This window comes from Pongo abelii, chromosome 8 (assembly GCF_028885655.2).
Source record: "Pongo abelii isolate AG06213 chromosome 8, NHGRI_mPonAbe1-v2.0_pri, whole genome shotgun sequence".
Lineage (NCBI taxonomy): Eukaryota > Metazoa > Chordata > Mammalia > Primates > Hominidae > Pongo > Pongo abelii.
Window position 1 is genome coordinate 134,995,996 of NC_071993.2, and position 284,005 is coordinate 135,280,000.

Below are 284,005 nucleotides of genomic sequence, written 5' to 3' on the forward strand. Positions count from 1 at the left end.
TGCAGCTGGGAGGCAGAAACATGCTGCTGGGCAGTGGATAATGGGTGCCCATGAGAGCCATCTGGACATCCGGGCTCCCCACGCAGGAAAATGTAACCCTTCAGGCCCCACTTACCATCTGCCTTTTGAGTTCTGGTTTTCTATAAGTCCTCGGACATCAAGGGAGAGCCCGTGGCTTTGTGAGTGGATGAGTGGGAATTACTGTGACTCTCTCCATAAGCACCTGGTCACCAGGGAGCCTGAACAGGGCAGCTCCCAGTGCCCATGGGAGGAGTCATTCTATCAACAGATCTCCAAGTGTGGCCTGGTAGCTCTCCCAGGGAGCCCAGGCTGGTGCCCCAGCCTCTCAGAAAGTTGCCAGGGTTCCTTGGGGAGAAGTGGCCTGAGCTTGGGAGGGCACACTGTTTGTCCTGTCTACTCTCCCCATCACAGTGTGGTTATATCTCTGGGGGCAGATGATGAACCTGCTCTCCAGGAGAATCTCCTTATGTGGACAGGGTAAGTAGGTAGTAAGGTGGGGGATCTTTATGAATTCTGGAGAAATAAACTTCATTTGTTCTTCTCTTTGCAATTCATTAGTTTCTGCAGCAGGTTTATTTTTCTAATTATTTTTAGCCTGGGCTAATGGTGCAATGTTGAGCTCCCCGAGAACACATGGAGGTTGGTGGAGAAAAGAGACTAGTGGGCGGGGGAGTGCCAGATTGGGAGAGACTCCCGCCAGCTGCAGTGGATCCTGACTCGGACGCAGCACTGAAAGGCCAGCCAGGAGCCGAGCTTTCCCTCAGTCTGCCTTGCTTCCTTTGCAAGGTTGTCCAGAGCTTTTGCCAATAAATTCATTTAATTTCAAGCAGGCCACATCCAAAGGACTTAAAAAACAATACCCAGTACAGCGATGCCTGTCAATCTAGTGCCTGGCCTTGGTGGAAGCTGGTTGTTGTCAACACTGAATTAGGATCACCTGGGAAGATTTTTAAAAAACGAGCAGGTCAGGGCCTCATCCCGCGGAGATTGCTATTCATTTGGTCCAGGGTGGGGATGCTGCACCTGCATCCCAGGTGATTCTACCTTCCGCTGTAGGAAACGTGACTGCTCAAAGTCCCACATGTCTGCAAACCACACTGTTCTTGGAACTGAGAACAAAGAGTGCAGTGTCACATGAGGAGAAATATCTCTCATAATAAAGTCCAGCCTGGGCTGGTGACACCCTGTCTCTACAAAACATAAGAAAAGTGGCTGGGTGTGGTGGTGCGTGCCTGTGATCCCAGCTACACCAGAAGCTGAGGCAGGAAGATCTCTTGAGCCCAGAAGGTAGAGCCTGCAGTGAGCTATGATCGCACCACTGCACTCCAGACTGGGCGACAAAGCAAGACGCTGTCTCAAAAAAGAAAAGAAAAATCTTGCCGGGAGCAGTGGTTCATGCCTGTAATTCCAGCACTTTGGGAGGCCGAGGTGGGCAGATCACTTGAGGTCAGGAGTTTGAGACCAGCCTGGCCAACATGGTGAAACCCTGTCTCTATTAAAAATACAAAAATTAGCTGGGTATGGTAGTGCATTCCTGTAATCCCAGCTACTAGGGAGGCTGAGGCACGAGAATTGCTTGAACTCAGGAGGTGGAAATTGCAGTGAGCCAAGATGGCACCACTGCACTCCAGTCTGGGTGTGAAGCAGCCTGGGTGATGAAAAAACAAAACAAAACAAAACAACAACAACAAAAAAAAAACTATCATAAAAACGTTTCCTGTCAAAATGATTCTGTAAAAAATACGTTCTGGTCAGTGCATAGGCTGAGTAATATTTGAAATGACATTCACAGGAATTCCATGTCCTAAATGTGAATGACTTGTTTTGCCATGATTGCCAGTGTGAGGAAACAGAGCACATTGTGCTTCCGGGACCCTGACCACATTTTCAAAACACAGAGTTAAAGGAATGACTTCTTTTTACATGGCACCCAAGATCCAGAACCGAGAAATAGGTGGGTGGCCACAGTGTGAGCTTACACCTCCTAGCAGCTCATTTTTCAGGATTCTGTCCTCCAACGGGGCTTTGCAGACATGCATTTCCCCCAACCCCCTTGCTTCCATGCAGACCTGCACATACCATGCTCCAGCAGTGAGTGCAGGGCACTGATTTTAGCTGAGGAGGGGTCTTCATCTCACACTGAGTGGTGAGCCCTCCAAGGCCAAGAACCACGTGCAATTCCTTTCAGTATCCTGAGCCCCTTATACAAGCAGCAGCTGCTCAGGGAAGTTTTTCGGAACAGAAATTAGATCTCCAGGACTTTGGGAGTAGCAAAGACAACCTGCTCACAGGTGGACATACAGGACCTGTCACTTTTCATCTGGATGTTGGGCAAACTAGGATGCAGCCAGTCAGCCTGAGCTGCCCGCACCCTCCAGTTACACACTGGAGGATTTCCTTACCAGGTCTGAAGGATGATTTTCCCAACAGATTGACCAATGTTGGCTGAATTATTTTGGCACTTTGAAATCAGCTGTCATTGCTTCCTTCTGCTATTTCATTTCAAATCTACAGTCAAAATTGGCTCAATATGATAAATACCATGCAGAAATATAGCAGAGCTTTGCAATAATTATTACTCTTGGGGGACTCTTGATGTGACCTCGCCCTAGCCAAGAAGCTGCTATGGTTAAATTCTCAATTGGAATAGTCAGTCCACCACTGCTGGGCAAGAAAGGGGCATTTATACAGATTTGATTGTACTGCCAATGGTTGGTTTCTGATTTGAAAGAAGCCCCGGGTGGCCATGAGAAACCACAGGAGAGCACCCACGTCTCACTGTGCACACTGCAGGGCTGCTCCCAGGGGAAGCATCCCCGGATCGTTAGCAGCTGAACACCGCAAGTTGAAGATTCCAGTAACATGACTTTCTCCTGTCTGAGAGAACTGCTTACAGGTGTTCAAGCCCAACGATTATTACAGTCATTGGCAATGAAGACCCCCTAGGCTCTGAGAGGTCCTTAGGTGTCAACCAGAGTGACAGTGCAGCCCCTTCATTAATTGGGTGGTGGTTCACCTTCTTCAGCACCAGGAGGTTGGGCAGTGACTTGGGGAAGGTCAGAATGTGGCTCCCCCATAACAAAGACTGAAAGTAGAGATCCAGCAAAGGGAAGGCAAATACTCTGCCTGGCTGTGCTCCCACCTGGGCTGCCACACCTACCTGGCCCTGGGCCCTTTCAGGGCTCTCCTTGACAAGTGCCTGCTTTGGTCCCCTGACATCACCATGCTCACCTGCATACACACAGGGCTTTAGAGCCAGGTCCTGACCCATCCTGGCCTCCTCTGAGTCTCCGTGCATAGAGATAGTTGATGCTTTCTTTGAAGCCATTTGTCTCAAATTGGAAATCAACTGGTTCCAAACAGATGCCATATGGGAACCAAAAAAACTTGTAGGTTTTGTCTCTTACTTAAAATTTCTTAAATGTGTCTGAGGCTTCAGGGCACTTTTTGGTTTTGAAAATGCTATTCACATAACTGAAAGCATGACTGAGTCTTTGAAAGTTGCTGTAAAGCCAATGTTCCCCATCCTTATGGGAAGCTGAGGTTGACACCAGAGGAGATGTCCCTGAAAGTCTATGGCAATGCCAGGGGAGACGCTGCTTTTGCTAACATCTAAATGACAAATGTGTAACTTGGAACATAACCAGGTTGCTTTGGATTTAAGAAAATAGTTTCATTAACCAAGTCATAAACACACTAGAGCTAGAACTTAGAGCTAGTGTCTAGGACTCAAACTTCTTCATGCATTACACAAGGACTAAACATTACATGTGTATAAGGTAGAAAATGATGCATATTTATAAGTCAAAAGGTAATGACTGTATGATACCCAATAATGCCTGTATAATACTTGCATACAACATTGTTCAAAACAAAGTCCATTTAATGTGTTACATAATTTACAAATGTTTTTAAATTCAGAAAACATGAAGGTAGGTATCAAACCTCAAAAGTCAAATAAGTAGCTAAATCAACTGATTATTCTCAATGAACTTTTAATTTTCCTCTATTGAGAGGTGGGCATTATTATACAAGAAATCAGAAAAAAAAGTTTAGGAATTCCTGTCAAATATACAACTAATAAATTAATGGAAATTTAATATAATTTCCAACCATTAGATATTTTGGAGGTAAATTAAAATCAGTTAAAAAATGAACTTGAGAAATAGAGATAATAAATTTTCCATTTTACTCTTTCCTGCATAGATGCCACTTGTGAAGTTCTAGACAGAGGTTGTGGCTCCAACTAAAAACCCAGTCAACACAGTTAAAACATGTGTTCCTACTGGCTATTCAATGCCATATTGCTGCCACATATTTTTACTTATTTACTTGTCAGTCAACTTGGTAGGTATTATTTAAATACAGCCACTGCTAGAATGATATAGACTATTGTATTAATAGACACAAGCAGAACCGAGGAAGCTCAAATAATGACATGGCAAATTTCCAAAATTATGAGTTAGGCTTGTATCTTCAGCCTAACCCAAAACTTACAAAGAAGTTGTTTTTGAATGGTTATTTGGCCCAAATATAGAATGACACAAACCTTAATTCAATCTCACTATATCCATTCAAATTAGTTTATCATTTACCTGCAAACTTTTTCTTTGGTTCTGCAAGTCCGTGACTCAATTCTTGATTACTCTCCCCACGAAAAAGTCCGTAAGCGATGAAAATGGTCCCATTTGAAGCAGAGTCTCTAACAGCAATTGTACTGGTGATCCATGCTTGTGTCCCAAGAATAGAGCAAATTACAATGAAGGACCCAAGGCTGGTGAAAAAGCTTGATAAGAACATCAATGTCTTCTTTGTGGTAGGCATTTTCACAGGAAAATAAGTTCTCTAGGACAAAAAAATGAATATCTTCTTACAACACTTTTGGACCTTATCTTTGGAAGTCTAGTATTTAGAAATGGAGTCTAACACTTTGTTGTCAAATATAAAATCTCACTCTTCCTGAGGAAGGGTTATGCTAATAGACATTGAACTCTGAACATGGCCATAAAATTAACAGTAGCTGAACTTTGATCTGGAGTAAGAGGCTGCTATGGTTACAGCCAACCAGCATGAACAAGGGGTGGGCGTGGTCTTCCCAAGGACTTCCTCAATCATGCAATTAATTTGTAATCCTTGGCCAAGTGTCACGGAAGCAAGTTTAGCCTACCATATCACGACAGGAGTAGAATTCCTAAATAATAGGGCGTGGAGGATCTGTATTCCCAAAGCGTTCCTAAGTCTAGCAGACAACAACATGAAACCCCAACTCCTCCAAGAATTATTGGAAATATGTAAACATATACTTCACTATTGTGGACATTTATGTTGTTTCAATTTCACAATTATGACTGAGAAAGAACAACACCCAAATATCTTTAAGCATAAACCTTTTTTCATATCTCCACTTACTTCCTTGCTTAAACTTCTAGAAGTTTGATGAAGTCTGTGGATTTTTCTGAAGTTTTTGCTATACATTGCTCAGTTTCTTTACTGGTTAGTGATTTAACTCTTATAATTGTTTCAAGAGGAATCCTAAGGAGGGTAAGCCTTTGTCAAATGTATCGTGGAGTGGAAAGAGAAAAGCTTACACCTCCTTATGCTTTATACCTCTCTATTTTTAGACTTTATCAGAGAGGTATGGCTTTCAAATTTCCTCTTGATCATATTTGTGTATTATTTAAATTATATCTTGAGAAGTTTCATCTTTATCACCTTTTGGTACTCTGATAGAGGTGGTTCTGAACATTCTTGCTTTTGGTCATTATAGCTGTATCCACTCTGTTGAGTGGTAAATAGTTTATAAATGGTCATTTCTGGACTTTAGAAAAACTCTCCCATTTGGCAAAAAGATCATTTCTTGAGATGATAAATAGACATTCCTAGCATGTTTTCCATACCTCTTTTTACTGTATTCTTTGATTATTTAGTAATATCGTATTAAGTTGGTGCAAATGTAATTGTGGTTTTTGCCATTGAAAGTTACATTTACTTTTAATGGCAAAAAAACGCAATTACTTCATCCTCTACTTTTCTTCATTAACACCTAACTTATTTGTGGAATTGGCTGATCATCTGTCTTTTCCGTTATTGTAACTAGATGACATGCTCCAGGAGGTGGACATGTTTGTTTTGTATACCACTGGATTCCAGGGACTGTCAAAGAGCCTGGCCCAGAGAAGACACTCAGCAAACATTTGTTCAATAAATTATTGGAGATACATACACACATACTCTACTACTGTGGACACTTATGTTGTTTCTATTTTAAAATTATGATTAAGGAAGAACAATGCATGAACATCCTTATGCATAAACCTTTGTCCATATCTCTGATTATTTCCTTGCTTAGACTTCTAGAAGTGAGTCAAAGTCTGTGAATGTTACTGAAGCTGTTGCTACACATTGCCCAGCTGCTCATTAGAAAAAGATACCAGTCACCCACCATGCCCTTAATACAGTGAAGGTGCACACTTTCCTACATCTTCAAAACATGTATATTATTGGGAAAACTTACTCTTTTTTCCATTTAAGTCTATTTATTTTGACCACACTCTTATAGGGTGGGACAGAATTTTAGTAGTTAGTTCCTTCTTGCCCTGTTCCTACTGAGGAAAATAATTTTGTATTTGTTATTGTATTTTGTATTACATAGGCCTATTACAAAAATGTATTCAAATGTAACGGGCAAGAACAAAGAAGAAAGTAAATATAATAAATAATTTATCCTAGAAGAAGTAATTGTGTTCATAGTTGGGCAAAGACTTTCATACCGATAGCTTTATGTCTTAGCTTCCTGCTGCTATAACTGAATACTTGAGGCTGGGTGATTTATAAAGAATAGAAATTTATTTCTTAAGGTTCTAAAGGATGAGGAGTCCAAGGTCAAGGGGCTGCATCTGGTGAGGGCCTTCATGCTTATGAGGACTCTGAGTCCTGAGGTGGCACAGGGCATCATGGTGGTCAGACAGCAAGTGGGCTGACAGTGCTACCTCAGGTCTCTCTTCCTCTTCTTATAAAGCCACCAGTCCCACTCCAGAGAAAACCCATTGATCCATTAGTCCATTAGTCCATGAAAGAATTAATACATTCATGAGGGCAGGGCCCTCATAACTCCATTGATTCGTAAAAGTGGCAACTTTCCATACTGCCACACTGAAACTCACCAATATGAGTTTCAGAGGAGACAAACATCTGGTGTAGCACCATGCACACATTTATAATAAAATTGAGTCCTACTCTATGTTCTATTTTATAATCTGCTTCACAAAAATTTCAATAACTTGCCATGGCAATCCTTTCATGTCAATAGATCACATTTACCATTGTACAAAGCAACCACAAATTATTTCTACAAACTCTTTTGGTGGACATTCAGGTTGTTTCCAGCTTTTCACTGCTGTACCCATGATGTGGTGATACTCCTTTTATGTTCGACCTTGCTAACCTTTCTAGGTATTTCCTTGAGATAAATTCTGAGAAGGAGAATTGTTGAGTCAACCAAAAATATGTGTACACCAGCTGAAAGTGTGTCCCAATTTAAATTCCTACCAACAGCATTTTGCATTAGAGTCCCCAATTTCCACAGCTTCCCCACAGCATAGTATTGCTAGTATTTTTAATCTTTCACAAGCTGGGAGACAAGAAGTAGCTTGTTGGCATTATTTGATTTTTACATGTCAGAGTTACTATATTCTAATAAGCTTATTATCCATGTGTATTTTTACTGACATAGTTTTCTGTTTATGATGTTGGCTCATTTATTATATAGAGAGGTTTTTTATTTATGATTTTTTGTACAGAAAAGATAGTAAACCTTTGTCAGTTCTGTGTATCTTGTGGATATATATATGTATACTGAAATACATTCATTGAATATATTTATTCATTTTGTTATTTGCATTTCAATCATATTTATACATTTATACATTTTAAACATATGTGTCGCCATTTTGCTGGCTCAAGTTAAAAATGTCTATGTAACCAAATATTTCAGTCTTATACTTTATACTTTCTGGATCTGGTATCCCAACTCCAAAGTTATTAAGGCTATTTGCATGTAAAAACCAACTCAAGTTTGTGTGAAACAGAAAAGTGATTTTTTTTTAAAGATATAGGATTATTTTGCATTACCCAAGGTGAGGTGACAATGAGAACTCAGGAAATTACTAGAACTAGAATTTCTATTGTCTTCTCTGCTCCTTACTGCATATCTGTTTCATTTCCTGGTTTTTTTTCTAATATTAAATTTTATCTTTGCTGCTATTCTGTTGCTGTCTTTTATTTCGTTTTTCCTCTTCCAATTTTCTGAAGTGAATATTTTATTTTCTTAATTATTTTGTTTTTGTATTAATAAAATATTTAAAACCATGAATATTTTTCTCTTTATATATATATATATATATATATATATATCTTTGGCTAGGTTCCATAGGTTTTTACATATGTAAATTGGCATTTAACATCTTGAAATTGCATTTTTTATTTCCTGTTTGTTGAGGACAAAGTTTGTAAGGTAATTGTATGATAGCATTATTTCTATTTTGGTTATTTGTTTCTAGTTTTCTATAATTTTAATCAAAGAATGTGATCTTAAAATATATCTACTCTTAGGGTTTTATTGAAATTTTATTTGTAGACAATTTATAATCAATGTTTATAAATGTTTACAACATTTTTTGTCACTCTAGGCTATTTTGTTTAATGATTTACCATCACTTATTTAACAATGTTTTATTTTGGCCATTTTGGATATTATGAAATTTTTTGCTTATATAAATTTGCTTAAATACAGATCATTAACTAAATCCTTAAAATGAATCTCAGGAGAATTACTGACTCAGATAGACATTTTTAGACTTATTATATTAAATATAAATTGGCCCCCAACTGGCTTGCAATTCATAATCCCACCATAAATGTATGAGAAAGCCCTTTTTTCTATAGCACTGGAAAATGTTTGCTATTTTATATGTAATATTGCTTTAAGTTACAATTCTATGGTTTGCTTTTCTGTCACTATACTTTTGGCTTTTCTAGAATTTCATAAAAATGGTATATTATAATAAGTAGTCTTCTGTATCTGACTTTATTTTTTAGATTCATCTAGATATAGATACACACATTTGTTTATCCACTCAGCAGTTGATGGACATTTTGGTAGACTCAAGTTACATCAATATATTATATTTGTTAAGAATAGCTAGCTGTTATGCATTCAAGTACAAATACACATGTGGATATCTGATTCCTTTTTCTTGCATAAATAAATAAGAGAGATATTACTGGAACATGGTAAGTGTATATTTAGCATTATAAGAAACTGACAGACTGATTTCTCAAGTGGCTGTTCTACTGTGCATTCCCACAAGAGATGTATGATAGTTTCAGTTGCTCCATATCCTCACCAGCACTTGCTATTATAAGTCCTTCAAAATTTGGCATTACAATGAGTGTTTACTGGTATCTCACTGTGGTTTTTAATTTGCATTTTGCTAATACTAATGATGTTGGACATCTTTGTATGTGTTTGTTTGCCATTCATATACTTTCTTTGGTGAAGCCTCTGTTTACATCTTTTGTCCATTTTCTTATTGATTTGTCTTCTTTTTGTTGAGTTGTAAGAATTCTTTATATTTTATCCTCAAGATATAATATTAGATACATGTTTTATATATATCATATATTTATTAGTTATATGTCTTGCAACCATTTTGTCCCAGTATCTGGGTTGTTTTTTCATTTCCTTAACAGCATCATTGAAGAGCAAAATTTTTTAAATTTGGTGAAGTCTAACTTACCAATTTTTTCATTTTATGGAATATGGTTTAAATGTTATATTTAAGAAATTTTTGCCTAACCCAAGAGCACAAATATTTATTTTCCTATGTTTTGTTCTAGAAATTTTATGCATTTAGGTCTTATATTTAAGGTTATGGTCTATTTCGAGTCAATTTTTGTATATGATATGAGGTAAGGGCTGAGGTTCATTTTTATGCATGTGGCTAGGGTGTTGTCCCAGCTTGGTTTCTTGAAAAGATTATCCCTTCCCTGATGAACTGCCTTGGCATCTTCTTTGAAAATCAGATGATCATATCTGTGTGGGTCTCTTTCTGGATTCTCTATTAAGAGATCATTCTTTCCAGTCCTTTGTAAGCTCCAGGAATTGTTTGTCACTCGGCTTTGCCATGGCTCCCTTCCCGGTCTCCATAGCTTCCTCTGAGGTGTGTGCCTCAGCACTCAATTAATGATTCCAGGGATCCCTCTAGATTTCTACGCTTCCCTCTGCAGCTCTCTCCTTTCCAGCACTCACCACCAATCCTAGCACTCTGGCCTCCTCAAACCTTGGTTTCTTTCTATTCAACTCCAGAAGACCATTGGCTTCTTTGGTTTCCCCTTCTGCACCATAGCCTGGAAATTTCCTCCTTGAAAACCTCCTGGGGCAATTGTCAGTCTGACTTCATTTGTTTCTTTTATCTCAGGAATCATGGCCCTGTGCTGCCTGATGTCCAAGGTCTATTATAGAAACCATTCCTTTATATATCATCTTCTGTCTTATTAATTTTATAAGACTATAGGGGGCCCTTCTTACTCCATCATAATCCAAGGAGGTAGTCAGCCTTCCCTGAATGACCACATGGCTGCCACACTTTCTTGCCCTTAGAATTTTGTAGCTACCACTTTATTGCCTTTTTGCACTGAACGTAGCTGTTGAAAAGTCTGAGGCCAGCCATATTTTTTCTCTGTGTATGTGACTGAATTACTCTGATAGCATGGTTATAAGAGTCTGTTTGTAAAGTGCAGCCATACCCACCTAAATTTTGTTTAGATTATTCTGATTCATTTTATTCTCCTTTCATGTAGTTTCTCTTTTCAATTTGCATATTCAGTTTATTACAGAAACATTTTTCTGTGTCATATTTCTAAATTATGTGTTCCACTTGTTGAAATTTTACCTGAAGACAAACCAGTTATTCTTGTGTTGGGTGATCTTTGACCTTCATATCCACTATTCACCCTCTTCTAATTGCTTTATTCCCTTCATATTTTTGCGGTCTATTCACTGTGATTTTCTTCCACAATGATAACTCTTTCTTAGCTAAAATTTTTTCTAACTTATGTATTAAATCTTGAGTTATATGGCTTGGAGTCTCAATTTGTTTCTATTAACTTATCTCTGTTGTTTTATATCTCATTATTAGTGCCTTGTGTAATTGAATCTTTCTTATTATAAGTAAGTTCTTACACAGCATAATACATGTGGAGGAAACTGCTTCCACCCATTGGATTGGATGTTTTTCCAGCCCGAGGTGTGTTTACCCTTTCTTTTCTTCTGCTATGTTTGGGTAGATCCCAGGGTATTTTTCATCTTGCTTAGTTTATCATGAGCAGTTCTATCCAACTATTGGTTTACACGAATCCATGATTAGTGAGTTCCCCTGACATCCTTCTTACCTTACCTGGGGCTAATTTATCTTAGCTTCTCCATGGGTCACTCTTTGACTGGATGGTTTTCTATCATTTTTTTTTTCTAAATACATCCAAGAGGGAAAAAAGTATACAGATCTTTGACAAAACATGTAAGTCAGATTGGCTTAAGCTCACAGAAGTTTGGGGTAAGGGAAACCTCTCATGTGACATGATGCAGGGCTTCCAAGAAGGTCTCCAGGACATCATTTTGCTCTTTCTCCATCTCTGGGTTGTGTTCCTCTTGGCTCTGCTCCCAAGTTCATGGACTTGGATCCTCATTCAGAACTTTCATCCTCCCAGTTTCAAGTTTATTACAAGAAATAATTGTATGCCTCTCCCCCAGAAATCTCTCAGCATTTGACTTGCTCTAATGCTGCCACATACCCACACACCTAGAGCTGAACAGAAGCAGGGAGAGGTCTTGTTGTGTTGTGATTAGGATTACTGCTCATTCATTCTGAGTTTAGGGAGGCAGAATCGGTGGTCTTGCTTCCATCAGCTCTTGGCTAATCAGAATCTCCATGCAGTCAAGGACCTTTTCTAACTAGGCTTGGTAATTGCACAGGGCATGGCAATGGGGACTATCTTGTCCCTCTGCTCAGAGTAAGAGGCAGCCTGAGACTCTGTCCAGGAACAGGAACTTTATAAGGGATGGGCTAGGGCAGACTGAGTCTGGGTGTGCATAAGAGGAAGGTGATGTCAGAGCCTGTGATGAAGAGGCCTCTTCAAGTTGAAAACATCTAGAACACGAAGCCCTCACAGAAAGGAGGAGAGAAAGACCAAAATGCAGGTCACTACCAGAGGCTGGGAGGTGGCCCTAGCTCAGGATTTCGCATAACTCAGTCATTTCAGTTCCACTGTTGCAATTTTTGCCATCTATGACTATCACCTCTAATGTTATTTCCTTAATAATTTTCTCTAAATTAATTTTTTATAAATTAATTGACCATGACACTATCTACATTAGCTTAGCTGTAATAAAATCTTGAGTGATGTCTCAATATTTTTCTAATATACGTGAAAATAAATATGCAATTTATATATTAAATGAGAAGTGGCCATCCTTGTACTATCTACAATCATCTCTGACATCCCTCCACATATACCACTCCCAATAGAATCTTACTTTGGAAAATGCTGGCCTAGCTGATACAAAGAAAGAAGATGACCTTCTGCGTTGCTGGAATGCACTGGGGAAACTGTTTTTTGTTTTGTTTTGTTTTTAACTACAGTTTGAGGCCGCTGATTTCTTCTACTTTTCATGAAGCTTACTACACATCAGTGATTTTTTAAAAATTACAAATATGCACCTTACAGCACATGAAGTTCCAGAATATATAACAAGATTTATTTTACTATTTTTAACTATGAATTCATGTACATGTATACTTTCATCATAAAACGTATGCAGTTTATATGTACTTTGGGATCATTTAAGTAGAAAAATTGCCTCAAGATGATCACACTTTTCCATTAAAGGCAATTTTTTTTATATGTAAAAACCTTTCTTAACACTGCCATGCTTTAGGAAATGAAATATTTGAAAACTAAATTTCTATTGTGCTTTAGTAACCGCTAAGAAATAAACATCTGTATCACATTTTTAGGAGAGCTTTCCTCAGTGCTGTATTATGTCACATTACCAACTTTTTCCTCAATTCCAAGAGCAAACTGAAATTACATACCAGGTAGAAACAAGGTGATTAATAAATCATCCCACCAGTGATAGTGTTCTGTGGATTATTGACATGAATTTCACTGTGAGGAATAAAGAAATTATGTCATAGGTCTTATAATTTCTCAAGTTCAAGGAAAAATATCCTTTTGCCAAAGTGTAGATATTTCTGAGAGTCCTATGATTTTTTGAGTGAGGAACACACGGGTATTCAATGCATTATGAAATCATCTGAAGCAGGCCACGGAAGGTGCTGGATTATTTTATTATTTGGCCTTCCAATGGAAACAACTCTAATTTACAGACATCAGTTTATTTTGTAAATTGAATCAATTTTTCTTAATCATAGAAGAAGAGAAATAATAAATGACTTTTGCCACTGTGTATGGAATGGTCACCTGCCCTCATCCTTATGCATTTGACAATGTGATAACTGTTCCCAAAACAATTACACACACATACATAACGATATTTGTTCACCTGTACTCGGTGGCCAAGAAGTTAAGATTCAATCATACCCTCATATGTGTGAAATGACATATGAACAAGGCTATTCTTGTAGCATTTTGTGTTAGAAAACAGCTGGGACATGCAGTGGCTCACGTCTGCAAACCCAGCACTTTGAGAAGCTGAGGAGGGCAGATCATTGTGAACTCAAGAGTTCGAGACTGGCCCAGGTAACATGGCCAAATGTTGTTTAAACAAAAAAAAAATTAGCCAGGCATGACAGTTTATTATGCCTGTAGTACCAGTTACTCCAGAGGCTGGTTGGAGAATCACTTGAGTCTGGGAAGCAGAGGTTGCAGTGAATCGAGATTGTGCCATGGCACTCCAGCCTGGGCAATACAGTGAAACCCTGTTTCAAAAAAAAATGAAGAAAAAAGAAAAGCAAACAACTGGGAATAATTAAGTGGCCTAGAAGTGCTATTTTAAATATATCCAAAGATTTAAAAGAAAACATGAATATAATAAATAACCATATGAGGACCTCATTAGAGAAATAAAAATTATTTTTAAAATAACCAAATGAAAAGTCTATTACCTAAAAATACATAACAGAAATAAAAAAGAAATCACTGGATGGACTTAACAGAAGATTAAGCATTGCAGAAGAAAAGATCAGTCAATATTAAAACTTGGCAATAGAAACCATCTAAACTAAAACACCTACAAGAAAAAAGGCTTAAAAATGTTAAAAGCCTCAGTAACCTTGTGAGACAATATTTGGAGATACCATGTACATCCATTGCAGTCCAAGAAGGACAGGAAGGGGAAAATATTTTTAATGAAATAATAGCTGAAAATTTCCTAAATTTGATGAAAACTACAAATTTATAAAATAAGAAACTCAAGTAATCCCAAGAAAATAGACACAAGGAAAACATATCAATGGCAGGTGCAGTGGTTTATGCCTATAATCTCAGCACTTTGGGAGGCCAAGGTGGGAGGATAGCTTGAGGCTGGGGGTTCAGGACCAGCCTGGGCAATTTTGTCTCTACAAAAAAAAAACATTAAAAATTAGCTAGTCATGGTGGTGCATGCCTGTAGTCCCACCTACTCAGGATGCTGAGGCAGGAGGACTTCTTGAGCCCAGGAGTTCAAGATTGCAGTGACCTATGATCACACCACTGCACTCTAGCCTGGGTGACAGTAAAAGACCCCACCTCAATGAATAAATACATAAAATAAAATAAAACAACACTGAGACACATTTTAATCAAATTTCTTGAAAACAGTGATAAGGAGAAGATTTTAAAATCAACTAGAGGAAAAGGTACATCACCAAAACTACTGATAATAAGCAATAAAGGATGAATCTCAAAAAGAGTTTGCTGCCTAAAAGAAATTAGAAATAAGATACTACGTGATTCCATTTATATGAAGATACAGAGCAGATAACACTACCTATGGTGATAGATTTCAGAATAATGGCCATCTTTGGCAAGAGTGGGGAGATTCTATTGGGGGACGAGACATCAAATAACTTTCTAGAATGATGGAAATGTTTACTGTCTTGAGATGGTTATGTATTTCACTAGTTTATATATTTGTCTTTACTCATTGGCATATCCCTTAAGATCTATACAATGCATGTGTACTCTTCATCAGTGAAAAGCAATTCAAGAAAAAAATGAAGAGTTCAAATGTGGTAAGGATCTGGGGGAGGGCCTAATTATTGTTTTTTCTGGGTAAGTAGAGGAATCTTCCAGCAAAAAGATCTGTCCTCTTGATTTCAGTAATTGTTAACACTTGGGCATAACTTGGAAAAAGAGGAGGAGAGGGAAGAATAGTTGGGTAATGTAAAAATAGATAGTTCTGAACCTATTCGTTATTCAATCTAGTACATCCTAGAGATCAGAATAACCATCCTGACTGTGGTTACTAAAAGTTACCTCTTGGTGGGAACAGGTCCTAAACAAAATCACTGAAGGACTCTGGTGTTGTCTCAGTGTATTAGTCCGTTAAGACATACCTGAGACTGGGTAATTTACGAAGGAAAGAAGACTCACAGTTCCATGTGGCTGGGAATGGACTCACAGTTCCATGTGGCTGGGAAGGCCTCACAATCATGGCAGAAGACAAAGGAGGAGCAAAGACACATCTTACACAGCAGCAGGCAAGAGAGCATGTTCCCTTTATAAAGAGAACTGCCCTTTATAAAGCCATCAGATCTCGTGAGAGTTACTCACTATCATGAGGAACAGTATGGGAAAAACCTGCCCCCATGATTCAATTGCCTCCCATAGGGTCCCTCCCACAACACATGAGGACTACGGGAACTACAATTCAAGATGAGACTTGGGTGGGGATGCCACCAAACCATATCACTCAGTTTTTCCTTCCTTGCCCTGCCCCACAGCCAATCAATGATCAAGACCTGCTTTTTTTCCTCCTAAGGTTGAATAACTTTATGAGAATGTTTCTGTATGATGTTTAAAAGCAACTTCTTATTTGCTTTCCACACATTGATTTTGCCTTTTTTTTTTTTTTTTTTGCTTATCCTCCTAGACAGTATTCCTGGCCTCAGCATTTTAATTTTAATTGACATCTATTGGGCCCTCTAAGCATGATGGGCAGTATCTGAGTTTCTGCAGAGAAACCCAAAGGCCCAGTCCTCAAGTAAAATAGAAGACAAGACAAGTAATTGCAGTTAATATCAATAATCGCAGGAGCACTGCCTCAAGCTGTGTTTTAGAGGGAAGGGGCTAAATGGTTGGGTGTAGGGGAGGCCTGGGGAGAGTGGGCAGGAGGCCAGCCACGGACAGGCCTGAGACAGGATCAGACAGCCAGTGTGCCAGGGAGCTGAAGAGGACTCCGTGGACTCAAGAAGGGCCCTAAAAGATGAGTGGTGAGGTATTCAGGAGGGCAAGAGGCAGATGAGCTCCTCAAAGCCTGGGAGGAGGATAGGGGAATTGACTCTGATGTCAACAGGGACCTCGAGCCTACGAGAGGCAAAATGAAGATGGTAAAGAAGGATGACGGGCTTCCCTGTGGTAATCAACAGGGCCCTGGCACAAACACTTCTGACAACACACTTCTGTGCGACAATGATGAATGTCTGTAGACTTTAGAAAGAGTTGAGAATTTTTGGGGTCCAGCAGAGAAGATATTATGAGGAAAGAAGAGCCATCTGCCTCCCCATCATGTTACCAAGGCTGTTCACTTTCCAATAGCAGATGTCTGACAAAGGCAACTTGTTTCTGTCTTCTTAGCTCACAGTCTCTGCCTCCTCAGCCCTGCAGCGTTAACAAGCAAAACGGTGCTTAGCAGAGCTTTGTAATTATGGCCTTCATGTACATAAGCCTGACTCTGCAGACCACAACAGCAGAAAAACCCAAAGCCTGGTGATGTCATGGGCTACCTGGCCCCACCTCAACCTGGGCTGTTCCTTGGAGGTGCACTCAGGAGGGAGCCACCCACCCTTCTGGGCTCCGAGGTGACCAGGCTGTCTGCTGCTGCTGGCTGGGGCCCATCCTCCTCTGCTCTGACAGCCCAGACGCCTTCACTGAGCACCTCCCGGCTACCGAGGTTGCTTTAGGAGCTTGAGTCTGAGAACCATGGAAATCAACAGAGCCTAGGCTGCTGGAGCTTACAGCCCTGGGGGTAGGGGAACAGGGCATGACAGACACAAAAGGAGCAAATAAACCCACAAGTAATTCCAAACTGTGATGGAGGATGTGGAAGAGAGTGGCAGAAGAGATGGGTGCAGGGCGATCTTCCAGAAGCCACCAGTAAGAAGGAACCGGGTGCACTGGTTGGAGGAGCCCCAGGCAGGAAGGCGCTTGGCTCTGGCACTGAGAGAAAGCAGCCGTGGTTGGAGCCCAGCGGGCAGGGGTGAGAGGCTCAGAGCAGCCAGGGGAGTCAGGCAGAGCCTCTCAGGAGTTTGGGTTTTAATCTTCATGGAGGCTTTTAAGCAGGGGGCTAGCAGGACCCGGTTTACACTTTGTGAGGTGCCTGGGACCAAGTGTGAAGAATGGATCATCTGGGAGTGTGGGTCGAAAGCTGGGGAGCCACTGCAGGCTTTGGAGGGGTGCAGGCAGTGAGAAGAAAGGGCAAGATGCATGGAGAAGCCGGTGGGAAGTGGACTTGGGCCCTCTGGGAGGTGGACTGGAGGTGGGACATGGAGGCAGGGACAGGGACGACTGCAGAGAAACTAAGTAAGAGCAAGAGGCAGGTATGAGACAGCAGGAGACAGCCAGGAGCTGAGCTTGGAGGAGAGGGCCCCAGAGTGGTGCTGTTTAGAGTCATTCCCATACGGATGGTGTTTAAAGCTTTGGGGCTAGACAAGGCCCCCAGGGACAGAAATGGGCAGGGCAGGGCAGGAAGGTGGAGCTCAAGTTCTCCACTGGTTTCGCAGCTCTCTGGCCCCTGTGGAGCAGAAGTCCCACTCTGGGCAAATCACTTACGGGTGGCCTCTGCCAGGAGGCGCCCATTGCTCTGCAGCCTTTGGGGTCTGTAGCTCTGTCTAAACAGGCCTCAAGTATGCTAAGAGTCGTCGGCTGGCAATCGGTGCAACGTGGGGTAAGACACCCTAAGTGCCACTTTCTCCCCATTCATTCGTTCATTCATTCATTCATAAGCCTAATGAGCTGGGCCCCTACCACAGAATGCAGCTTCCCTCATGAGGGCTGGGCCGTGTCCCCACCCAGAGGGCACGGCACAAAGATTCAGAACCAAGATGCCACCAGTGTCTTTTCTGCTCCTCCCAGGGAACTGCCTTTTCTCTGAAAGCTCCCTAAATAGCTTGAGTGAAATTCCCTGGAAGAAGTCGGCTAGACAGCAGCAGGCCCAGTGTCTGGCTCTGTCGCTCTTCTTTCTCTTTGTGCGTTTTTAACTTTGACAGATGCTGCCTTCGGGACAAGCAAGCCCTCTTCTACAACCCCCAAACAGGCGCCTTATCCCCTCCTCTTTCCAGAGGAGGGCACCAGGCCCAGCGACCTCACAGCTCTCCCAGCTTCCTCGCACCAGAAGTGCACGGGGTGCCCTGCGCGTCCCATACCTGCTGCAAGACCAGGGCGAGTCCCTAGCCAGGCCACTTCCTGGTGCACAGGGATAGGGCAGGGAGAGGCAGGGCCTTGCCTTTGCTCTCCGCCAGGTGTGAGTGCCTGCCATACCTTGACCGTCTGTCTACGCACCTGGGTCCTGGCGGAGTGGCTGGGCCAGGCCTCCCCGAAAGGGGCACCAGCCTTGGGTAAACGGATGCCCACAGTGCCTGGGGGCTCCCAGGGCAGGGCCTCAGGGCCATACCCGCCTCGCAGGTGGGGCGGGCGCCCTGGATGCGCTCCCCGCGCTGGGCACCAGGCGTCGCCCCCGCTCCTCGCAGCGCCCAGGCCCCCGCCCCCGCCGCGGAGCCGCAGCCGGAGCTGGAGCCGAGGCGGCGGCGGGACCCGGCCGGCCGGACAAATTTCCTGCTAGGCTGCGGACGGCGGGCGGCAGGAGCCGGCGCGAGCGGCTTCAGGAACCCACGGCCTCTGCGCGTCCTCGCGACCCTTCTTCGCGCCCGGCGGTGACAGCTGGGCGCCCCGGAGGGCGGCGGGCGGGCGCCCGGGAGATGCGGAGCCGCCGCTGCAGCGCGATCTGCGCGACCGGACCGGCCCCCCCGAGGTGAGCGCGCGCGTGAGGGCAAGGACCCTGCGCCCCTGTGGGGGACGGTGCGCCCCGGGAGGCCCAAGCAGGCCGGGGACGCTGCCTCGGCCGCTGCCGCGGGAGGGAGGGGCCGCTCTGGGGCTCAGAGTCCCGACCCTGTCCCCGCCGCCCCCGCGGCGCGCCCAGTACCAGCGGCTGGGGACCGCACGACCCCCGACCCCGGCCTCTGGCCCGTCCCCTCACCCGGAGTCCCCAGCCCAACTTGGCGACCACAGTGGCAGTGCTCACGCTCCCTCTCGGTAAACAGGAGGAGGGCGCGCGTGTCTGCGGGTGGCGACAGTGCGCGGGGGCCGGCGGCAGGGCGGCGTACGTGAAAGCGGGCGACACAGAGAGGGGGTGCAGGCCGCGCGTGGGGGGCTGCGCCCACTCGAGGCTGGAGGCTGGAGCCTTTGAAGAAAGTGGCTCGAGTTGTGCCAACTCCGGGAGGGGCCGGCGCGCTGCCAGGATGCTGCCCCGCAGCCGGGCGGGCGCCCGCGCCTTCCCAGGGAGGCAGGCGGAGCGGGATGCAGCAGCCGCGGGGGGTCGTAGATGCGGCGGGGAGACCCTGGCAGGTGGTCCAGGCTGGACTGCCGCGATTTGCAGGGTCGATGACCTCACAGGGCTCCTGGGCACAGAGGCCAGCGCGGTGCCAATTCTGAGCGCTCCCGGGACCATCTGGGGAAGGCCGGGCAACCCACAGGATGGGGAGGCAGAGCCAAGCCGGATGGAGACCGCGCTGGACCTGACCTAAATTCCTTCCAGGCATGCAAACCTTTCCAGAAAGGTTAGGCAATTATACTTGCAGAATTATGATACTGATTTGTCTTGAGTTGTGACCATTCCATCAGAGTTTCAATCCAGGAAACTCAAAGAAAGAATATAGCTCTCTGCTTGTATTTTAGAGTGAATGAGCGTATGGGTGAGTTGAATAAACAACAGCAAAGAGTGATCGCGTGATCCAGAAATTACTGTGTCCATGTCCGGTCAGTTCTGCGTTTGGCCCCAGGTACCCCTTGATCCAGGGCATCTGGAGGTCTTTGTGTCCCAAAGATGGATGAAGTTCTGCCTCTGCACACTAACAACTCTTGTCCATTTAAACTGTGTGTATGTGGGTGGGGAGGGGGGGTGTGGAGGGGTGTTTCCAAAACTGGGATGCTAGGCCAGAGGAGGGCATGAAATGGTGGGGGCCAGTGGCTGGGGCAAGCGTCTGACCACCACGGTCACTCAGCCAGCATGGTATGGGCAGAGCTCTGTGGTGTGAACAGGGTTAGGGTCTGTACTTTCCAAGCACAGGCTCTTGGCATTTGGGGAGCAAAAGGTCAGAGGCGAAGTGGAGCAGGCCCAAGAGGTGGGGGCTGTGCTGTCAGTGAGAGAGGCCTGACGCACCGCCCAGCCCTTCCCAGACAAGGCTCTGCCCCTGAACGTGACCTTGGGGGCCAAGATTTTTGTTCATTGATGTTGGTGATGCCTGTGAGTCACCACCACCCCCTCCCTGCCCCAACAGATCGTTCCCATGTGGGCAAGAGCTAGGAGCCAGGTTTGTCTCTGTAAAAGGTCAGGTCACTGGATGTGTCCAGATGGCTTGGGACTTAGTCACACACTCCCTCATCAGTTCCAGTCAAACCAGTTGAGGGAAGTGGATGAGGGCGTTACTGTCTTTATGTGTGATGCTTCTTGGAGGCCCTGGGTGGACACAAAGTGAGGATAATGCAGAAAGCCATACAGAGGCCACCTCTCATTTCTGTGGGAGACAGCTGGCCGAGAGAGATGCGCTTCCTGTGTCAGCACCACCACCTCCTCAGCACCACCACCTCCACGGAAGCCTGGAGGAGGTCCTGAAGCACTGTGCCCTGATGGGAGCCCCCTCTTCTCCAGGGATGCATGTGTGCAAACCAATGCCCCTGAGAGTAGACGCAGCTGTGCATGTACCTCATTGACCCTGAGAGGAGAGGTGGCTGTGTGTGCAAATCTTGCCCCCGAACCCCAAGAGAAGATGCAGTCACAGTGGGGGTGATGGTAGATGCATCAGTTTCAATTGGTGAAAGTATGCTTCTCCCAGCTGTGCCTCAGTGGGTCCACTGTGCTCCATCTGCACCACCATTAGCCTAGTCTAAGGTGCACCGCTGATCAATGTTCCCTCCCTGAACGCCAGAGGTGTGTTTCTAGGCCCAGCCACTCCTCTGCAGTTCTCCTCCGCAGCTGCCCAGTTGACATTTCTCCCTGGCATATCAAATGCCCCTTGACTCAATGTGTCAAAATCAAACTTGTGATCTCCCTCCCCTTCCAGTACTTTCCCAGTGTTGCCTTTATCCATCCAATTCCACCAGCCTCCATGTTGCTTCTGAAATATATGCCAGACTATAGTTTCTTTGAAGACAGGGCAATACTGTATCTCCAGTGCCCAGCCATGTGCCTGCCAGTGGAGCCTTGAGGACTAGTGTCCATGGATAAATAACTTGGAAGTGAGACCTTCCCGAAGCTCATGTGCTGATGGAGCAAGTGTGTGTCTGTTGCGTGGATGTTGTATGGTTGGTAGGCAGCCACACATTTTTGCTGATGTGGATGGGCATGGTCCATCCAGGGGTCATGTGGCCAGCCCTTCTGGAGATGCTAGACTCACCTGCTAAAATGACTGCCGGCTTGGACCAGAGACACCCCAAGTGACCTCCCAGGGAGGCAGGCTTGGGAGCAGGGAGGGAACAGGATCGAAGCTGCCCTGTATTCCCTTGCTAGACAAGTCTTTTTCATTTATAATGTTTGAGTCACCCTTACAGAAGTTCTGTTGCCAAAGCAGGAATGAATGTATCCATTAGGGTAAAGATTGGCCTTCTTAATATTTGAATATCACTTGGGAAAAAAACTGCAGTTCTAAGAACATCTCTAGTTTTTCTTTTGGCTTTTTTCCTACTGAACCAATGGCTTTGTCTTCCATGAAGCTCCCAAAGCTTTCCAGATCCCAAGACTCAGCTCCCTGCTCTCAGTCTCCTTCCCCTTTATCTTCATCTTAGGAACTCCTACCCGTACCTCAGGGCCCACCTCAAAAGTCTCAGTCTCCACAAAGCCTTCCTCTCCCCCCTACCTGAGAGGAATCTCTCTTACTCTTGGTTCCATAGAACGTTATTTGTGCCTGTCCTAAAGCACTTACTGGACTTGATTTTTATTTCCAGTTCACTTGCTCAAGTAGTTTATCTCCTCCACTAGGCAGCCAGTGCTTTAAGGGTGGAGGGTGTGTCTCTGAGAGCGTGTACTTTGGGTTCAGTCGGTCAAGTTCTGACTCGGTGTGACCTTGGCTAAATGACTCAAAAGAGAGCAGGCTTCAGTGCTCTCTTCTCTGGAATGGGAGTCATCATCGCTACTTCCCAGGGCTGCTGCTGTGAGGGGGGACATAGGATACATATAATTGACAGGCCACATGGCTGGTATGCAGTAAACTGTGGTTATCTTTCCCCTACAACATCTAATGCTGTGCATTGCACATGTAAGAATCAGTAAAGTTTGAGGCCAGGTGCAATGGTTCACACTTGTAATCCCAGCACTTTGGGAGGCTGAAGCACGCAGATCACTTGAGGCCAGGAATTCCAGACCAGCATGGGCAACATGGTGGAACTCTGTACCCAAAACACAAAAAAATTAGATGGGCGTGGTGGTGCACACCTGTAGTCCCAGCTACTCAGGAGGCTGAGGTGGGAGAAACATCTGAGCCTGGGAGGTCAGGGCTGCAGTGAGCCATGTTCACACAACTGCACTCCAGCCTGGTTGACAGAGAAAGACCCTGTCATGGAAAAAAAAAGAATCAATGAAGTTTGAATGAATACATGAACCAAGCCAAAAACCATACGAATAGATGGATACCTTTTGTGCATCATCCAGATTGGTAGGTCAAATCAGTATGGTGTGGCATGCTAGATAACTTTATTTTTTGCATGGCAATCTAAATGATTATTATGTAAATTTTGCGTGATTAAGTATTTTAATCCCATAATGTTATCACTTACCATGAAGGCATTCATTCTTCAATATGCACCATTGACTCCAGTGATCGATGAGGCAGAAATGCAACTTGCCGTGCACATTAACCAGGCTCGTGGCCTGAATTAAACCAGGCTGGGTGTGAGGCACTGCAAAAGCAAACGAAACCCACTCCTGAGAAGCAGTGTGGCCTAGAATCAAGTGTCTGGAATCAGGGTAAGAGAGCAGCTTCTAGACCAGAATGTAAAGCTATGAAGCTGTGGCCTAACCTAGAAACTCTCAGAACTTCACTTTGCTTATCCAAAGAAAGGGGCTGTCCTGGGCCATCTCTGAGCCCCTCACAGCTGCTGTGCTTCCGTCCGATTTCACCCCTCCCCACCACTGGGCAGGAAGGGCTGCTGACTCTGTACAAGGCTGGATCCCAGGCAGGGAGGCCTCCTGTTTCTTGACTCAGCACTTGGGCCACGTGTCTCTCTGCTCTGGACACCAAATCTAGAGAGAGTGAGGAGAGGCCTGTGGGTAGATGTAGCGTGCTGCCAATTTTAGGTACTGGCCCTAGACATATCAAGAGTTTATTTTGGAGGATTAACTTCTCATTATTTTGTCACTAGGATTTTTTTTTCACCAAAGGCAGAGTGCTGGATGATATTTTAGATGGCTGGGATTTTAGATCAGCCATACCTGAGGCAATAAGAGTTGGTCAAATGTTACCAATCCTTGAGCAGACACAGATGAGCAGTTGCGGGGCCGGTCGCTGCTGGATGTGGGCTAGGAGACCCCTGGTTTGGGGATTACAAAGCCAGCCTCCTTTTCTTCCCTGGGCTCTGGCTGCTGTTCTCCCAGTCATACCCATCATGGTCCGCCCTGTCCAGGTGTTCCATGTGGGGAGTTTTGATGTGGTGCCCAGCCTTTGAACTGTTAACAACACCCTGCTCACAGCCAGAAATGTGGGCCCCACATCTTTCTTTCAACTATACGAATACTTCAGAGGCTTTGGTTGAGCTTACAAAATAAAAATTCTTAACAATATATTTCAGAAAAATAAACATATCCTTTTATATTGATTCCTGATGAAATAGGGGCCAGATAAAATATTTTAGAAGGGCATCTGTTTTTAAAAATATCTTTCAAATGCAATCAAGAATGTTCAGTTAATCCAGTCCATTATGTGTATTGTAACAAGTAACAAAAGGGGCAGAGAAATCTTTCTCCCAAAAACAAATATAAAATCCAGCAGGGAGTATGGAAATGTTTGAAGAAAAAAAATGATTCTTAGTTATGTGCTAAAAACCAAACGTGTTTTGGGCAGGTGCTTTGATGTTAGTGTTTGTTGGGTGGAGAGTAAAGAATTGATAGGAAAACTTGTTTGGATCCCAGGTCTGGGTGCTGGCTACACTACATTTGATCCAATGGAAGGGCTAGCACGGGAGCAATAGCATTTGGCTGTGAGCGCCCTGGGCAGGTACATGACTCTGTCATCAGCTCCCAGGGATGGACAGCCAGTCCCACAATGCCTGGAGCTCAGAGCTCACTCTACGCATGTATGTGACATGGAGAGATGGATGGATGAAGGTAATAGAACTGAGTAGGAGCCTGTCCAGGTAGCAGTGGAGGAGTCCAAACGGCGGAGGCCCTCCCTGCCATGATTTTACTCTGTCTGAATACCAGCAGCAGGTGGAAGCTATGGGGCTTTATTTTCAAGGGGAGGTGACACAGCCTGGGGCTCAGGGAAAGGACTTAGGAGCAGAATGACTGGGATCAGATGGGGGCCCATGAGACTGAGGCTCTGGACAAGGCAAGGGACTTCCCCTGGCCCAGTGTGAGCCCAAGTCTTTACAGTGGGGAGCATGATGCCACCAAGGGAGCTGCATGGGGATCGGTGGAGGTGGTACGCAGAGGCCTGGCCCCATGCTCACCAAAGGGCCAGCGGTCTCACACAAGGCAAGGGCCCAGGGGACCGGAATCAAAGGCCTGAGATGATGTGAGCCCTGACTTCTCCTCTGCCACAGTGACTTTGTCCTCAAGGCAAGTCACTTAATTTCTATTCAATAGATGCACAAACATAATTTTTGGTTATTAATGTCCCTAAATCTGTTTGGACATTTCCAGCTGAACATTAGTCACCAGTTTTGTACTAGAGAGAAAATTAGTTCCATCTTTCTTCTCAACTGAGATTTTTAAATGTCCTATCACGTAGCTACTTGATTACAGTGTATTATTTTAAATGACCTCTGTACTAAGTCCTTTTATTTTGGCGTCCTCTCACTCCAGAAGGACTTGGCATTTTTCAGTCTGTGTCTATTTTTCAGGCTGTGTCTCCACAGTAGGGCTTTCATAGGTCTGTGGTGCAGACTGGTTTGCTGTCCGCAGGCTTGGCCCCAACTCCTCGGCTAACATGTACAAGGGCGCTCTGAGGTCAGAAACGCACCCACCAAGCACAGCCCAGACAAAATGGAAGCTCCTGTCCAGGCAGGTTCCCGGTGAAACTCTGGGGAGCTCCAGCCTTCCTTTCTTCTCCAGTTTATAAAGAGGCTGGCCTCAGAGGTGGACGCCTACTTCCACGATTTGATGTCCGACCCTGGGGCTCTCCTCTCTACCCTGCCCCCACCTCATCCACCAGCCTTTTGGTCTGAAATCCTTATCATCGGGTAAAGCTTTTTATTTTGTTGTTGGAAACACAGTATATGGTTTGGCTGTGTGTCCCCTCCAAATCGCATGTTGAAATGTGGTCCCCAGCATTGGAGGTAGGGCCTGGTAGGAGGTATTGGATCATGGGGGCAGGTCCCTTATGATTACTAGCGCCATCCCTTTAGTGATGAGTGAGTTCTTGCTGAGTTAGTTCACATGACATCTGGTCATTTTAAAGAGTGTGGCACCCCCCCACCCACTCTCTCTGTTGTTCCCGCTCTCACTGTGTGGCATGCTGGCTCCCTCCCTCCTCTGCCTTGATTGGAAGCTTCCTGAGCCTCACCTGAAGCAGGTGCCAGCATTATGCTTTGTGCACAGCCTGCAGAACCATAAGCCAATTAAACCTCATTTCCTTATAAATTACCCAGCCTCAGGTATTCCTTTATTGCAACACAAGAACAGACTGACACACACAGCACAGGTGGAAATACAGGCTTTGCGGACACCGGTGGCCTGTTTTTCTGACACCATCATTCTTCTCAGGACAGGCTCTACTGTTAACTCTTCTAACCCCATCCACTTGTTACAAAACACACTTTCAGAAAAAGGCTAGGTTGTTACTGAGGTAACATGGGATGGATCTTTGGAGGTGGGAAGGCCTCCAGCCTCCTCTGGGGAAGACAAAGTAAATCCTCCTTACGGAATGCTCCAGCTTGTTTTCTAGATTCCAGAGAGACCTGCTAGTGAATTCAACTAAGAGGTTGGTTTTCAGCACAGAATATTTCCTACAGATGTCGGTGTTTCTTTCCAAATCCTTCCTCTCTTCAGGGCGCTTTCCCACTGTTCTAGACGTAGGAGAGAAAGCACTTCTCAGATGGTGAGCTTTTATCTTCCAATGGTTGTCAACTGAGGAGACCTGGAAGTTCCCTTTCAACCTGGAATGTGAGCCCTGCTTGCTGGGCACGGGATAAGGACCAAGGAATGACCCAGGACAATTTCAGAGAGCACAGGGGTGGCATATCCTCGTGTCAGGGTGTGGAGCTAATATTCAGACCCAAACACTCTGAATCTCTGAAGCAGAAGCTCTCCTAAAATTCCTGGGGAGGAAATCAGTACGAATTAATAAAAAGCCTGAATATTGTGGATTTTTATTAAATTCAAGGATTTATAGTAACTCAATCCAGGCCAACAAAACGTTGCCTTCGGGTACTTACTTTAATGAATAGAAAGCATGTAAATGCTCTTCCAAAGAGAATAACACATTTTAGCATCTTAAATATGTAAAAATAAAACTCCTGTACAATCTTAGTTGCACTAGGAAGTCTACTTATCAAAAAAAGAAACTTCTGTTTCCAGCTACATTATTTCAAATCATCCCAAAACTTACATTGTTACTAGTAAAATTTTTCCTTGTGATTAACACTTTTTTCCAGTATGGTTTTCCTCTTTCTGAAAGCAACCTTAGTTTCATAAACAGTTGGACATTTAAGTACTGGACGAAAAAGTCCTCTGAACCAGTAACCTCGTCCTTAATTTTGAACTGCTGTTGACTAAGCACTCTGTTTTCCTAAGCTCATAGCAGCCCTTCATTCAGTGCATCAGTAATTCAATAAATTACTTTTTGCCAAGGTTGCAAACATCAGCTAAAGTTCAGTCATCTATTGGAGATATTATCAGTCTGTCCATTTAAATTATTTTGCGCAAAGTCCAGATTTGGGCCCAAAGTAATATAAAAATGCAAGAGCCAGAAATTTAATAATTTTGTACTGTGTTGTGCCAAGCCAGGTCTATTCTTAGCTAGCCAACAAAATTCTTTCAAAGGATATTTTTTGGCTTTCATCAAATGTAAATAGTATGTAAGAGTCTGTAATATCATTTAGAAGGAACAAATGGAATTATTAAACCTTTATTGACTACCTACAGTATATAGAGGATCTATAACTTACGATGGTTTTATTATAGTTTCTCAACCTTACAATGGGTTTATTGGGTATTGGGTACATTTTAAACTTATGATATATTCTACTTACAAGGGGTTCATCAGGATATGACCTCACTGTAAGCCCAGGAGCATCCATACGTACAAGCACTGTGCTTAGTGCTGGAGTTACAGGGAAAAAAAAAAAAGGCACGATGGCTTGTGACATCCTATGGATGCTCCATGTCCACAGGAAGACAGAACTCACTTCCAGGGAGTGTTAAATGTGATGCTGGATGCTCTTGTGGAGGAGCGGAGACATGCAAGGGCCTCCCCAGGTAGAGTAGTGACGTGGTCTGGCTCTGTGTCCCCACCCAAATCTCATCTTGAATTGTAATCCAAATAGTAATCCGCACATGTTGGGGGAGGGACCTCGTAGGAGGTGATTAGATCATGAGGGTGGTTTCCCCCATGCTGTTCTCATTATAGTGAATGAGTTCTCATGAGATCTGATGGTTTTATAAGGGGCTCTTCCCCCTTCACTGTGCACTTCTCCTTCCTGTCACCTTTTGAAGAAGGTGCCTTGCTTCCCCTTCCACCATGATTGTCAGTTTCCTGAGGCCTCCCCAGCCATGCTGAACTGTGAGTCAATTAAGCCTCTTTCCTTTATGAAAATCTTAAGCAGTTCTTTATAGCAGTATGAAAACAGACTAATACAAGCAGGCTTGGTTTACTGGGCCATTTCCTAGGCAGCTGACAGGGATTGAGCATTCCAGACAGAGGGGCTACCATGTGCTTGCCTGGCAGTGGGAAGCGGTGTGTCCTGTCTGGGGAAGAGCAGGTGTCTGCATGGAGGTGGAGCCCAGGGACAGAGGGGATGGGACAAAAAAGGTGGAAAGTTTTAGGATCACCCAAACATTTGTATGCCATCCAGGAGTCTGGATTCTGTGTGATGGACCAGCAGTTCTTACCCTGTCTTAAATTATGACCCCCTTTGAGATTCTAGGGAAGACTATGGACTCGTTCTCCAGAAAAACGCATGTGTGCACAGAGTCATTTTTATAGTTTCAGCGAGTCTTTCCTAACACCCCTCCCCCGATCCTGAGGCTCACAGGTTCCAGGTGTGTCCCCTTTGTGCGGCCTGGCCAGCCCCACAGAGCCCAGCAGCATGCTCAGCTGTGAGTTTGAGAAGGGGCCCCCTGCTGGCTGCGTGTGGTAAGCCAGAATGGAGGTGATGGGGGAAACCGACTCAGCAGGTTGGATTTACAGGCAACATGACCATGTGGGTGACAGGATGAGAGTGAGAACCAAGGTCCCGCAGTTTTCGGCCAGGGTGACTGGATGCATCCGGACCAGACACAGGCTTACGAGATGATGATGCACCCAGGGTGTGAGCTGAGTTTGAGGGTGCCAGAGGGAGAAGCCGCTCCAACATGTGGAATCCAAGCAGCTGATTCCAGCAGGGAGGGTCTGTCCAAAGGGAAGCGAAGAGAGTTTTTCAGCATGAAACTGATGGTGCCAATGTTTGTGCTTCACTGTGCTAAACTGTCATCTTTCTGTTAAATTTGGCTTACAGGGCCAGGTGCAGTGGCTCATGTCTGTAATCCCAACACTTTGGGAAGCTGAGGTTGGAGGATTGCTTGAGGCTAGGAGTTTGAGACCAGTCTGGGCAACATAGGGATACTGTCTCTAAAAAATATTAGCCAGGCATGATGGTGCATGCCTGTAGTCCCAGCTGCTCCGGGGGCTAAGGCAGGAGGATCACTTAAGCCCAGGAGGTCGAGGCTGCCATGATCATGCCACTGTACTCCAGCCTTGGTGACAGAGCGAGACCCTGTCTCAAAAAATTTTTTTTATTTTGAAAATTGGGTTACACTGTACATTCTTAGGGTCTAGACAATATTCCTAATAAAATGCCATGTAGGCTGGGCACGGTGGCTCACACCTGTAATCCCAGCATTTTGTGAGGCCAAGGTAGGTGAATCATATGAGGTCAGGAGTTCACAACTAGCTGGGCCAACATAGTGAAACCTCGTCTCTACTAAAAATACAAAAATTAGCTGAGCACACTGGCACGCGCCTGTAATCCCAGCTACTTGGGAGGCTGAGACAGGAGAATCGCTTGAACCCATGATGCAGAGGTTGCAGGGAGCTGAGATCACACCACTGCACTCAGCCTGGGTGACAGAGTGAGACACCATCTCAAAAAAAAAAGCCATATAATGATGGTTGTTGTCATCAGAGAAGTTGGCTCACAGGGGGTGATGTCTCCTGCTCCCACTTACAAAGTAGGTGGGAATGATCTAGAGAAGCTCCATGAGGTGACCCTCAGCTTCTGATGGGGACAAACAGGAGTCACCCTGCTCTCTCTCTGGCTCCCATGACTCTTATCTAAAGACCTCAGGCTGGTTTGGAGCAACCCCTTTAAACTTCCTTTAAAAAAGGAGAAAATCGGCCTGGTGCAGTGGCTCATGCCTGTAATATCATCACTTTGGGAGGCCGAGGTGGCCAGATCAGGAGGTCAGGAGATCAAGACCATCCTGGCTAACACGGTGAAACCCCATCTCTACTAAAAACTCAAAAAAATAGCCCAGCGTGGTGGTGGGCACCTGTAGTCCCAGCTACTCAGGAAGCTGAGGCAGGAGAATGGCATGAACCCAGGAGGCGGAGCTTGCAGTGAGCCGAGATCGCACCACCGTACTCCAGCCTGGGTGACAGAGCAAGACTCCATCTCAAAAAAAAAAAAAAAAAAGAGGAAATCTATATGGAAGAAATGAAAATGATTGAAGGAGCTTGGGGAAAAGGCTGAAAGAATCTTGGCTGTTCATGCAAACCAAGTCCCAGGGCTGGCTTCATGGCTGTTGGGCAACCCCTGCCCAGTCAGCATCCTGGCAGTTGTCACTTTGGCAGAGTCGGAGGACAGACACACAATGACAGCAAGAGCAAAGGCAGGGCCTGCCCGCGAGGAAGAGCCACGGCTGTTGAGCGTGGATGTGTATTTCTCAAGGAGTATGAAAGAGCCTTTTTGCAAAATTGCAAAGAACTGGCCTGACTGGGAAGTGCAAGAATTATCTTCCCTTCAGGGAAAAGGGAAGTTTAACTGAGGCCTCCTTGGACTGGAACACATCTCAAAGTCATGGTTCTCAGAAACCCAGGGTGCATTTATGGACAAGTCTATTATAGGAGTTGTAGTTGTATCTTGAAGATGCAAAAATTCATTTTGTACCTTTATTTTACACATCAGACCTTACCCAGGTACCATTCTGTGCTGGGCAGTGCCTAGGACTGAGGCAGATTTGGCTCCATTGATGTGCCCAGGAAATGGACTTCATTGCACACTAAAGGACCAGCCCTTAAATGCATTGTCTTCAAATAAAAAAAGAAAATTTCTGTCATTTCTGGTGATTTTATCAAAAACCTTTCTCATATGTTTGAATATAACTAGAAATATATTTTTTGTCCAAGTCTTTCAGTTCACCAAAAACCGAAGTTAAATTATACCCTTGTGCTTTAGATGTTAGCAATTTGAGAAGTTTGGCGAGCAATTTGATCTCCCTATTTAGAGTCAGAGCTGGAGGCCAGCTGCAGATGAGGAAAGGGAGACTTGCCCAGGGGCACGCTGCCTGCTCCTGCCACCCGTGGGCTGCCTTCTTCCTGTTCTGTTCTGTGCTGCCTCTAGTGGACTGACCCCTTATCCCTCCTTCCTGTGCCTGCAAGGCGGCTTATGGTGCTGGGCCTCAGGAAACGGAGGCCCCTCATCTGCATCCATAAGAAGAAAGCCCTGGTTATTCATCTGTTTAGACAGAAGTGCATTCCAACCTTTAGTAGGATCTGAAGGCGAGAAGCTATGACTCCATTACTGTGCATCCCTCTTTTATCTGCTTGGCCCTAGTCCTCTGGGTGTGGTTTCCGCCTGGCAAATTACTTCCAGGAGATGCTTGAGAAGGCAGTACCGTGTGGAAACATCTTATGTGCAGCATGCTTTTGTTTACAAATTATTTATTACTGGTTATGTCAAAATACACATCCTGAATGAATGGGCAGTGCTGGGTAGAAATCAGTGACGTCAATCGTGGTTATTTTACTTAGCAATGGATTTTTTTTTTCCTTTTCAGTGTAGTAGTAATTTGTAAATGATTTAAGGAGGTTATGCTTTCTTTAGTGGCTTGGCATCTTGGAAATTGGAGCAGCCAGGCTCGGCGTGCTGTGTCCATTTTTAGCCCTAGCAGGCAGGAAGTGTGGCCATGCTCTCTCAGGGTAACTGCTGCGAGTTTGTGGCTAGAATGATGTTGGGTGGGAATTACTCAACTGTTTGAATGCAATGGGCTTAGCTAATGGTAAGAAAGTGCATGGAGCCTGGGAAGCAATTGATAGCTGGTTACCCTGAGCTCAGCCTCTAGTAACAAATGACACAAGGCATTTGTGAAGGCTGGAAAGCCTCCATGAGAAGAGCACCTTGAGTTCCACTGGGAAGGGGCAGCCCCTTGGAGCATGAGGGGTCTCTTGCTGCCTCTGCTTTGGGTCTGGCTGAGGGTCCACTTTGCTCCCTGACCCCAGCCAGGGTACGAGTTCCCAGATTGCTGGTGGGCGTGTGACAGCCCACGTGGCCACGACACCCTCCCCTGCTTCTTCAACGCTCCTAGGTGGGGGAGTCCCAGTGGCAGGGCAGAGGGACCAACCCCCATGGCTGACTCAGCTATAGTCCACCCAGAGTGCGTTTATGGGTAAGTCTACTACAGAGGCGCCGTACCTGAGCCTGGAGCAACCCTTCTTCTTTCATGGACTTCCCTGGTCTCTCCAGGATGTTTCAGTGCAAATGCAGCTGTGTGATGCCGCCCCACACACTCGGGGGAGTGGGCTCCATATCAGTCAGAGACCTTAGGGATGCATGAGATGGAAATATGACTCAAGTTCAGTCAAGTTCATAGGGGCGTTGACTTACAGAACTGAAAGCTCAGGTACAACTGGATCCACATGGCCAGATGTTGCCACCAAGGCCCTGGCTCCCTCTCATATGTGCTCTGACAGACTCAGTCCTGTGGGGCCTCCAGCAAACTCACATTCTGTCTTCCCTGTGAAGGGAGACAGCATTTCCCTACAGATCAACCCAGATGTGAGTCTCCTTGGCTCTGATGAGCCAGGCTTGGATAACTGGCCCAACCTCAAAGCTTCCTCGGTGTCTGGGGCTTGCTCTGTTCTGATAATCCAGGCTTGGGCCCTGTGTCTTCCCAGGGGCCAGAGGTGGAAACACAGCTCCTTTGGCAAGGGTCCTATTTTTAGTGGGGGTCCAGGGCAATAAATGAAATACTCGTTACGATAATACCAGCGATCACCGGTGTTGAAGGTGCACTTGCTGAGTGCCAGCCAGGTTCTGCTCTAAGCACTTGGACATGTTAACTTGGTCAGCGCTCACAGCTGCAAAACCAGGTGAGGGCAGCAATCAGTGCATTTTTGACAGAAGGAACTGGAGGCCCAGACAGGGCAGCAGCAGGGCAGGGATTTGAAAAGGGATTGAGATCAATAATCCCCAAGATGGAGGAGTGATGCCTATGTGTGGGAGCAGGGGCCACACGGCTGCTGGGGATGGTGTGGGAAGAGGCGTCCCGTGGCCTCCAGGATCACTCAGGGAGCAGTCAGATGGAAGGCTGGGGTAGACACTTGGACCCGCCTGGGAAGGGCTTTAGAATCACAGGAGGGACTTGAGCTCCATCTTGAACTGGGAGAGGTGATGCCAGGGATGTGGAGGTCTATAGGGACTGAGCTGGGGGCACAGAGCTGGGGGCCAGGAGAGGCTCACTGAGCTGTTCCCCAGCAGGGCTGTGCCTCAGAGTCACAGGGGAGTTTCCCAAGAGCCTCCTGCTTGGACCCTACTCTCAGGATTGGCTCCAAGTTCTACAGTGAGGCCAGAGCAGCTGCATTTTTTACAAAGCTCCCCCAGGAAATTCCAAGTGTGGCCAGGGTGGAGAATGCCAGGGTCTTCTGCAAGGTCCCAGAATGAGGTCAGGACTTCCTTCAATGCGGAGGGCAGAAGGGGAGTCCAGGAGGAATGGACAGGGTGCTGTGGCTCAGGGAGCCTGTGGAAGGGAGGCATCGATGCTGAGTCTGACGCCCTGTGCTGGGCAGGAACTTTGCTCTTGCAGGAAGTGAAATTGCTGGAGGAAATTGCTAAAGGAAAGCAATTGAATAGAGTAATCCATGACAGGTTTTTAGTGAATTCATGAAGTCCAATTTTAAGAGCTGCTTTTTGAAAGAAGGCTACTGGAGAAAGGCTAACTAAATGAACAAGTTGCTGATGTTGGGATGTCAGGCAGCTGAGCTGACGGAGATCACTCCCAGCAGCCCTGAAGCCACAGGAGCCACCAAACATGGTCATTTATACAGTTCCATTCATTCATTCACCGTCTCAAGTTCATTCAACACATGAATGGAAGGCCTTCCGGTGCTGAGACTCCAATGGTGAACAAAACCCATAGGTGCCCTTGCATTCTTTGCAGCCAGATACCTAATCTGAATCTGGGGGTCCTGTGGGAGGCAGTCCCCTAAGGGGATGGCTGTGCAGAGCTCAGCCCTGCTCTTGAGACTCCGTGGGGCAAGGGGGCCAGGGGGCCATCGAGGGCCGCTCTGAGGTCCTTGTATTGTCCGTGTGGGATTGAGAAGACCTCATGCCAGGAGCTGTGCTTTTCTCTTCCAGGTAGGCCGGGGCCATGTGTATTCATTAGGGGCCTGTCATCCACGTGGGTGCTTAGGACAAAGTGGTTGCCCAGCTCTCTGCTCCACAGAACCCCAGCCACCACACATGATACCACTTTTGCTAGGCCTTCTTCTAAAGAGTTCCACTGAGCCCGTAAGAGATGTGTGTTCCTGCCACTCTGTTCCCAGCCACAACTAGAGAGGGGACTGAACTCTATGCCAAGGTGGGTGGACAGAGAGCCCCAGGCACAGTGGCTTCTGTTAGGCCATTTCTGCCCAGGTTCCTTTCTCTGGCTCCCTCCTGCTCCCATCTTCCCTCCCCCTCTGCCCTCTCTGGCTTTTCCCATCCTCAGCTTCACCTCTTAGGACCTCGTCTTCCAGAACCCCAGACACAGCCAAGCTCGGCCTCTCTCAGGCCTTCAGCTAGTGACCTCAGCATTGGCGGAGGGACTGCTCTGACCCCAGCCCCAGCCCTTAGTGGCAACAGTGGCAGCTCTGTGGGCAGCTGTGGCTAACTTGAGCCTCTGGCGGCATTCCCACCCTGCACTCCTGTCCCAGGCAGAGGCCTGGAGAGCTGGTGCTCAGCCCGGCACAGCGGCTGGCATGCCATTCTTTTGACATGAGTAATAGCAAAGCAAGTCCAAGAAATGTCCAGTGTTTTCTCCCTGTTGTTGCCCAATTTCAAAGAGATAATCCAATCACCTTATCAGGTGAGGGGTGGGGCAGCCTTCCCAGAAGCAGACAGAATGCTGGGGACACCCTGACCTGGCCCCAGGAGTCCTGGCTATCCAGAGCGAGTGCTACAAGTCTGGGAAGAACCTCATAATGGAATCACTTGCCTATTTGCTCCTGATGTGAAAACCAGTTTGAATTTTTTTTTTTTTTTTTTTTTTTGGAGACAGAATTTTGCTCTGTTGCCCAGGCTGAAGTGCAGTAGCGTGAACTCAGCTCACTGCAACCTCTGCCTCCCAGGTTCAAGTGATTCTCCTGCCTCAGCCTCCTGAATAGCTGGGATTACAGGCACCTGCCACCATGCTTGGCTAATTTTTGTATTTTTAATAAGGACTGGGTTTCACCATGTTGGTCAGGCTGGTCTCGAACTCCTGACCTCGTGATCCACCCGCCTCAGCCTCCCAAAGTTTTGAATTATTTTTAAAGGCTCCAAGGAGAGCTTTTGTTTTGACAGAAATTCTATCAAGATATCATCCAGCCCAGTGTGGAGACAATCTTCCTTTAACATAGGATTCAAACCACATACAGTTTCCTTCTGGGTATCTCTGTCAGGATCTTGCGTTCATTTCCCACTGCCTGATGTCTGGTTGGTGGAAGCTGATGCCCCTGAAGGATCAGAACAGATCCAGGGAGTGTTGGGAGTGCTACTTTTCCATGTCTGGTCTGGGTTTTGCGGGGTGATGTCCCCACAGAAGGCTTAAGCTGGAAAATATCCATGATGAGTCCAGCGTGCATTTGGTGGAGGTTTAAATGCTGTGTCAAGATGCATACAAATAAACTTAACCATGGTGCATGGCAGAAGATGTCTCTGGGAAACTGAGTGGCCGAACAAATGAAAGGAACACAAGAGAACAAACTCTTAAGCTTTTTTGTAGAGAAAGAGTTTGTGCTCAAAATAGGGACAAGTTACAGGGTGACAGGCGTGACTGTTTTCAGCAGGGAGGGCAAGCAAAGGTGGGTGAGCTTGTTTGTTGTTGTTGTTGTTGTTCTGAAACAGAGTCTCCCTCTGTCGCCCAGGCTGGAGTGCAATGGTGCGATCTCGGCTCATTGCAACCTTCACCTCCCAGATTCAAGTGATTCTTGTGCCTCAGCCTCTCGAGTAGCTGGGACTACAGGTGCCCACCACCGTGCCCGGCTAATTTTTGTATTTTTAGTAGAGACAGCGTTTTGCCATGTTGGCCAGGCTGGTCTCGAATTCCTGATCTCAAGATCCTACGCCTACACCTCGGCCTCCCAAAGTGCTGGGACCACAGGCATGAGCCACCGCATCTGGCCAGGTGAGCTGTTTTTAAGACACAAGATCAGGCAAACATGGGATTGTCAGCAGGATTTTTACCATCAGGTAACAGTCAATGTGTTCCCCTCCACCCAACTTCCCTCACTGTACTCAAGGAATATCTGATGACCCAATAATAAAAACTTACAAGATTAACTGGGATAACCCAGTTTTATGTTCAATAAGGTCCCACTGGGCTGCAGAATATAGAAAAATTGACCCATATAACTTGACATTTGTATCTTTTCTGCGAACTCTCAGTAATGTATAATTTTAAAATCTAGAAGTTAAGGAGCATTGAAGTAGCTGAGCTTTCTAGAAAGCAGACATTGTAATGAATAAGCAAAGCAAGAAAACCTCAGACATTGGTACCAGCTCTATTTTAAGCAGAGGCATGTGGACCTCCCTGGGATACTTGGAAATGCACATTCCCAGGTACTGCAGAGGCTGTTCCTATGAACTATGCTAACTCAATCTTCAGCAGTCTTGTTTTCTGAGCTCTAGGGCAAGGTTGGCAATTTTGCCCCATCTCACCTGCCTGAAGCCAGCACACCTGAGGGCTTGGCTCGGGCTGGAAGATCCACTTCTGTGGCTGGAGGATATTGGCCATGGACAGGAGACCTTCGGTCCTTGCCAGGTGGACCCATCCACAGGACTATGTCTGTGTCCTGATGATCTGGGAGCTGGCTTCCCCCAGAGGAAGTGATCCAGGAGAAAGCAAGAAAGACATTACAGTGTCTTTAGGACCTAGCGTGGGAAGCCATATTCTGCTGTTTCTTTGACATCCTGTTGGTCACCTGATTTAGCCTTATTCCTTCAGGAAAGAATGGCTGGCTCTTTCCAAACAGTATGCATGGGTGAGGGATCCTCATTCTTTTATGACCCCTGGTGGATTAGTTGTGGGCTCCCAGCAACATCCTGGCAAATCTGACTGGTTAACTTAGTGAGAAAGGGAGCTTGGCAGATGGCTACCGCAGAGTTCTCAGAATCAGTGGTGAAGCTGGAGAACGAGGCTCAGAAAACAGGGAAGAGCCCAGGAAGCTAGCAGCCCAAACGATGGTCGAGGCCAGGCCACAGGAAGCTTTTAGTAAGAATGTGGCCTGTGGTCCACGGCCACTGAGCCTGCTAGGCCTTTCCAGCTGTGGCCTCTGCAACAGTTCCAAAGCATCCCTGGGGCTATCACCCAAAAGACCAACATCTTGGGTAGGATTGATGGTCGGAGTCTGTGTCACCCCCTGACAAACCCTAACTGCACGGGGAGGGAATGTGAGTGGACAGAAAGGACCTCCCCTGGGAGGTGGAGCACTTTGGAGCAGCAACCGATACGTAAAGGGCACCTCACCAGCCCACAAAGGACAAAAGGTCACCCTGTCTATACTGAGCTCAAGTGTCATTTTTGGCTACAAGTATACCTGGTATTACAGTATTAACATATTCCTGAAAAGTTATGTTAATTGGAATTGTGCTTTATGTACACTGGGTAAGCTTAATACCTTTCAGAAGTCCATAGCTAATCCTTTTGTGAAGCAGCTAATCTTTTTAGAGAACAAATAGGTCACTTCTTAACCATTTCTTTCAAGATTAGGAGTCTATTGTGTTTTCTCAAGGCAGAGTAGCTAGTGTTTAAGTTTCCCCTTTTGCTCATGGTGAGGAAATGTTACTTTATAGAAAGCTGCTTGCAGCCTCTCATGCAGAATGAAAAAACAATGAGGGTTTTTTTTCCTTCATTTTTAATCTCCACTGTAATCAACTGTCTTTTGCAAGGAGTACAGATTGTTGAAAATTTTAAAGAGCTTGTATGATTTTATTCTTACCAGCAAGGCTGTTTTAATATGAGCATATTTTAAAACTAAGAATGGCAGGATCTGAATGAGCAAAGAAGCAGGAGCTGTGAGTTCTTCTGCAGCAAAGCACATTTGGACATTCACCTCCAACATTTTTGTTTTTCTTCTGTGAGGAGCTTTCAGACTATATATAGCGGAGGTATGTTTTTCGGTTTCCTAGAGTTGCTTTCACATTCCCTGGATAACAACATGCCGGGAGAGGAGGATGGGAGGCTGGGAGGCTGGCTGGGGTGGGCGTGGGGAGCAAGCCTGAGAGGTGTAAACTCTGCTCCAACAGGTCTAGCGACGGGCTCTGTGTGTCCAAAATTGTCATGGTGGCCTAGCAGAGGAGAACCAGACAGGGGATGAATTGGGAAGCTGCTGTCACAATCAAAGACCGGAGGGGAAGAGGGGAAGCGAGAGACCCAGGGAAAGAGAGTTCGCTCTCTCTCTCTTTTTTTTTTTTTTTTAAGATAGAGTCTTGCTCTGTCGCCCAGGCTGGAGTGCAATAGTGTGATCTCGGCTCACTGCAACCTCTGCCTCCCGGGTTCAAGTGATTCTGCTGCCTCAGCCTCCCGAGTAGGTGGGATTACAGGCACACGCCACCACACCTGACTAATTTTTGTATTTTTAGTACAGATGGGGTTTCACTGTGTTGACCAGGACGGTCTCAAACTCCTGACCTCGTGATCTGCCAGCTTCAGCCTCCCAAAGTCCTAGGATTACAAGCATGAGCGACCACGCCGGGTCTCTCTTAACCCAAGAGTGACGATGGCAGGCAGGTACACTGGAGAGTGACGATGGCAGGCAGGTACACTGGATGGCCCCCCACTGGGGGTTGGGTTCTCCCTCACCATTAGGGAGATAGCATGTTGAACAGTAGCGTATTTCTCAATATGTCTAACTCGGCTACTTTTTCCTCCAGCATTGGAACACACAACTATCATTGGCTGATGCCAGATGAAGTACTGGCTTGTATTCCTTTAAACACCAGAATCCTACTCAATGTGGCAAGACACTCCCCATGAGAGGGCATAGCAGGTAACGGTGGAGCCACTTAGCAGGGTTGAGTTTTCTCAGTTTTAATGTATGTAAGATGTGGGCCCATATTATGGTTAGCAAAACCAAGCTCAGAGATGGAAACTAAGTTGTTCAGGGCCATGTAACCAGAGGGTAGCAGAGCTGGGATCAAGCCCCAGTTTGTCTCCCCAACCCAGGGCGTCTCTGCAGACCTGGACAGTTCCCCTCCTGGTGGAGAGGAGCCTCCTAGAGGAGGTGCCGCCTGGGAATCAGGGCAGCTAGTTTTGTGCCACCTTCTGGAATTGCAGACAGTGATTTGGAGGTTGTCACATCTTTGAGTAAAATACGTAGCTGAAATAAACTCAGAAAGTAACATTTTTGAGTGGGTAGTTTAGTTGTATCAGTGAAAGGGAATCACTTTCTTGATTTGATTGTACTTTTAAAAGAGAATACTAATACCTATTTACCTGGTGCGTTTTAATGAATGACTCGTTATTTATTATTATTGTACAGTATTGTTGAAAGCATGATGGCTTTATTTCTTTTAAACAGCTTTTTCCATACTTCATATTGCATTTAAGTATAAAACACAGAAATCATCATCGTTTTTTGGCTAACAGAATTGATTCACTCTTCAAAAACTATTAGAGAGAATATTGATTTCCTGGAGATAAGAATCCTGATTTGCTTTTTTTCTTCAAGATTGTAAATTGCTTTAGTGGTAACCGTCAGATTTATAGTTAAAGCAAAACTTCAAGAGGGGTAAATTGGATGACTCACAAACCTCCCATCATCAGTGTTCACTGTTTACGCTTATCTGACCAGCCCGTCTCACGCAGCATCCAAACAGACTTTAAAATTCCTTTAATTTAACACAGAAACGTTCTCTGATGAGTTTTTGTTTTGTTTATCTGGTCATCTCTGTGCCCTTGTTTCCTGTACTGCTCCCTCTTTCAGTAAATCTTGTTTGCTATCAACAGGCCTGTGTTTTTTTCCTTAGAGCTTGGAATTCCTGAGTGGGAAGGAAATACTAGGAAACTTAGTGCAGATATGTAATTCTTTTACTGTTTTCAAATGTACAGGGACCATCGGTTGAATTGATGTATCCTTCCTTCTTTTGGAAGTGCTCAGTGCCAATTCATTTCCCCTTTTGCATAGCTTTAATGGCTTAATTCCATGCACCTAGACCCATGTCTCCTGGACGGATGACAGATTAGCTGTGCTGGGTTAGACTCATAGGCTTATCTGGAATCCTGCACTCATCTACAACGCTGATTGAGTGAACAAACATCGTACTGTGGGTACAAACTTGGAGGTGTTTACTTGGAAATTTATATCTACCTTCCAAATAACATCTTGGAAAGCACACTGGTAGATGAGGCCTCATTGATGAAGTCACTTAGAAAAACATCATAGCATTCATTTTTATATCAATCTTCATTCAGCCCAATATTCGTAGCTGAACAAAACACTGACAACATGTCAGAGGCGAAGGCCATGGTCAGTTGCCTTTCACATGGGAAAACAAAGATTAGCTGTGTAGCTACAGAAAGCAAATGTCTGTTAAGTACAGAGGTTGTTGTTAACAGCTTTATGTATTCAATTTGTTTGCAATAGACAACACCTCATTAATTGTAAGCCCAATGACACTGCTTGCTGTTTCAAGTCACTTTTAAATTACACACATGCTACTTAATCTTAAAAGCAAAATTAAACATTGGACTGGTTTACATTTCAAGCTACAACATGAAACCATAGTATTTGGGGGAATGAGTTTAATATGCATTGTAAAATAAAATTAGGGGGTACTTTGCATTCACAGCGGCTTATGTAATTAGGTTCAGTCAACTGTAATGTTTCAGGTTAATGTCTTCCATGATGTATGCTGTGTAAATGGTAAACTTACATATCCCTTAATACATCTGAATTATTATATAAATCCTTAATATTAATATAATAAAGTATTTTAAGCAAATTACTTGGAAGTGTGAGTTGCACGGCAAGTAGGTAAAACTGATTTATTTTTAAGAGATCAGCAAAGATAAACATTTCATTTATTTAACAACTACAGGTATTTATCAAGTCTTTACCTGGTCCAGGTACAGGGGACACAAAGATCTGAAAACCATAGTTACCACCCTCAAGTATCTGCTAACTGAGTGTGACGTTTCCAGAGGGTCCCCTGGAACACGGATCCCCAGTTCCCTGTTGGGCGCAGGCAGGAGAGTTGGGAGCCATAGGCTGCAGTGGGTGGGTTCTCTTGAGAGTTTGTGGATAGAGTTCAGAAGGCCTGCAAATCTAGGTGCAGAAAACATTTGCACTTTTATTTCCATGTAATTGGCTTCTTTAGTAATCCTACATATCCTCTGTACCTTTAAAACTTGTTTTTAGGCCTGGTGTGGTGGCTCACGCCTGTAATCCTAGCACTTTGGGAGGCTGAGGCAGGCGGATCACTTGAGGTCAGGAGTTGGAGACCAGACTGGCCAACATGGCAAAACCCCATCTCTTCTAAAACTATAAAAATTAACCAGATGTGGTGGTGTGTGCCTGTAATCCAAGCTACTTGGGAGGCTAAGGCAGGAGAATCCCTTGAACCCAGGAGGTGAGGTGAAGGTTGCAGAGAGCCGAGATCACACCATTGCACTCTAGCCTGGACAACAGAGGGAGATTCCATCTCAAAAAAAAAAAAAAAAACAAAACGAAAAAAAAACACAAGCATTGTTTTTAGAATTTATTTTTTTAATTACATGCGTGGAGTAAAGGTCACTCATTTTGGGGTACAGCTCCATGAGTTTTGACAAATGCAGAGTTGTGTAACCAGTAACACTATCAAGACATGCACATATTACCATCCCGCCCCCCCAAAAAAAATCTGTCATCACGCACCTTTATGTCAGACCCTGTAACCCCACCCCTACCCCTGGTATCCACTGATCTTGTTCTCCATCTTTGTAATCTTGCCTTTTCTAGAATGTAATATATATGGAATTATTTATAGCCTTTTGAGTCTGGCTTCTTTCACTTAGCACATGGATTTAAGAAACATCCTTGTGTGTATCAATAGTTCATTCCATTCTATGGCTGAGTAGCATTCTGTTGTATGCATGTAGCACAGTTTGTTTATCCATTTCCCAGTTGGGGGACATTTGGGTTGTCTTCAGTTTGGGGCGCTTAATGAATAAAATGGCTGTAACATGTGCACATAGCTTTTTGCGTAAACCTAGGTTTTTGTTTCACATGGATAAGTAGATAGGGTGGGATTGCTGGCTCACATGTTAAGTGTGTTTAACTTTATAAGAAACTTCCCAACTACTTCCTGTCATGGGTTCACCATTGCTTTTCCACCAGCAGTTGCTCTGCATCTTTGCCAACATTTGCTATTGCCAGTTATTTATTTTTTATTTATTTACTTTTTTTTTTTGAGATGGAGTCTCACTCTGTTGCCAGGCTAGAGTGCAGTGGCGCGATATCAGCTCACTGCAACTTCAGCCTCCCGGGTTCAAGCGATTCTCCTGCCTCAGCCCCTCAAGTAGCTGGGATTACAAGCACGTGCCACCACACTCAGCTAATTTTTGTATTTTTAGTGGGGACGGGGTTTCACGGTGTTGGTCAGGATGGTCTCAATCTCCTGACCTCGTGATCCGCCTGCCTCGGCCTTCCAAAGTGCTGGGATTGCAGGCATGAGCCATCGTGCCTGGCCCGCCAGTTGTTTTTTCCTTTGTAAGTTTTTGCCATCCTTAGAGGTGAGTAGTAGTATTTCATGTCAGTTTTAATTTGCATTTCCCTAGTGACTCCCAGTGTCCAGTATCTTTTCAGGCCCTTATTTGTATATAAAGTTGTTTATCTCCTTTAATAGTATCTGTTCAAATCTTTTGCCTATTTTTAAAATTGGGTTGTTAATACTATATGTTTTATTGTATGCAATTAAAAGCACTATTCTGATGATAAGTTTCCCTAAATGACCCAAAGGATTCATATTCCAAAAGAGATTAAGAACCTTTGAAAGACACACTGACTTTAAAATGTTCTTTACATTTTTGCCTTTTCTCATGACACGTCTACTTTGCTCAAAGTCCACCTCAAGGCAGAAGCTGGCCTGTGATAGAATATTTCCCACCCCATCTTTCTTTCTTTCTGTTTTTCATATATGAAGAGGGATTTCCAAATGTCAAGTGTGGCATTCCCTATGCCCCCTTCCCAGGAGCAGAAAGTCATTTCTCTACTCTAATTTCTGAAACTCTACCACCCTCTTTGCGTCGTTATCCAAATGGAAGGAATCCTAGGCTGTGGGGAAAATGTGAACTAACATATTCCAGAAAAATGACTCCACTCCACCTTAGGAATTAGGAGTTTTTTTCTTAATGCAGGACAAAAGTCTGATTGTGTATTTTATCATCGTTTATCATGCACATTTTATTACTGTTTATCTCCACAACACCATGGGCTTGATATATTTTTCTGCCTTAATCTCTATTTTTTTCATCGAAGCTTCCCAGTAGGGACTCATCTCCTAGCAAAAATGGTTTTTAACTATTTGGGATATTTTTAAAAGCCTTTTGTGGACCCTTTTATATGGTCAGCCAAGTTTTGACTTAGTCATCACTCATTCTTAGAGTCAAGTTTCAATACCGTCTTCAATGGTTAACATTTCTTGGAACCATAAAGCTTATTTATGATGAATATATTAATTTTATTTTGCAGTGCTTCTATTAAGGAATATAAGAAGGAATATAGGGCACAGAAAGTGGTTCTGTATTATTTTTATTTGAATTCAACTTACGATTGTCCTCCTCGAATCAAAAAGAAAAAAACATTGAAAAAGCAAATTACACGCAAAGTCTATACTGAAAATTAACATGCCGCATTGAAGAACTCTGCCATGTTAATTATTAATATTGTTGCTTTAGAATGAGCTTTATTGATAAATGGATGTCCTAAATTTTATATTTGGCCTATTGTGGCCAAATATATGCAAACTTGTGTTAAGTGCTTATGTTTTGGGGTATAGGAGCTATAAAAAAAGATTGTTCCCCTCCATATGTGTACAGTTCTTCTGGGGAAATGAAGACATACACAGGTGGAATGATAAGAACAGTGGCGAAGAAGGGCTGCACGGAGTTTCTCTCCAGGCTTTTGCACATGGCACGCAGGCCCATCATTGCAGCTGCAGTTTTTTACTCTGCGTTCCCTGCAGCGACAGAGACAGGAGGGTGGAGAAGGGCGCCTGTGCGCTTTTGCAGCCGTGTGTGCTCATGCCACCCTCCCACTCACCACTCCCTGCTCAGATTCCTCATGCAGCAGTGACAAAGTACCACTCATTCAGTGGCTCACCATCAGAGAAGCCTGGGCCTGGCCTGGCCCAGCTGGTTCTCTGCTCATCGTCTCACTTGACGAAGTTGACGGGCTGCAGGGTCATGTGCCTTTCCAGAGGCTCAGGATGAATTCACTCCCAAACTCATTCAGGTGTTGGCAGAATGCAGTTCCTTGAGGTTGTAGGACTGAGGTCTCAGCTTCCACGCAGGCTGTGGGCTGGGGGAGGTCCTCAGAGCTAGAGGCTGTCCCGATGCTTTAGCGGGTGGCTTCTTCCTCCATCTTTAAAGCCAGCCACGTGCTCCCAGTCTCTCTGACCCCCTTTTTCCCTCATCTCTCTGGCTCTCCTGCTCCTCGTCTGCCTTTAAGGGCTCATGTGGTAACACAGGGTGCACCCGGATGATCCAGGATAATCTCCCTACTTACAGTCAGCCGTTTAGCAAACATAATCCCATCTGCAAAGTCCCTTCACAACGGTACCTGGATTACTGCTTGATGGAAAAAAACAGGACTGGAAATCTTGGGGGACATTTTTGGATTCTACCTACCACCCCCTCCATACACACATAAACAGCAAAATAACAAAATTCAAGGCTCTCCTGAGTGACTGTTTGCAGCAAAGAAAGTTGTTTCCATTTCAGAGACAATATGTGCTGAGATAATTTTGTGATATTTACACATTTGGTGTTTAATCCTCGTGGACTACATTATACATATCTTTAGGAATACTCTTTACATAAATTAAGATAATTTTCTCTTTCCTGAAAACATAACAGCATGCCACGCATTCTGGATGAAAATGAGGAACTGTTTACACCATGGGCCCAATTAAACTCTGCGAGAATTCTGATGTGCGATAAAAATGTGCTCAGATGTATAGCATATTTTAAGGTTCCTAGGACTTTCCTTGCAAACATAATCACAAATTAATATTAAAAAGCTATTTAATTACGATATCAAGAATGTATCTAAGGCTCCCTGGCATTTAACAGAGAAAGTTATGCTAAACATACATCATTATTTTCCTCCATGCAGTTGTTCAGGGTGACCTCTCTTAGCTGGGATTGACAAATCCACCCCAGTGGCGGAGTGGAAGAGCTTGAAGTTTGGAGTTATAAGGACTGGTTTGAATTTTCTCTTTCCAGGCCCCTACTAAAGTCCTGTGGTTTCCTTAAACCTCGATTTCCCTAATGGTATGATAAACCTGATTTGAGATTTAATGAAGTCATATCAAAGAAAATACTTTGTAACCTATGAAGCACAGACACTTGCTGAACAACTCCTGTAAACATACATTATCCGCCTGCCCCCCGCACACACACACACACACCTACCTCTGGTGATTGTAACTCACTCATCTTTCCTTCTCATAGTTGTTTTGAAAACTTCCGGCTTTCTGAAATGAAGGTTCTTTGCAGAGGACAATCTTGGAAAAAAAGATGAAGTTTGATTTCCCTTTTTTCTTTGCACTATAGGGGTGTTCACTGAAGTTGCAGAGCACCAGCCATGTCTGCAGAGGAGTTCGCACCTCACTGGTGTTCATTGTATTGCTTCACCATTGAGAGCCTGAATGTGAACCTTGTTGTATTAAGGTGATATTCTTGTCCTTCGTGTGTTAGAATATTTATTTGCTTTGAAGAGAGAGTCAGACTCCCTGCCTTTTGGGACATGCCTTTGAGATCTGCCTTTCAGTAAATAAGACGCTGTCCTCAAATTGAGCTGGGCTACCTCTCTACGTTGGAAAACCTAAGTACTTCATAGAAAGCTTGGTGATGGTTTGAGTTTCCCAGAATGCCGCACCCATCCCCAAGGATAAGTCAAGTCTTTGGGGGATGATGGGGCTTCCACACTGGACACGTGGACACTGGACAGGAAGTTAGAATCCAGTCTCCCAGCCCTCAACCCCATGCTCGTTTCCATGGGGAAGGGGGAGAAGCTCGCCGCCACCCCACTGGCCTGCTCTGCTGAGGTTGTGGAGCGCCGGGAAGCAGGGGCCGAGCCTTCCCCGCTCTGTGCCTGGGGGCTCTGGGCACTGTCTACACCTGGGAGGTGGTCAGCATACGTGCGTGGGAGCTTGCTGGAAGGAAGGAATGACCCTTCTAGTCATGGGACGGTAGTCATCCGTGAGCCACGGCCTCAGGAGGTGGGTTCCCTTAAGGCTCCAGCTCTCGGGGCAGCACCCCCTGGGAGCCTCCATTTTTAAGCCTGTGAAGAAAGGGCTGCTGACCTTTGGGGCCCCTGCTATGAGCACAGCCCCCACTCTCTCCTCCCCAATCCCTGTCCGTGCCTCTACATACCTCTGTGGCATTTGGAAACCCTTTTCTTAGCAGGTGCTCCCATCTGTGTTTGCCCTTCTCTCCTCCCGTTTCCATGGAGAGGCTGGCACCAGGACGTGTGACTGACAGTGCTGTCTCCCCCAGCAGTCCCCTCTGAGTCTGTCGGGTGTGGGCTCCGGGATCCACCCTGCTCCTTCCTTAGCCCCCTCCCTGCCCCTCCCACTGCCAAGGCTGCTGGGGCTCCCAGCTCCCGTGGTGCAAACGTGGCCTTTGCTGGCGGCAGGATGCAGTTGCGCCAGGAGTAAGCAGAGCTTTTGTGACCAAAATCAACTCCGGGGCATCTCAGGCTCTAGCGCTGGTGGGCGTGTGAGATCATTTCAGCCCAACCCACATCCCAGGCTTGAATCCCATTACCAGGGGCAACCGATCCTTCTTGTCCTTTCCCAGCCTGGTGATGGATGTCCACTGTGTCTCCACGCAGCTGGCCACTCTGTGGACAGCTGTTTGTGACTCAGCTCCTCCCAGCCTGAGCGGCATCTGGGCCCTGCAACTCCATCCTTTGCTCCCCTGTCTTCCCCCAGGGAGCCTCTCATCTCCCTGGCAGGACCCCGTCTCCACCCAAGGGCACGTTCTCTGACCTGTTCTGCGGAGCACCCTGGCTTGATGATGCTTCCGGTTTCTTCCCGGGGTTGTGCTGGGGGCATCAGTCTCTGAACAGTCCCTCCCTGAGGGCTGCCATGTCCCCTCAGTGCCCAGGCACATCAAGCACTGCTACAAACCCAGACATTCACAGGGACCCCTCCATTTCAAGTCCACCATAAGGTAGAAGCTTCTGGAAGGGGTGACGCAAAGGGGTCAAACATTTAGACTAAGCCTCAGAGCTGCATGATTCCTTCCTCTAACTGTGAAGCAAATACAGAGATTTCTCTGGGTCTGCCATCGAGGCCTTCTTCCCTCTGCTCTCACCCCAGGTGCTTTCCTAATGTGCAGGTGACGATTGCCTCTGAGCTCAGACATGCAGCTTCTGGGATGCACTCTCCTTTCACAACAAAGCATTCTGCATAGGGAAAACTGTCTCTGCGTCTCCAAGCTGTGGCCTAGCCCTTCATTCATCAAATGGGATACAACTTTCATTTCTTATTAAAATCTGGAAGTCACCCTCCATTTGCAAGATATCCCAGGGGTTGATGTCATCTTGTAAAGGGGGACAGTGCCATTTTCTATCTTACACTTTAAAAAGACAAAATCACTAGCTACAAACATCATTCACCACAGCATGTGAGAGGCAACCCCACAGCAAAAGTTATGTCATGTTTCATAAATGGGTATGGATTTGGGGGCTGGTTTTTTTAATAAAAACATATTTTGAAACTTGACATAATTTGAGCTGTTTATGTTATAGATGTTATGAATAGATGTTATGGTATTAATTAATAGTGTGTATTTTCTATGTCTGGGCTTGCCTGGACCGCTGGTCCTTGCCTTTCTTTCTGACACAGAATTTCCGGGGCTTCAACCCGCTTCTGTCTGGAAGTGACAGCCCACTCCACAGGGATCTTCAGATAGGGGTAGAAGGTGGTGCCCTGGGCTCTCCTGGCTCTAGAGAATCTGGCTCTAGAATCACGAAGCCTTCCAGCATCCCCGGCTTCCCCCTTGCAGTAATCCCATAAGGGAAGTGTTGTCCCATTTTACAGAGAGTCCGTGGGGCTGAGAGGTGTCATGAATTATTCTAATGGTAGTAACTCTATTGAAGAGGCTGAAACCCGGGGCTCGTGGATGTTGTGACCCACCCCCCACCAGAACCTCCCATCCTGACTCACTGAATATTTAGTACCATCGTCCTCTGGAGGATGGTCTAGTTGGCAAGTAGCTGAGGATTTCTAATTCTAATTTAGTTTAAACATGGCTGTTTGTTGCTGTTGCTCTCTAAAGGGCCTTGTTAAAGACTCTTGCTGCAGTGAAGGTGGCCTGTCTAGGAATCAATACGGATGTTGAGATTTGAGACTCTACAACACCCCCAATCTCAGTCCTTCTCACTCCATAGGCAGTCCCATTCCCTGCAGACCTAACTCTGAGATTTTCACTCCTGAAAATGCCTGGACAATAAATAAATGCAAGGTAAAGGTGTTGATGCCAGTGACCTAGCTGCATCATTTTATTAATGGCATCAAGGCTTCAAGAATGTGGCTTAACTTGTATTTATTCACATGATAATGCCTTTTTATAAATCTGCATCTCTTCCTCCCCTAGGAAGAAAAAAAGGGCATCTCTTCATGAGTCACTTGATTAAAATTCCTCTCCAGTACTCTGTACCATCCACTCATACTGGAATTGTTGAAAATCAGGTGATTTGCAACTCCACACTTGCCCAAATTAAACCATGAGTGGAATTGATAATATGAATCCTGAATTTTCTGAGCTGGAAGGAGGTTCTAGTGATTACCCACACCAGGGATGGCATTTTACATGTGAAGAAATGGGGGTTGTTTCTGATCCAGGTAGAATCAATATCTCAGTAGGGAAAAGGAGGAATTTTTTTGCTTATACTTTTTAAAATAAGCTACTTGTGGCTGGGCGTGGTGGCTCATGCCTGTAATCCCAGCACTTTGGGAGGTCAAGGCAGGCAGATCACTTGAGGGTCAGGAGTTTGAGACCGGCCTGGCCAACATGGTGAAACCCCATCTCTACTAAAAATACAAAAATTAGGTGGGTGTGGTGGCAGGTGCCTGTAATTACAGCTACTTGGGAGGCTGAAGTGGGAGGATCGCTTGAACCCAGGAGGCTGAGGTTGCAGTGAGCTGAGATCACACCACTGCCCTCAAGCCTGGGCAGCAGAGCGAGACTCTGTCTCAAAAAAAATAAAAGTAAAATAAGCTACTTGTAAGGTGTGTGTGTGTGTGTGTACATGCATGTGTGTAAACTCTGTGGCCTGTGACCTGGATATATTAATAAAGGTGTAAGAATAATTCAAGTAGGTAACACTCTCACACATTTTTTAAAAAAAGAAAGAAGGAAAATGTTTATTCCCTTATATTTCAGGATGGTAGTCAATTAGGGTGTGATGTGGCTTAAATGTCACGGGAGACCTAGCCTCTTGCCAAGTGCTGCCACGACTGTGTGGAAAATCTCTTGTGTACTGGGGACCCAGTTTCTTTCCTGTGAAAGGAGTTGACAGAAATAAAAAAGATCACTGAATGAGATAATCGTTGTGAAGGAGCCAGCATAGTAGCCCCTTAATTAGGGGGAGTGTGCTGTGTCACTGAAACACTCTTTGTTTCCAATCAGGGAGCTCTCACTGATCAGTCAGGACTCTAATTGTTGGATAGAGTCAACAATTAGAAAAAAAGTTATAGTCTCCTAGGAGACACAGACAAGTGAGCTGACAGGGTGGGCTCAGCTCACCCTGTCCCAGCACCTTGGGACGAGTGTCAAGGCAAACAACAGGCAGCTGGGTGCAGTGGTGTGAGCCTGTGATTCCTGCTACTTAGGAGGCTGAGGTGGGAGGATCGCTTGAGCCTGTGAGTTCAAGGCTAGCTTGGGCGATTTTCGGGAGACAGAATAAACAAAAATTGACTTTTTTTTGAAAAATAAGTTTGTATTTTCTTCAATTCAAAACATTTTTAGAATTGATATTACTTTTTATAGCTTTAAGGCATATTTCACATCGATATTACTTCTTAATATTTTTTTTTGCTACAGATAGGGAGTGTGTAAATTGATAAAATTAGTATCAATGCTATTGTAACTACCTGGAATTGGTTAAATAGCAGCAGTGCCAGTCACCTTTCTTAGAGCAGAGATTGCCAGGAGACAATATCTTCATCCTCAGGACCCAGGTCTCTCTTCTCTGACCCTGCCTGGACCCTGACAATCCCAGGGCGCTCTGCGTTGGAATAAATTTGGATGTGTGTTACCAGATCTTCGCTGAAGCAGGGCACTCTGTGTTGGAGTAAATTTGGATGTGTGTTACCAGATCTTCGCTGAAGAACGCAGGGAACCCAGAGTGCAAAGCTGGCCACTACAGATACATTTTTCCCTCCCCTTGAAAAAAAATTTATGAATGCCTTTCTGAACAAAGAATATGAACTAATCCTCATCATTCATTACATTTAAATAGCATAACATGCCATTGAAATCCTTTTCCAGATGTTTCAGCAAGTGAAATCATTTGTGGTTCATGTTATAGCTTTTTCAGTAACATGACTTGAGAAATTTTTCTTCTTACTAATAAAAGGGAAACATTCCAGCAGTTAAAGAATTCATCTTGGAATCCTCTGGTTTTTCATCATGCTTTACTTTTAAAACTTCCTGTTCTGCTGTAGCAAACTTCCCATTCTGCTGTAACAAACACGAGTGCATATTAGATTTCATCTTTGGAAGATGAATGCAGTATGTGACTTTTCAAACAGGGATCTCACATTTTAAGTCTAGTTATTCCAGAATAAAAACAAGGCAGAGGCCCAAACACAGGATTCTTCACTGTCATTAGCAATTTGGGCACAAATCTGAAGGGCCAGTTGGGTGCAGGTGTGCTGGAGGATGCATGGAGAAAAAAAACATGTTCCAGTCTAGCTCTGATACACAGAAATCGAAAGAGCAACCCAAACCCAAGGAGTTGGGTTGCTCTTCCACATGGTCAGGATGAGCCAAGGCTTCGGGGTAGAGCTTTTAGGGAAAGTGGGCCCAAGCTGAGTCCAGCAGGGGCAGGGCCAAGATGAGCAGAAGGAAGAGATAGGCTCTGGAAGGAGAGACAGGAGGAGGCAGGTGAGGGCAGGTGCAGGCAGATGTGGGCACGTGGAGGTAGGAGGAGACAGGAAGAAGCAGGTGAGGGCAGGTGCAGGCAGATGTGGGCAGGTAGAGGCAGGTGGAGGCAGGAGGAAGCAGGTGAGGGCAGGTGCAGGCAGATGTGGGCAGGTGGAGGCAGGAATAGAGAGGAAGAGGCAGGTGTGGGCAGGTACAGACAGATGTGGGCAGGTGGATGCAGGTAGAGGCAGGAGGAGGCAAGAGGAGGTAAGAGGAGCCAGGTGCGGGCAGGTGCAGGCAGATGTGAGCAGGTGGAGGCAGGAGACAGGAAGAGGCAAGAGGATGCCAGCTGCCTGAGGTGGCTGACAGCTTCACCCAGCCGAGGTTCTTGCCCATCCTATACACCCATCCCAGGACTTCTCTCTAAACTCTGCTCTGACTTTGGCATTTCCTTGAATAAACACCCCAGAAGCTCCTTGTCTCCCTCATACAGTAATCCAGTCTGCCTAGCCCAGTGAACGAGGGTTCTACCAGAGCCCAGCCAACCTAGGACAGCTCACATCCCACCATTCCTGAGGCACTGCAGGCTCACAGCCTTCCTGATGAGCTGCACCTGTGCACCGGGCTGCTCCCCCTGCATGCACCTCTCATTCAAGTTGCCTTCCTCTGGGAAGCCCCCAGGGACTTCTTTTCTGTCCTGCACTGGCAGAGTCCCCCTGCTTGCCCTGCACCCGGCACATTCCTTCCTTCATCAGGTGTTGCTGCACCTCTGCTGCTGGGCAGGCTTGGTGCCAGGCACTGAACACACAGCTGAGTCCCAGATGGATGTCTTAGTGTCAAGAGACAGAGTAAAGTGCTAGGCCTACTGTCCGTCGTTTCTTGAGACAGGGTCTTGCTCTGTTGCCCAAGCTAGCCTTAAACTCACAGTCTCAAGCTATCCTCCCACCTCAGCCTCCCGAGTAGTAGGGATTACAGGCTTACACTATTGCACCCAGCTGCCTGTTGTCTGCCTTGACACTCGTCCCAAGGTGCTGCGACCCCGTTCATTTGTCTGTGTCCCCTAGGAGACTGTGACTTTCCTGCAGGCAGGGTTGTACCTTCTCATCTGCACCCTCAGTGCACTCAGGCAGGTAGTGTCCAGAAAATGCTTGAAGACAAGAAAGGTTCACCCAGTGAGTCCATGCAAAGCAGAATAGCAAGCAGGGCGGGAGGCACCAAGCTGGCAGGGCAGGGCGTTGTCCCAGATGTGCTGTGTCCTGGAGAATGATGTGCTAACCACGTGCAGGCCGCCTGGGATGGGGAAGAGCAGTGGAGTGAGTCTTCCCTGCCCGATGGAAGGTAGAGGCCCTGTGGCATCTGAGGTCAAGGTCAGTGCCACTGGGCTGGCAGGGCTATTTCTCCAAACGTTAGAATCAAGAGCTTCAGATTAAACTTCCCCTCTGCCTACTCCTTCCCCATGTCAGCACTGCTGAACAGCTGCCATTTAGCAATTGTGGGAGCAACACCTATTTATTGAGGCTCCATTCTGTTCTGGGCCCTGACACAGTAGCCCCAGGAGGTGTCACAAATGCAAGAGTCAGGCAGATGTCATCATACATGAGCCAGGGGAGCCAGGTGGGTCTGAGCTGAGGGGAGCAACACCTATCCTGGCCACAGGGGTGCCCTGCTCAGGCTCAGCCTGCTGTGGGCTCACAGGAGCACATCTTCTGATTTTTCAAGAGAAGCTGAGCACCTAGATTTTTGTGTGAAATGCTACAATTTAAAAATATAAACAATGAATGTAAACAAATCTTACACCAGGTAGGCTAAATAGGAGCCATTTCCTAGCTGCACTTGGTTTCTGGACAGCCAGTTTTCCACCTTGATTGATGAAAGAAATAACCATTCTTGGTTTTTTATTTACTTCCAGATCTCCATTCCCCTGCTCTTTCTACAATACAACTCCCACCCCCTCCATCTCACTAAAGCTCCCACTGATGCTCCTGAAGGCTCGATCTGTACATCCAGGCTTCCTTGGTTTGTGGCCACAAGCCCTGAAGCCCTTACTCTGATTTGCAGAGTAGGGGACAGGTGAGGGCAGGGCCCAGGGCAGAGCCAACAGTGAGAAGTTGGGCAACCCTTGATCTCATCAGTGTAGCCCAGACTGTGTCACCAGTAAGGGAAAAGGCAAAGAAAACAGGCAAAGTATTGATGTTTATCTGCAGAGCTGAATGTCTTTTTATCTCACAGAGAGAAAAAAAAATAGGTCAGCCTCCCCTGAAATGCAGGCCAAGCCTCCTATAGTCCAATCAAGAGCATTTCGAGTGTCACTTGCCGTGGAAGGAAGCTGGAAACCACCATGTCAGAGAAATGAGAAGAGAAAGAGAAGGAGAGGTATGATATCCAGGAAGATGGTTTAAGCACAGCGAACCAAGGAATCTGGCTCCATCTGCTAGCAAACTGAGGCCCTAATCACTATCAGAAACGGAAGAATGTTGAGGAAAGGTGATCAGAGGTTTGGGTGCTGTCCATCAACCTGTCTAAAATGAAATTTTTAAAGTATGTTTTTCTTTAAATTGTACAACATCCTTGATTTAAAAATCAAATCAACTAACAAAGCTATGCCTTTGTGGGCACTCGACTTGATCCTTTGTCTTTAGGTTAAAAACCAAATCCTACAAAATGTCCATCAAGGGATGAATGAATAACCAAAATGTGGTCATACATGCAATGGAATGCTGTTCCGTCTTAAAAAGGAAGGAGCTCCTCTCATTTGCTGCAACATGGATGAATCTGGAAGACATACTGAGTGGAATAAGCCAGTCACACGCAGACAAATACTGTATGATTCCACTCACGTGAGGTCCCTAGAGTAGTCAAGTTTGTAGAGACAGAAAGTTGAATGGTGGGTGTCAGGGGCCGGAGAGAGAGGGATGGAGGGTTATGTTTAAGAGGGACAGAGTTTCAGTTTGGGAAAAGGAGGAAGTACTGGGGCTGGGTAGTGCTGATGGCTGCACAGCAGTGTAAATGCACTTAATGCCCCTGAACTGTACACTCAAAAAGGGTTAAAATGGTCAATTTCATTTTACATGTACATTACCACAATTTAAAAAACTCATACAAGAGCAGGAATTTCAGGGCCTCATCTGTCATCATAAAACCATGGCACTGTCGAGACTTGGAAGCAATTTTAATCACATGGGCCAGGAAACCCGTGACTTTCTTATCTCTTTGATCTGATGGAAACACCAACATTTTTTTTCATATGTTTTATTCTTCTCTTCCCAGCTCTGCCAGACATCCACACATCCTGTCTAATGAAAACAGTAAGACTGTTTAAACTCCAGAGGTCATATAAGGAAATCATTCCTAAATGTGTAGTTCAGAGTGAAAAGTGCTCTTGTCGATAGCAACTTTTCATAAATTTGTTTTTCTGAGCGTCACAGTGGTATTTGTTCATCTCTAAAAATCTGGACTGTTTCAAGATGACTTTTAAAATTATTTATAAGGAACCCCCAAACTTGCCTGGCTGCCAGTCTCTCACACGCCCTGTAACCCTCGAGTTGAGGAGTAGGTTGCTAATCCTCTCCTAGAGTGTCTTTGCCACCAGCCTGGAGGGCATTGGGGCTCCATGAGTTCCTGCAGCTCTTTGTCTGTGCATGAGAGAACTTTCCCGTCATCTTCTCCCATGCAGGAGGGAGACGGCTACCTGCTGGGACCTCCTGGCCTGCCTCTGAGTCTAGGTTGAGGGAAGGTCGGTGAAGGCCTCACCCATAGTGAGACAATGGGGTGGTCATGGGGAAGCTCCACCCACCAACACCCCAAGCCCCAGAAGTTCTGCTACCTGGAGTGCACAGGAGGCTTCCAGGGCAGCTGAGGTGACTCTGATTTCATTTGCTCAGGCAGATGGTATTGGAGAGACTCCGCCACTTTATTCTGCAGTTGGTCAGCACTTCCCAAGGGGATTTTGTTGGTCTTCTCCAAACTCTCTTAATTCCAGACCTTGCTAGCCTCAGATTTGCTAGTCTCAGAACAGAGCTAGGGAGTCCTGTTCCTCACGAGCTGGACAGCCAGACTGGAGTGACTGTGCCTACTGCTGAGGTGGCAGTATTGGGCATGGTGTGTGAGTGTGTGTGGGTTGACCTGGCTGTGGACTCTGGGTGGAAGGAGGAGGAAGTAGTTCCTATGGGCATTGGGGCTGGGAAGTCTAATTAGAAGCAATAGGGTTGTCCCAACAAGTGGGGCATTTATGCATGACAGAACCTAAGGGCACATGAAGTTTCTCCTGTCAGGGATGTGAGTCAGCCAATGGCCAAGCTTTGACTTTGGGCCAGGGTGGAGAGTGGCAGCAAATCACAGTCCTGCTGCTAGAAGGACTGAAGTCCAGGGAATATTAAGGCACAGAGGGCCTGATAAGAATCCGGGGACCAGAGCTGGGGTATAAAGTGGGAGTGAGAATTAAGAGTAAGACCACAGCTGTTGTGTCACATGCAGCATGATAGTCGGAGATGGATGAGCACCTCTGGGAGGTACTTGATAAATATTGATTGAATGGCTAAATGATGGGTGGGTGGGTGGATGGATGTATGGGCGATGGACGGATGGATGTATGGACGATGCACAGATGGATGGATATGTGGATGGATGGATGGATGCATGCATGGATAAGTGGATGGATGGATGGACAGATGGATGGATAAGTGGATGGCTGGGTGGATGGATGGATGGATGGATGGATGGATGGATGGATGGATGGATGGATGGATGGATAAGTGGATGGATGGGTGGGTGGTTGGGTGGATGGACAGATGGATGGATAGGTCAGTGAGGTCAGAAAAGTAGGCAGAAACTGGATCATGAAGGCCCTATAAGGAGTTTGCACATATAGAAGGTCATTTGAGGAGATTGAGCAGGAGAGTGACAAATGGAACTGTATATTGAAAGATCTCTCTGGCTCCATGTGGATAACAGGCTGGTGTAGGTACAAGACTAGAAGCAAGAGACTAGCTAGGGGGTTGTTACAGTGAAAGAAGATAGTGGCATAAAATTAGGTAGGTGGCAATGAGATGGAGAGAGTGGGCAGATTCCACACATTTTTAGAAAGCCTGAAGATCAGGAATCAGTGACTGTTCTTTAGATGTGTGGGGAAAAAGAGGGCGGCATCTAGAATGACCCCCAGTGGGCTGGACAGCTGGGGGGATGGTGGCACCTTCTATCAAAGTGATGGGGGAAAGGAAGAGAAGGCTAAGGATGAATCGTTGTAACTGTCATGGGCCAGGAGTGCCTTGTGGCATGGATCTGTTTATAAGCCTATCTCCTTCATTGGACCTCAGGAAAGACCCTCCAGCTTCCTCACCCTTCCCCTGCACATCCAGAGCTTAGTGCAGTGCCCAGTACCTGGTTGGTTTTCAAAGTTATTGGACTAAAGAGTGAATATGGATCTGGGATTAGACAGTCTTTAAGATCATTCCCTGCTTAGTTGTGCTGCTGTAGCAACATGCATACATGGGGGTGAGAGGGGTGACTTGAGGAACTGGCAACTCAATGTGGAGAAGCTTCCAGGGCAAGCAGGTAGAGGAGAAAAGGCCTCTGTGCCTGACCTCATACCTGAAGCCCAAGGCAACATGCCAACCAGACTTTGGGCTCCTTGCCCATGGACACCTGTGTCTCGCTGTCTGCTCTGGGCTCTCCTTTGAGGAGGCCCCTGTCTCAGAACAAATGTCATGAACAATGAATGCCATGCTTCAAAGGAAGCTGATGTATGGAGTGTGTGTCACCTTCCTCCACAGGAATGGGGTTTGGCAGTGATTCAAAGACTCACTGTTACGACATGTTCTCAGGGAAGTAGGTCATATGTCCCCAGGGTATTCAGAGAGGCCTGTGAGTGTGAGATGTTTGGGCTGAGCAGGGCTTTCTTCCTTTCAAGGCTCCAAAGGGCGGGCCAACAGGTCATTTGGTTTTTCTCAGTGATATGTTTTCCTCCTCAAGATTCATCACCCCTCTCTCCTCCTCTGCTTGTTCTGAGGCAAATGGACACAGAAATACATTCTCTGTTTTATCCTTCATCATTGCTAACCCCTGTGGGATCGCTGACATCATGGAGTTCTCTTCTGGTCGTGCATATTGTAGCTCATGAAGAAAAGGTTGTAAATCACCTTTTCGGGATGTTCTGCCTTTGACCTACTATGACTCCATGGAGTATCCCCTACAGAGCTCTCTGTGGGCCTCTGAGAGGCATTGGTGTGTGGCTGCATCTGGCACCTCGAGGTGAAGATGGGCCAGGAGTAGATCCAGGAGGAGCACAGCAGAGCATAGGAGGTGGCTGGAGAAGAAAGTCAGATGCTGTGGGGTCAGGAAGTGCCTGTCAGAGAAGCACCTGGGAGTTTGTTTCTGGCTGAGGCCAGCGAGGGGTGCAGGCTGCATGACTTCCTTCTGAATCTTCCTTTCAGAGTGAGGAAAGGGATGGGGCTCCTTCAACAGCAGGTGTATGAGGTGGGGAATCAGGCAGACAGTTCAGTGCTGACAGGAGAAAGAGGGGCCTTCTCTTTTCTCACTGTTATTCTAGGAATATATTTGCTTTTCTTCACAATTCTGAGACAGAAACAACTCAGGGAGGTCACCAGATGACCTTTAAAATGAAATTGTCAAGTTGCTCTTGGAGGGCTTCTATTGTCAGATGTCTAGTTTACAGAGCTTCCACAAACTTTGCACATTCTGAGCAAACCCACAACAAAAAGCTTTATTTCTTACACTTTGCTTATCCTGCTTCAAAGAGATTTTCTTTTTTTGATTCTCTGTCCCAAAGATGTGGAGATATTGTGCTATCCATTGGGAATATTGTCCCTGGGATAAAGAGAGTGGTATAAATGAAATTACAATTCTTCCAATGATTCCATATTTACATTAAAGGATAAATGCATAAAATGCATTGAAATCCTCTAATAATTCAAAATAAATATATGCCTCTATTTAATTTACACATGAAATTAAATTATTTATTTACTTCATTTGCAACTCTGCAGCAGGGCCCAAGTACAAGAAAAAACACACATCAAAATGCTTGGAGAATGAATGGCTATTCGTGTATATACCATTTCACTGATATTGATAACTTACTATGTGGCCGATCCTGCTCAAGGGCCTAGGAAGAAAAAGAACTCTCTGCCTTCATTTTGGGGCCAATAAGTAAGGATATATGCACAAGGATGTTTATTGCAGCAAAAAATAAAACACTAAATTTATAATGGCAAGGCCTGTCAACAGGGAAAGTTTGAAAAGAGATTGATTCTGCATCTGCATCATGGAGTAGTCTGCAGCCCCTGGGAGGTATTCATCAGACCTCACAGGCTGGCAGGGAGGGATTTCCACCCTGCATTGGTAAGAGAGAAGAGCAAGATGCACTTGCACATTGCACCTGTGCACGCTTGCTCATCTGTAATTGTGGGTACAGGGACAAAGGTGTGTGCAGACACACTGCAGGTCACAAAGACTGCATAGAGGCATAGAGTGAAAGTGGGTACAGAAAAGGGGAGGAGTAGGAAGAGAAGAAACAAGGAATCACAGGACACGGCAGCTCGTTCCTGTAATCCCAGCACTCTGAAAGGCTGAGGTGGGAGGATCACTTGAGCCCAGGAGTTCGAGACCAACCTGGGCAACATCGTGAGACCCTGGCTCTGCTAAAAAATAAAGCCAGATATGATGGCTTTTGCCTGTAGTCCTAGCTACTGGGGAGGCTGAGGCAGGAGGATCCCTCGAGCTCAGGAGGGCAAGGCCACCAAGATTGTGCCACTACACTCCAGCTTAGATGACAGAATGAGACCTTGTCTCAGAAAAAAAAAAAGCTATATGTTTCTAAATATCATTTATAGTGTTCTTTGTGTTCTTTGTGTAAAATTGCATAGGCACAGAGAAGGGTTTACGCCATGGGACAGCCACGAAAATGTTATAGCACTTCAGTTTGACTTTAAAAAAAATACTCTTGTGCATTGTTCAATTGTTTTTATAATACAGTGATCACATTTATTTAGTGATTGGAAAAGAGGTTATATTTTAGTTTTGGAAAATTAAATAAGTGTAGATGTTAAAACAAAATAAATAAAAATTCTCAGAGGTATCTGCATCTAAAATGAGCCAGATTCACGTGCATTCGAAAGCTCCTCTCCTAGGAAAACCTCCCCTGGACTGTCTTCTTCAACTGTTAGGAAATAGTGTTGAGGTGTTGCCATACCCTGAGGCCCATTCTCCCGTATGCTGTGTGTTAGAAGTCTGTCTCTTGTTCTAAAGAATTCAGGTTTGTCCCATGGGTTTACATTTTATTTATCTCTTAATGCTTACATCCTCTGATGCCTCTGACATTTTACCTTGTCTTTGGACAAATTTTCACAATGTTTGAAAGGTATGCTTTTAAAAAGATATGCTCTTACATAACTTTCCTGTGCCTGGCTATTCTCCCATATGCTAAAGGAGGCCTTCTTTCCCTGGACTACACCATGACCACCCGAGGGATCTGCAGGTTGCCAGGGCATCCCTGTCATGTTCTTTTATGGAAAGAATCTGGACTGGAGCACATGAGCTCAAGAAAAATCTCGGACTTAAAATTCAGTCTAAAAGCCAAACTGACATTGTCCTGGACCTGTGTAATGGGCAAAGTTCAAAGTCTCTGGAGTACAGGGAAGTAGGTCAGGGAGTGGGGAAACTGAGGCCTGTTGTGGGACTTCTCAGCCCACCCTAATTAGAGGGGTTGAGCCAACCCCCCAGTAAATCCCTTCTCATGTGACAGCATGCGAAGTGAGATGGGATAGGCCCATCAGCTAAATGGGAGCCACACCGTAAAGGATGCCCCATGCCATGCCCAAGGGTTTGGGTTTTCTCCTAGGAGGGGTGAAGAGCTGCTGAAGGTTTTGAGCCCTGTAGATGCTTAGATGTGTGTTGGGCCACTCTGTTGGCCCCCAGGAGAGTAGATGGGGAAGGGTGAGCCTAGGCTTAGAAGACCAGCACAGAGTCCTGAGCTTGGGGATGTGCACACACCATCACCCCTCCTTTTTTTTGTTTAAGAGAGATTTTATTTTAGGGCAGTTTTAAATTCACAGCAAAATTGAGTGGAAGGTAGAGAGATTTCCCATATGCCCCTTAACCCTACACACACAGAGCCTCCCCACTCTCAATATCCTACATGTCATCATCACCCAGAGTCCATAGTCTGTGTTGGGGCTCACTCTTGGTGTTGTACATTCTATGCATTTGGACAGATATATGACATGTATCCACTATGGCCGTGTCATATAGAATAGTTTTACTGCCCTAAGCATCCTCTGTGATCCATCCATTTATTCTCCCTCCGTGTGAACCCGGCAACCACTGATTTTTTTACTGTCTCCATAGTTTTGCCTTTTCTAGAATGTCATGTGGTTGGAATCATGTAATATGTAGCTTTTTCAAATTGGCTCCTTTCACTTAATAATATGCATTTAAGGTTCTTCCCAGGCTTTTCATGGGTTGATAGCTCATTTCCTTTTAGCACTGAATAACATTTTATTGTCTGGATGTACCACAGTTTATTTAGCTGGTCACCTACATTGTGATGGTTAATTTGAGGTGCCAACTTGACAGGATTAAGGAATACCTAAAAACTTGGTAGCATAGTATTTTGGAGTGTGTCCTTCCAGAGGAATTTAGCATTTGAGCCTGAGTGAATTAGGTGGAGAAGGTTCACCCTCAGTGTGGGTTAGCAACATCCGATCTGCTGGGGACCCAGACACGACAAAAACAGGAAAGGTGACTGTGTCGATCTGTCTGCTGGAACTGGGATACACCCTGCCTCTCCTGACCCTTGACAATTCCAGGCTTGTCAGCCTTTGGACTCCAGGACTTACACCAGTGCCCCACCCCCAATCCATCCCCTGGTTCTCAGGCATTTGGCCACTGACCGGGAATTTCACCAACACCTTTGCTGGTTCTGCAGCCTTCAGACCTGGACTGAACCATGCTGCTAGTGTGCCAGGGTCTTCAGCTTGAAGATGGCCTGTTGTGGGACTTCTCAGCCAGCCCTAATTAGAAGGGTTGAGCCAACCCCCAAGTAAATCCCTTCCCATGTGTCTATCTAGCTATGCATATTCTATTAGTTCTGTCTCTCTGGAGAGCCCTGGCCAATACAGATTTTGGTACCAGGAGTGGTTCTAGAGGAAACAATTTTAATTTTTGGTTTTGGAGTTTCTGGAATTGGCTCTCTAACCTGTTTAGAACTAAAAGTGCTGGAGACTGTACTTCTAATAGCGCAGAGTGCACTGATAGCTCATGTGCTTACTGTTTGTAAATATGCAAAATAAATACATCCATACTCCTAATTCACCACTTATAAAAGGCAAATAATTTAGAGACTTTATACCTGATACATTTGAACATTTGAGGAAAACCAAAGAATATACTATGTTCATTGGTTGCTCCTAGCACGGCTGGACCAAGTGATGAGAGAAAGGCGTGAGCTCCAGTATTCACATAAATGATCTCAGCTTCTATGTGTTCCCTGGGTCAGAATCTTCTCTCCCGTAGCCACAGGGCTGAAATTGCCGAAAATCAAACACAAGCCTTTGTCCCTCGATTGACTGAATTACCGCGAATGCTGAGTCTCAGCTTTGCAGAAATTTGGGATGGGGAAACGTGGGGAGACCTTGATGAGGCTAGAGACATTGAGCTCCGAAATTCTGATGAGTCTTGTTTGCTAAAAGTGGCCTCCCCTATCCCAGAAATAAATCCCAGCTCTGCCTGAGGGGATTAACTCTGATGGGACTCACAGCCTCCCCTGAGCCAGTTGCCAGGCAAGACAGTGCTGAATCTCTCTGGACCCACCCCCACCAACCCTCTTTGCTTCTAGACCTACTGTAACTAGACTCAAGTCCCAGCAGCCCCTACAGGTGAGGTACACAGCGTGCCCCATGAGGAGGTGGTTACACTCCAAAAGAACTAGTTTGGTTTTCTAATTTATACAAGCAGAAATCCGGGGAACATGTGTGGGAATGGATATTAAGGGTGTGGGCTAACAGAGATATAAAGGGAGCCAACTGAATTTATTAATATGGACCCACTGAGCAGAGATTCTACAGTTAATGCTGCAGCGCAGGGAATTTGGGGAGGGGCTCAGTTTGTTTCATTGGTTGGCTGAAATGTGGGTCAAAAGATGGTCCACCATGACTGAGTTGGAGATGCCTGATCTCCTTTGATTTACTTTAAAGGAAGGGATCCAGAGGCTTAGGGAGGCTGGAATGCTAGAGTGGATTTGTCACTTAAAACCAACTCCCACACACTAGGAGGGTCCAGAAGACAGGCCTTTCACCAATACCTTGAGAAACAGATTTTTGGGGGGAGCACCAGCATCCCTGAAGAGCTCCGCGATTGCTCTTCTCTGTAGGCTGGACTTCACAGTGGGAACCTCGGTCACTCAATTAGGAAACTTAAATGCTATGGGAATAATTGGATCCTGGGGTGGCAGGGGCCAAGTGGCAGCACTCAACTGTCAAAAGCAAGGTGGATGTAGTTACTGTAAGGTACAGCAGAGGCAAAGCAACAATCAAAATGGTCTGACTCGTGTAGATCTATGACACTGGCTAGTTAATCATGGTGTTTCTAAAAGTGAAATAGGGCGGGGCACAGTGGCTCAAGCCTGTAATCCCAGCACTTTGGGAGGCTGAGGCGGGCAGATCACTAGGTCAGGAGATCGAGACCATCCTGGCTAACACGGTGAAACCCCATCTGTACTAAAAATACAAAAAAATTATCCGGGCATGGTGGTGGGCACCTACAGTCTCAGCTACTTGGGAGGCTGAGGCAGGAGAATGGCGTGAACCTGGGAGGCGGAGCTTGCAGTGAGCTGAGATTGCGCCACTGCACTCCAGCCTGGGCGACAGAGTGAGACTCCATCTCAAAAATAAAAAATAAAAAAAAAAAAACAAAGTGAAATAGATAGGAAGCCTACTAAATTCTTAACCTGATCGGTATAAGCATAAAACTTTCAGTTCAACTGCACAAAAGTCCAACTTAAATCATGAAAACTGAGAGTCGTGGCTCCTCAATGAATTCCCAGACTTGAGCCAGTTTATAGACCCAGAACCCCTTGGGTGAAGGAGAGGCTGGGTTCTCTCCAGGAAGGACTCTGGTAGACTACAAAGAATGTATACTGTTCATCTTTCTCCCATCTTTCCCTAAAGGGATCTATGGCCTTTTACCATGGTAACTGTGTGCTCAGGAGAGGGAAATAAATAGACAATTTGGGAACTACTGGACACTGGCTCTGAACTGACATTGATTCCAGGAGACCTGAAATGTCAACATGGCCCACCAGTTAGAGTGGGGCTTTTGGAGGTCAGGTGATCAATAGAGTTTTATCTCAGATCCAATTAACAGTGGACTCAGGGGGTCCCTGACCCCATCCAATGGTCATTCCCCCAGTTCCAGATGCATAATTGGAGTAGACATACTCAGCAGCTGGGAGAATCCTCACATTGGCTCCCTGACCTGTGGAGTGAAGGCAATTATGATGGAAAAGGGTAAATGGAAGCTATTAGTGCTATCTCTACCTATAAAAAATAGTAAATCAAAAATATGACCTGGAGGGACTGCAGAGATTAGTGCCACCATCAAGGACCTGAAAGATGCAGGAGTGGTGATTCCCACCAGATCTCCATTCAACTCTCCTATTTGGCCTGTGCAGAAGACAGATAGCTCTTGGAGAATGACAGTGAATTATGATAAGCTTAACCAAGTGATGACTCCAGTTGCAGCAGCTGTACCAGTTGTGATTTCATTGCTTGAGGAAATTAACACATCTCCTGATACCTGGTGTGCGCTATTGATCTGGCAAATGCCTTTTTCTCCATCCTTGTCCAGAAGGCCCACCTGAAACAGTTTGCCTTCAGCTGTCAAGGCTAGCAATATACCTTCACTCTCCCACCTCAGGGGTATATCAGTTCTCTAGCCTATGTCACAATTGTGTTTTCAGGAATCTTGATCACTTTTCCCTTCAATAAGATATCACACTGGTCCACTATATTGATGACTGAAGGAACTTATGTATACAGTGATCCATTTCCAAGACAAAGTGCCTTAAATCAGCTTAGGTCAGCAAAACTACAGAAGAAACAGGATGTAGTACGCCCCTGCTTAGATAGCCAATGCCTGCTTGTTGTGCCCACCCCGCCCCCCCAGCCCTTAGTTGCCCTCACCCAAACCAAAAAAAGTTTAGTCTAAGATGAAAGTTTATTAGCCTGCAAAATAGCTCTCTTTGTCTATTCTTATCAGCCTGCCCAGCTACTTAGGTCATAAGTCGAATACTTAGAGAGTCCCTGAGCTAACAAGGATTGCAATGCATTGTGGGCTGCAACAAAATGCAGCAAGACAACCCTAATAAAAAATACCTAAAGCCCCTACCCAACAATCAATAGGCGATGTCCAGGAAGATTGTAAACCCATAGTACTCAGCCTATAGGGAACCAGGGGAGGGACCTGCACACTAGGGGATAAAGTGCTTGTTAAAACTGTGCTGGGTGTGCCTGCTTATCAGACACTCAGTCTTGCAAGACTGTCATTAAAAGTCTCACTTTTGCTATTCTCTGGGTCTCTGAGTCCATTCTTTGGGTTTGGTTGGGTAAGTTTATTTCTCATAATGACAATATGCTGATTGGGCCTAGAGAGCATGAAGTAGCAACCACTCTGGACTTATACGTAACACATTCATATGTCAGAGAATGGGAAATAAATTGAGCAAAATTGAGGTGCCTCCTACCTCAGTGAAATTTCTAGGGGTCCAGTGGTATGGGGCATGTCAAGATATCCCTTCTGAAGTGAAGGATAAGTTGTTGTATCTGGCCACTCCTACAATTAAAAAAGTGCCTAGTGAAACTATTTGGATTTTGTAAGCAACACATTTCTCCTTTGGGTGTGTTACTCCAGCCCATCTACCAAGTGACCTGAAAAGCTGCTAGTTTTGAGTGGGTCAGAACACGAGAAGGCTCTGCAATAGATCCAGGCTGCTGGGCAAGCTGCTCTTCCCCTTGGGCCATATGACCCAGCAGACCCAATGGTGCTTGAAGTGTCAGTGGCTGATAGTGATGATGTTTGGAGCCTTTGGCAGGCCCCTATAAGTAAATCACAGTGAAGGCTCTTAGGATTTTTGAGAAAGGCTCTGCCACTACTTGCAGGTAACTGCTATCCTTTTGAGAGACAGCTCTTGGCCTGCTGCTATATCTTAGTAGAAACGAAACACTTGATTATGGGCCACCAAGTTACCATGCAATCTGAACTGCTCATCGTGAACTGGGTGTGATCTCACCCACCAAACCATAAAGTTGGGCATGCACAGCAGCACACTATGATCAAACGGAAGTGGTGTACATATGTGATTGGGCCAGAAAAGGTCCTGGAGGCATAAGTAAGTTACATGAAGAAGTGGCCCAAACACCTATGGTTCCTACTCCTGCTATGCTGCCTTCTCTCTCTCATCCTGCACCCGATGGTCATTTGCCAGAGGAAGAGAAGACCAGGACCTGGTTTGTAGATGGTTCTGCATGATATGTAGGCACTACCAGGAAGTGGACAGCTGCAGCACTATAGCCCCTTTCTGGGATGTCCCTGAATGACAGTGGTGAAGGAAAATCTTCTCAATGGGCAAAATACTGGGCAATGCACCTGGTTGTGCACTTTACTTGGAAGGAGAAATGGCCAGATGTGCAATTATATACTGATTCATGGGCTATAGCCAGTGGTTTGGCCAGAAGGTCAGGGACTTGGAAGGAACATGATTAGAAAATTGGTGACAAAGAAATTTGAGGATGAGGTATGTGGATAGACTGCTCTGAGCTGGCAAAGGAAGTGATATTTGTGTTCCATATCAATGCCTACAAAAGGGTGACCTCAGCAGAGGAGGACTTAAATAATCAGGGGTAGAAAATGACCTGTTCTGTGAATACTTGTCAGCCTCTTTCCCCAGCCACCCCTGTCATGGGCTTGTGATCTAAGTGGTCATTGTGGCAGGGATGGAGGCTATTCATGGGCTCAACAACATGGACTTCTACTCACCAATGCCAACCTGGCTACAGCCACCACTGAGTGACAACTCTCTCTTCTGCAGAGATCAACATGGAGTCCCCAGTACAGCACCATTCTTTGGGGTGATCTGCCAGCCTCCTAGTGACCAGCTGATTACAATGGAGCGCCTTCATTGTGAAAGGGGCAGTGTTTTTTCCTTACTGGAATAGACACTCTGGATATGGATATGCTTCTTCCACAGCTACCATCTGTGGACTCATAGATTGCCTTATCAACCATCATGGCATTCTGCACAGCATTGCTTCTGACCAAGGAATTCACCCAAAGCCAAAGAAGTGCAGCAGTGGGCTCATGCTTGTGGAATTCACTAGTCTTACCATGTTCTTCTCACCTTGAGGCAGCCAGTTTGGTAGAACGGTGAAATGGCCTTTTGAAGTCACAGTTACAGCACCAGCTAGGTGACAGTGCCTTGCAGGGCTGAGGCAAGGTTCTTCAGAAGGTTGTATATGCTCTAAATCAGTGTCCAATATATGATGTTCTTTCTCCTATAGCCAGGATTCACAGGTCCAGGAATCAAGGGGCAGGAATGGAAATGGCACTACTCACCGTTACTCCTAGTGACCCACTAGCAAAATTTTTGCTTCCCGTTCCCATGACTGTGAGCTCTGCTGGCCTAGAGGTCTCAGTTCCAGAGTAAGGAGTGCTTCCCCCAGGAGACACAACAATGATTCCACTCAACCAGAAGATAAGGATGCCACTTGGCCACTTAGGGTTCCTCATGCCTCTGAGTCAACAGGCTAAGCAGGGAGCTACAGTGTTGGCTGAGTTGACTGATCCAGACTATCAATGGGAAATTGGACTACTACTTCATAGTGGAGGCAAGGAAGATTCTTCTGGAATACAGAAGATCCCCTAGGGTGCCTCTTAGTACTACCATGCCCTGTGATTAAGATCAATTGGAAGTTACAACAAACCAATCTAGGCAGGACAAGTAATAGCCCAGGCTCTTCAGGAATGAAGGTTTAGGTAACTCCACCAGGTAAAGAACCATGACTATCATATGATGCAGAGAATAAATACATGTGTACACACATACATACATACATATATACATACACGCATAAAATCATGACCAGTGAGGTGCTTATTGAAGGCAAAGGGCATACAGAATGGGTAGTAGAAGATGGCAGTTTATCAATACCAGCTATGCCCATGTAACCAGTTACAGAAACAGACTGTTATGAGTATTTCCTCCCTATTTTGTTAAGAATACATCCATGTGTATAGATGCATATAGTAAGCAAAGATCTTTGTTTTCATTCCTCTCTTATTCTTTTATCATGTAACAAGATTTTCTGAACTTATATTAGTACTTAAATGTTAATTTTGTATCATAGTATTTAAGTCATGGGATATAAGGAGAAGAGTAAACATCACGCAAGGACTTTTTCTGAAGAAGGAATTGTATTCATCCGTTTTCACACTACTATAAAAAACTACCTGAGACTGGGTAACTTATGAAGAAAAGAGGTTTAATTGACTAACAGTTCTGCAGGCTTAACAGGAAGCATGACTGGGAAGCCTCAGGAAACTTACAATCATGGAGGAAGACGAAGGGGAAGCAAGAACCTTCTTCACATGGTGGCAGGAAAGAGAGAGAGAAGGGGGAAGTGTCACACACATTTAAACCATCAGATCTCGTGAGAACTCACTCACTCTCATGAGAACAGCAAGGGGGAAATCCATCCCATCATCCAGTCACCTCCTACCAAGCCCTTCCTTCAATTTGACATGAGATTTGGGCAGGACACAAATCCAAACCATATCAAGGATTAATGTGTTTTTGGTTGTATGCAGGATAGTTGCATCATGTCAGGTGAAACTATTACCTTGTTATTATCTTATTTGGAAATTAAGTATGATTTCAGGAGATGCATATATGTAGGTGCCAAGTTGACAAGGGTTGGGCTTGTGATGGTTAATTTTAGGAGTCGACTATATTAAAGAATATCTAAAAACCTGGTAAAACATTATTTTGGGGTGTTGTCTGAGGGTATTTCCAGAGGAGATTAGCATTTGAGTCCAAGTGGACTAGATGAGAAGCCACACTGCCAGCATCTCAGGGACTCCACCTTGCAAACTGCCTTTCAAGGGACTCCTCAGCCACCACAATTGTGTGAACCAATCTCCCTAATAAATCCCCTCTCATATGTCTATATATTCATTGTATTGATTTTTGTTTCTCTGAAGAATCCTGACTAATACAGACATCTTGGTTGCTTCCAAGTTTGGGCAATTAAGAATAAAGCTGCTATATACATACATATGTGGGTTTTTGTGTGGACATAAGTTTTCACCTCATTTGGGCAAATGCCAAGGAGTGCAATTGCTGGATCATATGTTAAGTGTGTTTAGTTTTGTAAGAAACCACTAAACTATCTTCCAAAGCAGCTGTACAATTTTGCATTTGAAGCAATAAATGAGAGTTCTTGTTGCTCTAAATCCTCACCAGCATTTGGTGTTGTCAGTGTTCTGGATTTTGGCTATTACGATAGGTGGGTAGTGGTGTCATATTGTTGCTTTAATTTGCAATTCCCTTAAGACAGATGATGATGAGCATCTTTATGTATGCTTATTTTCTATCCATATGTTTTCTTTGTTGAGGTGTCTGTTCTGGTCTTTGCCTGTTTTTTTAATGGGATTGTTTATTTTCTTATAGTTGAGTTTTAAGAGTTTTTGGACATTATTGATATCCAAAAACTGATATCCTTTATCAGATATGTTCTTTGCAAATGTTTTCTCTGCAGTCTGTGGCTTGTCTTCTCATTACCTTGACAGTGTCTTCTGCAGAGCAGGAAGTTTTTAATTGTTATGAGGTTCAATGTATCAATTCTTTCTTCTATGGGTCATGTTTTTGGTATTCTATCTAAAAAGTCATCCCCTTATCCAAGGTCATCTAGATTTTTTTCTGTTATTTTCTAGAGTTTTATAATTTTGCATTTTACATTTAGTTCTATGATCTATTTTGAGTTAATTTTTTGTGAAGGGTAGAAAGCCTGTGTGTAGATTCATTTTTTGTATATGGATTTACAGTTGTCCCAGCACCATATGTTGAAAAGACCATCAATCTTTCTGCCTTTGTATTGCCTTCACTCCTTTGTTAAACATAGTTGACTGTATTCATGTGGGTCTATTTCTCTTCCATTCTGTTGGATTTTTTCCTTCAGATTTGTTACATAGATAATCATGTAATCTGTGAACAAAAATATTTGCATTTTTACTTCTTAATCTGTATACCTTTTATTTTCTTGTCTCATTGCAATAGCCATGACTTCCCATATGATATCAGAAAGGCTCTCCATTCTGTTCCAATGATGTATTTGTTGATTGTTTTACTGAAGCTTTATAGTTAAGTCTTGGATCAGGTAGTGTCAGTCCTCCAACTCTGTTCTTCTCCTTCAATATTGCGTTGGCTATTGTGAGTCTTTTGCCTCTCCATATAAACTTTAGTATCAGTTTGTTGACATCCACAAAATAACTTGGTGGAGCTTTTGACTGGGATTGCACTGGATCTGTAGATCAAGTGAAAGAACTGACATCCTGACAATTTTAAATTTGTTTATCCATGAACATGGAATGTCTCTCCATTTATTTAGTTGTTATTTGATTTCTTTCATCAGAGTTTTAATATAGATCTTGTACATATTTTGTTAGATTTATGCCTAGGTATTTCATATTTAGGGGTGCTAATATAAATAGGGTTGTGTTTTTAATTTTAAATTCCACTTGTTCACTTCTGGCATACAGAAAAGTGACTAACTTTTTTGTATTAACTTTATACCCTGAAACCTTACTATAGTTACCTACTAGTTCCAAGAGGTTTTGTTTTGTTTTGTTTTTATTCTTTCAGATTTGTTACATAGATAATCATGTAATCTGTGAACAAAAGTATTTGCATTTTTTACTTCTTAACCTGTGTACCTTTTATTTTATTTTCTTGTCTCTTTGCAATAACCATGACCTCCCATATAATATCAGAAAGGAGTGTCAAGAGAGGACATCCTTGCCTTGTTCCTGATCTTAGTGGGAAAATGTCTAGTTTCTTACCATTAATGTATGACATTAGCTGTAGGTTTTTCACAGCTGTCCTTTATCGACTTGAGGAAATTTCCTTCTATTCCTTGTTTATTGAGAGTTTTCATCATGAATCAGTTTTGAATTTTGTCACATGCTTTTTTTTGCATCTGTTGATATAATCATGTGATTTTTCTTCTTTAGCCTGTTGATGTGATGGATTATATTAATTGATTTTCAAATTTGAATCAACATTTTATACATGGGATAAATCCCACTTGGTTATGGTAAATACTTATTTTTATACATTTTGGATTTGATTTGCTAATATTTTGTTGAAGATTTTGCAGCTATGTTCATGAGAGATATTGGTCAATAGTGTTGTTTTTTTTCTTGGAATGCCTTTGGTTTTGGTATTGAGGGTAATATGGGCCTCATACAATGAGTGTTCCCTATGCTTGTATCTTTTGGAAGAGACCACAGAAAATTGATTTAATTTCTTTCTTAAATATTTGGTAGAATTCACCAAGACTCATCTGTGCCTGGTCCTTTCTGTTTTAGAAGATTATTAATTATTGATTTATTTTCTTCAATAGATATAATTCTATTCAAATTGCCTTTTTTTTTCTGAGATGCAGTTTCACTCTTGTTGCCCAGGCTGGAGTGCAATTGCATGATCTCGGCTCACTGCAATCTCCTCCTTCTGGGTTCAAGCGGTTCTCCCATCTTGGCCTCCCGAATAGCTGGGATTACAGGCATGTGCCACCACACCTGGCTAATTTTGTATTTTTAGTAGAGATGGGGTTTCTCCATGTTGGTCAGGCTGGTCTCGATCTCCCAACCTCAGGTGATCTGCCCACCTTAGCCTCCCAAAGTGCTGGGATTATAGGCGTGAGCCACTACGCCCGGCTGAAATTGCCTATTTTCTTTTTTTAAACAGAAATCCAGGTTAACGACAAGTTGGGACTTGAGGGGAGTGGAGAAAAACAGTGCAAGAGTTCCCTAAAAGTTTACCCAGTTCATGCATTCACTCATTCATTCATTTGTACATTCATTCATTTGGTAATTCACTCAATAGCCTCCTACTGAACCCATTTACCAGAAATAAGTCCTGCCTCAAGATGATAGCATATGCCTTTCTTATGCCTTCCTGGGCATTTTCTTGAATTACTTTTTTGTTGTGTTTTTAATGTGTAAATATACATCCCCAATAATTCAGATTCATCAATTTATGTTTGTAATAATTGTTGAAATAAGTTTGACAGAAGGTAACCTTTCTGAATTTGCAAAGAAAATGATTGCCAGGCAAATTTAAAGCTGAAGTCCATTGTGGGGAAGATGTTGTGTCCAAAGCCACACACTTTTCAACCAGCTTTAAGCACTTCCTCCATAGTGTTGAGGGCACAGCTCTGGAGTCAGACCTTCCCCAGTATGATCCTGGGTCAGCTACTTCCCAGCAGGGTGACTTAGGATTGTCTCCTTGTCTCTTTAATTCTCCTTTCCCTGACTGTAAAGTGCAAATAATAAGACCCACCTTGCAGGCTGCTTGTGAGGGTCCATGAGATATTATGAAGCTTCTAGCACAGTGCTTGGCAGGGCATCAATGGGAGCTCTTACCTTTATTATTAATTCATTCAAAGGGAGATTTACTGATACTCTCTGTAGTGCTGTAAGAGATGTGACGATATCAAAGCTAGTGCCTGTCCTCTTGGAGAGTGTAATTCTTTGGGGAAGCTAGGACAGATGCAGATTATTACTATGTAAGATGGGAAGTAATAAAAGACGTGGGAAAATAAGTGAATGGCAGACGCAGGTCAGAAAGGAGACCGATCCCTCCAGCTTGGGCATGCTTGCTGGCATGTGGGTGGCCCAGGGACTGGAGATCCTGTTGCTGAATGATCAGATGGTGGCATCTGGGGTGGACGCTGAAGGACGAGGCTGGCTGTGTGTGTGACAGCAGACCTTTCTCCCTGCTGCCTGTGCTGTGCTTTCATACTGCAGACACCCAGCAAGTGAGCGCTGAGTTAGATTCCAGAGAGAGAGTTCAAAAAAATGCATAGCAGCAGAAAAACCCCTGTATGGTTAACAGCAAAGATTTCTTATTTGTTCATTTGAAAGATCCTTTGTCAAATTCTTCTGGCCTTGGGCCCTTTGATCACTTCTGTGTCCTGTGCACTTAAGTCTGGTGGATTCCTTCTTGCCCCTCAGCAGTCAGCTCTGGCAGCCGTGCCTCCCCCGAGTCCAGTCTGACCGTTCCCTGCAGCTTTACCTGGTCCTCTGCGAGCCTGAGCACTTGGGCTGCTCCGTCTTTCAACAGCCCCAGGAGTTGGTCTGAGTCATCTTAGACCTCCTAGCTCAATAAATGTGTAAACTTGCCATAGCCCAGATCTTGCTGATTTATGAACATTTAGCCATTAGTCCAAATACGTGAGGCTTTATAAAAAATACAGAAACAGCCGGGCACGGTGGCTTAAGCCTGTAATCCCAGCACTTTGGGAGGCCAAGGCGGGCGGATCGCGAGGTCAGGAGATCGAGACCATCCTGACTAACACGGTGAAACCCCGTCTCTACTAAAAATACAAAAAAAATTAGCCAGGCACGGTGGCGGGCACCTGTAGTCCCAGCTACTCAGGAGGCTGAGGCAGGAGAATGGCGTGAACCCGGAAGGCGGAGCTTGCGGTGAGCCGAGATAGCACCACAGCAGTCCAGCCTGGGCCAAAGACCGAGACTCCGTCAAAAAAAAAAAAAAAAAAAATACAGAAACAAGTAGTTCCCACTCACCCTTCCTCTCTGCTGTTAGTGTGCATTCAGACGATGCCAAGGAATGGGCTTCTCTGGGCAGAGCCAGGGCTTTGCGAGGGGTCTTTCTCAGCCACACGTGTCCAGCATGTATGTGGCCTTCTCCTGGGGCATAGAACTACTTATTTCAGCCCACACAAATGAAAACGATTAACATTCAGCAAAATATCCCAGCTGCAGTCTAATTATTTCCTATGGTTGTTGGTGACAGCGTCCCCTTTTTGGAGCAGGGTTGGCCGGAGGCAGGATGAGAACAGTGTGGGCTTGTTGGGGAGGTGTTGTGAGGCACCCAGCACGGAGAATTGAAAAGCCTTCTCTAGAAGCTTCTCTCTGGGGCAGGGTGGGGGTGGGAGAGGCTACGGTAAACACACACAGTGGCCTGGGCTCTTCTCTCCAGCAAGACGCAACAGGACAGGGAAGGAGGGCCCCCAGGAGGCCCCTGGGGTGGCCTGGAACTTGAGAATGAACTGATGCTGGCAGGCACAGCCTTCTTCACTTCTTCACAAGAGTGGGCCCCGCCTTAGGCTGCTGGGTGACACCTGTGCCTAAGCGCTCCAGCCCCAGCGAGAGAAAGCAGGCCGCTGGGACTGGCTGTCCTTTACTGTGTGACTCTCCTCAGTGTCTTGTCTGTCCCTTCCTACCTGTCACTGCACTTGGTAGTCACATATTTATTTGTACCTTGGTGTATTTATTCCTGTTTCCCCTGCAAGACTGCAGGCAGCACTGAGAACCCAGGTTGTCTTGCTCATTCTCTGCTGCCAGGACTAGCCGGGCTAGGCACCCCGGGGGGTACTCCCCGAGTGCCTGTGGAATGAATGAATGAGTGAATGGATGAGTGAGTGAAAGAAGATATGAAATTGGTTCTGCAGGATGCGCGGCCTGCAGTTACCACTCAGGAGTTGCTGGCTCCAGGGTAGGAGAGAGACTCCATTTTTCTCTGGGTATTACTGGGCTGTTTTAATTTCATCAAACAACAGGAATTTATCACCTGTTTTCTTAAGCTCTAAATAACAAAGGGAAGCACACTAAGTGTTCTGTTCTTCCTCTTTGCCAGGGCCCAGAGGTTGAGGGAGAAGCAGCCTGTGGTGCTGGGTGCCCATGGGGGGTGAGGAAGAGGCTGCAGAGGTCCCTGCTGCCTGGACACGTGGCTCTAGCCCCTAATGGAGGGGCAGCCCCAGGTACCACTCCCTGAACCTGCGGGAAGGCAGCACGTGAGTGCAGCACATGCCAGGCCACAGGGCTCCTTTCTTGTAACTCTCAAGGCCCCATGAGGCAGGCCAGGTGACCGAGGCTCAAAGGGCAAAGTCCCTTGTTCTGGTGGCTCAGCTGCAGGACAGCGACCGTAGGGCCAGTGCTCTGTGCACCCGCAGCTGCTCCGCTGGACACAGACCTCCCCGGGGAAGCAGAGACCATCCTGCATCTGAACGGGGAGGGGTCGATGGAGTGTGCCCTGGTGACACAGGCTCTGGAGGGCGGGGTCAGGCCTCCCGCTCAGTTCTGCATCGGCACTTGCACCACAGGGCCTCAATGAAGCCGAGGGAGCTCAGGGGAGCAGGAGTCTAAGCCGGAGGCCCTCAGCGGGGCGACTGTGCCCTCCCCAACGCCCAGGACATCAGCAGTATCTGGAGACAGGTTGGATTGTTATGGCCAAGGAGGGAGAAGTGTCATTGGCAGTTAGTGGGCAGAGGCCAGGGATGCAGCGGAACAGCCTACAGTGCCAGGCAGTCCCCAGCCCCCACAATGTCCGCGGTGCTGAGGTGGAGAAATCCTGGGCTTAGGTCATGCCCAGGTGCACAGGAAGGATCTTGCATCCCAGGAACCAGGGGCTGGGAGAGAGGAGAGCTGGGCTGGGGGCTCTGGAGGTCCCAAGTTGGGGTGCCCTTGGATTCGTATGTGGAGGTGGAAACCTGGGTCTGAAGGCCTTGACTAGGCATCGCGGGCTGAGAAACAGTGGCTGAGGCTGCAGGAAAGATGTGCCTCTGAGGAGCAGGCCTGTGGAGGCCAGACACTGAGGCAGCTCGGTCCCCCCGGGGCCTATGGAAATGCAGGTAACCCATGATATCCTAGGGTCCTGCTCCCACCCAAGAGAGGGCTGGGTTGAGTGGTCACAGCTGAGAGCCTGCAACTGTATGGACCCATTCTCCACACCACACACAGACCAGCAGAAGCATCTGGCATGTTCCCCCAGCACCCCTGCATCTCACTAACTCCCATTCCTCCCTCTCCTGTCAGCCAAGGCCACTCCCTACAGGATGCCTTCCCTGACTGTTGCTCTGGGTCAGGTTGCATCTTCTCAAAGGACTGTATGTAATTTACATCCTTTGTTAATGTGAACGTGTGATTAACTGGCTTCTGGGTGGATGCATCCTGGTGTCTTCAAAGCTGAACACGTAGTAGATGCCCAGAAAGTGGTTTTTAAATGATTATGCTTTGTCTTTGATAAATAACAGAGGTGTCTTTACAGTGTGTACAGGCAAAGCTGAGTTGAGACATCGAAAGTGGGCGGGGAAAGTGTCTCCAATCCTGGAGTTGTGGGGAAGCACTGTAGGCGAGCCTGTTTCCTCCAATCTCACCTGGGGGGTAGAGAGTGTGTGTGTGTGTGTGTGTGCATGCATGCGTGCGCACACACGTGCACACATGTGTGGAAGCCACAGGGCTGGGGATAGTCTCTAGCAATGTGAGACAACCAGCACACCATCCTGGTGCTGAGCACAGCTCAGTGTCCCTGTCTGGAAAGCCCATGGCCCTTGGGGCAGAAGTTCTGCATAGAGTCCGCAGTGGGCCGAGGCAGTGGTCTTCAGCCCATTTGCAGAGCTAATTTGCCCCTCTGTGCCTGAGATAAAAAAGATGGTTTCTCCTTCATGGAGAAGGAGTTCAGTTTTATTAATACTTTCTTAAAGCGAGCCACAGGATTAGTGCTGGCCCCCAGGTTTTAAAATCTTCCATCTGATGTTCAGCCTCTTTCCTGTTGAGACCACTCCTTGCAAAGATGATTGCTCTTGAAGTTGAACCCAGCATAACTGCAGTCTATCGCCCCTGCCCAGCTGGCAGGGTATCCTTTGCTTTCATTTTATTTGTTTATTTATTTATTTATTTTTGGGACAGAGTCTTGCTCTGTTGCCCAGGCTGGAGTGCATTGGCATGATCTTGGCTCACTGCAACCTCTGCCTCCCGGGCTCCAGCAATTCTCCTGCCTCAGCCTCCGGAGTAGGTGGGATTACAGGCGCCCACCACCACGCCCAGCTAGTTTTTGAATTTTTAGTAGAGATGGGGTTTCAACATGTTGGCCAGGCTGGTCTCAAACTCCTGACCTCAGGTGATCTGCCCACCTCGGCCTCCCAAAGTGCTGGGATTACAGGCATGAGCCACCATACCCGACCTCCTTTGCTTTTATCAAATTTAAACTTCTAGGAATATATTTTCATAATGTGTTTCTTTTTTTTTATTATTATTATACTTTAAGTTTTAGGGTACATGTGCACAATGTGCAGGTTAGTTACATATGTATACATGTGCCATGCTGGTGTGCTGCACCCATTAACCCGTCATTTAGCATTAGGTATATCTCCTAATGCTATCCCTCCCCCCTCCCCCAACCCCACAACAGTCCCCAGAGTGTGATGTTCATAATGTGTTTCTAGCCGTCTTTAAGAATTAATGAAGTTCTTAGTTCCTTTTTTTTTTTTTTTTTGCCTTTGGCTAACTGTGGACAATTCTCAATCGTAAGGGAAAGATTTACTTCTTTATTCATAAGTCTCACTGTCTCCGAAACTCTTTTCACATTCAAAGGGCACTCGCGTTACCTGGCAATTACTCTTTCTCGATGAGACACAGGTTGGTGATATTTGGGAATATGACTTTGGGGAATACAAACTCTGTTTAAGTAACGATTTTGAAAAAAATCTCTCTGCACCAGTGAATCCCATGAACTGTTTAATTTTCAGTAAGCGCTTGCAGCCAGTTGTCTAGTTGTCAGAAGCTAGGCTCATCAGCAGGCTCCTGGTGTTGGCGTTCTGCTGCCGGAAGGTCAGGGAGTTCCCTGGACCCCACGGAAGCAGCTGTCTCCATGAAGGACAGGGACCGCGCCATCAGCCTTTCTTTTATTCTCCCACTGAGATGGTATGAAGGCATTTTGGTTTTAAGCATCCTTTTTCCCAATTTCTCAGAAACCTTTGAAGATCTTGCACTTGACTTCTAAAATTCAGTCCAATTCCTTGATAAGTACGTCACTATTACAAGTTGACTTTTTTACTTCTTAAGAAGCATCTTTAATTTGAACTTCCATAACCATATTTTTATAATTATCAAATGGCAGGAAATAGATGCTGACTCCCTTAATTTTATCATTCTAAATGTCACAAGAATGGCAAGGATCTTTAAAAGACAAAAGAAGTTCTTCAATTCGGAATTCCCATGGTAACCAATATAGCTCAATCTTTTTTTTCTTTCTGTGGCTATTTTAAGTATTTAAATTGATTTACATCCCTCTGGAAATGTGAAAAAAAGCCTGGATCCTATATACATCCGTTCCACCTGGAGTTTGGGGGTTTTATTATAAGCCATGTTCTTCTTTTGATTCCTTGCCAGTGTCTGCAGTGGAAGGTAAGGGTTCGCCCCTAAGCAAAAGCCTTTTAAGTTTCCTTAACTTAGGAAGAAGTCATGATCTACCTTTGTATTCCTTTTGTAGTTGATATTAAAACATAAACATATAAATTATCTCATTTTGAATTGCTCTTACACTTTATGTTGAACAATGAATATAAATGTATTTTAGTGGCCAGATGTTAGAGGATAACACTGGCTTAATTTGTGCTGAGTGTGGAGCCCCTTCTGGGTGCAGTGAGGGTCTGAGCCTGTGGACCTCATATCTGCCCAGCTCCTGCTGGACAGCATCAGAGATTTGCTGGCTCAGGGTCCAGCCAGTCTCCACTTCCTGGAGCAGGACACTGCACACCAAATTCACTGGTACTGCAGCCATAACCCTGGACACCTGGACACGTGCATTTTCCCATCTTCTGCCACACTGGCCCTTTGCCTGACCTCCTCCTGGCCTTCAGTCCGAGGTCCCCTGGGGGCCACGAATGCCTCTGCAAAGTTGCAGGTCCTGATAGTGGGCTATGGGTGCTCCCAGCTGAGCACAGTCATGACTCCCACACTCACTGTACAAAGAAGTGAACACAGTAAGTGTGGATCTACCAGAACTTCATTAAGCCTCAGGGCAACCCTAAAGAGAGGACAGGCATGTTTATCCTCATTTCATCCATGAGGAAGTGAAAGCTCAAAGAGGTCAGATGCTGCATCTGAGGTCGGTGTGGTTTTCTACCTCTGGGACCCCCTACCCCTGAGGCCAGTGTCCATCCCCCTCAGCAGGTGTGGAGCTCTCTGGACACAACATCTTGCTAGGAATTGCCTGACAGTTACTGATCATTTATCTTTTAAAATGGGTCAATAAGCTGAAGGAAAGACGGGAAGTTTCTCAGATATCACATATTGGCAGATATTACAGCCAAAATACACACAGAGGGAAACATTTTGGGGAAGGTTGTGGCCATGATAAAAATCAGCATTTATTGAGCCTGTGATATGTGGCAGACACCATGAAGTGTGCATTGTAGACATTACCACATACACCCCATGCAGCCACAGGGTGACCAGCCACCTACTTAGCCAGGGACTGAGGGGTTTGCTGGGATGGGGGATTTTAGTTTTAAAACAGGGATGATCCTGGGCAAAGCAAGGTAAGTTGGTCACCCTGTCCGCCACCCCAAGGTTAAGATGGACTTACTCTCATTTTGTAAATAGAAAACCCATGGCTCAGAGAGTTGAGGTAACTGCCCAGGCTGCTCTGATGGCAAGAGGTGCAGCTGAGGCCTGGACCAATACCTGTCAGAACCCAAAGCCACATTTTTTGACCACGACACCCTTGTCATGGCCATGAAAAGCAGTCCCTCCTGCGATGGAAGTCTCAAGGTCATCCATATGACCAATACCTTGAAAAGATTTAGGTGATAAAATTGAGATTCTTAATTCTTTTGAAAAAAATGATTAAAATCAGAAAATTATTTTCAGATAAAGTTTATGCCAACAGATACAAAGGCTTGCTCTGTAAGAGATAAAGCATTTTGTGGCAAACAAACAAACACTTCAAGGGCAAAGTCAGGCCAATCGTCCTGCTCTTTGCCATCCAGTAAGTCTCTCCATGCTCATGGTCATCTGTCGCCCAGTGTGAAGACTGCTAAGGGCAGATGACATGCTCAGTGTTTCTCAGTTGACTGTATTTTTTAATTGAGTTTTTAGACAAATTAAATTAATGAATTTGTTTGCTTATTCATGCAGAGTAAAAAGCAATACCCACTCCACTCCAAAATAGTAGCTCAAGCTATGATTTTACAAATTGCTATGGTTTGGCTGTGTCCCCACCCAAATCTCATCTTGACTTGCAGCTCCCATAATCCCCACGTGTCATGGGAGGGACCCTGTGGGAGGTAATTGAATCATGGCAGCGGGTTTTTCCTGTGCTGTTCTCGTGATAGTGAATAAATTCTCACGAGCTCTGATGGTTTTATAAAGGGCAGTGGCCCTGTACACACTCTCTTGCCTGCTGCCATATAAAGATGTGCCTTTGCTCCTCCTTCACCTTCCACCATGATTGTGAGGCCTTCCCAGCCATGTGGAACTGTGAGTCCATTAAACCTCTTTTTCTTTATAAATTACCCAGTCTTGGGTATTTCTTCATAGCAGTATGAAAATAGACTAACACACAAATTATATTAAAATGCAATATCCTTACAGAAAAGTCTGCACCAGTCATAAGCACACAGAGCTCTGAACTTTCAAGTGAGCCAGCACCCAGATCAAGGAATGTGACAGGCCCATTCCCCCAGCCCAATCCCCTTATTGCTCTTCCAGTCCCTTCATGCCTCCCTTCCAGGGGTAACCATTGTCCCCACTTCTGACATCATAGATTCGTTTCGCCTGCTTTTGAACTTTACATAAGCTGGATCATAGATTATATCAAAGTATTTTTATGTTTATTGAATACCTACTATGTGCAAGGCCTTGCATAGCTGTTCAATGAATCTAAATGACTTGGTTTTGAATGCCTCCCAGGTTGCTCTATAGATGTGTGTGAGTGTGTGTGTGTGAGTGTGTGTGTGTGTGTCCCTGGATATAGGTCACAGAGTTGTCTTAGCAGTCAGCCCTCAAAAGGCAAGTTCACATGGTGGCCAGCTCACATCCTGTGTGTGTTCAGGAAGGCACTGCTGCCATGTAAATGTCATTTAAATGTGGCATATCTATGAATTCAACAGGATAATTTGGTTCCTATGTTGTTGGAAAGTTATCTGAATGCTGAAGTCATCTGCACTCCAGGCTTGAGTAAACAAGTCAGGACAATGAAGAGAGGAAGTTGCTGTTCGGTTTGGTGAGGGGAGAGGAAGGTGACTTTCACAAGACCTCTTGTACAAGGGCCACCGTGTGAAGCCTGATGTCCAGTGAAGACACAGCAATCCAAATAGATCACTGCCTTCCAGCCCCAGGGTCTATGCAACAAAAAGGTTCCCCATTGAGGCCATCTGGCGAGTTCTGCCTCCAATGTCCTGGGAGCAGTCAGACAGAGCCCAGGGCCGGCGGCCTCTCCAGCCTCCATTCTGCAGATCATTCTTTCTGAGCAATTCATGCTCATTCCCACACAGAAAGGTTTGAGGCAATTTGTGGAAGGAGCGTTGTATCAGGATGGTTCCTAATTCAGGTGGATTAAGGTATGGATGCTGTCTTCACCGCTCACTTGTCAAATAACTGAACTCCTGACTTCTTTCAACTCTGGGCTTCTAATCTGTGAAGTCAGAATAATAATAACTGGGTAGTTGTGAGCACTAAGTTTAAAAATATGTTGTGGCAGCACTTTGCATGAGCAGACCATAGTATAAATGCCAGCTCCCTTTCCCTGGAGATAAGAAGTGATTGTGATTGTGCGTTAAGTTCTGTTTTAAGCTTCCTGGCTGACAAGGCAAAAATGAAACACAATGGCTTATATTGTTCTAGTCTGATTCAAAGAATGTCCCTAGTTTTTCAGGAAATATAAACACTTTCCTGGTGTTACATTCTAAGACAACTTTATTTTGCGAGCCTAAATGATTCAGTCACGGTTTCCAACAATGGTTTTCACCCCCAAAAGATGGAGAATTCCCCTTTCTATTTCCATAGTATGTATCAATCCTTTAAAAAATACTAATCTGAGGATATGATAGTGCAACACTAAATTCGGAAGGCGAACACCATGGAGCTGGAATTGCATTCTGTTGCTCCATTTCTTTCACCGTCTCTTTTTACTGGACATCTTATAATAAGAACGTAAATGGAAAGGGCAAGCCTGGAGTGACAAAGGGAATCCTCCGTTCACTCTGCACAGTGCTGTTGCTGGGCTCGGGACGTGGAGAGGGCAGGGGCTGTGAAGACATCCTGGTGGCTTTGCAGGGTCGTCATGAAGATAAAGGGGATGGGCCAGGTGTGGCAGCTTAGACTTGTAATCCCAGCACTTTGGGAGGCTGAGACCGGCAGATCACTTGAGGCCAAGAGTCCCAGACTAGCCTGGCCAATATGGTGAAACCCTCTCTGTGCTAAAAATACAAAAATTAGCTGGGCATGGTGGTGCACACCTGTAATCCCAGCTACTCGAGGGGCTGAGGCACAAGAATTGCTTGAACTTGGGAGGCAGAGGTTTCAGTGAGCCGAGATTGGGTCACTGCACTCCACCCTGGCAACAGAGCGATACTCTGCCTAAAAAGAAAAAAAAAGGGGGCGGGGGGGCATGATGCAGACATGAGCTTTGTGTGTGTTCCTGTCATATCACATGTAAAGGAGACGGTCAGACTGGGGGTCTTTTCTATTACAAAATTATACATCTGGAGAATCATGGTGAACGTGAATTCTGTGTGAGATGCTGGCACGTGCCTCCGGCACTTCATGAAGGAGCCTGTTGGTTCTGGAGCATCCGTGGCTTTGCTCCTCAGGCTGCTGGCCATGGGGACCCTGAGTCACGAGCTCTTCAGAAACTCTGGTGCTGGGGAGGCAAAGCTGTCTCCTCCTCTCTCCCTTTGCACAGAAATTCCAGAATTTGGATTCTTTTGTAACCTCAAGCTGAATGTTCAAAATGTTGAAGCTGAGTTCTTTTTTTGTTTTTCATATAAGTACTTACACACACGCATAAAAAAGAGCCAGTAACCAAGGGCTTTTCCCAGGCCCCCAGTGGCCTGGAAGTCCAGCCCACACTCCCAGATTGCAGCTGGGAGACACAAGAGGGAGGGAACTTGGGTGGGGGGCACCCCACAATGATGAGGTTCTTGGGAGCCTCCAGGGCCTCCAGGAACCCAGCTGCCACCCAAGAGCACCCTAAGTCTCAGAAGCTAGCCAATCCAATGGAAGGACGGTAAGGTCTTTTCGGTGTAAGCACAGCTTTGCGGATGAAAGGGTTGTATTTGCAGAATTAGTTGGAATCAGAGCTCCAAGCCTAGAATGTCCTCCCACCCTCTACCCACCCCAGGACTGGCTTCTTATCCTGTAAGGCCAGCTGAGCTCTCCTCCCTCATTACCTGTCCCCAGGTACAGACCTTCCCCTCACACCATTGATAACTCATCTGTTGCATTTTTTCATGTATCCTGAAGCACCTACACAGTAGACATTCGATAAATATCTGCTGAGCAGTGGATTACATAGTAGAGCCACAGATGAAATGATGCCTACAAACCTCCTACAAAACTCCTGTTTTATTATATCAAACTCTGAAAACTGACAGTTTGGACTGTTCTTTTGTTAATCCTACAATGAGTTAAGCTGACTAATGGACACTCAAGTTTCCATCACGGCTGCGCTCACAAAAAAGATCACCTGATATTTTCCCCTTGTTACTATGGAAGATTTTAGGTGGATCATATTCTTATTCATATCATAGGAATCATTTACTGAGGAAGGGTCATTTCATTTCAATTATGTTTTGAATGTTTAGTCATTTCAAAAATAAACCATCCCTCCAGGTTAAATCTATCTGGGACTCATGGTTGGATAAGCTTCTATGTCATTAAAATTAATTGATGTAGCAAAATCAGCTGCAGTCATTATCCTGTCCCATATCTGTGGCAGAGCCAGGAAGGTGCTCACTGTCTACACACAGCGGCAGAGGTCTCTGTGTCCTTTGTCCCATGCAGAGACCCTGCCTGTAAGTCTCACTGAACTGAAAGTTAGATCGGGAGTCTCCATAAGACCTGACTGAGAGCTTCATGTTGTCAAGTGTCCATACACGGCTAATGTGACACTCACACTGGGGCTGGCACATTTGAACAAATGGTTCACTTCAAACATTCACATCGCAAAAAAGGACCCCAGTGGGCATAGGGAGTCCAGCCCAAGACGAAGTATCAGGAAGCTGTTGGGAACGCGGGTCTTACGGTAAGAGACCTGGGGTAGGGTGGGGATTGGCACCCCCTGGAGGGCGTCTCCATGTTCTCAATGCTTCTGCTTCCTCCTCTGGAAGGCAGGGAGGGCCCTTCTCAGCTCTCCGCACTGTGTGGAGGAGTCGGTGAGATGAAGCCTGCCCAGTGTTTTCACTCGGTGCCGCCCTGAGATTTGAGAGCCCCGTGCACGGTGCCCCGGCCTTGCTGTCCTTGCAGGTACTAGCGCATTCCAGTTCCTTTAGAGAATGAGCACTGGAGTAAGGAAGGTCAGATGTGTGCCCATCCCGGCCTGCAGTGAGCACTTGCCCCTCACAAGGCAGTTCCTGGGGAAAGTCTCCAGTGTGTGCGATTTGCAGTTTAGTTTGAACAGAAGGAGGTTTATTAGAATCTTGGCAGCTCTAGAAGGAGACTCTTAACTCTCCATTGGCTACAGATCCCGGCCAGCTACGTGGGTGGCTCCCTCAGGCCAGTCAGTGGTTCCTGCTGGGATGGCCATGGGCACCAGGAGAGCTTTCCCTTAGCACTTTCAGACCTCAGACCTCCTGGCAGATTCAGGCACAGCATTGAACTTCATGCAGTTTTCCTAAATTCAACTTCCAGAGCTTTTACCTTTTCAGAGACCCAGCCTAGTTTATAGAAGCCCAGCAGAAACTTTTCTTCAATTTGCTCGTGACTCTTAGATGAGTTTGGGGCTGGGCGGGAAGATGGATTTCAGCATCTCAGGCAGGGGCACATCAGATAAACTGTGCGCTTTGAAGCCATGATGCTGCCTGACCATGAGGGTAACATGGGGGAGGAGGAATCCTTGTCAGTGTCCTATCTGTGGTCGGCTGGGCAGTGACCACTTCCCCGACCACTGCCTGGGGACTGCTCCCCCACACCTGGCTTCTCTCCCAGGAAGCAATTCCCGGCCCAGGCACCAAGGGCCCAGGGTTTTCCTAATGTTGAGGACATTATTGCCCAGTGGCATAGAACATGGGATTTGGAGTCAGATCTGGCTGGATTTGATTTCTGGCTCAACCTCTTATTGACCATGTGACTTCACACATGTTACTTCAGGGTGGCCGTGAGGATCAGACAGGATCCTGTATGTACAGTGTCTAGCACGTGCCCCAAGGACCATTTGTCCTCATAAATGTGATTATTAGGTAGCAAGGCAGTGCTAGATGTGGCACTACCCAGGGCCAACCCCAGGGTGCGAACAGTAGCCTTTCTGTCCTTACCTGGGCTTTACCCTCCTCTGTTTCCAAGCTCCTCCACCCAACATTCTCTCACTGGATCATTACCATGACGCTGTGGATCATCAGCAAGTATTGGTGACCTCATGTGTAGTGGCCATTGAAGCACAGAGAGGTGGAGGGGCTGCCCAAGGTCACCCAGTGGGCAGGGATCTGGCTGGAGAGCACACGCTGCTGCTTCTCCCTCCCTTGGACTATGGATTACAGGAGAGACCAGCAGCCATGCAGGTGGCAGGTGGGAGGCCTGGGGTTCTGCAGGTATGAGCAGACACACATCAGCTCCCTCTACCGCCGGCCTTTAATGTCTCCACATCACACAGAGGCCTGGGACTGTCTGGCTGTGTGGTGCAGCGGCTCGAGCACATACACTTTGGGATGATTCCTTGAGTTGTAAAGAAAGAAAATAATTTTCCTTGAGAATGATGGATGCACTGCTTAGCAGTGGAAGAGGAGAGCTGACCTTTCTAGGTAGACAAAACAGAATGCCTGTCAAACATTACACTTTTGTTGCAGTATATTGTTCCAGAATGGAGCGCTGCATATTTTTGCTATAATGCTGTTTTTGTTTCTAAATGAATACTGCAGTGTTCTTTTATGTGGAGGAGGGATTCATTACTGGTTCACAGAACTTTTTCAGTGGTGGGGAAAAAATAGGTGCTTGTCCTCAGCAATGTGTATCAAGCCTAGACACATTTCTGTTAGGAGCACAGTGATTTGTGAATCCCCTGACAGCTTACCTTTTATTATGAGCTCTATTTTAAATGGAGACATGTAGCTTTTCCTCTTCAAGACAATATAACAGATACCTAGAATCTTCTCTGTTATCTCTCATTTGTTTTCAAGCTAGCCTCTTTTTTGTGCATTTTATAGGGATTCTTATTTATGACCTAGTTTAAATGGTTCAGATCAGCCAGTTGTTGTGGGGTGGAGGATCATTAAAACAGTAATATTTACAAATGTTTCAGCAAAGTGGCTAGTTGATGGGCAGATTTTTCGTTCATTAGCTTTCCTAGTTTTCAAAGTCTTCCTGAGGAATATCTAACAAACATCTCTGCTCTGAGTACCATATTCCTGAAAAAAAAAATTGATCTGTTTTCAGGATGGGTCTCCCCTTTTCTCACGCTAATGTATTTTCTTAGTCTCTCGGTAATATCCTCTGCATGCCTGTGAAGGATGCATCACTTTCTGATAGCTCTGCGCCTGAACCCCACCTCTGTCAATGGCAATGCTTCACCCAGGCCCCCAAGCCAAGCCCACGGTCACGCTTAGCTTCCTTCCCTTTTCCCCACTTCTCACATGTCTCCAAAGCTTGTGAGCTCTGCTTCCTCCATCGTTAAATAGCTGCCCCCTCCCCGGCCGTCCACCACTGCCCTTGAGAACACGTTTTCATCCTGCATCTGGACCACAGGTGTGGCCTCATTAGTCAGGAATCCACAGTCCACACTTAGCATGGTCCTGTCCCTTATTCTTCTCTGCAGCCATCACAGTGACCTTCTTTGCAGAGAGCAGAATGGGAACGTCCAGACTTGCAGACTTCTGCAGCCCCCTTGTGGCTTCAGCCCAAAGCCAAAGGTCTCTGCAGCATTCCGGGATCTGCCCACCACACATCCCAGGCTCACAGCAGTGATTTATTGGGTCCAGGCCTTATACTGAGTTCTGTGTCGGGTCCTTACCTCCTTTACTAACCCAGCAGGAAATTTTGTTATCTCTATTTCACAGATGAAGAAACTTAGGCTCAAAACTGTTGTGACTTGTTCCAAGGTCAAAGCCAGAATCCAACTTATTTGCCATTTCCAGAATGTTCCATACACTCTCTGGCTTCCTTGCTTTTGTTCATGTGCTCTTCCTGGGAATTTTCTTCTTGAGAAAGATGACCTAACTTTGGCCAAACACAGGTTAGTGTTCTGCTTCCATCTTTCATGGCGCCTGGGCTTGCCACGACCTAGCACTGCTCACCCCTGCATTTCAATGATCTGTTTATAAGTCTGTCCTCTGGACTTCTTTTAGGGTAAGGAGGTTGAGGTTCTGTCCATGTATTTTTTTTAATCTCTAAATCCTAAGCAATTGGCACAGAAATAGCACATAGTAGATGCTCACTAATGTTAAATGGCTGGTTCAGCATATTGATGTACTCATTCAATTCGTATTTTTTGAGTTTCTGGTACATGCGCAGAACTTTTCATATACTAAAGATGTTCAAGCTAGAGATAACAGGGTTTCTATTCAGAAATCACCAAATTAGCCATGGATGCTCTGTCTTTGGGGAGGGTCTGCACCTGCCTTCGTCATCTGTAAAATGTGGATCATACCTCCCCACCTCATAGGGCAGCTGAAATGGCAGAAAACATCCTTAATGTTAATCCAGGGTCCTACTGTACGGCGTTGTTGTAGAGATGTGAAGACACATAAAGATGGAAGGGGCGGGCAGGGAACAGCTAGGCACCAGGAGGGATACAACCAGGGCAGCCCAGAGGGCTCAGAAAAGATGTCAAGGAGAGAGTAGGACTTGACCTACTGGATCACCTGGCGTCTAGTGGGTTTGGGTGAGACTGAGGCTTTGTGGGGCAGGGAGCAGCATGAGGGAAGCAGGGAGACTGTGCTGTGTTGGAGCCCCGTGAGACATGGTTGTGTGAGTGAGCGGCCTCTAGAAGGTGGATCACCGTGGTGTCTGCCTGACTTGATGCTCTTCCTGTGAGCTTCCAAACCTGTTAAGCAATCCAGAGGGCTGTTTACCAACACATGCTACTCTTCTTATCCGTGCCAATCTCATCAGCAAACATGCTATTTCCCTTATTCGTGAATAATAATTATTATTATTTCATAATAAAATGATCTTTCTGAATAATTATTTAATGCCAGAGCTCATCCATTCTGCCTTAGTGAATATTGCTTTGCCCTGGCCTCTGGCCACAGGTTACCTTGGACAGCCGAGTGTCAAGATCATCACCAACCAGGCCCTTCACACACATGCTTAGCCTCATCGCAGACCTAGGGTCACCTGGTGAAAGGCAGGTGTGTTTCCAATTGGCACGCTAAAAAAGAAAACCTGCAAACACTGATTTAACATATCTGAGTATTAGAGATCAATCATCTTCTCTGGGGCTCACTGAAGGAATTAGCTCAAGAAAAACATCTTTAGCGTGTTCAGTTACCATTAGCATCAGGCACCCAGCAAGCGTGTCCTGAGTACATTTCAGAGTCCGAGCCCAATTGGAGGAGTGAGGCAGGTAGAGGGGAATAAAACAGGCTTGTTTTCGAGGACTGCTCCTCTGGAGTCCCACTGCACTGCCCAGTGTGGGGAGTCCTTGTGGCAAGCTACCCTATATCTCTGAGCCTCAGTTCCCCCTCTGCAAAGTGGGTCTAATAGCAAACTCCTCATATGAGTATTGAGAGGATGCAGTGATCCCTGTTGGGTGCTTAGCGGGGAGTCTGGCATGAAGTTCCTGTCCTTACAGTGGCTGTTTCTTCTGCAAGGGTCTTCTCTTGGTGGCTGTTAACACTATCCATCCCTGTCCTCAAACACTAGAGCCCCTGCCAAGAAGCTACTCATCGGGCAAAGATTTTTTTAAAAAACATGACAGTGACTGTCACTATCTGAGAAGTGTCCATGCCCAGCACCAAGAGGTGAACAAATTCATAGCTCTCCCCTCTGGGGCTTGGAGGGCACCCCTACACCTCAGAAGGGAGCCTGGAATCAAATTGCCATGTTTCCAAATTTGATGCTGATAATAATGGCATAGCCAGACGAGGCAGTATGCAAACCAGCAGACACTCGTACTTGCAAAGGAGGATTTGTCTGGCTTTCTAATTTGCATGTTTCCTAATCCAAAGAGGGTGCCTCAACCGTGGAATAATTAGAGAGTGTGTGCCTTGGTCGGGGGAGGAGGGAGTTTAAGAGGCAGGCAGGGATGCACGTGGATCTGTGCTGAGCAGCTGCCCATGAATAATTTCTAAAAGTTGCCAAATATTTAGAAGTCCTGCTCATCTGTCATAGACTGGCAAAAACGATGGTTGAGAAAAATGGGTCTTTTTTTCCCCCCAGGCTTAGCAACATTGTTTTAAAGATTTCATCTCCTTTTCAAGGTGGTTTAAGGCTGTGGGGTAGGCAGATAAGATTCTACTAAACTCCTTCATGTCAGGGAGGGCTCCCTCCCCCGGGTTCAGTAGCTCCTTCTGTCCTGTCTTTCATGCATTAGAAAATATAGACATTAACAGCTTTACTGTTGCCTGGAAGGTAAACAAGGAAGCTGTGAGTATGACATCAGTGCGAATCTGAAGCCTAGATGATTCAGAAACGTTTTGCTTTCTTCCATCATTTGAATTACCCACTGGAAGCAGAATGAAGTTGTCCGATAGAATGCAGAGACAGCCGCAGGGGCCATGGCTGCAGTTCTGTCCATTCCCACTGCACTTAATTCAAGTGATGAGGTCTCTGTTATTTTTTCATTTGGAGTAATGATCCTGCTCTTTGACCAGTCCATCTAAAGTAATGGTCATAGTCGTGGTGCTTGAGTGTTACTGTGATTGAGGGTGAATGACAGTTCTTGCTACCCCAGTGCTCTAATTGATCAGGACAACTCAGTGTCTTTGGGGAAAAACTGGAGTCCAAGAGAAGGCAGCCAGGATTGAGGAACTTGGCTCCGGGGGCTGGTCGTTCACAGTAAGACTGCTTCAAGGTCAGTATCTCTGGCACTTAACTGCATGAAGTGGAGTTTTCTTCTTGTATTCTTTCTTTATAAAATTGTAATACATCATGAAAAGTTCACATTTTAGATATACACATAGCAACATGTAAGTAAACATGTTAAAATAAAATGTAAATGCACTTCCAAAAAATTATTCAAGGTTGCCACTCATTTAAAAGACTAGCTTGGAGATATGCATGCTACCCAGCCGCTTAGCAACCTACATTCTGCCCACTCGAATGCTTATGATGCTTCAGGCCAAGGTTGTGTGTAAAAGGCATTTTCCTTTTGTCTGAGTTTGGAAAGATTGGCCAGTCCTGTTCATCTCAGAAGTAATTTGAATGTTTCCCTTAAATGGAATAGTTCCAAGGGACTGATTCTAAATGCTGTAGTTTTATTTTCTTCTTTGCAGGGCTAGGATGCACAATAACGTCGCTCGGTCTTTCCATATCTTGTGAGTAATCAGGACCCAACCCAGCAGCCCGGCCACTTCCTGTGGGCGCCTTCACTGGCCTGACCTTGCCTGCCCCTGCCCCCTTTCCTAAGGGTGGATTTCCCCTGTTCCGATGTTGTCACCCTGTCTTTTTCCCAGGGCTTTGTCGGCTTCCTCCCTGCCTCTGTTCCCTGGAAGTAGAGTGGCTGCAGCTGTGAGCTCCAGGGACTCACCAGCCAAAGCTCCAGCCAAAGCTCCAACTCTGTGGCCAGGCTTGTCCAGGCCTCTGTGGGGCAGGCTACTTCCAAAGACCCACTTCTTCCACAGTAAATATATGGCCATCCCGGAGCTGTCCTTTCTGGAGGAGAGAACATAATGGAGCACTCTCTAGGACTGGAAAGGATTTTAAGGAATAATCCGGTATCATTATTGCCATCCGCAGAATGCCTTTCCTACACCATTCCTACACTAAAGGAATTACAGCTTCACTGGGAGGAAGGAGATATAGACAAAAGAAGCAAAACAAAACAAAAACAAAAAGAACAAGCAGACAAGACTGGGCATAGTGGCTCACGCCTGTAATGCCAGCACTTTGGGAGGCCAAGGTGGCTGGGTCGCTTGAGCCCAGGAGTTCGAGACCAGTCTGGGCAACATCAGGAGACCCTGTCTCTACAAAAAATACAGAATTAGTGGGACATGGTGGCGCACACCTGTAGTCCCAGCTATTCGGGGGGTGGCTGAGGCAGAAAGACTGCTTGAGCCCAGGAGGTCAAGGCTACAGTGAGATATGATCATGCCACTGCACTCCAGCCTGGACTATACAGTGGGACCCTGTCTCAATTTAAGAAAAAAAATAAAATAAAACAAGCAGACAAATGTACATTGCAATGTAGGATGGCTTCCTCTGGGAGGCCTAGCCAGGAGTGGGCTCAGCAGCCCCAGGCCGGCATCACCACTGCCCTGTCTCCTCACTCTGTGATACGAGTCTAGAGCCTCACCAAGCCTCAGTGTCCTCATCTTTAAAGTGGGTCTCGCCGACCGGGCTTGGTGACTCACACCTGTAATCCCAGCCCTCTGGGAGGCTGAGGAGGGTGGATCACTTTAGGTCAGGAGTTGGAGACCAGCCTGGCTAACATGCTGAAACTCCATCTCTACTAAATATACAAAAGTTAGCCAGGTGTGGTGGTGCGTGCCTGTAATCCCAGCTACTCAGGAGGCTGAGGCAGGAGAATCACTTGAACCCAGGAGGCGGGGGCTGCAGTGAGCCAAGATCCCGCTACTGCACTCCAGCCTGGGTTACAGAGCGAGACTCCATCTCAAAAAATAAATAAACAAATAAAAATTTAAAAATAATAAAGTGGGTCTTGCCTTACCTACTAGGATAGTTGTTAGATGTGGGAGAGACACCATAAGCAGCGCCCAAGGCACTCCACAGCCCGAGAAATCTAAGCTCATCTCTCCTTCCCCTTGCTGGAGGACGACAATGTTCAAGAGAACAACAGGAAGCTTTCCCGTGAGTGGAAGGATGTTGTGTCAGCTTCTCACTGACCCCACTTCGTGGATCTGTCTGCTCAAACCAACCTTCCCAACCCCCAGCTTTTAAATGTGCCTCTTTCACAGTTTCGAACTTATGGCTCAATATTACAGCAGCCGTCAGCGTCACAGTGTTGGCCCAATGGAAGTCCTCACTTGGTAAAGGTTTACTTTAGAGAACATTATGATTGGTTTTTGCTCTAATTCTTTAAGAAACTGATAGTTGTGGTTTCCTACTATCATGTGTGAGCCACAGACCAATAAATTACATGATCTATTTGTAGTACTAAAATTAGCAGAATGTGGTAGTGCACACCTGTAGTCCCAGCTACTTGGGAGGCTGAGGCAAGAGGACTGCTTGAGTCCAGGAGGTTGAGGCTGCAGTGAGCCATGATTGCACCACTGCACAATAAGGCAAGAGTTCAGTGTATTCTTGCCTTATTTTGTAAAAATTAGCTGCAAGTTTAATTTCAAACTATGATTTGTGTTTGATTGAGGTTGTCAATCGTGCAACCATTGGCAAAGTGCCAACAGGTTCTACCAAAATTGGTCTTTTCCCATGTGGTTTTAGTCTGGTTTGACTCAAGCCTGCTGCCACTGTCTGCAGCCCTGCTCCAGAAACTTCTGCATAGGAATGGGTTTTATTTTACATTAAAAGGAATCAACATTGCATTGGAAGATTGATCATTTCTATCAATCGTCTTGAGATATTGGAGGTATAACTTCCATTCCTGGCTTCTTCCCTTGCTTGGCCTCAGTCAAACATCAAGAGTCACTCTTTTTAGCATCTTTTCTGGTTCATTTTGGGGAGTGGGAAGGATGGACTCTTGTAATAAGTTATTCCTACAAAAAAGCAGTTCCCCTATGTGCAGTGATCCTCAAGTAATCATTTCTTGCCCAAAAACCGATGCCCTCTCAATCCCCTGCCATCATGCTCTATGTTATACTGGGTTCCACTGCACCCTGGAAACCCTCTGTTCTTTAATATGTTACTCAACAGATTTTCCCCAGTTGTTTTATATAGCTGCCCCAGTAGATGCTTTGGCATTATATAGACTGTCTTTTACATTTCATTTATAATTGTTGTTAGTATATACAAATCTTTTTTTTCTGTATTAGTAACTTTGCACCTTGTGACCTTAACTCATATATCGCCTGTAGACTATTATGTCATCTGAGAATAAAGTTTTATTTTTTTTCTTTTCAATGCTTATGTCTTTTAATTCTTTTTCCTAACTTAGTGCATTGGCTATGATTTCCAGGATAATGTTAAATAGGAGTGGGACAAATCCTTGCTTTGTTCCCAGTACTGGGGAGAAGTATTAAGTCTTTCACCATTAAGAATAATTTGAGGTGTAGGTTTGCCCAAATAGACTTAAAATTCCTTAGTAACCACAAGTATTTTTTCTGCTTCTTGGGTTTCAAACACATCTCATGGGTCAGCTTTTAAATGTATAACAATATACATTTAAACAATTTTTTTAAATATAACAATTTATAACAACTTTTAATTGTGTGCTGTAGAGTCTTTATTTGATTTGATTTAAGATACCTAGTTTTGTCGGGACTAAGAAAGCAAGTAGTCTATTTTAGTGGAAAACATCATGTACTGCATTCACCATTTAAAAATAGTAACAATCAAAACATGCTTCTACCCTTCACCAGTGCAGACATGCAGTGACGACTGAGCAAGGTCTCATTCACAGGTAGATAGCAGCCTAATCAATAATCCCAGTGTGAGGCTGCCATGCTGACCACTCAGAACAGAACAAGCGAGTTAAATTCATCCACTGAAGAATGGGTCAACAAAATGTGGTATAGCCATGCAATGGAATATTATTCAGCCATTAAAAGGAATGAAGTACTGGTACATGCTACAATAGGGATGTCTCAAAAACATAATGCTATTATAAGTGAAAGAACCCAGTCACAGAAGGCCATATATAGTGTGAGTCCATTTATATGAAATACTCAGAATAGGCCAATCCATAAAGACAGAAAGTAGATTGGTGTTGCCAGGGGCTGGGGACAGGATGGAGCTTGGGAGCTAGTGAGCTAATAGTGGGTGTGGGGTTTCTTTTTGAATGATGAAAATGTTCTAATATTAGATTACATTGATGGTTTCAAGTTGGGTGAATATACTAAAAATGATTGAACTGTACACTTTAAACAAGTGAACTTTATGGTATGAAAATTATGTCTCAATAAAACTGTTTTTTAAAAAAAAATAATAACATGAGAGCTAATTTAATGGGAGCCTGGGCATGGAGGCTCATGCCTGTAATCCCAGCACTTTGGGAGCCCAAGGCGAGCAGATCACTTGAGGCCAGGAGTTCAAGACCAGCCTGGCCAACATGGTGAAACCTCGTCTCTACTAAAAATATAAAAATTAGCAGGCATGGTGGCACATACCTGTAGTCCTGGCTACTCAGGAGGCTGAGGCAGGAGAATCGCTTGAACTGGGAGGCGAAGGTTGCAGTGAGCTGAGATCACTCCATTGCACTCCAGCCTGGGCGACAGAGCAAGACTCCATCTCAAAAATATAATAATAATAATTAATTAATTAATGGGAATGATCAGGCTAGATAATGATTAAGCTAGAAAGCTGGAGAAAGGGAGCTGCCCCAGACCGGGTTGTAAAAGGCTCTTTTGCGGGGAGGATGGGCTAAAGAAACTACTTCAAGGGGAGGGAACCCTATAGGCCACAGCAGAAGCAGCTGACTGATGGAGCATCTTGGGGGCTAGGTCAGTGGCCACACCCCACCATCAACTGACCATTAGAGGTTGTTTTAAAGTTTGGGGCAGCACATGGTTAAAAGCTGATGATTGCAGCCAAAACAAGTATCATCTAGATAAAGAGGTCTCCAGAAGACCCTGAACAATTAAGCAAAAATGGGATAGTTGACTAGTGCTGTACAGAAGGAAATGGCTAGAATTAGCAGCCAACTCCTGTTAACCAGAAAACTAACTTTTTTTTTCTTCTTTCTTTTTCAGACTATAGCCTTCACTCTCCCTCGGTGAGTACAAAACTTTTTAAAAATTATTTCTGATGTACAGATAAATAGCTTAAAATAATATGTGGGATTTAATTATTAGAAGAGCATTGTCTTCTTGAGAAAGAAGGCCATATGGTCAGCGTGTTGTACTTGAATTTTATGCCTTACCTTGCTTGAACAGGCTCATATCACACCTTTTTGTTATATCATTCATGTGTGTGTGTGTGCGTGTGTGTGTGTGTGTGTGTGTGAAATTTGGCTCAGCTGCTTGGTCTCCTGAAATGTATTGTTGAGGACACAATTTCTACATGCTTTCCTTTCACTGACGTGTCGTTGCTTTTAAAAGGGCCTAGCCTTATCTCAATGGCACACATCCAACCAGTGTTCAGGAGCTCAGGGGCACATAATTGCATTGATGGTAACTGCTTCTTAAATTGATCTGCTCTGGAGAAAACTGCTGAAAAGGAGCTTCCCCGGATTGCACACTCAGTAAAAGCAGTGTCAGGGGTGTCGCATAATTTTATGCCTTTTGGGTCCAGGCAGTGGCAAAATTCCATGGCCTTGATGTCCTTAGAAAAAGGAAACTTTAAACAACAGAGCCCTTTTGCAGTCTACTTAATCAATTTAATGCTGTTAAGTTTCCTAAACAAATCGAAGGAAGAAAATCTAAGAGCTTTCACAGTGTCTGCAGCGTGCGGGCTAGTGGCACATGGACTTCTGGGTGTGCTTGCTTTCAGCGGGCACCATGATACCAGCCACCAGGAAGCTGTATTTCCTAAATGTATTGCCTTGTTTGAAAGGCACTGACTCCATTCTGGAATCATTGTCAGGTCAATGGATCAATTATTGTGCCCTGGCTGGCCCTCTTTTTTAGGCAGAGTGCCCTTTGTGGCACTGTTCCATCTGGGCATAAATGCTTATGATCGTTCTTGGTGTGATCAAACGCATTTTGACTGTGTGGATTGTTTCTTTCTTTCTTGGTAAGGAATGTTAAACAAAAGTAATGATTGATTAAGCTAGAGAAGAGGGATGCCTTCATTTGCCATCTACTAAGTTAATTTTGTTGTCCATGTTCTCCACTGCATCATTATAAGACGTTGTTGATTCTGAATGGGGAACTCTTCTTGGGTAAATGTCAGCGGCGGGATCAAAGAGAAGGATCGTTACTGGAATCATATTATGGGATGGAGGATTAACTATATGAAATCTACAATCCCTTATAGCCTCAGAATCCTATACAAGGGGTGTTGGCTGGTCGATACTGGTTCGAACGCTTATTAAATGTGGCTTTCCTCAAAAGCAATGGAGCCTCGTGCTTTATCGAATGCAAATGTGCCTACCATGCTAGAATGAAATATTTGAGTGTCAGACCCCGCAGATACAGCTCCTTTTGAAATACAGGGCTCAGATTATGATTTGTTACAAGTGCATGACCTTTGCACCCCTTGTCTCTCCACTCAGTACTGGCCCCTCCGCACCCCGTTTTGCCTTCTGCCACTTCCAAAATTTCCTATTCCTCCCAGCAAGTTGACCTGCTCCCCATCAGTGAGTCAGCAGCTCCCGCAGCTGAGTGATCCTGTGACAGGTGCCTCCGGGGCTCCTCCACCTCCCTGCATTGTCTCAAAACCGGCAAGAGATTCAGAAGTGGGTGCCCCACCCGAAGGTCACTGAACATGTGTCCAGGAGCTGACTTCCTGTCCTCCCTGCATCCACCATGGGTAGTTGGCAGCCAGAGCAGCTTCAGGGGGCACCTCCCTTTTCCTGGCCCCATCCTTCCTTTGCCTCCATTTCTTTCTTTTCTTTTCTTTTCTTTTTTTGAGACAGAGTTTCACTCTTGTTACCCAGGCTGAAGTGTGATGGCGTGATCTCGGCTCACTGCAACCTCTGCCTCCCGGGTTCAAGCAATTCTCCTGCCTCAGCCTCCCGAGTAGCTGGGATTATAGACAAGCACCACCACATCTAGCTAATTTTGTATTTTTAATAGAGACGGGGTTTCTGCATGTTGGTCAGGCTGGCCTCGAACTCCCGACCTCAGGTGATCTGCCTGCCTCAGCCTCCCAAAGTGCTGGGATTACAAGCATGAGCCACCACACCCGGCCCTGCCTCCATTTCTCTGGGAAAGTAAAGCTCTGCTTCAGGAAGATCCTGAGTTCCTAGATTAAGGGTACTTCTGACTCCAGAAATCATTCTCTTGACACGAGGAAAGGGCTTTCGAAGCCTAGGTCTCCTATCTGTGCTGCCTTGTCTGCTGCCTTCGTTTGGGACCTGCCCACTGGGCCACTGATATGGTTTGGCTCTGTGTCCCCACGCAAATCTCATCTTGAATTGTACTCCCCTAATTCCCATATGTTGTGGGAGGGACCTGGTGGGAGATAATTGAATCATGGGGGTGGTTTCCCCCATACTGTTCTCATGGTAGTGAATAAGTCTCATGAGATCTGATGGTTTCTTAAGGGGTTTCCACTTTAGTTACTTCCTCATTCTCTTCTCTTGTCTGCGCCATGTGAGACATGCCTTTCACCTTCAGCCATGATTGTGAGGCCTCCCCAGCCATGTGGAACTGTGAGTCCAGTAGGCCTCTTTCTTTTGTAAATTGCCCAGTCTTGGGTATGTCTTTATCAGCATCATGAAGACGGACTATCACAGCTGCCAAGGTAGAATACCAGACTGATCTATTAGCCCGTTGCATTTTCACTGCTAAGCATTTGAGACGTGTGCAGAGCTTCAGGATGTCTATTAATGGAAAGGAACTTGTTGCGCACTTGTGGGATTCAGAGACGTGCTTTTGAGTCAGTTAGAACTAAAAAGATAGTCCACCTTGGGCAGGGCGGCTAAGCCCACTAAGGCTGGAGATGGTGCCACAGCCACTGCCCACACTGGCCAGCTGACTGCAGAGGAGCCTAGTCACACGTGCTGGATGAACACATCAGCCCGTGCAAGCCTTTTCTTTTCTCTCATCCATCCATCGCTTCCTAGGATGTGATGTGACATTTCAGTGAGATGACCCAAAGTAAGCATTTAATAAAAGCTAGCTATGGGCTGGGCGCTGTGGCTCACGCCTGTAATCCCAGCACTTTGGGAGGCCAAGGCAGGTGGATCATTTGAGATCAGGAGTTCAAGACCGGCCTGGCCAACATGGTGAAACCCCGTCTCTACTAAAAATACAAAAATTAGCCGGGTGGTAGTGGCACGCACCTGTAATCCCAGCTACTTGGGAGGCTGAGGCAGGAGAATTGCTTGAGTCTGGGAGGTGGAGGTTGCAGTGAGCCAAGATTGCGCCACTGCACTCCAGCCTCCATGACAGAGTGAGACCCTGTCTCAAAAAATAAAAATAAAAATAAATAAAAGCTAGCTGTGGTTATCACTGCTACTCTTATTATGATCATCATCACAGAATCATGGCAACTGTTCCCAACTTTTAAGGAAGGCATTTAACTGGATTGTAACATATGTGCTGGTACTATAGTGGGTATCAAAAGGAGTTCCCTTTACTAGCAGTAATCCAATTTTTCACTTAAAAAAACTATATTAATAGTTGACATCTAGGCCGGGTGCGGTGGCTCACACCTGTAATCCCAGCACTTTGGGAGGCCGAGGTGGGAGAATCACCTGAGGCCAGGAGTTCAAGACCAGCCTGGCCAACATGGTGAAACCTTGTATCTACTAAAAATACAGAAATTAGCTGAGTGTGGTGGCGGGCGCCTGTAATCCCAGCTACTTGAGAGGCTGAGGCATGAGAATTGCTTAAACCTGGGTGGTGGAGGTTGCAGTGAGCCAAGATCACGCCACTGCACTCCAGCCTGGGTGAAAGAGCAAGACTCTGTCTCAAAAAATTAAAAAAAAAATTGACATCCAAATAAATGAGTCAAGTCTTTTTTCCTGTTAAGCTGAATTAGGAAGGGTCTCTTGAGTGGAGTCACCCGTTCCCATGCTTTCCTTTCCTTTTTGTTTGTCTTTAACAATAGATTTGTGAAAATAACACTGTAGTTCATATCAGTGATCCAATATGACCAAAGTTCCTTCAACTGGAGAATGCTTGCAACTCTGTGGGTCTCTCGCATAGTGTTTAATGCAATGGAATTTCAGAATTAAGAATTTATAAAAGACGTATCATTAAGGTTTAAATATTTTCTCCAGACTCTTTGAGGTCTTATATTGTTATACCTAAGGGTATCCACTAGTCAGTAAAATTAAATGATTCTGTAACTTGACTATTTCAGTTTGGTTCATGGAAATACCCAAGGAATAAAAGAAAACAAAATTAACGTGTGAATATTCAGCAACTGTGAGTTTCAATTTTAAAATGTACTTAGGCTTCCCTTCACTCGCTTGTTCTTCTTTAGTAATCTCTGTTTCCTCCTCTGTCACTTTTAAGAAGTGTGATTTTTTCTCCTCTGACTCACTTGTGTTTCTTGATGTTGATTTGAATGGCTACCATGACAGGAAAAAAAAAATCTGTTCATTTTAAAATAAAGTTCGGGGTTCTGACAGGCAGGGGGACCACTCCAAGCCTGATTCTGGCTGCATCCGCTGGGGTGATGTTTCCAGCAGTGCAGGAGCTATATGCCCCGAGCCGGCCTTCAGAATCCCAGAAAGAAGTGAGAAGCCTGGTGGGCAGAGCACATACAAAATTAAAACTTTCTAAGACACGTGATTCCTATTTCCCTTCTTCATCATATACTTGGGTTTTTTATGAGCACCAATGGATTCCACGGGTTTCTTTCCAAGCCACAGTGACAAATTATTCTCCTGGTGACTGAATTAGAAGTTGACAGTAAGTTGGAAGAATGCCTTTGGATCTGACATGACAAACAGATTAATCCTTCATTTATTTCCATTTCCATTCCTCCCTCCCCCCGGGAAAGTTTCCACATTCTTTCAAGAAGTGCCTCCTAAAAGAGCCTAGTAGGTAATCCTTTGTCACAGAGCAAAGGCATGGACGTTAATCAGTCACAGTTTCCCCTAAGAGGAAACAGGAACACAGATTTCCTATATAAACTCATGTCTCGTCACCGTGTTCACAGCAGACCCAGTTCAGAGTTGGAATTCTTCTAGAAATCCTTTCTCAGCTGTCAGGGAAACATGGATTCTCCAAGGCCAGGATGGTTTCCCAGCCTCTTCCCAGGAAGACAAGAGGTAACGGGGAGCTCAGAGGGGCCTTACTTGTCTCTTTGGTCTTATGTCATGGTTGCTTCTAATATAATTTCTAAAGTACCTAAAAATCAGGCTAAAGAATATTACCAGGAAGGCGTCGTTAAATGAAAATTTGGCAAGCCTCTTAGTTACCTTTATCCAGCTCTGTGCAGGAAATCTGGGATCTGTGCTTCAGGAAACCATTTCCAGTCCACCACGCCTCGGTCGACAGTGCACTGGGGATGGCACGGAGGCATTGTCTGTTTGGGCCTGGTAGGTTGTCAGACAGCCAAGAATCCAAGGTGAGGTTCACTTTTTTAGAAAAACAGTCCCTAACAATTGCTGGGGACATAGGCCGGCTCGATGACATGGGAAAATCCCACCCATTGTAAATTAGACATTTTCTATCTTTGTAATCAAAACTGCCCTCTTCATTTTTCTTAACAACTAGATTTGTGAAGTGGCATTTTAATTAAAAGTGACACACAGAGCAAGCGTGAGGGACCTGGACTGCAGGCCAATGAGCAGGTCTTCAAGGAGCTTGTCTTCAGGCTCCTGAGGCCAGGGCCGGCACTCCGTGTGTAAGGGTTTCCTGCCTGTGCAGTTCATGTTGCGATATTGTTGGGTGCAGATGCGTGCCAACTGCCTAAGGGGTGGCATCATTCATATTAGGAGAAAGAAGACAAGAAATGTATAAACGCTTTTGGGTGTGTGAGTTACAGAGAGATTTCTCAGACCCAGCGGTGCATAAGGATGAGGTCTGGTGCCAAATGCAAGGGCTGTGAGTGGACCAGTCCTACCTGATATAGGAACTCACCCTCAACTGCAGCACCATCCCCTGGGGGTGGCCCCCTGTGGACTGAGCAACAGGAAAGGAGATCACATTCTGCTCAAAAACAACCATTTGCAGTGACTTTTTTTCTTTTTTTTTTTTTGAGACTGAGTCTTGCTCTATCACTCAGGCTGGAGTTCATTGGCACAACCTTGGCTCACTGCAAACTTTGCCTCCCGGGTTCAAGCGATTCTCCTACCTCCACCTCCTGAGTAGCTGGGATTACAGGCACCTGTCACCATGCCCAGCTAATTTTTGTGTTTTTACTAGAAATGGGTTTTGCCATATTGGCCAGGCTGGTCTCGAACTCCTGACCTCAGGTGATCCGCCCACCTCGGTCTCCCAAAGTGCTGGGATTACAGGCATGAACCACCTTACCTGGCCTGCGGTGACTTTTTAAAGCTGCTTATACACATGAACATAAAGATGGAAACAACAGATGCGGGGAACTCCAAAGGGAAGGAGGAAGGGAGGAGAGCAAGTGTTGAAAAACTCTCTATTAGGTACTATGTTCACTATTGGGGTGATAGGTTCGATAGAAGCTCAAAGCCCAGCATTGTGCAATGTACCCATGTAACAAACCTGCACACATACTCTCGAATCTACAATAACATTTTTTAAAACTGCTTATTATGTTGCAGAGTTTGGTAAAAATTATTTAAAATGGTAATAAAGGAAGGATCTCTGTGGAACTACTGAACAAAAACATGTCATATAATAGATTTTCTGAGTAGCTTTTCTCCTTGTTTTGAATAGAAATGAGCAAAAGCAAAAAAAACAAAAACTGGATTTGTGTTTATTTTATGGTGAGGGCTGATTCAGTTCTAACAACTTTTAAAAAATGTGTTGATAGTATTTAACTGATTTCAAACAACTCTACCAAGATTCATCTGCTATCAGAAATGGTGCAGATTTCATGTTCAAGTGCTATAACATATACATATAGATAGCTTCTTAAAGCTATATATATTATATTTTACATATACATATTATATATTTAAAGCTATCATGTTACCATGTTGCTGCTGAGAAATGAATTTTTTTAAATCTCATGTTTGTGAAATTATTATTTAGAAAAACAGGATTTGCTCTATTTCCTGTTTTTCCAGATAACTTACGTGCCTCATGCTTAAACAAAAATTGCATTTCTGATAAGACACATACATATGGAGCACTTATTTACAAAGCATGCTCAAATTCGTGATCTCAAGTGGGCCCCCTAAACACGCAGAGGCAGCAGTCCAGGCGTGCCTTGTCACCTCTCCCTTAAAGAGGGGAAAACAGAGACCCAGGCAGGCTGGATAAGTGAGTTGTAGGACAGTGGAAAGGAAGTGCCAGTCCCCGGCGGTGCTCTCTCGGACTGAAACGGTGCTCCTCTCCAACTGAAAAAACAGTCAGCTCTCATTACCACCACCAAAGGTGACGTTCAGACCTGCCAGAAGAAAAACTTTTCCGTTATGAAAAATATTATTTGACAGTTATGCAAGTGACAGAGAACATTAACAAATAAGAACATATCCTGTGGATTCTGCAAACGGTTTGCTGGTTGATAATTATATTTTGGAACAGTTTTATGATCACTTGAGTTGATCTTGGCCAGAGTTCCCAATTATTTCTGCATGTTATCTGCTGACCAAATCCAGCTTTCTAATCTCTTTTCACACACTTGGCACGTTTCCTTTCAGCACAGCCAATAATTTGTTCATTCGCTCACTGAGGGTTTATCAGCTTTATCAGGTATCTCTTGCAAGCTTATAATTGTGCAAGATATTGAAAAATGAAGTGGTTGATTCTAGTTCTAATTTCAGGAAATATTGCTTAGAGAGCCAATGTTTGAGTCCTTTCTCTACTAAGTATAAATGTGTGTTTTGCCCAGGAGCCTAGCAAAATTATTGATTAGAAAGATTTTAGTTCTGGAAAGTTGAATGACCCCTGTAATCCCAGCACTTTGGGAGGCTGAGGTGGTTGGATCACTTGAGGTCAGGAGTTCGAGAGCAGCCTGGCCAGTATGGTGAAACCTCATCTCCACTAAAAAATACAAAAATTAGCCAGGCATGGTGGCATGTGCCCGTAATCTCAGTTACTCAGGAGGCAGAGGAAGGAGAATCGCTTGAACCCAGGAGGCGGAGGTTGCAGCGAGCCGAGACTGCACCATTGCACTCCAGCCTGGGTGACAGAGCACGACTCCATCTCAAAAAAAAAAAAAAAAAAAAGAAAGAAAAGAAAAGAAGCGGAGTGACTTAGACTTGTCACTTCATCACTCTGAGTCACACCTTCTTGGTCTAAAACATAAAGAGCTGGGTGAGAATTGTTTAAAGACATCTTCAAGACCTAGAGTTCTATGCTCTGGGGTGGTGCTGGTCTGGATTTGGAGTTAGCAACAGAAATCCCCAGAAAGTAACTACTGCAGGTGTCGGCCATGGCTGGGACCAGCCGCACTCATCCCCTTGTCTTGCAGGATGTGTCTGCACGTTTTGGGGTGAATGTTTTGTCATCTTCCTATGAGAAAGCAGCACTGGCCTGGGGGCTTCCTCCTCCTGCCTCACTCATTTGTTTTTGCTCTCTCACTGCTCTCCGAAAGAAGCAAGAACATATTTTTAAAAAGCATTTTATTCCCCTTCCTGTGTCCATGTGTTCTCATTGTTCAATTCCCACCTATGAGTGAGAATATTCGGTGTTTGGTTTTTTGTTCTTGCGATAGTTTACTGAGAATGATGATTTCCAATTTCATCCATGTCCCTACAAAGGACATGAACTCATCATTTTTTATGGCTGCATAGTATTCCATGGTGTATATGTGCCACATTTTCTTAATCCAGTCTATCATTGTTGGACATTTGGGTTGGTTCCAAGTCTTTGCTATTGTGAATAATGCCGCAGTAAACATACGTGTGCATGTGTCTTTATAGCAGCATGATTTATAGTCCTTTGGGTATATACCCAGTAATGGGATGGCTGGGTCGAATGGAATTTCTAGTTCTAGATCCCTGAGGAATCGCCACACTGACTTCCACAAGGGTTGAACTAGTTTACAGTCCCACCAACAGTGTAAAAGTGTTCCTATTTCTCCACATCCTCTCTAGCACCTGTTGTTTCCTGACTTTTTAATGATTGCCATTCTAACTGGTGTGAGATGGTATCTCATTGTGGTTTTGATTTGCATTTCTCTGATGGCCAGTGATGGTGAGCATTTTTTCATGTGTTTTTTGGCTGCATAAATGTCTTCTTTCGAGAAGTGTCTCTTCATGTTGTGGGGTGGGGGGAGGGGGGAGGGATAGCATTGGGAGATATACCTAATGCTAGATGACGAGTTAGTGGGTGCAGCGCACCAGCATGGCACATGTATACATATGTAACTTACCTGCACATTGCGCACATGTACCATAAAACCTAAAGTAGAATAATAATAATAATATAAATAAATAAATAAATAAATTTTAAAAATAATAATAATTTTTAAAAAAGCATTTTATTAATGGAAAATTTTTATTTGAAATATGGTCTTTTCCTTTTTATAATGTTGCTTCTATTCAGGAAGGAAAAGCTGAGAATCCGTGGGCTTTGATTTTAAAACTCAAACAGAAATGTTAGTTAATAAAACAAAGGTATTTTTCCCACTGTTCTGAGGGCCGTTCTGGCAAATGGTTCCGGGGGCCACATGATGGTTTATGTTACTAGAAGAAGTGATTCACTGGGAAGGTGAATCACTTCATCTCGTCAGAAACCATGGAAACCCTCGATATCACTCTATTCCCCTCTTAGGGGAGTTCTCAACAGAAGACACACTGGAAAGTGGATGTCACCGGGATGAAGTTAGAAATCCCAAAAGTAGACTATTTGAGCAAGATCAAATTCAAAGGCATCACTATTTTCAAAACCTGTTTTTGGCTTCCTTCCAATCTGAAGCCAACACCGACATTCTGTTATGCTGTTTCCCGTGTGGGCGGATTGACTTAATTTTTAATGAGTGATTCACTACCCACGGCTGTATGTTTTCCGCCTGCTGAGCTGAGAATTAAGTCATTTTCCTTTAAAAAATTCATTCTGATACCAGCTGAGTAATGTGGTTCTCAGTGTTTGAGACAAGGAGAAATGTTAATATCACTTAAGAGAAGGCATTTAACCTGACCCAGGCTCTTAAGACACGGCAATCATGACGCCATCATGACTGGAATGCTCTCTAGAAAAGGAGCCTGTCTCATTCAGCTTTCAAAAACATTTCTTTCTATAAAAATATTTTCCAAAGTTGTGCAATTTCCTGAAAGATTTTCTGAGGGTAATACAAATCCAATCCATTTTGGAAGTCCCGTGGCAGGTTTCCTAATGAGAAGCCTGGTAATATCATGTGTTTCCCTACGGTGTTCACAGGGTCTCACCCCTGTCCACTCTGATTATTCCGACTGGCCTCTGTCCGTCCAGCAGGGATCTGGCAGTCCTTTCTGATCCATAATCTTTATTAAAATAGCACCAGAGGTACTTGTGGCCACCAGAGCTATTTAGCTCCTGTCTTGGGCCCCATCCCTTACCAAACTGTTCCCTCTCCTGGGCCCCTCAACACCACTCCTTCAAGATGACTGTGAAGCACAGGCTGCCCTGTCTTTACAGTGAGTCCCTCCTGCCTGGCCTGAGCACAGACCAGTGAGCCCGCCAGGTGAGCAGCTGAAGCTCATCCCCGTGCCCAGCACCTCGGGGCCCCCCGGATCAGATTTTACCCAGTAGAACCCAAGAACCTAGAGGATGGGAAACACAGCTAGCAAGGAGGCAGCAGGAGGGGTGCAAATCAGAGGGGTGAGAAAGGGAGGCTGGAGGGGCAGGTGGGGCATTCGGGAGTCAGTCGTGGGGAAAACAACATGACCAGAAAAGGAGCAGAGGTGGGGCCTGTGAGGCTCAGGTGCCGAGTGTCTGTGCTAAGCAACCACGTGGGGGTCAGCAGGTCACCCCTCTTCTAAGGACATCCGTCTCCCTAGCTGCCCAGTGGAGCCACCTCTGCAAGGCTCTAGGGTTCTCGCCATCCAGGTTGGGCCCTCAGAGGAAACTTAAAAGTTCTAGCACAAAATTCATAGCACACTGAAAATACAGGGGGTGGCAGCTGGGGGTCTCTTTCCTTTGGGGATGATCTGCTCTTAATCCAACATCTTGGGCCTCAGCTCAGGGCTTCCTGAAGCCGAGCTTCCCTGGAGAAGAGGTCCCCTGTACAGGGCTGCTGCTCGCCAGCGCTCCTGGGCCTAGGGGCACTCAGGAAACACCCAGGTTACCCTCAGGGTCAGACCGCAGGCCTGGAGCCGCTCCTTTTGCTGATGCACCTGTATCAGAAAGCCAGACACCTGCTCTAGAAACCTAGGTACCAGGTCTAAAATCCAAACACAGCATCAGGAGCCCAAATACCTGGTTAGAATCCAAGTCCCCATTCAGAAAACTAAGTATCATGCAACAAATCCAAATACCTCTTCAGAAACCCAAATATGTGGTCAGAAAGCCAAGTGCGTGCCCAGGCATTTGTAATAACCGTGCAAGTGGGAGTCTTCATTTTTCTCCAGAACATGTAGCCCCTTTCTGAAATTCATCATAAAGCTAAAAAATAAATAAGAATTGTTTTATTTCAGTGAGGCTGTAGTGCATTTTTTTAAATGTGTCTGCTGTGTATATCACAGTGTGCCTGGGATATTTGAAAAAGTTTGAAGTTGCCCCTGGTCACAGAATCTAGGGTCCTGATTGAAAATGAGCAGAGGGTTGAGGAAATAGACTCACTGAAATTGCATATTCAGGTCTATGAAAGACAGAGAACTACATCAGGGGTGTCACAGCAACCCGGGGGCTCCTCTTCTAAGTTTCTTAAATCCCCAGGAAAGGGTTTTCTTCGAAGACGTGGTTAAAAGGAAATGAACTACTAATCTTGAGAAATGAAAAGTCAAGTTCAGAGAACGGCCTGACAGTTCGAGCGATCAGAGAGTGCATGTTTTCTCTAACTCCCATTTTCTACTTTATCCATAATTTATATGATGTGTGACACATAACTTGAAGCTAATGCGTGGTGGTGCCACCGCAGAGGGACAGAAAACAGTTGATGTGGAAGCCATGCCTGACTGTCACAGATGGGGGTGGGGGGCCAGGGTCTCAGCTCCTGGAGGGGGCGAGGGAGCCCATTGTCCTGGGATCCCCAGGGCTTACCCAGTGTGCATCGGGTCTCAGGAACCTGCTTTGCTGATGGATGTGTGAATGAGTGGACGAACAGGTGTGGAAGGAGGAGGAGTAGGGAGAAGACAGTTGTATCTTTGCATTCCTCACAGAGCCTGGGGCAGCACTTAGCACAAACAGGGCTGGCTACTTAAAACCCGGGGTCACTCGTTCGAAAGGCAGGAAAAAAAGCTTTTTCCTTTCTTCGTGTTCTCTCTCTGGACCTTTCATAGTGTTGTGTGTGTGTGTGTGTGTGTGTTACCTTCTATTTAATGTCACATTCCCCCAGGCACTAGGATACTCTCACTGCCTTCAACTGGGCAGGTAGAGGGCATCCATCCAGTCCCCATCCTACCTGTTGAGGAGTAGGGGGAGTCTCAGTTGCTGGTCAGGGCAGGAAGTGGACAGTCAAGAACCCAGCGGGGTGGAGCAGAAGGTGGGCCCGGTGTGAGTTGAGGGGCCGTACCCCGGCACATGTCCCATTGCCCCACCAGAGTTCCCTCACAAAACACAAGTTCAGAGATAAAATTCTTATGACAGATGAAGGTAGCAGTTACAGAGCATTAAACCGCAAGCATGAGGGGCTCTCTTCTGAGTGAGGGCCTGAGCACTGCTCTGCTCTCGCGTCCCCGAAGCCCACCCTGAGTACAAGAAGTGAGGGTCAGAGCCCTGCAGCGTCCTCCCCATGGTGACTGGCGAAGGACTTTCTTTTCCAGGGGAGCACAGCCAGAGCTCTCTTCTCTGATTCCATCATTAGTTTCTGGAAAGGCCTTCCCTGCCCACTCTATCTGATGCTACCTATACAACTTCCAGTCCCAAGTTACTTTCTGTACCCCCATTTTACTTTATATTGTCATTAAAGCACTTACCAGTATTTGGAACTGTGGTATTTACCCATTCCCTCACCCGCAAGAACGCTGGCCCCATAGGATGGGGATTCCGTCCCTCTGTCCCCTTGCACAAGTGCTGGCATGAGAGAGGCACCCAGTGAATTTTAGGTGCATGAATGAATAGTCTTTATGTGACTTTGTATCCTTTTAGGAGCAAGCTGGATATAAATAAATACATGAAGTCAACTAACACCTCCAAGTGTCTCAGTCAATTTTCAGTGATTTTTCTCTGTCCAACACCAGACTGGCTTCAGTGATTTCTTTCACTGATGTGGCCACATTTGTTTTGTTTTATTTTGTGGCCACGCAGCCAGATGTCTCAGGGGCTGTTTGTCCTCCTGACTCCCCGCTGGAACGTAGGGGAGAGCCTCATTCCAGGTCTGCACTGGCCCCAAACTGGGCCAAGACTGCACATTTCAGTTCACTTTGGGTTTCTGATAGTAGTTCTCTCCACAACCCCCCATCCCTAGGATTCCTAAGAGCTAAGGGATATGCCAACCAATCCAAGCCACCTACTAATATTGAACTTCTGTGTCTTGAAAAGGGATTTGGTTTTGAAACAGTCACTGGGAGATGCGTTCTAAGGTGAGGCCTTCCCAGTCAATAAACCTGTAGGTGTTGCCCACCAAAAAAAGTAAATCTGACCTCAGCCCAGTCCCATGGTGGTGCCTATTCCATCAGGGCAGAAGGTCAGCAGCTGGCAAGAGAGGCTCAACCCCCACCACTCCTGAGAGCCAGGAGGCCCCGGCATTCAAACTCAGGCTTCACAGATCCACACATCTTTGTTCTCAGAGAGGAGAACCCAAAGTGTGTCTCCCAGTGAGTTCTGAGGATGAGGGAATTATGAAGGGCACCATGTCCGCTTGTGAGATAAACCGACCCACCTGGTTCCTCATAGTGGGAGGTGGCTCAAGTGTCAAGTGGCCCATGCTACCTGGTCTTCTTGGTTTTCTTCCATCCGCTTCCCTGGAGATGGTTATGTGCTTTGCTTCTTACTAAACGTATCCAGAAGCCAAGGAAAGCTAGGAGGAGGAGTGGGATCTGGATCTGTGGATCCAGAATAGCACCGCAAAATTACCCAGCTGGGGCTTAGCTGACTGTCCAGACCCTGACGGTGGGGTTTAGAATTGGATAGCATCCAAGCCTTTCTGTGATTTCATCAGCACCATCATGCAATAGGTTGTTTAAACACCGATATGAAAACTTGTTTTCCAACGATGCTGCAACATTTGATTAATTCTTCTGGATGGGATAGCAAGATGGCTAAAGCAAGCATTGCTTGCAGTTATGATGAATTTGCTGAGTGTCAGAGGAAAATTGTCAGGCCACAAACTAATCATTCTTAGGTGCCTCATTTAGCATTCTGTCCATGTTTATACCAACTCTACACAAGCGCACACACACACACGCAAAATATTCCAGACCACCTTGAGCTAAATGGATTTGACCTCTATTTATAAAGTGTGCATTAGCGTGAAATGGAGGGGGGCTTTCTCTGAGGGTTCAGCAAGCCATCTAGCCTACATGCTCATGTCTTAGATGCCAGCCTTGGTCTTAAAGAGCCTGGTTTCTAAGGGAAAATTCATGTCATGGACATCTTGTTGCCAGGAATCAGTGTGATTCACTTTTCATTTCAGGATGATGTTGAGTCTCCTGTGTTATTCCCAGTGTGGACGTGGAGCAGTGACTGATGTCTAATTATTTGGAAGGGAGAGAGCTTCTCTAAGAAGGACATGCAATGTCGGAAGCTTCTGTTGCTTGGCAACATGTAACTTTACCTATGTTTCACCAAAGGCAGTTTAAAGGGCTAAAGACGCCCATTCAGGCAATAGTAGATTGCAAGGAAGATCTCGAAACCTGCCCCGTCAAAATCACTTTCCACCATAGAAATAAACACCTAAGAGAGGGTTTGGGACGTGAGTGGTTGCATGTTGCACACCAGCAAACAGGGTGAGAAAGAAGGCAGTGGTGCCATTTTTCCACAATCATACTGTGTACGTGCCCTGTTAAAGTTGATTCCAATTGCTCATTCCTTACAGTAAAACCTCCAACCTGAGACTCCCCTTCAGAATGTATGCCCCTGCAGCTTCCCCAGTTTTTAGGACTGTGGCACCTCACTGGAACCCATGCCAGCCCCTTCCCATCCAGCTAGTATGCCTCCCGGCATTCAGCTTCAGCCTCCAGCCTTGTTTCATGTCAGCAGCTGAGCTCATGAAAACTCTTCTTTCCAATGAAGGAGGAGGCTGAGAGGTGCACCAATGGCTGGATCCAGGCACATGCAGGCTCCGAGTTCACAGAAGCAGGGCCGTCATGTCCCGGCTATTGGGAGTTCCTGTGAATGTTGCAACTCTCATTTCTTTTTGAAGTGGGTGTGTAAGAAGCATGTCTGTTCATTGTGGCAGCCTGAGTTTTGGAGGCCCCACAACATTCTTTCCTACGTGGAAAGAGTTTTCTTTTTAATTCAGAAACAACAAACCTTCTCAGCCTCAAACCAGGCCAATCTTACAGTGTCATGGCAAAAAAAAAAAAAAAAAAAAAAAAAAAAAAGAAAGAAAAAAAGAAAAAGAAAGAAAGAAAAAGAAATTAAAACATGCAAAGCAAAAAACAAATAGAAAAAAAAGAACACAGTGCAACAGTCAAAATCAGGTTAACTTAATGAATTTGGGCCGAACTTAGATTTAACATTTCCTTGAAGTTTGGCTCCCATAAATCATCTGTCTTTTTCAAACAGCAGCCTCTGAAGTACAATCCAGCTTATTTCTCCCCTTTTGATCAATGCTCTTCCCAGGAATCAAACCCAGCTCTTACGAGCATTTGAAATGAAAGCTAAAGACAGCTGACCGCTAACTGGCCCTGAACACCCAGGTACACTCTGAGTTTGCCCACAAGGAAAAGTTATGGGGTCCTCATGCTCCAAAGGGGACTCTGTGTTCAAGGTAATCTCCCAAGTCCCTCTGCTGCTGCTGGCTGTGAGGCATCAACATCCTCCCCCAACCTGGACTCAGGGGCTGCAGCCTCAGAGGACCAGCATCGTGGAGTTCAAGTTCAGTTCAGCACTTGAATAGTACATCCTTCAGGAAGCCAGGGCACTGAAGACTGAAAAGCAGAATCCATAACATTCATGTATATTTAAAAGCCAGAGTTCACAAATCAGAGACCTTAGGAATTAATGTAAGTACATGTACATGTATTTGTGGCTATGTGTACTAGTTACAAATAAGAGACAAGAAAGGACATATACAAATAGGAGAACGAAGCATATTCAAAAATGAATACGGCAAAAGTTCAAATGAATGTGAACTAACAACAAAAAAATATAGTTTCTCATTTCTAGGCATATTACTTCTGCTTTTTCAAAACCATTTCTCAAGTTATTGATAATAATACGAATTCTGTCCTTAAATTGCTTAATGAAGGAGAGTAAATTAATGTATTTTAAGATGATCTTTCTGTTTTTAAGTCCCGCTGCTTCCGTCACATTTACACTGGCACACACGGACCCTTCCATCTGTCCCCATTCGTCATCAGTGTGAGATGAAGCTAAGAGTTCGATTCACTAAGTTTTATATAGCCAGTACCACGTGAAACACATGACTTGATTTAAGTGTGTGGTATGACTGCAATGGGAAGCAGTTGAACACACAGCAGCAATACTGCACCATCACCATGACAACCAGTGGAAATAATGGCCCCCTTTGGGAATAAAAGAGATCTCAAATCCTGTTGCAGTCAGTAGCGCTGGCTGTCTGCAGTAGAGATGGTTTTCAATGATTGTTTCAGAAATTCCTTTTCAACAGAAAATGAACGAGAAGGGGAGTTTTCAGAAAATAAATGGATTTGCAGACAACTAATGTCATCATCAAAGTCACCAAAGAAAGCAAAGCAGCGACTGGGGAAGCTGAGGCTGAAGTAGCAAGGGCATTCCACCCAGGCTGCTGTTCCAGTCGCTGTGAAAGCCTGGTCACTGTCTTTGCCACTTAGAACACATCTCTGGGAATGCTGTCGATCTGTGCCTCCATCTTTTAAAGGCTTTCCATTTCTGTCTGGATTTTTTCTTTATGGGAGGCAGAAATAATAGTGAATTGAATGAAATGGAGTATATAAGTGTCTAGCACAGTCCTTGGCACATAGAAAGTGCTCTGTAAACGGTACTTAACATCAAATTCTTGGGATGAATGAAAGTGAGTGCCTGGCGCTGCACATAGGAAGTGTAATCGTCTTTTAGAGGAAAAGACGTGGCAGCAAACCATCCTCCCGACATGACGTGTTGCGTTGGTGCGTTTATGTCCCTGTTCCTTCTGAAGGACTCAAAATTGTGTTGGAGCTACTGGTGCACCTTTGTAAGACCTGCACTAACGACCGCGTCACTGGGAAGGGCACTTCTTTATGAAGTCGCCATATTCCCAGGGAGACTGGTCAACCCATAGAATGTGAAAAAAAAAGAAGCTATGTGAAAAAATATTCCCCTTTGTCACAGAGAAGGAGAACTTGGTGAGGCTGGGCTGCTGCAGGAGCCTCAGTTTTTCAGATAACAGAACGGAGTAGAACTTGAGGGTCCATTTCCCTTTTTGTTTTAGGAAGTGCTGTAGAAGGGGGCAAAGAGATCTTCGATATGAGAAGGTATTTCTTCAAAGCAGCACCGTGCCTGAAATAGCATTAGCATTGTTCTTTACGCTGAGAGAGAGGGAAATGGGAATTTGGTGTTCAACGGGTTTAAAGTTTCAGTTACAAGAGATGAACAAGTCCGAGAGCTCTGCTGTGCCACATCATGCCTATAGTCACCGAGACTGCATTGTACACTTTTTTGTTAAAAGGTAAATCTCATGTTAAATGTTGTTACTACAATTAAAAAGAAGCCCTAGGCTGTGTTTGCAGAAAGGCACTAACCATACATGTGCTCAAGAGCCCTTTTGTGTTTTCTTCACTTCATGTTGTAGTTCAATTTAATTTTGCTTTGCAAGGATCCTCGGAAAGTGTATCATCAGCAATGACTTTTATTTTAAAACTAAATGTAAACCACGGGGGGAAATCATGATCGACGTTGCTCATTGTCCTTTCTTCCTCCCTGTGGGCTGTGAATCCAACTCGTCCTGGGAGCAGGGTGCTCTCGCCTTCTGTTCCTCTCTGAGCTCAGTGCACAGAAGCATTCTGCTCACCCAGCTGGGACTGCTGACTGCACCACGGAGCACACAGGTTGCACAGTTCTCAGCAGCTACACTGGATTATATGCCGCCTTTCTTACTGACTGATTATGAACTTAAAACAAATTCACTCTGCTGCTGTGAATTATACATTTATTTTTAAGCATTTATTTCAACTTGAGATGAGCGGTCTCTCCTGTAAATTTCTCCCTGCTGGATCTTTGCTCTGGTTTCTGGTGACATAGTGTGAGTGCCAGCAGCCGCGAGCCTCAGAAGGAAAATTACAAAGGGAATACTCAGTGAATAATGTATTGCCTTTCGCATCAGTAGCCTGCTTGGAAATGTTCAGATTATCAGCCCAGGAGACTCCAGTGCAGTGGACATGGGTCTGAACGAATTGATCACCTAGGGGCTACTGAGAACGCGGTGCTCTGTAAGTATCCATGGATGCACAGCGCAGACGCGGAAAGGGATCCCCAGAATGTTCCTTCTGTTGCTGGTTTAGATTGTGAGGAAAAAATGCATTTTCCATGAGTCTTTAATTTAGTATTGAATGTTGTTACTGGTTGATAATTTAGGAACGTCACAGCAGTTCTATTCCTTGTCAGCTCTGCTTGAGCCTCTCTCCCGGTTTCTAAAATGTAACGTCCATTAGTTGGTGGGGTAACAGTTTGGTTCAAATGCTTTTCTGCCTGTTTTGTGTCTTCTACTTCATTAAATTGATACTTAATGTATAAGTAATCCCTCTTTCACCTAAAATAAAAGAGCTAAATTTTCTTTAAGCAAACATAACACCCTTAGAATTTTGGACCCGCACCCTTCAACTAACATGAAAATGTTAGAGACATTTTGGGAAATATTTTATATGGAAGCTGACTAACCAATGATTTGAAATGTCACAACACAAAATTGGAGGGGAGATTTTCTCTAGCTGCGTTTCTTTTCTCTCTCTCTCTTTTTTTAGAAGCATACTGCTTATAGTTTAAGAGCATATACTATTGAATGAATAGCCTAAGTTCTCAGAGACTGTATATTTGATAAATGCTCAAATTGTTTTTAAATTGCTAATGCTCCCATGTGGGTAAGCTCAGATATATTATAGCTCACCTATGAATTGGTTTTGATACTTATGATGAGAACAGACTTCCTGCTGAGAATAAATATTAGATTTCATTCTATGTGGTGCTTCGTTTAAATCAGTTTATCCCCGAACCTTGGTTTCTTTCCTACAAAGTGAAGGAGGCCCTACAAGCTCTTGCACTGCACTCAGAGGAAGAGTCGTCCCTGGCACCGCAAGAATTCCACCAAGCCTTACTCACTTGGGCAACTGCCCAGAAGGGCTCAGCAGTGTTCAGACACCTCATGTCTCAGTAGGTGACCGTGCCCATGGACAGGAAGCTACCACTCCAGGGCCATGCTCTCTCCATTCAGAGTCATGGATAGTAGGAGAGTCTTTATTCATCTGAACTCTGCATGTGCCATCATGAGTGGCTGCAGTTCACTCTCAACATTTGCTGTATTTTGTTCACTCTAAGAGAGAATATTTGACTATTTCATATAGTCAAGAGAGAGAGAGACTATTTCATATAGTCAAGAGAAGCTAGGCTAAAACAACTAATCATGTTTTACCTATAATGTGAAAGGGTTTCCATTACCTTCTAATCAACTTATGTTCCATCCCAGTTACTCTGTGTGCAGAGAGATCTGAGTGTGTGTGTGTGTGTGTGTGCATGTGTGTGTGTGTACTATGTGTGGGACATCACATGGAAACCAGGGAAGGAATGCATTTATAGAAGTGGGAAGTTCTCAGGAAGTCTTCAGCTTTGGATCTGCTTTCACACTGAGCACTTGGTGTCAGTGTGCTGGAGAAAGGCTGATAGTAAGTAAAGTGTGGGCACGGCTAGGGTGCCGGAACTTTCCTTGCATAGTATTTTATCCCAGTCATGCACTGGGGGATTATGGACATTTTGTCAGACCCCCATTTTAATGGAAATTTAAATCCTTCCACTCCCAGAATTGCTTCTTCGGGGCTGTTAAGTGCTGCTGTGTGGTTCAGTGGCCTGCCCTCGTCCCCAAGAGTGCCTCCTACTTCAAAACCCCAGGCCGACCCCCAGTACAGTGCACAGGCAGGGGCTGGCAGGTGCTCAGGTCCCCTGTTCCTGGAGGAAACTCCTCATAGAGGCATATTAAGGATTATGCCCTCCCTTTTCTGACCTAGGGGTCTCCCATGGGATGATGACATGTTCTGGGAGATAACGTATGGGAAGGTTCTTAGTATTAGGAGCTGTGGAAACCAGCCACATGTTAGCTGGGCAAACTTAAGAGAGCACGCTGTCATCTGGAGTAAGGGGCACTGGAAACATCACCGGGGCCCTATGGGTTGAGAAGGCTGTGGGCTCACCTGGTTTCTCCTCTCTCCCGTCCCTCATCAGTAAACCCCATGACTGTTGGCAGCAGCAGGGGAGATGGCAGTGTTCCCTCTTGCCTGATCTCTGTAGGCTGGAGGGCTGTTCTGTCGCTGGCTCTGCTCATACTTGGTAGAGCACAGCCACTGCCTCGGGAGCACAGATCCAGGCCGTGCCGAGGCAAGACTGTGAGCCCCAGTCGTGGGGACCCCCAGGGCAGCCACGGTCTCAGCCATCACCCCCGCTGACAGCCAGAGCCTATATGTCTGTGGAGGGAAGAGCGAAGCTGTCAGCATGAGTATGTGCGTTTTCAGCTGACCCTGGACAGTTCCTGCCTGTTTATTTCTGCTCTGACCTGAGGGTGCTGAGGGCATCGAGGGGGAACAAGGCCATCAGGAAGAAGTGGGCGAGGACAAAATTATTTCCGGGGAGTTTGTATAAAGATGGTCATTTGCCGGGGAGCTGCCTAGGGAGGGGGCAGGGAAGACACTGCTGTTCAGGAGGAAGTCAGTAGTGGGGAGCACCCTCCATCTAATTCCAGGGGCCCTACCAATCAGAACAGGTGCCAAGGAAGGAAGATGCAGCAGTGCGTATGTAGGCAGGAAAAGTCAGTGATACCAGAAGGATGGATACAGGAAAGGCCAGGGCCTGCTCCTGGCTGCTGGAGCCCTGCGTGGCACATGGTGCAGGCTCAGGCAGCCATGTCTGAATGGCTGAAAATGATCTGATGAATGATCCAATATCAATTGGCTTTGCAGTGTTTGGGAGTCATATATCTTTATTTATTTATTTATTTATTTTGAGACAAGGTCTTGCTGTGTTACCCAGGCTGGAGTGCAGTGGTGCGATCACGGCTCTTGACCTCCTGGGCTTAAGCAATCTTCCCACCTCAGCCTCTCACGTAGCTGGGACCACAGGCATGCACCACCATACCGGACTAATTATTTTTAATTTTTGTAAAGATGGTGTCTCACTTTGTCACCCAGGCGAGTCTTGAAATCCTGGCTCAAGTGATCCTCCTGCCTTGGCTTCCCAAGATGCTGGGATTACAGGCATGAGCCACCGTGCCCGGCCTGGGAGTCATATGTCTTATGGACGTTGGGTTTTGTGCCTCTGCAGATGTGCATGCACAGATAGACCATTTACAGTCCTGAAGAGCAGAGTGGGCTATGGCTCAGACACTGGGTTCAAATCCTGGCTTGTCACTTCCTTCCTGACCTCGGGAGATGACTTGACTGCTGTAAGGTAGTATCTTCCTTGTTGGTGATGAGAGACATAGCTGAGATGATTCTTATAAACCACTCAGCACACGCCTGCACATGAGTGGGCCCCATAGAGTGTAGCTGCTGCTGTTGCGGCTGTTTCCTTCTCTGTGTTCTCCTAATCACACTGAGTGGTTGTCATTTTTTATTTCATTGGGAAAAAAGATTTAAGTCAGCTGTATTTTGGGAAAAGAGATGTTAAAAAATGTTTTCCAATACATTAAAAATAATAGCACTGTTGATTCTTTTAGAATCATGCTGTGTAACTCTTACTTTAAAACTATACTCTGTTACATTCATCCCGGTGATACTGTTTAACAAAAAGGAAAAAGAAAAAAAAAGAAAGTAGCATAAAAATATCCGTGAGCAGTTTTTAAGTGTGAAATAATCCTGAATAGCTAGAAAATTCAGAGGACATTTTGCGCCATGCGTTTGTGGCAGTTCACGCGCGGACATCAGGCTCTGGAGTTCTGCCAGTGTTTTAAAATTAGAACTAAAGAAATGCGCCCCAACTTAATTAGTATAAATGTTGCCGTGCAACTTCTAATAATGAGTGTAATTTGCAATACATGCTCACCATGTAATTTAGCACAATGGGGCCCGCAGACTGTAGGACTAGTGTTTAATCAAGAGAAATGATTAATACAGAAAGGAACAAAGTTTAGCAATTGGAAGCCTTTGCGGGGGCCTCATGGATGCCCATTGGGATGCTCCCATTTATATCACCCCGTTGGCAACACCCCACCCATTCCCACCCCAGAGCATCTGCCAGGACCACAGAGAGGAAGCCATGTCATCTACTTAGCTGTAGGACAATTTACACATGAGTGGGTGCCTCAGTTTCCTTCTATGTAAAATGAGGGTGATAATGGTCCTAACATCTTATTGTTGGGGGGATTAAATGGGTCAATGATGTAAAGGACTTAGAAAGGGCAAAATGTGCTGAGTGCAACAAATGTTATGTGTTAATAACGATGATACTACCCTTATGATCATCTTTCAAGAGTCATTCTCCATGGGGATCTTGGATGCCAGGCTGAGGAGGGTGTCCTTCATCCCGAGGCACAGTTCATGTTGGTCCTGGGGTGATTTATCTTTATTGAGATAAAATTCACATAACATAAAATTCGCCATTTTGGACATTCACAGTGTTGGGCAGCCATCACCTCTACTTAGATACAACATATTTTCATCATCCAAAATGAAACCTGAACCCACTAAGCAATCAATCTCCATTTCCCCCTTCTCCCATCCTGGCAACCGCCAATCAGCTGTCCATCTGTATTGATTTACATATTCTGGATATTTTCCATAACCATCCAGTATGGGACCTTTTGTGTCTGGTTTCTTTCATGTAGCAATTTGTTTTGAAGTTCACCTGTTCTGTAGCATGTATCAATATTTCCTTCCTTTTTAGGCTGAATCATCTCATTGAGTTACTATGTTTTGTTTACTCGTTCATCAGTGGATGAACTTAGGTTGGTTTCTGCCTTTTGGCTGTGATGAATTATGTGCTATTACAATAGTCATGGATGAGTTTTTCTTTGAATGTATTTTCAGTTATTTTGGATATATACCTAGGAGTGGAATTTAAACATCATTCTATGGTTAAATTTTAAGGAACCATTAAATCTTTCCGTGGTGGCTGCACCATTTGAATTCTTACCAGCAATGTCTGGGGGTTCTAATTCTTCTACATCCGTGCCAACACTGGGCTTCCTTTTATTTTTTTCTAAATTATAGCCATCCTAAAAGGTGTGAAGGGGTGTGTGATTATGGTTTGGGTTTGCATTTCTTTAATGAATAGTGATGGTGGGCATCTTTTCACGCACTTTCTGGCTGTTTGAATGACTTCTTTGGAGAAGCGTCTATTCAAGTCCTTGGCCTGTTTTTTGGGTTATTTGTCTTTTTGTTGTTGAGTTGTAAGAGTACTTTTGTATTCTGGCTACTACGTCCTTACGAGATAAATCATTTGAAAATATGTTTTCACATTCTGTAGGTCATCTTTTCACTTTGCTGACACTGTCTTCTGATGCACAAAAGTCCTCAGATGATTCTAGATAGAGACTGAGCATAGTGGTGAAAAACATTGCATCATAAAGGGAGAGACTCCTTCCTCTCTTTGTTCTCTTCCATCCTTCTGCATACCCAGAGAGAAAGGCTCAGCTTGGTGCTGGTGTGGCCTTAACACCCATCTAATCCTTGCTTATCTACCTTTTTAATAAAGAGAGAACAGGCTCTAACCCAAGAGCCTTACACAGGGCCAGCCAAGAAATTCATAGTCTGTCTTCCCCATCTTCACTGGTGATACTCGGCCTCCTACTTATACTAATGACAAAGAGTTTTAACATAATGTATTTGATGTTTAAAAAAATGGGTGAGTGATATGATAAGGCTTGTGAAGGTGCTAAGAGAATAGCAGAGTGTGAGAACTGCTGCTGGACGCCTCTGGGCGTCCCTGAGCAGGTGACAGATGGGGGGTGCCCAAGGACCCTCAGTCTGGTGATGGGATGTGGGGCAGATGGAAGACGCTGGGCAGGCCAGCCATGAGCCAGCAGCTGGGCAGCCATTACTGACTCCTCAGTGTGATCCAGGAGTCGTCCTGGGCACCATTCCCCATTCTTTCTCCCTTAATCCTCTCAGCTGCCCAGCGAGGTGAGGAAGGCCTTGAGCTTCAGGGCTGAAGAGAAAGAAGGGAAAGGTGCGAAGGTGGGCTGAGAGAGGACTGTGGCAGGACTTGGTGAGGAGTGGATGTGAGAGATGAGGGGGAAGCAGGGTCTAGAAGGATCTGGAAGGATCCATGGCCAGTGGAGGGGAAGGTGGACAGACACGGAACTAGAAGCAGCATTTGAGAAGCCTCTTCACATTGTTCATAGCTCGGCCTGTTTGAGTTTCCTGCGGCTGCTGTAGAAAATTACTGGAAATTTAATGGCTAAAACAATAGAGGTGTGTGGTCCCACAGTTCCGGAGGCTGCAAGTCTGAAGCCAAGGCATCAGCAGGGCCGTGCTCCCTTTGAAGGCTCTGGGAGAGATTCTTCCTTCCCTCCTCCAGCGTCCATTGGCTCCTGCAGTCCCTGGCATTTCCCGGCTTGTGGTTGCCTCCCTCCAGCTTCCACCTCCAACTTCATGTGGCCTTCCTCTCAGTATACATGTATGTGCCACCTCCTCTTCTTATAAAGACACCAGTCGTTGGATTTATGGTCCACCCTAATCCATGATGACCTCATCTTAACTAACTACATCTGCAATGACCCTATTTCTAAATAAGGTCACATTCTGAGGTTCCAGGTGGTCATGAATTTGGGGGACTGTCAACCCCCAGTACTGCATTGTTTGCAGCTGGCTGATGACCCATTCCCACTGAAGGTCTTGAGGCATGACTGACACCACTGAGTTTCCCAAAACCAACCTGGTGCATCCACTTTCCCTCTGAAGTTCTGACCTCAATTGGCGTTGGCACCATCAGGGTCCCTGGATATTTCACAGAAGAGCAGGGAAGCAGATTTTCAAGACAAGGTTCAACCTGAGCACAGGAATTGTACACCTAATCACCTGATCAACTTGTAGGTGCCTCTCAGGTACTTAACGTTGACTTGAAAATCATTGCTTAATTTAGGTCTGTTTCCTGTCTGAACTAAATAGAGTCCAGGAGGTTTATAGTCTTTCATGCTTGCTAAATTGTGTTTTACTTGGTTTCCAACTAAAAATGAGAGATCAAATTATACTTACGCTATGTTGATACAGAGTTCCATGTTTATTGCAAACTTCACCACGTGCAGCTGGAAGACGTCTGAGTGCAGGGATCATGTTTTTTCTTTGTTTGCCTGACTCTGCCAGACCTGGGGTACAGCAGCAAGGAGACCCATAAACATTTGGGGGGATAAAAGAATAGAGAAAGCATAGTCTGGGTGAATGAAGGGGACTTTCCTGCACCCCAGAGATGGTGTAAAGTCCCACAAAAGACTCTTTTTTACCAGAAGAAAAGTATTTCTGTCATGGCTCTGCCATAAAGTATTCTCTCTCCTCCTTCCAACCTCCCCATTGTCATTGAATTTCAAATAAAATGATACTCTTTGCTCAAAAGCGACACCAGAGTTTGATACAGCTCAAGTACAACTCCGTGGCTCCTAGTCAGGTCAACTCTTATTTGACCTGAACATTGCTAAGCACAATTGAATAAACGCAAATTCTCACTACCTATTTCCTATTTTCCTGTTACCTGATTTTCTAGAAGATTGTGACATTTATTTACTTTGAGGTTTCTCTCTGTCTTTTTTTTTAAGTAACCAAGCAAGGGGTTCTCTCTCAAAAGGCATACAGTTCTGTGGCTCTACACTGATAAATATTTGAGGGGATGTGGCTGAGTGTTTATAGAGACCTGGGTTGGGGAAAAATACTGCTCAACTCCAACCTTTTTTCATAAACCTTCTGGCTAGTTCATTCACTCCTTGAACAAATATTTATGAAGCACCTATTTTAATGACGCAAGGATTTTTCCAGGTAGGCCAGAATTAAAATTAAGTTCTGAGTGGAGATGTTTAGAATCCACAAACCACACAGTGTTAACCTCTGTTAGTGCCAAAATAATCCATGGATATTATTTGGGTAGGGGGAGGAGTTAAAGTAAATATTTCCAATGGATTTTTGCAAGTTACAAAATGTGTGTCCATTTATCCTGAAAGGGGATGTTTGTCTGTTTCAATAGAGCTTCCCATACTTGTCCTGATAAAATCTTACAATGTTTCAGAATAATTTCCACGTCCTGTGAGCCTGGAGATGTGGGTTTCTGAAGTGTGGTTGCTTTCAGACTGCTGGGATTTGAATTCAGGCTCTGCTGTTTTACCAGCTGAGCAGCCTTAGGCAGATTACTTAACCTCTCTGATCCTCAGTGTGCACAGCTGGAAGGCAGGCACCATAAGAGTCTTGTACTGTCTCAGAGAGCTGCTGTGGGATCAGATGTGTTCTGCAGAGAAAGTGCCATGAGGACATCATGCCCTGATCAGCATCCGCATCTTGACTTTTGCTCATCTGTGCAACTTGCTTGGCTTCTGTACATGAGTGTCTCTGAAAGGTCTGCCTCACACACCTTGTTCCTACATTGATAAACCCTCCTACATCCCAATACTGACTTAGAGATGGAACCCCAAGCTTCTCATCACCCCTGCTGCTTACAGGGGTTGCACTGGGGCTGGTAGTCAGCTTCCTCCAGGAAGAAGGCATCTCTCACCACTGGGGAGGCACAGGAGGCTCCACACCACGTGTGCCTGTCTGCAGAGTCCCCTGCCCAGGGTACACGCCCCTGGGAAAACTGCCCAAGGGAGACAGTGCATCCACCATCTCTCTCTGCAGCCCTGCTGGCTCGTCTGCCCTCGCCTCCCTCCCTCCCTTTCACCCTCCCTCCCTCTCTCCCTCATTCCCTCCCTCCCTCCAGGTGCCTTTGCAGCCTCAGGGCATTCACGCTGCACCTCTGGCCTCCTCCTGGAGCTTCTGGAAGGCGAGATAAAGTCCCTGGGATGCTGAGCTCTCTCTGGACCTGAAAAAGCCTCCCATCAAGAGGGAGAAATCCTAGAGATTCTTAGCAAAAGTTTCAGTAGCCAGGGATAATGTCAAAGAGCCAGTCCCGGGTTTCTAAACCCAGTTGATCAATATCCCCTTTATTCTAGTAGGTCAGGGGACTCTGGAGTTGGGGGTGGTATTTCCTGGGAGACAGCCAGCCTGGGCTAGTGGAGCATCCCGCCTTTGCTTTTGGTACGGGAAGGAGCCCGACACACCTGGTCTTTCTCAACTCCTGCAAGTCACATCCTCCCAGAATCTACTGTGCTAATTCCGGCCAGGACTCAAGGACGTAAGATGTAGGAGACGCAGGAGCACGGGCATAGAGCTGCCAGCCCTTTCTCAGAAGCACATCAGCTGAATAAATGCACCAAAGCCTCCAGGCGTCCAGCCTCTGTCATCCTGCCAGGGCCCCTGCTCCTCCCGTCACTGATGAATGCAGCCAGTCAGTCAATCAACAAACCTACATGAATTCAGCGCCCAGTGCTAAGCCCCAGAAGTGACAGAGAGACAGAGAGAGGAGTCTCTGGTCTGGCTGGGGCTGGGTTACTTTGTTTCCTGCAGATCTTACCAGGAGTGCACCTTGTCAGTCAGGGGTTGCTTGGAAACTCAGTCCTGGAGGCCCGGCCGGCTACAGTGTCACCTCCAACATGGTTCTGGCTGTCACCGCAAGCCACAGAAGCACCTTTTTTCCTGGCAGCCGGGAGCTGCAGCATCCAGGTGGGGTCTCACTGTCCAGCAGCCTGCACATTCTGGAGGTTTATATCTTTGGGACTGAAAATTGGGGTCCCCTTTAGATTTCCATCTCCTGCTCGGGAACGTCAGTGTATAATAAGAGAAATAAAATGGATTTTGTTGCCTTCTCGTTTGGTTGCCTTTGAGCCGACATGTTTTAAAGTGTTTGTTTACATTCCAGAAAAGGGTAAAACATCAACGGCAGGTGAGCTTGATGTTCTGTTAATTCCTGAGAAATCAGGGATGTTTTCTTGTGTTCGTGAACAACTCAGGGAGAGCTGAAGGGTGCGGCAGCTTCTGTGAGACTTGGTCTCTGCTTCAGGGCATGGAGCTGACATTTGCAAAGGCCCCCTGTGTGCCAGCCAGTGCCAAGGGCATGCTTCTTCCCTATGGAGTTTCCCCCGAGGTGCAGCGAGGTCACTATTGTGCCTGTTTTACTCTGAGCCAGAAAGAGCTGGCCCAGAGCTACACGGCTGGTGGCCTGGAGCTCGGGTCGTCCTGAACTTGTGGCCCAGGCTCTTTGCAGCGCCTGTACTGCTAGGACAATAGCTATGCCCTGAAAGATGCTGAAAAGAATTCAGTCATTTAGGTTTTAAAACTTGGGCTTTCCCAACTCCTTCATTGTTTAAATATCACCAATGATATGGAGGAAATTTATTTAGCACATTATTGTAGTCTCGTTTCATATGAAGACAACAAAATTTCTCTCTTGTTTCTGAGTGGTGGCCTCACCCCCCTCCATGGCCAGGAGTCAGGGGGACATTTGAGTCACTGTCCAAGCCCTGACCTTTATGAGAGAAAGCAGGCAAGACTGATAATTACACTGAGCAATGACCATGAGCTGAGATGGTCTGGAACTAACAGGGGCAGGTGGTCGCCCTATTTATAGAACATCTTACAGTGATGAGGGCCATTCATTCATTCACTCACTCACTTATTCATCCCTCAAGTCCTTCTGGGCAGCCCCTGGGTGCCAGGCCCTTTGCTGGCCGAAAACCAGGCCTACTTGTCCCCAGCCCTTCCAGCCTGGATAGCTGGTTGGGGGCGGTTTGTAGCCCCTCTGTTCTCACACCAGATATTACTTCCCATTTTATAGGTTGCCAAATGTACATGAGCGCCCACACACAGAAAATGGCAGAGCCCAGGGACTCTGAAGCCCGGTGGTTGAGGTATGCCCAGCCTTTGCTAAAGACAGCAGAGAATAGCTTGGCTTGGGGAATTGAAATTTTTTCTTGCCTGAGAAATACGAGAACTCCTCCCTTTGCCGGGGCACAGATCCCATCACCACCATGTCAGGGAAGAGACTATGCAGTCCCCAGCCCAGTGCTCTCTGCCTTTTTCTCTCTCCTACTTCCTTCTCCTCTCAACTTTAGATCCCCAGCCACAAACGTCAAACCCTGTTTCTTTTCTTTTCTTTTTTTTTTTTTTTTTTTTTTTTGAGATGGAGTCTGGCTCTGTCGCCCAGCTGGAGGGCAGTGGCGTGATCTTGGCTCACTACAAGCTCTGCCTCTCAGGTTCACACCATTCTCCTGCCTCAGCCTCCTGAGTAGCTGGGACTACAGGCGCCCGCCACCACGCCCGGCTAATTTTTTGTATTTTTAGTAGAGACGGGGTTTCACCGTGTTAGCCAGGATGGTCTTGATCTCCTGACTTCGTGATCCGCCTGCCTCGGCCTCCCAAAGTGCTGGGATTACAGGCGTGAGCCACTGCTCCCAGCCTTAAACCCTGGTTCGTTAAACAGCTGGTAACCCATCCATTAAGCGGAAGGCAGGCAGAAGGTTCGTGTCCCAGGAGCCACCCGTCTTCCTGAATTGCCACCCCTGTCCTAAACATGACACTTCATTTATACATACTTTGAGTTATAGTCTCCAGAATAATTACTTTTAATATGTATGGAAGAATCGATTCCGTGGGAAGAAAGCCAATTTCCTGAACATGGCATGCGGTTTGATGGGTAATTCTCTCTCTCATTCTAGGTAAGGAAAGTCCATTTGGGTGTTAAATTTCTTGGCTGGGGTAGAGATAACAGACCCACAGATTGTAAAATTCCAGGCTGGGACATGGGTGTGAGGATGACTGCTGGGAATTCAGATGAATCTTACAATGCTACTTCCTAATTAATCACTGTAACACGGCGAGTGAATGGAGAGGAAAAACTATTTAAGAAGAGATGTTTGGGCATCGGTGAAGTGGTTATTTAAGGGAGTGCAGGTACCAGAAACCACGTTTCTAGAGTGATCCTGCAAGGATACTGGTTGAGGTGACTGGGGGACCCCGGAGGAGGCGCGAGTTAGGAAGGTTCTGGGCATGGCCTGGGCGCACCAGGCGGGTGCGCGGTAGACGTTCCTGTGGCTTACCCGACGGTGCCGCCTGCTGGTCACCTCTGGTATAGCACCCGGGCTTCAAGTTTAGCGCATGCGCAGAAGCGCCCCGTACCCCGACCCGATCCCTAATGCTTCCAAATTCAGATGCTAAGTTGAGCCCATAAAATGCAAAGTTATAACACCATTTCACTAGAAATTCCTTTTAGGACACTCCTGTCACTCTGTGCTTCCTCTATCTGTCCTATTGGGCTGTGAGCATCCTAGGGGCTCCCCCCTCCACCCCAGGAGGGTGCCATGGCTGGTGCCCAGCCAAGCTCAGCAACTGTGGGTGCCTCACACGTGCCAGTTCACAGGCGGTGGCCTAAACACCTGGAATGTGGCTGTCACTGTCCCCTTCCCACCAGCTCAGAGAAGAACCTGGGCCAGAGAGTCCACCTGTGTCCTCACCCATCCTAACGGCGGAAACTGTCCCAAGATCAGAGAAGGGAAAAATCTCTAAGAGACCAGTGACATGCCCAGGGTGACAAGATAGAGAGCCCGGGTGTGAACCCAGGTCCACCTGTCTCCTGGCTCAGGGTGACAAGATTGCGAGCCTGGGTGTGAACCCAGGTCCACCTGTCTCCTGTGTTGGGGCTCTTTTCAGAGTGCTGGCCGCTTCCTGGAGCCTCCCAATGCAACTCACCCTTGCAACTCAAGGGTGATTTTAGGGCAATAAAATGCACCAGGATAGATCTGACCTTGTGATCATTCAAGAGTCCAGCAACTTCCTGGCCAATAAACCAGACTTCTCCTTGCCCTGTGCCTGTGAGGTCTGGCCCATCCTCCCCATGAGCTGAGCTAGTAAATATCCAGTGTCACCTGCTACCCTTGCTTTGCTGAGAAGCCCCAGATGAAGCTCCTCACCATGGCAGCGAGGCACCCCCCCAGCCTTGGGAGAGAGGCTCATGCCATCAGCTTTGTCCTAACAGCTGTGCTGTTGAACGCCTGGGTTTCTGCTCAGCTCAGGAGTCATTAAGGTGCACCTGCTGCTTGCTAGGCATGGGTGAGTCATCATTTCCTGTCCTCAGGAGCTTCACAAGAGCAAAGATGGGGACTAGCTCCGGTGGCATATTCAGCACCTAGGACACCTATATCATATACAAGAATTCCAGCAAATTTTCAAAAGGTTGGCACCAGCCACTCCCCACAACCCTACCTTGAACCCACTGAAGTCTTTTTCAGGGGAGTGTGGTCTCCCAGTTAGACTAGAAATCCCTTGAAGGCAGCAAGGTTGTTGAATCATGTTAATTAAACAAGGCCTCCTTCCCTGCTCTGTGTCCAGAAGACACTCAGTAAATATTTGTTAAACAAATAAACATATTTCTATTACTGGCTCTTGGTCACTAAAATCAGCATTTCTTTAAAAATTCATGAGCACCATAATGCTTCCCACTGCAAGAGCAAGCCACGTTATGAAATCGGCATGAATTTTCTATTAAAGAGAAGAGTATCTATTTAATAAAATACTCCCAAAGGGTAGCTTTTTGGGTTACTGTTGTGCTGCATTATAATTTTCTATAATTACATGGTGTTGATTGTAGTTTACCAACAGAGTGTCAGTAAAGAAAAATGTAACCCTGGAACTGTATTACTTCAAGTGTGTAGCCTTACCAAATGGAAACTCGTCAGTTAGCCGGGTTGAGGGTGGCAAAGAGAGTGTTCTCCGAAGTCGTGAGTAGAGGAAACATAAAGTTGCCCTGCAGCTCTCAATGTGTGCGGTCAAAACAAATAGCCGGGGGGATCTGTTAGGAAACCTGTTGGGATAATCTAGAAATGGAGGGAGAATCCTATCTTGGAGCACCACTGGGGGCTGCTAGTAGAAAGGAGTTTGATGGACAGCAGCTTTAAGGGGCAGCACCTGCTGAGAAAAGCAATCCTTTAAACGGTCACATGGTAGACAGAGGAGGGATGTGCTATGATCTGAATGTCTGTGTTCCCCCTAGATTTATATGCTGAAATCTGATCACCAATGTGCTGGGTTGAGGAGGCGGGGCCTTGGGAGGTGATTAGGTCATGAACGTGGAGCCCTCTTGAATGGGATTAGTGCCCTTACAAAATAGGCTCCAGGGGACCTATTTGCTGAGGACACAGCAAAAAGGTCTCTGAATAGGCAGAGGGCCCTCCCCAGACACCACATCCGCTGGCACCTTCATCCTGGACTTCTCAGCTTTCAGAACTGTGAGAAGCTTCTGTTGTTTACCCAGTCTAAGATATTTTATTATGGCAGCTGGGCTGACTAAGACAGTGTGTAGAGGGAGTTTCCCGAAGGCAGGGCTGTGTTTGTTGTGTTCACATTTGAATGCAAGTAGGTGCCAGTAAGTAGTGGAATGCATGCATGTGTGTGTGCAGGAGGCTACCACAGACTTAGACAAGACCCGATGTGCCCCTACCTCTGCCATTCTCTTGATGTGTGCCTCAGGCTAAATTGCCTGTCCTCTCTGGGTCATGGTCATCTCTTCTCTAGACGAGGATTCGATCCTCCTTCCCAGACTGGCTGAGTGTAAGACGAGGGGCTGTGAAATCACTCAGTACATAATGTCTGTGGGCTGTAATCAGCTCTGCCTGGGACATCCCTTGGCGTTGGATCTGGCAGCATTCAGGCCGGAGGTTGGTGGGAAGCTAATCTTGCCCCCAGACTGGCTGGCAAAGCAGGAGATGTACCACCCTAACAAGTCTGATGAGGACCAGGGCTTTGGCAGGGACCCCAGCCCCACAGGTCCCCTCCAGGCACTGGCAGAGGGTGCATCCCCTCACAGCTGGGGTGTCCAGGGAGGTTGTGAAGCAGCTTCTCTGAGTTATAAAATATGGAGCGTTCTCTCCTTAGTTGCAATTTGGGGTCAAATGTTCTCCCAAACAACCGGAGGAGCAGTTATAAATAATGCATGCACACTGTTTGGCCCAATTAACATTCTTCAGAAGATGGGGGCAATTCTTTGAAGTCTCTTCCTTCAAACGGCATGTGTCGAGGGGGACGTCGACACACCCCTGTTGGGCTGGGCCAAGCTTTTGCCCTAATTAGATATTTACACAAGAGACCCAAGCGAGGAGGGCGGATTTATTTTTAATAAAAGAAGATTAAAATCTGTGTATCTGCAGCGTATTAAGGAAGACTGAACCAAATTAAAAATCCTCCCAAAACTTTGAATAGTGGGGGCCTGGAAAAGGAAGCATTTCACTTGGAATTTACTAAAACTTGTTGCTTTGAGTCAGGAATAAAAAAAATCAGCAAACTCCCTTCCCCCGTCTCAACCCCAACTTCACCTTGGCACTGGGGATGGTCAGCGGAGCCCTCTGCATTTGACGAGCTGCTGTAAACCCAAACCCTGTGGCTGGAAGTCCATTTGTGGAACTGCAGCCCCAGGCTGGGAGGAAGGAGACAGTGGAGGTGACGTGGCTGGGAATGGGATGGGGTGGGGGCCACCTTGACGCTCTGCAAGCTCAGGGACCAGCCCAGAGGGCCGCACAAGAGTACATGCCACACCAGGTCTTCCCGAGAGAAGACAGATCTCCAGACTTTCATGCGGACTCCCCTGGTTTTAAATATTTCAAACTAATTTAAAACCTTTGTAAACATACATACTTCCTCTTCCAACCCAGAAATTCCACTTGTGGTCATTGACCCCAAATACATGAAGAAATGTGTCCACAAAAAGACCTGTACCCAAGCATTCATAGCAGCTTTGTTTATAAGAGCAAACTAACTGAAACAACTCAAATGTGTATCAAGAGGAGAATGCAGCCAGGCCTGGTGGCTCACACCTACAATCCCAGCACTTTGGGAGGCCAAGGCAGAAGAATCGCTTAAGCTCAGGAGTTCAAGACCAGCCTGGACAACATAGGAAGCCCTTTTTTTTGAGATGGAGTCTCGCTCTGTCGCCCAGGCTGAAGTGCAGTGGCGTGATCTCGGCTCACTGCAAGCTCTGCCTCCTGGGTTCACGCTATTCTCCTGCCTCAGCCTCCTGAGTAGCTGGGACTACAGGCACCCACCACCATGCCCAGCTAATTTTTTGTATTTTTAGTAGAGACGGGGTTTCACCGTGTTAGCCAGGATGGTCTAGATCTCCTGACCTAGTGATCCACCCGCCTCAGCCTCCCAAAGTGCTGGGATTACGTGAGCTACCACGCCCAGCTGACCTCATCTTATAATTAAAAATTGGCCAGGCATGGTGCCACATGCCTGTAGTCCCAGCTACTTACTTGGGCCCAGGAATTCGAGGTTACAGTGAGATATGATCTTGCAACTGCGCTGCAACCTGGGGGACAGAGCAAGACTCTGTCTCTAAAACTAATAAATAAAAGGGGAGAGCTGGAGAGCAGATGGCAGCACAATCACATGACTGTATGCTGTTCTGCAGTCCAAAGGAATGGGCTGAGGTGCCCATGAGAAAGTGGATGGGCCTTGAAGCCTGTGGCACTAGAGAGGCATTAGGACATGAGCTGCGTGGTTCCACTTAGAGGAAGTTCAAGGGCAGGCAAAGCCATCTGCTCTGAAGGTGGAGATCAGAATGGTGTGGGCTTCCTGGGGTTGCAGGAGGGGACTTTTTGGTAGACTGAAAAGGGACAGGAAGGAAGTGTCTAGGATAGTGACAGATGTTCCTCCAGGGGACTAGGGCGTGGACCATATGGGGGTCTGCAGCAGACATTTGCCCAAACTCATCACACCATAGGCTTAAGGCCCATGCACTTAACTCTATGTAATTACAGCTTTTCAAAAAATGTAAAACTTTCAAACCCAGTAATGCAGGTCACATTTAGTCAGCGGGACCCAATTTGCAGCTTCTGTTACAGTAAATTTTTACCCTTATGTTAACTAGGGACCCCTAGCCCCCAGGTGGAGAAACATCCTTCACTGCCAGCCATCCAAGTGGTGAGAACCTAAAACTACTCTAAAAGCATGTCTATTTTTTTAGACCAGTGCCACTATGCCTGGCCAAATTTTTTTTATTTACTTTTTTCGAGATGGAGCCTTGCTATGTTGCCCAGGCTGGTGAGGAGACAGCTCAGGGTCCGGGGAACAGCGTGGGCCAGGCTGATGGCAGTGAGCAGAGGGCAGTTCGGTGGCCTGGGAACAGCACCCAGGTGGCCGAGACGTGTCGGTCCCTGGGAGATTGGCCCAGCTCAGAGGGGACCACAGGGACAGGCAGAAAGGTCTCATCCCACCAAATCGTTGCCCACCCAGTGGCCCCAGTCATGCTACTGCTTTGGATTTGTTGGTATGACTTGCCTTTTCTCACAGGTGAGAGGAACAGACTCACCTTGTTTAGCCCAAAGTGGCCAAAGCACAGCAGCTTCCTGCCTTCCTGCCGGGGAGACCTGTGGCTGCTGTGGAGCCGGTGCCGCCCTGGCCTTGGCTCCCTCTGCCCCAGACCAAATACTCAGGGGTTCTGTGAGGTCCCTCCCACTCCTCCTTTACCTTAGAAGGGTTTAGGAAATGTGGGTGGAAGATGAGGCACATCTAGGAAAGTGTGAGGCAGACCTCGTCATGTATACTCATTGAACACCTGCTGTATGCAAGTCAGACTGCAGAGCTGAGGGGTCAGAATGCCAGGAGGAGACAGCCCAGCGTCCAGTGAGCAGCGTGGGCCAGGTTGATGGCAGTGAAAAGAGGGCAGTTCGGTGGCCTGGGAACAGCACCCAGGTGGCTGAGAGGTGCTGGTCCCTGGAGAGGTTGGCATGGCTCAGAGCGGAATGGATCAAAAGAGTTTGGCGGGGCAAGTGGGGTGGGCATTAAGAACATTAAGAAGAGCTGGGAGCTACAGAAATGGGAGATAAGAGGCCTGGCATGCTTGCTGGAGGGGCCAGTGGGCACATTGTGAGGGCTGGTGCCCGAGCTGGCCTCAAAGAGGAGTCTGGGTTCAACTCCAAGGGCAGTAGGATAGGGTGAGGATTTTTTTTCTCTCTCATAGATATTTTTTAGAGGAGTTTCAGGGTGACAGCAAAATGGAGTGGAAGGTACAGAATTTCCATATGCCCTCCCCACACAGGCACAGCCTCCCCCACCATCAACATCCTGAACTGGGATGGGAAATTTGGTAATTGGATGACCTACTCTGGGACAACGCAGTCACCCAGAGTCCATACTCTACGCCACGCTCAGCCTCAGTGGCCACATTCTGTGGGTTTGGACAGATTTCCGGTGACCGGGACCCGCCAATGTAGTATCCAAGGGGCTTCACTGCCCTAAAAATTCTCTGTGCACCGAGGCTTTTAGAGGTACAGAGGCTTTCACTCTGAAAGCTGCAGGGGGCAGTTAGAGGGGTCAGGCTGGAGGCTGTGGCACAGGAGGTGGGTGGGCCTCCTCCCCCAACCTGGCTCAGACACCCACTGGGCGTCCTTCCACAAGACGACCTTCTCGGGGCTCCACTCAGACTCCACTCGGGCGTCCTGCATGCTTCACACCACACGCAGGGACAAGTGAGGGATAAAGTACCCGGCAGGAGCCCGCAGGGGCCGTGACACAGGAGGGTCTGTCACAAACTCGCTGGGCTTCTCATGCCCACAACAGATCCAGTGCCTGCCCTGCAGAACCCAGCAGCCCAGGCTGAGAGTGGAAATTCCCAGAGCAACTGAGAGGGGTGCCTGTTCTGGAGGTGGTAGGAGCTTTGGGGCGGGGGGCATGAGAGTGACTTCTGAGACCCGGCGTCCTCCGAAACCTCACGTCTAAATCGCACAGCACGTTCCTTCTTGACTCCAGCTGGGCCAGAGGCTCCCTCCCAGCTGCCGGATGCTGCTCCTGGCAGTGCTGGTCACAGGCACTGGACCTCCAGGGGCTGGATGGACCACATCTGCACAGCAGCTCCAACTGCATCTCACACACGTTACCATCATCTAGCAGATCTCTGTCATCCTGACTGTTAAATTTCCTGTCTTGTGGTCCAATCAAAATAGGTCTTACTGACCCAGCCAAAATCTATATTCATGAGGCTTTGACGATGCAGATGTTTCCTGCTATTCCTAGAGCAGGAGGCGGTGTTGGCCCAGGCCCTCGCCAACAGCTGTTCCCAGTGGAGGGGGCCTGAGAGAGACTCGGAGGGAGGAGAGGCCGCCTCCCCACAGCCTCCGTCTCCTCTGTGACCAGGGACCCTCACTCTCCTCTGCCGAAGCCTAAAGCTGCTCCCGACCAGTTCTCCCAGATCAGCACCCTCAGGAAACCTCAAGAGTTGAAAACCAAGACAGCCAGAAAATGGGGGCTTCTCAGCCTAGTGGGGAGTACTGAGCCCTGGGCTCTACAACCCTCCAAGCCACTCCAGTCCCAATCTCTCACACTCTCTCTGTCTCTGTCTCTCTCTCTCATACACACACACACACTCACACAGCACATACAGATAGACACACAGATACACACTGTTTCAGCGCATTTCTACAGAAATGACTAATGTGCACACTGCACCAGGGAAACACCACATTGAAATCAAGGACTCCAGTGGGTCATGAGCCGAGGGTGCATCCACATTGAAATTAAGGACTCTAATAGGTCGTAAGCTGAGGGTGTATTCTTTCACCCCAGGCATTGGGGTCTCCCCTGGTCCCTGGGCCCCCTCTCCCCTCCCAGACCCAGACAGGATCGTGCAGCAGTTCCATCAGGACTTGGGAAGCTGAGAGGCCTGACTTCCAATCCCAGCCCTGCCCCTTGCTGGCTGCATGACTTGGGCCCATTGCTTCGCCTTTCTGAGCCTCAGTTTCCCCCAGCTGGGGGAGTGAAGATGGCAGTTCCTGCCTCATAAGGTTGTGAGGACAAGACAAGAAAACGCAGGTGGATTGTGTAGCCTGACGCCCAGCACTCAGAAGATCTCCACGCGGTGCTGTTTTTGTGGGGTCACTGCCTTCCTCTCACCCCAGCGTGGCCTCAGCCACCAAGAGGCCTAGAACTCTGGGAAAGGAGCAGTCAGGACTGGACATGGCTCCAGGCTTTTCTTGTTTCTCTAAAATACTCAGAGTCCAGGGTCCTTTGTGGGATCTGCCTTGAGTAGCCAGAGCTGGCACAAAGGGAATGGGAACCCTGAACACGGGTTTGCCATTCCGGGGCTCTCTGGTGGTGTGTCCTATGTCAGCCCGTCCATCCATTCATTCATTCATTCATTCATTCATCTAAGCACGTGTTCATCAGCTGCCTCCTGAGCATCCACCATGTGCATTAAGGTTCTCCCCAGGCCTCTGTTTGGCGGGGAGCCCAGCCTGAAGGCAGGCTGTGAGTGGGATGGGAGGGGGTGCCAGACAGGGTCCTGTGAGAGGTGTTGGGCACACAGCACCCACGGTGCCTCTCCCAGAGGACCCCTGCCCCTCTCCTCTGGGCAGTGAGGATGGTTGGGGTGGACGGCCTGGCTTTGCCCAAGCCCAGAGCAATGGTCCCGGTACAGTGGTTGTTATTATATGATCTCAGAGAAATGCCCAGGGTCCCTCAGGTTGGTTGACATTTGTTCCTTGGACTCCTCAAAGGCTTTGTCAGAGGGTGGAGGCTGTGTGTGTGCACGCACGTGTGTGTGTGTGTGTGCACATGCACGCTGGACACAGGGCTGTGTCGTGATTGTCAGATCGGAGGCAGAGTAATTGTGCTCAAAGCAAGAATAATTAATAAACCCACACTTTTCCACAGTGAACCTTCTTATTAAAGTGTCAGAATTTAAGCAGCCCAATGTTGTACATATGGATGTAAATGAGATACGCATTGTCCATTTGAACAGCTCTAACTTTGTTTCTGTCTCAAGTGGTACATCTGTACTAACACAAATCCATTTTTTACTTGACTTTGATTTGCTGATTAATATTATGACGCTGAGTTCAGGTGTATGATCAGGTTACAAATATAATCAGTTTTTCACTGAATGGCTGTTATTTGGTTTCCAATAACAGACACCTGTTTAAGGATATTTCAACAAAAAGACAAACAACTGCTGAGTCTTACTGTGGCTCAGTATTTGGGTTTTAGAACAAGAGTAACTAGATAACCCTGAACGTATTCTCTTCTTGGTTTATATTTTTTTAAAAAGAAAAGAAAAACAGCTCGGTTTTGACATTAAGGAAATGACCGGTAGCTTCTGGTTTCTCTGGGCAGCCCTGCTGGGAGATACTGGTCCTTACTCTTCTGCTCACTGCCCTCCTGGTGTCCCAGTGGTGAGATAATCCAGAGCCCACCTCAGACAAGTTCTAACCCAGATGAGCTCACAGTACTGCCATCCAGCTGCATCCTGAGCGGGCAGTGGGTTTCCAGTGTGGGGCCCCATTTTGGGTGATGGAATTTAGAGGAAGCAGCGTGATTTGATAGGGGTGGTTCAGCCATAGCTCAGCCCTGTGGGTACAGTGTCTTTTTTTTTTTTTGAGATGGAGTCTCGCTCTGTCACCCAGGCTGGAGTGCAGTGGCGCAATCTCAGCTCACTGCAAGCTCCACCTCCCAGGTTCATGCCATTCTGCCTCAGCCTCCTGAGCTGGGACTACAGGCGCCCACCACCACACCCGGCTAATTTTTTTGTGTTTTTAGTAGAGATGGGGTTTCACCGTGTTAGCCAGGATGGTCTCAATCTCCTGACCTCGTGATCCACCTGCCTTGGCTTCCCAAAGTGCTGGGACTACAGACACGAGCCACCGCGCCCGGCTGAGTGTCTTTTTTTCAGGTGGGTTGGTAGTAAACTCAATGAGAGAGAATTTTGCACATCAGGCTAAACCCTGCATCTGAAGTGGCAGAGGGCATTCATTCTCCAGGTGCCACACATGCCTCTGAAGGGACTGTGACCTCCTGGGGCAGGGGTGTGCTCCCCGACCTCCTGCGAGCCTCCTTAGCACTGAGCAAACCCTCGCACACTTGGGGATATTCGCTGAAATGAGCCAGGTGGGATTTAATGGACTCTGAAGCACAACTGTGCAGCCTCAGGTTGCCTTCAGCATCCAGGCCCGCGGAGTACCGCCATGCTCCCCAGGGCGTGAGGACTCAGAAAACACAGTCTGTTCCCAAAATTAGCACAATCAGAGCCCTGGTGAGAAGGTGAAGCTACTGTCCTTGGCCTCCAGAGCATAGAATGCCCCCAAGCCAATGAATGGTCATGAAATTTCCCACCTCCTGTTCTGCTCACTTGCCAGTCACTCAGAGACAGCGCCTGCTGTGAGACTGTGCCCCAGAGTCTCATCACAGCCGGTCACGGGACCACAGGTGCCTTCTGTGAAGGAGGGAAGAAAGGCCAAAAGGCACAGAAAAAATAATCTTGCAGTTCTAAGTTTCTTGCTGTATCTCTTACCACGTGCTTCCCGTGAGGCTGCTTTTGGCTGGAGGGTCAGCTTCTTTGACTCTGATGGCGAGTCTGCATTCCTGTTCGAGGCTTTGATTTCCAGTACAGTCAGCTCCAATTTTGAGGACTGACCCTAGAGTGTGCATTCGGTTATTGATCATCAATAGTTTATTGTCCTATTGCTGTGTCTCCCCTACACCCGGTAATGGGAGTATTGGTTTATTCATGGATCCTGTTTGAAGGACGTGACAAATTGATTTTCTGACACAGCCCAGATAAAGTCAAATGAAAGTCACAAGGTAGAAGAGGTGGTCTTGACCTGATCATCACATTGAAAGTGTCTTTACCATGTTCGGAAGCCCTGGAGAATCTCACAGCACCACCCAGGCCCCTCCTGAATCGGCAGCACTGAGTCCCCAGGTGCACCTGGCACCTGTTCCCTGAGAAGCACTCAGACAGGACCTGAGATGACGCCCAGCGAGGAAACAGGGCAGGGCCAGGGCTGCCCCCAGGCCTTGTGAAAGTGGGAGCTGTTCCTCTCACAACCTTCCTGTCCCTGCAGGGGGAATCCCAAGGCCCCACTGGGCATTCTCTAGGCGTTTTGTGAAGCTCGGGTCCAGAACAGGAGGTGCCCGGCAGGTTCGGAATCGACGGCCCAGGGCCTGGCCTGCCCCGTGCTGACTCCCCGAGTGAGAGGGAGGCACACACTTCCCTGTGCTCCTCCTGGTCACCCTCCCACAGTTTCACTGGGTGCTGCTGCTCTGGACTCCGCCCTGCCCCTCCAGAGGCCCCTCCAGAAAGTGCAAGACCATGAGAGGGCCCTGACTCACAGGAGCTCATGTTCAAGTTCAGAGAGAAAAGCAGACAGGGAGGCACACGGCACAGTGGACGGCCAGCCATCATGGCCAGCGGAGACGGCTAGCAGGGCTTCCCAGGCAGGCACAGGGGCCTGGGAGGGGCGCTGGAGGTGGGTGCGATGCCGGAGCAGAGTCCTGTGAACAAGGGCCGGGAGATGACGGTCGATTGGAAAGAAACTGCTATCGCTGCTCCAAAGTCACCCTTGGAATTATAGTAATTTTGACAGGCTGTGGCAGCTGAACATCTTCATTAATGTGAAAAAACAATCATGAAGGCAATGAAAATGACTCTGACTGCCTCTCCCAGGGAGTAGAGAGCGCCATCTGCATTTGCTGCAGTGGCCCCCATCCGTGGTTCCACTTCCACAATTTCAGTTACCCACAGTCAACTGTGGCCCAAAATACATGAGGAGAGTGAACAAGATATTTTGAGAGAGAAGAGAGAGACCATGTTCACGTGACTTCCATGACAGTGTATTGTTAGAATTGTTCTATTTTATTATTGTTGTTAGTCTCTTACTGTGCTTGATTTATAAAATAAACTTTATGTAGGTATGTATGTATAGGAAAAAGCATAGTATATATACACTATATAGGAAAAAGGATAGTATATATACATAGTATGTATAGGAAAAAGCATAGTATAGTATATCTGTGGCTTCAGGGGCTTTTGGACTGTATCCCGCACAGATAAGCGGGGAACTGCTCTATATAAATCGATGGTGCTTTCCATTAGAGCCACGGCAGTTTCTAAGGGAAAAAGTAACAAGACTGCAAAAGTATTGAGAGCAGTGTCCTTGGTATCTGTGAATTGTAGTTCACTTTTGTCTGTGGCGGTTAACCTTGCTGTCTTCAGAGCACGCTTTCGTGATCATAAATAGTCTACTCTGTAATAATAATTTGGTCTTGGTAACATCCAAAGACTATCCCAAACACAATTATCTTGTCACTGCTTAGGTGGCAATTTTTAATGAGTAAAGGATTCAACTGGTATCTTGGTATTGGTGGTATTAGTGGTATGTCTTATTTGAAATGACAATCAGCTACTACAAGGATAGGAAAAATTAATTATTGGTAATCTTTGAAACTCATGAGGAATTGTGAGACATTGTACATTGTTCTCAAATTTGAGATTAGGTAAGGAAACATTTGTCTTTCATCTTTGGTTTTATGTGACCCCCATTCAGGAACGAAGAATCATCACTTTAAGGTTTTCAAGGGCTTCCTTGCTTTGTTCTTTCAAGACAAGAAGGATAATTTTCCTCTATAGGGAGGAAATGTATCCAGTAAAAGTCTAGCTATATATAGTTCATTCTGTCTTATTTGGCCCCAGCTATTATTGTAAGGTTCACATTCTTTAAATGGGTAATTAGCCAGTGGGCTTGTTGGTTGTTGATTAAATGAATTCAAGTATGGCTTTAGGGTCTGAGAAAATGTGCTTTCGAGAAGCTTCCTTGTGTCTCCAGTTATCTGTGGGTCTGTTGTCTTTATTGGAATCCAGATAGACTTAATTCTCACAGAATAAACTCTTTACTTTTTATTCATTTTCAAGAGGACACTATGCATAATTGGAATTATGCAAATTAGAGAATTAGAGTTTGGCACACAGGAAATTGAAATTATCCCTTAACAGACTTTTAACAGACTTCCTGACTCGCCAGCGTTCTTACCGGTCCTTGGCCTGGGTGGAGTGCTGTTGCGTCCTCCGGCAGACCCTGTGCCTGTGCTGGTCCCACCCCCTCAGCATCTGGACCTGCCCAGTCCCAGCCAGGCAGGGAGCCCCAGGAGGAAGCCCATCAGGGGACTTCCTACAGCTTTAAAATTTCTTTTGCTTTTTAAAAAATTCTTTGATAAAATAAAGTTTAGTGTATAATCCACAGGTGTGCACTTGGGGCTTCTGCAGTGTTTATATAAGAAAGCATTGAGCAGTGGCTCACACCTATATTTCCAGCACTTTTGGAGGCCAAGACGGGAGGATCACCCAAGGCCAGGAGTTTGGGATCAGCCTGGGCAATATAGCAAGACCCCATCTCTACAAAAAATATAAATGAAATTAGGCAAGCATGATGGTGCATAACTGTAGTTCCAGCTACTCAGGAGGCTGAGGTGGGAGGATGGCTTAAGCCCAGGAGTTTGAGGCTGCAGTGAGCCATGATCATGCCACTGCACTCCAGCCTGGGTGACAGAATGAGATCCTGTCTCAGAAAAAAAAAAAAAAAAGAAAAAGAAAAAGAAAAAAGCACTGAAATGAATTACGAAGCATTGTTAACTCTTAGACATAATGGATTTTTAAAATTCTTTTATGACAAATTGCTGCTGGCTGTTACTCTGCCAGCATCAGGGAATGGGGTCAGTGCTGTGACTCCCAAGTGAGGACCCACGGCTTCAGCTTCTCTGTCTTAGCTTTGCTGGAGCTTATTCTTCACTCAAGGAAACCCCATCTGCAGATTGCAGGCCTCCCACTGGAGAGGTGAGGTCAGGACGTGGTCGTTTGAGTATGGAAATAGCGATAGATTTTATTGCCCCACTTTACAGACAAGTAAACTGCAGACATCACCTCCACAGTCACCCACACAGTCAGGAGTAGGCCTGGGCGTCAGAGCTGGACCCTGTGCCCTCATCCTGAGTTCCTCCCAGACCCTGCGGCTTCTCCACGCAGCCTTATGTGGAGGGAGCCCAGTGCCACTCTTCATCCCCCCAGGAACTCCCCAAACCCTGGGGCCTCCCTGCCTGCACTGGATTCGGGTCTGAGGGCAGCACTGCCCGCAGAGCCCTACATGTCGGGCTGGACTTTTCCACCAGGACCTGCTCCAGGGGACCCAGGGAAGCAGCCCCTCCCCAGCTCCCAGCAGTCTCCTGGGTCACCCCCTTTCCCGGGGCACTGTCTGTTCCCCAGGGACCTCAGATGCCTCTGAACACACCTGGCTTGTGTGTATAGGCGGCAGGGGACATGTTTATATGGGGAGGGAGACAAATATTTGTGTCCATGGCTGCCTTTCTTTGGCCACCAGAGCCAGGTACTTCCGGAGGTACAATCTCCCAGGGTGTGCTCAGAATTCACTTTCCAGCACCCCGAGAGTCTCCCATGTATCTCCAGAAACCCCAAAACAACCCATCCCTGGCAGGCCAAGCATGCATGCATGGTGGGTGGCTGTGCGGCCTGACCCTGCACGGCCCAGGTGGGCCCCAGGCTGCAGAAGAAAGAACACAGCACTTCCTCCCTCAAACCCCTAGCGCCTCTCTGGTTGGCCAGCCAGGTGCGGTGGGTAGATGCCTCACCATCTCTGACCTCCCTGTCCTCACCCATCTGTGTTCCAAAGCAAAGGGGAACTGCCTCTCTGGGCTACTGTCAGAGAAGGGTCTGGCAAGAGGCCCCCTGCACCCTTGCCAGCCAGCACAAAGCAGTATTTCTTTATCCCTTCCTCCTTTCCACCCGGCTGGCACCTGACCTTTCCCCAATCTGTCTTCAGTGAAGGAAGATACAGAACAACGCCCACTTCCAGTGGGTCAGCTCGGCCTTGTCCAGAGCATGGCTGGTCCCCTGCCGAGACCCCTGGAGGACACTGTGGGCCCATTCAGGTCCCTGCAGTGACAGCCAGACCAGGGACACCACCAAGCCTCTCATCCTTATTTCTCTCTGCCTGTTTCCCCTCCCACTTTTTCTCTCTTAACACTGGACTTCTTTGCCAGTCTTTTAGTAGTGTTTCAGTGATTTTACATTTAGACATGGGCAACTACTTTTGTTCAAAACATTCAGTTCCAACCTTCACCAACTGAGATAAAAAGCAAGCCCTTTGCATCCTTTTCTCTTTAACAAGCAAAGCTGTCTCCAAAGAGGCCAGCTCACTGTGGCTACATCTGAAACATGCTGAGTTGACAAATTTTACCATTAAGGGTTTTTTATTATTATTCTTTAAATCTTTCATCCATGTAAGTATATTCACACTTGAAGCTTGAAAAATGTCTGGATTTTGTTTCTCCTTCAGAAAACATACTTTTTTTTAATTTGAGCCTTTGTTTTTCTCCATGTATAACAAATAATCATTTTGCCCTATGAGTCAGATTGCCCTGATTTCATAGAAAACAGGTCTAGTATTAGATACAGATGCAGACAGGGTCAACCCACAGCTGTGGTTTTCATGTCTGTGGGCAGGACTTATAATAGTCCCTGTTTCCTAGAGTGGGTATTAGCAGGCAATGAGGTGACACTTAGGTTAGAAGCGCTTAGCACAGGGCCTGGTATGTACTCAGTGCCCGGAGAGGTTGATTTGTATTATTAGCAATTATTCTGAGAAATTAACTCTGGCGTTGCTGGCCTGTGCTTCCTGCGGTGAGAGGCCTGATGGAGCCCAGTGGTCTGTGTGGCTGTCTGCTTCCGAGCACTCTCCCTCCTCGGCTGCTTTGTGGGGCCTGCATGGTGGAGGGATGCCCAGCACCCCAGAATTCAGCCCCTACTGACCAGCACCCCACAGAATGCAAGTCAACGTGGGGCTCTGAACTGTAGGTTAAAGGAGGTGCTTGTCCACTGGCCAGGAACGCCATTTCCCTGCTGTAATCGTCCTTGTTGAGGCTGTTCTGCTCTCGGGTTTATCAGAAGATAAAGGGGTCAGCCTCCGCCTCCTGGCCTTTGCTTTCCTTCCTAACCCAGAAACACATGGGTCAGCACCTGCATGACCAGGATAGATACTGGAAGAGTGGGCCGTGGAGCATTTGGAAAGGTATCCGGCATCATTTCCACACCAGCATTCATGTTATTTCTCCGTGCATGGATGGATGGACTTTGAAGAGCCCGAAAAAGCAGGCTGAGCTCTCCTGAAAGGGGATAATCCTTGGTCTTTCTCTTTCTGCCAAAAGATCCTGGATAAATGAACCAAGAGAGACCCCAATCTGGACCAGAGATGCCGCCCCTGACGTTTCAGCCCACCTGGCTGAGAGAGGGCAGGTGACAGTCCCAGGACACCCACAGGAGGCTACTCAGGAGCCTGTATTTTGGGCAGAAACAAAGAAGCTGAGAAGCACAGCGAGGTGGGACACCTGCATGCTGAGGGTCTCCACCTCCCCAAGGCAGGACAGGTCATGGCAGAGGCTTCAGGGGAGGGTCCCGACTTTGGCTGGGGGCGTGGGAGTCTCCAGAGGCAGCGAGCCCGGGACACTGATGGTGCAGACCACTGGATATCTGGAGAACACTGTACTTCACCAGCCTGCGTCAGACACATTATTCACAGAACTTTCTCCAAAGGAGACAAAGATTAGCCATGTTTGTCAGGCTCAGGGAGAAGTGAGGAGGCCTCCTTACCATCAATTAAATATGGGATCTGGATCACCCTGCGCCTGTCTCCTGCCCAGTCCCTTCTACGACCTCAGGTGGCCTCACTCCTGGCAGGCAGAAGGGCCTCGGGTCACACACAGCCACACTAGGGGATTAAGACCTGAAGTATATCATTGAGCCCGCTGCCCGCCCCAGGCTGGAATTGCTGGGCTGTGATCTCCTCCATCTTTTCTTTCTCCAGCTGCCTCTGAAGGTCACGGAATCTGCATTTCTTAGGAAAAATGGGGCAAAGGTGAGATGGTGCACAGCACACCTGGCCGTGGCCCAGCCCCCTCATGTGGACAGGTTGCAGAAGGCCACTGCCTTGCTGCAGGAGGCTCGCCCTCAGCGCCCAGCAGAAGGGGCGGCCCCATTCTGTCCCTGAGACCCCACCCCGTCAGGCACAGCTAAGCAGCCCGCTGGGGCCCAGGGTTCCTTGGCTCTTGGGTTCTGATGCCTTCATTCCCAGAACACGAAGCGAAGGCCAGGATTGAGGATCTGCCCCCAGGAAGAAGCCTCCATCCCTAGAGGGGCCTTGAGACCCTCTGGGATGCAGCCCAGTCCCCACCCACGGCCACTCGCTTCCACCCTGCCCCGGCCCAGCCCTGGCCACCCCAGACGTCTGGCCCTTGTCCTGAATGCTGTCCCCGCTGGCCTCAGCTGGCCTCCTCCCAGAGCGCTATCCTGCTCGTCTCTGCTTAGGGTCCCCCCAGAGGCCTCCCGCTGGGATTTGTCTCCACTTTGCAGTTGCCTTTGCCCCACATGCCCCGTCTTGTGGTTATTTACCTTATGGGGGCACCCTCCCTCTTGATTGCAGACTCCTCAGAGGCAGGTAAGAGTGGGTGGCTTTCATCCTCCAGCTCCTAACTCCCAGCTCACTGGGCCGCTGTGCTGTGGTCCATGTGAGTCATCAGATGCCCCAGGCGGAAGCCTCGTGAGCTTAGGGTCCCCCCAGAGGCCTCCCGCTGGGATTTGTCTCCACTTTGCAGTTGCCTTTTGCCCCACATGCCCCGTCTTGTGGTTATTTACCTTATGGGGGCATCCTCCCTCTTGATTGCAGACTCCTCAGAGGCAGATAAGAGTGGGTGGCTTTCATCCTCCAGCTTCTAACTCCCAGCTCACTGGGCCGCTGTGCTGTGGTCCATGTGAGTCATCAGATGCCCCAGGCGGAAGCCTCGTGGGGGCTCAGGGCCCCAGCCGGGGGCAGAGAATCTCAAGAATCCTCCCAGCCTGCTGCGGGCTCCTAGTTCTTGGTGACTTAGTGGATGGGAGACCCACCTACAGGTTTCCAAGCTGCTGCCTTTCTCTAACACGTGGGTGGGTCCTGGCTCGGCACTATTGTTCTCCACCAGCGCTGACCCAGCACCCACTGTGAGCCAGGCCTGTGGGTGTCAGCACCAAAGACCAGAAGAGTCACCAGCCCATGAGGCATCTGAAGCAGGCGGCACAATTGACCCTCTCAGCCCAGACACCGCCCAGGGCCTTCTCCCTGACCTCAGTTACAGCAGTTGAGAAGGACACGGTGGGAGAACCGAGTCAACGTGCCCAAACTGGATGACTTCCCTGCGGGTGGTGCACTGCTGAAGGCCCATGGGTCTCCTTTCTCTGGGATAATGCCAGACTCCAGCAGAAGCTTTAGTCTATTTCTGAATAGAAAAAATCTGCTGAAAAACATCTATTTTCCAGCTGAATAACAAACCTTTCAAGAAAAGGAGGATGAGGAAGAGACGGCATGTGTCCAAGTGGAGCTGAGACGGACCGTAAGCTCAGGCCTGCCTAAGGCCCCCACAGTGGGCATCACCAGGGCTGGGGTCTTAGGGGCCGCCAGCTTCCTCCACCCACCTGCCTGCACAGACAGCTCCTGGGCATCAATGCCTCAGCAGTCAGATCCACCCAGGCTGCTTCTGAAAGAGTTTTGTAGAGAGATTGCTCTTCTGGGGGTGGGGACAGGACACTTATCTCCATCCCCCCACCAACCATCACAGGAGGATGAAAAACCTCAAAGAAACACCCAGGGGGCAGACACAGGCACAGATCCCAGTGGAGATGCAGGCTCCGGAATTGCAGGCTCCTTTCTGGAAACGGCAGAGGCTCCCCATGTGGGCTTCCCTCACCCCTCCGAGGCCCTCCCAGGAAGACGTGGTGGCAGAGACTGTGTCCACTCAGCAAACACCACTCGTTCACTTTGCTGAGTTTGCAGTTTCCCACAGCATGGCTGCTGCCCTGGCGAACAATGGGGCCATGCTGTTATAATAACCAGCCCATGCCTGATGAGTTACAGTTTACAAGACTCACTCATTTATGATTTCGTGGGATTCTCTTGCTTCACTAATTGGGAAGCAGGCGCAGAGAGGTTAAGCGTTCGGGAAAAGGCCCTCTTCTGGGGGTGGAGGGAGGGGAAAGAGAGAGAGAGAGAGAGGATGAGAGTTAATGAGAAAGAGAGGCAGAGAGAGACGTCGAAGCAGCTGGGTCTTCAGGCTCCGTGGCCCGGGCCCTTCAGAAAGCGCCATGAGTTGATGTGCTGGAGAGAATCCACGTGTCAGTCCCCAACACCTTATTTCTTCATGGCGATTCCTTTAAAAACACCCGTGGAGCACCTCCTCTGTGGCAGCTCTGAGAAGACACCAGGGTAGAGACCTGCATGAGAGCTGGCCTCTGCTTTGAGCAGTGCCGCATGCATGGATAATCCTGCCAGAAAGGTCTTCCTGGACATCTCTGAACACTGAGCGCTGGCATTGCCAGGGGAGACTCCTGGTCGCCCACGTCCTGTTCAGGTTCTGTGGGTTCCCAGGGCCCTGTGCTCTCTGTTCCCTGCAGGCCTCCCTCACCTCCCCAGCCTCTTTGGACCGGCTGACTCCCTTTCTCCCCAGGCAGCCCTCCAGACTCCTCTAGACAGGGGCAAGCACCCTGCAGGGCGCCCCTACCACATTGTGTGCTTCCCCTGCCTAACACATGGCAGTTGCATTCTAGTTATTGAAGTCTTTTCTCTCTCTGGCTGAATCGCAAGCTTTGGAAGTAGGGAAGTGGGAGGAGGGGCCAAGGGCAGTGTTTGTCTTGTTTAGTTGTCCCTCCACATCCTGGCAGTCAACTCTTAGTAACCAATGCTGAATGAATGCATGGATGAATACATAAGCCAACCAGCAGGTACTCGTGAGTCTACAGTCTCCCTCAACTGGCAGCTGAATGGATTTCTTTGAAATCAAAAGTGTAGCATAAACCTACCCACAAAAGTTTAGTCCAGCCATCATCCCTTTTGGAGGTCTGATCCAGGGTGGGCTGCACTCAGCAAGGCCTGGAGCGCAGCTGGCCAGCATCTCCTCTGTCAGCCACACCCCTGAGCGGAGGCTCCGTGGAGGGGCTGCAGGCCTCAGCTCCGGGTGCCCTCTTCTCAGTGGGAGACAGCGGGAGGGCTGTGCTGTTTCCAACATTCCCAACACTTCCATTGTTTCACACCATTACTGCTGAACCCCAAGGGCAGATGGATGGAGCCATGTTGTGTGGGCCCTGCTGTTTTCCTGCCCAGGGTGTTTTGGGCAGTGGTTCTGTTTCCCATATTGATGTTTCCCACGGCCCTGCCAGGTAGCCTCTGATAAAGCACATCTCTTCTGAGTGAGCAATGGCCTTTGGGGACCATGAAGTACCTGTGAGTGTGACTCTGCCAGATGACGGGCAGGTGCAGCCATCGGTCGGACCTGAGCAAGGCTGCATTCCTTGCCTGGCTCAGGTGTGAATCTTCAGGGCAGCAAAATGTGGATGAGACTGAGTAAGGGGAGAATCAAGATGTGTTTTGTTGAGAGAAGGAAAAATATGAGCAGGTCTCATGACAGAGGGGTCAGAGATCTAAATCTTGGAGGGCCCCAGGGCTCAGTTCCAACCACGCCACCCCGTCTCTCTGCATTCTTTCCAGGGGGCTGTATTTCCCTCTTCAAGGGAGACAGCCCTATTTTCTGCTTGTTGTCCCTGTGTCCTGTCCACTTTCACATTTGCTCCATATTTTTCATCTTAGAGCAATTGAAAATTAAACCTTTATTTTTTTGAAACAGAGTCTCTTTCTATCACCCAGGCTGGAGTGCAGTGGCGCAATCTCGGCTCACTGCAACCTCCGCCTCCTGGGTTCAAGCAGTTCTCCTGCCTCAGCCTCCTGAGTAGCTGGGATTACAGGCGCCTGCCACCATGTCTGGCTAATTTTTGTATTTTTAGTAGAGATGGGGTTATACCATATTGGCCACGGTGGTCTTGAACTCCTGATCTCAGGTAATCCACCCACCTTGGCCTCCCAAAGTGCTAGGATTACAGGCATAAGCCACCATGCCTGGCTGAAAATTAAACTTTTTTTTTAAATTAAATATTCATTTATTTTACTTTAATTTTCCAAGTTAATGTACACTGATTTGTTTCTTTTTTTTTATGAATGTCATTTCATTTATTTATTTATTTATTTATTTGTTTATTTTTTTCTCCCCCCTCCCCCCACCCCACAACAGTCCCCGAAGTGTGATGTTCCCCTTCCTGTGTCCATGTGTTCTCATTGTTCAATTCCCACCTATGAGTGAGAATATGCGGTGTTTGGTTTTATTAAACTTTTAATGTTGAAATGATACTTGCATTAACACAATCCAGGAAGGTTCTGTAGGCTGTCCACTTGTGCCTCCCAGCTTCTGCTATGCTCTCTTCATAGGATGGAGACACCCGTGTAGGGAACAGACTCTCTTTAATGGTGACTAAATCCGGAAGACGACAGCCACTGTCTTCTCTGTCTTCACCACCCTTTCCTAACACAATGTCAGTAACACCTTTCAAGGATAACAGGCAGGTTAGAAGATAAAAAGCGCCCTTGGAGAGGAGTGGGTTAGAACCAACTCCCATTGACCTCCCAGTGTGGTGGGAGGAGGCTTCAGGGCTGGGGCTCCTGCTGGCCACTTGTGGCACCAGCCAGTTGAGCTGTGGCTGACACCATGGCCTGTGAGATGCCATGGTCGTCAGCATCTATGGGAAACATGAGAAATTACAGGGTAGGGGATTTTGAAGTGTTTGCAGGAAATCAATACAACTTGTAAAAAATAGTCTGAACTCTCTTCTTCTATGGGCTTGGGCATTTATTGTATGGTGTGACTCTGCAACTCTATTTAAATTATGTTTCAGTGGAACTTTCTGAATTTGCCTTAAACTTGTGGGTCAGGAATAATTAGAAAAGGCATATCAAGCGCTGATTTTTTTTTCCAGAAAGTTGATGATAATGTTGGTATAATTTGTAATTTATACAAAATACTTATAAACATTTACTGACTACCTCGAGGGCTGTAATGGTATCACTGACCACGTAGAAGCCAGGAAAAAATAAAAAGCTACTAAGAGATCATCAGTATTCACTAAGCGGCTGCTTGAAGAACCCTGCACCTGACGATGATAAATTGAAGGTGCTTTGCAAACTGCTAACAAAGCATGACTTTTCACTTAGATCAAATGACTATTCTCAGCTAATTTTGCTCATCTTCAATTCCAGGTTTCACTGTGTGCTTACAGAAGGTGAAGTGATAGCTGTTAGTGCTCCCAAGGGTAGAAGAATTTCACGAACCATCAGATGATGCCAGTGTTACATCAGTGTCATTTTCAAGCAGGAATTTTCAAACAAAATCAGTCCGTTCCCATAGCAGTTTTATTTATTTTTTTATTCATTTCATGGAATCCCAATACAACTTGGATGTTCCTCCTGTCAAAGGCAAAGCCTTGACTTAATTACTAATGTCACAGGAAATGAAGTGGAAGCATCAGCATCATGATAAAATTATTTGTGGGGGAATTATGAATATGATTATATAAGTTTGGGTAAAGCTCGGCATTTGTAGTAAATGTATTGTACTTGGAATTGATTATGGTGTACACATCATTTATTTACTTATTTATTTATTCAAGATGCAGTCTTGCTCTGTCACCCAGGCTAGAGTGCAGTGGCACAATCTCGGCTCATTGCAACCTCCGCCTCCCAGGTTCAAGCGATTCTCCTGCCTCACCCTCCTGAGCAGCTAGGATTACAGGCGTGCACCACATCACCCATCTAATTTTTGTATTTTTAGTAGAGACAGGGTTTCGCCATGTTGGCCAGGATGGTCTCGAACTCCTGACCTCAAGTGATCTGCCTGCCTCGGCCTCCCAAAGTGCTGGGAGTATAGGCATAAGCCACTGCACCCAGCCTCACAGCATTTATAATTGTGTCCAAATTGGACATCTCATCAGTTAAAATAGAAGCTGTTGATGTCAAAATTTATAAATAGTTACATGTACACAGAGTAACTAAACTGCAAATTCATGGTAATTAGGCTGATGTTGAATTTTTAAAACACTGCAGCTCTGTAGTATGCACTTTCTCTCTCCTGTTCATCATCAATCAGATTCTAGAAATGTTCAGGCCTTCAAAGAATTATTTTGTAAATAAACCTAAGTGTCCTAAAAAGATGGTGAATCTTTCTGCAAACAAGGCCCTAAGTGTGAGTTTAGTTTAGTTCCAAACTAGTTGGAAATATATTATGGGAGGAGTCAATAAATGGAGTACCCAAAACCCTCCCCTCCCCACCCCCCCACCACACACACACACAGAACTCGTGGCTTTTGAAACTTTTATAGAGTTACAATTATTGAAAACAAAGGTTATGGCTGAGCGTGGTGGTGGCTCACACCTGTAATCCCAGCACTTTGGGAGGTCAGGGCAGGAAGATTGCTTGAGTCTAGGAGTTTGAGACTAGCCTGGGCAACATAGTGAGACGCCCCCCCATGTTTACAAAAAAAAAAAAGTCTTAAATTTTGCCAGTCATGGTGGTGCACCCCTGTAGTCCCAGCTACTTGGGAGGCTGAGATGGGAGGATCCCTTGAGCCCAGGAGGTTGAAACTGCAGTGAGCCATGATGACACCACTGCACTCCAGTCTGGGCAACAGAGTGAGACTCTGCCTCAAACAAACAAATAAGGTTATGAACAGGAAGACACTAAAACTTATTTCTACAAAAACAAGGAAGCAATAAAGTGAATTAAATGATAAGAGCTCACAAAATGCTAATCTGAAAAAAATGCAGGCAATTTTATTTTAAAAATTAAAACATGAATAAGAACATTGAAAAATATATTGAATGAAACATATTAAGAACAGATAAAGCTAAGAAATTGATCAGAGGCTGTGAATGTGTGCCGAGAAGTAGTATTATTTTACGTTCTCATTTTATGTTCAGATAATCACTACAAAAAGGTTTTTTTCTTTTATTTTATTTTTATTTGTTGTTGCTCTTGTTGTTGTTGTTGAAACAAGGTCTGGCTCTGTTGTCCAGGCTGGAGTGCAGTGGCATGATCGCGGCTCATTGCAACCTCCGCTTCCCAAGCTCAAGTGATCCTCCCACTTCAGTCCCGCAAGTAGCTGGGACCACAGGCATGCATCACCACGCCCAGCTAATTTTTTGTATTTTTTGTAGAGACAGAGTTTTGCCATATTGCCCAGGCTGGTCTCAAACTCCTGAGCCCAAAGCAATCTGTCAGCCTGAGCATCCAAAAAAAGTTTTCTTAAAAAAAAAAAAAATATATATATATATATATAATATGTTATTTTGTTTTCAGAAAGATTAATTTTTAAAAATATTTTGTAAATAGAACTACTTAATAGTCTCCCAGCTTAGTAAAATCAAATCATTGGTCAATAAATGTTTTAGAGAAGCATATATTTCGAATCATTATAGCCCCCTCTTTTACTATCCAAGAAGTCCTGGTTTGGATGAGAAATTACATGGGAACAATTCCAGGGGCTCTCTTTAAGTGCGGTGGCTTTGAAACCTGAGTATGGCTCCCAAATCATTGTCTCCTGCTTCCTTAAGAAGAATCCTCATCTGTTTCTTAGTTGAAAGCAAAACAGCTGCAGGTTTTGACCATGTAGGTGATGGGTTTGGACTGCAGAGAGAAAACACTACCCTCTTGGAGCTGCAGGGGGCAGTGTGGGTTAGTCCACTGCTGGACATCGTGGGCCAGCTGGAAAGGGCACTTTCGGGTTTGGTAGGGCCAGAGGGGTCAGCTGGGCAGCTCCTGCTCAGAGTCACTGGCCCAGGGATGGCCCCTTGCCCTCAAATGCCCTGAAAGCTCCAATTATTGAGGTGCCGGGGAGGAAGTCAGGGACTGGGAAATGGGGACACAAGACAGCCCCTACCCTCTGGGGTCTCCTGGGCTGGTTGAGACATCCAAAACCCAAATCACCTTACGCAGGGCCAGACAGTGTGATCCCAGGAAAGACTCCATCTCAGGTCGCTCAACCTCAAAATCTGGTGGGGTCAAGCAAAGGGTGAGGAGAGAGAGGGGACCACTCCAAAAGAGGGGGCAGGGATGTTGGGAAGTGGACGGGGATCAGGAAATTCCCTTTCCTACCCTTGGTTGTATACCTCGACCTGCCTCCTGCCCTCCCCACAGCCCAGCCACCTTTTCCGAGTCTCCTGCCCAGCTCCCTTCCTCGGGCCCTAGTGCAGTGACTTCCTGCAGCTCGTCACCTTGACCCTGGCCTTCCTCCCCAATAGCCCCCACAAGGAGTGCCTCCCCCACACGCTGCACTTGCAGCCCACCTCCCCTTCTGACAAGGCCCCAGACCCCAGATGCAACTCCCCAGACATCTGACCCCAGACAGTCTCCCCAGGAATGTTCCACTGTCCTCTCTAATGCAACCTTTCATCTTCAGTAACAACAGGACATTGCTCATAGGATTTCAGTGAGGGTTGATGAGGTCGTTTATCTCAGAACCTCAGGTAGCTTATCCTGCTTCATAGGAGCTCAGTAACTGGGAGCTTATATTATTGCTTTATGCCTTCAGCTAAAAATAATCCTTATCCCCACCCTAGAGCCCCCATTCTCCTTGTCTCAGCTAATGAATGATGCTCCCTCCCAACCCAGCTCCCAAGATGGAAACCCCAATACCTTTGTTGCCCCACTTATCACCCACATCCCACTGACCACCACTGTGAGGGACCCTACCTTTGAAATCCTTCTAAACTCCCTCCCTCCTTTCCATTCCCGTTGCCTCCGGCTTGGTCTTTCTTAATCCATTGCTTAGACCAATACATCTCAAATGTTAATGAGCAGAGGAACCACCCAGGAATCTTTGTAAAAGGTGGGAGGTCTGGGACGGTCCTGAGACTCTGCATTCCTCACATGCTCCCAGGTGATGCTCGGGCTCCTGGACCACTCTCCGGCCGCAAAGGCTACTCTGTGTCAGGAGCTGATGCGTGGCATCCAGGGCTCCCTTTGGAAACTTTCATAGCGGCTCATGGCTCGTAGCCAGGGTTTTCGAACTTCAGTCTATATAAAGCCATTATTCCCCAGATACTCGGATTTCTTCCATCTGGAGTTGGGCACAGGAGTGGGCATCTTTCCTTAGTGCCCCCAGAGACTCTAATAATGTAGATTGTTAATGGAAAATTAGCTCTTAGGACCAAGCCAAACTCTAGCATGGCATTGAGGACCTACCCAATTCCTCTTCAGACTTTTCCTCCTCACTCAGCTTCTCTCATGTGCCAGAGAACTGTGAACTGCCTGGACAGTGGGTCCTGTCTGGGCTCCCTTCGCTTCTCTGTCCCCTGGCCTGCATCTCCCTCTGCCTTCCATCCTGGATGACTCACTCACTGCATTTCTGGGGAAGGTTTCATTAACTGCCTAGAGGAATCATTGCTCCCTCACCTTTGCTCCTTGGCACTGTGGCCTTGTCTCCAGAGCATGGGAGGGGGGGATCAGGGTGGCTGTCCTTCTGCTTGTCCTTCCTTCTCAATGAGCCACTTTAGGGCTGAAACAAGACTATATTCTTTGCATCTCCGGGGCCTACCTGGCTGCCTGACCCAAGGACTTGCCCAGTGAAGAATATTAAAAAGACATCAGATGGAATAAAAAGACAGATTTATGATGAAATAGATAGCGGGTTGACTGTTGAGGGGATTAAATATACAACCTGCTTTATCATAAATAAACTCCTTTTCTCATCTCAGTTCTAGAAATCACATGCAATTTGTGCTCTACATACTCAGCATTTGGTAGGCTCACAACAGAAATTGATGAAATACAAATCCTTAAAATTCTGCATGGTTTTTTTTGTTGTAGTTGTTGTTGTTTTGCTTGTTTTTTTTTTTTAGACGAGTCTCGCTCTGTTGCCGAGGCTGGAGTGCAGTGGTGCCATCTTGGCTCACTGCAAGCTCCGCCTCCTGGGTTCAAGCAATTCTCTGCCTCAGCCTCCTGAGTGGCTGGGATTATAGGCGCCTGCCACCATGCCCGGCTAATTTTTTTTTTTTTTTTGTATTTTTAGTAGAAACAGGGTTTTTTGGGCAGGCTGGTCTTGAACTCCTGACCTCATGATCCACCCGCCTCAGCTTCCCAAAGTGCTGGGATTACAGGCATGAGCCAGCGCATCTGGGCCTGCATGGTTTTAATCATTGTTTCAAGCACCATTTGGACCAATTCATGTCTGTGCTCACCAGGTCACTTATGCAAGCCCACTGAGAGTGAATGGCCAGGGACTGGCAAGTTGTCATTGGTCTTAAAACCATTGTGGAAGACAGTGTGGTGATTCCTTAAGGATCTAGAACTAGAAATACCATTTGACCCAGCCATCCCATTACTGGGTATATACCCAAAGGATTATAAATCATACTGCTATAAAGACACATGCACACATATGTTTATTGCGGCACTATTCACAATAGCAAAGACTTGGAACCAACCCAAATGTCCAACATTGATAGACTGGATTAAGAAAATGTGGCACATATACACCATGGAATACTATGCAGCCATAAAAAAGAATGAGTTCATGTCCTTTGTAGGGACATGGATGAAGCTAGAAACCATCATTCTCAGCAAACTATCACAAGGATAGAAAACCAAACACCACATGTTCTCACTCATAGGTGGGAATTGAACAATGAGAACACTTGGACACAGGGTGGGGAACATCACACACCGGGGCCTGTCGTGGGGTGGGGAGGGGGAGGGATAGCCTTAGGAGATATACCTAATGTAAATGACGAGTTAATGGGTGCAGCACACCAACATGGCACATGTATACATATGTAACAAACCTGCACATTGTGCACATGTACCCTAGAACTTAAAGTATAATTATATATATATGTGTATATATATATGTGTGTGTATATATTTATATGTGTATATTTATATGTGTGTGTGTATATATATATATGTGTGTGTGTGTATATATATATACACATATAAAAAACGAGGACAGACCCGGGCTCCAGCCGGTGGACAGGCTTTGAATTCTGCAGGTTGTCGCCTACTGCTGGTCATGTCAGGAAAATCACCTGTGGCTCCCCTGAGCACTTCTGGACCTCAGTGTCTAATAGATGAACAAAATGATCTTTGTCTTTCTCAAGGGTCTCGGCCTACTCTTAGATCACTGAGCATTTGGAGAGGAGGGTTATTAAATTAATGCATGAGATAAGAAAATGTTTCAACTAGGAATTCTTCATCTCTGGAATTGTATTAAACCAATTAATACTCCCCAATCACTCTGTAATTTACTCAAGTATATTAAAAGTATTGTGGCAGTGTGCAATAACAGATTTTTAAAAACAGTGTGTGCCTCCGTGGGCAGAGCTGCCTGTCGTGGAAGGGCCAGGGCAGCATGCAGCGGGGGTGAGGGCTTCTGTCTCCAGGGTTCCTAGGTTCAAATCAAAGTTCCTCCATATCCTCCAGCCTGACTTTGGGCCAGTTCTCTATCCTTCCGGAACCTCTGTTTCTCAGCCCTGTGGGGTTATTGTGTGGATAATACAGATATAGAATACCCAGCACATAGTAGGTGCTCATGGAATTATTTGTGTATATGGCTCATTTTACAAATCTAAAATGTGTGTTTTGGAAATAAAAAAAAGAGGGAAGAAGTAAAAGTGCTGATTGCCACCATCGTCGTTGTTCTGGGCTAATTGTTATAATATCCTCATAATGGTTTCATCTTAATAGTGGTGATTACTGAAACACAATTACGATTTTTCATGCTCATTCAGATGTCTTCTCTAATTACAAGCATTAGTGTTTAACATGTGAGCAGCCAGGCAATGGATGTTTCTTGGCCTCAGTTCTGAAATGGGTCCATTTGCATCCCTGAGGGAGGCCTCAGGCAGGAGAGGGCTGCTGGTGGGGACAGGCTGACCTTGGACAGGGTTCAGGGGGTGGGGAGTGGGGGGGTCCACACCTCCACTGCATGTCTGCATTGTCAACAGCAAATCCCACTCAGCAGGTGCCACTGCCCACCTGCACCTGCCAGTGAGCCTCTAGTGAGGGGTTTCCACAGCACCAAGCAGTCACTGCCACATTTAGTGATGCTCTGATGTTTTGGCAAAATGGAGTGCCAGGTGAAGATCTGAGGTGATGGCCCACGGGTCCTCAGCATGAAAGAGACTTTTTCTGTGCTGAGCCACTTTACAATCCGGGTCTGCCCCTGGGCATTCCCACCCCCTACCCCCAATAAATACTCACCTGCATCCCAGGGTACTCAACTGGCTCTGTCAAGATGAGCGGACCGTGGCCCCATCCTCGCAGAGGCAGCTTACCTCCACTTCATCTGAGAGTCTAGACATGGCCATGGTCAGATACAAGGGTCAAGCTGGAGCCAGGCAGAGCGTGCTGGAGCCGGACCAGGCGTGTAGGAGCTAGATCGAGTGTGCTGGAGTCAGACTGAGTGTGCTGGAGCAGCGAAGAACAGAGAGTGCTGGCTGCAGCTGGGTGATGAGGCTGCATGAACTAGGCCCTGAAAGGATCGAGGTTTCCCAGGCAGAGTGAAGGGGGATGAAGAAACAGATTGAAAAGCAGTGTCTTGCTGGGTGTGAAGAGGACAGTGTGGCCAGAGAACAGGGCTTGAATGGGAGGGGTAGAGTTAGCAGGGCGAGTGGAGGGTGGATGGTAGAAGGTCCAGGACGCCAGGCTAGGTCACCCAGATGTGATTTCTGCTAAGTGGTTCTGGGGAGGGCAGGGGTCTGGGATGAGATCACCCTGGGTTCCAGTCCCTGATCTGCCCCCACTAACCATCAACCAAACAGGTCCTCTGAGTCCTGGTTCCCTCCTTTAAGTGAATGTCCGCAGTCAGTGACTGTATCCCCCTGGTGTTGAGAAGCCTCAGTGAGATGATCCGTAAAAGTGACAGGCAAAGTTCTTGGCTCAGAGGAAGCCCTGAAATGAAGTTGGCTCTTCTCCTCATCATCACTGCCTGGCACCGGAGGGTCCCACAGCTGCTGCTGGATGACCTCTGAGCCTGTCCCTGCCTCTCTGCAGGTCCACCATGGAGCCGTTGTGTCCACTCCTGCTGGTGGGTTTTAGCTTGCCGCTCGCCAGGGCTCTCAGGGGCAACGAGACCACTGCTGACAACAACGAGACCACCACGACCTCAGGTAAGGACCCATCCCCCGTTCCCTTTCCTTGGCTGCCTCCCCTACTGCCTCTTCCTAAGCTCCTGGGACCATTCAGAGGGTGATAAAGGGGCTTAGGGTAATAGAAGAATGGTGTGGCTGAATTTCTTAGTGTGCTTTTACTAGTTTGTGCCTCTAAAAACAGGCAGGCTAAATAAGCTAGTTTAGCATTTGGTTGTTCAGCAAAGCTTAGTGTTCCGGAGGTGACCCATCTACAACCCCAGCTGAGAGTCAGGGTCAGCCTTGGCTGGAGGCAGGAGTGCAAAAGGGTTAAAAATCCCCCAAAATCCCCTTGTGCAGAAAACCAACCATGAACATACATGGATGAGGCGATGTGACAGTTAATGATATGAACTAAAGAATTATTCTTAGGCGGGGTGCGGTGGCTCATACCTGTAATCCCAGCACTTTGGGAGGCCGAGGTGGGCAGATCATGAGGTCAAGAGATCGAGACCATCTTGGCCGACATGGTGAAACCCTGTCTCTACTAAAAATACAAAAATTAGCTGGGCGTGGTGGTGGGCACCTGTAGTCCCAGCCACTCGGGAGGCTGAGGCAGGAGAATCACCTCAACCCGGGAGGTGGAGGTTGCAGTGAGCTGAGATTGCACCACTGCACTCTCACCTGGCAACAGACAGAGATGCCGTCTCAACAACAACAACAACAACAAAAAAGAATTATTCTTAATATTTTAGGTCAGATATTGGCGTCATGGTTAGTTTTATTTTTAAAAAGAAGAGTCCTTGCCTTTTGACATGCCTGCTGAAGGGTTCACGAGTGAACTGTGATGCCTAGGCATTATGCAGAAAAGAGCAAGAGGGAAGTGGGGGTAGGGGCTTGTGAACAAAGTCACATCAAGGGCCCCACGTGATTTTCTAACCCTGGACAAATGTCCTGCAAATGTACCACTGGCCCCAGGAGGAGGAAAGAGGAAAGATTTCTGGTGACAGAACCTCTAGCGAGGAGAGCAGTTCTAAGCGCCCACCTGTCTTTTTCCTCTTCATGTTGAAACCTCAGAGAAATCCAAAACCCCAAAAACGAGAGACCAGAAGCTGCCAGCAAATATAAACTTGCCTCTTTGCAAACCAGCCCTTCAAGGGCAGGTCACTGGTGGTTCAGTGAGTTATTTCAACCCACAATCCCGCCTTTTCTTCCCAACGTTAATTGACTGGTCACTTAGAAACATCTGACCAACTGCCCGGATGTACCCTCACATCCAGGAACCACAATGGCAGAACATCTGTTTGTGCAACAGTGGGCAAGAATCTGCCTGAGCTCTGCAGACAGTCCCTCGGGTGGCACTGTGGGCACCGGCAGGATGACGTCCACTCCACATCTGAGGCTTTTCAGTTTATTTGAAAACAAAATTACTGTGCTTACATATTGCCATAGACATGGGGTGTTACTTGCAGGAGGAGAACACTGTCATGTGACCTCAGTACCCAGAGCAGAACTAAATGTGAAACTCACACCTTGGTCCAGCCTCTGCCAGGGCCTCTGTGTGCTTAGCAAGGCTGCTGGTCCACAAGCAAAAGGGAAATGGGCCTGGGGTTATAAGGCGCAGACAGGCTCCTTTGGCCTAGAATTGTGGAGGGGAACCTGACCCTGTGAAGTGCCCTTTAAATCTTCATCCGATCCCTGGAAGAAGTATGAAGGACCATTTCAGATGATAACACGTTGCCACAGTGTGCCAAAATAACAGGAAGCTGTTTCATTTTTTCATTGAACAAAATATATTCAGTACTCATGCAGACAAATTCTTTTACAGAAGGAATTGAAGGTAAATGTTTACAAATTATATAATAAAATGTTATATATAAAAAATAATATGTAAAAGAACACAGTAGAAAAATGAGTAGAGAATATGACCAGGCAGAATATCAATATCTAATTATGTTTCACTAATCATGAAAAGATGCTCAACTCTCTAGAAATTAGAGAAATGCAGGTTAAAATGACATTATCATTTTACCTATCAGATGGACCAAAATGAGAAGGGTTGGCAACAATATCCCAGAGAAGAGAAATTGGCTCCATTGCACACTACGGGCAGCATTCCGCAACCTTTGTGGCACCAGGGACCAGTTTAATGGAAGACAGCTTTTCTGTGGAGTTGGGGTGGGGGGTGGTTTGGGGATGATTCAAGTGCATTATATTTCTTTTGTACTTTATTTCTATTATGATTACATTGTAACATATAATGAAATAATTATACAACTCACCATCATGTAGAATCAGTGGGAGCCCTGAGCTTGTGTTCCTGCAACTAGACAGCCCCTCTGGGGGTGATGGGAGACAGTGACAGATCACCAGGCATCAGGTTCTCTTAAGGAGCGGGCAGCCTAGATCCCTGGCATGTGCAGTTCACTATAGGGCTCAGGCTCCTGTAAGAATCTAATGCCGCTGCTGATCTGACAGGGAGCGGCACTCAGGCAGTAATGCCTGCTCACCTGCCACTCACCTCCTGCTGTGTGGCCCAGTTCCTAACAGGTCACAGACTGATACTCATCTGTGTCCTGGGGGAGTTGGAGACCTCCTCTATGTATGAATGTAGAAGTTGGAAACTTGGGGCTGCCAACTTGGCGATTGTGTTAAAATGTAACAGGCGTACAGGCTAACACAGAAGCTGTCCTACAGAAACACTTGCGAGACACAAAGATATATATATATATGTGTGTGTGTGTTGCAGAATTGTAGGTAATAGCAGAAAAGTTGGAAACAACTTAAATGTCCATCCTATTTTGGTCTATCCAAAAAGTGGAATCCAAGCAGCTATTAAACAGAATGAGGAAGCTTATCTGGGCTGACATGGAAACTCTCCAAGACAGACAGCCGTACCAGAAAAGCAAGCTGGAGAACTGCCCCGCGGTGCATTTCATCTGTTTCTTTCATATTTAATGTGGCTATATGGGGACGTGTCTTAAAATTGGTAGCACTTCACAATTATAATCCGTATCATTTTTTTTCTTTCTTAGTGGTTCTTTTTTAAAATAACGATACTTTTTACAATTCGTGAAGCTTTAGATGAAACGAGAGGAGTAGTATGGTCTATTTATTTCCCAAACCTGCATATTTATGAACGTAAATTTATAGAAGAAAATGTCAGGAAAGATACGCTTTGAAATCTTAATTGTGTTTAACTCTGGGAAAGAGAACAGGTTCCTGAACATTGAAAATTTTAGGCCGGAGTGAGTTGGGACCTTCAACCATTGTCTGCATACCTGTCCTTGAGTGAGCCACATCTTTCCAGGATGGACTTGCTCCGCCTCTAGGGCCCCTGGGGAAGGAGGGCTTGGAACGAAGGCGGGAGAGGAGAAGAGGGATGGAGATAAGACGGGGGGCACAGTGAGAGCAGCTGTGCCCTGCGGCAGAACTGAAGTAGTCCCTGGAAGACCCCGGCTCTTGGCCAGAGCTCGGGATCGGCTTCCTGAGCAGAGGGTGCTGGGTGACCACACTCCAGCCAAGGTTGCCATTCTCTTTGTCTGCTCCAAAGTCACATTCAAGCCTAAGGTTTTCAGCTTTCAGGATCAGATTCTATGTAAGCAAACATGCACACACACACACACAAGTTGCAAGTGTACATATGTATAAAATCGGTGTGAACGTACACACACTTCACTTTGGGCAATAGCTAGACAGTCATACAGGAAGAAGGCTGCTTCAGGATGACCACCCTGAGGACTGGCCACCCTGACCTCTGTCCCACCCCGTCGGAGCCCAACAGCATGAAATGAAAATAGACTGTGACAGGAATTTCTTCTCAGATGCCTCCCTGACTCCTGGCTGGACCACATTGGTGCCCAGAGGACATATTTTTGTTTTCTTCCTGGTCCACACCATTTAAAAAAATTGTTTTTAAATTGAATTTCTTACCAATATTTAAAAATCAGAAAATGTTTACATAAAAATATGAATTTCTTCTTTAGGAAAGTGGGAAGAACTAGGCACTGTGGGCACCCCTTGTGCTTGGCCCCAGTGGGCTGGAACTCAGAAGTAGCCATCCCTGCAGGCAGGACATGGGGAGTCCCCACTCCTGCCCCCACCTGGCCTCCCCACGCCACCCAGGGATGTTCTCACCTGCCCCCGAAGGCCTTTGGGTTTCTGATCCTGATCTCTGGCCTCCTGAACAGAGGCAGCTACTAAGAAACACCAGGACCAGAGCTGGGGAAGCCACTGGCCCTGTGACCCATCCCTTCTGCCCGTGTGCACGGCCCCTTTCTGGGCTTGGGTGGTTCAGCCCCATCTTCTATGGAAGCATCCATGTCTGTGACTGCAGCCTTCACTCCAGGCAGGAACGTGGAGGCGGGACCCACAGAGGGCTGGTGGGGCCCAGGTGTTCCCTCCTTTCTCTCTCTGATGAGAGGACCCCATGAGTTGGCCTGGACTATACTTTGTAGTCACCATCTCTACAGAAGCTGAGCCCAGAGCCTGACCTCTGTGTGATGCAGAAGTGGGAAGTTTCATTGCCTGGGGCCCCAGGAGATGAGGGCAGATGTACCTGCGTACATTCGGGAGGGAGGAGGGGGACCGAGGCCCACGCTTTCTGTCTGAGTCCGGAGTGCGAGCAGCAGCCAGGCCCTCCATGGGGCTGGGCTCCATGCTGCCCCTCCCTCCGTGTCAGGGGTCTTCCCACTCAGCCTGTCAGAGTTGCTCCAAGGCCCTGGCAGAGTGGAGAGGGGTGCTCTCTGGAGCTGCAAGTGTGGAAGCCTCAGGCCAGCTCACTTCCCCAGGGAAGCTCTGCTGTGGGCAGGTTGGAGGTCAAAGGCAGGGGACTGTGGCAGCCACAACCAGCCACTCCGCCTGGCACCAACCCAACCTTGTGTGGGGCCAGAACCGGCTCCTCTGGGCCAGGGTCACAGACACCTGAGTATGGGGGCTGCAGAGGACAGCCAGGCTGCCAGGCTACTGACACTGCTAGCCAGATGGGGGAGGCACGGACACCACCTGGAAGGTGGGCACTTATTGGGTGGGCCAGGTGAACAGTGCCCTCTCTCATGGCTGGGGCCACCTCCTCATCACAGACCAGCTGTTTCCCCTGTGAACTTCAACATCTAATGGTCACCCACGTCCCTAAAACTTCATCATTTATTAGAAATGATGGCGTGGACCACTCATAGGGTGCCAGAGTCAGTGCCAGGCCTGGGAGGGTGGAGGATGAGGGAGGAAGAGCCACACCTTCCCTGGGGAGTTTACAACCTAGGGTGCAAGGCAGAAGGCATGAGGGTACCTTTTAAAATCCAGATGAGGGGTGTGAGGTGAGCGGAGCCTCTGGGGCTGCAGAGCCCTCCCAGTGCCCGGAGCACCCTCGGGAGGCCATGCCAGCCCTCAGGAGGAAGCGCATGGAGCCTGCGCTGGGCTCGGGGCAAGTGATTGGTGCTTCTGGGAACTTAAAGAGTTGGAAGCCCAATCGTTGCCTTCGAGGGGCTTCCCCAGAAACCTGGGAGCCAAGGCAGTCACGCTGAGGGCCTGTTCACTCATGGCAGAGTGAAGTTTGCGCTTTGAGGCATCCAGGGCCCCTCTGGGTCCACAAGAGAGGAGTCCAGTGGGCTTCTTGGAGGTGGGGGCCTTTGAGATTGTCCTCGAGGAGTGGGAACATTTTGGTGAGGAGGGGGCTGTGTGGCCGGCCGGGGAGGAGCAGGAACAAAGTCCGACGTTGGGAGAGTGGGTGGGGTCCAAAGGTGGCAGCGAGGCCACCAGTGCCCCTTGGAATTTGGGCTGATGAGCCAGGGGCAGGTCCTGAGCAGCAACAAAGCCACTGAGCTGGGCCTGGGGCTGTGGGTCTCCTTCTGGGTGAGGAAGGTCAACCTGTCAGGTACAAAGGACAGAGTAAGAGGCCGGTGGTGGCTGGGCACTCGGCCTCTGACAGGTGGAATCCGGACCTGGAGGCTCTGCAAGGTGGGATCACAGTGCGCCGGGGCCACAAGCCTCTGCCCAGCCCCAGGGCCAGGCCGCCTCCCTGTGCCTGAGCTCCTGCCCAAGCCCAGGGGGCCCTAAGAGCTGAGCTACACCGAGTCAGCCTCCCGCACTGTCCTAGGACCCTGCAATGGACACCGGCCCCTTCACCCTTCTCCAGCTTCTTAGCAGGAGACCCAGGCAGCCAGGCCGTGTGGGGGTCTGGGGAACTCACCCCTGTCATGCCTGCCCCAGGGATCTTGGACAAGTCACCTCACCCACTCCTCAGTCCCGGATTCTTTCTCTGAGTCAACAGCAACAACCAAAGCCTCTTCTCTGTTACCTCATGGGGCCTTTTCAGGATGATGGATACACTTTGCAAACTATAGTGTGGGGTTCTGGTGTCCAGGAAGAAGGGCTCATGGAGGGGGACTCTTTTGCAAACTGTGAAGTGAGGTCAGGCGTTAGGGTCTGTCTGCTTCTCCTGCAGGCCCTCCAGACCCAGGCGCCTCCCAGCCGCTGCTGGCCTGGCTGCTACTGCCGCTGCTGCTGCTCCTCCTCGTGCTCCTTCTCACCGCCTACTTCTTCAGGTAGGAGTGTCCCGGGGCACTCACTTGCCCCAACCAGCTCAGAGGAGGAAATGAGCCTTCTGATGCTGTGGGCGTGGGCTGTGCAGCAGAGGGCAGCTGGGAGGCTGGGTGGCCGGGTCTGGGAGACACACAGAGGCCAGGCCTTAGTGCAGCTCAGCCATGAGCAACAGGAGTAGCTTTTCCCGGCTCACCTGGTGGGTATCACTGTGCCGAGGGCTGTTGGCTCTTGGGGACCCTAGAAGTGTGGAAACCTAACACGTCCTGTGTCTCTAAGGTTCAGGAAGCAGAGGAAAGCTGTGGTCAGCGCCAGCGACAAGAAGATGCCCAACGGAATCTTGGAGGAGCAAGGTACAGAAGCTCCTCTCTGGCTGGGGCTTGGGGGAAAATGTGTTCTTTTTTAGCAGACACTGAGGTGCTTTCTCTCTTTGACGTTCAAAGTAAATTTTGAGGTGTGCCTTGCCACTTTCATCTCACTCTACCTGGTATGATGCTGTCATTTAAAATTTCACTATTTCAAAACTTTAAGGATCATTTTTCTCTCTGGTGTGACACGGACGTTTGAGACATTTTTGTTTGTGGCTTTTTTTAGAGAGACTGTTCATATCCTGTCGTTTTCACAGGGTGTTGACATGTAACACTTTTCAGTGAGGCCTTACAATCGTTCTCAGATAAGACTGTCTGGCTCAGAAACTATTCAACTGGGTTTGTACTGCTTTAGGATCAAGCTGGAAAAAGGGACTCGCTCTCCTAAAGTGCTTCATGTTTACAGAGCATCAGAGTCAGTGGGAGCATTTCTAACTTTTCCATCCAAAGTACAGTTTCTAACTTGTTGTCGCTACTTACAAAGGAACATTGTTTTTCTCTCCATACATCGAGATGAGATGACTGAGAAACGTGTGTAAGGCAGAGACCACAAAAATATTGCTTCACACCCCAGTGACTACAACTTCCTGGAGTCAGCTTCCTACCTAACTGTAGTCAGTTCTATGGTTTGGGGGAACACATGTGCTATCAGACTAAAATAGACTCTTAAAACGGACCCTTAGATAATTAAAAGAATATCAGCAGCAAGGACCCAGCTGAAATGTAGCCTCCCAGCACTCGCAGGACCCGAGACCTGGTTAGATGATAATGTGGCCTCAGGTGCTATATTCCTGCCCTTGTTCCAGTCCCCAGTTCCCTGCCCTGAATGTTTCAATAGCAGGAACGGGAGGGAAGAGGGTGCGGCTGGTGAGTAGCAGGGAAGCTCAGCGTCACTCATTCTGATCCCGTCTGTCACTTGGAGGAATGAGTCTTGGGTGAAGTTTTTGTCTGGGCTTCAGAATGGCTCTGCAGGTGGGGACAGGCCCTTTTGCAAGTGTGACAGCTGGGTTATCATGTTGACCTTGTCAATATCAGTTCATTCTCCAGGAAGAGAAACACATGCCCATGACTGTTCTTGCCTCTCACTCTGAACTTGGGGAAGGAATGTGTCCAAGAACTCCCTTATAACGCGTACTTCTCCTTCTCAATGCCCCTTGTCACCCTCCCCAGACAAGGGTGGTTTTCCCTTGGAGCTTATGGGGTTTGAGGAACCAGGAATATTTGTTAGGAAGAAGAAAAGGCTGAGAGAGACCACTCTGAGTTTGCTCCCAGAAGCTGTAATTACTCTTTATTTCCAAACCTGGAAAGCTGAGCTGGAGAGTGAGGCCGTCTTGAATCCTTTTTGGAAGGAGCAGGGGCTGGAGGGAAGGAGAGGCGGGAGGGTGGGTGGATGAGTGGCCTCGGGAGGGGGACAGGGTGTCTCCGATGGGGGAGAGCAGGTGACACTGGGCAGAGGGACGCCCATCACTTGTAAATGATGTGGATGCCTCACAGGAGGCGAGTGTTTGGATACAGCTGCTCGGGACCCGGCTTAGCCCAGCTATGCGATTTGAGAGAACTGTTCCAGCTCCAGCCTGGTCATTTCTTCAGGAATGTTGTTGGTCAGCTTGGTTACTCAGTCGCCTATCCAGGAATGTGGCTAAATGGCCCCCATGTTTCTTTTGATCCCACAGAGCAGCAAAGGGTGATGCTGCTCAGCAGGTCGCCCTCAGGGCCCAAGAAGTACTTTCCTATCCCCGTGGAGCATCTGGAGGAGGAGATCCGTATCAGATCCGCTGATGACTGCAAGCAGTTTCGGGAGGAGTTCAACGTGAGTGTGGGGAGGGGCCCTCTGCTGGGTGCCCTGTGGTGGAGACCTGTGAAATCCAGTGTTAGAGTTCAGGATGAATTATCCCAAAGACTCAGAACCCTTGCCTCGGTTATGACACTGTCCCATGAATGGGCGTGGGAGGAAACCTGGTTTGTGGTGCAATGCCCTTCACCAGTGCTTATTTCCTCATTTATAAGGTGAGACAGTAGAGTTAGAGATTTGTGAAGCCTCCTTCCACCTCCCACCCTCTGAGTGTCAAGTTCTAAAATCAACTGTGACAGAAACACTGTTATCTTGATAACGTAGAAGGCTAGGGCCTGAGGGCAGCACGGTATGACAATATCATGGGGAAAGCAACAGAGCCCCAAACCATCCTTTCATGGCTTCTGAGAGCTGGAGCACCTAATCAGAGCAGGCGATGTTCCTCTTCTGAACCACTATCTCGGCATTAATGAAGCAGCTGTGAGCTGCCTTGAGGGAACACTAGCTATATCTGCTTGTGTATCAACATAGGTGGGTGGGTGGATGGATGGATGGATGAGTGGGAGGGCAGATGGATGGATGGATGGATGGATGCATGGATGGATGGATGGATGAGTGGGAGGGCGGATGGATGGATGGATGGATGGATGGATGGGTGGATGGATGGATGGATGGATGGGTGGATGGATGATGGATGGATGAGTGGGAGGGCAGATGGATGGATGGATGGATGGATGGATGGATGGAGTGGGAGGGCAGATGGATAGATGGATGGATAAGTGGGAGGGCAGATGGATGGATGGATGGATGGATGGGTGGATGGATGATGGATGGATGAGTGGGAGGGCAGATGGATGGATGGATGGATGGATGGATGGAGTGGGAGGGCAGATGGATGGAGGGATGGATGATGGATGGATGAGGGGGAGGGCGGATGGATGGATGGATGGATGCATGGATGGATGGATGAGTGGGAGGGCAGATGGATGGATGGATGGATGGATGGAGTGGGAGGGTGGATGGATGGATGGATGGATGCATGGATGGATGGATGAGTGGGAGGGCGGATGGATGGATGGATGGATGGAGTGGGAGGGCGGATGGATGGATGGATGGATGGATGGATGGATGGATGGGTGGATGGATGATGGATGGATGAGTGGGAGGGCAGATGGATGGATGGATGGATGGAGTGGGAGGGCAGATGGATGGAGGGATGGATGATGGATGGATGAGGGGGAGGGCAGATGGATGGATGGATGGATGCATGGATGGATGGATGAGTGGGAGGGCGGATGGATGGATGGATGGATGGATGGAGTGGGAGGGCGGATGGATGGATGGATGGATGGATGGATGGATGGATGGATGGATGGAGTGGGAGGGCGGATGGATGGATGGATGGATGAGTGGGAGGGTGGATGGATGGATGGATGGATGGATGGATGGATGGATGGATGGATGGATGGGCAGATAGAGAAGTAGACAAACAGACATGAGGAAGTGTTGTCTTGGTTTTGCTATTCAGTATTTATCCTTGGTCGTGTTTTGAATTTTATGCATCTTCACCTTCTTGCATGTGGCTGTGCTGAGTGTTGATCTTAAAGGGGATACGTTTTCAGCAGGATTGCTGACTGGTCCTGGCTATGCCTGTTGCGTGCTGGCCCTGGCACATCAGTTAATCTCCTTGAAGCTGTCTTCCACCACCTAGGAAGGGGCAATGGAGATGGACCTGTCTTGATTACCTTGAAGTTGGAATGGGAGGCTCAGACAATGGATTTTGTAAACAACAGTGTTGTGCAGTTGTTATATCTGAAGATGGCATGAACTCTGCTGCAGACATGAGACTTTACCCAGAAGCAACGTGTGAAGGCATGGGAAGGTGGTGGCCCATGTAAACTGTACACTGCTTGTTTTCTAGTGCAAGCCTCCTCTGCCTTTATCTTGCTTCCTTTTTATTGTTTCCAAATGTGTCCCCTTTTCTGGAGAAATTAGGTCATATTGAAAGACAGCTTAAAGCACTATTGTGTTGCAATGTCTCAGCCTGACAACAGACCTTAATTCTCATTTTCAAAATAACTATCCAAGTTTTCAGCTAGCAGATCCCCTCTCCCACCCTTCTCATCCCATTTCCCCTTGCACTTTTGTTTCCCCAAATGACAGGGGCTGGGCTTGCTGATGGGGGTGTCTGAGTCAGAACCAGCTCAAAAGTGGGGGTGACTCCCAGGGAGGGAGTCTGGGAATAGGGTGGGGCAGGTGAGACACTCACCCCAGGCACAAAATTTAAGACAGCACCAAAAGCTCAGTAATGGGATAAATTATATTTTAACACAACACTTAAAATATCAAAATTATCAGCACCACAGGAAAGGTAACAAATAAAATATCAAAATGAATGCAGGCAGTCCCTGGTGAAGAAAATAACACAACCATAAAGGAAGACAGGCTTGGGCTGACTGATTTTCCCTGCTGCCCTGGTCCCTGATACATACGGCTTGTCACCACACAGCTACTCACCCTGCCATTAGTTAAAAGTTTCATATTTTGGTCATCATAGATTTTGTGCCTTGATTTGGACATTTAAAAATATTGCATTCGAATATTACTTCCCCTGGTTTCTGAATTTTGGGGGCACCCCATTAAATTTTGCACCCAGAAGAAGTCCCCATTCTCTTCTGCCACTGGGTGGCCCTTGGCTGAACATTGGAGTCCCTGTGCTCAGTGACAAGCAGGGTAGAGACCTGGTGGAGGGGAAGAACACTGGACCCAAAGTCAGGATCACGGAGCCTGATCCTGTGTCTGGGGAACCCTGGGGGAGCTGCTTTTTTGTCACTGTTTTGTTTTATTTGTTTGTTTGAGATGGGGTCTCGCTGTGTCTCCCAGGCTGGAGTGCAGAGGCCTGATCACAGCTCACTGCAGCCTCCACCTTCCAGCTCAAGTGATCCTCCCACCTCACCCTCCCAAGTAGCTGGGACTACAGGCATGTGCCACCATGCCCGCTGGCTTTTTTACTTTTTTTGTAGAGATGGGGTCCCACTGTGTTGCCCAGGCTGTGCTTTTTTGCTCATCTGTCCAGTGAAGGTCTGGCCATGTCCTGAGTCCACGTTCATGCAGCACCCATCCTCTGAGAGCACTGGAGCCTGCCATGGCCAGCTCTCTCTTGGGTCCTCAGAGGGACATGCTCCCAGCCCCATCTTTCTTTTCTCTTGCCGTCTGACCTGAGCTCCTCTCCCCAAAGTCATGAAAGGGAGACACCAGAGTCTCAAAGTGGCCAATCCAGTTGAGTTTTGACATGTGTGCATTGCCAATTCAAAGTGCAGGCAAACTTGGTGGGGATGAAAAGGATTTGGTATTTGGTATCAGTACAGTGAATGCTGGAGTCGGCCTGAGTGTTTGTCCCAGCTCAGAGAGCTTGGGCAATTAACCTCTGCCTGTTTCCTTATCTGTGAAATGAGGATACTCCCTGCCCCCCATAGGATTGTGATAACATGGACATGAGGTTGGATAACCTGGACATGCAACAGAGTCCTTACGAGAATGCACTCTGCAATCTCCACCCTGCACTGGTAGAACACCATCCTAGGAAAGTCTGTTCCTAGGCCCCAGAGTAAGTCCTCGAAAGTGAGCACCACTGAGCCAAGGAAAATGCCCTGCTCCAGACAGGCTCGTCCCTACCTCCATCCTAGCAAGTTATGTCAATCCAAGTGCCTAGGATTAACACACTGATAAGTTCTGTAAAAATGCAGAGGGAGGTGTCAACCGCAAAGCTTCCAGCACAACCAACAAACCAGAACCATTCCCTGGAGCTCCATAGAGCAGCTGGGGCCTCTCGCAGAGCTGCCCACACCTAGCTTCTTATACACTCTCCTGCTGCCTGCCCAACACTACTGAGCGGAGAGAGAAAGGAACATGGCTCATGAGTTCATTGAAATGAAATCTCTAGGCCGGGTGTGGTGGCTCACGCCTGTACTCTCAGCACTTTGAGAGGCCGAGGTGGGCAGATCACTCGAGCCCAGGAGTTCCAGACCAGCCTGTCCAACATGGTGAAACCCCATCTCTACCAAAAAACTACAAAAATTGGCTAGGCGTGGTGGCGTGCACCTGTAATCCCAGCTACTCAGGAGGCTGAGGTGGGAGAATCACTTGAACTCGGGAGGCGGAGGTTGTGGTGAGTCGAGATCGCGCCACTGCACTCCAGCCTAGGTAAGAGTGAGACCCTGTCTCAAAAATAAAAATGTTAAAAAAAAAGAAAGAAATGAAATCTCACCTCAAACAGACAAACCACAAACCATTTGGACAATTTACATAATGGGACAGCCAATCACACGATATTTATTGGCCACTTAGTATGACCAAGCCCCAAGCAAGGCACTGCAGGGCTCACCCAGGTGTGCAGACCCTCCAGGTGCTCTCCTTTCCCCTGGGCCACCTGAGCAGCTCAGAGATTTGAGACCCCAGTAGACTGACAGCCAGAGAAAGGGCTGCAGAGTCCATGTGGGTGGTTATTCTGGGTGCTTGGATCCAGGATACATATGTGTGCAGTGCACAGGGCACGGTGCCCCTCACCACTTCAACTTTGACCCTCTGTGCATCTGGGTGGCTACGCCCCATCTCCATGGTCTGGATTTCTGCAGCTGCCAGGAACACGCAGCTGTGGGGTGTCAGAGCTTGGTCCATCCTCGCCGTCCAATCCCTCCAGGGAGCCTTCTCAATTTCTTTTAACTTACTCTTTTTTTTTTTTTTTTTTTTTTTGAGAGAGAGAGTCTCGCTCTGTCACCCAGGCTGGAGTACAGTGGTGAAATCTTGGCTCACGGCAAACTCCGCCTTCTAGGTTCAAGCGATTTTCCTGCCCCAGCCTCCCAAGTAGCTGAGATTACAGGCGCCCACCACCATGCCCAGCTAATTTTTGTATTTTTAGTAGAGACGGGGTTTCACCATGTTGGCCAGGCTGGTCTTGAACTCCTGACCTCAGGTGATCTACCCACCTCGACTTCCAAAGTGCTGGGATTACAGGTGTGAGCCACCACACCTGGCCTAATTTACCTTTTAACAGACTTTATTTTAGAGCAGTTTTAGCTATACAGAATAATTGCACAGAAAGTACAGAGTTCCCATATGCCCCCTTCCTCCCCTGTGAGCAGCCTCTCCTATTATTAACTTCCTGCATTTGTGTGCTTCAACTGCTGCAACTGATGGACCAACACTGTTCGTTGTTACTAGCTGAAGTCCACACGTCAGGGTTTGTGTGTTGTGCATTCTGTGGGTTTTGACAAATGCACAGTATCATGTACGCACCATCCGGTATCACGCCTCCTATGTATTTTCAGTGCTGGGGCCAAAAAAAGCTTTTGCGGGTAGAAAAAGAGAAGGCTCTAGAATTTTACCACAGATGTCAGGCTTAGATTAGGTCAAGAAGGTCAGTATTAAGACAGCCCTGATGAAGAATCAGGAACTACAGGCGGCGTAGGTGCTGGTGGCTGGGGATGAGGCCAAGAACCACCCATCACCCTTGCCACAGTGCCGCCAGGCAGGTCCCTCCACATAGGCCACCCTCTTGCCTCTGCTTTGGGACCAACAAACCCCATGGCCTGGAAGGGCCTCATCCTGTGGCCATGGGGTTTGGTGGCCCCAAAGCAGAGGCAAGAGGGTGGCCTACAGTGCCCCACCATGAGCTCCGGCTGGTCAGATCTGAGTCTGCAATTGGAGAAGCTTCCTGCCCTGGGGAGAGGAAGACTCAGGACACCTGTGGGCAGCAGGTCAGGCCCTGCTCTGCGTTGTGAGCAGGCCCAGGCCTGCATGGCTTGGATCCAAAGCTACGCAGTGAGGCCTGCTCCGCTCTCCTGGGTAGTTGAAGCGGGACCCCTCACATTCTCCCACATTTGAAGAAGTGAGCATCCTCCTGGTAGTCTGGGCACTGCTCCAGGCTCCTGCCCCTTGCTTGCTGGGTGACCCTGGACAAATCTATAACAGCTCGCTTTGGCTTTCAGTTTCCTCACCCATTAAAATGGGGACCGTCCTAGTATCATCTAATAATAGGTGAGTTGCGAAGGCTGGGGCAGATGACCCGGCTCCTTCCACCGTACCTGGCGCACTGAGGCACTCATTGCATATTGATGCATGTTACTGGAATCCCAGTGGCCCCTGGTCCAGCCACTGATCGGGTGTAATGTCAAAGGACAGGACTCAGGGCCTCAAGAGGCTCTTCACACTGTGCATTGTGGGGAGCTCACCTGAGCAGCGAGCAGACGCAGCAGACAGGTAGAGGTGATCAGGAATCAGAGGTGGTGACTGCAGGCGGCAGAAAGAACTAGAATTCAGGCCACCAGAGTTCACACTCGGCTATGCTGCTCAGAGGGGATAGGGGCCCCGCCACATTCCTTTCACACCTGACTTCCCTGACTGGGACAAAGGAGTTGGTTAGCGTGGTGCTTCCCAAAGACGTGTGCACTGAAGCCCTGGGGATCATGGTAATGTTCGTGCTGATTCTGTGGGTCTAGGGGGCGGCCAGAGCGTCTGCATTTCTAACAAGCACCCTCTCAGTCATGCCCATGCCACTGGTCCACAGAGCACGCCTGGAGTCTTAAGCAAGATCAGGACTGTATCTAAGGCTGCTTCCCACCTCTCGCCTCCCAGGACCGCTCTATTCATCCTTCAGCCCCAAAGTCACAGCATCCCGCTGTAAACCCTCCGCATGCCTGTCCTCACTCCTCCATGTCCTGGTTCACAGCTCTGTCATAGTCAGTTCTTACCAAATCATAGGTGCCTGCTCTAGGCCAGGGCCCATGGACCCTGAGATACCATGTCTCCGCCTTCATGCCTCATAGGGTCTGGCTGATGAGACCATCACTTTGGCCACACCACTGTTCACCCCACAAGAAAGAGCACCCTGGGGAAAGCCAGGGTCTGTGTCTTCTTCATTCTGTGCCCTGTGCCTGGTACAAGGTCTGAGGCAGAGACGGACTATGGACAGCAGGTAGTTTGCTCCACGTGTTTTCGTAATTCCTGTGCTCAGTAGGGAAACTGACGTGAGCATGGTGCTTGAGTCCATCACATTTCATACTAACGCTACATTTTCTTCCAGTCATTGCCATCTGGACACATACAAGGAACTTTTGAACTGGCAAATAAAGAAGAAAACAGAGAAAAAAACAGATATCCCAACATCCTTCCCAGTAAGATTTTATTTTATGTTTTGCATGATCGATGGTGTTTGCACTAAACTCAGCTTTGCCTTGCAGCTCCCCATGACTGCAGGCCATTCCCGGTGCTCAGAGGCCCCAAATCAGTCTAACTGCTCAGCATTTGCACCTAGGACTCCAGAATGTTCCTCTCTATGTGCCCATCTCCCTGCACAGGCCCTAGGCACCTTGGTTGCTCGTGGGTCTGGCTGCCAAGCCTGTGCTTACTGTTGAGACCTGGGCTGCCTGGGGCCCAGCAGGTAAGGGTGCTGCTTCATGGCCATGGATGCCAGCAGCCAGGGCCCCTCCTGTGGAACTCAGGCCTGGCACCCAGTCTAGGCCTGACAGTGGCCCTGGGCAGCTCCCTTCCCTCAGGCTCAGTGCTTGTGGCCACAAGCTGCAAAGCCCTAGGGCAGTCTGGGGTCCTGGACCAAGGACAAAAATAACAGAATACAAAATTTGTAGGTGGGCAGCAGCTTTGTAGGAAGGCTCTGAGTCGACCTGATTTAACCCCAACAGTACAAGTGGGCATGGGCCGGGGAGCGTGGGTGCCAGGAGGTGGCAGGGCCAGAGAGCAGACAGATGTGTGTAGGGGTGCATCTCAGTGACCTGCTCCAGCTGGATGGGTCGTGACCTGGGGGCAGCTTTCACAGCCTGTCTTGGTGCCAAGACAAACCCCATAGGTTCTGAACCGCCTTTGTAAGAGCTGTCCTGGGCCGGGTGCTGTGGCTCATGTCTGTAATCCCAGCACTCTGGGAGGCTGAGGCAGGTGGATCACCTGAAGTCAGGAGTTCAAGACCAGCCTGGCCAAGATGGTGAAACCCCATCTCTACTAAAAATACAAAATATTAGCCGGGCATGGTGGTGGACACCTGTAAGTCCAGCTACGTGGGAGGCTGAGGCAGGAGAATCTCTTGAACCCGGGAGACAGAGGTTGCCATGAGCCAAGATCGCGCCATTGCACTCCAGCCTGGGGAACAAGAGCTAAACTCCATCTCAAAAAAGAGCTGGCCCAGCAGCAAGGGGGCGGGGCGTGCAGTTCGAGATCCTTCACCTGGGCCCCTCCCATCATATGCTTTGCCCATCAGGCTAACATAATGGCATCCTCAAAGGGCTCCACTAAGTTCAGGTTTAAATCCTGAACCTGCAACCTCCCCCTGATCCACAGACGGAGGGAGGGAGGAAGGCAGCCCATGTGGGCCCCGGAATGCTGCTCCCTGCTGCATTGTTAGGACTAGAATTGAGTTCATCTGCTCCGTGTGTCAGAGCAGCTATGGTCTGTCCGATCTGTGCTCTGTCCAAACTGTGCACTTTTTAGAAATAATTCTGTCCTATTTTACATGCGTAGGATTGATATGTGGTTTTCACAAAACCCACTGTGAACCCATGATCCAATGAAAACTGGGAGAAATTCGTCAAATAGTCTTTCATTCAACACATATATGTAGGGGTGGCCAAGGCAACACCAGGAAGATGGGTCAGGAGATCATGTGGTGGCGCAGACATGGCTAGATTCTGCACGCTTTGGAGAGGATTTGTTGCCAATGGGTAGAAGATATCACAGAAAGGGGTGGGGGGCAACTTACATGGCTTGAGCAGCTCAAAGGAAAGGAAGGCCGTGGCAGGAGGAAGTCTGAGATCTTTGGAATAATTTGTGTCAAATTTGGGATATTTAGAAATTAGTTTCAATGCTTAATTTATTACCTTAATTGAGTGGTATTAAGTTGTGCCTTGATTTGCCAACCATATGTGTTAAGAAACCGCTCAGTGCTAAGCACATTCCTGAATTCCTCATTTCTCTCTCAATCACTAAACCTTCATCCCTTAAAGGTAACATCACATTGTTAATTAAGACTATTTAGCTGGGACCTCTGTGGAAGCAGAATCATGGCCAAGTGTGGGCATTACCTACACCCAGTCCCCTCCTCAAGGTGTGATGGCCCAGGGCAGAGCAGTGGCCTCACCTGGGAGTCCCCCACCTGGAAGAGGCCGGGCCCACCCACTGCAAGTCTTCTCTGAGCCGCGTTCTCAAGTCTTCTCTGAGCCGCGTTCTCTAGGTTGTGCTACGGGAGTCAGTTGGCGTTTCCTCCAAGCCTGAAAGTGTAGTTAGATTCAGAATGGGCTTTTCTAGATTCCCCCGTAAGATCTTTCCCCTGCTCCTGACAGGAGGACCACACCATGGGAACCCCAGGGCCCACGCAGCTGCTCGGGTCTGGGGGACTCTGCTAGGATGTGGCATGTCTCACATGGGTGGAAAGATGGGTTTACAGAACGGTGGCATTGAGACGCTGTGGCCTGGCAAGGATTAATGGGGTGGCATCTGGCATTAGCCATCAGAAAGACTTAAGGCTGAAGGGACATTGGGCGGGGAGCTCTCAGGGCTGCTCCACCCGCCCCCAGGGTGACAGCCCCTAGTATCACTTAGGGTGGGACTGAGAGTCACCTGGGGGAGAGGAGAGAAGGGACCCAACTTCCCCAGCCCCTGGCACCTTCCCTGCCTTTCCCAGTCTTTTACCAGAGTCATAAGATGGCCCTTGGCTCTGGGCAGGCATGTGGCCCTGCGGAGCTCTGGGGTCAGAGGTCAAGGTGCTTTGCATGTCAGGCAGGCTTGACTTTTGCCTACAGAAAGACTATAGAAAGATGGCAAGCTAGGCCTCTTTTCTGGAAAAGTGCCAACAGCTGATAATTTTAGGAAATAATGTTTTGAATGTGAAGTGTGACTTTTTAGAATAAAAAGACAGGAAGCTCTTAGAAACTGCAAGATTCTAAATCTAAGCAGAAGGCTATATTTTACCCTGTGCTTTTCTATAGCTGTCCTCAAAGCATAAACCATTCCAAATTATTTTCAACTAGTGTTATATGTGTTCAGCAGAGCTATTTCTGCCTGGGCATTGCCAGTCCCTGAGCAGGAGGGTGTCACAGTAAGGTCTGCAGGACTGTAAGTTTGGGGTCTGACTCCCTAGCTACCCTGTGTGGGCTGTGACTGTCTCTGAGAGCTATACCCACCCTTTCTCTGCTGGCAGCCCGACAGAGCTGGCTCAACCATTGGGGGTCCCAGGCCACCAGCCCGTGGCCCACCTGGCAGCCTTCCAGATGAAGATGAGACAAACAAGGCATGACCTGGGGGCTGCCCGGCTCCCCATCACAAACGCCACAAACACCACAAACACAACCCACCCTGATCAGAGACTAAGCAGAGAAAGCAGGGAGAGGACCTAGAGTTACTCAGTAATGAGTCAGGAAGGAGACCCTAAGCTTCTACCACACGCCAGACTCTGTGCCCAGTGCAGCAGAAACATCCTCAGAACCAGCCTGGTCCCAGCCTGGCCGAGCCAGACGTTCCTGGGAAAGGTCACAGGAGGAGCAGGGCCAGGCCCACAGCACTTTTAGAGGCCCATGGAAACGTCTTCATTTCTCTTCAAATCACAAACAAAATGTGCAAAACCCATTCTGGAGTGCATCTTTTCACTGGCGACCAACCCAGTCCTAAGACAACCTTCTTAATAGTTCTATGGAGGAAGCTGCGAAGGCAGAAGTGACTGTGACCCACAAAAGTCATGATGGAGCCGTGACGTGTGTGTACACACACACTACACACACACACACGACATACACACACTACATACACACACGACATACACACACACTACATACACACACACTATGCACACACACCACACACACTACACACACACACCACACACACTACACACACTACATACACACACTACATACACACACACTACACACACTACATACACACACACGACATACACACACGACATACACACACGACATACACACACACTACATACACACACACTACACACACACACCACACACACTACACACACTACATACACACACTACATACACACACACTACACACACTACATACACACACACGACATACACTATGTACACCCACACACTACACACACACACTACACACACATGACATACACACACATGACATACACACACTACATACACACACTACACACACACTACATACACACATGACATACACGACATACACACACACTACACACACACTACATACACACACACTACATACACACGACACGCACACTACATACACACATGACATACACACACGACATACACACGCAACATACACATGACATACACACGTGACATACACACACGACATACACACACTACACACACACGACACACACACTACATACACACACACTACACACACGACACACACACTACATACACACACACTACACACACTACACACACACTACATACACATATGACACACACATGACATACACACATGACACACACTACATATACATGCGACATACACACACGACATACACACACTACATACACACACACTACACACACTACGTACACACATGACATACACATGACATGCACACACACACCACATACACACACGACATACACACATACACTACATACACACATGACATACATACACGACATACACACACGACATACACACTACACACACACCACACACACTACACACACTACATATACACACACACTACACACACACTACATACACACACACTACACACACGACATACACACACGACATACACCCACACACGACATACACACACACTACACACACACGACATACACACATGACACACACACTACATACACAACACACACACGACATAAACATACACATGACATACACACACGACATACACACACGACATACACACACTACATACACACACTGCATACACACACTACATACACACATGACACACACGACATACACACACATGACATACACACACGACATACACACACTACACACACACTACATACACAGACACTACATACACACACATGATATACGACATACACACACACGACACACAACACTACACACACGACATACACACACATGACATACACACACGACATACACACACGACATACACACATGACATACACACACTACATACACACACTACATACACACATGACATACACACACGACATGCACACACACACCACATACACACACACGACATACACACACGACATACACACACACAACATACACACTACACACCCACCACACATACACACACATACACACTACACACACACACTACATACACACACACATGACATATACACTACACACCCACTGCACATACACACACACACACACCACACACTCCACCTCCACACAAACATATCACACACACCACACACACACCACACACATACCACACACTACACACACACACACACACTACACATACACACCAAACCCACATGCACACATTCACACAGCACACACACTACACACATGCACACCACACATACACCACACACTACACACATGCACCATACACACCACACACACACCACACATACATTACACACATACACACCCACACACCACACACACAATACACACACACCACACTCACTACACACACACCACACACACTATGTCACACACTATACACCACACACAGCACACTCATAGCAAAGTATACACCACACACACATCATACACACACTACACCACTCATACCACAAAAATACACACAGCACACACCACGCTTACATACTCACAGATACCACAAACAGACACAACACACAACATGCTTGCACCAGTATACACACCACACACATCAGGCTCACACAGTACACCAGTCACACCACAAACATCCAGACGCACACACACACCCCACACACAGAGCACTCCACGGTCAGCCTTCTACCCTGGAACACTGCTTGTGCAACAGGCTGGATCTACCAGACACTCCTCACTGTGCTCGCCTTCCAGCTCTGGGGCAGACTCTGGTGGTGGGACTGAGGGTCAGAGTCCCCAGTCCTAGACCCCCACATCCACTTATCCTCGTGGGGCTGGTGCTCATTTCCCTGGGAAGCCTGGGAGAATGGACCCAGTTCTCCTGTCCTGGGGCTCTTTTAAGTGCACCCACACTTGGCAATACTGGGGCCCAGTGCAGGGTTCATAAAATACAGCCCTTGCACTGCCAGGGGCCTGGCACGTTCTGCCGTTCTTGCTATGTAATGACCCAGCAGCCCCCGTCCTGGATGCTGAAATCCTACCCTTGTCGTCGTCCCACAGCTGAGACAGTCAGTGTTCACCAAAGCAGGTGCATTCTCTCTCGGGACACTAGTGTTTTCCATGGGAATGTTGAGGAAGAACATCTCTGCCACCCCTGGTGTCGCTGTGAAGCTGCTTTTGCCCTTCCCAGGAGCTGACACTGCAGATGAAGAGACAGCACTGTGATTTCTGGAAGAGACAGCACTGTGATTCCTGGTCCTAAGATCTTGGCTTTGTTTGGGTTTTTTCCAGATGACCATTCTAGAGTGATTCTGAGCCAAGTGGATGGAATTCCCTGTTCGGACTACATCAATGCTTCCTACATAGATGTAAGTGGGCAGAGGTTTCTTGTTCCCCGGGCCCAGCTGGGGCATGAGCAGTAAGCACTTTCTTGTCTGGTGCCCGGAGTGTAAATTGTCACAACCTTTCTGGGCAGTTTGGCCATAAGCACAAAGGGCACAGAACCGCCCGTGCTTTACAAGCTAGCATCAGCATCTGGGAATTTGATTTCAAGAGACAGAGATGAGCACAGAGGATGTTCACTACAGCATTATGTATATTCCTGACCAAATAGAACAGGGAGCATGGGCAGTTAAACAGATTGTGGTAAAACCATGTGCAGTGGACTATTAGAACTCCATTTGTATTGATCTTTAAAAGATCATTTAATATCAATTATAAAAGTCTCATTAAAAATACAACATAAAATAAATTGTACATGTTCACCCAATTAGAGGACAGAAATGTCTGCATGTCTGCTTGTGGGTGAGTCTGGGAAAGGTTTGGCAGAAAAACAGACTAGAGAGGGGACGTATTAAATAGGATTTGTTATTTCTGGAATTGCTGGTGAGTTTTCTTTTCTTAGCCTTTTCCTGTGTTTTGTAAATTTTCCATGGTGAATATGTATTGCTTTCCTAACAGCAACAACAACAAATCCTTTCAGCAAAGATAATTCTGAAAAACTATAAATCTGATGTTATTTTTTCTAGGGTTACAAAGAGAAGAATAAATTCATAGCAGCTCAAGGTAAGCTTTTTATTAATTTCTGAATGTATTTTTGGTAAAATGATGTGAGTAGCTCTTATTTCCTTCTCTGTATGCCAACAAGACCAAGGACTTATACTGGATTTGTGTGTGTGTGTTTACACCTAACAGACATGTTAGATATCCATTCACACAACAGATATGTGTAGACAGAGAAACACACACTTACTTATTCCCACACCTATACGGTGTGAACACAGGGCATGCAGTGGCCCCGGCTGCCATTCCAGCATGTTAATACTTGCATCAGATAACCTTGAATTTCTCTCAGCTGGCTGAGCCCTACATGGCCCCCAAGTTTGGGTGGGGGGAGTGGGGTGAATAGCTTTTCAGATCAAGGCCGTAACTAAGAAGATACTTCAGCCGTGAAAACGCGCCCTTCACCTTGCACAGGGCTCAACCTTGTGTGTTGCGTACTGAATCCAGCATCACTCCGTTCCACCAGAGGTGGTCATCTGCAGGACCTGGTGCGCGTGCAGTTAGATATCAGTGGAGCTGAAACCAGATTCCTCAGACTTCCTTACTCTTAGGCCAGGCAGGAGTCTTTAGGGCAATGAGCTCTGAAATTCAGCGTACATCAAAATCACCTGGGAAGTTGTTACAAATGCAGGATCTCTAAGAAAAAAGGACACACATGTGCGCACGCAGAGGCCATCAGGAATGTGCCCAGGTGGAAACCTCAGGAAACCTGACGATCCTGGCTGAAGCAGATGAAAGCATGTGTTTCTCTCTTGCCAGCAGACACCCACAGGGAGCCAGCCCAGGGCAGGACAGCAGCAGGGCCAGGGGCTTCCTTATCTCCCAGCCCATCCCCCTCAGCACGTAGCGCTTAGCTCGGGGCTGCAAAATAGCCTCAGCTCAGACAGGAAGCGGATGGGGGCAGAGGACTTTCTCCTAGTGACACTTTGTCTGTTGTTCAGCTCCCCCTCCCGAGAGACTTTAGCTCATATCGTATTGGACAGCACCATGCTGAGAGTACGATTTTGGCAAAGAGGAGGGGATTGGGAATGCAGGGTGAGGCTGGCCAGTCTCTGCCCCTCCCAAGGCTTTTACCAGCTCTCCCACACTTGGCTGTAGACCCAGCCCTCATCTGAACCCTGCTTCTTACCTGTGAACGTCATAACTCAACCAGGGCCCAATTATCTTGCCCACTGAGGAGTTCCTAGCTGGAGTGGGTGAGTGGCAGGACAGGCAGCCCCTACCGGTTCCGGAACGCTTCAGGGCATGACGTGTGTGTCCCCAACAAGCCCGAGAAGGGAGTGAACAGCTGTCCAGGGGCCAACGGCCAGGGTGCCAGGGCTGAGACCCCAAAGGGACTTCCCTTCATGCCTTTTGACTTCGGAATTGTCCTCTACACACAGGCCCCAAACAGGAAACGGTTAACGACTTCTGGAGAATGGTCTGGGAGCAAAAGTCTGCGACCATCGTCATGTTAACGAACTTGAAAGAAAGGAAAGAGGTGAGTTCCAGGCATCTGGCCCTGGTATCACTTCCTTTCAGCTGCTGCTGCCGGGCTGGGGATGTTCTTACCACTTCCTTTTCCTACTTCCCTCCCTTCCTCCCACTATCACTGCAGAAAAAACCCAAACACATTCAGTGGCTTACAGCATTTTCGTCACGAAACAAATCCCCTGTGTCTCCAGCATCTCACTGTTATCTAATCTGTGATAACACAATGACACAAGAGTTTCCTTTTTTTCCCAAGTAAGAGTGGCCCCCGGCCGGCCCCATGGCTCTGCCTGCCTGATGGGAGACATGAATCTTAGAAGTTAGTTTTAGGATGTTGAGCATGTCATGCGGCAGACCTCAGACTAGAAATGAACATGATTTCATGCTTATTATCCAGACTAGAGAAATGCATTTGAAAAACGTGGTATATTGAAGAAATGTTGATTTGTCATCCGAATATATTTAATTAGCTGTTTCTAATTCAAAAAAGGATGCATGTACGTTATAAGAATTTGAATCATTGACAAAGAAGAAAAGTTGAACTGATTCATTTCCTAATGTAACAAGTACTCATTAGCATCTGCTGTGCTGGGCCAGCTCTGTCCCAGGTGCTCAAATTCAGGAATAGGGGCTCAAATTCAGGGCTGAGAAGTGAGTGGGGGCTGTGGGGAGCCTGGGTGCAGGGGCGGGGTTGAGTGACAGGCAGGGAGCCATGCCATAGGCAATGAGCTCACTCTCCAGAATGAAAGAAGAACTGGGAGCCTGAGGGACACTTGCCACAGGTGGGGCGAAGTTAGGAGGCTGTGCTTCTGGCGTGTTCTGGCATGAAGGCCCTGTTCAGTGGGAGCCGTGTGTCCTGCCCAGCCCTTCTCAGGGCCTGCTGTGTCCTGAGCTCCTCAGTCGTCTGCTGGCCTGGCCCCAGCAGTTCCCAGGCATTGTAGCGAGGACTGTGGGGAAGGGCTGCCATTTTTAGATGGGAGTACCAGGCCTTGGGGAGCTCAGCTGGGGCAGAAGATGGGTGGCAGGAGCCCACAGGAAGGGAAGGCTGGGAGGTGCTCTGGTCCCCACAGTGCCAGCTTACTAATTGCCACCCAAAACACAGGAAGCAGCCTCCAGCCACCGTTTCTGGTCAGGAATAGGATGGGGGCTTTCGTTCTGCTCTGGGGGGAGCTGAAACAGGGCTGCGGAGGGCCACCCCTTTGCCCTTGCCAATCTTGCCCTTGTCATGCTTTGTCATGGGGAAGAGTGACAGAGGGAAGCAGGGGATTCCCAGCCCAGGACTCTTCACTCTGCCTGCGCTGTAGCGGTCACGGAGGAGGACACCCACGCGAGGGAAAAGGAGGCTGACCCTTCACCAGGAGCCTCAGGGTCCCCTGTGACCCGCGGCCCATAGGGATCCGTCTTCCTGGGGCTGGTGCTCCAAGCATGAGACCAGCACAGAAGCAGTGGGGCTCAAGGACGCCCTCACTTCCCTCTTTCAGTCATTCTGCTGAAAGTGTCACTGGCATTTTCTCTCCATCTTCCTCCATAGCCTCCTGCTGGATTTTTCCATTCCTGTGACTCAGTGCTGGGCTGCTGCCACGTCCTCATTCTCACCAATTCAGATGAAATCATTTCTCAATAGAGTTCCCTTTTTCTTAATTGCTCACACTTCTGTTGTGGTTTCCTTGGCTTCCACATCCTGGGCTCTGCATTGCAAAACACAGCTGCCCTGGCATCTCATGATCGGGTGGGAGGGAGGCAGAGGGAGGGGGTATAAAACCAGCCACCAACACTGAGCCCTTGAGAGGCTGAGACACATTCTCAGTTCCTACCGGAGAGCCTTTCAAGGTGAGAAGCTCAGGAGGGTCCCCAGGGCTCCCCATAGGGCCAAGACTCACCCAAACCGGGACATGTAGGCATTTGCAATTCCCCTGGGCTGCATCAGAGATGGCCTGTGACCCGCAGCCCCGCCCGGAGCCAGGTGTAGGGAGGGGAAGTTGTCCGTAGCCGTCATGCTGTTTGTTTCATAAGACTTAATCCTGGAGGCTTGACCACGAGCTGTGCTGCTCAGGGGCCATTCCCTGAATACATTCTCTGACGATTGGCAGGCTTGTTCCATTCCAGAGATGTTTCTCTGGCAGATGAAGTAGATCTCTTCCCCCTTGAGGTGGGTCCTTGTTCACTCGTGAAGTGATGGAGGACACCACCGGCAGGTGCTGCAGGCGGTGCTGCAAAATGAAAGGGCTCCTGGAACGTGTATTTTGGGTCATTGTTGCTTCAGAGGTTGGGAAGGTAAAGAAATGGGCCTGTCTGTAGCAATGCACCCTCTTCTGCAGACTCCACGGCAGCCTCTTCCCTGCTAGAGAAAAATGAAGATTAGACCAATCATAGGTTCATCACTCTTGAATGGCAGACTGGCAGTGGTGCACATTAACTTTGTCCTTAGTGAACTGAGCAGTAAAAACACCATTTGCTGAATCCAGTGGGACATGTCTGGGGGGAGCACCATCCTTGCCCTCTGGCCTGAGGGTCATTTGGAGTTCGGTGTCCAGCTCTGAAGGCTACAGGCTCAGCATAACTGGTTGATGGTCAGTTAATAACATGTATGGGATTCATGAATGAATGAAGAAATGAGACATTGTTGGTGTCTACATCAGAAAGCCTTGGGGCATCCTAGTCATAGTCTCAAGGCTGCCTTTCACCAGTTATGCAGCCTCAGTTTCCCCATTCAAGAGGTCGACACACGTGAACTTGTTTCTCAGCTGTGGGAGCTGTGTGACTCCAGGTGGTGTGTGTGAGGCCTTCTGTAGTTGGGTGGGGGGATGTCATGATGCATTGCACCCACAAATCTATTTGCTTCTATTAAATTGTTCCGTGCAGGAAAAGTGCCATCAGTACTGGCCTGACCAAGGCTGCTGGACCTATGGAAACATCCGGGTGTGCGTGGAGGACTGTGTGGTTTTGGTCGACTACACCATCCGGAAGTTCTGCATACAGCCAGTAAGCATCTCTAGTTGCTGACCTTCCAGAAAGATCATTCTCAGAGAGCGTGATGCCCAGAGTTAACACCCTTTGGCATTTATGAAGTGCTTTCTCCCAGCCCGGCACTGTTGCGGCCCTGGCTGAGAGGGTGCAGTGGCCAGGCTGTGATGGGCAGACATGCAAGTGGGCCAAGACACCAGAGGCCGGTGCACAAGGGTCTGCAGGCAGTGCTGGGGGCTCCTAATTCCCAGCGACTCCTCTGGGCCTCTCCCGGAGGAAGACCAGTCATTGGAGGGGCCTGGGGGTGAGGTCCTCCCTCAGTAGCACAGTGACATTTCACACACTGACTGGGAGACGGGGTTTTTTCCTAACACTTTCCGAATTGTGTCTGAAATCTCCTCGTTATTTTCCACACTTGGGTCTGCTAGTTCCACCACCCCAAAAGGTTTAAGAGAGAGATCAGTAAAAATACCTGTATACAAAGCAGATGAAATCAAGATATAGAAGAAAGTTTAAAACCATAGAGAAAAGACAGAAGACCATTTTGTCAGGATTTAAAGATGGAGTGATTGGCATAATTAGGTCACAAAATAAGTGTCTGAGGTTCCAAGAAGCCACAGCAAAAAAGGAAAAGGATGAGCTGATCATTCTTATCCTATCCCCTGCTCGCATCTCTCCCAGAAATGTGCACACAGGTGCACACAGGCACACACATCCACACACACACACATACTCCCACACACAGGCACACACATGCACACATGCACACACACCCACACACAGGCACACACATGCACACACGTACATACACCCACACACAGGCACACACATGCACACACACACGCAACTGTACACATGCATGCACCCCCCCCACAGATGTACACATGCACACATTCACACTTGTGCACACACATACACCCACACACATTCACATGCACACACATTCACGCACATACACACATGTGCACACAGATGCACCCACACATGCACACACACGCACCCACACATGCACACATGCACACATTCACACGTGCACACACACCCACACACGCACATTCACACACATACATCCACACACATTCACACACACACGTGCACACATGCACACACATACACACACATACACGCACATGGGTGCACATGAATGCACATTCACACACATCCACACATGCACACATGCACACACACCCACACACATTCACACACGTGCACACAAACACATGCATACATGTGCACCCACATTCACACGTGCGCACACACATTCACCCACACATACATGCACACACGTGCACACAAACACATGCATACATGTGCACCCACATTCACACATGTGCACACACATTCACCCACACATACATGCACACATGTGCACACACACATGCATACATGTACACACACATGCACACGCATCTACTTCCAAATACACTGTGTATCACCTTCCATGATCTGGGCAAGGGAATTAAACTCATGGGCTCTGGGTCCGAAAGCTGAGCGAGGCTCTGAGGGCAGGTCTGGGAGTCTCCAAAGAGCAGGCCGACTGCATCATCTGTCCTCCCAAATGTAAGACAGCTTTGCACAAGGAAGGATGTGCTGTTGGTGATTACTCAGCACCACAGGCCTGAGGTGGGACTGTCCAGGCAAAACGGACCATGGCCGCCCCACTTGCACGGGGTTCTGTGAGCACACAGACCAACTTTGGGGATGTGTCTGGCTGCTTGGGCCCTGCCTGACCTGGGCATAGACGGTTGCTGCGGGCCCTGTTCTGTGGCCCCAAATGCAGCACATGTTCAGAGCCGGCAGGGGTAAGGGCCAGGCTGTCTCGCTCGGGCAGGCCCCCTGTGGATGGGCCCCTCCCCCATTGCAGCCCCAGCACTGGGGAGCCCACGGTGTCCTCAGAATGAGATGCTGGGGGAGCAGGGGGAGGATTGTTTCACCCACTCTCGTCTCCCCGCGTCCCCCGCAGCAGCTCCCCGACGGCTGCAAAGCCCCCAGGCTGGTCTCACAGCTGCACTTCACCAGCTGGCCCGACTTCGGAGTGCCTTTTACCCCCATTGGGATGCTGAAGTTCCTCAAGAAAGTAAAGACGCTCAACCCCGTGCACGCTGGACCCATTGTGGTCCACTGTAGGTACGCTGGGGGGGCCACGGGGTGGGACCCTCAAGGGCAGGCCACAGTGGGAGGACTTACCCTCATGGGCAATGCCAGGGCACCCATATCAGGGTGGGCAGAGGTTTGGGCAGGGCTGATGTGAACACAAATGTCAGTGACTGAGCCAGGCCCCAAGAACCCTACAGGAGAACGCTCAGAGAGCCCCCTCTTCATCCCAGTCGATAAAACCCACCAAAGCCAAGAGGCTCCGGTCGATGGTGGGAATGGAGTTCTGGGTAGGTCTGCTTGGCCGCCCTCACCTCTCCCTGGGAATCCCAAGTCACCTCTGGGAACCAAGATGGAAACCAGGGAAAGCCCCCTGGTTTCTACAGGAAGCCCCCCAACAACACACAAGTCCTTATGGAAGAGCACACCACGGCTCAGACGGGCCCCCACAGCAGAGTCTTCCAGAGCACGCTGTCCTGGAGACCAGGGTCCGAGGACCAGGCTGCCCCTCGCCAGCTGCCACTTCAGCCTTGGTTTCCTCACCGGTGATGGGAAGGACAGCCTGGGAGGAGCCTGTGACTGGCATCTGGATGGGCTTTGCACAACACGAAAAATTACTCAAATGTACAGCCAAGGCCACACCACAGCCCCCTGTCCACAGAGAGCCCCACTTGTTCCTGGCAGTGATTGGCCTCACCAGGGTATCACTTTGATTAGATACTAAGTTTCCATCTGTTACAGACAGGTTCATTCTGAGTATCACAGCACTGCCAGGGACAAAAGCCACCTGCACGCAGTGATGCAGGCGCTCTGCACCTGTCATGCAGGTGTTCAGGAGAAGCCGTCCGGGAACCCCCGCAGAACGGGCTTTCCCCAAGTCTGAGCAACACTCCCTTGCTGGGGCCAAGCAGACGCTGGACCCCACCCCACCCACCCTCCAGTGTAGCTCATACTGGGAGGAATTTGCAGGGTCAGATAACAGTAATCTGACAGATGCCACCTCACTTAATGCCCCGAGTCAGGTGACTTGGTTTGCCCGGTTCGACAGAGGGAGGTTGGATACCAGAGCTGTTGCATAGTTGATCTGAGGTCCCTCTGCTCCCAGGGGGGCAGATCTAGGATGCCAATCACACATATAAGAAGAAGACACTGTTTGGTAAATGAGAAAAATTCTCCGCACAGCCTAATCCGAGGCTTACTGCACCAGCTGTTAATGAGCCTCTTAGTAGAGTGTCGGTGGCTATCAGAGGACCCGCCTGAGATCACTTTACTGAGACCACAGCTCTCTCTGGTGGCCGCACTGTGGCTTTGCTCCTAATTAACCAAAAAAAAAAAAAAAAAAGTTGCATCCAGTGACCTGGGTGCGCAGGCACCTTCGGGGCCTGTCATTTACTTCGGGAGAAGTGTGACTCACGACGCAGCATCTTTCTCTTTCCCCAAAGCGCGGGCGTGGGCCGGACGGGCACCTTCATTGTGATCGATGCCATGATGGCCATGATGCACGCGGAACAGAAGGTGGATGTGTTTGAATTTGTGTCTCGAATCCGTAATCAGCGCCCTCAGATGGTTCAAACGGATGTGAGTCATGCCTTCCGCTTGCCCTGGTCTAGCTTCCCAAAGCAAACCTGATGCCTTCGCCACACAGGTGTGCAGGGCCCTGGCACGTGGGAACCAGCCTAGGCCTGGCCTGGCTTCCCTCCCTGCCCACGCGTGAGACCTCAGGGACTCCCTCGTCCTCATCTTTCCCTTGTATCCTCATGTGAGATGAGGCAATCCTACTCCCCCAAACGGCGCATGTACACAGTGCGTGGCATGCTCACCAATGTGAGGCTCTGCTGCTACCGTTCTCCTTACTCAAGGGCATAAATGGTCATTATCCGTGGCCGGTACTCTGACCCTTGCCCCACACCTCCTTATGTTGGCAAAACGAGAAAAAGAAGAGAGCCGCCCCCTTTGGTCTGCCAAGCTCCACGTGGGCCAAGACTGCAGGGCAGAGTTGAGGGTGTGGGCACCCCTGGCCTCTCTGCAGATGCAGTACACGTTCATCTACCAAGCCTTACTCGAGTACTACCTCTACGGGGACACAGAGCTGGACGTGTCCTCCCTGGAGAAGCACCTGCAGACCATGCACGGCACCACCACCCACTTTGACAAGATCGGGCTGGAGGAGGAGTTCAGGGTAAGTAACAGCTGACCCTCCTCTCCATCCTGGTGTAAGCAGCCAAGGGCACGAGGAAAACAGGTGACCATTTAAAGGAAGCCTCTTTCAATCACTTTCCCCTTAACTGACCTCAGAAAAAGCAGGGGCAATACCTGAGCCGTGATTTACAAGGGAAGAAGGATCATGTGGCTTTCAGAGCCTCACAGCAGCCCTGCCGGGCACACGTTTCTATTTCCCAGTGCTAAGGAGGCTTCCTGGGGTGGAGAGCAATGTTTCCTTTGAGCAGGTGTCCTTGCCAGCAGCGCTAGTCCTCGGCTGAGCAATGTGCTCAGGAGCATCAGAGGTTTAACTGCGTCATTATATCCTTCTCTGCTGCAGAAATTGACAAATGTCCGGATCATGAAGGAGAACATGAGGACGGGCAACTTGCCGGCAAACATGAAAAAGGCCAGGGTCATCCAGATCATCCCGTGTAAGGCACCCGTGGCGTGGCTTGGGCAGGGCTGGGGCGGGGCTGGTGCCAGAGGCTTTCATCCTGGGGAAGCCATTGACCACTTACCCCTGTGCACCAGGGTCAAAAGCAGGGTGTCCTCTGGCCTCAGGCTAAGGGCTTCTGTGTGCTGTATCAAGTGTCAGGTAGAAAAGACATGTGTGAAGCACCAGCTGACCCAAACAGTCCTGCATGGGTCTCAGGCAAGCTGCTTGGCATATGAGCTTGCAGGTGCGGGAGGGCAGCCGAGGCTGGATTGCAGGAGAGGGCTTCGCAGAAGCTGGAGATTTGCAGCAGGCATGACTTGGGATTCCTTGTCTCATTCCTTATCTCCCCAAGACTGGGCAGAGGCCTGCCTCCCCCTTACACAGAGGGCCCTGAGCCACCCAGCTGAGGCCATCTAGGAAAAGGCTGTGGACTTAAGGAGGACAAGAAATGGGCCCGGGGTGGAGTCAGGACACTGGTCTGCCACCCAGGTCATGGGAGAGGGAAGGAGGACCTGGCAGACGTGGGAGGAGTGGAGGCAAAGCTGGCAAGAAGACAGGGCCACATGCAGGGGGCAGGGGGTGGGAGTCGGGAGGCTCACCAAGTGGGAAAAAGAGAAACCTGAGAAACCAGGCCCAAAAGCAGACTCCACAGGGATCCGAGGAATCAGGGAGGAAGGTGGGAGATGCCCCGCTTGGGAGGAGGGTGTGCCTCATTATAGACGTGTCCTCGATGGAGTCACAGCTCAACAAACACCATCTGGAAACAGCTGTGAGCAGGCCTGCTGCAGCAGGGTCTCCCCGAGCACTGCAGGCGAGTAGAGCTCCCAGGGGCCCTGCCATCTTCAGACTCTGGCCCCTGGTTTTCTGGGGCCCCGGTGTCCTGCTGGCCACCCTAGATTGCTCGCCTGGCCACATTCCATTTAATCCTTCAGTGTGATATTTTTAGTGCTTGTATTTTGGTATGTAATATATCGATTCCTGAAAAATGAAAATGATAATTGGGTTGTTTTCAGAGTTTTCCTTCAAAAAGAAAAATACCCCTAGGCCATTTTAATTATCCTCTTTCATAATGTAAACTTTTCAAAGAGTTGGCTTTACCTAGTGATTTTATTAATAGGATCTATATTTTGCAAGCTTGTAGCAGTGGATTAAAGTTAGCAAGGTGGGACCCTTTTTGTAATAACTAAAGGAAGATAATGCTTTGCAGATGACTTCAACCGAGTGATCCTTTCCATGAAAAGGGGTCAAGAATACACAGACTACATCAACGCATCCTTCATAGACGTACGTATGCTGGCCTGGGTTGTGTTTATGCAGATGTGTTTTCTTCACACGTGACCACAGACTTGATTAGCTTGCTTGCACAATGAGAAAGAATTGACATGTTTCCAGAAACTCAACCATTTTTGTTAGCAGAATTACTTGCTTAAAAAAAAAGTGGCAAGCCACGATGGCTCACACCTGTAATCCCAACACTTTGGGAAGCTAAGGCGGGCAGATCACTTGGGGTCAGGAGTTTGAAACCAGCCTGGCCAATATGGCAAAACCCGTCTCTACTAAAAATACAAAAATTAGCTGGGCATGGTGGCAGGTGCCTGTAATCCCAGTTACTCGGGAAGCTGAGGCAGGAGAATTGCTTGAATCCGGGAGGCTGAGGTTGCAGTGAGCCGAGATCATGCCACTGTACTCCAGCCTGGGCAACAGAGCGAGAGCGAGACCCCCTCTCAAAAAAAAAAAAAAAATGGACTTCGGAAATAGAAGGACATAGACTCGCTGCTAAGTAATTGGCTCTTTTTTCATTCTGCTTTTAATACATTGTTATTTTTCTTTTACGTATCTGTTACACACCAATTATATATCCACCGCCTCTGTGCTCTTTCTCTTGTGTGATTTCTGCAATATGTACCCACGTGGACAATACAATTATGTGTTCAGGGCACACAGACAGAAGCTGTCCTCATGCACAGTGGAGTTCGCAGAAGGGCAAAAGGGGGAATGGCAGCCAAGTATGTGTGAATATTGCCATTTGCAGATGAGAAAATCGTACCAGAATCTGGTGGGCTCCATGCTGATCTAGCTGAAACACACAGAAACATGTTAGAATCTAAGCCACCAGGTGCTGTTCAGGTGGCCGCAGGCAACTACCAGTTCATAGTACCCATTTGTTGATGACCTCAGGGGCTGACGGTGGCCATTATGGTTTCAGATAAGCGAGCTTCTTGACCTGCTTGTCAGGTGTGTGCCTGAGTGCTCGTGCCAACTGGGGTCTGGTGCAGACCATGGAGGATGAGAGAGTTTTCCTCATTAGGCCTTAGGCTGTCCTAAACTTAGGGAGCAGGTAATGGAGCCAGGATGGAAGGAAGTCAGGCTCTAACCTCTGCGCCTCCATTTGAAGGGCTACCGACAGAAGGACTATTTCATCGCCACCCAGGGGCCACTGGCACACACGGTTGAGGACTTCTGGAGGATGATCTGGGAATGGAAATCCCACACTATTGTGATGCTGACAGAGGTGCAGGAGAGAGAGCAGGTGAGGAGTGCCGCCCAGCCTGGTCCCTCCAGGGGCAGCCCGTGCACCTGAGGCACTGTCGCCGTTCATTATAAATGTCCCACCTGCCATCAGTGCAAACACATGGGTGAGACCAAGCCAGGACCACTAGAGAGGAAGAGAGATTGGAAATGAAAAAGGTTTCATTTCACCCTTTCCCTTTTTGGGAGTGAGGTTTAACCATAGCTACCCGCTGCCCTTTATTCTTAGCCTACATGTTATTTAACCTGCCCTGAAATTCTGCCATTTGGTATTGGCCAAGATCATAATCTGTTGAAGAAAAAGACATTTATCAACTTTTTTCAAGACACGAAGACAACAGTAAACCCAAGGTTTACCAACAATGTACATCTATCTGGGTGCTCCCCCAAGACATAACTACTGCTGTGCATTTGTGGTTTTATTTCTTTGCTCTAAAAAGGAACAGCTTTATTGTGATATAATTCACCTATAATTCATGCAATTCATCTTTTTAAAGGATACAATTCAGTGAATTGTAGTATATTCACAAAGTTGTGCAACCATCACCAGTATCTAATCTGTGATCATTTTCATCAACCCAAAAGGAAATCTTGTACCATTAACAGTCACTCCCCGTTCCTTCCTTCCCCTAACCCCTAGCAACAACTAATCTGCTTCCTGACTATGGGTTTGTCTATTCTGGACATTATTATAAATGGAATCATACAGTATGTGGTCTTTTGTGATTGGGTTCTTTCACTTAGCATCATGCTTTCAAGGTTCATCTATGTTGTAGCATGAATCAGTAAATCATTCTTTTTTACTGGCAAATAGTATTCGCTTGTGTGGATATACCACATGCTGTGTATCCATTCATCAGTTGATGGACATTTAGGTTGTTTCCGCTTTGGAGCTATTATAAATAATGCTGCTTGGCTGGGTGTGGTGGCTCACACCTGTAATCCCAGCACTTTGGGAGTCCAAGGCGGGCAGATCACCTGAGGTCAGGAATTCGTGGCCAGCCTGGCCAACATGGCGAAACCCCGTCTCTACTAAAAATACAAAAATTAGCTGGGCATGGTGGCAGGAACCTGCAATCCCAGCTACTTGGGAGGCTGAGGCAGGGAGAATCGCTTGAACCTGGGAGGCAGAGGTTGCATTGAGCTGAGATCACGCCATTGCACTCCAGCCTGGGGGACAGAACGAGATTCCGTCTCAAAAAAAAAAAAAAAAAAAAAATGCTGCTTGAACATTCAGGTGGTAGTTTTTGTACCGACATGCTTTTTCACTTCCCTTGGGTATACACCTAGGAGTGTATATATTAGGAGGGGAATTGCTAGGTCACGTCATAACTCTATGTCATAAACTTACTGTTTAACATTTTTGAGGACCTGCCAGACTGTTTTCCTCGGTAGCTGCCCCATTTTAAATTCCCACCAGCAATATATAAGGTTCTAATTTCTCCATGTCCTCACCAACATTGTCATTGTCTTTTTGATTAAAGCCATCCTAGTGGATATGTTCTTTGCTTTTTAAAAAATCTTTTAAAATCACATCTGTTTATACCTACAGAGACTGTTGTTTAGTTTTACTTGTGTTTGAACTTTATAGAAAGAGCATCATTACAGCATGTTGTCTTCTGACACTTCTTCCGCTCAGAATTGTGCTTTTGATATTCTTCTATGTTGATGCTTATGCTGTGGTTCATTCGTCATCATTATTTCATTATATTCCACCGCACAAACTATATCCTGCATTAGCTCAGGTATTCCTTCTCCTGTCATGGGCACTTGAGTTGGTTTCATTTCATTGTTTTACAAACAGTGCTACCTGTACATTCTTTTTTTAAAACTTGAAGTTCTGGATACAAGTGCAGAATGTATAGTTTTGTTACATAGGTATACATGTGCATGGTGGTTTGCTGCACCTGTCAACCCATTATCTAGGTTTTAAGCCCTGTATGCATTAGCTATTTGTCCTAATGCTCTCCCTCCCCTCACCCTCCACCTGCCAACTGGCCCTAGTGTGTGTTGTTCTCCTTCCTGTGTCCCTGTGTTCTCCCTACCTGTATATTCTTGTACATGTCTTATGCTGCACTAGGACTAAGACGTATCAAAGAGCCAAAATGCCCTATTGAAGAGTATGTGGAAGTTTGAATTTGCAAGATAATTCCTAATTGTTTTCCAAAGTGGACATCAGCAATGTATAAGAGATATCATTCATCTACATACCTAGCATGATATTCTCAAGGTGTCTTAATTATTGTTAATTGAAAATTAACAAAATATCGTTCATTGTGTAATTATTGTGTAAATATTTTCTTTTTGTGGCTCTGATTTGCGTCGTTCTGATTCCTACAAAGTCAACCCCATCACTTCATATATTTGTGGATGACATATTTCCTCTTGTGTCAAATGCCTGTTGCTGCCTTTCACTGATTTTTCTATGGGGTTATTTGTCCTTTCTTATTGATTTATAGGAGCTCTTTACATAATCTTGATACTAATTCTTTATTGGTTTTATGTATTGCAAACATCTTATTGCAATCTGTGGCCTGTCTTTTCACTCTTTTAATGATGTTTGTTGATGAAGAGAAGTGAATGTTACTGTAATCCAATGTTTCAAATTGTTGCATCATGATTGGTTAGCTGTTTGGGCTCTTGTCTAGTAATCCTTGTGTACCTCAAAGTGAAAAGATATTTCTTCTTCCAAGAGTTTCGCAGTTTTGTTTTTTACCTTAAACCTTAATCCATCTGGGTTTATTTTTATTAAGGTTCAAGTCCACTACACTTGGAAGTGCAGGGTGTACACTGCCCAGTTCTAGGAAGAGCTGGGGGCACTCACATCAACCCTAGTAGGGTATGAGTCAGGGATCCAATTTCATTTTCCCCAGGTAGAAAACCAGCTTTTCCAGCCCCATTTATTGAAGAATCTCTCCTTTCTGCCATATGTTAAGGTTTCATATATATGTGTGTCTGTTTCTAGACTCTCTTCTGTTCCCTGGGTCAACAAGCATTAATAGGCATTTATATTCATATTCACGTTTTTTTTTTTTGGTCAGATGAAATACATTAACTGGTTTGAGAACAATTCTGCGTTATAAACTCAAAATCGCCAGCTGCAAATTATTTATTACAAGACTTAAATTTTTATTTTATCCCCTAAGGATAAATGCTACCAGTATTGGCCAACCGAGGGCTCAGTTACTCATGGAGAAATAACGATTGAGATAAAGAATGATACCCTTTCAGAAGCCATCAGTATACGAGACTTCCTGGTCACTCTCAATCAGGTATTGTTGAACTAGCTCTTTAAAGGCTTGTGAATTTAGTGAACCACGCCCTCCCTCCGGGTTCTGCTTGTCATTGAACCAGAATGTGGCCCTGCACCTGTCCTGTTCCTTCACCTAGTCCCATCGGCTATGAATGGCCAGTGGGTTTCAGAGACAGTGGCAGGCCTCCTGTACAATTCCCATCTCCCTGGCCGCCCACCTCCCATTTATCTCTCAGGAGAATTATATTAGCCATTAGCTGGGGGAGGAAGAACAAAGGGGACTAATGAAGCCACAGGGGCCTCTCTGGGGCCCTCCTCCAGGTGCCTTCTCAGAGCCCCCCAACTGTCCCCATTTCCACTGAGTCCTTGGTTCTGCTCATCCTCTCTCCTTGGCAAAGAATGAGAACTTGGGGTCAGCCATAGGTAGGATGACTCATTTGTACACAGGACTTGATGCTGAGCTCCAAACAGTCAGTACCACAAAATGCACCTGCCGCTGTCTCCTCCATGCCAGCCACAGAGCCACCCCGGCCACCAGACTCAGATGCTGCTCACTTGAGCTCTGAAGGGAAATGCGGGGCCCTGGTTTCTTGAGAAAGTGATTGCCTTCTCTCCAGCAGAGCTGCCAAGGATCCCGTAGGGGTTGGGCGGTCCTCACAGGGATCCAGGGGATGTCCTCTGGACGGCTTGCTCTCCCTTGCAGAGGGAAGCACAGCCAGCCACCTGCCTTCTTCTTTAGGGCAAGCAGGTTTCAGCCTTCTCCTTCAGGCTGCCTCGGTGGGGACGCTGGCAGCACAGAAGGCTCAGGGAGGGCTCCCAGCCTTGGCCAATCCCTGAGAGGGCAGATGGGGCTGGGGTCTGTTCCCCGGCAGGCAGGCGGCGCTGAGACCCCCTCTCCTGCCTGCAGCCCCAGGCCCGCCAGGAGGAGCAGGTCCGAGTAGTGCGCCAGTTTCACTTCCACGGCTGGCCTGAGATTGGGATCCCGGCCGAGGGCAAAGGCATGATTGACCTCATCGCAGCCGTGCAGAAGCAGCAGCAGCAGACGGGCAACCACCCCATCACCGTGCACTGCAGGTGAGCCCCCAGTCCGAAGCCCTCCAGGTGGGGTGGACACAGGCTGCACACCCCCATTACCCGCAGCTGTGGGCAGCAGAGCCTGGTCGCTGCCCCTGGCCATGGTATTCCCTAGAGTCTCCTCTCTACCTCTCCTTACACACATGCACACACGACTTAAGTACATACATGTCATCGTTTCATACATAAGATGCATACATGTCATCTTAACATACATGCAGAATGCACTTCGGAGGGAGGAGTTGGGAAACCACTCAAACACACATTTCCATGTGCTTTTGAAGTCATCAAAAATTGCCAGGCAGGGGCTCGGAGGAACACACTCCTGGACTTCAAGTTCCTGGGTGGATTTTGAGAGACTGCCTGGCTGGGCTGCTGTGCCTACACCCGCCCTCTCCCCTGGGCTGGGATTCCTGGCCATATGAGGAGTCCCGACTGGGATTGTAGCCACGCTGGTCCTGCAGCCTCAGCCTGGCTCCCAAGTCAGGCCCAAAGGCAGAGGGACACCCTGGGCACGTGGGACACTGCTTAGTCCACAGGTGAAAGCGTGAAACACAGCATGCCCGGGGCAGATATGCAAATCTGGTCAAGCCCACGGGCCACCCACTTGCCTGCCTTCTGTGCCTCTGTGGTTCTGATCCTGCTGCACACTTCTGCTGGCAGGGACCTCGACACCTGGCAAGGTTCTTCCAAGCAGGAGCTTGGGGCGTTTCTATCCTTGGGTGGTGCTAATGTGCTCCTAAAACTGCAGTTCCATTTCTTGTCTCACACCGGTGGCGCCCACTCTTTGTGACTGCCTTTCACCCCCACCCACTGTCCCACCCCTTATAGCTGGCAGAGCTCTCTCCCTGCCTGGACCCCGCCAGGGTGCACTCCTGGCCTGGCCAGTAGGTGGAGCACACACCTCGGTTTTTGGTTTTCCTGGCGCCTTCCAAGAAATCATTTAGGATAAACTCGAAATGAGTTCCATAGGGCACTGGAGATGCAGAGGTGAACAAGATCCCACTTGTGGGAAGGTAGATGCGGGACTGATCATTGCGGCAGGACAGGAGCCTTGGAATAAGCCCACACGTGATATTATGGAGCGCGGAGGGCAGCCAGGCATCTCCAGAAGACCTGCTGGAAGAGGCCGGTCCACCCCACCTCCTCCAGCCCAGTACACCTGGGCTCTCCTACCAGGGCCTGGGCTCTGCTTTTGTGGGGTTTGTCAGCAAATGACCATGGTAAATGGAGGTGACTCAAATCGGCCTTCCTGGGAAGTGTCAGTTGACTGTTCCTGGTTGTGAATGTCCTTAAACCGCCTCTCCCTTTCAGCATCACCCATTTCAGAAGACACCCCTGGCACAGTAAGGAGAGGGTGTGCCAGGATTACCTCCTCCCTAGACCTGAACTTGGGAGAGTTTGCATTTCTGACAAGTTCTCAGGTGCCAACCGTGCTGCTGGTCCAGGGATCACATTTTGAGAACCATTGCCCTACACCAGGAAGAGGGGAAATGGTGACACTTGCTTAAAAACTTGTCACTGGTCCTGACTTATTTTATAAAATATTGATCTACTGTAATTAAGGAGGTGTTTTAGGAATTTTACATTTGCTAAATCTTGCTCAGAAGTTGTGCTATGTACAAATGATCAAAAAAAAATTCAGATCATTTTCAGCGATTGTTGCTTCAGTGCTGATATGCAGGGGTTGGCTGTCACCTCTCTGTTTCTCATCCCCAAGTGCAAGTTGGATGATCTGCATTAAGTGCTTTTTCTCTGCAGTGCCGGAGCTGGGCGAACAGGTACATTCATAGCCCTCAGCAACATTTTGGAACGAGTGAAAGCAGAGGGACTTTTAGATGTATTTCAAGCTGTGAAGAGTTTACGACTTCAGAGACCACATATGGTGCAAACCCTGGTAAGAATCTGAATAAGGATGTTACCAGAAGAGTGGAGAATTATTTCATGTTGTATTTGATATATGTTTCATTAAAGGACTTTAAGTACATGGGGGAGGTGGGAAGGTAAAATTCCCAAGGAAAAGAGCCAGCTGCAATGTTTCACAGTAAACCTCTGCAGAGCCCTCCTTCCTTGGGTCTCTGACATGGGTGTCTTCTGGGCCAGACCTGGGAGGAGGGGCTTGTCCACCAGTTTCAATGTCTGAGACCGCTTGGAGAGACGCACTGAGGATAGGAGCTTTTGTGTCAAAGTGAACTATTCTACGAGATTCCTGTGTGCACTGAAAAACATACTCTTATCAAGTTCAAAAGCAGCACTGAAATTTAAAATCCTGGTCCTTCTCATTTCAATGTTATACTCGTCCATGTGGCTTGTTTTCCCTGGCTGGGTCTCACTCAGCCTCAAGATACTGTCCACGGGCTGCAGGAATCCCTAATGTATTAGTACTTTTCCCCGTACATTCTCTTTCATTTCAAGGACTCCTGCTTTCTGGTTTTCAGAAGCGATTCCTCCTCACCAAATACTATGGCTCCTGCTGCTAACCCAGCGAGTACAATTTTAAAGCCTGTTACAACGCATCCTTTTCCCCAAAGCTTCCCACTTCGGACCTGTCCTCTCTGCCTGCTCACTCTCCACGCTGACAATCCTGGCTCACACAGCACCCTGTGCATAGACAGGCAAGAAGGGGGCCCTTCCACGTCCCCCTCACAGCAAGGCACAGCAGGAGTGAGGACACCTGAGCTGAGGGTGTGTCTGTCCATCCGCACCCAACGACCTGTAGCAAAGACCATCTCTCTAAGCAGCAGCATACAGAGCTCCCCTAGTCTTTCTAGTGACTCACAGCTCTCATTAATCTGCCTGGTCTGGCCAATATATTCTATCTTCGAGAGCATCTGGCATCCAGGTATCCTCCCGTCTCAGCTGTGCTCTTCCTGACCCCAGCTTGCCCCTTCATGCTCCCTGACTGGGAAGCTGCCCTCAGATGTTGTGTGGCTGTCATCTGTGCTCTCTTGCCTGGTAACAGCTTGACAGAGCACTTTGTAGCCTGACTTTCAGAGTCAGGATCTAGTCCAATGCCCAGCCCATGGTGAGGGCTCCAGAGCAAGTGGTGAATCAGCAAACGAATGAGGGAGAAGTGAGTCACTAAATAACCATCAGGTGTTGGGCGCAGTGCAACCAGGTGCCTTACAGATGTCTTTCTCATTTCATCTTCACCATCTGCTTGCCCTTGTGCCTGCTTCTGTTCACAAGGAGTGTTCTGCAGGTGCCTCCAGTTAGGACGGTTGAGAAGCCTGCCTGAGATCTTCGGGTATTAAGTGTCAGAATGAGATTCAAACTCTATCTGATTCCAGAAGGAAGGGCTTAACTAGTACTCTATGCTGCCAGACCTAACATTTGGCAGGGAGATTTTGGCAAAAAAACACAGGCACAAAAAAAAGAGATGATTGCTCACACACAGGTTGATTTAGCCCTGCAGGTGAGCACAGTGGCCCAAGAACCAGTTTCCAATTGCTGAGCACTCAGGGAAGACTTGCTTCCAGCATCCTAGGTAGCCTTTGGTTGGAACTGACATTTCAAAGGCCACAAGTACATCTGTTCTCCTGGAGTCTGTGGCTTGACCAGAAATGTCTGTCTGTGACCTGAGGTGTGGCTTGTATCATCCCAGCACACTCCAAAGTACACTTCATCCATCACTGGCCCCAATCACTTGTACTCAAGACTACATGGGATGGTCAGCAGTTAGCTGCTGTGTTTGCTGTGAAAGCAGAGTAATTAGTGATCATCTCCATTTCCATCCCAGACTGAGCCAGCTTTGATATTCAGTCGATGTTGCTTTAAGTTGGAGAAGTCAATGCTGCTTTAAGCTGTTTGCCTCTTTAAAGACAGCCTGTATATTTATTGAGAATTCCTTCTAAGAATTCAATTCCCTTTCCTTCTGAAGGCTGAGTGATCAGCTGCGTGTCTTAGTAGCCAGAAGTGAGGACCCTACAATCTGGTCTTGGCTCTTCCAACAACTTCATGCAAATTCAGGAGCAAAGTTTCAGGCTCACCTTTTCCTTCTCTGGAAAATTCAGCTCCTTCCCTTCCTGGCCAGACCAGAACTCAGGAAGGGCTAAGCTAGCTGTTTGGCATCTTTCCACCCAAAAGCATTTAGATATTTGTTCAGTGTGTGCTGAGAAGCGCCCAAGTCGAATGTGTTGGAAAGAACCAGGGAGGTGCTGAGGACAGCTCTTCGCCTCTCCGGCTTTCCAAGCCCCTGTCCCCGCCCCAAGCTCACATATCCCACCCAGGGGTCTGGGAGGACCAGCCTATATATAAAACAATGTCCCTTTTATACAGTAAATGTAGGCTTTAAAATAATCTAGATGTGCATTTTATTTAACTTATAGATTGCTTTCTTTATGAAATTTATCTGGCAATGTTAGTACTCTGATTTTTTTTCTCTTTCTCTCTCTCTTTTTTTTTTTTTTTTTGAGACAGGGTCTCACTCTGTCACCTAGGCTGGAGTGCAGTGGTGCAGTGGCACAATCTTGGCTCACTGCAATCTGCCTCCTGGGCTCAAGGAATCCTCCCATCTTGGCTTCCTGAGTAGCTGGGACTATGGGTGTGTACCGCTATGCCCAGCTAATTTTTGTATCTTTTTTGATAGAGATGAGGTTTTATCATATTGCCGAGGCTGGTCTGGAACTCCTGGGCTCAAGTGATCCTCCTGCCTCAGCCTCTCAAAGTGCTCTTGTTACAGACATTGAGCCATTGCACCTGGCTTGGTTCTTTTTTTTTTTTTTTTTAATTCAAAAATAGCTGTTTTCCAGTTTCAATGTGAAAGCCGCAGACATTTCACTCAGCCCATTAAATACACTAAGTTGAAATGTTAGTACACTAACTGACACATTCTACATAGGAAAACAGCTTTATCTGGAATTCTGCATGTTCCTAAAAACTAAATTATGATGTGCATAAAGGTATATGGTATTTTAATGAATAGTCACACTTATTTATGTCTTGTTTTTGAGTATTTCTCCTGATTAAATTAATCAAATATATTTTTGGGAATATCATTTTAATGTGTCCTTGTTTGTCTTTTCAGGAACAGTATGAATTCTGCTACAAAGTGGTACAAGATTTTATTGATATATTTTCTGATTATGCTAATTTCAAATGAAGATTCCTGCCTTAAAATATTTTTTAATTTAATGGTCAGTATATTTTGTAAAAATCATGTTAATTTATTTCATAGTTGACATTAATATCTTCCCTAATTTCTTTGTATATATTTTGTTATGCCTTAAAGGCCACCTGCTATAAAGTTGTTAAATCTTAAATATGCTTTTTAAAAATTGGAATAATGTATTAAGGTCAAATAATATCCCATAAAATATATATTTCTGCTAATATTAGTAAATATCTTAATTTTTCATTAGATTCATATCATTTAATTTCACACATTCCACACCTTTAAATGTTGTAATCTTAATATGTGAAGTGTGCCTCTGCAAGATACTAAACACAAAGCTCACGTTAAGAAAACAGTTGAGGACTCAGAAGTCAGTTCAAAATGCACTTTCCTAACACTGATTTCACAACCCTGAACAGCAGCTTTTTGAAAGGCAAACTGTTCGTGATGATACAATGTAAATGGGGACTTCTGTAAAGTTCTCAGTTTCGGCCCATGTGGTTTATCTTTACATTTTAAAGATCAAAGAAGTCTTTACAACCTGAATCCAGGTCTAAAACACACTAGAGTAGCTGGTGACTATAAGTAATATTTTAAAATGCTGTGTCTACACCATCAAGACTGTGTCTACACCGTCTTGGCTGGACGAGAAGAGATGTAAATGCTGGGTGGTCCCGTCGACCCTTGGGTACAACAAAAGCAGCCATCGGAGTTGCACCCCGAAGCACCATTTGCTGTCCAGCTGCCTGTCTGTTTGGCCCAGACAACCCTCAGAAAATCAAACCAGCTGCCTCTCCCATTCTCCCCTCCCATTCTGCCACAGAGGCCTGGGCTGGTCCAGTGCTATGCCTGGAGGCTCAACACAAAACTTGCCATCCAAACATTCAGATGAACTGAGCGTCTTACACACATAGTACAGAGGAGCACACATTGGGACAGAAACAGTAGAATAACCACAGGCAATTAAACTTTAAATTTTCTGAGCAGCATTTTGGTATTTAAACATTTCTTGTGAAAAGCTAAGATTGTTTGTAAGAAAAGAATCCTTAAAATCTAGATTTATACCATTTTTTAAAGTCCCACCTTTCAATGTTTAATAAAAGAAAAAGAGAAATCCTTAATCTAAAAGCTAAATTATTTTTGAATGGAAATACTACTGAGACCATTGACACTGGATAACAGTAATGATCCCATTGCCAGATAAGATTGGCTGATGGGGAAAAAAAAAAAAGAATGGGGTGTGAATGTACCAACATTGAATCTTATAGCAGTTATCTTTCTATGGCCATTAGGTACCTAGCAGATGAGCACAATATAAACAAAAAGATATCTGGCTTACCTTACTACTAAAAGCATTTAACACGTGCATTTTTGGTACTTTTTGTTTTGTTTTCTAAAAGCTATATAAAGGCCTTATTTGACATTTTCACTGATAACTGATCACACCCTCATGTTGCAGCGTTTGTCCCCTATTCATTAACGGTGTGTGCAAATGCAACCCCAGGACACATTATTGTTCTAATGATAGAGGCTCACAGGGAATCAAGCTTCTCGCCCACTCCAAGGCTCTGAGCCCCATCCAAGGGCAAGACTTGGTGCCCAGCTGGAAGGACGAAAGCACACTTTGTGACCGCCGTCCTCGCCAGCTGCACGCCTGGACTGCACACTGCTGAATGTGCTCCTCTCTGCTTCTCTGTACAATGATTCAGCATCTCGGTGGAAGAGGAAAATGGAGCTTTTTGAGGCTCGCCAGGTCCCTTTTGTTTTCACCATTAAAATTCCAAACCCAAAGCCTTTTTTTGACTGAAGGAGAAGAGAGGGAAGTAAGCTTCTGTTCAGCACCTGAACCCTAGAAACAGCCAGTTTGCTACGATGAAGGTGACGTTTCTCTGGTCATTTATTTGAGAGTTCGAAGTCAAAGTCGAGGGGCACAGGCTTTGGTTCATGTCTAGGAGCCCTCTGTCAGAGTCCTTGAAGCCCTTTAATGGTCTAACTGGCATCTCTTGTATCAAGAAGTACCTTTAAGGTAGACCTTTTCAGGGTGCCCTCAGGAAAGGGCCCTGCTCATGTTTTTTTCCTGTCCCCTTAGACTTACCCCAGGTGTCCGCTGCAGGGGTTCTGCCTGTTCCCAAATCTTTTCCATTCCAGGAACAAAGGAGAAGCCACTTTCCCCAGGACGCAGGACTCTCCCCTCCACTGTCCGGGGCAGCGTTCGCCCTTTAGCGGGGAAGTCATTACAGCCTCACGGCCTTTACCAAGGCCCCAGTTCACACAATCTCCTGGGCCTTGGAGCACCTCACGCCGGGGGAATCAATCCCTGGGGGACTCAGAATCTTCTCTGTGCAACCTGGAAAGTTCATCTCTTCTTTCCTTCAGTCAAAGAAAGTCCATTGTACATAACAAAACAGCCCCAAACAGCCCAGTGCCGACACGGTTGTTCCTTTCACATTTTCCTTTGTTGCATGCAGTTGGGTTCAAATGCCAAATAGTGATTAGAAGACGACCATTCTGATCTGTGTGTGATCTGGTCACTGTGTGACTGCCTTTGTGGTTTCTCTCCATGTGCTATATGAATGAAGAATGCATACCAGTGTTTTAAAAGATATTTTTATGTGTTTTTAAACACTTTTTTAAATGAGCCTGACACCTGTGTTTCAGCATTTGGAGACATCCCCATGTTATTCTTTTAAGTGTATAATTACTGATACTTTTTCATTTGTTTGTTTAACTAAGTTGTGTTTAATTTATGTGCAATCTTTATAATATATGTATGTTATTACAGTTTCAACTATCATATTTTCTTTGATTACATTTATAATTTGATCTTGCTCTGATTATAATGCCAGTGAATGTTGCTGAATTCTTTGTATATGCAAATTGCAAGATTTAAACCATTCTGATGCAAGGATAAACCTTTACTTTGACTACCAGCCTGTGTTTTTGTCTTTAAGTCTCTCAATTTCATTCCTGAGCAAAAAAAAAAAAAAAAAAAAAAAAAAAAAAAATCACCTGCTGTGAGATGGTGTTTGCTGTTGTGGGCCCTTTTGTTACTGGTTTCTCTCTATGGGTCTGTGGGTCCCAACGTTCCATCCTAGACAAGCAGCATCCACTCTGCTGTGGATGTGGTCTTGGCCCTTCCCCTGGGGTAAGCAGACCTGGATACATGAAGGTGCAGGCACAGCTGGACACAGTGGGGAGGGGTAGAGGGATCCAAGGAAAAGGGGGTATGGAAGAGGCATCAAGGAAGTCACCAACTGAGCCTCCACCAGGAGCCAATGAACCCAAATAGCCTTGCCTGAGCCCAACGCCTCTGAAGGAGCTGAGGTCTGCAAAAGTACACTTGCCAGACCAGCCTCAAAGACAGCTCCTATCAACAGAAACACACAGATAGGACACTGAGTGCTGAGGGACCTCAGGAGAGACAGGCAGGTAGCCAATGGCACCGATTAGTGTGTGTGTCTCAGCCAGCCACTCAGAGGAGCATTACTGAGACCACACTGGGAACTCCACTCTGCAGAGATGTGTGAGGGGCCTCCCCATATCTTCTGCATGAAGGAGCAGGATGCTGCAGCGCTGACCCACAGCTCTCGCCCACCAGGTGGAAAGTTGGTTCCAGGGCTGCCAGCTCCCTGGCACATGCATGCCCCACGTGTGGGCCTACTGTTGCCAAAATCAGAGGAACACCCAGGGACAGTGACGCACAACATCAAGGCATCTGCTGTGGTCACCAAGCTCCCAAGCTTGGCCTCTAACGGCTTGCATATTGGGCGTGGCAGCTGTGTGTCAGTCGGGAGCAATGTGCATCCCAGGGGGCCCTTGGGCCATCTGCTGGGTTGCTGGGAGGGCAGCTTCAGGGCCCAAAACAGCCATGCCCCAGCCGGGGCTCACATTGCCACTTCCACATTCAGTGCCCACAGCTGGTCTCCCACTTGGCCCTGAGTCTAACAGAGCCAACTGCCCCTCGTCTCAAAGGACGGGGCAATACCAGCAATATAGGGAGACATGTTTGTTACAAACATTCAAACCAAACAGAAACACACCAATAGCATTTAGCCCTTTTCCTAACTCTTCTCCCCATCTCAATCCATTGATAACTTTGGAGTACATCTCCAAACAGACAACACTCTGCGATTTAAATCTGTATAGTTACAGAAACATATACATTGTTTGCTTTTATGAACAACAGTCAAACTCCTGGTATATCATCAAATCCAGGACTACCATTGTCAAAATCACTTTATGTTCTGCTAAGAAAGCAAAAATACTGCCATTTATTCCTGTAAGATCCCACCAATTTTGTGATAATCCTGATGTTAGGGAGGTTAATATGTGAAAGTACTGTGTCTTAGAAGTGACTAAATCTGCGACATATGGGCAGTTTTGCAGATGGCCCTCTTTGGTCAACATTCTGCCTGGACATGTCAGCACGTACACAGCTTCCTACTTCTGTTTAATGGCTGCTTGGCATTCCACAGTATAAATATAACAAAGTCTGGAGAGTCACCTCCACCTCCCCAGTGACAGACATTAACTTCTTTCCACATGCTGCAATTCTATAATTCAACTGTATAATGAATACTTCTGCATTTGTGTGTTTGCTGACATGCAAACTAGTTCTATGGGAGAATTCCCTAGAAGTGAAGTTTCTAGGTCAAAGGGCACATTTTAAATTTAAGTAGAAACCATCAAATTGTCACCTCCAAAGGACCTTCCAAGGCACCAACTCACCAATATGGCATGATGGCGCTGTCTCCCTAGAAGTCACTCACCCGGGACGTTGCACACCTGAGAGACAAAAAAAAATCAGACTTCATGTTAATTTGCATGTCCCAGAGTTCTATTGGGTTGAGCATGTTTTCACACATGGGTTATTTGTGTTTCATCAGTGAAGAATCCTTCATAATTTCATCCATTTTCCTCATTGCACCAATTGAGTTTTCCTCATTGGTTTATTGTCAATCTTTTTTTATTATTATTTTTGTTTATTGCCAATCTTTTGAAAAGGCGTGTACTAACCCTTTGTTTTTCCTATTATAACTATGCCCCTTCTGTTCCTTTATCAGAGTGTCTCTGACGCCTATTTAATGCACTTGCCAGAAGCAGCACCATGTGATGCCTCGACACCTGTCGCCCAGCACATTGTGGCAACATACTAGTCTCATCTCAAATAAGACTCTGGGCTTCTTTCAGGAATCAGACAAAGTTTCAAGAAACAATTCACAGGATCAGGTTCCCCTCCAGAATTCTAGGCTAAAGGAGCCCGTCTGTGCCTTAGAAACCAAGACCTGCTTCCCTCTTGCATATGGACCAGCAGCCTTTGCTATAAGCACTCAGCGGCCCGGGCGGAGGCTGGAACGAGGTATGAGCTTCACATTTGGCTCTGCTCTGGATGCTGAGGTTACATGACAGTGCTCTCCTTCTGAAAGTAACACACCCCCACTCTGTCCGTGGTAATATTATGAGCCAGCAATTTTGTTTCCAAATAAACTGAAAACCCCATGGATGAAAGTGATGTCATCCTGATGGTGCCTGCATTGCCACCTGCAGGAGTGTCTGCCAATGACCGTGCACCTGGAGGTTTGTGTCACTCAGCGGCCAGCATGTGGCTGAGGTATGGGGCTGCCGCTCCTTTCCCAACCACTGAATCCTGTCCAAGGTTGCCTAGGGCATCCTGCCCTCACTGATAACCCTTTCCGAGCAAAACCTTCCTCAAAGATGCAAACGGATGCCATTCAGAACAGAGGCCAACAAACACAACACTGGTTCTTTGGGCCCTTGTGTGGTGGGAACTAATGCTTGTGATTAGAGAGGATATCTGAATAAGCATGGAAAATCCCAGTGGTTTTTCAGTAATCACTATGAAGATGAAAGCATAATGAGCACATTATAACAATTAGCCCATAACAACTATGATAGTAACAATCAACATATTCACTTCATTCCTCTTTTCTTATTTTCAAAATATGTATTTTAGGCTTATAAAGTAAGCCATATACACAAATAGTTCTCGTTCCATGAGCACCTATGTGCTGGGCCCTTTATATAGGTACTATCTGCACAACATCCCCTCAAGGGCTGAGAAACAGAGGCTTCAGGAGGATATGAAACTAGACCAAAGATGGTTGGAGGTAGTAAAAGAGACAGAATTCCAACCCAGGACACCCCTATGCTGCTGTGGCCTCTCTAAATTCAGCCACTCTGCATACCTTGCCCTTCTTTGAGCTGTTATTGAACAACAGTGTGGCACATTAAAAATACTTGAGAAGGCCAGGCACAGTGGCTCACGCCTGTAATCCCAGAATTTTGGAAGGCAGAGCTGGGCAGGTCAGGGGTTCGAGAACAGACTGGGAAACATGGCAAAACCTTGTCTCTACTAAAAATACAAAAATTAACCGGGCATGGTTGCAAGTGCTTCTAATCCCAGCTACTCTGGAGACTGAGGCACGAGAATTGCTTGAACCTGGTAGGCAGAGTTTGCAGTGAGTGGAGATCACACCACGTCACTCCAGCCTGAGAGGCAGGGTGAGACTCTGTTTCCAAAAAAAAAAAAAGAGAGAAAATCACCATGTAATTGATTTAAATGTGCAGGTGGGTTTAAGGCAACTCCAAAGATGCAGAATTCCTAGTTTAATAGAACTTTCCTCAGCATGAGAATCATGTTGATCCTTCTCCTCTCCAGACACCAAGTGAGCTGATACTCTGGAGACAGAGCACGATCGCTTGGTGTGATGGAGCTACGGAGGTTTGTAGTACAAGAAAAAGGGCTGCAGGTGATTGCTCCAGTTAAAGGGACCCCAGTCCCACCCCACTGTCAGGAGTCTCTTTTGTGTGGTTCTTGCTTGAGGAGGTCAGTAATACCCTCTCAGTTCTGTGGTCACTTGTCCTAGGAAAGTTTACACATGTAGCCAGTATGCATTCAAAACGAATCAGTACAAAAGTGCCACGTACCCATCCACCTGTTAAGGAAAAGGCTCAGCACTGGGGAAGCTCTGAGGACGCATAAATATGTCGGAGGACACCGACTCCCTGCCCCCAAGGAGGTCAACACTGCCCATGGGGAATACACATCCTCTACCTTTCTATTCTCTTGATAGCCAGTATCTTGCATTTTGTAATTATAAACAGAGCCTTGATTTTTAATAGTTTTACCACCTATATTTGCATCCCTAAACAAGTTTATTTTTGCCTATTTTTGAGCATTTTATAAATGAAATTAACTTTATGTATTAAGACTCAGGTTTTGAATGTACAACAGTACCACATTGATTCAAATAGACATAGTTCATGTTGTGTTTACTAATATTTCAAGTAAAATAATATAATTACAGGTATGATGTATTGTTTCTTCAAATCACACAGCTCTCAGTAGAGTCTATTTATAGCAAAGATGCTTCACATTGGAAACCAACACTGACTGGAAAATAGAATCCACCAGAAACCTGGGCACTCAAAATGTAACAGGTATGCGATCCATTGCAAGCCTGGTTAGGGAGGGGCTGTATTGCCTAGCATTACTCCCTAAAAAGCGGCCTCAAAACCTCAGTGATGGGCAACAGGGGCCCACTTTGGGCATCTTCACAGCCATTGTCATAAAAAGTTTACATTCAGAAACTGGTCTCACCACTTCACTGCTCTTGCCACAAGCACAGAGCACCATTATCTCCAGCAATTCCCGAGACCCTCACTTGCCCTGCACCTTGCATTTCTTTGGCTCTCTATGGCAGTCACATCTCTAGAGCTTCTAGTTGCAGAAGTTACTCCAGTGGGAATACTCCAAGTATGCCTCATCCTCGCTTGCCTTGGTTTCTGCATAAGGTTAGTAAGAAGCAAAGCATGGCCAGGACTCCAGGGAAATGAATGGACGAAAACCAAGAAAGCCAGATGGCATAACCAGATAGCAAAACCAAGACATCATGGGCCACTTTGATGCTCAAGCCACCACCCACGGTCATTAACCGGGACAGGGCGGGGGTGGTGTGTTTTATGAATGGACTTGGTGCCTTCCATAATTCCCTCATCCTCAGAATCATGAACCGAGAGACATACTTTGGGTTCTCCTCTCTGGGATGAAAGACGTGCAGATCTGTGTGGCCCAAGGTTGAATACTAGGGCCATCCTGCCTCTTTAGAATTCTGGGACGACCTCTCTTGCCAGGTGCCCTAATGGAATGTGGCATCACAGGGCTGGGCTGAGGTCAGATCTGCTCTTCTTGGTGGATATGACCTTCAGTTTTATGGAGCAAGAGGGCCTCATCTTAGAATACGTCTTTAAGTGACTGATTTTTAATTATTTATTTATGTATTTATTTATTTATTTATTGAGATGGAGTCTCGCTCAGTCACCAGGCTGGAGTGCAGTGGCAAGATCTCGGCTCACTGCAACCTCCGCCTCCCGGGTCCAAGCGATTCTCCTGCCTCAGCCTCCTGAGTAGCTGGGACTACAGGCGCCAGCCACCACGCCCGGCAAATTTTCATATTTTTAGTAGAGATGGGGTTTCACCATGTTGGCCAGGATGGTCTCGATCTCCTGACCTCATGATCCACCTGCCTCGGCCGCCCAAAGTGCTGGAATTACAGGTGTGAGCCACCGCGCCCGGCCTAAATGACTGATTTTAAACCATATCCCTTTTCAAGACACAGCAGTGCAATGCCTTAAAATCCAAGGCCCGTTTCCCTCTTGCTTTGATTGGTGGGCACATCCCTTAGTTCTTAGGAACCCAGGGGAACAGAGGTTGGGAAGAGAACTGCCGTGAGAAACCCAAATTGTTTAGGTGGCATCTGGGGTCAGCTAGACATTGACAAGGCAGCTCTGTGATGCTGGCTGGGCTTATTCATGTTCACGTCTGGGGACTGGCTGGTAGTTGGGTAACCCCAACTAGCCTGGGCTGGGGGGCCGGGGTACCTCAGCGGTCTTCTGCATGGCTCTCATCTTCCAACAGGCTCGTGTGGGTGAAGGCAGGCACAGACGGTGCACACACATGGCCCATTGCTTCCCCAACCAACCTGGAATCCAAAGGAAGAGGCAGGAGAGCAAAGTGGGCTGTACAGAGGAGGGGGCAGAGGTGCTTCTGAGAGGAGTATCAGACTGTGCTCAGGGAGCCTCAGGGGCCACCTAGTGTTGTGTTACTTCCAAAGCAATGCTTTCTCGGAGTAACAGAGGGCGGGCCCAGAGCCAAATAGTCAGCTAGATTCTGAAACACAAAGAGCTACCACGAGACTAGTTTTTATTACACTAAATATTCTTCATTAAGTTTTTATCATTGCCAACCTAAATATATATAAACATATATTATATATATATTATTTGTACATAAATATGTATATATATTTATAATATTTTATATACATATTTATGTATACATATTCATATATAATAATATTTATGTTTATATAGAACTTAGGTTGCCAATGACGAAAACCTAGTGAATATTTAATATATTTATATATTTTATATAGTTATGAATATATTTATATTAAGTTATATACATTATATTAAATATATTTAATTTATATTAAACATAATATATTTATATTAGATTATATCTATAGTTATCATATTTATATATAAATATATATGCTTATATATAAATATAGGCAACTTTTCCCCTAAGTTGCTCCTATAGTTGTCTTTGGCACTAGGGGACATGGAAGCAAGCAGGCAGATGAGGGGCCGAGGAAAAAGTGACTCACTTCAGCACAAGCTGCATCTCTCGAGTCAGGGTGGAAATTTAGGAATTTGCTGATACACAATCACGCCCCTCCTCTCTCCCAACATCAAAATTGACAGTGCTGCCTGGCCTGACCCGCCTCACCCTGTTCATATCAGCCTGGCCTGGATCTGAGACCCCTGCCCAAAAGGGGCCTTGGATATAATTGCGCTTCTCCTTTTCCAGACCCCACACAAGAAACAAGAAAAGCCTGGAGTCGTGTCCCGTCCTGACTGCTCCTTTCCCAGAGTTCTAGGCCTCTCGAAAGCTGAGGCCACGCTGGGGTAAGAGGAAGACGGCACCACGTGGAGACCTTCTAAGAATGGGGGCCAGGCTACACAATCCACCCGAGTTTTCTTCTTTTGTCCTCACAACCCTATGAGGCAAGAAATTGCCATCTTCACTCTCCCAGCCAGGGAAACTGAGGCTCAGAAAGGCCAAGCAATGGGCCTAAGTCATGCAGCCAGCAAGGGGCAGGGCTGGGATTGGAAGCCAGGCCTCTCAGCTTCCACCGTCCTGGGGCTGGGAGGGGGTGGGGGTTCCAGGGTCCGGGGAGACCCCAAAGCCCGAGGTGAAACGCACCCTCCGCTCATGACCCGTTATATTGCAAGGGGCTGCTAATTTCAATGTGACATGTCCTAGGAGGCACATATGTTAAATCACTCATTTCTCTAGATCAGGGATTTGCAAACTAAGGTCCTCAGCCCAAATGGGCCCACAGCCTGGTTTTTGTTGTTGTTGTTGTTTTGTTTTGTTTTGTTTTGAGACGGAATCTCACTCTGTCACCCAGGCTGGAGTACAGTGGGGTGATCTCGACTGACTGCACCCTCCGCCTCCCAGGTTCAAGCAATTCTCCTGCCTCAGTCTTCTGAATTGCTGGGATTTCAGGGGCCTGCCACCATGCCTGGATAATTTTTGTTTTTTTAGTAGAAACTGGGTTTTGCCATGTTGGCCAGGCTGGTCTTGAACTCCTGGCCTCAAGTGATCCACCCGCCTCAGCTTCCCAAAGTGCTGGGATTACAGGTGTGAGCCACCGTGCCCAGACCCACAGCCTGTTTTTACAAGCCATTTTTTGGACACGCCAGTTTGCTTGCGTGTTGCTTACAGCCGCTTCTGTGCTTTAACAGCCGAAGTGAGTCAGTCATAACAGACAGTATGACCCACAAAGCCATATTTACTGCCTAGTCCTTGACAGAAAAAGTTTGCTAATTGCTAACCTGGATTAAAATCCACAGAACCTTTTCTATCCAAGGATGTGCTTCCCTATGTCCTGGCCATGCCTGGTCCCAGCACCACCTGTTTTAGCCAGACCTGTGTCTGGGCCGAGCTCAGCAAAGTTCTGCGATCTGATGTCATTTAAAGACACTGTTGACTGGGCATGGTGGCTCACGCCTGCAATGCCAGCACTTTGGGAGGCCAAGGTGGATCAACTGAGGTTGCGAGTTGGAGACCAGCCTGGCCAACATGGTGAAACCCTGTCTCTCCTAAAAAAAATTACAAATATTAGCCAGGTGTGTGTGGTGCATGCCTGTAATCTCAGCTCCTCAGAGGTCGGAAGTTCAAGACCAGCCTGGCCAACATGGTGAAACCCTGTCTCTCCTAAAAAAAATGACAAATATTAGCCAGATGTGTGTGGTACATGCCTGTAATCCCAGCTCCTCAGAGGCTGAGGCAGGAGAATTTCTTGAACCTTGAAGGCAGAGGTTTCAGTGAGCCAAGATTGTGCCACTACACTCCAAACTCCAACCTGTGCGACAGAGTGAGACTGTCTCAAATAAAAAAAAAAGAAAAAAACAAAGACACTGTTAATATGGTATCAAATTGCAGCTGCCACATCACACATATTCTTTTCTCCTGCAGAGGCCATATTCAGTTTGGATAACCCTGAAATTTGGTTACTCGACTCTTAGTTAAATAATGTTTCTTTGCTTTGTTGGTAGTCTGGCTAGTTTTCAATATGTGGGCTCGATGAAGACGCAGACATATTGTTCAGGATTTTTATTTTTATTTTTTGAGACAAGGTCTTGCCCTGTTGACCAAGCTGGAATGCAGTGATACAGTCATAACTCACTGCAGCCTTGAACTCCTGAGCTCAAGCGATCCTCCCATATCAGCCTCCCAAGTAGCTGGGACTATAGGTATGTGCCACAATGCCTGCTAATTTTTTCTTTTTTTTTTTTTTTTGTAGAGATGGGGTCTCGTTATGTTGCCCAGGCTGATCTTGAATTCCTGGCCTCAAGCGATCCTCCAGCCTTGGCCTCCCAATGTGCTGGGATTACAGGTGTGTGCCATTGCCCTTGGTTATTCAGGCCTGTTATGTTCCAGATTCTTCCTTCACCTCCACAGAGAAATCCTTAGTGATAAAGAATTTATGAGCCAAGAGAAATATCTTGGAGTTTTAGGCATCTAGTAATTATATTCATCTGATGATGATGATGATAATTACCATGTATTGATGCTTACCAAGCTCTGGGTAAAATGCTAAGTGTTTTACACATATTGTCTCATTTAATCTTCTCAACAATGCTATGTGCTCAGGTACTGAACAGCCTCATTTTACAGATGGGAAACTGTAGCAAAGTTAAAAGACTGTCCAAGTTCACACAGCAGCAAATAAGACAAGCTGGAATTTGCACCTATGCATTTGACTCCGAAGTCTGAACTCTGTCTAGGAATTTACTCTGCAAGGGTGTGGAACGCATACCAGACATCACATACATTTTGCAAATGATAAAGGAGCACCTGTCCTAACCCCAAGCAGACAGACAAGGGCCAGGATGGATTTTAGAACACTCTGACCTGTGAGAGAGGTGGACAGGCCTGCACCAGCTGTATTTCTGTAGTGACATACACAGGTGTATCACGCAGGGAGCCTGTCCAGTCACGGAGGCCTGGGACTGTACTGTCAACACAGTTTTTGTTTGTTCTTCAGGTCGCGTTGAGAGCTCCCCCTGGGAGGTTGGGTTGGGGATGCTCCTTAGGAACTCCACTGGAAATATGAGTCAAGCAGGTATCCAAGTCCAATTACCCGGCTCAGGGTTTGACATCACAGATGTGGGACTTGCCTGAGATGGGGTGATGAGCAGGAAGCTAACTGGGGCCCTTGCAGGGCAACACACAACAAACCGATCAAACCTCCTTCCTGAAATCATTGTGCGCACTGCGGGAGGGGTTTCCTGCCAACACATCATGGGTATTATTTGTTCCCTCATGAAGAGCAATAGTAATGAAGTCCACATTCCCAAATTGTGGAGTGCTGTGTGCCTGCATGGCACCCGATGCCAGGAATACCAGGATGGGGGTTTGGTGACTGTGTCCTGGAGATGCCTTGGGGGTCTGGGAGCATCTGCACAGCACTGAAATCAGTTTCTCCAGCTGTAACTACAGTGCCAGGAGATTCCTACAGCTCATCTAGAGGACTTTTCCAGCAAACCCAGCAAACAGCAGGATCCCAGCCACATGAAATCATTTAGTTAAGTAGCTACAGTTTACTTTACGGAGTCGCCGTTTGCCATGTTGACTCTCGATGACAGCCCAGGATGTGGACTGGAGCCTGAACCCTCTTCTCTGACCAGACTGACCACTGAGCACGGCTCTCCCTCCCTTCCTCCTCAGCCTCTCGAGATGGTAGATGCACCCACCTGCAAACTTTTCTCTCACTCCGACAGAAAGGCTTCTTCAGGACTAACTGACCTACCGCAGGCTCCTGCCCCTGGAACTTGCCAACAAATTCACTCCCAGGATCCATGTCAAATCAGGGTTGCCAGAGGCAAGTCAGGGCATGTATTTTCATCTGCTGACTTGGAGCTGCCCTGGGTCAAATCCCCATCCCTCAACTCAGCACCTCTGTTGCAACAAAGCAGGCACGGCTGCGGTTGCAGGTAATTCTCAGAATACAGCAGGCCATTCCTGCAGAACTCAAAGCAGCTTCAATGACTTGTTGGCCAAGAGAGAAAATGACCATCCAGCCAAGTCCTTCTAGAAATGAAAATGGAACGTAATGAACCAGTCTCTCTTACACTGGCCTGTCTCCCCCACCCACACTTAGTTTCTTTCCCCACTCTCCCTATAATAAAAATACCATGGGTTTTAAGACCATTTCATCACACACTTTGTTGGACATCTCCTGTGGCGGGTCACTGGGATACAGTAACCAGGAAATACAGTCAGCTCTCATGAATGAACAAAACTTACAACCCCAGGAGGGGAGCCAGAAACTCAAATTAGTGGCTTAGTTTCCACAATGCTACGTGCTACAAAGAGGTAAAGAACAATTCCAGGCAAACTAAGAATCTGCCCTGGCCTGGAGGACAGGCATGGGGGTGAGGGAGCCCACAGGCAAGAAGCCTCCCTTAACCTGAGCTCAGGACTGGATGAAATGATCTTGGTGGGGCAGGAGGGAAAGTTCCAGTCAGGGAAAACAGCAGGGGGTGTGTGGTGGTTGGAGGTGCCTGCCTAAGGGAGGCAGGAGGTGGTAGGTATAGAGTTAGAGTAAGAAAGCCCAGGAGAGGCTGGGGGAACAGATTGCACAGGCCCTGGGAGGCGAAAAAGTAAAAACAGCTTCTATCTAATGGGAATGTCCTATCACATGGAAATTCACTTGGAAACTGAAGCTCAGAGAAGTTACCATACCATGGTGGAAATGGGTGGGTACTGGTTCTCAAATCCAGTCAGCCTAGGAGAATGGGCAGTATTTGTCAGATCTCCCTCCCCCCATAGCAAGGAGGGTTGTGTAGAAGTGGTGTTCATCTATTAAACACGGGGGTAGCCCTTGAATGAACATTTTTAATCCATCATCAACAGCCCTGTAAAATGAAAACCACCCTTAGCGTGCTCTTGAAATACTGTACTTACCAGGGTGAGAAAAGGTGCTTGACATACTTCAGCAAGATTTCTGGTTAGAGCTGAACTCTAAAGGATTTTTCTACTAAACAGAATATTCCACTCCACAGGCATATGGCTGGATGAAATTTTTCTGTGAGGTTCATAATTACTAAGTCTAAAGTGTTAGAACTTGATCATAGCAACATTCCTACTAAAAGTTTTGAGGTTGGCCTACCTAGAAGGAAGCATTTATGCCTCACACCTTCCAGTGCCTCTGCTAAGAGCCACTCTTCCTTGAACACCCTCCCCTGTTCTGCCCTGGTGCAATCCCTGTACCCTTTGCAGCCATGTGAAGCCCTCAGATGTCCCCTCCCTGCCCCTTTCTATTCCCTCCCTCAAGCAGAATGTCATTCTCCCTTACGATCATGGATGACGCTGTTAGAACGCTATCATGGCAGCCAATATAGTACAAGTCAGTACCACTGGTTTCTGCATTCATTCAACAAGTATTTATGATGTCACCTGGCTCCCCGCCAGACACTGGGGAAACAAGCGTGGAGATGGGGCACTGCCTGAACGGGGCACATTTTGGGGGACAGCTACCCTGTCTGGTGCACCATTCTCACCTGCATCTGGCAAGGTGGGTGAATGGGGAGGAATCCAGACAGGTGACCGAGGGGGTGGTGGGCTATTCTCTGATTTGGGGAACACAGAGAGGACAGGGGGCAAAGTGGAAAGTAAATGAAGATGAACAAGTTATGTCTACAGGTCTGAAGCTGGAGAAAGATGTCTGGACTTCAAAGGAGATTTCGGAGGCAGCGGCTCACAAAGAAGCGATCCTGAAATCGTGGCTGAAGGCGCTGAGTGCTCAGTCTCTCCAAGGATGATGCTTTTCAGAGTACTGGTGTCACTTCCTGTACTGGGTGGCATCGGGCTGCCAGATAGAGTCAGAAAGAAAACAGGCGGGAGCAGAGCCAGTAAACTTCCGAAGCTTTCAATGACAGGAAAGCTGGAGATTAGGAGCCAGTTTGAGGTCGTGATGTGCCGTAGCCTGGGACCCTGAGATTCCGCAGGTGGAGAATGTCTCAGGTGAGAGCAACCCTAGTTAGAAAAGTATTCCCAAGAGACAAAGGCAAGCCACGAGTCACTCCTTAGAGAAAGTCACTCTTGGTCCCTAAAGATGTGCTCACAAGTCATTCTCCAAAGCACAACTTTATCTTCAGAAACGAAAGGACATCAAAAATAGGACTGTCCTGTGCAGATGTCCAATAGCCTTAATGTGGGGACCAAATGCCCCCTGGCCATTGGAAAGACAGATCTTGTAAGCTCCATTCATCCGTGCGCTCACCCATTCATTCGTGTTTACCGAGTGCCTGCTCAGTGTTGGGACAGATGAAGATAGTTGTTCCTGCCATCGTGCCCTGGAGGACATAGGCAAACATTTAAACAATGACACAGTGTGGCAAGGGTCACAGTTAAGGCTGCTGTAGGGTAGCTGTGGGTAGTGATAGACCTCAAGGCTTCATTCTGCAAAGCTGAGGGCAAACCTTGGCCCAAACTCCTTCAAGAAGCCCCCAGTGTTCAACTGTTCTCAGTCCAGGAGCCCAGCAGTGCTCCCAGTGGAGTTTATGAAGCCGATTCAGACCCAGCAAATCCAAAGTTTTCTTCCTTTAAGCAGACTGACAGCCTTACTTACAGAATTCACTTGTAATTTATGACAAAAACTGCACTAGAGCTTATCACAAAACTAACTTTATTTTTCCCAGTTCGATTTTTCTGTTAAATATCTTCACTGTCCCTATGACTTCTGGTTCTTATTTTCTTGATGCACACATTGTCCTCAGCCTGTGTGGAAAGAAAAAAAATTGAACTCTTAAGTAATTGAAACACCCATATTTATAATCGACCTCCTCTGCAAAACCCCAAAGGCTTACTAGGTATTATGCAGGTCCTTAGTTGTAGAAAATTAATTTTGAGGTTGGAAATAAGTTTTAAAATATATTCCATTAACGTTGTTTTTCTTGACTTGAACTGCTTTTATTATGCAGTTTTTTTACACTTAAATAATGTGATCTTTTCATACAGAAGTTCCTAATGCATTTTTAAGCTAATACATAATAAAATCTCTTCATCAATGCACACATTTTCACAAACTAAAAAATGTCACTCAGAAAAAGTGAATCCAACCAGGATTAAGTATTTTGGGTCTCCTAAACCAAGGAACCCCCGTAGGCAGAACCATGCCCAACTTACATGCAGGGGACCTGCCTTGGCCCTCACTCTTGCAGTAGTTCTCACCCCTTGGCTAAGGGGGAGGGACCATGGTGAAAAGCATGGCTACAAGCTTCTTACTGGAAAAAATCTATCTTATATATGCATTTTCTAGGACTACTGACACCCACCGAAGAGCTCGGCAATAGAGGAGCACGTGTGTGTTGGGCGTCTCCTGGGTGCTTGTGTGTGAGAAGAGGCTGGAACGCCCCCGGCAGAACACACCAGGCCTGGCTCAGCCTTGGGCCTGGTTGCTCTGTGTTTAGGAATCAACCTAGTTAAAAGATTCGCTTTCACCCTTCTTTGGTTTCATTCTGATGAAGCAGCACCTTCCAGACTGTGAATTCGGTAAGCGCCTGGAGCCTGCATTTTATTTTAAGACTTGACGGGTGAATGTGCTGACCCACATCAGCTGTTGCGTCCCTGGTGTGCCTGTGGTTTCTAGGACCTTGTCTGGCACTGTCAGGTGTCTTCTGCTTCCAGCCTGCCCCAGAAGTACAGTCTCTGACTTAGGACACCTGTGTGGGCATCAGTGTCCTTCTTGAGCCTCTCCTCTTCCCTCTCTGGAACAGTCTATGGGCATCTCCCCACTAGGACTTCCTGTCCACCATCCAGACACACAAGCCCTCCCCCTCCACTGGCTGCCTGGCTATGCAGCAGGTACTGGGGACACCTGGGAATCTTTCCTCTTCTTGGCAGTTGAAGCTTCCTAGTTTGTGCCGAAGAGGGTCTGTCTGGACAGCTGTTCTTGCCAGAATTCTATATCTGAAGAGGTTATTGCTACAGGAGTTTCGTTTGCTGAACTCAGAATATGGTAGTTTTAGGTCCAAATTTTGTGTGTGCTAAGAATTAAATTTATACCACTCACAAAAAGGGAGCAATTCAACCTATTTTTATTTTAGCTAAACCAAGTATTCCCCAGAAGAACACTAATTGAATCTAATCATTCTTATGGATTTGTCCACATGCTTGTAATTATGAGTGGCTAAACTTGATGTGATTTCAGTAGCACTTAAAGTTCATTAGCTTAGATGGTCTCTGGCCGGAGGAGGGTTGGAGGGCAGACGCACCCCCACTGATCAGGAACTCTCACATAGTGAGTATGTGTCTCAGGCACACCCCAACCTCTGTTCCTTCTACCTTTCCAAAGAATTCCTTGGAAATTTTTCTGTTTCAATAGTTTTTTTTGGGAAAAGAATTTTCCTGTTTCAAGAGGTGATTTTGAACTACAGAAAGGCTGAAGACATCTACCTACAATTGTATGATGAGGTACATCATAAGCAGTCAGAAATCAGCCACTAGACAAATTCCTTTTCTTTCTGAAGAAAGTCTTCATAATGTGAATTCGCTATTTGAAGTGAAATTCCCAAAGCAGACACAAAATATAACTAAAATGACAAAATATATGTCTTAGCATAATGCTCCTTCCATTAATGTAACTGGGAGCTGGCAGAGTGCTGTTGAAGATGCTTTTTGTTTGCCTTTGCAACCTTGGGCAAAAAATACATCAAAACATTTTGTGTCTTTTAAAACAGGGAAACAGTAAATGGCTTACCTTCTTTGGATTTTCTGCACACCTCTTGACGCTCCGCGTTACTCTGTGTGCAGATTCGCTCTCCGAAGTGCTTGCTGCAGACTGGCTTTTTGTCTTTCTTGATCTCAAACACATGGAGTCTGAATTTCCTGCTTCTCCTTTCCCTTCCTGATTCTGCATGAGAACCCTCACACTCTTCTGCCCTCTGCTCTCCTCTGCCACCTTAGGCTGGGAGCTCTCATTCTGTCTAACAGACCTCAAGCACCTTTTGTTCTCACTGACTTTGTCTCTAGGTATGGGTTTCCGGGCTCCATCATCTGGATTCTGAATGTCCATCTCTGGGGAGGTCTTCATGGGCTTCTTTTCATTTCTGTTTATTTCTATTCTTTCTGCTACTACAAAGACCTCAGTTACTTGCTGTTCTACATCAGTCTTATTTTGGCGTCTGGAGCGCAGGGATATTCCCTAAAGAAATGAGAAGACATCCACAAAATTCCAATAATTAGTAAAACAAACTTCAAAATTCAACAGGGAGCACAATCAACAGTAAACTAAAAGGAGAAATCGTTTGAAAATCACACACTGATGAATTGTCTAAGAGACTTGTCATCTAAGATAGTCAAGGTAATGCCTTGGTACTTTGTTCCTATGGAGAAATGACTGTCTCTGCTGACAAATTATAAATAAGGAATTCAGGATAAATTTCAATAACAATGCCTAACAAGATATATATCAAATCTAATTTTTACAGTTTACATGATAGAAAGCAGCTCCGTTTTCATTCATTTACAGGGAGTAAATGAATTCCTATTCCTTTAACCATCACTGCTAAGGCAGAATAGGAAATTGCCATTTCTGGAGTTTCCCCAAACTTCTGTGGATGCAGTGGGAGCCTGTCTAACAGTCTGGACAGTTTCCCCTTCTCAAGAATACACATTCCTTATTGATATTGTTCTGATAGTTAAAATAGTGACATAGATAGTATTTTTACCCAGTCCTCGTCTTGGTGACAGTATCCAGAACATAGAACTGAACCACCCACCTATCCTCTGATCAATTTTTTAAACATTTGAAGATGAACATCACTCATTTGGCTCTTGAGAAACTCTTCTAAGTTTGCATCAATCATGTTTGACTAGTTCTTTTCCCAGATTAGTCTATTCCCTCTATAGGTCCCAAGAAGATTCTTTACCATGGCCTGCAGTGATTCAGTGTTAAAGGAAACCCTTTGGGGAAAGCATAACCACTTACGTCAGGTTACATGCAAAGCATAACACAGAAATTGACAACTATCCAAGACGATATTGAGTGATGCTGTAATACTTCCTCTCACCTTATTTTCAGGGACCACGTCTTGTAATTTGTGTTCCTCTTTGTTGGTTTTCATGTTGTTGCTGTTCAGCTCTTCTGCAGGTTCAATTCTTTTTGCAGAAGTCCTCAAACTTCTCTTCATGATGACCACGGGTTCAGGTGATTTGCCTCTTGCCCTGGGAGCAGCCCTCTGCTTCTTGCTGGCTGGCAGCTCCTCCACAATTTCCTCTGGCGCTGGCATGCAGCGCAGCCTCTTGGTTCCCATGACGCTTCCATCTTTGCCACCTCCCCTCTTGAAGGGCAATGCGGGCAGGGAAGTGTTGCTTTTGCTTTGTGATTTTACAGGGTCTCTGGTGCTTACCAGGTCTCCCATGGGTTCTACTTTAGGGGCCCGAATAACTCTTCTGGATATTTTTAGAGGTTTTCCACTGTCGGGTGTTTGCTTTGGAGCGCTTGTAAAGCTATCAGCAGCACCATTTGCCAGTTCCTCAGTGTGGCCTGGTGTTTGAGAGAGCTCTTGGAAGCTGGCCAGAACTTCTAGAGGTTGGGCCTTTTCCTTAGGTGCTCTTGGCCGTCTCCTGCTGTCAATTACATCTTCTGCGTCCAGCTTCTGCTTTGCAGGTTGCTTAAATGCTTTCATGCCTTTGCCCTCACCTACCGGCTCTTCGTCGGTGTGCATGGTCTCCCCTGATGTTTGTGTGAGCTTGCCGACTGCTAACAGCTCCTCCTTCACTTCTACTTTCTGGGCACGTGTCCTGGGCCGTCTCTTTGAGCTTGTTGCGGTGTCTTCTAGTTCTGGTGATGATTTGCAGGGTATTTTAGTGGTTTTGTCATCAGTCATTGATTCTTCAGTGTGACCTGGTGCTGGGTCTTTGAAGCCAGCTAGGTCTTCTATGGCTTGGGCATTTTCCCTGGGTGCTCTTGGCCGTCTCCTGCTGCCAGTTACACTTGCTACTGGAGCCGGTGTCTGTTTTGCAGATTCCTTCAATGCTTTGATGCCTTTATCCTCACCTGCTGGTTCTTTGTCTGCATCCATGGTTTCCCCTGATGTTTGTGTGAACTTGACTGCTGAAGGCTCTTCTTTTACTTGTACCTTCTGCACACGTGTCCTGAGATGCCTCTTTGTGCTTGCTGTGGTGTCTACTTCTAGTGGGGGAGATTTGCAGGGTATTTTAGTGGCTTTGCCAGCAGTCAGTGATTCCCGAGTGTGACCTGATGTTTCAGAGAGCTCTTTGAAGCCAGCCAGGTCTTCCAGGGGTTGGGCCTTTTCCTTAGGCGCTCTTGGCTTTCTCCTGCTGGGTTCCTCTTCTACTGGGTTCGGTTTCTTCTTTGCACGTTGCTTAAATACTTTGATGTCTTCATCACCACTTGCTGGTTCTTTGTGTGTGTGTGTGCTTTGCCCTGATGTTTGCGTGAGCCTCTCAACTGCTGAGAGGTTCTCTTTCACTTCTTTCCTGAGACGTGTCTTGGGGCATCTCTTTGTGCTTGTGGCAGTGTCTGTTAGTTCTGGTGGGGGAGATTTGCAGGGAATTTTTGTGTTTTTGTCAACAGTCATTGACTCTTCAGTGTGACCTGGTGCTGAGAAGAGCTCTTTGAAGTCAACCAGGTCTTCTAGAGCACGGGCCTTTTCCTTACGAGTTCTCAGCTGCCTCCTGCTACCAGTTACACTTGCTGCTGGGTCCAGGATCTGCTTTGGAGACTCCTTAAATGCTTTGATGCTCTTACTATCTCCTGTTGACTCTGTGTGTTTTTGCGTAGTCTCCCCTGACGTCCGTGTGAGCTTGCTGACTGCTAGGGGCTCTTCTTTCATGTCCACTTTCACCACGGATATCTTGAGCCTTTGCTTGGAGCTTCTTGAGGTTTTGAATGACTCTGGCTGTGGAGATTTACAGGCTACTTCTGTGATTTTGTCATCAGTCATTGATTCCTCAGTGTGACCTGGTGTCTGGAAGAGTTCTTTGAAGCCAGCCAGGTCCTCTAGAGCCTCAGCCTTTTCCTTACAAGTCTGTGGCTGTCTCTTGCTGCCAGGTAAATTTCCTAGCAGGTCCAGTTTCTGCACTGGAGTTTCCACAAATGTGTTGGTATCTTTCTCATCACTTACTGATGGTTTTGGTGTGTCCATGGCTTTGCCTGCTGATGGTGTTCGTTTCCTGAGTGCTAAAAATTCTTCCTCTACGTCTGCTTTCCTGAGGCTTCTCTTGGGCTGTTGCTTTGTGCTTGCTGGGGTGCCCACTGGGTCTGGTTGTGGAGACTTACAAGCTATTTTGGTAGTTTTCTCATCAGTCGTGGGCTTGTCAGTGCCTGGTGTCTGGAAGAGCTCTTTGAAGCCAGTCAGGTCTTCTAGAGGCTGGGCCTTTTCCTTAGGAGTTTGTGGCCGTCTTTTGCTGCCGGGTAAATTTCCCGGCAGGTCCAATTTCTGCACTGGAGTTCCCATAGATGCTTTCGTGTTTTTCTCATCACCTCCTGCTAGTTTGGGTGTGTCCATGGCTTTCCCTACTGATGGTGTTCGTTTCCTAAGTGCTAAGACTTCTTCCTCTACGTCTGCTTTCCTGAGACTTCTCTTGGACTGTGGCTTGAAGATTGTTGGGGTGTCCACTGGGTCTGGTTGTGGAGATCTGCAGGCCATTTTGGTAGTTTTCTCATGAGTTGTGGGCTTGTCAGTGCATATTGGTGTCTGGAAGAGCTCTTTCAACCCGGCCAGGTCTTCTAGGGGTTGGGCTTTTCCCTTAGGAGTTCTTGGCTGCCTCTTGCTACCAGTTACACTTGCTGCTGGGTCCAGTTTCTGTTTTGCAGTTTCCCTAAACACATTGATGCCTTTATCCTCACCTCCTGGTACTTTGTCTGTGTGTGTGGTCTGTGTGAGCTTCTTCAGGGCTGAGAGCTCTTCCACTATATCCCCTTTCCCCAAAGGCGTTTTGGGCCGCCTCCTTGTGCTTGTTGGAGTGTCCATTGATTCTGGTGGTGGAGATTTGCAGGCTATTTTGGTAGTTTTGTCATCAGTTGTTGATTCCTCAGTGTGGTCTGGTGTCTGGAAGAGCTCTTTGAAGCCGGCCAGGTCTTCTAGTGATTGGGCCTCTTCCTTAGGTGTTCTTGGCCACCTCTTCATCCCAGTTCCACAGTTTGCTGGGTCCGGCATCTGCTTTGCAGATTCCTTAAACGCTTTGATGCTCTTTCCATCTCCTGCTGTCTCTCTGTGTGTCTGCGTGGTCTTCCCTGATGTCTGTGTGAGCTTGCCGACTGGTAGGACCTCTTCTTTCACGCCTACTTTCCCCAAGGATGTCTTGAGTCGTCGCTTGGAGCTTGTTGGGGTTTTGACTGGGTCTGGTTGTGGAGATTTGCAGGATACTTCTGTGATTTTGTCATCAGTCATTGATTCCTCAGTGTGACCTGGTGTCTGGAAGAGCTCTTTGAAGCCAGCCAGATCTTCTAGAGCCTTGGCCTTTTCTTTAGGAGTTTGTGGCCGTCTCTTGCTGCCAGGTAAATTTCCTAGCAGGTCCAGTTTCTGCACTGGAGTCCCCACAAATGTGTTGATGTCTTTCTCTTCACCTACTGCTGCTTTAGGCGTGTGCATGGCTTTGCCTGCTGATGGTGTTAGTTTCCTGAGTGCTAAAAATTCTTCCTCTGTGTCTGCTTTCTTGAGGCTTCTCTTGGGCCGTTGCTTTGTGCTTATTGGGGTGTCTACTGGGTCCGATTGTGGAGATTTGCAGAGTATTTTGGTAGTTTTCTCATCAGTCTTGGGGTTATCAGTGCATGGTGTCTGGAAAAGCTCTCTGAAGCCAGTCAGGTCTTCTAGAGCCTGGGCCTTTTCCTTACGAGTTTGTAGCTGTCTCTTGCTGCCAGGTAAATTTCCTGGCAGGTCCAGTTTCTGCACTGGAGTTCCCATAAGTGTGTTGATGTCTTTCTCTTCACCTACTGCTGGTTTGGGTGTGTGCATGGCTTTGCCTGCTGATGGCGTTCGTTTCCTAAATGCTAAAAATTCTTCTTCAGTGTCTGCTTTTCTGAGACTTCTCTTGGGCTGTGGCTTGGAGCTTGTTGGGGTGTCCACTGGGTCTGGCTGTGAAGCTCTGTAGGATATTTTGGTAGTTTTTTCGTTAGTCATCGATTCCCTAGTGTGACTTGGTGTCTGGAAGAGCTCGTTGAAGCCGGCCAGGTCTTCAGGGACTTCAGACTTTCCCTTAGGAGTTCTCGGCTGCCTCTTGCTGCCAGTTAGACTTGCTGCTGAATCTAAGATCTGCTTTGGAGACTCCGTAAATGCTTCCATGCTCTTACCATCTCCTGTTGGCTGTGTGTGTGTGTGTGTAGTCTCCCCTGACGTCTGTGTGAGCTTGCCAACTGCTAGGAGCTCTTCTTTCACGCCCACTTTCCCCAGGGATGTCTTGAGCCGTCGCTTGGAGCTTGCTGGGTTTTTGTCTGGGTCTGGTTGTGAAGATTTGCAGGCTACTTTGGCAGTTTTATCGTTAGTTATTGATTCCTCAGTGTGACCTGGTGTCTGGAAGAGCTCTTTAAAGCCAGCCAGGTCTTCTAGAGCCTGGGCCTTTTCCTTAGGAGTTTGTAGCCGTCTCTTGCTGCCAGTTAAGTTTTCTGGCACGTCCAGTTTCTGCACTGGAGTTCCCATAAATGCATAGATATTTTTCTCACCACTTACTGCTGGTTTGGGTGTGTGCATGGCTTTGCCTGCTGATGGTGTTCGTTTCCTGAGTGCTAAGAATTCTTCTTCTACATCCACTTTCCTGAGACTTCTCTTGGACTTTGGCTTGGAGCTTGTTGGTGTGTCCACTGGGTCTGTTTGTGATATGCAGGCTATTTTGGTAGTTTTCTCATGAGTCGTGGGCTTCTCAGTGCATATTGGTGTCTGGAAGAGCTCTTTCAAGCCGGCCAGGTCTTCTAGGGGTTGGGTCTTTTCCTTAGTTTTTGGCTGCCTCTTGCTGCCAGTTATACTTGCTGCTGGGTCCAGTTTCTGCTTTGCAGTTTCCCTAAACACGCTGATGCTTTTATCCTCACCTCCTGGTACTTTATCTGTGTGTATGGTTTCCCCTGATGTCTGTGTGAGCTTCTTCAGGGCTGAGAGCTCTTTCTGTACATCCCTTTCCCCCAAAGGTGTCTTGGGCTGCCTTCTTGTGCTTGTTGGGGTGTCTGCTGATTCTGGTGGAGAAGATTTGCAGGGCATTTTAGTAGTTTTGCCAGCATGACCTTCCTCAGTATGACCAGGGGTCTGGAAGAGCTCTTTAAAGCCAGTCAGGTCTTCCAGAGCCTGGGCTTTTTCCTTAGGAGTTTGTGGCCATCTCTTGCTGCCAGTTAAGTTCTCTGTCAGGTCCAGTTTCTGCACTGGAGTTCCCACAAATGTGTTGATGTCTTTCTCTTCACCTACTGATGGTGTAGGCGTGTGCATAGCTTTGCCTGCTGATGGCGTTAGTTTCCTGAATGCTAAGAGTTCTCCCTCTACATCTGCTTTCCTGATACTTCTCTTGGGTCGTTGCTTTGTGCTTGTTGGGGTGTCCACTGGGTCTGGCTGTGGAGATTTGCAGGGTATTTTAGTGGTTTTACCAGCAGCCACTAATTCCTTGGTGTGACCAGGAGTCTGGAAGAGCTCTTTAAAGCCAGCCAGGTCTTCTAGAGCCTGGGCCTTTTCCTTAGGAGTTTGTAGCTGTCTTTTGCTGCCAGGTAAAGTTCCTGCCAGGTCCAGTTTCTGCACTGGAGTTCCCATAAATGCTTTCATGTCTTTCTCATCACCTCCTGCTGGTTTGGGCGTGTGCATGGCTTCCCCTGCTGATGGTGTTAGTTTCCTGAGTGCTAAGAATTCTTCCTCTACGTCTGCTTTCCTGAGACTTCTCTTAGGCCGTTGCTTTGTGCTTGTTGGATTATCCACTGATTCTGGTGGTGGAGATTTGCAGGCTATTTTGGTAGCTTTCTCATCAGTCATTGATTCCTCAGCGGGACCTGGTGTCTGGAAGAGCTCTTTGAAGCCAGCCAGGTCTTCTAGTGATTGGGCCTCTTCCTTAGGCGTTCTTGGCCACTTCTTCATTCCAGTTACACGGGCTGCTGGGTCCAGGATCTGCTTTGGAGACTCCTTAAACGTTCTGATGCTCTTGCCATCTCCTGCTGGCTCTCGGTGCGTGTGCGTGGTTTCCCCTGACGTCTGTGTGAGCTTGCCGACTGCTAGGAGCTCTTCTTTCACACCCGCTTTCCCCAGGGATGCCTTCAGCCGTTGTTTTATGTGTGTTGGGGTGTTTATTGGTTCTGGTTGTAATGACTGGCAGGGCATTTTAGTGATTTTGCCCTTCTCACTCTTTGGTGCCTTGGCATGATCTTGGGTTTGGAGGAGATCCTGGCCACGTGCCGGGTCTTTCGTGAGTTCTGTATCAGGCAAGATCTTGAGGTCTGTCAGGTCAGACATTGGTTCACATTTCTGCCCCCAAGTTCTTCTTGATCTCTTCATTGCTTTCAACTTTTCATCATTTTCTTTTAAGTCAATATTTTCCTTATATGTCTCAAAAGGTCTTTCTATTTCCTTCATCTCTCCTTCTCTCCTTTGTTGTAGCAGTGTTGCCTTCTGACCTCTTTTTAGGATGCGCTCAACAATGTCTGTATTTGTTTCTTCACTCTTACTTTCCACAGGTGGCTTCTGTATATTCCTGAACTCTGTAGACCTTCTTGACTTGTTTGCACTGGATACTATTTTTGAAGGCTCTGTCTCAGTATCTGAAGTTTTTGTCTCCACGGAAGTAATTTTGTAGGTGTTCCTGGGCGTTTTTGCTATGTTTCCATTTTCTCTAATACACTGCCGTCTTAAGGGAGGGCTTGCAGAGCATTTATCAGATGGCTGTTTTGCTGCATTCTGTGCACTGAAGAACACATTTCCTCCTGAAATAAAAACATACACAATAAATACATTCTATTAGTGTCTCATGTCAATCGAGTATTACAGCCTCATAAAATATAGTAAAAAACTAAATATTTAGCTTCGTATTCACTGAACGACATGAGGCTACTTACGTGTCTATAAATCTGTCTTATAAGAGCCATGCGCAATTAAGAATAATGTTATTTGGTGCTATAGTGGAGTCATCATTAAGCAAAGTTAGATGCTGAAATGATCACAGAAGGTAAAAATATTGCTTAAGAAAGATCCTCCAAAGGTTGCCATGCCCTGTGTCATTGACGTAAATGTAGGCATTTTTTCCTTCAAACATTAGAAACAGCTGTTTCTTGCCTTAAATCACCAATAAAATAACATGGATTATCTTTATGTGGTTAGGGTCCATATTACACAGGAAATATTTACCTACCACAAACATCTTCAGGGGAGCAAGCTGTTCCCTCTATGACAGGAACACGGTGACCAGTGCCAAATGAGAGATTAGACAGATTCTCATCTCCCATCTCACACTTACCCCGGGCCTGCTCCCACCTAAAAGGTTAGCAGGAATAATTGCACAGTATACAAACTGTTATCTTTCTGTTTTGTAATTGGCAGTAATTTTGAATTTGAGTAATTTATATGTAAATATGGTGAGACACCATTGTATTTTTTTGCTACGTCACCCTGGTTACTTACAATAAAGAAACCAAAAGTGTACAGAGGTCATTTACACACATTAACGGAGTCTTTCTTTCTATGTAAGTCAATGAATGCCAATGTTAGTTCAACTGCTGATTGAAATCTCCCTTTCAATTAGAACAGAGGAGATGGAAATGGTATTTTGTGCCAGGAACATTTGTTTTAGAGAAGTAATATCATACTGCTTGTAAAAAAATAATACTGTATGTTCCTATCCCAAAACATCACAGTGTTAGGAAACAAGGAAACCAACCAAAACTCTCTGAGGTGGGGAGCAGAGGTTCTTCTCCTGAATTAGTTCCCTGAAACTGTTTTCCAAGCAAATTCTCTGAATTTGAAACAGCGACGTGACACGTGCTTGTCAACTGTGGTTGCTCCTTCACTGGGGTCTTGAACATTTCAGCTATTCCTGTTAAATGAAAAGATTTGAAAAGTGATTGACATATCGCTAACGTGCAAACAACCATCCCAGCCTTCACATGTAACATGCAAACAACCATCCCAGCCTTCACATGTAACGTGCAAACAACCATCCCAGCCTTCACATGTAACGTGCAAACAACCATCCCAGCCTTCACATGTAACGTGCAAACAACCATCCCAGCCCACATGTAACGTGCAAACAACCATCCCAGCCTTCACATGTAACGTGCAAACAACCATCCCAGCCTTCACATGTAACGTGCAAACAACCATCCCAGCCTTCACATGTAACATGCAAATGGTGGGAAATAACAGTAGATTCCTCCCTTGAATTCCTGATACACAGGCCTCATAAAGAGGGTGATTCCATTAATAATGTACTCATTTTGTAAAAAAGAGAGCAAAGAGAAGATCTGTTATGCTCTTTGCTTTGCTTTTCTTGGAAGGGAAACAAATGAAGTTAGCTGACCTCTGTGGTCCTCCTAACTAGACCCCACACGTGAGCTCTGGAGCACAGAGGCTGGTGATGGGCTCCTGAGACCCATAGGCCTCCCTGCTAGGATCTAGAGGCCAAATGCCTTCATGCTTCTCAAAGTCTTGAGTGCTCAGTTCTACATTTTAAGTACAAATAACACGTACCCACATTTTAGAAAATGACAAAGAGCTGCCCATTTTTAGTACTGTCAAGTAATAATATATATTTTTGAAAATCTAATATCATTATCATTCCATTTGGAATGATAGGAGGCCTCAGCCTCCCGAAGTGTTGGGATTACAGGCGTGAGCCACTGCGCCGGCCATCCCCACTTTAAATTACGCAAGTCAGGCCACAATTTACTGAGAGTGGGAATTGAGTGGAAACATTTCTTCAACAATCAATTGTTTACGGGAATCTTCTCATAGGGCTTTCTTTAAAGAAAATTAAGCTACCTAGAAAGTAAATCCTGAAGAAGCAAAATATTGCTCAAAAACAACTGGTCCACACCTGGGATAAACTATTAGTGTAGCTGCAGATAACAAGTTAACTCTCTTCACTGTAAAGCACCTTCCAGCTTTCTATGTATACGCTGCTCTCCAGGGTAAAGACATGCATTTGATATTTCCACACCTATTTCATACAGGACATGTGATCCCAAAAATTAGTAGAGACTTGTCCTTGAAAGCCAAACCAGCTTTATCTTCCCTGAACACTAAGACCCCAGAAGGGTGATTGAGTCGTTTATTTTATAATCTCTTTCACAGCAGATAAACAAAGTTAGCAAAACGAACATTAACACAGTAAAAAACAGTAGAGTCAAAAGATTTATAAGATCTAAGGCTATGTTTTTACCTGAAAGATCTTCCTTAAAGTCCATTTTTTGGTTGGAAACGAAGTTGTTGAGCATTCTGTAGGGTCGAGCAGGTACATGTACTTTTTCAGTATGAGCTTTCCCTATTATTATGGTACAAGGAGAGTTTGCATGGCCTGTACTAAATTGACTGTGAACTTCGCCCACAGGCTTCTGTAGAAAACAGGAAGGAGGTAAACAGGACATTAAAGCATAAATCTACACTGAATGCAAGCTTCGATGACACCGGTATGTGTAAAGCAGCCATTCAGTGAGGCCCCTACCTTTGGAGTAGCAGGTCTTCTTCGCCTTTTGTTCATTGACCTTTGAGGACCATGTTTTATGACTTTAGTTTGTGTTTGTTTTGCACCAAGTTTTACTACATCTGCCCACGATTTTGCAACTGTCAAAAGGAAAAGATGATGGAACTTTTCAAAAACTAGCATTCATGAAAAAATTCACCTTAATATATGTATTCTAATGTCAGACTAACCAATCAGATTGGCTTCCGAAGCACCACTTCTTCTTTTGGAACATATCATCTGTAAAATATCATGTTGACTTCGGCTGATAGACACTCTCTTTGAAGGCAGGTTGCCACTCTTTCTCCCACCTCTCCTGGGAACCTCTGTCTCAGATTTGCTGCTGCAAGCAGGGGCTGCTTTGCAGGACGTACGACGTTGATCACTGGCAACTGGAGTTCTCCTAGGACTAGGAGCTGGAGGGCTTATAACCAAGCTTTTTGCCTTCACTTCCACATGGATTTCTGAAGTTGACTCTTGTTTTCCTGATGGTTGAGGCTGTTCCTGACAAGACAAAATTGTTTACAAGAAGCCTTAACAAGGATGTAACATCTCTGGAATGACTGATAAAAACCTACTCAGTTAAGAATTTCAGCTGTTTAAATCTTGAAGCATCAAATGCTTAAGCCACTGTCTTTGAAGACTATGGTAGAGGTGAGACTGTCTCAGTCATTTAAGGAAAAGGAAAGAGAAGCAAGCCAAGTCTGAAGTGAGGTCATTTCAGGTAGAAAGGTGGAAGGAACATCCTGATCAGTGAAAGACAAGCAGGGTCTGATCTCAGTCCCAGTAAATAACAGCCGTGGGCACCCAGCCCCCGGCAGTCCACATGGAAGGAGGACCGCTTGCCCCTGGGATCCAGTGTAAAATGGAAAGGGAGCCAGACATCACTTTCCATTCCTGTTGGGAAGAGAAGAAAAGGAAGACCGCCCAGGCCCTATTACGAAGGTTATGAGCTATAGGGCCATGACTTCCCAGGGGTGTAAAACCCAGGAAGGACAGCACAGCAAAGGAACAGGTAAGCAAATGTTCTAAAGAGCTGAAGGTGTAAAAGGTAGACGTGTCATTGATTTTCCTTTACACCAGGTAAATGCCCTAACTATAGCCTTGTAACTCTAAAAGAAAATAAAAAATCCTTATGGGTCGACGTGGTAATGTATCCAGAATCTTTGTAATTGGCTGTTCTGACGGTGCCTGCAGGTGATTACGCAGTGCTGTAAGCGTGGGTGTCTGGGAACTTCTGCACGAAAAGGACAACATCAAGGACTCCCCCGACTCGGTCGCATCAGCACCACAGTCAGGGACCCAGGGGCTCCTTTGCTGGCGCCCACATCAATGAGCTTTCCTTTCGTCTTTTTAAAAACTTGTTTCTTTAAACAATAAATAAAGGTCTTCATCATAATTCTACTTGTGTCAGTATTTGGAAAGGAATAGGTACCCAGTGTGTTAGCCACTGGACGTGAATGGGAATGCTGTTTGTTCAACTCACCTTGATGATTTTCTTCAGGACAGGTGGAGTGTGCGCTACCAGAGACTTTCTTTTGGTTGGGGCTTCTCCCCTTTTGAGAGGTGTATTAGGAGGCAAGTTTTCATCAAATAATTCAGGTCTTAGGTGCCCACCAAAGGACACACGCCTTCTTTTCAAAGGTATTCCCTCACTCTCATCTAAAGTAACGAATACAAACGTGGAAAGAGTGACGAAAAAACATACCAATATTAGTGATTTATTTCATGTTAGCATTAAAGACGAACCAAGTGAAAAGTCATCGAAACACATTACCTACAGCACGCCTCTATTCTTGTAATCCTGGTGAAGCTAAGCTACTAGGAATTCCTAAAGGATTGCGGGAGTGGCCACTAAGACGTCAAGTTCCCACTGGACAGTACAGAGGCTTTCTTTAAAACGTTGAAACATTATGTGTGGACATAGAAAGGAGGAGTCCGCAGCAGCAGCTTTCACCTTGGAGTAGGGGGACAGCAGCCAGAGAGAACTCTCTAAAGACATGCACTTGGGCCTCATCCTGAGCCACCCAGCGACCAGAATGCATGAGCTGTAAAAACTCCTCCAGATGGTTCTGAATCAACTCACAGGAGCCCAGTCCCGGCCACACATTTTCCTGAGCCACCAGTTAATGTAAATCCTTTGCCTAAGTGATGCTTCCCCACTAGGAGGCTTGGTGGAACACTGAGACTGATGTTACAAACCTTATTTTATCGATAGCCTCATGCCCCACCGCTATGGGCCACCTGCAGAAACAAAGCCTGGAGTACGAATACTGCATCTGTGGCCCGGACAACTTTTCTTCTAATAGCCAATCCCTAGGAGTGTAGGAAGCTCCCAAGGAGCTACTACACCTGCTATAAAGGTCCTATCTCTGCCACTTCCTGGGTGGCCTTGGGTTATGCGTTTCCTCATGTGTGACATAGATCTAAAAAGACAACCTAGCCACGGGCACTGCTACTGCACCAAGGATCAAGTGTTCATGTGTGCCAAGCACATGGAAATTTGCCTGGCATATAGACTCATGGGTACAGTCCAGTGTTTACAGCAAATTGTTTGTAGGACACTCTGAAAACAGTATCAACACCTGAGAACTACCACTATGTTCAATGATTTCCAGTGATTTATTCCACATGACCAAACTCATATGATACAGTTGATTGCAGTTCAGAATAAAACTCCATGTGAAAAGCAATTATGATTATTCTCTTTTCTATTTTGTGATAGATGGAGGAGAATCAAATATTTTTGGGGCCACCCTATCTCCTTCAATAACCCCTGCTTCATGCTTCCCTGACAACCTCCATCTCCTCTGTCATTCTTTGTTATAATTACCTAGGCCTTCAGTATTCATCTATCAGCGAAAACAGCGTGCATGTCTGTCTTATCCCTGTGCCTCATGTGCTTACATTCTCTTCCACAAAGCTAATCACTATTGAATGAATGAAGGTCTCACAGCTACATAGAAGGTGTTCATCTTTTAAAAAAAATAAATTTACAATTAAATAAACTTACTAATGGAATCACCAAAGTTGTTGATATCAACTGAACTAAGACCAGGTAAGTCAGAGCACATCTGTCCAGCTGTAGTGCCCAATTTCTCAGGCTTGTTGAGGGTATCCTTTTGGATCTTCCTTTCAACTTGAGTGAGCCACAGAGTTAAAAATGGCTCATTGTGAATTTCGGTTTCTGTAGGCAGAACTTCCACATCTGTAGGAATACTTCCTCTGGTTTTGGAAGAGAGATTTTCTGGCTTAGTGGCAGAGTCAGCTGCATCTTCAACTTTAGCTGGTGTTTGATTTCTAGTTGAAAGCTTCCTGGGAGTAAGAGTTTTATCACTAGCCTTGAAGCCTTCACTTTTACCCAGATTCACAGATTCTCTTCTACCAGCAGTATACAGGTCTTTGTTCTTATGTTTTTGTGGAGAATTTTGTTGCTGTGAATATTGTACAGGGGTCTTCATTTTAGCCGGCTCATAGAAAGGAAAGCTGGCGCCCACAGCCTTGCTGGGAGTCTGAACAGACTCCACATCTCTTCCTTTCCCCTTGTTCTGGTCAAGCTCTTGTTCAGGTGATGCAGGCTCTGCCATAGCGTGGCTGCTTCCACCAGATTTCAGTCTTGACTTACACGAGACCAACAGTTGGGTCTCCCCCGGTAAACCATCAGCACTTTCTTTTTCTGTTGCGTAATCAGTTTGTAATCCAGATTTTCTACGATACTGTAGAACATTTTCTTTTTGTGATTTTACATCCAACTCCTTCTTCATTGACTCATAAAGCTTCCTAAAGGGAGATTCATTTTTTTTGCTATTGTCAAGACATTGTGTAGTGGGAACAGACTTCAATTCGCCATAATGGCTCACTAATTTAACCCTGGAAATTTCTTTAAAACCCCCAGAAATGGGATCAGCTGTATTTCTGCTATTACGTCCAGCATGTTCTGAGGAATGAACATTAGGTGTTCCCTGAGCAACACTGTCTTTTGAGTCATCTGCGGTACTGTCTTCTTTGACATTCTTGATATGTACCTGAGGACTTCCTGAAACTTTTCCTTCAGTGATTTTTGAATAGGCCTTGGAATCTTGAGCTTTCTCATCTTGGCAATGAATTATGAAATAAGAAACAGAAGTTCAACATTTTCTCAATGATTAACATTTGTGGAATTCAATATTTTAATTGTTTCAGGTTGTCTTATAAGCTAGCTTTTACTTGGCCTACAAATTATTTAATGCCTAAAACTTGCAAGTCTTATGATACTAGTATTATGATACAAATATATAAATCATATCAGCTCCAATAACCAGTAAGAAATATCACATGCTATCTAACTATTGAGAACTGAGTTGACAGCTGAACAGGCAATTTTCTCATATCTAGAGTCTGTCCTAAGCATAGCACACCATCAGTCACCAAGGGAAAGTTAGGCATCTGTCTGTTGTTGACATGTTAAATGACACCTCCTCCATTTCTGACAGGCTAGACATTTAGCACTTGCATTCTTGTTGCCCCTTCTTTGCCAATATGCTTTGCAAAGACCTGATCTTTCAGGATTCTGGAACAAAACCCAACCACTACTCACCAGGGTCAGAAGAGAAACTAGATCTTGAGACACGACGTGCTGGCTCCTGTAAGTTGGGAAAATAAGAACAGTTATTTGCAGGCCTTTCTAAATGATGACGGTCACAACAGTGAAAATATTCTTGATTGTTTTCTGGCTGGGCTCAATGGCTCATGCCTGTAATCCCAGCACTTTGGGAGGCCAAGGTGGGCGGATCACTTGAGGTCAGGAGTTTGAGAACAGCCTGGCCAACATGATGAAACCTCATCTCTACTGAAAATACAAAAATTAGCTGGATGTGGTGGCAGGTGCCTGTAGTCCCAGCTGCTCAGGTGGCCGAGGCAGGAGAATTGCTGGAACCCAGGAGGCAGAGGTTGCAGTGAGCAGAGATTGCACCACTGCACTCTAGCCTAGGCAATAAAGCGAGACTCTGTCTCAAAAAATAAAAATAAAAACAATAAAAAATTGTTTTCTTTACCAAACCACTCCTATACGACTTTTAAAGACTGTTTGAGAAATGAGCTCAAGTCAGTTGGGAGCTAGTGGTCAGAATAAAAGTACTTCTTAGCTGACTTGTTAAAAAATAGTGAGTGATTAATAGGAAACAAACTCGAGGCTTGAAATTACTAAAATCAAACCTCGGTGCATTTTTATAACTTCCTTTAAAGTTATTTCCTAACATCCTATTGTGGAAGAACCAAAGTCAATATTAAATATCACCTATACTGAAGATCTGTAACCCCCCATGAGCTCAGAACTACTGACTGCGTCATCAGTTTTCTCAGAAATGGGCCATAGGACCTGTGGATGAACTGAGGCTCCACTTGGCATGTGTGCCCTCTTGGCTGGTGGATACTTAGGGTGGATCTGAGAGCCTAGAATCACCCTAAGTAAATTCATGGCACAGGCACACATGGTACATTCACAGGTTCTGCAACCTCACAGCCTGGGAGGAAGCGCAGCGCCCCCACCTGGCTCCCCAGAGACAGCACCCTAACTTTCCTTCTTATGGAATTGTTTCCGAAAGGGTGGAAGAACTAAAGAATAACATACATATATAACTTTTATAAAAGTCTGATGTCCCAAAGGAAGAAAAGCTTATCATCTGAATTATTAAGAAAATATCTAAAAAATATTACCAAAGGCAAAGAATCTAACTTCCTTAATCAATTTTAAGTTTCTTGATACATAACACCTTGCTTCTAAAACTATCTATGAGGGATGGTTATTTCCAATCTGAAGTGGAACAAGAATCTTATGACTAAACAATATAAATGAACTACTAATAAAATTATGAATATGTAAAGTATATAATCTCACTTTTGTTGTATGATTATATTCAATAGCCACAAAATTGCTGTTGAATTGCTGTCATATTTACTACATACTCCATTTCAGTACTTACTGTATCACAGACCAGTAACAGAACAAACAGTTCCTAGACTGCTGAGTGGCACATATCTAACCCACAGTTCAACTGGCTTTTTGGTTTATTTACTCCCATAGACTAGCAAGTTGCCTGGTGGCTACAGTGTGGGATGCCTCAGAAACTGGCTTCCAGCACAGGAACTGATGACCACCAGATTCAACATTAAGGCTGTTCCTCTAGGGAAGAAGCAGTACTTAAGTGGCAGAAATGGGCTGGGCATGGTGGCTCAAGCCTGTAATCCCAGCAGTTTGGGAGGCCCAGGTGGGCAGATCACGAGATCAGGAGTTTGAGACCAGCCTGGCCAATATGGTGAAACCCTGTCTCTACTAAAAATACAAAAATTAGCCAGGCATGGTGGTATGCACCTGTAGTCCCAGCTACTCGGGAGGCTGAGGCAGGAGAATTGCTTGAACCCGGGAGGCAGAGGTTGCAGTGAGCCAAGATCGCACCACTGCACTCCAGCCTGGGTGACAAAGCGAGACTCCGTCTCAGGGAAAAAAAAAAAAAAAAAAAAAATGGCAAAAATGGTGAAATTCAAGAGTACCTACTGCTAATTTCAGGTGCACCTAAGATAACTCTCCTAAGCCAAGATATTCCAAGGAGCTCATCTGAAACCAGCTTTAGGAGCACTCTAAAATGTAGGAAAAAGATGAATTCTCAGGGCTTATCCTAAGCCTAAATCCCACTAAATTTCCAAGCACATGCCGACAATTGTTTTAATAAGCTGTACAACTAAAATACCTCTTCCACACTGACACACTCAAACTATCTAAATTTCGAAGCACGTGTCGACAATTATGTTTTCATAAGCTGTACAATTAGAATACCTGTTCCACACTGATACACTCAAACTATAGGATTCTCTCACAAGACAAAGCACAGGATCCCTCTTCCTGTTTCATGGGTCGTCTATCTATCAAAATAGAGAAGCATCTTTGGCACTCATGATTTTCATAATATGATTATTTCAGACACATAAAGATGGATGAGTACAATGACTGGGAGACAAAATGAGCCACCAGATAATGCAATTCCCAAATGTTAGCTCTATGTGTTGGGGATATCCTAATCATGGGCTTGCAAAAAGCTCGTAACATACTCTAATAGACTTTTGGCTAAAAGTGTAAGACCAACTTAGTGCTCTGATTTTGAACAATAAAGAGGAAATATCATTTTAGATTATTTTAATATGTCTAAGTTCAACTTGTTTTAATACTTTAGTTACATTTTCCTACTATAACAGTAACCACCCTCTTTGTAACTGATTTCAAGTAAGAAATCATTAAAGCATACATAAATGATTTCATATCATCAAAAAGAATCAGCCCAAACTTGGATATTTTCTATCACCTGTTCACGTATTTTTCTTGGAAATTCAGTTGACTTCCTTCCATTATGAAGACTTTCATTTTCATACCTGCAGTTTATAGAACGACAAAGATCCTGATTAAAAATTTATACCCTGGGGCGGAAGTCTCCATATCCACTTAATGTCCAAGGATCAAGGAACAAACTTTGTGTTTAGTTCAAGACATCACCTTATACAAAGAAATAAATTTAGAGTTAGAAAAGTGCTTTTACACTAAAAACTAGGATTAGCTGCATCAAGTTTGTTTTGAAACACCACTGTCAGAGGCTGGGGACCCAGATTAACTTCTGATCACTGACAACTAGCCCAGGTATGATTTGACAATATTCCCTAGCACCTCCTATGACGGAAGCTAATGTACATGAGAGCAAAGTCAAGTTTCTTCCAGTTTAAGTCCGTGGAAATCATCTGATGGCTTGGAAGGCCAGCCAGGAAGCCTGTAGGTAACTGAATCTTTCTCACGTTGTGAAGTCACATACTTCAGGGTAAATAAAAAGCTACGCTTACACTACAGGGTAACTACAAAGCTATATTTTAGAACACTATGATCACTTCAGTTTCCCACATACTCACTCTGTATCTGAACAAGATAGGTACATCTTAGGAAGATCACATTTAGCAAGATACATAATTGTCCTGGCAAACCTCAGTGATCAAGTCATAGAAGCAATCCTTTATTATGCATAATGAAAACTTTTTGGCCGAAGTGAAATGACCTGATTTGAATTTATAGGCAACCCAAGTAAGATCTGAAGCAGTCAGATATCTGAAACTGTTTCTCACGGTAGAGAGTTTGGAATCAAGTCTCTTTCTAAGATTCACTTTCTAATCTTTGTTGGATGTCTTTAATCATCTGAATTTATCTCAATTTGGATATCTTGTTTTGGAAAAATAGTTCAGCTCTCCAATACACATCAAAAGCTTCCTACCTATAGGCCGGGTGCAGTGGCTCATGCCTGTAATCTCAGCACTTTGGGAGGCTGAAGCAGGTGGATCACTTGAGACCAAGAGTTCAAGACCAGCCTGGCCATCATGGTGAAACGCCGTCTCTACTAAAAATTGCAAAAATTAGCCAGGTGTTGTGGCGCGTGCCTGTAATCCCAGCTACTTGGGAGGCTGAGGCACAAGAATCACTTGAACCCGGAAGGCGGAGGTTGCAGTGAGCCAAGATCACACCACTGCACTCCAGCCTGGGTGACAGAGCAAGACTCTGTCTCAAAAACAAACAAACAAAAACAAAAAAAAGAAAAAAGGAAAACTTCCTACATAGAAGTCTGTATTCAATAAAAATACTCTTTAAAAATGAAGGCAAACTTCCAAGAAGCACAGTAAAAGAAATGACCAGGGAATTTAAGTGGTGCATTAAAAAACAGCTAATACGAATGAAGACAATAACAGAGATCCATTTAGCGGAATGGATTTTTAAATGATCCAACGAATATGTTGTCTACAAGAGACACAATTTTGATTCAAAGACACAATCTTTTGAAATAAAAGCATGGGAAAAGATATACCACGCAAACAGCAAGCAGAGGGGAACTGGAGTACTGTACTAATATGAGACAAAATCATCTCAGACAAAAGTTATTCGTAGAGAAAAAGGACATTTTATACAAGAATCAATCCAGCAAGAAGATATTCCAGTTAAACACAAGAGTTCACCTGACAACAGGTTCCGAGACAACTTAAACCATAACAATTATGAAAAGTTAAAATTAAGGGGGTGGAAAAAGTTATACTACACAAGCACTAATCAAAAGGAAATTAGTTTAGCCATACTCATCATCCAAAGGAAACGTTAAGCAGAAAAGAAAGCACTACTAAAAACAGAGGACATCTCTAAATGACAAAGAGTTCCATGCACCAACAAGACGTCATTCTAAGTTTGTACACCATAGTACAGCCTCAAAATACACAAAGCAAAAACTGATAGAGATAAAAACAAATCAAACAATCCCCAGTAGGTGATTTGAACATATCTCTTAGAATAGTAGGGGAAAATTTACTAAGATTATAGAAGATTTGAATCTAATGGGAGTGTGTGTATCTGTGTATGTGTGTGTGTGTATATATATATAATATATTATATAGTATATAGTATATATTACATATAGTATATATTATATATAATATATATTATAAATTATATAGTATATATTATATACATACTATATAATATATATTATATATTAATATTATATATTATAATTATATATAATATACGAGACACCGTAGAATACACAGTTTTCAATTTTACGCAAGGCAGATTAGTAAGATAATTAACTATATCTGCTCATAAAGCAAACCTTGACACATTTCAAAGACTGGACATTAGTCAAACGTCCATCAAGAATGAATGAATTCTGTATAGTTATGCATATTATTGTATATATTAAACATTTTTTTTCAGTGAAATACTTATGCCATGAGAAGAAACTAACTACAGAGATGTCCAACATGCTATGAATCTCACACACATAAAAGCACAAGCCAGGCACAAATGTATACATTCTTATATCACTGTTAAGGACTTCTGTAAGAACAAACAAAACTATAGTGTTCAGAGATCCATGCTTAGGTAGTGAAACTCGAGATGTTTACGATATCCTAAAAGCCAAAACGGTGGTTTACTTGCTGAGGGAATGAAGTAGTGATTAGAAAACAGCATTTTAAAAAAGCTTCTGGAAATGTTCTACATGAGCTGAGGGTGTATTAGTCTGCTAGGGCCACCATAATAAAGTCCCACAGACTGAATGCCTTGAACGACAGACATGCCCTTCTCAGTGCTGGAGGCTGGAAGTCCAAGAACGAGGTGTCAGCTGGATTGGATTTCTCTGCGCCTCTCTCCTTGACTTGCAGATGGCTGCCTTCTCGCTCGCTCTTCTCATGGGCTTCCCTCTGTTCACATGTTCCCTAATCTCCTCTTATCATGACACCAGTCATCAGATTAGGGCCCATACTAATGGCCTCAAAAAGCCTTCATTGCCTTTTTAAATGCCCTCTTTCCAAATACAGTTACATCCTAAAGTACGAGGGGTTAGGAATTCAAAATATGAATTTTGGGAGAGCACAAATCAGTCCATAATAGGTGGTGATCAAAAGGGTGTTCACATGATAAATTGACCTGTCCATCTTGTTTTGTACCTTTTTCTCTGTGTATATTTTGCTTTAAAATAAAAAAGAATAGAAAAATTTCATGCAGTTTCAAAACACTTGGAAGAAAATAACAAACTCCTTTAGGACAAGGTCAACCTCCCTCTGCATAATTATTTGCACCCAAATCCTTGAATTCCGTCACATTTTGTCCCAATTAGTCATCTTCCTAGATCCATATCCATTTAAATTAAGATTAGTGTTGAGAATGAAAATCTGAAATACTTTGACATCCATGAACATTAAAGAAGAATGACAGTTGACTATGACACTAGTTTATGGTTAATCAGAAGATGACATTTACTGTTAGACCAATCAGCTTTTACCTACCTGAAAGAACGATCAATAATAGTTATTACATCTCCATGTTTTAGCCGTACAGGCTCATCAATAACAGAGCCATTTACTTGTGTTGGATTTGTGGAACTGAAATTATGTAATATTGCCTGCAAGTGAAAAGAAGGGGAAAATATGCAACTAATGAACAGATTAAAAGTGAACTAAAAAGCTTTAAAAGTAGATCTTCCAAAAAACCACTCACCTCCTGCTCATTGATTTCAATTTTGCAATGTTGTTTGGACACAACAGGAAGCTGGATACGGATGTCACATTCAATACCCCTTCATGCAAAAGAAGAAGGTTTTTTTGGTTGTTGCAACTTTTTAAAACATTACCTCAATTTCCCAAAATAAAACATAATTTGACTAGAATGTTTGATCTGTAAATATGACATAAAGGAGTAACAAACAAAATGGGCAACGTAAATGACCTTGCATTTTGCAAAGAACTTTTGGAAGTATTAAACATGTAACTATTAGATCTTTAAAACAGAGAGTACATGAAAACAAGGGAAAACACTAGAATACAAATTGAATTACCTTTTATATGAAAAGCTATACTTAAAAGACACAAATAAAGGAGTACTTACATCAATTTTGGAAAATGACTATTTTTAATACTCTGTGCTTTTTCAAAAACGTTTGCTTGTAATGTTAAATATGTTTACAGGTTTAATCATCCCCAAATGTGCTTATTTGATGCTAGCACTTCTGTGCATCAGTTTCTTCATATACAATAAAGAGATTACATTAGAACCTACATCATGTGATGTTCAATTAAATGGTTGTACATGTCACTAATTTGCCTAGCACATAGTAAATGTTCATTATGGGTGAGCTTTTCATTGTTGTTTTAAAACTACACTGACTTTACTGACGGATTCAAGTCTCTAAACAATAAAAATACTAATTTGCACGCAACACACACAAAAGTCTAAATTCAACTTGTTTTTCCACAGAAAGCTAACACCATGGCAAAGTAGCAGAAGAGACAATTCCTAAACCTATACAAACTAATAATCAGAAGAGTTTGTTAGTAGGTTCCTGGAGTCTTCAGTGTTCTTGTTCTAGCCCGTGATCTTAGAAATTTGAACAAACTCTGCAATGGCCTGTCTGTTCTCCATCTGAACCTTTGGAGTCTAAGTCTCTCTTCCTACCCAGGTCATGTGACCAAACACTTAGGAATTATTTTCTAAATTATAAAATCTTGCATGAAAATATATTCAAGGAGTACTGTATAAAAAGCAAAAGGACTGCCACTTGAGATGAAATGTTTATATTTTTCCTTTTCAAGAGAAAGGTATCTATGGAAAGTGAAAAGCTTCCTTAACCCCAGTAAAATAATTTGATTTTAAGGTAACAGGACATCTGAGCAAAGGAGAGACTATCCCTTACAACTGAGAATTTGTTTGGCAGGAGGACGACTATAGATGGGTGTTTCTGAGCTTTGGCACTGTTGGCATCTTGGGCCAGATGCTTCTGTATTGTGGGGGCTGCCCTGAGCCTGGTAGGATGCCCACCCTGACCTCTCGTCCGCAATGCCAGCGCATGCCCCCCTCCTATATTGTGACACGGAAATTCAAATGACTCCTGGAAGAAAAGATGACCCTCCTGTGAGAACCACTGCTCTCAAGAGATTGCAAATCCATGGCTCCAGCCCATGTTTCTACTGACCCTTGCCAGAATGCTAGGTATTGATCACACCCCCTATGCCAGACACCATCCCTGGCCCTGTGCACATGAGTAACAAGACAGTCTTTGCCTTTGGGGAGGTCAGCCCAGTGGGAGACAAACCCACAACTCACCCCTGAAACTGTGGGGTTGGAAATACAAGTTTTCACGCAAGGCTTCCTCGGAGGTGACATTTCACCTGATGCCTGAATGATGGAAATCACACAAGCTTGGGGAAGGGGAGAACTTTCCCATCGTAAACTTCCAAGTGTGTAAGAAGCACCAAGGTGAACAAAGGCTTGGAATGCCTTAGGCGGGAGGAGCAAGGTAGGGGATGGGGTTGGGAGGACAGGGTGAGGCCGGGATGGGATTCAGGGCCCAGACCACACAGGAAGTGACCCCCCTTCTCAGGCCTCTAGTGGGACACATGTCAGAGGCTGATAGGGGCACTGTCAGCAACTATACCTGTTATACAGGGACAGGGTTATTACCACCACCAAACAGGACAGCAACATAAGAGGAAACGTTCTCAAATTCCAGGCAGGAAGACTTTCTGTCCCATTTTCCTATTGCCACAAGGAGCCACGAGGCAAGTGTATGGCTTCCTTCCTTCATTCTCTGTGTCCCCAGTGGCCAGTGACGCCCACTGTGGAGGGACCCGGGGGCGCACAGTGTCTTCAGACGTCTGCCTGAAGCCAGTGACATATGAAGATCATCTACATCTTTCTTTATCGCAACATTAGCAAACCGATTTTTTAAATTGGCTTGATTTTTAAAACCACTTAAACATACAAACTAGCATCAAATTTATATTTACAAAACAAACAAAACACAACTATGTCAACTTAGTAACGAATCGGAGAGACACCAAGGGAAAGTGACGGCAGGGCCCAATCCTAGAGCGCGTTTCTGGACTATATACTGTGACTAAGATATTTTCCTTTCTCAAGCTAAAACGTCCGCGCGCGCCCGCAAAGCTCACCTTCCAAACATGCAGGTGCTGAGGCTCAGGGGAAAGTGGGGACCGTCGACCCCGCTCCTTTTGATAGTAACCAGGCGTCTCGTGGGCCCCATTTTCTAAACAGTAAGTTGAGTATAATCCGTAGAGGAAGGCCAGGTACCAAAAGGTTTGCAGAAGCAAATTTACAACTCTTCCACTGCAAAAGAGGTGCGGGTTACTCCGATAGCAAAGGAGCTAAGAAGGGCCGCGTGCCCAATTCGCCTATCCCCGGCCACAGAAGCGCACACCGCAGCTAGCCAGCGGGGACCCCAGGACAATCCGACCGCAGCCCCCGGCGCCCCCAGCGCCCCAAAGTCCCGCGGCTGGGGTGTTGTCGCCAGCGCCTGCGCCTCCTGGGAGCTTCCACCGAGACGCCCTCGCCAGAGCCCAGGAGGAGTCGGGCCCAGGCCGCGCGTCTGTCCCTGCCCGTCCCCGCAGAGCTCGGGGAGTCCCCGCGCCTCAGCCCTCGACCCCGGGCAGCTCCCAGGAGTCCCGGGCGCAGCTCACCTGGGACGATCCGGCCCGCAAGGCCACTTGTCGAACCACCGCTCGTCAAGTCGCACCCAAAGTCCGCCGCAGGAGGAGCCGGCGCCACGCTCACCTCCGCCCGGTAAGCTGCGCCCGCCACGCTGCGCCCGCCACGCTCCGCACACACCGGGCCGCAGCCCGCGGGGCCGCGCTCGCTCCGCCCCGGCCTGCAGTCCCCGCTGCTCCCGCCGCCGCCCCTGACGGGGACCCGGTGGCCCTACAGGTTACGTCCCCGGGCGCCCGGCTCTAGCGGCGCCCGCCGAGTCCTCCCGCCCGTCCGCCGCGTCAGCCCGCCACTTCCTTCTTCCAGCCCGGCGCGCCCGCCCAATTCAAACGAAAACGAAGATTCAAATTCTGGCGCTAAGCGCTGCGATTGAACGGGAAAGCGCGGCATGGGACCAATAGGAAGGGCGCGCAGGGCGTGGGCGGGGAAACCGGGCTCCCGGGGCGGGGCTGTAGTGTCCGCGGGCGAGCCATTCATTCACCCGGAGGAAAATACCTGGGTGCATCCCCGGCGAGGGCGGCTGGCGGAGGGCAGAGTGGAACACGCTCCCACCGAGATAACCCGTCCTGCCATCCTTTTCTTAAAGGACCAAACACCTGGGACACTATAACGTTACTCGTTGCCAGAAGATTTAAAACTGCTAAAAATTAAAAACAGGCGGGACGCGGTGGCTCACGCCAGTAATCCCCGCACTTTGGGAAGCTGAAGCGGGAGGATCCCTTGAGCCCGGGAGTTCAGAACCAGCCTGGGCCACCTGGAGAGAACCTATCTCTACAAAAAATTAGCCAGGCGTGGTGGCGCGCCTGTAGTTCTAGCTACTGGGACAGCTGAGGTGGGAGGATCGCTTGAGCCCCGGCGGTCGAGGCTGCAGTGAGCTGAGATCGCGCCACTGCACTCCAGTCTGGGCGACAGAGCAAAGCCCTGTCTCAAAAAAAAAAAAAAAATCGAAACCTTCCTCTTCAGTGCATACATCTTACCAAACACAAACACAACCAATTATATAAAGTTGTTTGGTGTGTCTTTTCCTGTTATACGTGTATTCTCTTTTTCAAAAGCACAGAAAGAAAGGTCATAACATACACAACACTATTCTATACTTTGTGTTCTCTGCTTTTAAATATCCTGAGGCTATCTCCACTAAACACATTCTCGCTTTTACTCTCTGTTTGATGGCTGCAGAGTACTGGGCTTCGGGAAACCATAATTTACTTAATCATTACTATTGCCACATATTTAGGTTTACAATGTTTTGTTATTAGAAAACATTCTTCAGTTGAAATGCCTTGTGCATGCCAAGATGGGTGAATCCTAAAATAATTCTACACAGGATTCTATCGGGGTCTGCTTCAGTTGCGCTGGTGGCCATGTGGGCTCAGTAGGCCACCTGGGGTGAAGTGAATGGAGCCTAAACACGCTTTTGGTGACAGCCTCCTCGCTGCCCCATCTCACCTCCTCCAGCTCCCCAGCAACCCTTGGAGTTTGGCTCCCTTGATCAGGAGCAAGGGTTCTCGCTGTGTGGAGGGGACCTCTGAGAACTTCCTATTCCTTTCAGGGGAGTCCATGAGGTCAAAACCACGTCTCTAATGACCCTCTGTGTTACTTGCCCTTCTCATTCTCATGCTCCCAAGAGTGTGGGGTGTGGTTCTGCAAATGCAGAAGCAGTGAGGAGACTCCCAGTGTCTCCGTTTCAACCAGGTATTACAGAGATTTACAAAAATGTGAACTAAAGTGCTGTTTTCATTTTGTTGTTGTTGTTTTCCATAAAAATAAGTTATTGGTGTTAGCATGAAATAGGTGCATCACTATCTTAAAATGAATCAATAAATGAATATTTTTAAATTCCTTAGCTTTAACTTAAAATATATAAATATAGTAGATATAACCCATCCGCATTAACAAGAATTCCTGGTGGTTCTCAATAATTCTTAAGAGTGTAAAGGGACCACAAGATTGAAAAGACTACAAAGATATCAGCTGCTGATGGAAATAGAGAAACTGGGAAAGCAACATAAAAGCATAGGACAGCAACTCAAAATTGTATGGGCCAAGTCTGACGTAGAAAAATTCAATGCAGGGATACTATTATATAAATGTTTTAGGGGGCATGAGTTTCCATGTTTTCCCCCATTAAACGATCAAACAAAGCTCACCACTGCATAACCCCATAAAATACAACTTTTCTCGTCCTAATTACTGCTTGTTTCCAGAGACAGTTCTTCCACCCTCATGGATGCAGCCTAATTAGAACTAGAAGGTGCTAGGCCAGGCGCAGGGGCTCATGCTTGTAATCCCAGCACTTTGGGAGGCCGAGGTGGGTGGATCACGAGGTCAGGAATTCAAGACCGGACTGACCAATATGGTGAAACCCCATCTCTACTAAAAATATGAAAATTAGTCGGGCATAGTGGCGCATGCCTGTAGTCCCAGCTACTTGGGAGGCTGAGGCAGGAGAATCACTTGAACCCGGGAGGCAGTGGTTGCAGTGAGCCAAGGTCACGCCACTGCGCTTCAGCCTGGGCAACAGAGCGAGACTCCATCAAAAAAAAAAATAGAAAAGAGAGAGAGACAGAAAGAAAGAATGAAGGAAAGAAAGAAAGAGAAGAAAAGAAAAGAAAAAGAAAGAAAGAAAGAGAAAGAAAGAAAAAGAAAGAAGGAAAGAAAGCAAGAAAAGAAAAACATTTTGAGTTACTTCTTTGAAACATTTTGAGTTACTTCTTTTCTGTTGTTGTTGTTGTTTTTCTTTTTTGAGATGGAGTCTTGCTCTGTCCCCCGGGGCTGGAGTGCAGTGGTGCAATCTCTGCTCACTGCAACCTCCGCCTCCCGGGTTCAAGCGATTCTCCTGCCTCAGCCTCCCAAGTAGCTGGGATTACAGGTGTCCGCTGCTAAGCCCAGCTATTTTTTTTTTTTTTTTAATTTTTAGTGGCGATGAGGTTTCACTTTTTTTTTTTTTGAGACTGAGTCTCGCTCTCTTGCCCAGGCTGGAGTGCAGTGGCACCATCTTGGCTCACTGCAACCTCTGGCTCCTGAGTTCAAGCAATTCTCCTGCCTCGGCCTCCTGAGTAGCTAGGACTACAGGAGTGAGCCACCACGCACGGCTAATATATATATATATATATATATATATATATATATATATATAAAAAATGTGTGTATATATGTATGTGTGTATATATATATAAAGTATACCGTCGCTATATATATGTATATATGTGTGTGTATATATATAGTATACTGTCTCTATATATAGTATATAGTGTGTGTGTATATATATAGTATACTGTATATATAGTAATTATATATAGTATACATACTATATATAGCAATTATATAGAGTATATATACTATATATAATTACTGTATATTACTATATATATAACTATATATATTACTATATATATTACTATATATAACTATATATATTACTATATATTACTATATATATATTACTATATATAACTATATATTACTATATATATAACTATATATATTACTATATATATTACTATATATAACTATATATTACTATATATAACTATATATATTACTATATATAACTATATATATTACTATATACATAACTATATATATTATTTTATATATATATATATATATATAGTAATTTTAGTAGAATCAGGTTTTCACCATGTTGGCCCGGCTGGTCTCGAATGCCTGACCTCAAGCAATCTGTCCGCCTCGGCCTCCCAAAGTGCTGGGATTACAGGCGTGAACCACCGTGCCCAGCCTTCTTCCTGGCTTTTAATCTGGTCTCTTGTGGGGAGGTTGCCCACACTTTTCTTCCCAACTTTATTCTCTGTTACGTAAGTCAGGGACAATGTATAGTTCCTTCCAGACTTCCGTGTTCTACTTTCGTTGATCTTGGACCTAGAAGTTGGTTTTGTAGCTCTATTTTCGGAGTTTCGCTTTTTTCATGATCTTTTTTCCATTTTCATCTCCTTTAAATTGTTTACTACTAATATAGGAAAACTAGGGGTGTATTGTTCTTTATTGGTTATGTTTCTTGTTCTTGGACACAAAGGCATTCCCTAGGGAAATCAGAAGACACCTACAAAATTCCAATAATGATTGAAACAAATCTCAAAATTCAACTAAAAGTAAACTCAAAAAGAAATGCATTTAAAAATTTTAGGCTGATTAATTTTTTAAGATGTCAGTAATCTAAGATATCCAATATGATGCTTTGCCAATTTATGAACAAGAAAAATCTGATTATAACAGCTTACATTATAGCAAAATGCCCCATTACACAGGCATCAAATGAATTTCTTATCACTTAGTCATCTCTGCTAAAACAAAACAAAACTCTTCATTACTGGACTTTCGTCATACTTCTCTCCACACACTAGTAACCTCTCTAACAACTCCAACAATTATGTTGACTGCAGAATACACATTCCTTGTATGTACCGCTCTGATTGTTTTACTATTTCTACCCAATGCTCCCGGTGATAGTGTCTAGAGCAACATAAGACTAAGCTGCCCATCTTTTCACTGAATAATTTTTCACACATTTGAAGATGAACACAACTCATTCACTTCCTGAAATATTCTTGTTAAAATTTTTATTAGCAGTTTCTGTTGTTGTTGTTGTTGTTGCTGTTGAGATGGAGTCTCGCTCTTTTGCCCAGGCTGGAGTGCAACGGGCATAATCTCGGCTCACTGCAACCTCCACCTCCTGGGTTCAAGCAATTCTCCTGCCTCACCCTCCTGAGTCGCTGGGACTATAGGCATATGCCACCATGCCCAGCTAATTTTTGAATTTTGGGTAGAGATGGAGTTTCATCCTATTGGTCAGGCTGATCTCAAAATCCCGACCTTAGGTGATCGGCCTGCCTCAGCCTCCCAATGTGCTGGGATTACAGGCATGAGCCACCGCACCCAGCCTTATTAGCAATTTTGACTAGTTCTTCCTTTTCCCGCACTTAGTCTGTTCCTCTATAATGCCTGAAGGATTCTTTACTATTACCTGCAGTTATTGCCTGTGTTGAATGCAGACATCTTTGAGAGAAGGTCTAAGAATAAATTCAGGTGGCATATACATTCTACAATCATGGAGATCATGCAATGATTATGGGATAGCTGCCACCACCTTATCTGCTGTGGCCCAGTGTCCTTTAGTTTTCATGTTCCTTCTGTTTTTTTAAAGGTTCAATATTTATTGCAGTGAATTGCATATTTCTTCTTCCTCTTAACACATGGGCTTTTTTCAATGTTCAGGTGCAACATGTTGCTTTCATTTCAGTGTTAAATTGCTCTCTGGTGTCCATCAAGTATTCCAGTGTCTTTATTTTATTGGTCCTCAGGACTCTTCCAAATATTTTTAAAGGTTTTCCTGTCTCAAAACCACTTGTCTTATCCTCAGCATCATCTTGTATTTGTATGATCTTTTTGAAGCCTGCCAGATGTTCTCAAGGTTGAGCCCTTTCCTCAGGGGCTGGTGGGTGACTGGCTGCCAGTTACATTTTATCCTGAGTCAGGAACATCTGTTGTAAATGATATACTACCAATGGTAAAGAAAAAATACCATCTATTAGTTCCTATCCCAAAACATCATAGTGTTAGGAGTAAAGGCAACCAATTCAAACTCTCTAGAGTTATTCGCAGAGGTTTCTTTCCTAAATTAGTTTCTTCAAACTTTTTTCAAGCAAAATTTCTGAATCTGAAAGAGTGACAAGACATTTGTTCATCATTTGTGGTTTCTTCTTCGCTGGAGTGTTGAGCATTTCAGTTAGCCGTGTTAAATGAAGATATTTGAAAAGGAATTAACGTATTGCCTGTAAATGCAAAGGATCATCCCACTCCCTACATATAAAAACCAAATGATTGGGAATAAACATCAGATTACTGCCTAGATTTCTGGCTGGGCTGGTCCTGAAATAAGGTGATTCCATGAATATTTTACTCAATTTTTTTAGAGGTCAGTGAGAAGATACACAATATATCTTCTCATCTTTCCCTTTCCTGTTTGAAAATAAATCAAATGACAGTAAACTATCGCAAGGACAAAAAACCAAACACCGCATGTTCTCACTCATAGGTGGGAATTGAACAGTGAGAACACATGGACACAGGAAGGGGAACATCACACTCTGGAGACTGTTGTGGGGTGGGGGGAGGGGGGAGGGATAGCATTAGGAGATATACCTAATGCTAAATGACGAGTTAATGGGTGCAGCACACCAGCATGGCACATGCATACATATGTAACTAACCTGCACATTGTGCACATGTACCCTAAAACTTAAAGTATAATAATAATAAAATAAATTTAAAAAATGAAAATAAATCAAATGAAAGCAGTTGACCTCAGTCATCTACCAACTAATCCCCAAGTGGAGCTCTGGAAGGAGGACAGGACTTGGCCATCGGTGCCTTCACCTCCTGCCTCCTCTCCAGGTTCTAGAATCCTAGTGCCCTTGGGCTCTCTTCTAAACATCTCGGGTCCTAAAGTTCTGGATTTAATATAAAAAGAAAATGCTCCTGCATTTTATAAAATCACAGAGGGCTGTATGTATTTAGTGTTGTCAAGTAAACATGTATTAGAAAAACAGCTGGTATCATCATGTTTCTATTTTAACACCAAAAAAATAGTATTGACATAATGTCAAGAAAAAAAAAGAACACCAAATAATGAACTTTAAGTGGAACGTTTAAGTTTCTGAAACATTGATATTAATCCATGTTCTTATTTTTTCACCGTGACAAGGATGGATGAAACACTTTCTACAGCTGGAGTCCATCTACAAGATGTTTCTGGGAATCCCTGTTTGTGAAGGTCCCACTCAATCCTACCAATCTATCCATCTCACTTTTTTTTTTTTTTTTTTGAGACGGAATTTCGCTCTGTCCCCCATTCTGGAGTGCAGAGGCACGATCTTGGCTCACTGCAACCTCTGCCTCCTGGGTTCAAGCGATTCTCCTGCTTCAGCCTCCCAAGTAGCTGGGATTACAGGTGTGAACCACCATGCCCAGCTAATTTTTGTAGTTTTAGTAGAGATGGGGTTTCACCATATTGGCTAGGCTGGTCTTGAACTCCTGACCTCGTGATCTGCCTGCCTCGGCCTCCTAAAGTGCTGAAATTACATGTGTGAGCCCCCGCACCCAGCCTCCATCTCGTTTTTAATATTTCTTCTACCACAGCCTTTCAGGCCTTATTTAAATACCCCAGATAGTCTTCAGCAGATATTGGTGTATTTGTATCAAAAGTTACTTATATTTGGGGTTAGCAGTGTTTGAATTCCTAGGAAAGTGTCTTCAAAAAAGAAATGCTTGAAATAATTCAGTGTTCCATGTGCTGAGTATTTAAATGTCCATTTACTTTACCTGAAAAATACTTTGATATTGTGGTAGTAATAATAATCACAGTAATGTATAAAGTTACACATATATGAATGCCTCAATAGATGTGCATAACAGGTCATATGTACTCAAAATATTTTGCTGGATGAGACATTCTGTGAAAAACTTTGCTACCTCCTTTTTCGTTCTTTCTTTCTTTCTTTCTTTCTTTCTAGCTAGCTAAATGTGTTTATCTTTATGTGGCTGTTTGGTAAGTAGCTTCCATGGGCTACAATGAGGAACACAGCAACTCTTCCATTTTAACATCGTCTATGAAATCAAACAAGATTCCTTTTCAGCAGTTTAATCTCAAAGCCTCCCAAAGCTTCTCAAAAAATAAATAAATAAATAAAAAAGCCTCCCAAAGCATCTCAGTACAAACAACTGCTCTATTTATACAACCCAGGAAGATTAAACCCTGGGTGCCTGGCATGGTTCTAATCCAGTACAACCATCACCATGTCAATTCCCACTTTTACTGAGATGGAGATTCAAGTGGCAACATTTCCTCAACTATTAATGATTTAAGAAAACCATTTTACAGTGTTTCCAGGAACAGCTATGCCCCCTGGAAGGAAAGCATGTCTTAACAACACAAAATAGTGGTCAAAACCAATTACTTAACACTGGGACAATCTATTATTATAAAGTCAGTAAAAGAGGCAAGTATAATAGCAACAGCTTTCCTCACCATAAGGCAGCTGCCAGGTTTCTACATATCTTCTGCTCTCCAGAGTAAAGATGTGCATTTGACATTTCCTTACCTATTATATGCAGGACATGTGATCCCGAGAAACTGTCAGAGCCTTTTTCTTGTACCCCAAACCAGCTTTCTGTTCCTTGAATATTAAAACCCCAGGAAGTTGCCTGCCTTATTTATACCAGTATCCCTCTCACAGCAGACAGACAGATAGAGCACACAGCAACACGGTCACAAATAGTAAAAATAACAAATAGTAAAAATAACAAAGAGTTATGATTTGTAAGACAAAGGTTATGTTTTCAAATGAACGACATTCATTGTAAAAATTTTGTTGAAAACAAAGTACTCGTACCTTCTAAATATAAATCATAAATAAATAAAACTAATATAGATTTGAATCTAATGGACATACATAGATTGAAGACTGCAACCAACAGTTGTAGAATACACATTCTTTTCAAACACATAACACACGGATTAGTAAACTTGCAGCCATATCTGATCACAAAGCAAATGCCAACACATTTCAACAACTAGAAGCTATTGAAATGTCCATCCAGAATGATAAAATTTTATATAATTATGTATATTATTTATTTTTCTTTCTTTCTTTTTTTTTTCAGAGACAAGGTCTTGCTCTGTTGCCAAGGCCAGAGTGCATTGGCACTATCATAGCCCACTGCAACCTCAAACTCCTGGGCTCAAGTGATCCTCTCACCTCAGCCTCTGAGTAGCTGGGACCACAAATACACACCATCATGACTGGCTAATTTTTAAATTTTTTGAAGAGATGGAGTCTCACTGTGTTGCCCAGGCTGGTCTTGAGCCCTGGGCCTCAAGTGATCCTCCTATCCTTGGCCTCCCAAAGTGTTGGGATTACAGGCATGAGCCACTGCACCTGGCAGGTATATTATTTCAATCAAATAGTTAATGTAAACAAATGACAACTACAATCAATGTTTTATGATTCTCATAAGGACTAGAGACATCAGACATAATTACATACTTTACTATTTAATTTTTATGAAGTTTAGTAATGTGAGACAAAATATAGTGTTCAAAGATTCATATTTAAAAATAAAACTCAGGCTGGGCACGGTGGCTCACATCTGTAATCCCAGCAGTTTGGGAGGCTGAGGCAGGAGGATCACTTGAGGTCAGGAGTTTGAGACCAGCCTGGCCAACATGGTGAAACCTCGTCTCTACTAAAAATACAAAAATTAGCCAGCTGTGGTGGCGGGCGTCTGTAGTCCCAGCTACTGGGGAGGCTAATGTTCTGTGCAGGAAACGCATGAGGGGAGAAGAAAAGGCACACACACAATACTTTTAAGGGTAAACAAGCTTTACCCCATGTAAATGGCAATGCAGATATAATAAGGAAATGATAGAATAAGAAAATCAATATAATAAGGATATTGTTATAATAAGCAAATTGCAATGAGAAGAGGAGAAGGGAAAAGATACTTACACTCACCAGACTGTGGAGGATTCACCACCAAACTGGGAAGCAACATCTTGGGATCCAAAGTCGACCACTCGTCCATGCAGACAAGGAGGGGTCTCATGAAGCTTCCGCGCAGTCTAAGACCCTAGCTCTTTTTGTAACGAGTTGTTTGGCATGAGGTCCAGTTACGAGGGCCCTTCGTGACGGGGCTCAAGGAACACAAAAAGGTCAACTTGTTTTTGCAATTATCTATTGTTTTTCAATAACTAACATATAGGAATAGATTGAAACAGGGATTTCTCTGAAACAGTGCTGGATGAACGTCTTAAGGGGCTCACACAACCTGTTCCGAGACTTGGTGACCATTGTTTCTGTCCACATCCAAATGAGTTCACATTTAATATTTAACTATTCCTCCACAAGGCTGAGGCAGGAGAATTGCTTGAACCCAGGAGGAGAAAGTTTCAGTGAGCCGAGATCATGCCACTGCACTCCAGCCTGGGTGACAGAGTGAGACTCAAAAATAAATAAATAAATAAAATAATAATAATAATAATAATAATAATTTTTAAAAAAGTTAAGGCCCTGCGTGGTGGCTCACGCCTGCAATCCCAGCACTTTGGGAGGCCAAGATGGGTGGATCACAAGGTTAGGAGATCGAGACCATCCTGGCTAACACGGTGAAACCCCATCTCTACTAAAAATACAAAAAGCCGGGCATGGTGGCGGGCACCTGTAGTCCCAGCTACCTAGGAGGCTGAGGCAGGAGAATGGCATGAACCCGGGAGGCGGAGCTTGCAGTAAGCCAAGATTGCACCACTGCACTCCAGCCTGGGTGACAGAGTGAGACTCTGTCTCAAAAAAAAAGAAAAAAAAAAAACAAAAAAAAACTCAAAGTATTTTTTATCATGTTATAAAAGCCACAGTGACAGATTCTGTGATGAGAGAAAGAAGTCGTGGTTAGAAGACAGGATGGAAGAAGCCTCTGGACTTGGTTTTATTTCATGACTTGGTTTAGTTACATGAGTGTTTGCTTCCTGATAATTAAACTGTAAGACTCATGCAGAGTTTTACATTCAGCCTTCTCCACAAAGTAAGTTCTTTTAGGACCAGATCACTTCTTTGGCCTGGTTATCTGTACTCGAATCCTTGAATTTGATATTTAAGCCCAATTTCTCATTTTTTGAATGGATCCAAATTATACCACAGTGGCATAAAATTTTTTTGAGCTGAAAACATTTGAGAATCAAGAAATGCAGACAGAAGCTTTGTCTGAATTATGCCCTATCCTCACCCCATTATCAGACTATGGAGTTTACAGATAAGCCCCTATCTTCAGCTATTGGCTACTTTCTTTGTGCTCTTCTGAGAATGGATATTAACAAACAAAATGAATACACTTTGTCTTTTCTCTTGTTAATCTCTTGTTAATCTGGTTTTTGTCATTTATTTTATTTTTTGAGTCAGGATCTCACTCTGTCACCCAGAGTGGAGTGCAGTGGTGAGATTTCAGCTCACTGCAACCTTAACCTTCTGGGCCCAAGCTCAGCCTCCTAAGTAACTGGGACTATAGGTGCACACCATCATGCTGGGCTAATTTTTGCTTTTTTTTTTTTTCCAGAGACAGGGATTCACCATATGGCCCAGGCTGGTCTCCATCTTCCGGGCTCAAGCAATCCACCCACCTCCTTCTCCCAAAGTGCTAGGATTACAGGTGTGAGCCACAGTGCCAGGCCAGTTTTTTTTTTTTTTGTCGTTTTAATTTGCAAGACTCCAAACACTGATTCTAAGAGTCTAGAGGAAAAATTATTTCTTTCTGACAAATTCTAGGTCTATATGCCATTCCATTTGGAAAATGTATTGAGAATTACAACCTGAAACCTGTTAACATTCATCAACATTAAAGATGGATCACTGTTGAACTGTTTCAACGGTTTATGATAAATCACAATATGACATTAATTGTTTGCAAAATTAGCTTTTACCTACCTGAAAGATCGATCAACAGTAGTTATTATATTTCCATGTTTTAGCTACACAGGCTCATTAATATCAAACCCAATTAACTATGTTGGATTTGTGGAGTGGAAATGAAATAATATGGCCTACAAGTAGAAAGAAGAGAACAACTGGTAACTAATCAATAGGCGGAAAGTGAAAGGAAAAGCTTTAAAAATGGGCTTTCAAAAGCCCTGCTCTTTCATCTGCATTTTGCAATGTTGATGTGTCACTAAGGGAAGCTGGCTGCAGATGTCACATTCCACTCCCCTTATTTCAAACGAATGGAGATTTTTGTCTGGTTATTGCACCTTCTAAACCAAATACATGAATTTTTCTTTTTCTTTCTTTCTTTTTTTCTTTCAAGATGGAGTTTCACTCTTATTGCCCAGGCTGGAGTGCAATGGCATGATCTTGGCTCACTGCAACTTCTGCCTCCAGGGTTCAAGAGATTCTCCTGCCTCGGCCTCCTGAGTAGCTGGGATTACAGGCATGTGCCACCATGCCTAGCTAATTTTGTATTTTTTTAGTAGAGACAGGGTTTCTCCACGTTGGTCAGGCTGATTTTGAACTCCCGACCTCAGGTGATCTGCCCACCTTGGCCTCCCAAAGTGCTGGGATTACAGGGGTGAGCCACCGCGCCTACCCTTGCATGAATTTTTCAAACTAAAAAAAACAAAATTCACTAGATTTTTTTTGTTTTTTGGGACGGAGTTTCACTTGCGTCGCCCAGCCTGGAGTGCAATGGCGCAATCTCGGCTTACTACAACCTCTGCCTCCTGGGTTCAAGTGATTCTCCTGTCTCAGCCTCCCGAGTAGCTGGAATTACATGCACCCGCTACCATGCCTGGCTGATTTTTTTTTTTTTCTGTATTTTTAGTAGAGACGGGGTTTCACCATGTTGGACAAGCTAGTCTAGAACTCCTTATCTCAGGTGATCCGCCTGCCTTGGCCTCCCAGAGTGCTGGGATTAGAGGCATGAGCCACTGCGCCAGGCCTAAAAAAAAAATAACATTGACTAGTATGTTTGAACAGTAAATATAATGATATAAATGGGTAACTTATTGGGCAATGTAAGTGATTTTTCACTGTGCAAATGACTTTTGTAAATATTTTATCAGTAACTTCTTAAACATTAAAAACTAAGAGTACTTAAAAAAACACAATAAAATACAAAAAGTACAAAATTGAATTGCCTTTTATGAAAACAGCTATGCTAAATGACAGATAAGGAGTACTTGAGGTAAATGTGGAGAAAGAGAAATTATTGTTAATATTTTCTGCTTTTGTCCTCAAAACCACTGTGGGTTTAAAGTTTAAGTTATCTCTACAAGTGCTGTGTTTTATGCTAGCACTTAACTGTGCCTTAGTATCTCCTTTTACAAAAAACAGGATCAATTAATGCCTCAAAATATTGTTCAAATAAATGAGTTATTCATGTCCTTCTTGTCCCGGCACCCAGTAAATGCCCTTGTGTGGTAGCTTGCGATAGTTGTTTAAACCCACACTGACAGCCTCTATAGTCTCCTAACTTTTAAGTTACTATTCTGTTAGGTACAAGAAAGTGTTACCTAGATTAATCTCCTCCTTTCACAAAGAGATAACAGTAGCAGTTCCACCAGAAGAGAAAATTCCTAAGACCACACTAAATTCATTAAGAGTTTATAGTAAGATTCCTTGGATCTTTGATGTTCCTGTTCCATCCTGTGATTTTTTTTTTTTTTTTTTTTTTTTGTGACAGAGTCTTGCACTGTCATCGGGGCTGAGTGTAATGCTGCGATCTTGGCTCACTGCAACCTCCACCTCCTGGGTTCACACGATTCTCCTGCATCAGCCTCCTTAGGAGCTGGGATTATAGGTGCCCACCACCATACCAGGCTAATTTTTTGTATTTTTAGTAGAGACAGGGTTTCACCATGTTGGCCAGACTGGTCTCAAACTCCTGACCTCAGATGATACACCTGCCTTGGCCTCCCAAAGTGCTGGAATTACAGGCGTGAGCCACCATGCCCGGCCAGTTTCCTCAAACTTTTAAAATCACAGGATGGGCTGGCGCAGTGGCTCACACCTGTAATCCCAGCACTTTGGGAGGCCGAGGCGGATGGATCACCTGAGGTCAGGAGTTCGAGACCAGTCTGGCCAACATGGTGAAACCCTGTCTCTACTAAAAATACAAAATTAGCGGGGTGTGGTGGTGGGTGCCTGTAATCCCAGCTACTGGGGAGGCTGAGGCAGGAGAATTGCTTGAACCCGGGAGGGAAGGTTGCAGTGAGCCAAGATCATGCCACTGCACTCCAGCCTGGCAACAAGAGCAAAACTCCATCTCAAAGAAAAGTTTGAGGAAACTGTATAATCTCTTCTCTATAAAAATCTTGGGATTAGAAGAATGTCTCCTCCTAACCATGTCACCTGACCAAACACTTCGAAATTGGTTTCTAAATTATAAAATCTTGAATAGAAATATACAAAAGTGTCACTGTATAATAACTAAAATGATTACCATTTGAGACCAAAATGTGTTGTTGTTTTCCAAGAGAAAGGAAGCTAGAGAAAATGAACAGCTTTTTAAAACCCAGGGAGATAATTTAATTTTCAGGTAACAGAACATGTCAGCAAAAGAGAGACTGTCTTAATAGAACTGAGAAATTGTTTGGCAGGGGGTCATTATACATCAGTGCTTCTTAACCTCTGCGTTATTGACATTTCCCACCAAACAGTGCCTCACTGTGGGGGGCAGAGTCTTATTCACTGCCGGGCACTTAGCATCCCTGACCTCTGCTCACTGAAGACAGTGGCCAGCCTCTACCTCATCCTGACAAAGAAAAAAATCTACTGTCCTTGCAAATCTCTCCTGGGGGGCAATATGGCCCTTGGTTAGGAACCAGTTCCATCTACTGGTTTCAAACCCAAGTCTCCAGCTCACATTTCTGCTGGACAGTTAGTTACCAGAATGCCGAGTACTGATCATGTCTTATATGCCGAACACCAAACCTGGCCCCGCATACGTAGGAACAAGATGATCCTTGCCCTTGGGGAACTGAGTCTGGTGGGAGAAACAAACTCAAAATTCATTCCTGATGTTGTATGTTAAGAAAGACAAGTTTTCATTAATGGGTTCATCTGATTTGACATTCATTTTGTTGCTATTTTTTGTTTTTAGTTTTTTGAGACAGAATGTTACTCTGTTGCCCAGGCTGGAGCGCAGTGGTGTGATCTCGGCTCATTGCAACCTCTGCCTCCTGGGTTCAGGCGATTCTCCTGCCTCAGTCCCCCAAGTAGGTGGGATTATAGGCACACGCCATGACACCTGGCTAATTTTTGCATTTTTAGTAGAGATGGGGATTCACCATGTTGGCCAGGCTGGTCTTGAACTCCTAACCTCGAATGATCCACCTGCCTCATCTTCCCAAAGTGCTGGAATGGATTGTAGGCATGAGACACCGTACCTGGCCTTATTTTATTTTTATAAATGGCATCTTGCTTTTTTACCCAGGCCGAACTCAAAATTCTCTGGGCTCAAGGGATCCTACAGCCTCAGCCTCTCCAGTAGGGGCTACAGCTGTGCACATGTGAGGTGGCATTTCACTAAAATCTGAAGAATGGAAATAAATCACTCACTCAAGTAGGAGGGTGGGGAGAACTTTCCAGTGATGAAGTTCAAACAGTGTAAAAGTGCCAAGGTGAACAAGAGCTTGGAATGCTTTGGGCGGGAGGAACAAGGTAGGGGATGGGGTTGGGAGGATGAGGCAAGGTTTCAGGGCCTAGACCACACAGTAGGGGACCCCTTCTCAGGCCTCTGGAGGGACACGCGTTAAGAGGCTGACAGCAGCACTGTTAGTAACTGTGCCTGTTATACAGACACAGGGTTATTACCACCACCAAGCAGGAAGGCAAGAGAAGAGGAAACCTTCCCAAATCACAAAGAGGGGGACTTGTCCTCCCATTTTCATATTTCCACAAAGAGCTGAGAGCCATTCAAGGCCTCCTCTCTTCATTCTCATAGCAGCCCTAAGTAGCCGGTGGTGCCCAGTGAGGAGAGATTCGGGTAAATACACTGTCCTCTGAAGACGCCTATAGCCAATTAGGTTTAAAGTTATCTACCTCTTTTTCCATTCCAAGATTTTTTTTTAATCAAATCAATTTTAAAATTTTGGCTTGATTTAAACAATCATACACAGAGGGTGGGGAAAAAAAAGAAATAAAACTTTGTAAGTATAAGCATTATTTTAAAAATTACGTTTGGTCCTAAACACTCTCTTGATTCTGGTGATGGTTTCAAGAGCATTCAACTTTATTAAATTTTACACTTTGAACACATACAAAGCTTTCTGTATTCCAATTAGACCTTAATAAAATTGTGCTTAAAAAAATAAACAAACCAAAACCGAAACAAACAAACAACAACAAAAAAACGCAGACAAACAAAAAAATAAAACAAAACAAAACCAACTACCCTGTACATGCCATCTGGCAGGCTTTGGGAAATACGCATGGTCAACTCATAGCCGTTAATCTATTAAGTCAGAGGATGTGTACATGTAAAATTGTTATGTATATTCTTAAATTGCCATCTTCTATGTTTAAGCTATGTTTTTCTCTTTCACCAATAAGGAACCATATTATCATTTTTTTTTCCATTGAAAGACTCAAGTGTGGCTCACGTCTGTAATCCCAGCACTTTGGGAGACCGAGGCAGGCGGATCATGAGGTCAGGAGATCCAGACCATCCTGGCTAACAAGATGAAACCCCGTCTCTACTAAAAATTGTGTTTTTGGCCAGGCAAGGTGGCTCATACCTGTAATCCCAGTATTTTGGGAGGCCAAGGCGGGCAGATCACTTGACATCAGGAGTTTGAGACTAGCCTGGCCAACACGGTGAAACCCTGTCTCTACTAAAAATACAAAAATTAACCAGGTGTGGTGGCGCACGCCTGTAGTCCTAGCTACTCAGGAGGCTGAGGCAGGAGAATAGTGTGAACTTGGGAGACAGAGCTTGCAGTGAGCCGAGATCACGCCACTGCACTCCAGCCTGGGTGACTGAGTGCAAAAAAAAACCTCCATCTCAAAAATAAATAAATAAATAAATGAAAGAAAGACTCAAGTGTCTGGGATGTTGCCTCTATCCAGGCAAATTTTTTAAAGCACTTGTGGACCCGCACCTTTGATCTGCCTTGAATTCTGTTAGTGCTTCCTCATTCTGTGTGTCTCACCTCTGAAGAGGCTGGGATGTGGTCCTACTGATGTCTGGCACCCCAACGTAGGTGCCTCTGTACAGTCAGCATAGACTCAGTGAATGCCTGCAAATCCACACCAGGCCATGTTGCTTCCAAGCTTACTCCATTCAGGGGCTTCCAATTGCTTTTATTTTATTTATGTATTCATCTTTTGGAGACAGAGTATCACTCTGTTGCCCAGCCTGGAGTGCAGTGTGCAGTGGTGCAATCTCGGCTCACTGCAACCTCCGCCTCCCAGGTTCAAGCAATTCTCCTGCCTCAGCCTCTCAAGTAGCTGAGACTACAGGTGTGCGCCACCACACCTGGCTAATTTTTGTATTTTTTAGTAGAGACAGGGTTTCACCATGTTGGCCAGGCTGGTCTCAAACTCCTGATGTCAAGTGATCTGCCTGCCTTGGCCTCCCAAAGTGCTGGGATTACAGGTGTGAGCCACAGTGCCTGGCCAAAAACACAATCCCAGTAGCTTTTAGAATAGCATCTGAACTCCTGCTTGGCTCTCTGAGGCCGTGGCCTTCCTGCCTCCTGGCCTCTTTTGATCTCTTGATCCAGTCCCTGTGCTCAGCCCCCTGGGCTTCTTCCTTCCTGGAAGGTTCCAAGCTCCTTGTGCCTCAGGGCTGTTGATTCTGCTGTTTCTTACACTGGAATTCTTCCTGGAGGAGAGAGAGGAGGTGAGCTTTGTGACTGGATGAGCCACTCCTAGAGCAGGTATTGTGAAGCCCCCAGAAGAGGAATCAACCTGGATGTGCCCTGACTGGTGAAGACCTGCTCCAGCCACAGGGGGTTCTGCATCAGCCCACCTGCCCGCACACAGATTAACCACCTGGACAAAAGGGAACCAGGGCATAGATCTCAACTCTCCAACTTTAGAGAAAGGCACTGAAACAAAACATGACATCAAAACTTACGTAAAGTATGGGCTTATGAGTATATATGCGCATCTGCTTTTATTAAAAAGAAGCTACAGGAAGATAAACCATACAATGTAAATATGGAGAAGGGAGGGCATAGGGATAGAAGCCCAGTTTCTCTGAACTGTCTTCTTTGATAGACTTGACTTTTGAGCCTTATGAATATTTACATCAATATAAAACCAATTAAATCAATAAAGACAAAAAGAAGAAACCCTAAAAGTAGAAATTAAAATGCAACTGTGTATCATGCAGCAATATAGCTGCGTAGAGAGGAATAATTTAGTTATTTTAAACACACCAATGTAAGGGTACTTCTCTAGATAGACATTCTCTGAGGATAAAATGAACTGAAAACCAAGATTAATCAGTTTCCAAGAATTGTATTGGTAGTGATATTGATGTTTTTCTGAACCTATATATTATGATAGGATGAGGCAAATAAGTGATTATTTGAACATCACTAGGAATAGGATTTTTTTAGCCTAAGAAAAAAGGAATATAAAGTCAAAAAGTTGTGTTTTGCGGCCACTGTGCAAAAGCAGAAGGGGGTCCCCACCCAAAATTTGGTTTGGGTATCAGGACTGATGGTGCCACACATCCACCCAGAGGGTATGGGAAGGGTTATTACTCACATAATTGAGCTCTTTGAGGGGACAGACAGGCCTCCCAAGAGGGTGTGAAATGGCCTGAGAGAGCAGGGAAGGATCTGGCTTGTGGTTAGGGCTGGGGCCTGTTGAGAGCTGGTGGCAGGGCCTCTGTGGATTGAGGAAGAAGCTGAAGCTTTCTTATCAGTTTGCCCAGATGTGGGGTTGGGGAGTGGGGAGAGGGAAGGGTGAGGCTTTAAAGCCACCAGCAATCAAACATCAAACATCAAAAATGGAGTCTGACTCCTCATGGCATTCAGTAAATTCTGTACTGAGAATGTCAGGATGAACTCATGGTGTATCATCTTTCAAAATTTAAAACAAAACCGATTTCCTTATATATCCACTGAAGAGGCCTTGAATTTACCCGATAGTTATGAGTGTCCTTACGTCCTAGATTATGACCTTGAAAACCATTTTCCATTAAAAGGAGTTAAGTTTCCTTGTAGAAATGGTGGATTCCAGATCTGGAGCAAGAAACCTACGGGATGACCCTGGAGCTTTTTGTCACATCAACAGGCAAGGATGCTCTAAGAAAACAAAAATAAAAACCTACTGTGATCATGTCTGAAGGACCCAGGAGCCAATCTGAAGAGACCCTCCTCCGCCTAACATTGGGAAGCTGTGATCTCCAGTAAAAATAATGTCTGTCGTAATTTGAAACACATCAAATATGTTTAAATTCCTCAAATTCACAATTATACTTTTCAAAAAGGAAGAATGGAAGAAAGAAGGGAGGAAGAGAAGCTCATTAAATATCTTTGAACCATGCAAGGTGATATGGTTTGGATCTGTGTCCCCGCCCAAATCTCATGTTGAATTATCATCCCCCATGTTGGAGGTGGCACCTGGTGGGGAGTGATTGGATCTTGGGGCAGCTTCTTATGGTTGAACGCCATCCCTCTTGGTGCTATCATTGCGTAGTGAGCCCTCCTGAAATCTGGTTGTTTAACAGTGCGTGGGGCCTCACCCTTCTCTCTTCTTCCTACTTCAGCCATGTGAACTGCCTTGCTGCACCTTTACCTTCTGCCATGACTGGAAGCTTCCTGAGGCCTCCCCAGAAGCAGAAGCCACTATGCTTCCTGTATAGCCAGCAGAACCATGAGTCAATTAAACCTTTTTTCTGTATAAATTACTCAGTTTCAGATATTTCTTTATAGCAATGCAAGAATGGACTAATATAAAAGGAAACCAGCCATTTAGGCAAAAAAAAAAAGGGACAGGACCAAGCTTTCATCTGCCCATGCTGTTGGGACTGGACTCCAGTGTAATCACACAGTTGATCCTCAGGGAGTTTCTCTCTATAGATGTATTGAGTAAATGAATGGAGAAGGAAAATGGACATAGAATATCATAACTATGTACAGCCTTAATGAAAAAATAAATCTAGGCAATTGTATAACTCAAAGGCTGCTCACAGCACAAAAGGAGACAGAGCGTGGCATGCACCCTACAGGAAGTGTCCACCTTGGCCTCTGAGTAGTCTGGAAAAAAAATCACCCTGAAGGATCTGCCAGTTTACAAGAACCACGGGGAAGAGAGAAACTGGGAAACTTCACTAGTGGGGTGTAGTAAACAAAATCCAGAATGTGGTGACTCTACAGGATGAAGAATGTGATTTCTTCAAAACACTGCAAGGAAACAAAAAATTTTCTCAACCTACTCATCTGACAAAGGGCTAATACCCAGAATCTACAATGAACTCAAACAAATTTACAAGAAAAAAACAAACAACCCCATCAAAAAATGGGCAAAGGATATGAGCAGACACTTCTCAAAAGAAGACATTTATGCAGCCAAAAGACACATGAAAAAATGCTCATCATCACTGGCCATCAGAGAAATGCAAATCAAAACCACAATGAGATACCATCTCACACCAGTTAGAAATGGCAATCATTAAAAAGTCAGGAAACAACAGGTGCTGGAGAGGATGTGGAGAAATAGGAACACTTTTACACTGTTGGTGGGACTGTAAACTAGTTCAACCATTGTGGAAGTCAGTGTGGCGATTTCTCAGGGATCTAGAACTAGAAATACCATTTGACCCAACCATCCCATTACTGGGTATATACCCAAAGGACTATAAATCATGCTGCTATAAAGACACATGCACACGTATGTTTATTGTGGCACTATTCACAATAGCGAAGACTTGGAAGCAACCCAGATGTCCAACAATGATAGACTGGATTAAGAAAATGTGGCACATATACACCATGGAATACTATGCAGCCATAAAAAATGAGTTCATGTCCTTTGTAGGGACATGGATGAAACTGGAAATCATCATTCTCAGTAAACTATCACAAGGAAAAAAACCAAACACCGCATGTTCTCACTCACAGATGGGAATTGAACAACGAGAACACATGGACACAGGAAGGGGAACATCACACTCTGGGGACTGTTGTGGGGTTGGAGGAGGGGGAGGGATAGCATTAGGAGATATACCTAATGCTAAATGATGAGTTAATGGGTGCAGCACACCAGCATGGCACATGTATACATATGTAACAAACCTGCACGTTGTGCACATGTACCCTAAAACTTAAAGTATAATAATAATTAAAAAAATAAAAAAAAAGAGGGCAAGGGAACCAACTTTTTAATGTTATTTTAAGATGGAGTCTCGCTCTGTCGCCCAGGATAGAGTGCAGTGGCACAATCTCAGCTCACTGCAACCTCTGCCTCCTGGGTTCAAGCAATCCTTCTGCCTCAACCTCCCGAGTAGCTGGGATTACAGGCACCTGCCACCGTGCCCAGCTAATTTTTGTATTTTTAGTAGAGACGGGGTTTCACCATGTTGGCCACGTTGGTCTTGAACTCCTGACCTCAAGTGATCTGCCCACCTTGGCCTCCCAAAGTGTTGGGATTACAGGCATGAGCCACCACGCCTGGCCAAGAACCAACATATTTTAAAGCAGATCAAAGGACTTAGACTCACTTTCCTCCCACCAACTTTAAAAATGGACAACATACCTTAGGCAGATATTTTCCGGTATTCTGCTACAGCCAGCGCAAGGCTGCCATCCTTGAGAGATGGGAGGCACATGACCTGAGCTCCACGTTCCCCTCACTCCCAGATTTCAGTTAGGGTGCAGGGAGGTGAGACCACATGGAGAGGAATGGCCTCTCCGCTCTAAGAAGGCTGAGATCGGAGCTTGTGGCAGTGGAAAAAGGTGGGTTTGTGGGTGAGGCTGTGTGGGAGGAAGCTGCACAGGGTAGGGGCAGGCAGTGGTCTGCCTGAGAGATGCTGTCAGTCCTTAGCCAAGGGCTGGATTTGGAAAGTCCAAGGAAAGGCTCTGCAAGGAGACTCTGCAGGGAACAGCTGCTGAGAGAAAAATCTGCCCACCTGGATTTTCATATAAAAGGGATACGGTTTGGCTGTGTCTCCACCCAAATCTCATCTTGAATTGTAGCTCCCATAATTCCCACATGTTGTGGGAGGGACCCGGTGGGAGGTACTTGAATCATGGGGGTGGTTTCCTCCATACTGTTCTCGTGGTAGTGATTAAGTCTCACCAGATCTGATGGTTTTATAAGGGGAAACCCCTTTCGCTTGGTTCTCAATTCTCTCTTGCCTGCTGCCATGCAAGAGTGCCTTTTGCCTTCCGCCTTCTGCCATGATTGTGAGGCCTCCAGCCATGTGGAACTGAGTCCATTAAACCTCTTTTTCTTTATAAATTACTGAGTCTCAGGTATGTCTTTATCAACAGCGTGAAAATGCACCAAAAAACATGTCTTGTTAAAACAAGGGTGAAACAAAGGCACTTTCAGAGAAATAAAAACAGAACTCATTCCCATCACATCAGGGAAATGCCATTTAAACCCACAATTAGAAAAGTCACACCCACCTAGATGGCTCAGACAAAATAGATGGCAAAGAGCAAATGGGGAGGAGGTAGGGCAGGTGGAACTCTCATATTTGGCTGGTGGGAACATTAATGGTAAAACTGTGCTGTGAAAACTCTAGGCAGTTTCTTACAAAGTTAAATAGACATCTTCCCTCTGATCCAGCAATTCCACTATGAGGAATTTGCTGAAGAGAAAATGAAGGCATGTTGCCACAAGAGACTTGGATAAGCAACTTTACTCACTATATCCAAAACTTGGGAACAATCCAAATAGCCATCAACAGGATATTTCCTAACAGAATAAATTACAATATAAATTGCATGACATTCAGATGGTGAAATACTACAAAGGAATGAACAAAAATTACATACACATAATATTGGTATGTGCAACACTGTGGATGAATCTCAAAAACATTATATGGGGTGAAAGAAGTGTGGCAGATAAAAGAATATATTGTTTGATTCTATTTATGTGAATTTCCAAAACAGGCAAAAGTATTCTATGATAATGGAAACCAGATCAGCAGTTTCCTCTGGGCTGGGTTCATGGGGAGAGGGGAGGGAATTTTCAGAGGTGATAGAAATTTTCATATTTTGATTAATGTGTTGATCACACAGGTGGTTCACATTTGCCAAAACTCTCAGAACCATACACTTCAGATCTGTTCATTTTACTATGCATACATTTTTTACCTTAATTAAAGAAACTTTAAAAAACAACCAGATACAATTTATGGGGCTTATTGGGACCTGAATTGGAAAAATCAACTGTTAACTACACTTTTATGAAGCAGTTAGAGAAATTTGAACATTGAAATTTGATGGCATCCAGGAAATACTTTTTGGTGTGATGATTGTATTATTAGTGTGGCAATGGCATTGTTATATTAAAAAGAGTCTTTATCTGTTAGTGACACACCCTGGAATATTTATGGAGGAAGAGAGATGATTTCTCACATTTGCCCCAAAATAACCCCACAGGGGTGGGGTACAGTGTGGTTAAGTGTCCTGAGGGCGGGGGTTAATAGGTGACACCTAGCTATGAACATCAATCTCTGAAGCTAGGTGATGGGTACACGGGGTTTGTGTATTTTCTTTTTTTTTTTTTTTGAGATGGAGTCTCTCTCTGTGGTCTAGGCTGGGGTGCAGTGACGTGATCTCGGCTCACCGCAACCTCCGCCTCCTGGGTTCAAGGATTCTTCTGCCTCCGCCTCCCCAGTAGCTGGGATTGCAGGACCGTGCCACCACGCCCAGCTAATTTTTGTATTTTTAGTAGAGACGGGGTTTCACCATGTTGGCTGGTCTCGAACTTTCAACCTCGAGTAATCCGCCCGCCTCCGCCTTCCAAAGTGCTGGGATTACAGGCGTGAGCCACCACGCCCGGCCAGTTTGTGATTCTTTCTACTTCTGTATACGTTTAAAATTTTGCACCAGAACAAGGTTTTACAATTAAGTGTTTCAGCCATGAAGAACATTAGGAAGTCAGTCGTGGCGGGCACGGGGTTCTGTGACAGGGGTGGAGCTGGCAGGGAGAGGTGCCAGGCCCTGGTGGCCAGGGCGCGCCCTACGCCTGGGGACCCCGTCCTGGGGAGTTCCTGGGTCCCGACAGCTTCAAGGCCTCTGGCTCTGGGCGGCCTCAGCGTTGTAGTGTCACCTGCCGGCTTCCCGCACAGACAGGACGACCCCGCCTCCGGTGACAGCCCGACCCCTCTTAGAAAAGGAACTTCCCTTAACATTTAAAGTACATCAATTGCCAACATTTCAAACAGAAATCTAGCTTTCTGGCTTCTCTTGAAAGAGCAAAGGATCAGGTCACCCTCCCAGGCCCAGACTCCACCGTCAGCTGCCGCCGACGGAGCCCACAGAGGAGGCTCGGGCGCCCGCGCCCCCTCCGCAGCGGCCCCAGCCCGCGTCCCCGCAGCGCCCCTTCCGAAGCGCCCCTTCCGAAGCGCCCACGGCCCGCGTTCCTGCCCGCACCCCCAGCCCGCGCCCCCCGCCCGGGTCCCCGCAGTGCCCCCTCCGCAGCGACCCCTCAGCAGTGCCCCCAGCCCGCGCCCCTCGCGGCGCCCCCCGCGGCGGCCCCAGCCCGCCCCACCTGGAGCGCCCCCAGCCTGTGTCCCCGGCCCGCGCCACCAGCCCGCGCCCCGCAGCGCCCCCGCATGTCGGTCACAGGAGCGGAGCCCACGCGGCCCTGGAGCGCGGTGGCTGGGCCCGTAGCGCCACCTGTCGGTGGATCAGGGCCCCCGCGCCCTTGCGTCCCCGGAAGGTGGAGGGGAAGGGGGAGGGGACTCCACCCTGCACCCCCCACAGCGCGCTCCCGAGGCCGTTTCCCAAGGATGCGCGAGCCCGAGGCGATGGTGACGCGGCCCGCGCGGCGCGTTCCTGGCTGCTGCCTGGAGTCTGGGAATGGCGAATCCCACTCGCAGCGGGCACAGGCGAGGCGCAGCGGGACGGGATTGGTGGGAACGGAAACAGCGGTCACCTGGGAGCCCAGAACCAGCGAGTGCGCGGTGCAGTGTTCGCTTACCAAACGTTGTGGGACAAACGCCTTTCAACTATTTCTGGACGCCCGTGGGCCAGCGTTACCCTGTTGAGCCATTCCTTTCTATTAGCTTACTATTGTTAGTATTGTTATTATTTGGAAACTTTAGCCTACAACGATATATTTATTAATTTGGAAACTTAAGACATATCTGCCCAATCAGCCACTCTGTGTTTTAGGCATTCATCTCTGGTCCGTTTGATCTCAGGCTGCGTGCTGAAAAGGATGAACCGGGCAGCTGGAGTTGTCCAGGGGCACGGAGCCTGCGGGGCGCACGGAGGGGCCTCGAGCGCGTGGCCCTGCGCGTCCCGGGGGCGCCCGCTGTCCACAGCCGCCTTGGGAGCTCCGCCACCACCCCTGGGAGATGGAACAGCGGGTGTGGGGAGGAAGGAACCCGGTTTCGGTGAAGTTCTAGTTCCCGGCTGCTAGAAACGTTCTTCAGGTAAACTCTGGAGAGGATTGGCCTGGGAGAGGTCTGCAGGAGGCTGGAGTCTGTTTTCAGGAGCTTAATGGGTGGCGAGCCCGTATCTCAGGCACTCTGCTGAGCTTTGCAGGTTTCTCCTAGTCCTACTCAACCACCCTGTGCCCCAAGCTCTTCCCAAACAGGCCAGGACCAGGGTGAGGCTAGCAGGGAACCTGAGGTCCAGAATTTAAGGAAGGGCTCACTCTCAGGGCTGACTCTCCACCTGCACAACCCCAAGAGTGGGCGCCTCCTTAAATGTTGCACCCCAGGTGCCTGTCTCACCTGGTCCGGATCCCATCTTGCCAAGGAGGAATCCAGAGGTCAGAGAGGTGAGAATGCTTCCTTGGCCGGGCCAGGCAGATTGGATGCTTCAGAGCCGGGTTGTGAACCCGACGGCTTTGATTCTGGAGTCCTCACTCTGAACATCTAAGTCACCGGTTTCTTCTCTCCTCTCTAGGCGTCCCCAGACCCCAGGTGCTTGTTTCGTTTTAACGGTCACTCGCCCAAGTTTTGTTTTGCTTTGCTTTGTTTCATTTTGCAGATGTCTCAACTCTTGGCAGGTCTCTTGGCTACAAGGCGGTGGAGGCTCCAGGGCTGGCCTGCCTGGTGCCTGAGGTGCCTCCATGGCGTGAGCTGAGTCCCTGCCTGGACTGAGACTGATGGGTTGGGATCTGGAGCTGTATCCCTATGGCTGCCTTAGGGCCGAGCGTCCAGCCTGACAGGTGAAGCTTTCTGCAGCAGGCAAGTCCTCACTTAAAGCTCCCCTGCTGGCTGTACACACTAGCCTGCCCTCATGCCCTTCTCTCAGCACCCCACCGAGACCACACTTGCCTCTGGGCAGTTATCAAAGACTGAAGCTTTATTTCCCATTGCAGTTTAGCTAATAATGGTGGTATTCACAGCAGTGTCTCCTACTGTCATGAGCCTGGCCCGACGCTCCTTACACTTTGTCTTCTATCTTATGAACCTTCCTGACAATCATCTCCATTCACAGATGGGGATCCGAGCCTCCGAGAGGGAGGTGGTTTGGTCCATGCCACGTGACTAGTCTGCCAGTCTGCGGCAGAGCAGGGGACCTGAAGCTTTGTCTGTAATTCTATTGGCCAGACTTCCTCTCTGCGACATCTCTGTGTCTAAAGAGACACCTGTCTGTTGAGAGTGAAGGGGCTGCTGCTGCCTCTTTGCTTTAGATGGCTGAATGGGGCTTCACCAACGCCTTTTCAAGGGGTGTTGTTCAGTGGTTAGGGATGGTGTGGGAAGACATGAACTCATTGCTGGGACGCCCATGCTGTTGGCAGGGACACGCGTGACTAGGGGAGAAGCCAGAGGCTCCAGCCTGGGAAGTTTGCTGCGGCTGTTCATAGTGTGGGGTCCACAGGAACAGACTCAGTGAAATGGCGGCAGTGGAGAGCCTGCTGTGTCCTTTATGTGTTCTGGGCTCCTAGAAGCTTGGAACAGCTCACTTCGTGCTTGATGTTTAAAGTAACCTCATTATCAAAATTTTGGAAATATTCATTTTGAGACGTCAGCAATGTCCTTTTGTAATTGGGTACTTAGGAATAATGACCAAATTATTTCATGTGTTCTAAAAAGTGACACTATCTGATCGGACATTTGAAAGGACTCGTTAACCATCAATGACTCCTGTACAATTAGAAGTGTGAAGAATTGGGTTTATTTCTAAATTGTTACAAAAGTGACAAGCATTCAGGGTTTTTTTTTCATATTTTGCATAACATCCATAAAATCATCTTTGTGCATAGAAATGCATCTTCTCAAGTGAGCACTAGCTGTGAAGGCTGAGAAATTGGGCTTTGGGGAGACGTTTATGTTCCTTTTCCACCTTCTTATCATAGTGGTGCTAACCTTCTCTGAGCTATGAAAGAGCAATAGGAATAGTGACATTGGGGTTGATTTTGTGTATTGCATGAGATAAAATTCCTGTTATTGGTTGAATTGCATCCTCATACCCCAGAATTCCTATGTTGACTTCCTAACACCCAGTACCTCGGAATATGACTGTATTTGGAGATAGGTCTTTAAAGAGGTAGTTAAGGTAAAATGAGGTTATTAGGGTGGGCCCTAATCCAATCTGAGTGGTGTCCTGATAAGAAAAGATCAGGAGACAGGCAGATACAGAGAGAAGACCTGTGCAGACACAGGCAGAGAACGGCCATCTACAAGCCAAGGAGAGAGGCCTTAGAAGAAACCAGCCCTGCCAACACCCTGATCTAGGACTTCCAGCCTCTAAAACTGAGAGGAAATAAATTCCGGTTGTTTAAGCTCCCCCGCCCCGCCCCGTCTGTGGTGTTTTGTTATGACAGCCCCACCATACTAATGCAATGGCTAGCTGAGTCCTAGTACATATTAGGCCCTCAGGACATTCTAATGTCTTTTTCTTTTCTTGTCCTCCTTTAGGAGGCCCTAGACTTTATTAATTCATGATCTTCTTAAGATTGGGGATGGTGTCATGCTTACGTTGGTATTGGCTGTATCTAGCATGCACTGAAAGCTTGGGGCATGAGTGAGTGAATCCAGACACTATTTCTCCAGGTGTGTTCTGTGGCATAGAGTCTCAGAAGATGCTCCATTTGGCTGGGGACGGGGACTTATGCCTGTAATTCCAACATTTTGGGAGGCCGAGTCTGGAGGATCACATGATGCCAGGAGTTTGAGACCACCCTGGCCAACATGGTAAAACCCTGTCTCTACTAAAAATACAAAAATTAGCTGGCGTGTGCCTGTAATATCCCAGCTACTTAGGAGGCTGAGGCATGACAATCACTTGAACCTGGGAGGTGGAGATTGCAGTGAGCCAAGAGCACACCATTGCACTCCAGCCTGGGCAACAGAACGAGACTCTGTCTTCAAAAAAAAAAAAAGATGCTCCATTTGAAAAGAGGTCCATTTGAAAAGATGCTCCATTTGAAAAGAGATGACTTGGGAAACACTGTATAGCATATTTCCTGCCTGAAGACTTGCACACAGTGTCCATGAGCACTGTATATGAATCTCTAAGAGGCTCTGCAGTAAATAAATACATTGGTGAACCTAATGTTTCCAAGCCCAGTTGACCACGGGAGTGTTTTATAAAACCCGTCCCATGTGCTGGGGAATGATGTTCTTCAGACTAGTCTGGCCAAACTAGCCTCAAAGACTATTTATTACTTTCATCTGGACAGAAAGGGATCTGCAAAGCCGCAGAGGATGTCTTTGACTAGCACCGTGTTTTGAATAATAATAATAATTATTATTATTATTCTTTTTTTGAGATGGAGTCTCACTCTGTCACCCAGGCTGGAGTGCAATGGTGCAGTCTCGGCTCACTGCAACCTCTGCCTCCTGTGTTCAAGCGATTCTCCTGCCTCAGTCTCCTGAGTAGCTGGGATTACAGGCGTGTGCCACCATGCCCGGCTAATTTTTTTTTGTTTTTGTGTTTTTAGTAGAGATGGGGTTTCACCATGTTGGTCAGGCTGCTCTTGAACTCCTGACCTCGTGATCCACCTGCCTCGGCCTCCCAAAGTGCTGGGATTACAGGCGTGAGCCACTGCTCCCGGCCTCGAATAATTATTTTTAATTAGTCACAGTTTAGTGAAAAGACAATGCAGTGTACATGTCCTAGACATTCTTTGAAGGCCGTTTTAAATAGTTTTTTTTTTTTTAACTTTATCTGATTTACTTCTCATAATGGCCTGTGATTCCTTTCTTCCCTCAAATTCTGCATCTTAAGCCAGGTAGGTAAATGGAGGCTAATTGATACCTGCATGTACATTTAATATGCATGCCTGTTTTCATCCATTTTACCCGTTCTCCTACTTCAAAATCCTCTCCCGTCAATGTTATTCACAAAAGGCAAATGAAGGCAGTGTATTTGTCATAGCCAACTGCAAGAAACCCTCCAAATATATGTCAACAGTAGACAATGGAATGTCACTTGGTGAGAATGAATAAACTATGTAGAGACGTAACATTGAGGAAAAGGAGTCAGATACAAAGAACACATCCATGAGGCTCCTTGCAAGCGTTTACCTTGGGTGGAAGGTTTGCTGGGAAGGGCATGAGGCAGCAGGTGAAGTTCTGATCTTGGTTTGGGTGCCTGGCGCCAGAATGGATTCACTTTGTAGAAATTCACTGAGCTGAGTTTTTGTGATTTGGGCATGTTCCTGTTAAGTATATCATAGTCCAACAAAATGTTCCGAACTGCAAAAGAAAAAGGGCAAATGAAGCTTAGCTCAATTTTATTTATTTCTGGGAGGAGATAAAATTTCTTTTTAAGTTTTTTTTTTTTTGACAGGATTTTGCTGTGTTTCCCAGGCTGGAGTGCAGTGGCACAATCATGAGTCACTGTGGCCTCAACATCTTGGGCTCAATGGATCCTCCCACCTCAGCCTCCCAAGCAGCTGGGACTATGGGCGCACTCCGCCACACCCAGCTAATTTTTGTGTTTTTTGGAGACAAGTTTTCACCATGTTGCCTAGTCTGGTCTTGAACTCCTGGGTTCAAGCGATCTGCCCATCTGGGCCTCCCAAAAGTCTAGGATTATAGGCATGAGCCACTGTGCCTGGCCCTTAGTAAGTTTTTTTTTGATAATTATTTCAGCTTCAATGGTCACTTCTAAACTTCAGGAAAGTCTTTAACAGAAATTCCCAAGGAAGTAGCTCCTACAAGAGAGAAATGGGCTCCCTCTTCTCTTCTCTGTTCTCGGTTCGTTTGTCCTGACTCAGCCTATCCAGATGGTGGGCTTCTGCCTGGGGAGGCTCTGGAGAGGCTCTGGGAAGTGGCTCAAGACCAAGGGGAAGGAGAAAGGTCTGCTCTGGGCTCCTCAGCCCTGAAAGGCAGCCGCAGTGCCCTTACTGTAGTAGAAGCGATAAGCTCCGGAGATGCTTCGTCCCAAAGACTTCCTGGTCCATCGGGAACCAGCGGAGCGGCTTTGTTAGTAAACCAGCCTACATCCTTTTATTTTAGAGGGAATTCATACCTGTCTCCCAGTGAAGCTGTGTCCATGGAGGGAGAAATCTCTGGGCCTTTTGTTGGTAAAATGTTGTGGAGCTTACAGTTGGTGACCTTGGCTTGAGCTAAGCTGGATGGGGGGTGGAGGGGGTTCTCTATGTGCCTGAGGCTCTTTCACCGTTCCCTGCAGTCATCGTGGGCAGCCCAGAGGTGACCTGAGCAGAGCAGCCTCCTCAGCCGTTGCTCCACCTGGAAGCTGTCGGGAAAAAAAAAAAGAATATTGAGTGCAAATAAATGTGTGAGGCACCTCTAAACTCCATAGATCATCTCATTTTATCTTCAGAAAACCACAAACAGATACTTTCAAAAGAGGATATATTTGTGGCCAACAATCATATAAAAAAAGCTCAACATCACTGATCATTAGAGAAACGCAAATGAAAATCACAATGAGATACCATCTCACACCAGTCAGAATGAGTATTACTATAAAGTAAAAAAATAACAGATGCTGGCAAGGTTGTGGAGAAAAGGAACACTTATATGCTGTTGGTGTGGGAGTGTAAATGAGTTCAGCCATTGTGGAAGACGGTGTGGTGATTCCTCAAAGACCTAAAGACAGAAATACCATTCGACCCAGCAATCCCATTACTGGCTACATACCCAAAGGAATAGAAATCATTCTATGATAAATACACATGCACATGAATGTTCACTGCAGCACTATTCACCATTGCAAAGACATGGAATCAATCTAAATGCCCATCAATGACAGACTGGATAAGGAAAATGTGGTACATATATACCATGGAATACTATTTAGCCATAAAAAAGAATGAGATCATGTCCTTTACAGGGACATGGATGGAGCTGGAAGCCATTATCCTTAGCAAACTAATGCAGGAACAGAAAGCCAAATCCTGCATATTCTCACTTATAAGTGGGAGCTAAATGATGAGAACACACAGACACATAGGGGGAAAAACACACACTAGGGCCTTTCAGAGGGTGGAGGCAGAGGGTCGGGAGAAATAACTAATAGGTACTAGGCTTAATACCTGGGTGATGAAATAATCTGTACCTCAAACTCCCATGACACAAATTTCCCTATATAGCAAACCTGTGCTTGTACCCCTGAACTTAAAAGTTCTCCCCCACCAAAAAAAAAAAACTAAAAACTAAGGAACATTCCTTCCTAGAGGTCTATAATCAGTATCATAAATATCCCCTTGCTGGTGGTTACCCAACTAAGAGTTCATGGAACAACAGTTTAACTTTTGTTTTCTTTTAAAATCAAAGCTGTACATACAACTGATTTAAAAAACAAAATAGGTTTAGAAGGCTTGTTACAAATCACACACCTCCGCAACTCAGAGCAACCCTGTTCGGCCCACCTGCTGTTATTCCTTTCCCAAGAGGCAACTGCTTTGGATCCTTTTAGCTAACCAGCGGTGCAGCGACAGATTCTGCGTTGGTGCAGTCCTTCTTGCTGTCTCGTTGTTGAGCACCCTTCCCACTGGGGAGATGATAAAGCACACCGGGTTCCTCCCTGTCACCCCCCACAACCCCCACTCATGCCCTTCCTATCCATGCATGCTTCTCATGTACTTATATTGTGATTTTGACTACAACAGTGTACATTATTACAGCTATGTAAATGCTGTTTGAAGCTAAGCCATGTAGTAAATGATACTTACCATTTACTTGATCGAACATTTATTTTTTTTTTCCTGAAGACAATTTTCTTCAATTTTTTTTCCCGTTGCTCAGTTTTATCCATTCATCACAGAGTCATTTGTCTTGACCTTCAAGATATGTACTTGAGGAAGCCTCTCCCAGAGCTTCTGATGGGGCATCCGGCCTGCACCCTTTGCTTCCCAGACCCTGTGCCTCCTGGGGCCTGGCTTCTCCCAACCATTGCCCTGGGATTCTCTTCTCTTCCTGGTGCTTGACCCTAGAGGGCCTGCATTCCTGAGAAGTGTTCTTCTTTCTTGGTTTGCTATTGAGCACCCCCACTGGCCATCTCCTAAGAAGCAGTGCATGGGAAGGAGTTTAAAGAACATGCGTGTCTGGGCCGGGTGCACTGGCTCACGCCTGTAATCCCAGCACTTTGGGAGGCTGAGGCAGGCGGATCACCTGAGGTCGGGAGTTTGAGACCAACCTGGCCAATATGGCGAGACCCTGTCTCTACTAAAAATAAAATAAATTAGCCGGGCATGGTAGTGGGCGCCTGTGATCCCAGCTACTTAGGAGGCTGAGACAGGAGAATTGCTTGAGCCTAAGAGGTGGAGATTGCAGTGAGTCGAGATCACGCCATTGCACTCCAGCCTAGGCAACAAGAGTGAAACTCCGCCTAAAAACAAACAAACAAACAAACAAACAAACAAAAAACATGCTTGTCGGAAAATGCCATGATTCTACCTTACACCTGCTCTGTTCCTAGCTAGGAAATCATTTTCCTTTAGAATTTCGGAGGCTTCAGTCCCTTGTTTTTTGGCTCCTGGTTTTGTTGTCAAGAGGCCTGAAGCCAGCCTGATCCCTGATCCCTGATCCTTACCTGTGGCCTGTTTTTCGTTTGCCTTTGTCCTCTCTGGAAGTTGGAGGGGTCTTCTGCTTGTCCTGAGAGCTCTGAGTTTTCACCATAGTGTGCATTTCCATGGGCCTACTTTCATCAATTGCATTCAGGCTGCTTGTGAGGCCCTTTAAGCTAGAATTTCATGATCTGGGGTGTTTTCTAGGATGATTTTATGAGTTAATTTGCTCCTCTTGGTCTTCACTACTCTTTCTTTCTGGACACTCCTGTGATTTGGATATTTGACCTCCTGGGCTGAATCTTTCATTTGCTTGTCCTTTCTTTCCTATTATCAATTTCTTTTTCTTTTGGGTGTCTGGGAGATCGCCTTGATTTTTTTTTTTTTTTTGGTTCCAATCTTTTTGTTGATTTTTTAACCTCTGTTATAGTATTTTTAATTCTCAGGAATACTTTTTTGCTCTCTAAATATTCCTTTTGATAAATCTCTGTCCCTGTTGTATGGTTTTCGTATCTGCTTCTTTCACTTAGCGATATGCATCTAAGATTTCTTCATGTCTTCCTGTGGCTTGGTATCTCATTTCTTCTTATCACTGACTTATATTTCATTGTATGGATGTACCATGGTATTTATCTATTCACCTATTGAAGGACATCTTGGCTGCTTTCAAGTTTTGGCAATTATTAATAAAGCTGTTGTAAATTTTCACCTCTAGGTTTTTGTGTGGACATAAGTTTTTCACCTAATTTGAGGAAATACCAAGGATTGTGATTGCTGGGTTGTATGGGGAGACTATGTTTTTGTTTTACAAGAAACTGCCAAACTGTCTTCAAAGTGGCTGTACCATTTTGCATCCTCATCAGCCATGAATGAGAGTTCCTGTTGCTCCACATCCTCACTAGCATTTGGTGTTGTCGGTGTTTGGATTTTAGCCATCTAATAAGAGTGTATGCTGTCTCATTATCGTGTTAAGTCTCAGTTCTCTAATGACAGAAGATGTTAAGCAGCTTTTCGTATACTTATTTCTCACTTGTAAATCTTCTTTAGAGAAGTGTTTATTCAGGCCTTTTGCCCGTTTTTTAAATTGGGTTGTTATTCTCTTATTGTTGAGTTTCACGAGTTCTTTGTATATTTTGGATACCAGTTCCTTATCAGATATGGGTTTTGCAAGTATTTCCTCCATGTCTGTGGCTTGTCTTCTCATTCACTTGTTAGTGTCTTTTGCAGAGCAGAAGTTCTTTAATTTTAATAAAGTCCAGCTTAATAATTTTTTCTTTCATGTGTCTCATTTTCACACCCAGCCTTTTGTTTTGTTTTATGTTGTTTTGCTTTTAGCCTGAAAATGTGCATCCTTCACAGTTGTACCTGTTCAGAAATGCTCCTGCCCCATCCTTAGGCCAATGGTTGCTAATACCTGCTCTTAGATTTATGAGCTGCATGACTTTTCGCAAATTCTTAGTTCTTGGGCCTTAGTGTCTTCATGAAAAGCTGCTGCCCTTTCCATTTATTTCACCCTGAGTCTGTAATTTATGCTTTTAATTGATGTATGACCCTTTTCTTCCTAATTCGACCATAATGCTCTTCTCCTGGAACGTTACTCCCTCCCCATGCTCAGCCTGTCTTCCCACATCCTGGTGTGCTTATGTTTAACCTTTGGTGATTTCATCACAAAGCCTGCCTCTTGTGGGCACCACCCCTGGGACTTTGAACCATGAGCTGTGCTGCTCCAGCAACTCTTGCAGGCAAGGCTAGTAGTGGGTGAGGGGCAGGGGCTGTGCAGGAGAACAGTGAGAGGGAGGCCAATTGTGTACACCTAGCTGCTGGGAGGCAGGACAAGAGAGAGACACTTGGGTCAATGCCAAGGAGGCACAAGGGTGACAAGAAGCCAGACATCTGGAAGACAGAGCATTGAGCCAGGCAGAACCAAGAATAAATGTATTAGGAAGTCTCACTGGTAAGGTCAGAAATGTAGAATTCAGGTCTTTGTGGATGATGAATAGAAATAGTCCAGTGAACCTGAACCCAGTGAAACTGCAGGAGTGACTCTGCTTGGCTGGAGTTCAGTGGGGGCAAGGGATCAGCATCAGGGAGGGCAGCCTGATCGTGATGGGAGAGATGCGAGGCTGGTCATCAGCAGCTGCTCTACTAAGCCAACTTTTAACTGGCGGGTATTCGAAGAAGCATGAACCACAGCAAGCAGAAAGAGCTCTTCTGCTGTTGAGCTCCACGTTGATATTAAGGTCCACAGGGGCAGTTGCTCATCTGCAGGCTTTTAGTGACACAGGTGAGCTGAGACATTGGTTCTCCTGGCCCTTGTGATGGTCCATGGGGCCTAAAGGAGCAGGGCTCCCCGCAGACCTTTCTTTGGGGGCCAGAAGTGCCTATTTGCTGCACTGTGGCACACCAGCTTCATGGCCATCTATGTGTGCCATGGCATGGAAACAGTTGAGAAGCATCACGGTTAAGGTTTGAATAGTCTGTCCTTAACATGTTTTAGGAACGACATGGACAAGTTTTTTAAAGGCATATAAAGTATTTCCAGTGGGAGATGGAAGAATAAGCCTAACCTGTTGGAGTTAAAATCTTAGAGACAGCTGGAATGCAGAACTATGACAGTGTGCACCACTGACTGATGGCTTGGTGTTCTCCTGTGACATGTGGGCCACCACTCTCCAATCCTGCTCCTGTGACAGTCATCATCAGTAGGTAACAGCACCTTTTCCTGCTGAGATCACCCAGCCTGAACTTTCCTCTTGAAGCAGGGCCCCGGACAGCCAGTGCAGTCACCTGCAGGTGCCCCAGGAGGCACGCTCCTCACCACCCATCCTCTCTTGCTTCCTCAACTTGGCTGAGCACAGGAATCATTAAACGAACTCCAGATTCTTCAGTTCATTTCCTGAAGCTTCTGGTTCAGCAGCCTGGACACATTAGGAAACATTGATTCAAGGAAGGGGGGAATAAATGGAAGAAGAAAAACACAGGCCATAAGAAATTTATCTATATCTATCTACCTAATATCACGCATGAAATATTTTATATATGAACATTTTTACATTGAATACTTCAAGAATAAGGACAGGAAAAAAGTGACGAATGGGCAAATTAAATTTATAACTGTGGAGATATGCAAAATAATTGCAAGTGGACAGCACTTCATTTTAGGAGGTTGGAATTTAATTTGCTGTCAGGCTGGGGGACCTGAGACCACTAAACTTTTGGGGTTCTCTATACTCCGGGTCTTTATGACTCAGGAAAGAAGAGGCCATTATCTTCTTAGCTCCTTCATTTCCTGGCTGAGCCAGCTGGGCAGGTGCGTCAGCTTAAGGTTCCTCGTCTGTAAAAGAGGCTAATAGTGGGATGTACTTCATGGGCTCTTAAACAAGTTAATACATGTAAAGCATTTAGAATAGAGGTGCCCGTGTGGTGGACACCAATAAATAGTGTTACTATTGACATATTTGAATGTTCTTATAGCAGATCCGTTGTCTCTGTGCAGATCAAATTTTCCTAGTTATTGAATAAATTATTCAATTGACCTTTAATGTAACGCCTATTTGTATAAGGTGCCGTGGACACATGGTTTCAGTCCTTAAGGAATTCAACATTTAGTTTGGGAGACAATAATTAGATTAAACAACAACAACAAAAAGCACCTGCACAGGCTTTACACAGTTCAGCAGTGGAGTGGGTAGCCTTTCTCCATGTTCTGGAAAGCTCTGTGGGGCATGGGTGGGGCTTGGAGAGGGGCAGGGTGTGGGAGAGCAGGGCAAAGGGGAAATGGAGGGTGGCCCAGGGGAGTGAGGGGGGACTGGAAATGGAGGGGACCAGAATCTGGGGAGTCTTGAAAGCTGGGTGAAGGGTATCAACCCTCTGTTAGTTTGCTGGGGCTGCCATATCAAAGTACCACAGGCTGGGTGGCTTAAATCACAGACATTTATTCTCTCTTAGTTCTGGAGGCCAGGAGTCCAAGATGAAGGTGTTGCAGGGTTGATTTCTTCTGAGGCTTCTCCTTGGCTCGTAGACAGCCGTTTTCTTGCTATGTCCTCATGGCCATTCCTCTGTGTGCACATGTCCCTGTGGTCATGTCACACCAGTCATGATTAAGTCATGATAATCACCTAGTGATCCCCCTTAAACTTAATTACCTCTTCAAAGATGCTGTCTCCAAATAGGGTCACAGTGTGAGGTCTTGGGGCTAAAGCTTCCACATATGAGTTTTGCCAGGACACAGTTCAGCCCCTAACAGACCCGATGTCTTTGGAGAGACCCCGGGACAGCTGGAGGTAGAACGAGTGGGGCAGCCCAAAGGAGGTAGGATAGCTGAGGGTGGAGGGTGGCTCGGGGCCCAGCCAGGAGCTGCGGGAGAGGTCACTGCCCTGTTGGGGATGCACAAAGCCCAGTGCTCCTTGAACTTGCAAAGGGAATATTGTGGGGAGAGGGATGCTGTAGAAGAGGTCAGGGCTGATGACGTTCAAGGAAACCCTTGAGCTCAGCCAAGGAGCTTGGGTCTAAAGAAGGGGCTCTGGAGATTTGGGGTGTGGTGGTGATAAGCTTTGGCTTTAAACTTTCCTATAAGTCATCTTCTTCATTCTTCCTGGGTCTCTTGTCTTGCTACCTGATCACCTCCTCTCCCTTTCCTTTGAAACCAGAAGCTGGCAGATGAGCATAGGGGTGCTTTTGGAAGCACGGCCATTCCTATCTGCTTGTCCCATGCCCCAGTCTGTGGCCCATCACAGGTCCTATTTTGGCCCCGGCTTTGGAGTTTAACACGTGGGAAGCAGACTCCACCAATCACTCCGGAGGGAGATGCCTGCTGGATTGTCATCTGTTATGGAAATGACATTCCATTTCAGAAGCTGCCTCCCTCTTGTTCATGAAAGTTTACATTTCTCTGGCTGGGCAGCCCAGCCCTCACTTGCTCCTAGTTGCTCAGGTGATGGGTAATAGCGAAGCAGGTGATGATAGAGGAGGCTGTCACGCGCGCAGTTTCCTATCAGAGCGCCATGGAGGGTTTGTGGCACAGAAGGGAGCAGGAGCGTACTCTCCTGGAGTTAAAACCCCTCTGTTTTGCAACAGGAAACCTCTTATAACCTGAAGGCAGCATTAATTCTAGACTGGGAGTGATCAGGTGAGAGGCAGTTGCAGCTAAAATGACTGTTCTGGAATTGTCTTTGTCATCATGACACTCCTACCAGGCGATTTCCTTTGTAAACACAGAGGGCGATTTCATACATTGCTCTTAGGCAACTGGTGGGGGGCTGTTTAGTTGTGCATTTTTACAGCAGCTAAATCAAGGCCAGGGCTTTTCAGAGCTCAGCAACCCATCACTATTAAAACCAAAAGTTATTAGTTTCAATGCCAAACAGTAAATCAATGTGAATGCTCCGTTGGCTTCATAAAGGAAGATCTCTGTTTCCGGGGTCCTGAAGAAGCTCAGTTGACCTGGGCCATACAGAGCAGCCTGCAGGGCGGGGCCTTGGGGGGGATGCACATGGGTTTGACAGGAGACCTTCTGCCAGGATTTGCCACTTGTTGCATCTACAGGTTTTCAAAGGAGTCAGGTCGAGTGGGCTTCTTTGACTGGACCGACTGTGCTTAGAAACATTGCTCTCCTTTTCAGTTTTCTCCTAAAATGAATCGTCTGCAAATTCATGGAAAGCTGAAATACAAACATGACTCGAGACTAGAACAAGTGAGTTAAAACCACTCCTGCAAGCCCCACTTCCTTCTTAATCTTTCTCAAACCCCCTTCCTCATTCTCGCTTTCCTTTTCTCCTTCCTATTCCTCTTTACTCTTATGCAGTCACTGATTTTTGCTGATTGCCCCGTCTTAGGATTTGCACAGCTGGCCTTGCTGGCTTTAAGCAGCGGCAGGTGCACAGTAGGTCCACAAATGCTGCTTTTTAAAGAGATGAGCAAGACATTCGTCCCCGCATTTCCAGCTGACTGTTGGGTGCTCCCATTGTGTGTTCTAGAATTCTTCCAAACCAGTTGTATGGGAAGAGAGAGCCTTGGACCCATGTGGTATTGGACCCCTGTGACGTTGGACCCGTGGGGCATTACACTTATGTGGCATTGGACCCCTGTGGCATTAGGCAGGTATTGTCCTCTCCGGGCCTCCATTTCCTGCCTTTAAATCTTATTGTGGTTTTCAACCTTTTTCTTTATCTACAAGCCCTTTATTGAAATGAATAAAAACTGGGTGTGTTTTGAGTGGGATGGGGATGCCTAATTTCATGGTTGAGATCCCTGGGGATTCCAGTACTGGCAAAAGCCAGTCATCTAGGTGATTCCCAGGATCCTTTGCAGTTATGCCTTCATGGGTCCTATGGGTTTGTGTCTACCTAATTCGTCAACTTCAGCCTCAGGTCAGTTGCTTCCTGGACTTCCCTGTGTCCAGTTGAGATGCCAGTTCTCCCCCAGGCAGCATCCCTTCCAGGCCCAGCAGTCTATGATTCTACAAGACCACCTTTACGCAGGAGGGTCTCTATGGGAGGGGCTCACCGCTGTCCTCTGGACTCACTGCCACGTCTCACCTTTTCCCCACTCCTGGTCTTCCATGCACCGGCCCTCCCTTCTCAGCCCCACTGTCTCCCTAGCAGCTCTTGCCCCCCATCGTCGCCAGTCTGGACCATTCTATAGCCTCCTTACAACTTCCTGCCCCCCTCCCTTCTCTCCTCACAGGCCTTGTTGTCTTTCCATGAAGCCTTTTAGAACAGAATGTTTTTTGTGTTACTTTTCTCCTCACCTCCCCAACACATTTGAGAAAAAGTCCTCAGTTCTTGGCCCCGCACTGAGGGCTGAGCACACTCTGGTTACCACCGATCTCTCCGGCCTTGTCAACCATCCTTCCTCACCTGCAGCAGGCTGTTTTTTGGGATGCCTCCCAAACATTTCGGAGCAGAAAGTATAAGTATGGGCAGAAAAAGGAAGAAGAAGGAATGTACAAGGGTGAAGAACAGGCAGGAAGAGAAACGGAACTTGCAGCTTCTCACCCTCACGCTGGCTGCCCGGACTCTGGGGACCCTCCCAGGGTGCACTCTCCCTGCTGGAGGACGGACACCTCTGACCCCACCACCCACTCCTTCCACGAATGATAGAGCCCCAGAATTCAAGATTTCATAAAAAATAAAAGATAAAAAAGAGCTCAGAATAATGGTAGAATGATGGTATCTAAATGAGTTTACAGAGATTTAATTATAACTTATTACAATCTCAAAATATGTCTCAGCGTTTCTTGGTCTCTTCTTTCCTTTTTTGAGACAGAATCTCACTCTGTTGCCCAGGCTGGAGTGAGTGCAGTGGCATGATCTCAGCTCACTGCAACCTCCGCCTCCCAGATTCAAGCGCTTCTCCTGCCTCTGCCTCCCGAGTAGCTGGGACCACAAGCGTGCACCACCACGTCTGGCTAATGTTTGTATTTTTAGTAAAGACAGGCTTTCGCCATGTTGGCCAGGCTGGTCTCGAACTCCTGACCTCAGGTGACCTGCTCGCCTTGGCCTCCCAAAGTGCTGGGATTACAGACATGAGTCACCGTGCCCGGCCAAGTCTTTTTTCTATATAATAGAATATTAATGTAGAAGTGGATAAATGCACCTCTTCAGCCAGCATGCTGGAATATTACTCATGAAGTGAATGGTGCCTTATTAGTGTTAACAGGACCTGTCCCATCTCGTAGGGAATGGGTGTTGCTTCGGGTACTACTGTCCGCCTTTTATTCCCACAGAGCCATGCTGAGACCACAGGACAAGAGCAACCCCTGCCCCTATATCTCAGCACCAGGTTATTAGTGATGCCCCTTAAGTTCCCAGCTCCACAGGCAGCACAAACCCAGCCGGCATTTTGGAGAGTTGTTGAACTGAGTTTTGCATGTAGAGTGGGCTGGGTGAGAGGGGCACCCACGAGGGCTTCCAGAGAAGCCAGCTGTGGGACTGTTTACCTGAGAATGAGGGTCTTTTCTAAAGGACGCCCCTTGGTTGGGGCAGCTTGTGGGGAGCTGGGCACTCAGGGTGAGTTGGACTCCAGATCCCCTGTCATTGGCAGCTGCTTAGCCTGTGTGGGCCTCAGTTTCTCCATCCCTAAAATGGGAATATCAGGGACTCTGTAGGTTGTTACAGCCTCAGTGGCCTGGATAATTTCTTAGCAAAGCGTCCTGCACTGCTATTCTTGGAGCTCTAGGGTTTTTTTAACTTTTGCTGAATCCGGCCCTTGGTTTGCCATTTACAAAGTCCCCCAAAGAGAGGGCAACATGTGGGTCCCCCTCATTTCAACCTCCTGGACTGGTCCCAATCTATCAGGGCATCTTGATGTGGTCTTGGGGCAGTTGGTTTGAGATCATCAGCTTGTTTAACAGAGGATCCAGGTTTCTTACAACTCAGTTTAGACACTACAGTGGAAATGGGCTTTGGAATGAGGCAGAGCAGGTTGGAGTCCTGGCTTTGCAACAGTCTATGTGGCTTTTTGCCAGGTTCTGAACCTCTCTGAGTCTTGATTTTCTCATCGGTGAAAGGGTAAAGCTTGCTTCTCCGGGAAGCTGTGAGAAGTAAATGAACTGACATATGGAAAACACACAAGCAAACCACAGGCACCCCACAAATGGGCCTTCCCTTTCTATCTTTCCTTAAACACAGCTCCCTCCCTTGGGTTTCTGGTCAGAATCTTCCCCTGGAGTACTCTTTGTGACACCTCAGATTCCTGGGTTCTGAGACTGGACATGAAGGGTCAGCCTTAGGCGGAGGAAATAGTGGTGCAAAAAAGTTCAGTGGAAAAGAACAGAAATGAAAGCAAACGAG

At 46.3% G+C, this 284,005-nt stretch overlaps 3 protein-coding genes and 3 long non-coding RNA genes across 19 annotated transcripts in view; 3 read left to right on the plus strand and 3 right to left on the minus strand.

The window, feature by feature from the left end:
- CLRN3 (clarin 3) overlaps positions 1 to 5,107 on the minus strand; it is a 15,210-nt gene extending 10,103 nt beyond the window's left edge. Inside the window, exon 1 of the mRNA XM_002821277.5 lies at positions 4,617 to 5,107. Within this exon, the coding sequence (XP_002821323.1) occupies positions 4,617 to 4,845 (229 nt within the window). The 5' untranslated portion in view covers positions 4,846 to 5,107. The remainder of the gene's footprint in view (positions 1 to 4,616) is intronic.
- Positions 5,108 to 19,020: 13,913 nt separating this feature from the next.
- Positions 19,021 to 204,770, plus strand: PTPRE (protein tyrosine phosphatase receptor type E). Of its 9 annotated transcripts, none has more exons than XM_054523061.2 (22): positions 19,021 to 19,267; positions 94,894 to 94,916; positions 155,055 to 155,170; positions 161,571 to 161,670; positions 161,945 to 162,018; positions 163,707 to 163,843; positions 170,907 to 170,997; positions 177,368 to 177,444; positions 178,105 to 178,141; positions 179,521 to 179,618; positions 182,471 to 182,590; positions 184,536 to 184,699; positions 186,109 to 186,244; positions 186,696 to 186,845; positions 187,206 to 187,299; positions 188,512 to 188,588; positions 189,700 to 189,834; positions 192,980 to 193,105; positions 193,994 to 194,160; positions 195,922 to 196,057; positions 199,187 to 199,295; positions 200,733 to 202,203. In XM_054523061.2, exons 3-21 carry the CDS (start codon positions 155,062 to 155,064, stop codon positions 199,259 to 199,261), a joined length of 2,103 nt encoding a protein of 700 aa, XP_054379036.1. In that variant the 5' UTR covers positions 19,021 to 19,267; positions 94,894 to 94,916; positions 155,055 to 155,061; the 3' UTR covers positions 199,262 to 199,295; positions 200,733 to 202,203. The 9 variants fall into 9 exon arrangements, with proteins under 9 accessions (XP_054379036.1, XP_063583888.1, XP_054379032.2 ...); XM_054523057.2 differs by lacking the exons at positions 19,021 to 19,267; positions 200,733 to 202,203 and adding exons at positions 85,208 to 85,506; positions 204,337 to 204,770; XM_009245933.4 differs by lacking the exon at positions 19,021 to 19,267 and adding an exon at positions 85,208 to 85,506.
- A 9,519-nt stretch (positions 204,771 to 214,289) lies between these two features.
- Positions 214,290 to 242,879, minus strand: MKI67 (marker of proliferation Ki-67). Of its 5 annotated transcripts, XM_024253433.3 has the most exons (15): positions 242,553 to 242,879; positions 242,028 to 242,202; positions 239,578 to 239,656; positions 239,367 to 239,482; positions 235,865 to 235,931; positions 233,107 to 233,152; positions 231,544 to 232,623; positions 230,017 to 230,192; positions 228,722 to 229,034; positions 228,513 to 228,631; positions 228,231 to 228,402; positions 226,731 to 226,886; positions 218,942 to 225,780; positions 217,630 to 218,073; positions 214,290 to 215,648 (listed from the first exon to the last, which is right to left on the minus strand). In XM_024253433.3, exons 2-15 carry the CDS (start codon positions 242,117 to 242,119, stop codon positions 215,583 to 215,585), a joined length of 9,765 nt encoding a protein of 3,254 aa, XP_024109201.3. In that variant the 5' UTR covers positions 242,120 to 242,202; positions 242,553 to 242,879; the 3' UTR covers positions 214,290 to 215,582. The 5 variants fall into 5 exon arrangements, with proteins under 5 accessions (XP_024109201.3, XP_024109204.3, XP_024109202.3 ...); XM_024253436.3 differs by lacking the exon at positions 231,544 to 232,623; XM_024253434.3 differs by lacking the exons at positions 239,367 to 239,482; positions 239,578 to 239,656 and having other exon boundaries at positions 242,167 to 242,202; positions 242,553 to 242,796.
- On the plus strand, positions 228,822 to 229,875 carry LOC134762087 (uncharacterized). Its single transcript, XR_010141645.1, has 2 exons — positions 228,822 to 229,545; positions 229,728 to 229,875. It is a non-coding gene; the product is annotated as an uncharacterized LOC134762087 (long non-coding RNA).
- Positions 242,880 to 269,386: 26,507 nt separating the features above from the next.
- Positions 269,387 to 276,852, minus strand: LOC129048393 (uncharacterized). 2 transcript variants are annotated; one of them, XR_008510713.2, is made up of 5 exons: positions 275,240 to 276,852; positions 274,380 to 274,708; positions 272,711 to 272,938; positions 271,762 to 271,932; positions 269,387 to 269,608 (listed from the first exon to the last, which is right to left on the minus strand). It is a non-coding gene; the product is annotated as an uncharacterized LOC129048393 (long non-coding RNA). The 2 variants fall into 2 exon arrangements; XR_008510712.2 differs by having other exon boundaries at positions 269,403 to 269,608; positions 274,380 to 275,035.
- Positions 276,853 to 276,936: 84 nt separating this feature from the next.
- On the plus strand, positions 276,937 to 282,388 carry LOC129048394 (uncharacterized). The gene is made up of 4 exons (XR_008510714.2): positions 276,937 to 278,523; positions 280,834 to 280,905; positions 281,189 to 281,312; positions 281,898 to 282,388. It is a non-coding gene; the product is annotated as an uncharacterized LOC129048394 (long non-coding RNA).
- Positions 282,389 to 284,005: the final 1,617 nt, after the last annotated feature.

Bases quoted from the DNA above. Each gene is read 5' to 3' on its own strand.
- PTPRE (XM_054523057.2), top strand. From the start codon at position 85,471: ATGCAGGTGGCAGGTGGGAGGCCTGGGGTTCTGCAG. The intron at 177,445-178,104 runs GTAAGTGGGCAG...TATTTTTTCTAG, and splicing joins TCAATGCTTCCTACATAGAT to GGTTACAAAGAGAAGAATAA. The intron at 189,835-192,979 runs GTGAGGAGTGCC...TTATCCCCTAAG, and splicing joins AGGTGCAGGAGAGAGAGCAG to GATAAATGCTACCAGTATTG.
- MKI67 (XM_024253433.3), bottom strand. From the start codon at position 242,119: ATGGGGCCCACGAGACGCCTGGTTACTATCAAAAGGAGCGGGGTCGAC. The intron at 233,153-235,864 runs GTGATAGAAAAT...CCCAACTTACAG, and splicing joins CAAGAAAAATACGTGAACAG to GAGCCAGCACGTCGTGTCTC. The intron at 215,649-217,629 runs GTAAGCCATTTA...CTTTCCACACAG, and splicing joins GTGCAGAAAATCCAAAGAAG to GCTGAGGACAATGTGTGCAT.